The sequence below is a fragment of the Amblyomma americanum genome, chromosome 6, assembly GCF_052857255.1.
Source record: "Amblyomma americanum isolate KBUSLIRL-KWMA chromosome 6, ASM5285725v1, whole genome shotgun sequence".
Lineage (NCBI taxonomy): Eukaryota > Metazoa > Arthropoda > Arachnida > Ixodida > Ixodidae > Amblyomma > Amblyomma americanum.
In genome coordinates this window covers 69,528,883-69,817,240 of record NC_135502.1, presented here as the reverse complement: position 1 = coordinate 69,817,240, position 288,358 = coordinate 69,528,883, and the positions used below count along the sequence as shown (strand labels likewise).

Below are 288,358 nucleotides of genomic sequence, written 5' to 3'. Positions count from 1 at the left end.
TGCCGGTTCATATCGCTTCGCCTAATGATATGAGCTCTTTTTAGTTAAAGAAAAAATTTAACTTAAGAAAAATAATTTTTTATGACTTTTTCTCTGGAAGGCGTAATTTAAGGACACTTTTATGTTGTTTTTCTTTATAAAATCATAACAGTTTCCTGCGCATGTATAAATGTTGTTTAGTCCATTCCCACACGATCATTAAAATACCAGAAAACAATTTCTCCGCTGTCTTGTCTCGTTTTGAAAATATTGGTACCATTGAAACAAAAAAACTTAACTTAATACATTTAAGGTAAAAATCAACTTCACTGCCAAGTTTTCCTCTCTGCCAAAGTTTTATGGCCCATATATACTGTACGCTACACAATCATGGTCATCATTCAAATCATCTTTGCGTTCTGTTAGGGGTCGTTTAGCAACCTAGGATATATATGTGACGCTGTTCTGCTCGATCAGCGGAGTAATCTCGACGCCGCTCTCAGCCGGTGGAAAGAGTCACAACCTCAGGTTAGCCCCAAGGCATCTCGAAACGGCTGCTGCTATGTTGTCGTCGCTGAATGCTATGACGAAATCTAAAGTTGACACTATTGGTGCGTTCAGTACTAGAGATTAATTCTCTGGAGCTTACTCTCAGACGATGTTACTGAAAGACTAAGTGGCTAACGTGAGGACTAGAAGCTTTGAGATCGTTGCCAGATATGTTATTACTCTAAGAACTAAGACGCCTCCTGTTTCGGTAATGGAGTTGGGCTTGAGATGGAAGGTGAAAACTGTGCCGTCATAAAGGGTGCCAGCCGGCTCACCTCCTTTTTTTCATAACTATACCTCAGAAGAAAATTGTATTGTGCAAGAAAGGGTTCAGTGCTGAAAAATATGCTCAAAAATATGTATTTCTAGATATGCAACAAAACAAAAAATCGAATTTTTTTTTCAGGATTTCTTGCTTACCTCCTTAAGCAGAAAGTGCGATGTACTCAAGTTCTCTTTCGATTTTTAACAGTTAAGAGTTAATTATATATATCGAATAAGGCAGCTGAATTTGCCCTGTAATTTCTGCAGCGTAGCACGTAGGACATTCCTTTTCGGTAACGTCCATTTGGCCGCCATCAAGTTAACGGTGTAGCTTCCTTGCATTCATTATATAACTGTAACAAAGCACGCTTCACAGGCAAAATGTGCTCGACAGGTAGGTACGTTGAGCGAACACACTCTCGACTTTTCCCTACTGGTCTGAACGTAGTCGCTCAGGGTGTTAGAACAAATGCGGTCTTCGCGGCAGCAGTGATACTTGAGTAAAGCTAATAAACAGTTCAAGCTCCGAAAATACTCATGTTAGTCGGCGAGCATTAGCAAGGTTATGTGAGGAAAAACCGACATTAGCGAAATAAATAATGTGGAAAATGATTGACGTTACGGAGCCCACACGGGTCCCTTGCTCATTATCTCCTCAAATCAACAGAAATATTTACAATCCAGGCTCCTCCGTGTCAGTGTTTTTTTATGACAACTTGTTTCGTTTTGTTGACTTATGTGCTTTTTATTTAGATATTACAGAAAGTAGCCACTTTTCCCTTTACATCCCAGCCTTCTTTCTCTAGGCAGCAGCTTGGCATGCTTTGTAGGAAGGGGCACTTCTATGAACACGTGAAAGGAGGACACGTTCTCGGTGCACCTCTGTGTTGTGCCGTCTTTATTGCCGCACTTGCTCTGCGTCGCGCGTGTTAACGAGCTCATTAACGGCGGCAATGCCCTAATGAACGCGGCGACCTCATGTGTCCTGACGCTTTGAGTGAGAAGCATCTGCGGGGTCAAAGGTTACGTGTTGTACTTAGCACGCAGATTGTGAGGGGGACGCAATAGCGGAGCAGCGCGTCGTGAAGGTAGCTATTGCTAATTACGCAGCGATGTTGCGGCGCTTCAGCTGCAGACTCCATAAGAATGCAGTCGTGGGGGCAATGTTTTTTGCCATCCTTGGGACATGGCTATGATGAGCACAAAAGTGCTGGCTTCCACTAAACTTTCGGTTTAGAAGCGAGTGCGACATTTTGTATGTACTCATTATGCGGAGAGTCCAATATTTGCTTTCCACGACTTCTATTTTCTCTCTGCTGGCGCTACGAACGCATCTGCCTTCAGCTATTTTTCATACTGCAATCCCTTCTACAACAGCTATATTTTTGCGCCAGTTTTTCAAGATTGGAGTCTGCGTTTTGGCTATTCCGTCTTTTTTTTCTCACCTTATTTTATAAACTTGGACGTGTATCTTAAGTTTTGATGCTTTAGAAGATAAGCTTCTCCAAGTCTTTCGCTCCTTGTGCTGCCTCACTTGCCTGTTCCTGCTTTGTAATCGAACTATATCTGCAGCAAACATTGCCGCAGATATTTAAAGCTTGGCGCTGTCCGTTATTTTATTTATTTATTTTTTGCAGAAAAAAGCAACTAGGCTTGTCGCCTTTTCACGGGAGGAAAAGAGCAGGACAGTTGTAGCACATATGCCCCCGCATTGCACCCACAACTGTAATTCATGGCCAACCTGAATGATTTTGCCTTATAGTGTTTGGCTTATACATTTTGACCCACATAAAAAAATTGCTGCTCTTTCAAGCACCTGAGACACACAGGGAAAGAGTTGTGTAGTAGTTCTTGTGAGGCGAGGTGTCTCTAGATTCGAGAGCGCAGAATCAGTGTTGGGATGGAAACTGAGCTGAGCCCGGTATAGAGAGATCTGTTATGGAATCTAGTTCTCGGGCGAACTCGTTGGCTACCTTGTTGTCCGTAGCACCTGACGGGCGTGGTAAAGAGACAAACGAGAAGACTGTTGTTGGATGTCTATTTCGACGCATAATGACAAATCAGATTAGTTGAGAAGGAAAGGCATGTGAAGGCGAGATTCGGAGCGCTTCTTTGCTATCTGTGAGAATTGTCAAGATTCCGGCAGGGGTGCAGTGAACTATAGCTTCAGTCAGGGATTCTACTTGCAACGAGTGGACAGACCGAATCTGCAGTAAGGTGAGGGCAACTGCTCTGCGACGACAGTTAAAGACACCACTCGTGTAATGTAGTCGTAAGCCGCACTGAAATGTGTTATGTGGGAGGAGTCAGGGTGACAGTAGATAAAGCTAACAGGGCCCAGCTTTTAGCTTCATAGGTAATCAGGACGCACGTTTTCAGTTTTTAAAACGGCATGAACATGACGGCCGTATGGCACGGAGGTGATGGGTTGTAACAAAGGCTTTCTGTGTCTTCTTTCTGAACGGCTGTTTCACAGTTAATACAACCCGATACACAAGCCGGGAGAGGTCGTCAAAATTGAATAGAAATAGAAATATGCATAAAGGCATGAAAAATGCGCTTGAATGCTCTCTATATTTTATTACACTTCAAAGACAAGCCTCAAAGCTGCACTCCGCAACCAGGTGCACTATCCCATCGCGTCTGCTAGAGGCGAGTGTGCCACACTCCACACGTCACCTACGATTGTTTAATAGACCTGCAGGTGTGTGCTCTGCCTGCTTCTGAACGCACAAGATTTCTTCGTTCAACAAAAAAAAACTGCGCTGTTTACAGTGAAGACATCACTGATGCACTCCGGTAGTTTAAGCAAAAGGTGAACAAAGAGCGAAGTTTTAAATATCAGTTCCAAGCACAAGCTATACAAAGAAATGCTCTTTCACCCAAAAGAGAAGCCATCTAGAATTGGCCCGCACAAGCGGCCAGCATAAAGGCCCAAATACCCTTTCTTCCAAACGGGCGGCGCATCTTTGGTGCTTCGAAAGGGTGCGCAGTCAATGCTTTGCGTGTTTTTTTTCTTCTTTTTTTTTGCTTGCGCACTTCCTCCACTAGTTTTCGATTTGCGCCAAAAAGCGTAGCTCAAGGAGTTTTACTCTAGCCAAACGCTTTGCCCGCTCAATAAACTAGGCAGCCCCTCTTCCCCCTCCACCCTCAGACAATGCCAGCAAGTAAGCTTCTTCACACTTAATAAAGCCGCGATGTATTAGATGCCGGGATGATGCGCTGCCCTCGGGAGTCGAAAGGCGTGTTGTTCTGTTGTTCTTTGGTGCTGCCTTCATTCTTTCTTGTGTTTTTTTTTTTTTGGCTAGCTTGGCTTTATAGAATGAAGTTGCATCTCGAATTTTTCTTGGCTCCCAGTGTGTGGTCCATTATTTCTTCGGCTTTTTCGACACATAGAAATAAAGAAATTGAGAGAGTTGCAGCACTTGTGAGCAAGCGGGTTTATTTGAGGCCTGTTTTACAGTACATGGCATTCTCTCGCTCTCGTTGCGGAATGGTGGTACACCTAAAGTGTCGCTTCATCACTTCAAAGAAGTTTGTTAAGTCATTAAGTTGTTTATGTTAGCTTGTTTAAGGGCTCCGATTATGCCACGCGTATGAGGTAGCACCAACTGACCATTATCACGTAGCGGTGACAGTTAAGCAGGTGTTGGAAGCCATACAAAGCAGTGCTTTGAACCTTACGGCGGTAAACTTTCTGTTCGTGAAGGCTTCCGCGAGAGACGAAATGGACCTAACTTGGCTGCGACAATATTAACAAGCAAACTCGGCGGCCAGTAGCATCATAATTTCTGAAGCTATGGGCCACGCTGTATTTAACGGGACACTGGGGGCAAGTTGCAGCTGGCCTGTGTGTATCGATTACCGCATTTTAACGAGACTGACGCGACTTTATCTGAAAACGCACCTTTTATGAGCTAGAAACCGTCGAAAAAAGAAATACAGGTGCTGCCATCACCGGCTGATTTTGTAAATAAATTGCGGAGCGTGGCACATTTTTTGTGCGCACATCTAAAAGGCTAGCTACCCTCTAAACAGAAAGGAGTAAAAAGTGAGTAAGCTGTTCTTTAGGCTACTGCCTTTTATTAAAAGGAGTGCTCTAGAGGACAGCTTACTCACTTTTTATTCTCATATGGGCGCATTCCTGTTTAGAGTATGCGCCACCATTCATTTCGTGAAGTGCTTTCCAGTGTAGACGTTATATGAATCTAATGTGGCGGGAAGATTTCTAAATGCAGAATTCTCATAAATAAATTCTCATCTTGGTGCCATAAAAATATCAACATACCCAAAAAGAGCCGTGGAATCAACTTTCACTGAGAGTAGATGTCAGATGCAGTTGTCCTCACTGTCCTCTAAAAAATATGATCGGTAGATTTATATTTTCATGAATATAGTCCACATCTTCGTAAAATCAGTAGCATGTGATCGCAATTTTTTTAAACAATGTAATGGTGTCTACTCAGAACACACAAGCTACCTCGCCTGCAGGCAAACAAAAAATGAGAAACATCCCGAGATTGTAGCGATAAAGGAAGGACGCTTTTAAAAATTAACCAAACAGAAAATAATTCGACACAGTATCTCAATACGTAGCTAAACTCAAACGCAGCTTAGTCGTTTTGCCCTGTAAAAAAAAAGATAGCGCAAGATGCAGCTTTCTTGATTAAGCACTTAGCAAGGCGATGAGGTATCGTTAGGCTCACAATTTATAGTTAAGCATGCAGTTACGGAACATATTCCTTCAGGTTTATAACCAGCTAGTTTTATAACAAGCAACAACACACGCGAAGATGTTGCACAGCTCCTAAACACCATGAATCTTCAAACACTTCAGCAACGAAGACGCATTACTTTACTTCAATACATTTTCAAACTTTACCACGGCACTAGCACTTTCCGACTCGATCAGATTCTCTTTGCTCTATATACATCTCAGCGCACTGACCACCCATTCAAAGTACGTTTATCGCATTTCAAGACTAACTTTTTCCAGTTCTCACCTATGCTTTTAGCCTATAAACTTTGTAATGGGCTAAGAAGCAACGTTGCGTCTATAAAAAATTCTGATCATTTTGCGTTGCTACATCCTCTGTATAGACCTACCGTTCTTGTGTTCTCTGTGAGTGTACAAGGATGTTTCCACTCTTACGCAATACCCTTCAATGGGTCTTTAAGAGTATTGAAAATAAAGGAAATAAAAAAATTTTCTAGTGCTCACAAATGTTAGGGATGATGAAGCTCCCCTGCATAGTCTTAGTTTAGACGAAAGTATATGGGTCTTCCTATTCCGCGCAGCACCAAATCCTGATTACCAAAAGTGTTCTAGGCCTGCTTAAAGAATAGCTTAAAATCTAACAAAGTCCCCGCCAGGACGTTGTGCTACCCTTGTAACTCTGTAAAGGCACTCCCCGCCCTTTGCTAAACAAGCTTGGTAAACCCAGCTCTCTAAAACCACAGGAGTTCTGGTACAAAGGCTGCATAAGCGAACAAAAATTTTCAGACAAGTTCCTGTTGAATAAAGTGTTGAAGAAAGTGTAATGTGATTGTTCGACACCTCTAGTGTTCCTAAATACACTTCACGGTGCTCCACATATGTTATGCTGCGCGATGCGCGACACTATATTCGAAGCTTTTCTTCTGAAGATAAAATTACAGAGTCGTGGCTGTATGCAGATGTGCAGACATCTCATAAAAACTGCGTTTTTTTTTCTGATGCATGTGTCATTTTAATCTGTGTATTCGAATTCTATGTTATTTCAGTACACTCTGAGCCACCCTATTCTGGCTGCTTTACTACGCCTAAACTGCTGGCATGCAAACAGTTTTGTGCATAGCCGTCCTTTCAGCAAATGCTATTCTCAATTTCCTCGCGCATATTTCGCTAATTTCCTGGCTCAAATTTTCTCGCGCTCTGCGCTTCCTTAATGCTTATTGCATGTCTTTCGCTCTCCCGTCCCCGTGCGCCTGTGTTCGAGTAACGGTGCGGCCGACACACTTCCCTTTGTTATTATAGCAAACAAAAGCCCACCTACCCGCTTACCTGCGTACCCTTGTATTCTCTCTAAATAAAGAGTAATCCTTGCTCAGGGCCTAACATTCCTACACGTTACATACACTGGTCGCTGTCGTGTTTCTAGCGTGATGATTCGCAAGCAAGCAAGTAAAAAGTGTATTAAAAATTTCGGGGCATTTGGGGCTTTAAGAAATGTCCCTAAAATGTTTACGTGCGTTATCACGTGACGTTTCAAGGTTTTGTAGGCTTTTGAGCTTATGACAGTTCAAATCAGATATGTGAGGAATATCTAACTCGTTGGGAGCTGTGAAGAAAAGCTGGCGCCTTGTTTGGGTGGCTGTCATTGTTACCGTTAAGTGTATGCGACCAGTGCGGCTACAGAAACATAACAGAAGGCAGCGTGCGCAACTTTCTCACTGAATGTCATTCCTTTTTGATTGCAGGTTGACATGACAACAGAAGAGAAGCGGTGTCATCCTTGGCGATAAACTACATCAAGAAAAATAATTCGAGAACGACATTAGCAAACAAGCATTTGGCCACCCTAGAACTGCCATGAATACCGTCATCGGCATGAGCATGTTAGGAACCTTTATATATCCGCACCTTCTGCAAGGTAAGTTTTGACAGTTCAATCATTCCGGTGTGCATGAAGCGCTTAAATGTCTAAACCTTACCCATGACGATATTAACTGACATTATTCCATTGCTGCAAAATTTGTTTTGCAACAAAACAGCTTAGATGTCATGTGCGAGGTGATAGCTAGTGGGATGTGATAGTTTGCCAGCAAATGCGACAGCTTAAGTTCTTATCCTGTTGCCAGTTCTCCGGCTGCACTGCTCCAATCTAGGTGCATTCGTTAATGCTAAATTATTGCAGTGCAATTCTCGATTATGTTTTTCTATCAGGCGCCTTTTTCTATCGCTGTTAGTGCGTGTTTTAGTCATTTTTCATCGTCGCTTTCCGGGAACAAGTTCGCAAGGTCCCGCGACGCACAGGGTTCATTCACGCATGGTTGTTGCCATGCGCGCTATACTACAATCTTATCGACTGTTGTTGACAATCTACAGGGTAATCCGCTCTTAAGACGTACACGCGAATGTGTGGCCGCGCTGTTTGAAACGGCAGTGCGTCCGGTTCGACCGCGCTTCAAAGCGAAGTGGCAGACGACGCGAAGCACCACCTCAAGGTCTCTCTTCGCCTGTACCACTTTGCTTCGATACGCGGCCGTGTCGAACGCATCAATGCACCGAAAGGCAGGGCCACACACTCACGCGTTCACCTTCAGTGTGAAACACCCAGTACGATGGTTGTTGCAAAGATCGGCGCGTATCATGGGTAGCGACAATTCTGGTTCGGAGAACTGCCTAGTACTGGTGTCGCTCTCGCCGCAGCCAGGTTTCTTTCCCTTTGAGGAACAAGCATTCCCCATAAACTTTTCCCGTTTATCTTTGAAAGCATTCGGTTATTTTCTTCTCTCTTTTCTCGCTTGTTTCCCCACCCGCAACATTTCGTTCGGTGCTGTGTAGTTGTCCTAGAGGCCACGATCATTCGTCCACGTCCCTAAGCCGTGCCTCCATGACCTCTGGCTCCACTCCAGAGAACGTCGCATCTGCCCTTCAAGACAATCGCCGCCTGCATGGTCTTGACTCCGAGCATAATCTCGTGTCGGAGAAGAAACGTGATGTGTCTGAAGCCGTGACAATGGCGTTGCCTACGAAGCCTGCAAAGCAGCTGCTAGTCCTACAGCAGCTTCGTGCGCCACTCACATTCACCACTCAGCGATGCCTTGTCCAATTTAATACACAAGAAGCATTCAACAAGTGCGAAGAATAGAAGATGTTAGCATGTATTTTCACATGGATACCCTGCGCGAACATTGCATGACAATCACGAAGATCATCTCACAACATGGAAAGCATTGGAAGAGTAGCGGGCCCCGTAGTACATCGTTTGCGACAACGCCACGCCATTATGCCATACCGGTTTACACCCGCCTTTTGACCTTGCTGCAACAACCTCTTGTGCTTCTTTCCATACCCAACATCAGGAAGAAGGATGTTTTATTGCCAGTATCATCAAAACAGTTTGCAAATTTCACTAATGAATTTTTTCGTGGAACCACCGACACCGGCTGCTCGTCTACAAAGATGGCTCAGTGAAATCCATCAGTTCTTCGAGCTCCATGGTCATAATTTCAAGGACGGCAGTAATCATATTAAACGACAAATCATCAGACTTTATCTACAGGTGCAGAACTTACTGCTCTTGTTGTCACCCTTGTGTATATAAGTCAAAAAAGTTTCCCGCAAGGGTCCATTTTCTCTTACTCAAAATTAGCGTTTCAAAGCTTAAAAGCTCCTCTTCGCCGTGAATCCCATGAACAGCTGGGCACAAAAATCCGAAAGCTACATCACTCTGCCATCAATGAAAGATATGATAAAGCCTCCCAACGGCTACCAGGACAGAGGGTCTTCGTAAAAAATCTCTACGAGGACGAGGCCTCTCAAACCACCCACAACGGCGGCGATTGTGTGGCATTCCAAAATTTTGAAAACGGACGAAACAGATATGCTTCGACCACTGGCGTCCGATATCGTGCTTGCCTCGTGGAATTTCGGCTAGTTTAAAAATCTGCGTCTACAATTTTTGTCCTGGTCTGCAGCTCCGACTTCTACCCGGCCGACCACAAAGTGAAGCAACTTTTCTGTGCCGCCTGTGGCTTGGTTTCGCATTCAGGAATACTTCTTTTTTACTGTATGCGTGATCTGCAGGTGCGACGAGACCATGACACACATTATCTGTGCATGCCCTTAACAGGGTGCCGAAAGGCAGTCTTTATGGCGTGCGTTGGAGCGTCTTCATAAACGCCCGCTGACGGAGACGATTTTCAGACCGAGGTCGCGGCGACTGTCGGTGATGATGGCCTGCCAGGCACCATTCCGTTTCTTGAAAGTGTCGGGCCATCACGATAGTCTATGACTTTGCCACACGCTTATTGCTTACAGACTTTGTTATCCCCTTAGCTCTCTCATCTCCATTACCTTTATATCCCTCACCCAGTCCCCCAGTGCAGGCTGGCAAACCGGTTTCTTGTCTCGGTTAATATCCACGTCTTTTCTTCTCCTAGCCTCTCTCTCTCTTTCTCCTGCTCGGAACAATGACAACCATCATTCGCAACCAAAAACTCCTAGCTGATGTTTTACTCTCGCACCCAAAACCAAAATGAAACCACCCTCGCGCACTGCAAAAAATAAGACAGCTGTTCTGATGCACCGACCCCAACATGGTCGACGAGGAAAAGGCGGACTTCGTGATGCGCAGCATCAAGAACATTTTCCTGCCCTCGTACGCATTCTACCAAAGTCTCCTCAATAGTGGAGAGAAGCATCCACAATTGAGTCTTTGGACGTGATAGCATGCTAATATCAGCCACCGGAGAAAGTCTTCTCGGCAAGCGACCCAAACGCCATGCATGGGAAAAGTTCTACCTTACGTGAGATCTTTCGCCAGACGGTCCGGGAAGAACTTCAAAGCCGGTCGTCATTTTGAAGGCAGTCTCACGCCGTCTTACTTCAGTGGACGCCCCACGTAAGCGAAGAGTTCTAGCAAGCAGCTGCGGCCAATTTTTCATGACGGTCGCGTCCCAAGGACCACAGGTGATCAATTACACCACCTGCGCCTTCGTCATGGATTACCAAGCGTCTACAAAAGTTATCCTGTCACGCTAAAACCACGCCCTGTAGCCCCCACCTGTCTGTCCTCTGTAGGTTACGCAGCCCCCATAAGATTCATCACCAGAAGAAACAGCGTCAGTCGTTTGCTGTGCCTGTATTTCACTAGGCCTCCGAAATTTCGCTTGTGGTTTATCTGTCGATGCTTTGTGACCACGACACAAGACCGACCTCACATTTTGGAGTGCTGATTGCATAAAAAAAAACATTCCGCGCCATCAGCCCTCATCGTGAAAACAGCCAAGCTCATCTGTATTGTCAGCAGGCGTTGGCTGCGCGTTGTCCACCCGACAATTAAATGAAGTGCAGAAGTGTCATCAAAAGGCTGACGTTCGGCGGAGCTGATTTCAGCTACTGGTTTATCAAAATTTATGCACAAAAGCATATTGTAGTAGCATTCTTTCTGTCACTTAAAATCGACTTAGACCGGCCTACAATAACTGGTGCCTGCATTCGCTATCTACATGCGGAACAGTGCTAACCAAATCTTACTTGCATATTCGGTTGCCTCCCGAAGACTAGTTGGAGAAATGTAGCTGCTATTCATAAGTTAAGACAGCGGTTATAACTATAGGTATTGCTACTCTTGACTTCGCTTCGATTCACTGCATAAAAAATTATTTTGGGAAAAGAAAAGAAAAAAAAGGAGACAATGTGGGTGGTCCCGTATAGTGATTGTGTTTGCAAAGAGGAAAGATGTTGCGACACATGGCCTCATCACGAGCAATATAGTCCCGTTCTCTCTAAAGGTTGACGGGTAGGCAGCCATCGTAGTAATCTAGTCCACACCGCACTGTATTCATGGCAAGAAAAAGAGCAGGAAAATATAGTAGGGCAGCCACAACTGAGTTGAATCATTGAGTGTAGACCTGACCTTGCAATCAGAATGAAATACTTTTCATATTGTTTTCTGTCTTTGTTTATTGTAACCGCCATTTCTGGCAATACTGCCTTCAACACTGAAATCATTACTTTTATTCTCCTTATCGCGTTTGTGCCATCACGGCAAAGACCAACTTTATTTACAGAGAAAAGAGAGGAGGGAAGGGGAGTTAGAGCACAGGCAGGATGGATGTTACCATCATGAACGTCATGCGCAGCTCTCTACATTGCTTTCGGAGAAGCATGCCTCTGAGCTCGTGTATACGGCTAGTTGTGGTCACGCTTTCAAGCCGTGACCGGAAAGCGGAATAGTAGGACCAGACCGCTGCCATCACAACTGTCAGGCTGTTTCACTCGGTCCTCGTCTCCGAAAGTTGAGATCTGCGCGAGAGGTATGCAGGTCACGCGTCGCTCCATCGCGATGTCTGACGAACGCGCCACTCTGCACAACCTGCCTGGCAGCTTCAAAGCACGGATGACACATGACCCCAGTGCTACTCCAACGCTCTAGGCAAAGAGTGTGAGCCTCGATTGCGTAGTCAGCTGTAACAGATAAACAAAAATGTGGGACAGTGCGCATTTCAGAAATAGTTTCTTTCGATCCCACTATAAGAAGAGCGGTTGTGGGGAGGGGGGAGTATTGAAGTAAAATTGGTTTGGTTTAGGAGGGGTTTAACGTCCCAAAGCGACTCAGGCTATGAGAGACGCCGCAGTGAAGGGCTTCAAAAATTTCGACTACCTAGGGTTCTTTAACGTGCACTGACATCGCACAGTACACGGGCCTCTAGAATTTCGCCTCCATCGAAATTCGACCGCCGCTGCCGGGATCGAACCCACGTCTTTCGGGCTAGCAGCCGAGCGTCGTAACCACTCTGCCACCGCGGCGGCTTGAAGTAAAATTAAGTGTCAATGCCGGTTAAAACCTCTAAGTGTAAGTAGTTGAAAACAGCGAACGTATATAAAACGCTACTCTTCCCGTCACCCGATGAAACTGGCTGAAAGAAATGTTTCCTAAAACGTTATAATTCGCGCCACAGCATTTAGAAATCAACCCCTTGCGTATTCAGCCCAACAAAAGAATCAAGGCCCTTCATAATGCGTCGACAATATAATTGCGAGTTCTCATTACTCAGCTCTAAAAATGCCTTCCACACAACCAGCCAGTAAAGACGGGCATTACACAACAATAAAAAACATTGCAGTCTAATCCGCGCTACGCCCTTATTACCCTTTTGCACTAATACATGTACCATTCACAAACAACGACACAAGGAAGGTTGTCATTAGGGAACCCTTTACGCACTGTTTTCGCTACGTCACTCCTACACCTGGTAGCAGCAATGACGAAGTCTGCACGAAGTGTCTACTTAGAATCCTATCCAGTTCTCGGCGTCTTGGCGCAAGGATTTGTGTTTGATTTCATCTGCTTTCTATTAGTGTCATGCGTTCCAACTGAAGTCGATTTTGCGGACACAAGGAACGAGGTTTCTAGTGTTGGCATAATAATATTTATAAATATTTTCAGCACGCAAACTGCCAACCACACACGAAACTATCATGCATGACGGGAACGAACACGGACACCACAAGCACCTACGAGTGGGGACAAGAGCACGTGCGAGGGAGGCTTCAGACGAGTGCTCGAGCGCAACAGATAACGAATGACAATGAAAGACGCTCTGCGCGTTACGAGGTGGTATAGTAAAAATGCTTTACTGACACTTTAGGGGGTCTTGGCGGGCGGATTCTTTATTCTAGAACTCCGTTGGCGAAGGCTGCTGCCCTGGCTCCTGTGTGACTGAGGCTCTTCTGGTCCGTACCGTCGGAGTTGGACAGAGCTGCCTCCCATCCGTCCTGCGTTGGCTTTTCTGCGATGTCCATGAGCCTGTACTCCTGATAGGCCCATATCATGTGATATAAGTCTGCCTTCTCGCAGAACTTATATTTCAGGTCGAAATAATCCTTCGAAGCGAATGACTCCGCGTCTATGGAATGAAGCCTATATGGAAAAAAGACTGCATTGTTTTAAGTAAGTCTCTCTCTGGTCATCTCGTGAGGATACTGTGCATTCACGAACGAATAAAATTTTCTTCTCTTACAGCGTCTTTTATATAAATCTTTGCTTTCATACTTTTGCTTCGCAGCGCATAAAGTTAGCTCCAATTTTTAGCCATGCTGTCGCTCTTATCGTCGCACTAATTGCACGGAAATTATTACACGGGCGAGTGCCCATTGCATAAGCTTCTAAGACCTGCATGCCACATGAAGAAGTGGTATTAGGGGTATCGGTTGTTGCAGAAGTCACTTCGGTGGACGTGGTCACTGAGATAGGTCTATAGTTTTAATCTTTTATTTCGCATCTATTTCTATCAGCTTCCTTCTATCTGCATGCTCCAGTGACAGTGGCCCAGTTGGAACCAGTCGACAGGGCAGCGCACGTTCCTTCCCTGTCTTAGTGCGATCATACCAGCAGCCAGGTGTCACGAGCAGCAGCGCCGTCGGCTCGCGTCGGAACAAACGGAATCAGCCCGCCGCTCTTCCGCTACTTGTACTGGCACCTAAAAGGCGTGATTTCGAGTCCCACTCCAACATACTGAGTGTCCCAGCTAAAAATAACCAAGTTTTTAAAAAACACAGAATGTTGTAGCCGCGTGAGACCAACTGAGGGTTGTTTAGAGTCGCGTGATCTAGTCAGCAGTATTTTTTTCGTTCTTCAATGTTGCCTAATTAGTTAAGCCTAATTAGCTAACTCTTTATTACCCTGGGGAACAGAGTGTAAATAGAAAAATTGTAGATCACTTTGAAAAATAGTTGACTGCAACGTTTGCACCAAGGTACCGCTAAAGTAAATTAGTCTTTTTTTCCGGCCTTAAACCCTGGCTCGCACAATAAAAAAAAAAGCGTCTCCGTGGCAATGGTGTCATTTAAACATCCGAAGACACGTCTTAGAGAACAAAATTCATTTTTACTGAAGTGCTCTCCCCGATGAGGCTTTGCGTGCACATAGGGGCAGAGATGTGACCCAGCAGCTGGTCACGGGATGGCTTTCTTTTAAGGCCATTAGGTAAAGCTACCTAAATCGTACCTTGATGAAAACAGCGCTGCTAGCGGTTTTTTGAGACAATCTACAACTTTTTACAGTAACACTTTGATCCTGAATTCAATCATTAAAAAGCTAGATAATTACACTTAACTAATTAGTTAACTTTGAAGAACGAAAAAATACTGCAGACTAGGTCACGCGACTCTAAAGAACCCTCGGGGTCTCGCGCGGTTAGGACAGTCCGTGTTTTTTAAAAGCTTGGTTGCTTTTAACTGGGACACGTGGTATATACCTTTCCACGTGTGTTTTATTCGCTCAAATTCTAGCGTGGTCTGAATGAGCTACCGCACGAACGGACTGATGTAAAAAATTCTGCGGGCAAAGTGAGCTGAAAATGTCACCGTTAAATACACTCTCGAATTAAAAGGCATTCGTTATGTTCCTTACAGTTTCTCCACTGATTAAAACTGGGTTTTTGCGTTCACTGGGCGAGCCTAATTCGACTGTCAGTGTTGTGTTCAGTTATGACATATATGAACAGTTCGTACTGTATAAAATTAACAAACACACGCCTTCCTTTGAAGGAAGAAACTGCGAGATGTCGATCCTGGTGCGGAAGTGAGATTTATGTTCGTATCACAACGCAAAACCGTCACCATTCTGAGAGAGGGACGGAATTAAGAGTTTTAGACCGTATCTATTCGAGAAAAGGGGGAAAAGTTTTAAGGGATGATTATGTAAATGCAGAATTCTCCTCCGCGCCGAATTCTCGCACGATGTTTTGTTCAAACAACGTCGCTATTATAGGTAGGTAGAAACTTTATTGATGAACCAAGTAAGGGAAGGAGTTAGGGAGGTTTGGTTTGCTTGAAAACACGCAGTAGAAAAAACATTACAGAGTCCAAGAACTTCTCCCTTGCAGTGGAAATGAGGAGGAGGCGCTCCGGTAGAGTATCGCCACTTCTTTGAAGCTGCATGTATCCACTCGTTACAATGCTATGAGACAGAGCGCATAAGGCTGTCAATGATTCCGCGCGTTTACAAAGTCTCGCAAATGCTAGCGACCCTCCTCGCGTGAGAGCGGAACTCCCGTTGGTTCACTCAATGGCATTCTTGCGGTGCTCATGGCAGTTCTGGGACGAGATACAAACGCTACCACTGCATGACGCCGCCTTTATCCAGCCCGCTAGGAAGGTTGCTATTGGCTATATAATAATCCCAATTGCGCGAAAGTGAATGAAGGTTAAAAAATCTGTGCATCGTGCTGTTCTCTTCTCGGGCTATATTTTGTAAGAATAAATTATTTTGCATTCAACTGTGCAGCTTCAGCGAGCTTCTTTGGTTTCATTTTAGCTACTTTCGCTTTCTTTGCGTGGACTCAAACTTCACATATTTGAATTCAACTCTTCAGCTTCTCTGTTGTTCGTTGGGTTTCTTGAATAGTTTCCCTTTGTTTCGACTCAATCTCTACTGATTTCCCTAGGTTTAGGATGGACGTGTTGGGGTTCACTGAAGGCGTATGAATCAAAAAAGAAAAAGTGGTAGAAATTTAACGCAATTAAACTGAGTACACGTGTGAAAGCAGGGGACACTAAAGTTCCCCCTTAAGCTCTTTAGTGGGTTAATGCTCATATATGCAGAATCGGTCATTCTTTATTTAACATTCACAGCTCGCAGCCGCCGTGGTGGCTGAGTGGTTATGGCGCTCGGCTGGCGGCCCGAAAGACTCGGGTTCGATCCCGGCCGCGGTGGTCGAATTTCGACGGAGGCGAAATTCTAGAGGCCCGTGTACTGTGCGATGTCAGTTCACGTTAAAGAACTCCAGGTGGTCGATATCTCCGGAGCCCTTCACTACGGCGTCCCTCATGGCCACAGTCGCTTTGGGACGTTAAATCCCCATAAATCAAACCATTCATAGATCGCGGCGAATCTTCATGCCACTACCATCGCAGTGGTGCAGCGGTTAAGCGATGCGCCACTGCAATGGCAGGTGGCTGTTTTTATCACAGCCACAAACAGGGATTGTGCCACCCATGTTGCTCTTCCCGAGCAATCTCTCGCGACCAAGAATTAAATAAGCTGCCACCTTCCATGGTGGTCAGTTTGCTCACGATCCGGTGGGCAGTTTGCGATGACGCCCTCCTCCCATTGGCTACAGCTGGCGCGATGGTCCTCCGAACTGACCCGAGCTTCCTCCCATTGGCTGCAGATTGCGCAACGCTCCTGTTGTTCGGTTAAGCTCGGGTTAGTTAGGAGCACAAGAAAAGACAAGATTCTTGCTCGGGGTACGTACGCCTGGAATTGTGTTTTCGCACCAAAAGTAAACGCAGCTAGTAATAACAATAAAAGCTGGAGAAAAGAATAGAAACGAATATAGGTAGGTGTTGCAAGATCGAGCTAACGAACCTTGAGGACGGAAACAGACGAACTGTAACACCGAACTTTGCTCCCATACTGACAAGCAGCTCCTCCTGGGATTCTTTAGTGGACCGAACCTTGTTTGCACACAGCTAGTTTTCGATGCGGCCCCGCCACAGAATTGCGCATCGCATAATCATGCCACAGGGCGAAGTAACGAAATCAGAGAGCACATTCACTTGGATGCGGAGCGAAAGGATCGGAAAGCAAAGACGATGCTTTCAAAGGAGAAACCTTATCTGTGAGAAACTGCGGGGCTAGAGCCCGGTCGGATGCATTATTCAGATCCCCCAGCTCTGAGCTGAGATTTTTATCCAGTTCCCCCGGCTTTCCCCGGGAAACGTGACTGTCTCTTGGAAGGACAAAATAGGACTGGGCTGCTCAAGAAAGCAAGATACTGAAGGACGTAATGCAATAGCGTAGCCCCTTCGCTGAATTGCGACCATGAGCTCTGAATGCCAACGAAGCGGCCAGGCTTTTTGAGTGGTGTGAAACACAGCACAATTCCGATCTATCACTCTTTACCTTCTATTTTTGTGCCAAGCCTATTAGCGGTGCTTGTTGGAGAGATGGGGAACGTGTGACGGCATTGGCAGACAGACAAGCGGACGGACAGACGGACGGACAGACGGACGGACAGACGGACGGACGGACGGACGGACGGACGGACGGACGGACGGACCGTTCATGAACAGACAGTTTACAGCGCATGCGTTCTCGACATTGTTATCCTGCGCATTCGGTAATTATCTAATTAGTATCCTGATGCACTCGTCTGAATCTGTATTCTTCTATTAACCTTCCGTCAACTACTTGCAAAATGCGGCCTTCAGTGTTGTCTTGCGACGAGTGCTGAAACCAAACAAACATACAAGCTCAGGATACCTTTACACACGCTTCTATTTTCCACCTCTGTCAGCAAATGCCGCGTGGCGCTGAACACTCAAAATCACCAGGAAAATTTCGAATGTTCGGTGCATCATCATCATCATCATTATTTTCATCATCATCGTCATCAGCCTGACTACGCCCACTGCAGAACAGAGGTATCTCCCTTATCTTTCCAATTAACCCCGTCCTATGACAGCTGCGGTCACCCAATCTCCGCAAACTGTTTAATCTCATCCGCCCACTTAACCTTCTGCCGCCCCTGCTACGCTAGCCTTCTCATAGAATTCAGTCTGTTACCCTTAAGGGCCAGCGGTTATCTCTATGTTAGCGCAGAGTTTTTTGGGACATACGTTTTCTCAAAATTACAAGCTAAAAATATGCATTTTAGTTACGCAGTGTTTGCAACTGTTAGCCAACACATGGCGGTACTAGCTAAATGCCAGGAAAGCTGGGCATGAAAGCATTATCAGTGGATGAGATGTTTTCTTAGGGCAGTACGCATACAATGACTTATAGGTGATTGACCACTTATAGGTGATTGTTCAGACAAAGTATCTTAAATCAATGAGCCTCGCAAAAAAAGTAGGGCCGTTTTACAAAGCTGTAATTTGAGTAAATGCGTTGTTATCGGCAAACCATGGTCCCCAACGAAATTATATTTCACTCATCAGCAAAACACTCGCCGAGCTTATGCTTAAAAACTTTCGTGTATGCTGCGCCGGCTTGCCAAACACCGAAGAGAAAATAGGAAAGTGCTCATTTGAGCAGAGCTAACTACTTTTTTTTCTTCTCAAGCAAAAATTGCGTCATATAAGCTGCGCAAAGCAAAACGCTCATTGTCAAGTGAAGCCCTTTCAAGCAAACAAAACATCTATTTCGCAGCTACAAGTAGTGAACGTGTGAATTACTAGCATAGCCATAGTTGAAAGTTCCTTTCGGTTATACCATTATAAAAAAAGACCTTCCTCTTTATACCCCACCCTTATGGTGGCGCAGCTAACAGCTTGTTCTACAGAGTGTAAACAAAATGATCTAGCTTTGGTACAACCTCGGCGTTGCGCTCTTTGAGACACGAATGCTCCGAGGACAGGGACAAACACCCTTTCAATTGAGTCCCCGGAGAGGGGCGAGAGAATAGAGAAGTAAAAATGACGCCCCGAAACCTAAAGTGGTGCTGTGGGGCTACGGTCAAACTACGTCAAATCTGGGTCAGGCTTTCCGTCTCTCAAGGCTCCCTTAAGAGGGGAGACCAAACACGGAGTCTGAGCAACAGGAGGGGAAGTACGCTTGACTTCACACTTCGCAAATGGGTGTACGCCTTGTGTATACGCAAATAAAATAATAACGACATTGCAGTGGAGCTGGCAACGACCAAATACGCCACAGAACTTATACTGTAACGTCGCTTTTTGAAGGGGATTAGGTGATTCTTGCGTGCGCTCTGCGTTCTGTTAAAGATTATAAAAGGAAAATGTGACAGTTTAGCTAAAACGAGTGTAACATGATATCAGGAATAAAGGACGCATGAAACGAACCCTGCCTTCTCAATTAAGAAGTGTTTCGCCTTTCGGCCTCATTAGAGGTAAATAAATGACAATGATAGAGCTTCCTGTCCCCGCCACCTAATGAGAGTACCCGCTATAATTCATATCACTGAGATCACATGGCCCCAAAAGGCGTGTCTTAGAGATAGCTGCGTCACTGGCTTATAAGGGGGAGAGTCTACTGGCTGAAAGTCGTGGCCTCTCCTGCGTAACTAGACATTTTAAGTTTAACTTTTAGAGGCTAAAATCTTAGAACAAAGGCACAGTATCAAAAATCAAGAGATTATTGCCCACAAATACGACCCCTCTAAACTTTCAGTATAAATGTCGTCGTCAGCTGCACCATAAAAAATGTTAATCAATGAACTTTAGTAATGTACAAGATTTCTTGAAACAATCATTTTCTCAGTTTGTCTCCACCAGTACCCGCGTAACCTATGTGACGAAGATGGTTTCAGTAATGCTCATCGGTTTTTTCTAAAAAATTTCGGAAAGTGTAATTTGAGAGCCCCGTAAATACCGACTACCATGTTGTAAAAATGAAACTGTTTCAATTGATTGGATAAATAAATACCCTTTAACTCAACAAAAAAACTCCTGGGTGTTTTGGACTCATCAGAAATGTAAAAGCTACAACGACAGAGGTACTCTTTACGGGTGTGCCTGGATAAAGTCACCATTGACCAGCCGGTCAACGCTAGAGTTTTCATGATGAGACTTGATATGCCGACGCGGACACTTACGCCAGTGACATTCGCCCCCAGTGCGAGCTTCGTACAGAGCAATAGCCGCAAAAGCCCAATGGCCTGAAAAGCTTCCACTTCCATATGTGTGAGTTTTGTGCAGTTTAAAATCCAGCTATGCTGCTTGCGTCAAAAGAAACTAGATAAGTACAAATAAATGGTTTTCTTCTCAAGACTACAGCAGGTCCCACGTTTGCAAACATCTGCAAAGAAATAATTTCAAGGTATACTTTATTTACGCTGGGGTTCGTGAACAGCTATTGTTGCGAGTTCTTCAATTTGAGAGGAGCGCAAATACGCAAGAACATAATGAGTGTTTTCTCCTGCTGTCCAGTTCAACCCACCTGGAAACATGCCCTCTCACCTGTATTTCTTCTACCCCATGCGCATATAAACGCTCATAGTAGCCATGCATTGAACTATCTTTAAGTGATGTCATCACAGGATAAAGTCATCTTTGGGTTGCAATCTTTGCCCGAAGCAGAGCAGTTAAATACCCGTACAATGAATGCATCTGTCAGGGGAGTGTTATGACATAAGGAATCTTCCAGCCAAGAAATGAAGAAAATGTTGCAATTAGCTCAACTCCATTTTCCTACGTTTAGTGCCATGTAGCAATTTTTGTCGCAGCGAATGCCTACATCACTACCTACGCAATACTGGGCTAACAGGTCATCCTGCTTACGAAGCATTCACATATCACTTTCTGGAGCCGTGTTGCGCTGCACACCCCATATCATCTGCCCCACTGTGCCTTACGCTCGTGAGTGTTTCAAACGTTTCGGTCTGTGTTACTGCGGCTGCATTATCCCGCATGTGACTTTTACGCATTAATATTTTTTTTTCTCGGACCGCGTCGACTTCTATAACTGCATTCGCCGCACGCATTATGGCCAATGGCTGTCTTCGTTATTAGCAATGTGTCGACGAATCCCGGAATAGCCCGGTTGCGGCAGCCGCATTTCGATAGAGGAAAGGCGCAAAAAAAAGGAAAAAGTATGTTTTGTGATGTCAGTGCTCATCTAGTAACTCCAAGTTGCCAAAACTAGTGCGGAGTCTTTTGCTAGCGTCCCTCACAGCCCGCGGGCAACCCGGAAGGTTAAATTTGACAGTCCATTCGCTCATCCCGGAATGTGAAGTGTTGGCGCCACAACGTACTTCCACTCCACTTGAAGCCTACTCCCATTCTTTTGTTGCTCTTTGTTACTGGTAATATCTCAAAGCCGCGCGGCCGCCAATTGGCGCCCCGCAGTCGAAAGAGAGCGAGGCCAATCAAGCGCACGCGGCTGACGCAGCCGAAACGGAGTCGTCGCATCGCTCTTCCGGTGAAAAGAAATAAAGAAAAAGTCGGCCTTCCGCCGTGCCGAGCTCTGCTGTCGACCCCGAGTGAGCAGTCTATCAACTACTCCTTTCTGCGAGAGCACTTCGAAGGGAGCGGCTTTGAAGAGGTTCCGCTGTTTTCTGCCGCGGTCACGGAATGCTTTGGCAGTAAACAGAGGTTATCAGGACCCGCTTACTGCGCGACGAGTTCTAGCTTTTACAAGTTGAGACGCAGATAAAGAAAAGTAGAATAAAAAAAAAGATTGCAGGCACAGAGAAGCGTTTGTTGCCTGTGCACTGCTCATAAAAATGCACGCAAATGAAATTTCATCCCTGGTGGGGCTTGTGAAACCCAAGTTGCTCTCGCCCTTTCCCCTCCTCCACACGAACACACACGCACAGAAAAAAGAAAAGAAACGAAAGATTTCGTTTCATGGAACGTCTGCAACGACTCCTAGGATAAAGCTACACTTGAGTATATGCTGCATCGAGTGGATTTTGCGAAACAAGTATCATGTTTCGAAATACAGTCGGACCCGGCCGGGTATATCGAATTCGAAGGAGATCCCGAAATAGTTCGATATTTCGGTAATTCGATATATAAAAAATGGTGATGTTTGTATAACCTAGAAGCAAGAATACATCGCACCCACGCTTGACGCGTTCTCGCAGCGACGTGCTGCCTGCCGACGTGCTGGCAGCTTACCGTTCACGAGGCGTTTCTACGCCTAATCTTTTTCGCGTCGAATCTGCAGCGGAAGATGGTTTTGAGCTGGCCACTGCATATCATAGGATTTCAGATCATGTTGCCGGTTGACTATAAATGCAATAATCGCATTAAAACTAAGGTACGCTTGGTTTCAACAATAACTTCGGCGGTGAAAAATGCCAGGCGAGGCTAGCTTCAAAGCATGACAGCGATGTGGCGTTGAAAATGAGTTCAAAAGACCGCAAGTCGCCCTCTAATACTCCTCACGTTTACCTCGCCACGTTTATCAGCGCCACCACTGCCAGCAGCTTCCCATGGCTGCGCAGTCGATCCGTCTCCGTGTGCGAAAAGCATGTCATTGGTTTAGTTTGGTTTATGGAGGTTTAACGCCCTAAAGCGACTCAGCCTATGAGGGACGCCTTAGTGGTGGGCTGCGGATAATTTCGACCACCTGGGGTTCTTTAACGTGCACTGACATTGCACAGCACACGGACCTCTAGAATTTCACCTCCATCGAAATTCGACCGCCGCTGCCGGGATTGAATCTGAGTCTTTGGGGTCAGCAGCCGAGCGCCATAACCACTGAGTCACCGCGGCGGCCTAAAGGAATTTTAGGAGCACCGTTAGAAGAAACGGCACTTAAGAAACGTGGCGCACAGTTCGATGTTCAGCTGAGTGCGAGTTCGATATAAACGAACACTAGTGCTATACTTTTGCATGTGATTTTCAAGGGGGGTGTTCCGACTGTTCGATATCAACAATGGTTCGATATATCCGGACTTGACTGTACTCAGGCGCGGTTGGCTATGAGCTCGCGGTGATCATTTAAGAAAAACGACCCAATCTAGAACAAAGCTTAGTTAAAACATTTGACTAGAGCCGTTTTTTCTCGCCATTTTCTTCCTTTTCTTCCTTTCTTTCTTTTCCTTTATTGCTCTTCTTCGTTCTTCTCTTCTCTTTTCTTATTTCACTCTAGGCTTGATTTGGCTTTTGGTTTGGTATGCCTTGGATTATCTACCAAGCGTATCTTCGCCAAGCCATGGCAAGCGAAGTCAATTGAGCTAACTTATTACAACTACATTAGCCATCCAGTCGTAATTAAGCCGTATGCTTCTTTAACCAGCAATTTTTTCTATCATTAATGCATGCATTAGAACCACCATGTTGGAAACCTCTATATATGCACGCGTGATTGTTCCCGCTTTGCACCCCCAGTGTGTTTTTCTCTCTATCTTTTTTCTGTGGCTTCTAATTCCATCACTCTGTAGTGTGCCTGTTTTCAATTGTTTTGTTGTACACAATAAACTTCTCTTTGTGTAGTGATGGAAAAATCAGCATGTCCCTCTTTGCCTAATCTGAAATTTATTTGCCTGAAGCTTTCAGTTTTCCGCCTGGTGGAGTGGGGCATGCTCTTGTATTTCCTTTTAAAGTGTGCACAGTACCATTTTGTTTGTAACCCTCCACTTCCCTCTCTGTAATGGCGAATGAAGCCGTGGGTATCAAACTAATAGTAATAATAAAGGGTCCATCGGTGGCATTCTCTGAAGCCTCCACTTGCCATTTTTGGCAGGGGTAAAAGTGGAGAGAGGTTAATCCTCCTCTCCAATCCTAGGGTAGAGGAGGGAGGGACCGGAAGGAGGATGCCACGGAGAGAGCCCAGAGGGTGGCTAACGTGGACGGAGGAGGTGACGCGAGCGGAGGAATGCGCAAACTGCCGCGGGAACAACCCGACGGGTGGCTACCGTGGAAGGTGGAAGGTGAGGAGGAAAGTGAGCTGAGAATAAGAGCAGAGATAGCAGAGCGGCGCGCTCGTGTCGTATACCACAGTTCCGCCGAAGTGGCTCTGTGCGAACTTCCACTGACGGCGCTTTGCGGTACCGTATGGCTGGGTCTCATTGAAGCGGCGCCTCCAATGAGTGGCGTACAAAAAGTCGAAGACGTGCGGCGCGAGCCCAACAGTCACGCCTTCGGACAGAGCGACCGCGACAGACGGCAGTGCCTGCTCTGGGGAGGAAAACAAGTAGAGGCACGCAAGTTTAAATGACTACAAAGAAGGCCAAGTGTGCAATAAAGGCGGATGTCAAAACTGTGCGTGATGCCTCGATGCGAAGTGGGATGAAAATCTAATGCTACGCATTTCCGTCAGATCAGCCCATTAATCGTCTGTCTACTTTTTTCATTTCTCTCCACACAGTGGCCTCCCTCCATTCTCTCCACCTTTTTCTCTACTTTCTCTTCCATTCGTCTTCTTTAATCTTTACTCTCTTCTTATCTTTCTCTTGACTTGACTCTTGCTCGGCTTGTCTTGGCTTCGCACCAATCCACTTGGACGCCGAGGCAATGGCAAGCCAAGGAACGACAACTACAACAGTCTTCGGTTACACGAGACTAAGGCCCGCTCGCATAAATGGCCCTCGCCGTAATAAAGAAAAAATGCGCGTGCTACAATAGCACCGCATTTGTGTTCATGCGGCTGCATATTCTTGCTGACAACTGAGAGGATTGTGCTAGCAAGCGAAGATTTGGAGTTCTTAGATTACACTGTTACTTTAAGACATACGTTAGGAAGGGCTAGAAAAAGAAAGAAAATTAATAGTGCCCTGCTCACACCACCGATTGGCACAACGGGCTGCGTTCAGTCGTAAGAGATGTATTTGCTTTCTATCACGACCTACGAGTGCCGCAATTTCCGACGTAATGAATGTAAGGTCAATTCTGCTCCCGCTTTAACATCACTACCAAAACTACCAAATCCGAGCTTTCTTTCGCGAAATCCAAGCTGCGCACATCTTCAGGATTATTAAGAAGTCCTCTAGTTTCTGAAAAAAAAAATCTGCTTAGAGAAGTCTTCCAATCTACCACGATTTCTGGTCTAAGCCCCGCTTTACACATACTAACGCTAGCACTTCCTATGTCTTTCGAATCATGTGAAAGCCGAGACGTTGTGATTTCGCGCAGAGGAGGGAGATTCTAGTCGGACGAGAGAAAAGGTGTGCAGAAGAGGTCGGCCGGCGGTAACGTGATCCTGTCCTGTTACTCCACATGGACGAAAGGAGAAATGAAAGAAAGAGATTAGTAGGGTGCGAATGAAAGACAATTATTTCGCTCAAATATTTAATTTAGGGTTACGATGCTATGCTCCTTCATTTTGTTGTGAACGGCCCTAACAGCGTCTCGCTCAATCCTGGAATCGCGAAGCAATATTAAGTAGCCGAAACAGCATCGTCTTGCATCCAAGTACTGGTGCCCTGCTGACGGAACCATGAAACCATCACAACGAACATGTAGTGTGGAGCGCAGCATAGACTGTCTCAGTGCTCACTATAGACGGAGGTGCCAAAAAAAATCTTGTAGTGTGCGGTATTACGAACACCAGCAAATAAACGAGAACATGGATTCCTCGCCCGCGCTGTAAGTTGCAGCTATTTGAAGGGCTGAGGCTCTTTGGACATTGTAACTGAACCATCCCATTCGTTAGATCACATCCCGATGAACGTCTCAAATATAGCTGTTCTTCGCACAGCGGATAGAAAGTGCCACTGGGTTTCAAGAATTTCCCATTTCTTGCGCCTTTTGAAACCACCGTCTTGTTTTCCGCCCTCCTATTACTTCGTATCCGCTTTTTTTGGCTATATTACGGCAAAGGGACGTGAAAGCATCTGGTCTGGTGAATTCGTTCAACGTCGCTTAAGGCCGATGTCAGTGGCAACGAAACGCTAGGGGGTGAACCTCGAGCAAGCGGGGTGACTTGCGCGCAAATGGCCGCTGTAATCGTATCATGGGCTTAAGAAAATACGTAGAAAACGCACGACATAGTTCACGTTCGAAAAGCTGTAGTAGTAGATGATTGCGCAAGGACCGTCTTTTATATTGCTCAAAATTTGGAACTTCGCTAATAAGCGTATCAGGGTCCAGCCGCCGTGACCGGGTTCGAACCCGTGAGCTGGAGTTCCCGGTTTCGCACCTGGCCGCGGTGGCCGCGTTTCGATAAAGGTGAAACGCAAAAGGGCGCTTGTGTGCTGTGTGATCTCGTTGTTGTGGTTTTTGTTGTTGTTGTTGTCACCCTCAGTCCACATTACAGATACCCAGATGGCACCTCTTTGTCTTTTCTTTCACTCCCGTCTTCCTCTCTTCCCTTAGGGCGTGGTTTGGGTGTCCCCCGAGATATGTGAGACAATGAATGCTCCATTTTCTTTCCTCCAAAGCAGTTTGCAATTTTCTACGTCATATAGAATTGTGAAAAAGGAAGAGCAGTTACGCGAGTGACCGCGCATTATAGGCACTCTCTTAATGTTATTGCACCCGCGGTGGTGGCTCAGTGGTTAGAGCGCTCGGCTACTGATCCGGAGTTCCCGGGCTCGAACCCGACCGCGGCAGCTGCGTTTTTATGGAGGCGAAACGCTAAGGCACCCGTGTGCTGTGCGATGTCAGTGCACGTTAAAGATCCCCAGGTGGTCGAAATTATTCCGGAGCCCTCCACTACGGCAACTCTTTTTTTCCTTTCTTCTCTCAGTCCCTCCTTTATTCCTTCCCTTACGGCGCGGTTCAAGTATCCGCCGATATCTGAGACAGATACTGCGCCATTTCCTTTTCCCAACAACGAAAACCAAATCAAACCAATGTTATTGCAAACCTTGAGAAGCGGCGAGTCTGAGACGAGCCTGAAAATCAATTATTGGATCAAAATTGAATTTTCTTGCGGAAGGCATGAATAAGAAGTTTTAGCATTTTTATCCCAACAAAATAAACGTAAAATTCCTCCAGCCCCCTATCCCCCCCCCCCTCCTCCACTAGGTTAATTTTTTATCCGATTCGTCTTTCTAAGCACTCCCTTTCCGGGCAGAAACTCTTCCATCTTGCCGTTTCAATTTTTTCTTCACTTCACAAACTTTCAATGGTTATGCCTAAGGTTTTTTGCGTGTTATTCTTTTCACTTCATTTTTTTATTTTCGTGCTTCTCTAGTCATTCACTCGACTTCTTCGACAAGTGTCACAACCACCGGCTTTGCGCCTGTTTTTACTTTAAACCGCGACGACACACTTCTTACGAAACCGCATTCTTTAAGGCACACTGCGCCGAATGTATTAAGCAACCACTTGACAGAAGTGCATTATTTTCATCCAAGAAAAGCTTTCGAAACTGAGCATTAAACTGCCTAATGATTAAGTACTCAACATCAATAACAAAAATAAAGTGATATACAGCAACCTACAGCAGCTCACAAATTCCGCTCATCCCCCCTCTTCCCCTTCCCCGCAGTGTAGCCTCAAAGAAATAGATGATGCCTGTCTAGCCCCCCCCCCCCCCCCCCTGCTTGCGTAATTGTCTTTCGATGTCTGTGAAGCTATATTACAGCAACGCGAGATGTTTATATAAGGTATAGGCGGAATCGATTTCCCCGTGTTCTTCGCTACCCTTTATCTGCAGCCGCCGTGGTGGCTGAGTGGTTACGGCGCTCGGCTGCTGGCCCAAAAGACGCGGGTTCGATCCCGGCCGTGGCGGTCGAATTTCGATGGAGGCGAAATTCTAGAGGCCCGTGTACTGTGTGATGTCAGTGCACGTTAAAGAACCCCAGGTGGTCGAAATTCCCGGAGCCCTTCACTACGGCGTCTCTCATAACCTGAGCCGCTTTGGGACGTTAAACCGCTATAAACTAAACCTTTATCAGCACGTGAGGTTTTGCTGGAGACTGCCGTCTAGCTCCGGACGGATCTGTATGGTGTCTGCCCATTGCTTACCGGATGCGCCACATTACTTGTCACTCTTGGAATCGCACGTCGGATTCTGAGCGAAAAATCGTATCAGCTATCGCGCACGTTAATACAAGTGGATGAACCTAGTCGTCTGTTACTCAGCAGTATCCGTGCACCGGCCAAGGCAAGTGACAGTGTCATGTGACCATAAAGTACCACGAAAGCTCCAAACGTACGACACGATACATGAGGAGACATCATGGAAAGAAAGCAATCGTTCAATCGTTTAGAAGGAGAGAAAGCTACAGCGCTGATCAAGCTTAATAATAAAAGATCTGTCAATGCTGCCATTAAGGTAGATGCTTTTGCATTTTTTCGAAGCGTGTCTCCAGAAGAAACAGCATGGTTGTTTCAGAATGCAGACGTTTCTAACGAAGTCTGCACTGCGGGAGTGACACTGTGTGACACGCAGAACTTAGCGCTGCGATTCTCACATTTTGCGTCGATTATCACCAAGTCGCAATAGTCAATCAGGCGTTTCCCAATATTCAGTGATGGGAGAGGGTGCAAAAGGCAATAAATCTGCCACGCAGTCGTTTATCTTGCCACGCCGTGGTCTAAAGTTTCGCGTTAGGAACAGCTCCACTCATTAAGCGCTGCGATCCTCCTAGCATCATCACCTCATTTCTGATTGGTGAATGTGAGCAAGAGGAGCACAGAAAAACACTTATATATTGCGAAACTTTGCAGCAGTCTCGCTTGAGCATCGAATGCCGCACGGAAGGCGCTGGTCAGCTCGGGTAACCTGCAGAAAACTGAACACCTCTGCTTTCTAAGAAAAGTTTGACCTGCGGGTTGCGTTTCGTCTTTTCGTGGTTGCCGTCGATTTACTATGCAAGGAGCTCTGTATCATCAGGATTTCAGCTCATGGAGAAGATGGAGAGTAAGCGTTTGTCTTGGTGGCTTGAGGATAGAAGGGCACTACCAACATGCATGACTGGATTCCGCACAGGTTTAAGCGCGCAAGATAGCGTCCTGGACTTGATAAGCCACATTGAACATCAGAGGGCTTTTCGACTTTCAACATTAGCTATTTTCCTAGACGTATCAAAGGCTTATGATAGCGTCCTCCAGAGCTCTATACTGAATAGTCTGCAGGTCATAGGCGTACAGGGCTATCTTCTGCGATTCATTCACTCATTTCTCAGTGATCGTAAATTTCGAGTGTGGTTAGGAAGTACAATGAGCTCCGAAAGGGCGGTATCGCGAGGGGTACCTCAGGGTAGTGTCCTGTTCCCAACGCTCTTTAATGTTGTCATGGCTGGTCTTCCCGCAAAAGTGCAAAAACATTGCAGGCATGTCCATATGTCGATATATGCAGACGACATTTGTCTTTGGTTAACCGGATATCAACACAAAACGCTTAGCTCTATTAGCGCGACAGGCCGTGCTTTCAGTTAAAAGTTACCTTCAAGGTGTTGCGTTGACTCTCTCGGTGGAAAAATCTGGCTTCGTCCTGTTTCCAGGTAGGGGACGACGGTATGCGCGGCTGAGCATAGACCTTGATCAGTCTTGCCTTCGTCAGGTTAACCACATACGTTTTTTGGGCGTCACTATTGACTCACGTCTACAGTGGCGACGAGCTGTGGACTCGATTGTAGCTTCACTATCTTCGCGTCTCAATGTGCTTCGTAGAGCAATGGGCAATGGGGAAACCATCCTGCTTCAATGATCAGGCTTCACGATGCCCTGGTGACTAGTCGCATAATGTACCAGCTCCCTTTAATTTCCCCCTCGGTATCGCAGCTGGAACGCCTTGAGGTTTTGCACAGAATGGGACTAAGGAGGGCTCTCGGCGTTCCGAAGGCTGCTCCAAACAATGCAGTACTGTATGAGACTCAACCGAAACCTCTTCGGCTAGCCGCTTCACAAAGACTCTTGCTGCAAACTGGCCGCCTCAGAGAGACTGTTGCCGGGAGAGCGCTTCTACAGCGCCTTCGAAAGAGATCTCAGTCCCGGGCGTACTTGGCTTTAAATACTCTTCGTTCTCTGGGTCTCGACCTTCGAGATCGACCTAAGACGTTGAAGCCACCTTGGTCCTTTCCGAGCCTCGATTGTTCCTTGACAATTCCCCACGTTCGCGCTAAGCGGAATTCTTTAGCGGCAATGTGTTCGCTCGTACTGGAACATCTTGAGACCGAATATGCCAGTCATCTTCAAATTTTTACAGACGGCTCTGTGGACAAGGTCAGAGGATCTAGTGCAGCTGCTTTTCATATTCCGTCTTTGAAGTATGATTGGTCTGTTCGTTTTACTAAAGTCGTGTCCTCCACAATGGCCGAAAGCGTTGCCATTGAGGCAGCTCTAAAGAAGCAACGGTGTTGTACGCCTCAACCTACTGTCATAATTACGGATTCAAAATCTGCCCTTCAAAGATTAGAGTACGGGTTCCCCACTGATGCCTTGAGTCTTAGATCCCTACGTTTGGTGCATAATCTACATAGCAAAGGCTTCTCTATACGTTTTCAATGGGTGCCCTCTCACATAGGTGTCTTAGGCAATGAGATAGCAGACAACCTCGCCCATACAGCTCTCTCCGGGATTCCAGTACATGGAGTCCCTCATGAAGTCAAGCAAATGTTCAGAGATGTGGTGTTGTGCCACTTCAGTTCTTTGTGGAGCTCTCCTCATCAGCCATGTGTGACCAAGGGTCTCAAAAGGTACCAAGCCACTTTGCTGCACCGCGTTCGCACGGATTCTGCTCGTACGCCGGCGTGGATGTATAAGACTGGCCTAGCGTTGTCATCATTGTGCTCAACGTGTGGTGTGTGTGGTGACATAGAACATTACCTCTTGTGCTGTACTTTGTACAACGTGGAACGGGCTGTGTTATTCGGATCCCTCAAGAAGGCAGGAGTTCCTCACAGTTCTCACAGACATTGTTTTCCCGCGCGGGAGCCAGTCGAGTAGAAGGGATGCTTCTCGCCTTCTTCTACTTTACCTGCAGGACACGGATTTGGCCTCCACATGGTGACCTCAGGAGTGTCTATTTGGGTTTTTGCGGACATTCTTTCTGTGATTTCTATTTAAGTGTCGCTACGGTCGAGCAATAGCCGGCAGCAACTGCAAGGCTAATCCCACCGGTAGTTTACAACCACTCAACTCAACTCAACTCATCAGGATTTCATTTTCAAACCTGCGCTGTCGCAATAACCTTAAGTGCTTTTCGATGTACCTAGGCAACTATCATGGAGAAGACATTGACCCCGAGATCTTTGAGAAATGATATAAATAGAAGTCTGGAAAATGAAAGCACATTTGAACTTTTGATTCTCAGTGCGGTGGTTATTAAGGGAAAATCGGGAAAAAACCAGGCGCACTTATTCTACATTTCTAAGACCATTTCAAGCTTTGCGATGCAAACATGAATGTTGTAACCTGTACAGCTTTTACTTTTTTCTTTGCCACTTCGTGTTTCGCAAACCATATGCCGTACGTTGATTATTAGTTTAAGCAGTGTTTCCCAGGGAATCAATCAAAGCAGTGATTTGTTCGTGCCACGCGATATCGCCGTTAGTGTAGGTTATCCAAGTAGCAATAGTTGAAACGGTGCTTCAATTACACCGGAAGCAGTAGTGGGCAGGCGCATCAGACTAGCGCTCAGCGTTTTCTGGGTGCATTACGGCGAGGTCCGGATTGCTGTGCCTTTCTTGCCATTCAATACAATATATACGCATTTTCATATATCTGTCATTTAACCGAATCTCGCATGAACCTTTTCATTAAGTCGATACTTATTTCTTTGACACTGTAATTAAGAAAAAAAAAACAAGTGATTCTTCGGTAAATAAGGACAACAAAAACACAAAACAGCGCTTTCTTTCTTGTTTTGCGAATAAAAATGGGTGCGTAGCTCTTTCCCACTTATGCCTTCTCCACAAACAAAGGAAAAGAACCAGCCGCCGCTTCAGGCTCAGTGGCGATAATGGTCGGCTGCTGACCTGAACGACCTTAGAGAACCCCAAGTGGTCGAAATTATCCGAGCCTAACTCCACTACGGCGTCCCTCATATCTTGAGTTGCTTTGGAATATTAAACCCTATAAACCATAAAGAAAAATAATAAGAACCCTCTATATGACCGTGCAATACACATGCTTACTACGCATTACCTGGAAAGTTTCTTAGGCTGAAATCAGTTTGTGTTTTATTATTTTATTCAACGTTCATCTTTCACGCATTTAACATGTAAACAGGCGAATTCATTCAAAAATGATTTCTTTTTGTCTCTTAGAAGGTGAAATTTACGTCCGACTGAAATTAACAATAGCTGTCCTCGACAGGACCTTCCTTATAGAGACCCTGCAAAACTGTTCAATAAAGTTGCGGTTTGCTCGGGACGTTAAAGAACTCCTTTTGATAAATATCCTCTAGCGAGAATCTTTTTAACGCGTTTCGTGGAAGCGAATTTTCTGGGGTCGAAATTCGAATTTCAGAGTCCCGGCTTCTTTCCTTCTCTGCTTGTCCTATTCGGCACGCTTGAAGGTCGGTGCTCCCCGACTGGCCCAACCTACTCTCTAAACACATGGGAGTAAGAAGAGTGCAATCTGTTCTCTAGCGTACTCCTTTTTAGGGACCGGGGTATGCTGGCCGAGACCTGGGCTATATCGTTATTACTAAAAATAGGGAATAGTTATGACTGACAACCGAAGCAAATTCCCTTTTCAACACGTGCGAAGTTCTAGAAGTTGCGAAGATTTCAATCGAGGTTTTTATCTCCCCTATTAACTAATCTGAACACCACCGGCGCCGCGTTAATGAGCCTTTTCCCGTTGCTAATTGTATAAAGTTAGTATGTTTTGCGCTGTGAATATACCTCCGTTTTCAAGATCAAGCATTCCGCATATTTAGGGATCGAAATCAACTCCGGAACTCGAACAGCATTCCCGGCCTCTTAAAGGTAGTGCTCTAGAGGACACTTTACTGCCTTTTTTTAGTCTAATATGGGCTTATTCATGTTTATAGCATACCCAGACAACCCGATTTTTTTTAGGGAGGCAGAAGTGGGGGGGGGGGTGAGCTTCTTTACTCGCCGGCGCGATGCTGTAGACCGGCCGGCAGCCATGGTAGATAAAATGTCGCGCTAATTCTCACTGCTACGAACTAGAGACATAGCAAAAAAAGAATAAACTATTCGAAGGGTTTTTTAAGCACCTGTGTTCGGCAGTGTTTGAGGATCACAGAGAATGTAGTTTTTATCTAACAAATTAATTACTCTTTTTCACTCTTCAGTTCTCATCGAATGACGTTGAGTCGGTATTCGCTGGCCGTAAGTCGCACATAAGCGCCCTTTTTTCTTCACACACCTTGCGCATTGTGGCACGAAAAGGTTTGATTGAAGCCAATTGTACTTAGAAAACGTTAACATTTCAACTTCTATGCAAGTTTCGTGTTGTAACGTTGTCAAGGCCTTGCACATGTCTTATGTCTGTCGTGAATTTGTGACGGATTCCACGCTGCGAGGATTTACTGCATCCCGACTTGATGGCAAAAGTGAGTGGTTCGTAGTCGTTGAGAATGTAGAACTGTGGACCTTCGAAGAGGTGTTTAAAATGCCATTTGGATAAGTGCATAGCGAGAATCTCACGGCCGAAGGTACTGTAGCGACTTTCAGCAAGCGAAAACTTCCGGCAAAATAATGGATAGGGGGCTCCAAGCACCATGGACGAGATGGTAGAGTACTGCTCCAAAGCCGCTCTAAGAAGCGTCAATCATGAGGAGTAGGGGTGCATCAGGGCACGGATGGGCAAAGAGGGCGACGTCGGATAGTTTCGCTTTAGGGGCTTCGAAAGAAGCTCAAGTTGCTGAAGACCATGTAAGTTGCGCAGTTTGCTTCCATGCCTTGAAGCATGTCCGTAAATGGTTTGAGGAGTGCTGCACAGTTATCGATAAAACGGAGATAAAAATTCATAGGAGCTAGGAATTCGCGGAGTTTCTGGATTGAAGAAGGGTGCTGCAATTCTTGAAATGCCTTGACTTTCTATGGAAGAGGCCGGATACCCGAACACTCGACACGGTGACCATGGAAGTCGAGCTCCGACTTGCCAACATCACATTTGGCTCCTGCTTATGATGAGGCCGTATTCCAAGAGTCATGTGCGGGCCTACGATATCAAGCGCTCAAGGAACAGCCCACACAGGAAGGCTTGGTCGAAGGTTGCAGCCTTGTCGCTAAGGAGCTGCTGGAGCCGACGCAGAAACTGCGTAGGTTTTGCGGTCCCCCAGTTCTTCGGAGTATGTGAGCTGCTGCAGGCGGCGGGTATTCTGACTCTACTTTTCGCTTGATGAGCTCAGAAGCCAAAGTGTCAAAAGCGGGCTGCGGCAAGGGGCGTTACGAATAGATGGCGGACCTCGACGGCCATCTGGAGTGGTAGAGACGCAGCGACGTGATGAAACTTTTTTTCACGGGCAGTAGTGAAATGGTGGTTGTCTGGCCAAGCCACAACTGAAGAGTGGCGGCCCACAATTGGGGAACGAAGGGGCCAGCGTAGAGACGTCGCGAGAAGGGTCATCACCGGGCAGGGCGGAGGCATTGTTGTAGGCGTGGTTCATGCTGCGCGCAGGCGTCCTAGACAATGTCTGGGTCACCACTTTGTCGTGTCAACTAGTCTGAGGTCGGTACGAGCAAAGCAGCGACTGGTTTATAGGCAGGAGTGCTAGAAACAATAAGCTGCCTTGCGCCAGCCACACCAGACTAGCGCGAGGCACGAGCTCATGTTGGGAGCCCAACTTGGATGCTCCTCGGTGTAGTCATCGTCAGCGACTGGTACCGCCTGTGCTGCTACTACACGCTCAGGCCACAGTGGCCGCCATTTCGGAGTACAGGGAGTTCGAAGGTATCCGCGCTGTCTAATGGGCTTGTGGCACAGGCAGGGGCCTATTGGTTTACATTCTTTTTTGGCTGCCCCAACATACTTTTTTGTCTAATGGGCTTGTCGCTGCCAGCTTTGGGCTGCACCACTAAACCTGCGTGCTCTAAGCCAACATGGCGCCAGTAACAGCACGTGAGCGCCGCCTACAAAGACCAGTGCCTGGTAAGGTTTGGAGTGCAGTTTTTAAGGGGTAACACAGAAAAAGGGCAAGTCACAAGTCTGAAATCGTTAGTTGTTTCTTAATAATAATAATGGGTTTATGGGGAAACGAAATGGCGCAGTATCTATCTCACATATCGGCGGACACCTGAAGCGCGCCGTAAAGGAAGGGATAAAGGAGAGAGCGAAAGAAAAAAGGAAGAGAGAGGTGCCGTAGTGGAGGGCTCTTGAATAATTTCGACCACCTGGGGATCTTTAACGTGCACTGACATCGCACAGCACATGAGCGCCTTAGCGTTTTGCCTCCATAAAAACGCAGCCGCCGCGGTCGGGTTCGAACCCGGGAACTCCGGCTCAGTAGTCGAGCGCCCTAACCACTGAGCCACCGCGGCGGGTAATTAGTTGTTCCTTCATATATGATTTCTACAACGTCATTTTTATCATCATATTCAAGCTTATACATTTCTTTAAATGTGATTCTGAGGAATTTGAAAGGAATTCTTGCGAAATGCGCTGCGACTCGGTTTATTAAGAAGTAATGAATTAAGCTGTTTGTTCATAAACACTGAGACGTACTGGTAGGTCTGAGTTATCGCGAATTTTCTGATCTTAGAGATCGCTAAAAACTTTAATGCTGCACTGTTATGTATATAAGTTGCCTTAATAGAACAGGGATTGGCTGTAAAGAATAAGAAGATGGGAAATATATGTTTTTTGAATTTAGCTTTTTTTACGGCAATAATACTTGCGCATTGTTTTTATGAGAAGACAATTTCACTATTTACACAATGTAAACCAATCTTTATCACCTTATATGTGCTACAATTGGTTCCCGCAGCAAATATATTGGATAATTGCTTTCTGCGGTGTTTGAACGTATCGGCGATAACATGGGTTTTCGTTACAAAGTCAGGCACTAGTTTAAAAATGCCCTTTTACAACAACCTAATGCCGGCCACCGTTCATACGCATACGAGCCATACGAGTCATGGAGTCCAAGAAGTTGTCAGTAAACGTCCAGGTTATGCTTCGCCACTCTTGCAGCGGATGATCGAATTTCTTCTCGCCGCTGCTTGCTTTGTACTGCAAAAGCAGGCATACTCCAAAGATGTCATTATCACTATCATCATCAGTCTGACTTCACCCACTGCAAGATCCGCATCTCTCCAATTGACACTGTCCTGTTTCAGCCGTGCCCACCTTATCCCCGCATACAATCTCATCTGCCCACCAAACTTTCTGCCACCCCCTGCTACTCTCTTGCCCTCGTCCTCCAGAGATGTAATCTTACCCAAAATTATTCAATTGAACTATTTTCAGTGGTTATGAAGTGGCTTAGCCACTCCAAAAGGTCCATCCTCCTCTTTAATCAATATTCTGCAAGCGTAGAAGAGTGCTTCGGGTCGTCGTTCTGTTGAAACATACATTCAATGCAAAATTCTTGCTTGCTCATGATAGGATAACCTTTTCAGCTATTTCCTAATAAACCTCTTAGCTCGTGGTACCTTGAATTCGGTGAAGGAGACAAATTCCACGAGCGGAGGATCAGCCCTGTGCCATTTTGCGTTCCACTTCTATCGTTTAACGCGAAAGGTTGATCACGAGATCCATCGGAAGTGTGTTTAGGGCGACGTATAAAACGAGTCCCATCACTCCCACACGACAAGAACTTCCATTCTTCTAACGAAATTACTCTTTCCAATTAGTCACCAGCCCAGACTACTTGTTTATTTGTATATATCATCCTGAAAATCCAGTTCTTTTCACAAACAGACGTAATTTAAGCTTAGCTCCTGGAGTTTTGCTCAGCACATTTTATATGACGTCTGTCAGTCCATGGAACCACTGTAGAGCCTGACATCAAGGCCAAATCTTTCGAAATGTTCATAAGTTGCTTTCGAAAGTTTTTTTCGACTCACGCGAACAATATCGTTGTCCACAATTTGGTTGGTCGATCAGAAGTGCCCAGGTGAAGGTTGCGACACCGCCGACTGCGCTACTCTAAATTTCACTGTAAGCTGGTGGTGCTCAGCCCGGAGTAGCGGCCGTCGATAACTGCCAATTGAACAATCTTGGGAACGTTATGTCACCGAGAGTGCTGACGTCGCACTCCGGCCATTGCTGATAAAAACATGGAGTAACAGCTGTAACCACAATATATGCCACTTGAAAATGACATGAACCTAAAATAATTTAGAACAGGCGGAAAATGAACGCAATGAAAATCGCGCATGGAAGGACAAAAATGAAAAACAAACTTAAGACAAAAAGTTAAGCCCTAACAACTCCAGGCCACAGATTAGAGCATTACTGCATCAAAATGTACTCAGAAAAAGCAAATCATTATTTTATTTCGGGATATTTTTAATCTATACGAAAAAAATAGAAAATGTCGTGTCTTTTTGTTCACACTACTGTACATTAGCTTTTTACTTCCTTTTCGATCGTGCAGTGATTGCGTTATACCTTCGTTGATTTTGCTCCATTGTTTTGATGGCTCGCCTCCTCATGAGATAATGCACCCGTGCCAAATCTATTTACCGATTGCTTAGACGTCGCCGCCGCACCAAAGAGATGCCAGACCACGTCATTTGTTGCCTACAAGCAGCGTAGCACTCTGAACCACGGATCTGTAATCAGATTAACCTAATCTCGCTCCAGCCACGTCACCGCACTCAGCCGCACTATCTGCGGCCACCACACCCACTGGGGCCCGAGTTTATGGGCTTTGCTCAATCCGATGTGGAAGCTAAGACATTTCCGGCATCACTCTGCTGAGGCGGAAAAGGTGCCCACCATAGTACGAGCAAATCAAGAAATGGTTCAGGTTAACCTGCTCTGTCAGCGTCTCTGTCCCCGAAAGCTCAACAGGAGCCTTCGAAGCATACTCTCTGCTGTCAAGGCTGAAGATTTCTTATTGCATTAATCTTCCTTTCGTGCTGTCAGTGGTTGGCGTTACTTTTCAGAGTCGATTTGTAGAAACCGATGCGTTTGAGGAGCTCAGTTTAGAGCTGAACTGACTAGGAGCTAAAAATGCATGCACCAGAAACAGGCGCCCGCTGATCTTTGCGCACGATAAAAACGTCCCTACGTTGACAAGACTCCCAAAGGCTATGAGCAGAAGTGGTGGTGCTATATACAGAAAATTCGTCGTCGTCTTCGCACTTTCAAGATTCCGATAGCTTTGTCGGTCAGGCCAACCAGACAGTGTAAATAAATGATTGTGTACTCAGAAGAAATGTATGCAGAAAGCTATGTCAAGAAGCTCATAAGGACCAGAAATACCTGATCAGCGGTTACAAAGTAAACAGCCCCTGCCGCAAGCTGATAGCGAGCACCTGTTCACCTTTTTTTTAAGATTGCTAATGAAGATGTCGCATTTGTAGCAGTGGTAATGGTAGGATGGTGATTCGACATGACAATGATAATACATGATTGCTTGTGCCTGCTGTTTATTGTCCTTATCTTGCACATGTAAATTTTGGACACCGTGTTATTCTTGTGTTGCGTCAGAAGTGCATTCGAGAAGTCATTTTCATTGGGCTTCATTTCACTGTTTACAGTTATGACGGATTTTAAATAATGACAGGTTTATTTTTGATATATTTTTCTTCTTATATGGACGAACAGAGTGGCTTCGATGGTGCTCATTCTCATTTACCCATGAGTAGTTATGATAATGAAAGGTAACTACGCTAACGAAAGGGACTTCGTAACGCCTCGAAAACCTGCACTCAAACGCTACTTAAAATTGTATATTCGCCAACTTCAACTGATGTGCAGATAAAAATGAGCCAGATCTACTCGCGAGAGCCGTTTTCTCAGCCCGAAAGACACGGTTTCGGTCCCGGCCATGGCGGTCGCATTTCGATGGAGACGAAATGCTAGAGGCCTGTGTGCTGAGCGATGTCGGTGCACGTTAAAGAAACCCCAGGTGATCCAAACTATCCTAAGCCCTCCACTATGGCGTCCCTCACAGCCTGAGTCGTTTGGAGAAGATAAACCTCATAAACTGAACTAAACCTCTCTGTCAGCTCCAGCCGCATAGCTTTGACTGTTTCGAGCGCGGTTTCATTCATTCTCAGATCGGCGGAAGATCTGAACCCACAAGACGACGATAACGAAAGGATCATTTGCCCCGCCGCAGAGAAAAAAAATGTGCCATTGCTACACTGAAATAAAGTGTTTAGTGGGGCTAGTTGGTACTGGCTTTCTGAATTTATCATTAGCTGCGATTGCATACGGAGACAGGAAACGACAGGAACAATGTTTCTTCTGTCGTTTTGCATTCTTCCTGCGTCTACCAGCTTCCTACTAATTATGAATTTAGGATGTTACACTTGTGAGACAGACAATTGGGCTTTGATGCCCCAGCGGCCAGTGTCGACGAAGGAGAAAAAGCACACGGAAGACGAAGCTGACCAAGTTCAGTTTGGCGCCCACGAACGCTTGACTGCTGAGCTGCGCTGTGTTAGCAAAGATTGAGCCCGTCTACATTTCTTGAATAAATTGAACGAGTAAGTTGAATAAGTAAGTCGAAAAAATTCTAGATCCCATACATTCTACCTAGCTTGCTTCCCCCTGCCGAAGGGGCAACATAAGAAAAGAAGGCTGTCAAGTCAGCGCTTCTGACAGGAGCCTGCTATGAGAGTGAAGCACTACAGTGCCCCTGACGGCAATCAATCAATGTTCTAATAGTTTTTCTGCTCAATTCGCAGCACAGTTTTTAGGCATTACTTTCAAGAACGGAGCGGTTAGTAATACAGCAGAAATAACATTTCTGGAACAAAACTGGGTCATGTCTAGACTTTCAGATTGAAAAGTGCCAAATCCAAAGTTTACATGCTTATATTCACTTAAATATTTCCATAAATGATCAGTACATGTTGGCGTAAAGCTGCTCTAAGTTGCAAGCAAATTATATAATATGACAGCATGGATAGCGCTGTGGTATATGCGGATCAGAAACTTTATCTCATTTCGCAAAAAAAAATAAAAATTCTCCTTGCACATCATGCGCTTTTTATTATGGATCGCAAGCTATCTATATTCGTTTTCGTCGTCGTTTTCCAGACAAATAAATACTATTATAAGTGTGCATACTAAAGGTCTCAGCACAGTTTTTTTTTTTTACCGAAGTGGTAACATACGCCTAAATTTTTGGTTATTGCCTATGAATCTTCAAATGTTATTTTTCATGCTGCCGATTTGACTGGCCTAGTTGGAATTTTTTGCAGAGGAAGCACCGTATCGAAGGCACCCGCAGGTTTCAAGCTGACCTTATGTACTGGCGTATATGAATAGAGAGTGAGAGAGAGAAACAGAAGGACGGAAAGGCAGGGAGGTTAACCAGGCGATGCCCAGTATACTACCCTACACGTGGAGAGGAGAAAAAATAGGAAAAAAGGAAGAACAAAGAGGCAACGAAATGAGTTTTTTTCTGTGTCCATCGGCCACTATGGCAAGAGAACAGAGGGCGCACATTTAAAGGTTAAAATTTATAGACGGGAACTCAACCCCAAATCCTTTAATAACTGGCGCATATAAATAGGTTCCTAGTGAGTCTGGCTTCTCCAGGCAAAGCTCAACGCTGAGGTATTGCAATTTCTATCAGCAGAAATTATGAGCACACTGCTCAACATATCTAGTAACATCTGATTCCGTTATACCATGTTCGCGGCATCCGAAAGAGGGATGAGGCAATCTCACTCCAGAAGTCTAGAACGATGCTATATGAATCGCTTTAATAATGAGTACCGAAATTTATTCTAACATGCAATTGCAGTTTGATGACTTTAAGAAGAAAAGGCAGCTGTATCAAGTTAACGCACTACCACTGCAGGCCAAAAGCACACAAAACTACAAATATGTAAGGCTATAGAGTCACACATCTAACAAGCGCAATCCGCAACATAGTATTAGTGGGCGCTGCGCTTTTCGGCCAAGCTTCTGCCACATCACCATGGATGCTGGAGAGGAAGGCAGGACTGCTGAACAGCATAGAGCGGCACGTTATAATTAGGAGTAGTTGCCCTCTCTTCCTCGGGCCTACGCGCTAATGAGGTTTCGCCAGGGGTTTCTTCGAGAGAACGGACAAAATAAAAAAATTAAAAAAGCAATACACACGCTCGAGCAGAGCCACCTTCGCTCTTTTGCGCCGCTAGGTGGCACTGTAGTGGTGGCGCGCGAGCAATTTGCATGCATTTCCGAGTGGCTGGAAAGGAGTGAGCAGAGAAACGGATCTCCACAGTGCCACCTTCTCTCTCTCTCTCTCTCTCTCTCTCTCTCTCTCTCTCTCTCTCTCTCTCTCTCTCTCTCTCTCTCTCTCTCTCTCTCTCTCTCTCTCTCTCTCTCTCTCTCTCTCTCGCGGGAAGCTACACGCTTCCTGCAGGCGAGATTCCCCAGAGCCTGTTGTCGCTGCATTCTCCCCAGTCCTCTCACCGCCTGCGTTTCCTGACTGCGCAGCCACCTGAAATGAACGACTGCACAGCGGGTAATGCGCTCAGCTTTAACCAATTTAGGAGGCTGAAATCTTGTGTGCTTAGAAGAGCGACTGCGGAAAGAACTTCTTGGGGCACCTCTCGTCTCTTAGAGGAAACTAAAATGAAGCACCAGCTTTGCGCGATTCGTGTCACCGCCTTGGACGAAAATTACGTCTCCTCACTGCCCGTGTCACTTATGAATTCGAGTGATACGTGTTTAGAGCGATGGCTGCAAACAATATTAGCATTCATTTTCTGCACCAGTGCTGTGTGGTTAGGCGGGCACTAAGCGCAAAAATTATTATCCCGAGCCCACGAGAAATTAGTCTCACCACGTTCATTCCCTTTTTTTAAAAGGCGATTTTGAGCCTTCTTTTTGTGCCAGACCAGAGGCACATTTTTTTTTTTTTTGCTGGAATGTCATTCGCTTTTTTTGTGTCCTTTAATGAGTGTGCACATAAAACAATCGCATCTGTTTTCAGGCACATACCACGAGAAACAGGCTGAAACACCTCTCCTTCATCGGTCTGCGGGCTAGCCTCGACTTCCTGGTTCCCACACAAAAATGTGATCTAGCACTGGTCCTTATCTGTGCTGCCACGTTTCTTTCTTCATCCTGTTTTTATGATGATGACCCGTAAGGCTCCTCAAGAGCACCATAACTTATGACGATAACTGAGCAGGCAAGTATAAGGCAATTAAGGGCTCGCTAGACATAGACACAAAAGTTTGCGGAATGTGGTTTCACGGAAAGAAAATTATTTTTGCGTGGTCGTGCGAAGCAATTCAATAAAAAGCATTTATGCACCAGGGTACAAGTTCGCTCCATCCTCTGGAAAAATACCAGGTGACTGATTAGCTAGGCAACGGCAAGATAATTTTTTTCCCGTGAATCAACATCCTGCAAACTTTTGCCTATCCCTCTACAATTGACGGAAGCCAACAGTTAGTGAAACCAAGCATAGGGGAGTGTATTTTTTGCATTGGTAGTCCTTGGGTATTTAGTACCGCAATCAATTTTTTACCTGAAAGATGATTGATTAGAAAGTTGAAGAAAAGCGCGCCGGTCGCATCCAGAAACCACGACCTCCGAATGCCGCGTACAGTGCTCTACCAGCTGAGCTGCAGCGTCGGCTGTATAACCTCCTTCCTTCGAAAGCAATCATGTTGTGTAACTTAACCTTGGGAGGGTTTCACTAGTGCCACCCTCGACCGTAGCGTAGGACGTGGAACGTTTTGTAATACCGCATGTGCTACGTGGAACATGCTCTAGCTGCGCGGGAGACACCTGTGCGAGAACCCTCTTATGCTATCTATGGCCTCAGGACTACCACACCGAGGCCCTGTTAGTCTATTGAGCACACAAGGGCAGGCATATGAGGTGCTCGTTATGACGTACCACTCGGGACAAAAGTTTCCGGGACGCGAGTTTTAGGAAACACGTTTATTGTATCTCCACCTCGCTACCCAGTCGCCTGATATAGTGAAGAGAGGAAGGAGCATTTATGCCCTTAATGCCTTCATACAATATCAGGCGGGTAGGTAGCGATGTGAAGCTACAATAAACGTTTTTCCTAGAACTCGCGTCCCGGGAACTTGTCCCCAGTAGCACATATAAAGGAAGCCAACAGTCGCTGGAACCAAAAAATTCATAGGGTAAACTTTTTTGTGTGTGTATGTGGCGCTATTCATTGACTATGTAGTATCGTAATCAATTTTACCTCGAAGATAATTGATATGAGAGTAGAAGCCGACCATTATTCGTATAATAATGCTATATATACCAAATGATAGACGCATCATTTTTTTCTTCCACATCACGCCCACTTTAAGATCACCTGAATAAGTTAACAGAAGCAAAGCCGCCAGCAGCTTCCGGCTCAAACATCACCTCCTTGCGGAGAGCCGCTCTCTGGTCTCTGTGCAGAGATGTTTCTCGCTACTTAGGCCGAGATCTCTCGAGGCGAAAGCCGACACCAGGGTACAAGATAATATAAAAAAAGACACCAAAGGCGATGTTTCGGTCTGTCAACGCTCGCATTCGGGTTCGCGCGTGCGTTCCCCACCACTTAGGTCGAGTAGAACATGGCGTCAAACCGAGACAACAGACACAAAACGCGCCGTTCAACCGCCGCTGCTTTCTCCTGGATATCACTGGCCAGTCCCCAGTGACCGGTCTCCTTCCACTACCTGCCTGTGAAAAAAGAAAGAAAACGTGTCATGGGCGCCAGGATTCACGAAGGCCCACGTCCCGCCTGCCGAAAGCGAAAAGATGAGAAGTTGCACTGAGAAAACTTGAGCTTTTTTTTTTTTCATTCCTGAGTCGGCTTGGATAGAAGGCGCTTTGAAAATAAAAAAGCAGATTTTTTTATCATTGTGAAAAGCAGCAGCTTAGGAGTGCGAAAAGCATCTCACTAAGTGGGAGTACGCCGGCCGTCAGAAGTTTCTCGGAACAAGGGTGTGCCACAAAGAGAAATACTGGGGGCCACAAAAGTCTGCAGAATTAGATCAGTGATGCGTTGATCCAATCGGTGTTCCTGGAGAAGTGCCGTACGATCACTACGAATCAGGTATCCTTTCACGATGTCCATTGTCTGAAGTGGGCGCCTGCGAGAAACACGTTAGTGTAATGATGACTGAGTGGCTTTATAATGCTGAACTAAACTTTTTTTGGACATCAGAAACATTCAGACGATAGCAAAGTGCCTGGCACGCAAGACATTTCGGGACGCACAGACGGCTAACCAGCAATGTTTCGCTGGTATATGCGATTGTAACAACTCGTGTTTCAATGTCTAACTTATAGCATGGCCTTTTTAGGGTTGATTCAGAATGTTGCTTGACGGTAAGAGAGAAGTTTGGGACCGCTTAAAGTGGCTGGGGGGTCACAACAAGCAAAGTTTTTTGAAGGAACTACTGGCATCATACGCACAGTATACATTCTGCTGCACCCTGAAATCACTGACATTTCTGTTATCCTGTATATAAGTTGAAACTTGCTACAAATTTCCGAACGTTTACGTAAATTACCGTATAGATAAAACAAAAAGAATATTTCGTTATATGTAATTCTATTCCACTGAATGCATGGCATTGTAAACTATTTTAATGAAAATAATAAAACAGATAACACTCTATGCGTAAACAGATCCGGTAATAGATTCCCTTGGCAGGAGAATGGCTTGTCGCCCAGTAATCGACGCTGGAATATCCTTTGTAAGGAGGCTGTTTTCCTCAATGAATCTTCATGCCATCTTCTGTAACCAATACAAATACTGTAAAAGTACGTTGGTTGTATTTCGCTCAGGTTGAAATTTCGTTTCGTTCCTGCACGCAATGTTTCACGAGTATTGTGGTTGTAAACCAACGTGCAAGAAGCCGGAAATTTAGTGGTTTTTTTTTTTTACAGCGAAAGCTGTATAAGCCATGTTTCTCATTTCTGCTATGTTGGAGTCGGTGTCGTAACACGTCAGGTGCAACGCACCGCACTGGTTGGTCAGAATAATGATACGTCACACATGACGTAACATCTCACCACTCTGCCTGCTCTGAACGGAGCTACGTCATCGCGCTAAAGTGATTAATTGTGCATGTCCGAAAACCGTGACCTCATTCGCGATGTCTATGGATATAGATGGATGGATTAGCGACGGTGTGTCACCGTGCGTGCTTAGCATCGAGGTTTACCGACTCCGACTGGCGCTTGCATTTCGAGCACCCCTTAGCTGTCGCTAAAATTCGCTTGGACGCAAATGTAACCAGCCAGTCAATTTTTAGCACCTTCAATATTTACAGCTTTTTAAAATTTTAAATATTTTAACATTTTTAGGTTTTTAAATGTTTTACAGCTAAAATATCACTGTCGCCATAGTCACGCTCCCTCATGTCTGGTGCAAAGAGGCCTAAGGAGCAGTGCTTTCAACGTGCTGAGGATTGATTGATTGATTGATTTGATTGATTGATTGATTGATTGATTGATTGATTGATTGATTGATTGATTGATTGATTGATTGATTGATTGATTGATTGATTGATTGATTGATTGATTGATTGATTGATTGATTGATTGATTGATTGATTGATTGATTCGATTTTATTTCTCAACATTCATACAAGGCATGCCTGTGAAAACATCTGGATCCCTAGCTAAAAGCTAGTTGGGATCCATGCAATTCAGTTTCAAAGAAAATTGCAGGCATAACTAAAATTAATTAGATACATATAAAAGCTCATGAAATTAGAAATACATAAATGGGTACATAGAGCAACAATATTCAGAGCACCAAGCCTCTTTTACAAACGCATACAAACACACAAAAATACAAAAAACGCTGGCTTCACTCATTGTTTATAATATTTCTTCAATGACTCAATGTTTCAGCGCTGTGCTCTAGCACATGAAATTCCCTTTACCTGACTTTTAAAAAGATACCTTGCTGCTTCAAACTTGGCATGCCGCATAGGCATGGCTTCAAAAGCTGGCTGATCGGCTTCCATCCCACCGAAGCATCGCGCGCTGAAATATGCAGAAATGAAAACTGCTTTCTCTTCATCACTGTTTGAGAGAAAAGTCTTTTATGTTTCTTTAATTTAATAGCTTATAATGAAGATGTTAAAAATATTTTCTGCAAATAATTTTACTAGAAAACTTGTAACGCGATACTATATCGTGAAATTATCCACAGCCATAGATTACCGCAATTATTCCCAGCCAATGAAAAGGGCACCGCCTTCAGTTTTGCAATCGTTATACTTCGCAGAAGAAACATCTGCCGTTAATCTCCTTCACAACAAAACAATTACATCTTTATGAACCTATCGTGCGATGCAGGGGGGGGGCTTACAAGAATGCGGTGTAGTGGTCATGTGGGTCAGTTGGGTCTGTCTCATCGAGACGTATTCACTGTATTTACTCCGCTGTTCATGACAACTGCTCACACATCATACGCGGTCTCCGTCACCAGTCCTCCGCGGTGAGGTGACCAAAAGGAATGCGGCACTTTAGGTTGCAGCACCCCGCACGATATTAGCCCGGCACACAACAAATGCAACGAAGGACGTTGAGCGCGGAGCCCAGCGTGAAAAGGAATAGTGTCTGAATACGAAGCGGCTCTTGATGCCGTGAAGCAAACACGTGCAGAAGCTCGAAGTACAGAAGCGGGCAAAGGTCCAGCTGTCGAGGAACTTGACCAATAGTCGAACGGGGTTCCCACCCTATGAGCCGTCCTAGAACCTCCTCCATCTTTTCTGCAAAGCATTTCATCCCTATATCTGCCCTAGGCGGCGCGCTAAAGTACAACTTATCTTCCTCATCGCTTAATCTTTCGTTATTTGTTTTTTATTAGTTGGTTAACGGCTGCACTCCCTTCGTCCCAGCAAGGTGCGGAATAAATGGCGTCATGCACAGCCCTAATAAGCAGCGCCCTGTATTGCCAAACTGTAAAGCCCAGTCTGCATCTTCCCTACCAGCAAAAACAAAAACAAAAAAAAAACAAAACAACGACAGACCAGTGTGATTATCGAGGAAAAACAAATCAAGCAACAACTGGGAGTCTGGTTAGTCATCCACACAACACTGCACAACAGGTCCTGACGGCACTCTTGGAGTAAGGTTGCAGCAGCCACAAACTTTTTGTTGTTGTTGTTTTTTCATTGTGCTTGTGTGCGGCCCGTAAAAAATGCGTGTGCAGCACCGCACGCCGGGACAGCGTTCCCATGGAGGTCCGGTTGCGCCTAGACCGGATACGTGGAGGGCACATCCTCGCCAGGGCGCCGACCGAACAGGAGCCGACCGCGTTCTTCACGTTTCGCAGCCCCAGCCAATGCGTCACGCCATCGATAACACGGTGCGTCGTATCTCCGTGCGTTCAGCGTTCCCAGCAAGTAGTCTCTAAGTGCGATGGGAAAACGTAAGCAAATTGCGCATGGAGGAAATTCGCTCTCTCGTGACTTCACGTCGCGAAAAATACGCGATGAAATATAACGGTAGACGAAGAGAAACCAATGCATGGTTTCCTCAAATCGTTATCTAGGCAGAAACAATTTGCTTTAGGTTTGAGGTAGGTTGCTGCTGAAAAAAAAAAACCTGCCACTATCATGGGCTTCTGGAAGGAGCAATAAAATCAAAGCCTGCGCCATTTTGACCATTTCATTATCGTAATGGTAGGTGCTATGATGAGCGGCGAGGAGTTACAGGAGTACGGTAAAATAAAGTTTGTGACTTTTTCGCCTCGAAAAAGTGTGGTCGGTGGGTCGGCCGGTCGGTCGGTAGTGTTGTGTTGTGTTTTATGGCGCACAGGCAACTAAGGCCATCATGCGCAAACTCGAGGTATATGAGAAATTTCTGTATAATTTTATAGAAATGTGAAAAATCGTCAGTGGTGTTGAGTGCTTAAATAGTTGGAACTACCTCGTGATTACGAAAAAAAAATTCTAGAAGTGTGTACTATTAAAAACTTTTAAAAGGGGTCGGGTAACCTCAGCGGCCATCCTTGCCAGGGCAAAGATCTCGAGGCTCCAAACCAATCAAATAAAGACCTCAGCCTTTTTCTCAGGAATTAGAAATGACTGGGGTGTATGAGGTGAAGTACTGCGTCATGATTTACATATTTTTAAGAAAACCAGCTTCTGTCAAAAATCTAAAAACGCAAGACATGTCCACAATTGCATTATCATTCAACAGCAGGGCTGGCTGAAAATGGATGCATTGGTTATAAAACAGAGAAAAGCACTTTTCCCGTACCTTTTCCAGTTTAGAACATGAAATTAAAATGTGATTGACTGTAAGTTCATCTCCGCATGTTCAAACTGGTTTGTCTTCTTTCTTTAGCAGAAAGTTGTGTGTAATGTGTATGTGGCCTATACAGAGACGGCAGATAATGACTTCCTTGAAACGTTTCTGGTGCACACATGACTTCCATTCAACTGGAACTGGTTTTATTAATTGTAGCTTGTTATGTAGTTCGTTGTTCCAAGTGGACTGCCATTTTTTCCTTGCATTACTATGTAGTAAGTTCATGCAATCTCTATAGGGCATATTTTCATTTTTAATTTGCTTGCCACAAACTTGAGCAGATGACAGTGCTAAAAAAGAGAAACAAGCATAGGAATATATATATATATATATATATATATATATATATATATATATATATATATATATATATATATATATATATATATATATATTCCTTTCTGGTATTGGTGAATACCACAAAGCATAAAGAAAACATTCCTCCGTGCTTTCTTTGGTTTCGATTATCGTTGTCTTCCTGAATAAGAATGTCATAACGAGTCCCTTATTTCCCTTGTCTGCTCTATGAAATTGCAGTTTTAAATGTGGTGCCTGCGGAAATAATGAGCCAGAACATCACAACCAGCCCACTTTAGACATAGGCATCAGGCCTGGCCTAGAGTATGAGAGCAAAACGGCAGACCCATATCTTTCTCCCCCAAAGCAGCTGTTTTTATCAAGCAAAAAACAATGAAGCCAGCATTCCTTGCTCCAGCCAAAGTGGCGCGCTTTAACATAAGGTTTTGTCTTCATCTTCGAGTGCCCATCAGCCTCTTTCACTGCGCCTAATGTCTCTTTCGCACAAAAAGAGAGGGCGAAACTTCTTCCATCGTAAAAAGTTCTGCCGCTTCAAAATAACGCCGTGCATAGCTTCCACAAATGGCGCAAGAGTAGAGGCTTTTTTTTTCTCCAAACCCGACTGCTAGCGAACGCTCCGGAGCGTTCTGGCAAGCCTTCGGTCCGCGTCCCGTCGAGCTCGTCAACCGCGACAGTGAGGTCGTAGCCGGGGCTTAGAGGCTAAAGGAAGCGCCGGCGAGATGCTTCGATTACAAACTTTACAAACCCAGTGACGGTCGCAATACGCGCGTCGTCGCCCTCAGTTCGCCAGTTTACAAACAGACCTGCGCCTCCTGCCTCCCCTTCTTCACTCTCAAAGTCTCTCCCTACTTCCCGCCTTTAGATTCCCTTCGCTGAACAGCGCATTTCGCCCTGATCCCGTCGCCGTTCCCGAATTGCCGGCAAGAAAGCACGCTGTCTGGGTCGAGAATTCCGTCCCCGGGCCGGGCGCGCGCCGGGAGCGGCTTCCAACGGCGTCACAGCTTCGGCTGCGCAGTGCGTTTGTGTTACGGCACAAGCTTCCAATCGTACCCTCCCTCTTTGCCCAAGCCGCATCGATCGGTGAAGTTGCACTGCGCTCATATGTGAAAGAGCTCGCTGCCAACAGCGCCCCTCTCTTTCCGTCTCGACGTAGCCCTTCCCTCGCGTCATGCTGCCGGTTGCGCGTACGCTGGGGCTTTTGCCTTGGGACGAAGCGGTAAAACCCGCCGAGCGTGCAGTAGGTGTGCCAGCCACTCGTTGCCGGGAGAGAGAATGACGCGCATCGCTGGGGTTTCTAACTTGCTGCACGGCTGGGCTAAAACATCTTGATTTTGTCAGCAAGCGCCAGCGTCCAGGACCGCACATCTTTTCTACTCTTTTCGCGTCTTACCTTGCTTATCATCAGAAGGTGCTTCCTTCTTGTTGTATTCGCTTCTTTTTCTTGTCTCTCTGCATTTTCGTCCTCTTCTACTATTTGTCGCTTTTTCATCTATCATTTTAGATTTGCTGATGCTTTAAGCAAGTAGCATTGGATGCTGTCCAGCTTACTCTCGAGTTTTCTTCAAGTGTTTGCTAGCCTCTTTGGCTAATTACAGCTTCCTGCTTTTGTTTTATCGGTTTTCGTTTGTCCATATGCTCTCTTCCATCTCTCGTTCTAGGTTTTTCTTGTCTTTTCAGCAAAATTATCTCCACGCTTATAGCAACTTATCGTGTTTGCTAAATTGTATATCTGCAGACATTCATTTATATCATTTTGTTCTCTTTTTTTGTTCTAGCCAGGCGTTACTAGCATTCCTTGTGTTTCATGCCCGACATCAAAGCCGGTACCTTTTTCCTCTTGCTAATCTCACGAGCCGTAATTTGCTTTGCAAAGGAGATGAAGCAGCAAACCCGCCGTTCGTTCGGGCGCCTTGCTTTTCTCTTTTTTCTTCGTCACCTTCTCTTCATCCTGCCTTGCCTGTCTCGTGATCGTAGTCATCTTCGCTTCGCGCAGCGCACTCCGTTACAGTTTGTATATTATCGATTTGTGTTTGTTTGTTTTTTTTGCTCTCTGTCCCTGAGGCCTAATGCATTGAGCAAACTCAACTCTAGCCATCGCTGCGCCAGGAGCTGTTCTCACATGGTGGTCCCAGTGTTTGGTTCCGGGACTGTTCATGCAGTCTCACGTCTCAGCGTGTCGAATTTCCCCTAAATTTGCTCCTTTTCCCGTTAAAAAAAGGAAACGTCTATTCAGAATTCAGAATATAATTATTTTGGAAGGACAGCAGTGCATGATAATAATCAGAAAAAACATCATTATCACAGTTCGTGACATATATTGATATTACTATCATCAGTTTCCTTCATGGAGTGAGGGCATCTTAGAACAAGAACAGAAACTGTATTACGCAGCGTCACCATGATTGATGATTCGTGTTATCAACCTAAATATGTTCCCTCTGTCTTTATAATGCTTAGTTTCTGCTTAGCAACCTCGTGATTCTCACCTCTTACGTACATCCCTTTATCCTTAGAATCTCACAGAATAAAAGTGACTTATGAAACACGTCGTGAAGCTAGCTGGTTCCGTCCGTTCAAAATAGCGCTGCATTTATTTTCAGTTGAACTCAAAGAAGTGATAAAGATAATTCTCTCAGCGACTTCTTTTCTTCTCCTAATTATTATCGCGATTTTATTTTGAGAGTTGTGACTCTATGAATTGTGTCCCGCTTATTTAAAAAAACAATTCACATTCATTTCAGTTTCATCCAAGAGAAAGGCCGAGCTTTAAACGGCATACATTATTGTATGGACCAGTGACATACAAGAGGGTAGCTTACAACACTGTTTCGCTTGTTCTCAAGCAATCTTTCGTTTTTTTTTCCTCGCTGCTTATACTTTAAATTGCAAAAAAACAGTTAAGCGCAAAATTCCGATTAAAAAAGAATGAAGTCACCCGCATCCAGTGCAAAGGTAGTCTCGTGTCTCGAGTCCGCTGAGTTGTAAACGCAGTCAGCAAATTTTTCCGACATCAGAGCACTTGTTTCCGAAAGACGACGGCGTTGATTTGATGGATGACTGCTCCCACAAAGACCGCGCTTCCTTGCATCTCCCCCTCCCCTCTCCCACTCCCCGAGAAAGCCCCGGTCGTTCAGAGGCCCTTCCGGCTCGGAATAAATTAGGCCCCGGCTCGTGCGAGAATTCAACTGCGTCCTCAGACAGGAGAACTCGGCGAGCGGAGTTAAGCTCATCACGATATAGTCTCCGAAAGAGCGCCAAAAAGTAAAAATAAATTGGTCAGCCTTCTCGGGGAGCAACAAGAGGAGAAGGAGAGTGTAAGTAAAGTAAAAGAAGTTAAGCAGAGTTGGATGGCGTCCTTGCATCCTCGCTTCGGAGTACAGGAAAGGGAGCCCGAAGTCGCAGCTGAGTGGCACACACTGCTGGCCCGCTGGTTGGGGTCAGAGCGGCGAGGCCCCGTAATAAGCGCGCAAGGCCTCCGGTCATCGCAGCGGCGACGGCCTCACCCCGGAAGGACGCGCTCCACTCTTCATCCACTCTTCGCTCGGCTTCACAATGTGCACTGCTACACGCCATACGATGCCGCGCATCTCGCCTAGGCGAGCCACTAAGCGGGATTTTCCTGTGCCTGGAAACATTCCCCTTCGCTTCCCACCCCCTCCCATCATGTGAAGTACTGTCGGTGGCTTTCTCTGGGACGCCAGCCTGCCGCCAGCCATCTTGGCGTGCCGGATGAAATTATCCACGGCCCAGGGATGTCGATTCAACCGCGTGACATCATTGGCCTGGCGTGACGCGTGCCGCTCTGAGTTACAAAAGCGCTCAAGGGCAGAATTTTTTTCGTGCCTTACCGTGCTTTGGCAAACGCCATTAGGATTGCGTGACACAAGGCAGAAGTGCATCCATTTACTAAACAGGCAATGTCATTTCGACATTTTTGAGCTGATGGCTGCATGTAGAGCTTTTTAGAGATGAAACGTGTCGGCGAAGTGCGCCCTAGCTAGCAGTTTTGACTGCCACTTTCTGGTCAGTGAGAGTTGGGTAAGCTTCTGATCGTCACTTCTCCGTAGAGGAAGGTCATAAGCCTTGGAATTTTGACGTTAACGCGTATTTTATACGAAAGTTGTTATATTATGAGCAACAGCTAAGCAGCTCTTAAGTAAATCAGTAACGTAAAATAGAAACGTATTCTAGGTGAAGGTGCAGAGAAGCATGAAATGGCAACAAGCATGTTCACTGATACAAATTGCACAAAATGAGCGAAACATCCTTTGGTGAAGCGCCATCTATTCCACTTAACTTCGCATGCTTAACCATTTAAGTTCAATTCTCTCAACCTTGATTTCTTCCCAAGCTGCAAGGGTGATTCAATGCCAGCGTTGCTTTTAAATTCTGGAGTAAAATAAGGCCTCGATACTTGCCAGCCGTATTGGATGTTTTCATGCCTCACAAGTCGCGTTTACATAAATCCGACAGAAGCCGGCTCCAGTCCCTTTTTGAGAGAAAGAGCAGATTTTAAGAAGGAAAGGCTTGACTCGTTTTCTACTCTCTGTCTCAACGTTTTTGCACTTTTCCTCAAAAAGGGGACTGAAGTCTACTTTCATCGCATTCATGTAAACGCGGCTAAAGATGCGAAATGATGCTTTCCGCTTCTACATTTTGGCGTTCCAAAGTTGAGGTTGAGTCTCTTGAGTCGTCGTCGCTATGAGCCCATGTCGTGGCTGCGACGCGCCTCTTTTCTTTAAATCTTTTCTCTGACATTTCTTTCAACTCTCGTCTGTCTGCACGCGGCAGTGATTGTGGCTCAGCTGGAGCCAGTCGACAGGCCCGTGCATTTTGATATTCCTTCAATCGCAGCAACAGCACCGCAGCTTTTTTCGCCCCGGGTTTCCTATCAGTTTCTTTTTTAGCTCCCTCCTTCATCCCTTCTCTAATGGCGCGGTTTGTGCGTCGACCGAGAAGTGAGACAGCTACCGTGACCTGTTACTTTTAATTGGCTCTGGTTTGCAACACAGTTGCATAAAAATCAACTGTTTAAATACGTTCCTAAATTGTTTTTAACCCAGAATTACGTCATTATCCTTATTCTAGTTAATGTTATGCTATTAATGCACACATTTCTTCTTGGTGTCCACATCGCACTTTCTGAGCATGCAAAAACGGCATGTTTTTGTGTTGGCCGCGTCGGGCGGGACGCGCGATCCTAAGATATTAAACGCTTTAAAATAGTACATCTCGATCAGTGTGTGCACACCTGTGTAGGTGCTATAAGTAGTTATTAGTAAACGCTAGATACCAGTACTTTCTGAAGTGGGTTGATAAGGAAGCGATAAAACAGGAATAAATAAAGGTTCAGAGATCTAAAAAAGAACGCTTCGGCTGCTCTTGCTGAGTTTCGCGACTCATGCAGCACAGGGTAAGCGTACTCAATGCATGGTATGAGGAATGCGCAGCGTCATCTCTTATCGCTCCGAGAAATAGGCCTGCCAAGTTGATTCATTCGAGAAAACGAAACCACTGCCCAGCGTTGGGTGAGGACGGCGTGGCCTAGTTGGTTGGGCGCCCGTCACGGCTGTGGGAGGTGGTTGGTTCGAAACCCACCGCCGGACACCCACCGGTAAAAATGGGTACAAGCGGCCCCCGTCCTGGCGCTCGGCTTCCTTTGGGGTGTTCGCTTGGGAGAAGCTCCGCAAACCCCGCTGCGGGCCGAGTGCTCCACCAGCTGCGAACGGTGCCTTCGGCCACTGTGGTTAGAAGCAGCAGCCTGACGCCTGCACTTCGTGGGAAAGTTGAAATGATCATGCACTGTCGCGCTACGTCACGCACTCTGCCAGGTTACTAAGATGCGTGCGAGAACCAGCTTCTCGTTTACTGTTCTTTTTACTCTGCGCGAATCTTTTTATATGATACCAAATACGAAGCGAGGTATGACACTATAAGCGGGCCGACCCTTTACAGCTTTCGCTTGCTGCGCTGATTATTCACAAGCTTTATAGGGGATTTGTTTTCAGACTACAATATGGACGAGAGCGTTTGTTGTCTTTGATCAGAAGAGAAGCCAGTTTCGAGCATTAGTAATTCTCCGGCAGCGCACGAGCAACCGGGTGTAAACATATCGGCACACACTTGAACGAATTATTCGGAGCAACTTTTTTTGGTCTGCGTATTCTGTGGTTGCTCAAGCAGGTAGTCCGGTCGTAAAGAAGATGTTCTATAAATTTACCGGCAAATCTCGGCGATGCGCGAGCAATGCCCTCTATCTGCAAACGTCGATCAATCTAGCCGTAACGTGCTATAGTGCACTCAAAGAACCATGCGCCGATTATAGCTTAGTTCTCTATGTGTTCAGTTATTTTTAGAAACGTCACCAAAACTCTCTTGACCGTGGAGTTGCCGCAAGGTGCCGTGCAATTTATTCCGCTAATGTCGGCCAATCACCCACATGTTACGTGCGTTAATGTGCCCGCATACGCTAGGTTTAAAAACTGAAGTGCGAATGTTTTATTTCTTCAGGCTTCCTACAATTGATATCCACGCGATGCAAGTTTGTTCAAGATATGGACGCTCTTTCTATAGTTTCATGGCAGCAGGGAAGTTCGCTGCAACATCGCAAATGTAGAAAGTTAAAAAAAAACTATTCTATTTGTTTGCAGTATTGCAAGCAATACATGCCTGCTTTTCCCTTGTTAGTATCAACCGCTAACAGTGCAATATTTACAATGCACGTTATTCGCATAAATATGCAGTGCTAGAAGCTAAGACAGGAAAAATCTACACGAGAAAGCATGCTGTGCTCTGTAACTGATGTTGAAGAGCGCGGATATGCATCGCACATTATAGTTAAAGGAATGTCATTGCGTAGCTGGCCGTGGGGGATTACACTGTAGTGCATGCAGCCGCTAACGCCGGAGCAAGCAAATGTTCGTAGCACCACAGAATTTGCTCCAGGGCAGCGCATGCATACACTACGCACAAAATGACCGCTCGCTGCCCTACGAGACGAATTTTCGCCAGCTTGAAAATAAAACAGCGATGATAGTGCGCGATGCTTGAACCTAACCTAATCCCTGGTGCCGATTTTTTCTATATTCAGCGCCAAACCTCAAGCGAAGCAGAAGAAGCAGTAGAAGCACGCTGGCGCTGACTAAAAGACCAGAAGGGATCTACATTAGGTGAAAGATCAGCGGTATAAGCATTGCAGGGACTAAAGCTTAGATTTTGAAATTCTACTTGTGAAAACAATTAGCTTCACCACCATAGCTCGACCGATATTAAGAAAGGGTGCCAGCAAACGACGCACCTGCTGACCGAACTAAGATGGCTACCGGAAGTTACGGGCGTAGTGCTTCCAGACCTCCAAGCAGTTTCCGAATATCATCTATTATCCTCTTTTTTCCTGCGTTTGTCGACAACCTTGTGCAAGATGCCTCCACGCAGCATTTCTTCATCGCTAAGCTTCGCAGGAGGAAAGACCGGGTGAAATTGTTTTTTTTTTTAGTAGAGGAAAAGAACTTATAACGCGTGTCGAAAATAGACGTCCGGAAATGTCACCTCGGAAAGTGACAGGAGAGAAATGAATTCACTGAAGCGCCCAAATATATTTCCGTCGGTAGAAGCGCTATGCGCATTCCTTTTGTTTGGATGATTTTCATCGTGACTTCAGCCTTCGGAGTAGGCCTTTTTTTTTATAACTCGGGCTAGTAAAACAAAATTATCTTCACACCATCCAACTCATAGGTACCTGTTCTGCAGCATTCCTTCCACGTAGTAAGAGCATTAGGAGTGGTATCATTGTTGCTTTTATTCTAATTTTCTGGGCCCTCATTTTAACATAGCCTTTTTTAGAATGCGCCGGCACGTTCACATTCCGGTTTCGTCATCTGTGACATGACACAATCTCATTAACGCAGGTCGTTTATGAATGCCTCCATAACGTCCTTCCGGTAACGGCCAGTCGAAAAACAGAACAGAAAAGTTTCTGCCGTAAAAACAGTTTTTTTATATGTTTTTGAAGAAAAGCTTGTAACAACAGATTTTTATGTACTTACTATAGGAAAGGTCTACAGAAGCACAGACTACAGATAAATACTACAGAACAAAAGCCACAGTACTGGTGCAAGATATTACGAAACAACAGAAGAATGTGACGTTAAGACCAAACTACAAAATATTTTGTCCTATTTTTCATACGGATCTCTCGGTTTTTCGACTGAGCGCCAGCTAGATAACACTAATTCGTCATAACTCGCCATTGAAGCATGACTCTGTTGCATCAAAATGCAGCAAACAGCGCAAAGCGGATAAGTAGCGGCGCAGTAGTGCTCACACGATCCGCCGAACCTGCGCGCCATGCGACGTTCGCGGCTAGCTCTTTTTTTTCCAGAGCTGCGCCTTTTGTGAGCTGCTGCCATTTGTATCTGCGGTCACGCGAGCGGACGACGAAACGCGAACTTGGCATCAGAACACCGTTGTCATTATTTCGGAAGTATACGTAACAACCGACCATTAAAACCAGTGCGCCATTAGCAGCTCTGGTTAACGGAACGCGGAAAAGAGGTTGGTTTTGGGTTTCAAAGCGAGCCCTACTTTCCCGCTCTGCTGTCGCGATGCGAGAGACTAGCTTTTATCTTGTTTTTTCGCATGCTTCTATGTGCTAGGTTCTTGCACTTGTCTTCCTCTAAATAAGTAATTTGCAATTACAGTTGAAGCTCGTTATAACGAAGTTGAAGAGGCCCGGCGATTGCTTCGTTGTAGCCGTAACTTCGTTATAGCTCGTGTTGGCCTAGCTTCTAAAGAGAATCATTATTTTTTTGTTAAATCTATTATTTCGTTATAAACCGTTTCGTTATATAGCAATAGGAGAGGTCGCGCTTCGGACTACCTGCAGGTCGACCGCCGAATGCTGAAGACTGTGGTGCCGCACCGCCGGACTTTGCTGGCATTCCTTCGAGAATCCGGCGTGTATCTTTGTGTAAATCATCGCTTTATGCCAGAAGGCAGGCTGTCGAAGTAAAGAAAATAAAAAGAAGTCGAGGACCAGGCAGACCTCTCCTGTTCCATTAAAGACCTTTCTAAAAACTGTAAGAAAGAAGAAAGGTAGAAAGACTAAATGATAATGAGGATAGAAATGAAAAAAGTCCCAGTTCATACATTTATTTTCTTCTCTTTACTTTCCTATTCCTCTTTATTTATCTTTTTTATTTCTGTTTCAGACTTAGCAGCATGCTCTTCTCTCTGCGTTGTTTTGACTTTGTGTCGATCAGCCTTCTTTTTTTTCGCAAGTAAATAGGCAGTCCCAGTCCACCAGGAAGATTTCTCTGCAACTCCTTCTGAAAGCCTGTCATCTTGCTTAGAACAGACCATTTCCGTTCCTCCTTGGCGCTTTCTTTTTGTCGACGTCTTCATTCTGCGATCGAGGCCAGCTTCGACCATCGTGAGCAATGTCCCCTCTTTGCTTCTCCCCCGAACGCCATCATCAATAACGCAGACGAGCGCGGGGCCACGCCGAACTGACCCAGTTCCAATCGCCGCGGCTACCGCTCTGCGGACGTCGTCGTTTGCAGCCCCTGGCTGTCATACTACAATCGGCCGAGATGACGCCGGCGTTGATTAGAAGAACGACCGTCCATGCCTCAGCAAGATGCCCGCGCGTTTGTCGGCCTTTTTCTTCGGATACGCCGAGTAACGACCAAGGAGACACGCCTATCCATGCGTGGACGTCAAAAGGGTGCCATTCACAGAAGGCGTTTCTCTGTGGTCAACGGAAACGTGAGAGCCGTCGGCGAGGCCTTCGTCTAAGGAAGAAGAAAAAGGTAATGTGAGTGTTCGTTTTCGTGCCTACTCTGGGTTTTTCTTATGCAAGAAAAAACAGCGCAGAAGCACGGGGTGGAAAGAAACACGTTGACGCACGTGCCTTCGTGTTTCTTTTCATCCCGTGTTTCTGCTGCTCTTCTTTCTTAAGTATGATGTACCAAACTGCCGAAGTCTCCGCCTTAACTGCGTTTTTTTCATTGTAGCGTTTTTTCTGGAGGTAACTCCGAGGTCGTGAAGGCAACCATGTTCTTCAATATCACAGGAAAGTTGCCGAAATTGACAAGCGTTTCCTCGTCACAAGTTAGGAATTAAACTGACTGGTTAGATGTGGTTGCGCTTATTCAACGAGAATCACTCGGCAGCAATGAATCTGCCCTGGAATTCGAGACTATTGTTCTTTTTTTTTCATCAACAGAGGCCTTATCACCGGCTACCCGTAAATGATGTGGTGTGTTGTAGCGTGTTTCAGTAAAACTATTCCTGCGTTCTCTGTGCCGCGTTACTACAAGGAGATGTGAAGTAGCCTTCCTAAATCGCTTCTATTTTTTGCGAATTACCTTTCCTCTTAAGAGACTTGTGCTGGTCATGCATATTGTATGCGTTTTAGCAAAGTGTGGCAAAGCTTGGAAGGTAAATGGGGAATAAATGGACAACTCGGTAGTCTTCGACCTTCTTCGGGGCTCCTAAATGTCGAGGAGCTATTCGTTCGTAGCCTGTATATGTGCTGCTGCTGCTACATGGCCCCGGTAAGCAGCGCTGGGACACTGAGAAAGTGTATGAATAGGCTACTCAGAGTTCGTTAACTGGCAGTACTATTGGCAGGAAAAGTTAGGGGCGCATGTTCTCGGGGGAAAAAAAATAATTGTAACGTTGCCTCTCGACCTCCTCGGCTAGTATTGTTACCAGTGGATGGAGCGGTCACGCCCCTTCATACCTTCAAATATTTTGGGCGATTGGCTCATGTGACTTCGCCGAAAGAAATTTTTTTTCGTACGAATCATCCCGTAAACATTTGCTGCCGATATTACGCGCCATAGCGATGTCTTCTCCGGCGTGGAAGCGTTTTGCAAGGAATTCAGTAATGGCTTGAACTTCGGTGTCATAGGTGCCCGACGCATCTCTGTGCGTGCACCTGAGCATCACACGAAAGTTCATTGCTGACATACAACTTTCGGCTGTGAATGCGGCATAGTGTGACAGATTTGTTTAACCCCCAGGCATGACAACTCATTAACAAAGACAGTTAGACTTGCGGCCACATTTATTGCCAGTTTGCGAAGCTGGCGCTATAGGGACCACTTCTGCCCAGGCTGGTAGCCAGAGGCGTTGTCTAGCGCGAGCTCGACACTTCGTCTTCATTCAAATGTTACCAAAGGTGGTGGCGCTATGGGCCTAACTGTATTACCTTATGTTAAAGACTGCCTCTAGATATTCAATGAAAGGTGCGGTCCAGCCGCATTGGTGGCTCAATGGTTATGGTGCTCGGCTGCTGACCCAAAAGACGCGGGTTCGATCCCGGCCGCGGCGGTCGAATTTCTATGGAGGCGAAATTATAGGGGCCCGTGTACTCTGCGATGTCAAGGACAGTGCACGTTAAAGAACCCCAAGTGTGGTCTAAATTTCCGTTCCTCGTAGCCTGAGTCGCTTTGGGACGTTAAACACCAAAAATCGTAAAAGTGCGGTGCAAGTCACGACAAATCTGCAGGAAACAATATTTGCTTCTTGAATCCGTGCTGGGTACCGTAGAGAACTAGAGCGTTCCGCAATAGCTAAACTTTGCGCTATTTATGAACGCGAATGTCGTTTTCTTTTCGCTAGTGACCCCATAAAAAGACAACTTCAAAGACGTTGTAAACCAGGCACCGCTGTTCGCGACTTCAGCGAGACGCCCTCGCATTTCACTGCTGCAGTCTGAAAGGCTCAAGAAAAGCATCGTTTAGTGTCCAAGAGCGCTCTGAAAACGCCTTGCTTCGGGCATCCAGCAAAACTCAAATAAACGCCAAGCGTAATTTGTACGCCGTGGACGAGGATAACCTCGCCTTCAAAGCGATTCCCATTATCCTGACAAGTGCCCAAAATAAATTGAGCCTTCACGCCTTAAGTTCGTAAACTTGTTCGCTCTTCGCGGTTTTTTCTGCCTCGGATGAACAGTGGAGCGAGATGACTCGTTCTTGTATTTTAGTCATTGCGTTATCCTTGCTTGTTTGTTTGGTTTCTTAATCCGCTTTCGACACTTCGTAGAATAAATCTCCATTAGCGGCAAAAAACTCACGTTCGTGGTAAAACCCAACGTAAACAAAAGCACCCGCTAAGGCCCAGGAGCCTTGGGGTTGAATGGAAACACCTGGCCGCTCCTGGACCCGTCGTCCGGAGGACTCATCCCCATTGAGCCTATAGCCCCAAGAACGGGCGGCAATGGGCCGTGAATATTTCAGCACCCTTTTCGCCAAATCCTCTGTGACACCAACTGGGATGTGTGTGTGTGTGTGTGGGGGGGGGGGGGGGGGATTGAAACAAAAGATAAATAACAGGAGAAGTGTGCAGCCTCACCATTCGCACCGAATGGAAAATAATAAAAGTGGCGTTATACCTCAACTCACAGATTCTGAACGATACGTAGAGAGGAGCCTAGAAAGAGTGCAAAGGAACCATGACGAGGGAAAAGGCTCGCAAAGAAAATAAAATACAGATAAATACACACATCCGGTAATAAAGCCGAGCGCTGTCCATTCGGCCTGCAATCGATCGCGAGGTTTCCCGTGGAAGACCACTTTTGCTCCGGCGTATAGCATTCGCCCGGCCTGCACTCTACGTGGCATCGGTCTTTCTTTTAGCTCTCTCGGCCACACGCTCTTTCACGTCCTGGGCGGATGCTCTCCAAATATCTTCTTTTCTTTCCTGCGCTATTTATTTCTTTTCTTTTCTTGGGGAGAAGAGATGAACGGAGAGGAGTGTCTTGCAGCGTTTCTCGCCATTATGGCATTTGGTTCTCGACGTTCGCGAGGGTTCTGCGTCGATGGAGAACAAAAGAATAAGCGAGACAAGCGGGGGAGCGCAGAGCACGATTTGGATCGAGTGTGTTTGTGCGGTCCGGCCTCGTTAGCGGCAGCCCTGTTAACGCTGGGTTCCTTTTCGGTGCGGGTTCTCTTGATCATGCGTTTTCTTTCCTTCATCCGCGTTCTGGGTTGATAGTTGTGCCTTCGTAGTATTGAGTTTTCTGTGATGAACAAGTCGCGGCAGCGAACATAGGAGCTATGCTGAACCCTAATCCATCGTTGTATATCTTGAAACTTAAAAAGGTAGCCAGAGAACATGAAGACAAGTCACATGACAATGACTCTGGAATTTCATGCAGTGCGTGTTCTTCGCACCTTTCCTCTTGTGACTGTGTTTCTTTGTAGTTCTTCGGAAAAGCGAAGACAGCGACATGCATCGAAAGCAGCGAAGTCAAAAATACTTACAAAGTAAAAGTTTTTGCCCTTAACGAGTGTAGCTCTCAAATTCATATTTTCACAAAAATTTAAGATTACGAACGACGGCGACGAACCTTGGCGTACAGCAATATCTTAGCTAATGCACATCTTTATAACACTTTCTTTCCTGTAAGCTTCAAAATTAATGCCTAAATTACATTTATAAATTGATTTCATGTGTAACACTCTGTGGAATAGCGAGAAACACACGTTAAAGTACTTGCTCAAAGAAAATGAGAGGTACCATTCCAGAGAGAGGTTGTTTCAGCTGCTTATATCAACGCGAATATGTGCAAGCGCATGTAAAGCTCTAAGTACAAAAATTTGCGCGCACGTTGAACACCGGGCGAAGGGTTGCCGTGAAGTGTAAACAGCGCATACCGCAGAGAGAGTGGCACAAAGGCTGAACACCGCCGTGTTTGCCAGCGGCCCTGTTTGGTTTCCGTCCCATTTAGAGCCCCTATATACACAAGCGCTCCCACCCCTTGCAAATAACGCTAACCTGCGGGTAACCAAGCATCCAAAACTTCCACGGTGTCGTTAGCTCGACATTGACGAAGATGCGCATATTGCAAGCAAGTAATAAACAGTTAGTGAAGTTTTACCTCGCCAAAACTGGAAAGCGGCTTTGAGGTACTTTGACGTGGAAGGCGCTTTAATCGCAGCCTCCAGGTGGCCAATTCTTCAGAGGTGCCACCTAATCAAGCAACTTGCTGCGCTCCGGCGTGAGTTCGAATCCCAATCGGAACACACAGAAAGTCCGTTTTTGGATATTCAAAAAAGGCACGTCCTTTCATGTTTTGTGAAAGGACGTGGTTTCACCATAAACGGATGGCTGTCCGTTGGGCAGTCTCGGTATTCGTATTGCAGCTGCGCACTTTGGGCTCTTTTTCCCCTTGGCCTCACCGCCATTCATTCTTTCGGTGTACCCACCATGTCCGCTGTTGTAGGTGAGTTTTCATCTCCTTCGCTATGTGTCGCCGCTGCCGCTGCGAGGCGCTTCGGTATTGCTTTCAAACGATCGACGCGTGTGGCAGGGTGTGTAGACCAAACAGCTGTCGCTGTAAAAACCAGAAAGTGTCTTTGACAGCAGTGAAGCGTCTTGATGACAACGGGGCTTATTTTCAATCAAAAAATTAAATTACGAGTTTTTCTTTTGTCTGGAACCACAGGCGAATTAACTAATAAATTTTATTTGCAGAAAATTTGTAAATGTATTCCCAGCCTGCACCGTTTCTAGGCGCCACGTTTCCTTTTCTGATTACAGCTTAAAGTAATTTCATGTGCTGCCTTTTAAAAAAGTAAAACGTACCCGTTTATGAAGAAAATCGTGCTTATATCAGCGTAAGCATGCCTTTCCGCTTGTAGATTATGACGCATTATTGTTTTTTTTCGGCCTTGGTGCTCCCTCATACATCCTCGAATCTTCTTTTGCTCGCCCTGTGTGCTGTGCATCGAACAAGAAACCTTGTTACAACTTGCTGCTTGCCAACGTCTCTAGGCGCAGACACATCCACGAGATGATTAGCTTTCAAACAGCAGAAAAAATTGTCCCATCGGCTCAGCGACATTTGTTTCTTGAAGAATAGTGCGAGCAACGCGTGCGTTGCTGGCGATGTGTCTTGCTATTCTCTTCTGTAAAATATGGTGACAATTCTCACGGAAATGACATCCCAATTCTGCATAACAAAATAAAAATTAAAGCTCATTTCTTCCCATTTTAAACTCCGTGGGCGAGGGATGAGAATATGCAATTTACTATCCGTCTCTCGGGTTTGTCAAGGAAAAAAATTCTCGATAATACTCTGCAGTGTTTTCTAATTACAGTTCAGCGCCTTATGAATAATCTTTCTAGTTATCCTCGCCTTGGGGTGTGGGAAGAGAACAGAGCATTAAAACCTGCACCAGGTACTCGCTGCAGCCGCTTCAAATTCAATTGACATTAAACGCAAAGCCTGAAAAGCGGGAGTGCGCGCGCAAATAAAGGCCGACTTTCGTCTCATTTTAAAAAACAAGGGCGAACCAAAAAGAAAGAGAAATAGTAATGCAGGATTGAAATAGATTTTTGTTGTCTTTTGCGTTGTCTAGCAGCATAATAGCTAGGAGTACATTATAGTGAAAGACACCGGATCAGTTTAAACCGGGATGGGTTTTTTTTGCGTGAAAAACTCAGCAAGCAGGCTTTTTTTTTCTTTCCTACCATTCTCATATGGCTGCCGGCTGAACTGCGGACACATTTGCAGCAGCAGAATACTTCGGTCGCTGATTCACTGCGGTATGCGGGAACGAAAACAGAATGGAAGGTGTCATCAGCTACAAGATCGCAATGGTCAAAGCTCCGCTGCATGCCTTAACGACAGCTTCTGTTGACTAACTGTCATTGTCAACCGTACCTGTCAAAAGGCGCTTACTATAGCCAGCACAATGAAGCCAATAGCGCACAGTAAATCGCGGGACAGTGGACCTGACAACCACTACAAAAGTAAAGAAGGGTAGCCTATCATATTCAGGACACATGGAAAGAAGTACAGGTGGTAACAAATTCCTCCAAACTGAAATAGCCCGAACGAAAGCAGAAGGAATGACGCGTTATTTTTCCTTAGTAGAGAAGAACGATAGCTCCAATACGAGTGTATCGACATAACATCCGTCCGTACAGTCACAAAAAACTACATAATCTAAGTATTTCTCGGCTTGATAATGCAGCGCTGATAAGGGATTAGATCTTGACATGCTATACCAACAATGAAATTTTTGATACACGAAGTAGAGGAGGGCCTTAGAATAATTTCGACCACTCAGGCTTCATTAACTTGTGCACGAGTCCTCGTCTGCAAGCGCTGTGATTCCATGATGGCTGACAAAAACCAGCTAGCCCCGCAACATACGCTGTTCATTAGCAAACGCATGATTATCATTGCACGCTTTGTTTGGCACTTCGCTTGGAACTCCGCAACACGTGCTCTACAGGCAAAGGCACTAGCTTCTAAGCGACTGAGGGGAGAAGGGGGAGCACTTGTGTCATCTACAATATGCTTAACCTCCTTTCATGAGGTTCTGTGCGCCAGCTGGATAAAACTTTTCTTCCATCATTTTACTTTTCACAACCGGCAGTTACTTTGAGGTCGTTCTGTAGCTGTCATTCGTTTCACGTTTGTGAGACATGTTATTCCACTCGGTGTATTTTGGTACCGAACACTCACGGAGTTTTCTCTCTTCTCTTGGGAATGAATGCACGCTAAAGTAAAACATATTCATCGCGAGAAGTAGAGAGAGAGAAGGTGAGGAGGTTAACCAGGAGAAGGCACCGGTTTGCTTTTCTGCTCTGCGGAGAGGGATCAGCGGCGAAGGAGAAAAGAAATCTAACATTGAAATTATGTCATTAAGGACTTTGCGCACGGCACAGTCATAGCCGTTCACGCAGCCCCAACGTCTTCAAGAAACGAAGTAGTGCCTGGCAGGCCTTCACTGGCGACGATCATCGCGACCACCGTCAGAGAATCTTCATTTCCGTTGGCGGACGAGAATCAAGAATCAAGTGGATGGCATAGAAATGGACGTTCGGCATTGTATGCAGTGCACGCACAAAGCACGTCTGCTGTCGTGTCGTTTCATCTGCAGCTAGCGTATGCACAACTATAAGCCGCATCGATTACAAGAGAGTATTGTTTCGTGAATGCGACGTCAGAGCACAGGAAACACAGTGAAGTTGTAGCATGTTGCGATAAGCAGGGTGGAAATCAGTTATATAGGTCAGGGTCCAAGAAAGGCAGAGGTGGGTTCTAAAACTGGACCGAATTCCAAGAGGCAAGCTTGATCTCCCGCGCAAGTCTCTGAAGCCGGCCCGCGGAGTCCACTCTCACAATTGGGATCGGCACACAATCAACGTCGTGCTGGGCAGTTCGCGCAGCCTCGTGCTCGCAGTGATTTTCATTGTTGCCGCTGCATCCTGGTAGCCATTAAGCAGCGTTTGATATGTTTCCCGCTCTCCTCTTCCTGCTACACCTCGCTCCCCTTTGCTTCTATTGGCGCAGTACCAATCATGAGGTGTGTGGTAGTAAAGGCCATGAAGGAAAGAGTAGGCGGAGCACGCTGACTGCGACGGCGTGAAACCGGAAAGCATGCCGTATACAGCTGTCGCTGTTAAAAAAAGAGAGAGAGACAAATGACGTACACACCGTCACGGTTTATGAACAATAAACATGTCAGAACATTTATTACGCATAGCCACTCACAACCCAAGCAACTCTTTAGTTCTTTTCCGCTACCTCCCTGTATTATCGGAGAGGAGGCTGTAGTACTGAGGTACGAGCGAGTGAGGGAAACGCCCATAAAAAATTACCACTGTTGTTCACTCGTATCACAAAATATGACAGAGTTCACTGTGTTCATTCCAGCCCCTTTCCTTTTCTCGCGTCACAAAAATGAAATGCTGCTCGTTAGAGGCATTGCAAGATTCGCAGCGGTGGGAAACGCCGCCTCATTCATTTCGTTCCTTTCCGATCTCCGGTCTTCTGATTTAGGCAGTGCACGTTACCGCCTGCGAGTAAGAGCAGTTAATAGAATCTTTCCACTTGGCAAAGAAGTAGTCGTGAGGAAGCTCTAGCTACGAGAGTGATTTCAATCACCAGAGAAAAAAGTGGGAAAAAATTCAAAGGTCAGATAAATTACAAAAGAAAATTAAATCAAGCAGCCTTGATTCAGAACGATTTTGTTTAGATTCATGTTGCTAGTGGTTCCCGGAAAGGGTAAAAGCATAAATGGTTAACTGAAAAGCTCTAAAACACTGATTTGTAGCGATTAAAGCTTTGTCCTTTCACTGCACAATCATGAAGTGCACTGCGGCTGGCAATTCTTTTATGAAGCTACGAACAGTCGGCTTCGAAGCCTTGCGGAAAGCCGCCAGAAAGCGAACATTCTCTCGTCAACATAGGTTGTATCGATTATATTAATACACCACATCGCTTTCCTGTGCGCCCAACGGAATGCACTTTTCAATTTCTGGCTGTTAACTAGGCCTCCAGAAAAACTATCATTTTTTGAATTTCAAAGTCTTTTGAACTTTTGTCGCCGAGTGTAATCCCTGTGCCCTTCAGTAGAGACGACAACAGAGCTGCTGGCAACCACCTGATTTTGTTGTAACAAAAAAAAATACCACCGGTGTCCACACTCCTAGCGCAATCTAGAAATAAAATAGGGACAGGCCACAAAAACGCGATCCATCCAGAGTTTCTCCATTTCGGTTGGGAACGTAACGCTGGCGAGCGGCGTGTCTCCCATTGCTTCTAGCGAAGTGCGTGGGCAAAGAGAAACGCGAGCGCGCCTCCCTTCTCGGCGTTCCCGGGGCCATTCCCGAACCGTATCGCGTCTCGCGCTCCTCCGCGATCTGGTGTCGGAAGAGCGAAAACAAAAAAGCGATGGTGAAAGGGGTGGTGAAAGCAAAAGCAATGCCCGACAAAGAACGAATGGAGACAGAGTTCGCGCTCACGGGCCGTGTAAAGAGCGACGGGCGGACAGAGGGAGAGAGGCACGGGGCGCGCCGGCGCCTTAAAAGCAAGCGCGCTGCCTCACTTTCTCCCGCCGCGCGCAGTGGCGTCTCGCTCAGCATCTCGACAGAGGGCGCTAGGGGTGGTGGCGGCGCCGGCAGCGCCCCTTCGGGCGGGATCCCGCACTCGTGCCCCGGACGCTGCTCGCACGGTGGCCACGCGACGACAGACCGCGGATCGAAGGCGTCCCACGGCGCTTCTTCGGGCTTCGGCCCGGTCGGCACACACGCAGCAGTCCAAGGAATACTAGGCCCCCACCGTCGTTGCCAGCGTTCACGAGCGGACCGGCGGCCGCCGCGTCCATGGAGGCAACGTCGTTTCGGTCATGGAGTTGTGTGTCTCACGGCCCGTCGGTGCCACGGGTGGAAGGAGGAGCCAGAGCGGACGACGGCGTGGTTGGGTCACCCTGCTCCTGCTCCTGGTCGCAGCCGTGTCAGGTGGGGGAGCCCCCGCGCGACTCAGTGCCGCGGTCACGCGCGGCTCGTTTCGCCTCCGGGTCACGCCGCTGGGTGGAGATGCGGAGGGTGTGTGTGAAGAAGTGCGAATCCGTGAGGCGCGTTTTGCGAACCGGCGCGAGTCTTCCTAGCCTTGCGAGGTGCACGCCGCGTGAATCCTGGGCAGTGTGTGTTCTCGCGTTGAAGGGCGTCGCCCATTGTCGACGAACTAGGTCAGTTCTAGTGTCATGAGAAGCTGGCCAGTAATGTAGGAAAATGCTTCTTTCCTACTAGACGGATACGGTAGTTTGGCAAATGCGAATAAAACCTAGAATCTACGCTCTTACTAGCCTAGCACACTTGTCCATGAGATATACGCAAAATGCTTTCTCGCATGTCGCAGAGCCTCATATGGAGCTTGATATAATTGGATGACTAAGTATCATTTCCAACCACCCATCTGCGCAAAATTCGAACTTGTCTTTGAAAAGAACACAATTATGTATGATTTCTAAATGCCCCTTTGGCGACATTCTAGCACCATCATATCGGCCCGATGCGGGAAAAACACGGTCGGTAGTTGAACTCTTTTTGGCTCTTCGATCGCACGAAAATGTATGCGACCGGGCGAATGCGAGCCCGCGTTTCTGAATTGATCTGCACGTTCCTTCGGTTTGCCGACGAACATGCTGGAGTCCACTGATCATCGTCTCGAGCTTTGTTTTTCCTCTATTTCTAACGGGAAAAAAGTAACATGAATAGCACTTAATCAAGATGATGGTTTTCTAATTTTTTTGTTGTAGAAAACACCAACTCTTTTTTTTTAACCATTTACTGTCCCTCTCTAAAATTTCCATTGAGCGTACAGCCTTCGAAGAAATAGTGTTTTATCCCCTGCGATTCACGAAATATTCCAGAGATCCACATCGTTTGCTGTACGCGCACAGTTTAAGGAGCAGGAACATTCATCGTCTTCAGCAAGAAAGCTATACCTCAGAAGACATTGAAACTGACGATGGTTTTTCAGGATATCAAAAAACCTGACTTAAAGTTCACGCAGCAACAAGCCGTATTTTTCATTTGCCTTGAGAAACGTGATCACTAAATCATGCGAGAAGAAAAATAAGCTTACCTTCTACTCGTTTCTAACTTGAGCACGCAGTTACAGGGCACAGTTCGTTAACTGTACTCACTAGAACAAAGTAATATCTTGATGCTTACAGCAGTTCTGCATCATTTTTCTAAACAGTGACATTCTCAATGGACGCTGTCTTGCTTTTACACATTACATGTTTCACTCCAGCAACATCGAGGAGGCCAATTTTTTTTGTTCTCAGTTGTATGGCGCTAACAAATATACTTCCGAATCTACCTATCCGCGACCATGCGAATACAAAATACAAGTGATTTGTCTTGCAAAAATGGCGTTGCCCTTGGAAGATCTACAACGATGACTGTGTCTGGGACCTTTTCATGGCACGAAGTTGACATTGTGTCTGTCTGGCGTTGCAAGCTGGCTAGAAAATGGGCGCCATAGGAAGAGGGACGGAGAGGGGGCTGCAGCTTAGCTATCACCGTCGCGTCTTCGCCTCTTGGTGAAGGCGAAATGTGAGGGCACTTTTACGCAGACCATAATGTCTGCAAATCCAAAACAAAAAAGTATTATCTTTGTCTTTAAGGGCGTGGCAAGCGAGTTATATTCCCGGTTTATAGCGGACCTCATATTGGTTCTAATACCTCTATTTTTGGCAGTAAGTTCGTCGATAATAGCTTAGTGTGTCGTTTAAGAGAACAGACTCCGAAAGCGTCCCTCGTTGTGACGGTGGAAAAACTGAGGCGAAACGTGCAGCGCAGCGTGAGATTTAGCGCTACCCTCCGGATACAAACTAGCTTGGTTTGACGAGTCTCACAACCTTCAAACATAGCTACGCACTAACCTATAGGCGTGTTATAAACGAAGCCTAGAAAGTAGAGCCATACGGAGCAAATTCTTTGAAGCAGCTAGTTTAGTTCACTCCGCGCATTTCATTTGTGTTCCTTCTTTTTATTTCCTTCTTACTGCTTGCTTTTTCTGCGCCAGAACCTACTTTAAATTTAGATTTAAAATTTAACTTTAAAGTTAAATTAATGAATGTGCTCAAATGGTTTATCGGAGAAAGAAAGCTGGATCTCACAAGCCCCACCCGTGGCTGTGTTTAAAATAGCCACCTTCCAGGGCAGTGGCACATAGTTTCGCCTCTGCACCACTGCGTATGCGCCAGGAGTAGGTAGTATGAGGACTAACCACACTATATGAATGTAAGGTCGAGAATGACCAATCCCGCATACCTATACAGGCGTGTAGGCAGAACCTAGGCGACAGAGAAGGAGTAATTGCGCGAGAGGGATCTCTAATGCTATCGCATTCTACTCTTCGGAGTAGGCTAACCGTCAGGTTGCGGTGAAGGAAAGAACAGTGTCTGTGCCTGCGAAGTGATCCGCAAAGTGGACCCCAGGCCGCTGAAGAGACTTATTAACGCTAACGCGTCATACCCTTGAGGATGAGCTTCAGTGTCCCCTAAAGCTCTCAAATACAATCGGAGACTATATTCCGCTGCGTAGAAAGAGAGGGCGTGTTTCCGCTCCGTAGCTTCGGCAGCATCGCCAAAAAAATCTGTCGTGGAATATAGTGTCCAAGACCGTCGACTCCCGCCTCGGACAGCTTTGTTCCCTTGCAAGCGTGCTTCGCTGCAAGGTGATCCTTTATGCAGAAAAGTATACTACACGTACTATATCAGCACATTTTGTTAAAAAAATGTATAAGTAAAAAGTGGTTCCGCTGCTAATTCCCCATTTATCAACGTCACATATTGTAAAAAAAGGAAACATTCTCTTCTGGTCTCCTCGGTTTTAGTGACTGCTGGCCTTCTTAATGTGTACGTCGTAACGAGCCCCTCATTTCTCAGCCTCCTTGCGGAGAGGTCGTGAATAGCCATAAAATAAGTATTTCAACGAAATGGGTGAGCATTAATCCATCTAAATATACCTCCGTAGTTATTTCATTCATAGAGATCTCTGTTCCACCATATTAGATAGGGCGCACATCGCCGAATGAATTGAGTGGTAAATTTTTGTTGAGAGGAAGAACAAAATGCAGACAGCTATGCGGAAAAGGCAAGACCGAATTTTCGTTCTCGTGAAAGGACCTGAAGAAGTGGTTTTATTTCGTACAAAGCATTCGTCGAAGTTTTGCTTTTATTGTTTCTGGACCACAATATTTAAAGATGGAGCCCGATAAAGCAGTACATGGCTGATAATGAAAGAAATGAGGACAAACGCTCGCCACAAACGTTGCTATCACGTTGGGATGGTGTCGGTTTCGTCTAGCCTGTACCCGCCAGAATGCTCAACGTACTACAAATTGCGAAATACTTACTACAGGAGCAAATGATGAGCGTAATTCAATACCATGTACGTGTCTTCTCCACTTATAAATAAGCACATAGTAGTTAACTGCACATTTAATACAATGGTTAGCTCAGGAGCACGTCATAGGATGCTGTACACAGTGAGAAAAGAAATAAAGCAAATGAAATGAAAGCTCCTGGGAATCTCGTGTACTACATGTGGGAATTTAGTTTCTTGCTCATCACCCGTAAACACAAAGGCGCAAATAATCTTTCTTGACGCTATGAAAAAAAAATGCTCTTGGAATTTTTTATTAATTACAAGCGCGCATGTCGATTCAAAAACTAGTTTTAATATTTTCAAATACCACTTTCTTCTTGTGAAAGATGTGAAAACGTTTAATGACCCTATTTATGCGTTCAGAATCCCAGTGCAAAGTAATTTGGAGTTTCAGGTTATGTAAGATGCGGATACATCTTAAAATATACTCATTGTGCTTATTAGATATCGAACGTTTCATATTCAAGTCACTGAGTTACAGCTACGAAAATCAATAACTCCCATGATTCCACACACAGCCGACTTCGATATTCGTTCAACAGAGACAGCGTTCATCTAGGCGCAGTCAAAAACAAATTCGCGATCTCGCTAGCGCCTATTTGTCGGATGCAAATCACATTCTAGCGCGCACTCCGTCAAACTCGCGAAGGAGGCATGTTGTGTCCGTTAGATTGATTTATTCCACGTTCGCAACAAGCGCTGCAAATCCATAGGCACAGTCGATACACTCGCGCGCAGCGAGTCAGAAACTGACACGACGGGCGCACACGCATAGAAAACAGGACGAAACAACGAGTCGGAAAGCGGCAGCGAAAAAAAAAAGAAAAATAAAGTCGCGCGTAGCATAAAAGCAGCCAAACAGCTCGAATGCCGGGGCTCCTCTGGCGGACCGGAATCACACGGTTCGGAAAGCCTGCGTATTGGTTCCTCACGATCGCGTCGATTGCTTTCTCAATCGATCTCTGGGCACTTCCCTCGGATTCAAGCTCCACTCAGCAAAAAATCAAGAACACGTAGCATGGAGGGAGAGGAAAAAAACTGCAAGGTAAATTTACAAACGAGAGCGCGTATGCGTTACCAGAGTTCCCTTGCGCTCACGTCTGGGATGCGCATCTTTTCGGACGAGAAATAACGCCACTTGGAGAGAGAGAGAGAGAGAGATTCCTCTGAGGCGCTCATTTCGCAGTACCTTCCACCAGCTCGATCTTTCTTGCGCTGCCTGAAGCTTACGCCTGCAGCTCTTTTACCCCCTCTCTGCTGACACACACGCAAACACACAAACACTCCCAGCACCAGGCCTCGACGGCATTACGCCGGAAGCCCCGTTATTCCGCGGCATCTCCAAATGTGGGAGCACCACGCTGAGCCGACCGGCTGTCTCCAATCATCATCCGTAATTCCCCTCCTCCGCGACCATCACCGCCAGCCCTCCTCGCTAGCACTGCCATCGAGAACAATCCTCGCGCATATCTTTCTCTTTCCGCCCTTCGCTCGCTGCAGGCGCCAGGGAGCGAGACTCCTCTCCGAGCCGTGCTTCTTCTCCCCCTCTGGTTCTTTCTCCGTTAGTCACACTCTCCGGCAGACTGCCTTTTTCGTGGCATTCGTCTGAAATCCCTTCTTTCCTCTCCCCGTTAAAACTTTCGTCGCTCTGGCTACTCGTAGCCCACCTCCTTCGCTTGCCCTCAATCCGTTTCCCTGTACCCTCCTCTGGTGTGGTCTCCAGCTCCACCGCTACTCGCGTTTCGCTATTATACGTGCTCCGCGAATCTACGAACGGTCGTAGGCCGAAAAGAAAACGAAAGATTGAGTGCCATCATATTTTCTTTCCTGTCATCAACGCGAGCAGTGCCAGGAAGAAAGTGTCAGCGCTAATACGAGCCCTCTGCCCGAGTGCGGTGCCTTTCCTGCGTGCGCGATTTTTTTGCCTCCACTTCACTGCTCTCCATCACTGACACTTCTCTCTTTCCATCTCTTCGTTTCTTTTTTCTACCGCGACACCTCCTAATGCACTTTCGCCACCTTTTGACCTCCGCAATTTCCTGTTCGTCTTTACGCCTCTCGCCTCTTCCTGTCGTTTCTCCTTCACGACGACACGTCGCAGAAGAAAAAAAGGAAATGGGGCTGGCGACGACGTTTGGTGAGCAATCCTTTCCGTGGGGTACCTTGCATTTTCAAAATTTGTTTCCTCCCCTGCTGACAGGGGGGATAGCAGAATGTGGGTGTTCAATTAAATAACCTCGTGAAAGCGAGAACCGGATGTTTAAACGTAAAAGCAACCGTAAGATGTGACGGGTCAGCCGCCGTCGCCACGGTCGTTTTCTTTCGATGGGCGTCGGCTATTGTAATTTGTTAGTTTCATCTTCTTTCGCTCAACATTAATGCCTCTCTGTTATCAGAGTTTATTTGAAGCAAGTATTAAAAGTTTCTGAAGTTACAGAAGAGTTACAAAAGTGCGCAACTCAGTTCTTGTGCTAAATCTTACGCTAATTCTTATTCTGAATCATGTACACGTCTCACACGCAGCTAACGGTATTACGTCCTTTTAATTTGTCACTACAGAACTTTAACCAAATTTGCCGCAACCGGCGGCACGGTTTTATATTTGTTGTCAATATTCAATGGCAAAAATATCAGACCAAGTTAGCGCTTTAGCTCACAAAGCCCTCCGCTATCTCAGAAGCTCTGGACTATTTCACTGCTGGTGAATTAATTAACGGCTCCAGCTAATAATGTAGTGCATTGTAAAACTTTTGAATAGAATACTTTTCGTGTATATCCTACCCCCTCCTCAAATCTAATATTTGTACAAGCAAACAACTCGACCCCTAAAGAACCAATTCCCGGGCACCGTGAAGTTCCTGTATGTCGCATTAAAAGCACGTTTGTCGTAAATATTTTTGAAGATGAGCTCGGAGAAATTTGAATTGTAATACCTTTGCTCGCAAGAGTTGCGGCAGTAGCAGTTTTGTTTACAAGCTACGCTTATTGTTATGCGTTATCTCTGTACACAAGCAGTCTGTATTCGCCTGTCTTTCTCATGAAACAAGAAAAATCATCCTCGTCGTGCTGCCTATTAGCGTATCTGCCGCTGCCGTAAAAAATATATACTTTTGTTTCGAAACAAATATTTTACTCTTTGTCCCACATCACCCTAATTAATTGCATAATTCTCCTAAACTATTCAGGGACTTTTGTACATCTAGAAAACAGTCGATTGAACGGAAAACACATTTTGAACTGCCTCATACAGGTCGCGTGTAACTTAATTAAAAGGCGTAATTAGCTTTTAATTCTTGACTATTTATGCTCAGAGTCAGTCGCACACGTGGTTCGAGCAGCGATTCATTTATTAAACGGCCCCGTTGATTTATTTCTTTTCTTCCAAGATACCTGGCCTTTTTCAACGCCATAGTCTCTTTGTATTGTCCTATTAATGAGGGGTCCGGCGAAGCATTCCTCGGCGGCAATTAATGTGCTTCTTAGGCTATTCCCAACCACCGGTGCAGATAATGTGCTTATGAACAAATTACAGCGCTGGTTTTAACTTTACCGCCGCGTTATGTAACCGTATATTTTACTTGCCTTATTATATTTTGTTAGCACTGCCATTGATGTAAGATTTGACGAGAGACATTGCATGTGAGTTGTCAGCTCCTACGTCACAGGCAGTACATAATAACGGTAGGTGAGTTACAGAATTGAACGGGAGAAACTGTTCTATATAGCCTGTATACTCCTTTTGGTGTGGCAGGGCTCTTGGAAAGGCGCGACTCGGGAAGCACCACATCAAAGCGGGTCGATATGAAAGTCGCTCAACACAAAAAAAAAGAACGGTCACGTGGTTGACCAGAACTTGGCCTATTACCAAACGATGCGTTGACGATGCGCCGCGAGCCATGAGAACAAGCAAATAAGCCTCTCGTTGGCATCGTCAGGGTGTGCATTGAAAGTAATGCTCTACAGGAATTCTCGGGAATGGACACTCGACCAAGCACTGTCAATGAAACCGCCTGTAAAACATCTCTCGTTCATATTCATGCCTCCAATATTTATCGGACGCAAGTGATCCTCTTAAAAGTGCTCGCATGTTCTAATTCTTCGCAACATGCTACCGCCGTTGCGGTTGAGGCCTTGAAATGTCACAAAGCCCGCAGTCGTTTTATGAACGGTAAGCCGGAAGCCTGGTTTCATCGTCTCATATTGGAACACTCGTTTGTGTTTCTAGCCAAGGACACACCTTGTCATGAACTGTTTTTCAAATACCCGTGGTGAAATGAGAACTTTCTTTCATTCTTTTTATGTTTTTTTACGCATTTCTGTTTCTCTAAGTGTACCGGTGTCGAAGAACACGGTAGTCGGGTGGTGATCCCTTCGCTAACTTCTTGATATGCCATACCTACCTGCGACGCTGAACTGCTTCAGTAATGCGCCTCGCTCGTTCAGACTCGACTCACTTGTCTAAGGCACGCTAACGGCGTGCTGCTTAGTGTAGCGTCATCATTTACGAGTGGTCTGTAGCTAAAAGCAAGTTTGTTTCGGGCATGCAAATTCGAAGCGATAATATTTAATTAACCCTAAAAAGATCTGTACGAGTCCAAAGAGGCGGCGGAACAAGTCTCCAGCGCACACCAAAGTGTGAAAGCTTTAGATAAGTATCTAGAACAGTGTGCTTATCTTTTATATCCTTAGGATAGTTTATTATGTGTTTTATTTTTTAAAACAGAATAGAATGCGGTCCGAATAGAATTTTTTTTTTTCATAATTGCCGTTTGACGTCTAGTTATATTCTCTTGACATATATATCTCTGCAGATTCTCTGCACTCACACTTGCCGACTTTTTATTCTCAACTTCTTTCCTTCATAGATACTCAGAACTTTCCTTGTTCATTTAGAAGGTGTTTGTGAAAATAATAGGCAACGCGGCTTATTGTCCGCTGTGGCATGAGTGGTTGTATCTATACCGGTGATATAAACGTATCTAGCCTGCTTACAGGTGATGTTGAGTTCATAGAAAATACCCCATCTATCTTGATTTCTGGATGCGACGTTACTCAGTGACAAGTCCCTCTCCTCAGTTGTAAGCTTTCCGGTGTGAACCCACATTAGTATTCGTAGCACAGCGGACAGCGAAATTGTGTTCCCTTCTTGTCCTCGTCCGTTGTCTGCTAGCGCTGTTCTCCTCAGTACAAACGTGATAGACATCATCGGCCTGAAAGGGGACAGCATCGTGTTGACTGGCCTGCAGTTAAAAATATCGGCGAGTCTCTACGACTTGGCGCTTGAATTCTTGCAACTGAGCTCAAGCCATAGTTCTTCCTAGTATTGAAGTACTCCTTCAAGTAGAGAGGTACGGCAATCTTAGAGTCTAACGACCACATACGCATCGAAAGCCTTCATGCAACGGGTCCAGAACGTTACCATACGGTTTGAGAATTATTATGCTGGGTTTCGAATCTCTATTCTATGAAATACGTCCCATGCAACTGTGTTCACTAGAACGGAAAGAAATGATGGTGCTTGTTAATGCTGCATTCTTTGTCATTTTAACTATAGGGCTTGTTAAAGGGCAGCTGCATCATTTTACGAGAATTCCACGATAGTCAAGAATTCAAATCTATATAGGCTGCAGGCAAACCATGTCAAGTTTTTGCGCTGGCGTTTAAAATAAAGCCGTAATCAAATATTAAACCTTGGGCTTCTCCTCTAAGCACCATGTAGTGCGGAAAAACACGATGATGCCACCACGGCCGAGCAGATTACAAGTTTCCACTGCCTTGCCCCACACTAGCCGTGAGTCGTCGGATGACGCCGAACAACGTTCTAAAGCCGCTGCTTTTGATGGCGCTGTTTTTTTTTCTTTCAACAAAAGCGTTTCCGAGCAATAAACGTACCACTATTGTTGATAATGTCACCATGCGCCTCCAACCCGGCGCTGTGTGCAGCGGAGAAGCCTGAACGTCGCCGCGATTTTGACGATTACGTCACCATTTCTAATTCCAGCCTTAAAATAGTTCGCAAGCTTTGTCTTAACTTACCTGTGTTGCCCGTCGTCTTCTTTTCACCTTCTTCACCTGCTACTGTCGTAAATATTCAGCGCCCGCAAATGTTGCCATCGGCTTACCAGCAAGTTCCACACATCAGATGGCTTTAAGCTCGTCGATTTCTAAATCCTCTTCATTTGCTCTTAAGGATCACTAGAGAACTATCTCGTCATCACCTTTTCGTCTTCTTTGAAAATTAGCCAGACTATAGAGTAAAGCCTTGCGTGACTCTCAAAGGCACTAATATCTGCCTTCGGCTTGCTGCAGCTTGCTCACGGAAATCTCACAGTATAAGTATTAAGGCGTTTGGTTAAGATACAGTATCCTTAATCATAACGACTGGCTCGTTAACTGTCTCCGGCATATCCATTCGTGATCAAGACGAAAGAAATGCCAAACATTAGATCATGCCAAGAAAGGTATTTAGCGTCTTAAAATATCACACAACAAAATTGGCGCTGTGGAGGCCTCCCTTTGTTTAAAACATGTTTGTCTCTAGTTCTAAAAGAATTGAATTGTGCGGCCTAAGCATTGAATACAAAATGAAGAATTAGGCCAGGAAAATAAGCGCTACTCCAGGTATTTTTTTTTCTAAACACCTGGCACTATACTTCACACATGGAATCAAGAAGTAAGTTGGCATCAACAACATGGCGCCGTATGCATAATAGTGTTTCAGACGTGCCTACCTCAGTACCCTTACCTCTGGTTGCCCGAGTTTTCACCAGCATCCTTTTCTACGCATGCGTGCTGCCAGTTTATCGTTATCTTCGTTAGTCGCATTGCTCTCGCTGAATCCTCCATCTTACGGAAACCCGTGTCATTGCAAAGGTATCTGCAGTTTTTTTTTTCCTTCTGAGTGAAACTTAAGGAAGAACATTTTCTGAAATAATTTCTCCTAGCTCTCGTTTACGCTGGACAGAAAATTATAAGCGATTTCTTCCAGTTCCTCGGAAGCGAAAGATATTGGAGCTTTCGCCATTACAATAACGGCACTTATCTCGGAGAAAATGGGATGCTCGGCGACCGTTGCTAATACCACGAACGCACATCAGCTTCTGTGTCTTCTCTTTTCTGGGGATAAAATAAAAGAAATATAACTGAGAAGGTTTGGAGGTAGGTGCAATGACACATCATTCACTTTCATCACTTTTTTTTTACTTCTATCGAACTGCGCAGTTCGATGGTTTTGATATCTTTCTCTTCGAGGAGACTAATTAGCGGATCGGTGCAGAACTCGCCCCACGGATACGGGCGATGATGGCGAAGCGTTATTCTAAGCTTCGCCGCTAATGGAGAAAGTGAGAGTTTCACTGCTCCCCGCGAGCTTATCTTTGCTGTCTGCGTTTAACGAACGAATCTGGCACAGTAGCTACGCTTATTACCAGTTTCATCACTCGACCTCCGCCCTACCGCAATTATCTTTTCTCCTCGGAAAGATTTTTCTGGAATTATTCCTTCGAATGTGCGCATTTTTAAGGCTACTTTTGGGGACAGTACGGCTTCGAACTCAAAATTATGCGCTTATTGGAGAAGGCTATTGTGCGTTAAGACTGCACAGATTTTTTTTCAGAAGTCCTATTCTCCATTCCACTATTTTTTTTAATAATGAAGTGGATGATGTGGATATGGGGTGGCAGCTTCCATACATGAGTGGCTGGCACGCGAAAATGTGGGAACAGCCCACTTGTGGAAACCGTCGCACTGCATTCGTAGCTTTTGCTACATTGACGACAGGTTGTGCTGTGAGGTGGAGCGCAGGTCTTGGTCACTGAGCGCGTGGGTTAACTTGCATGCCGTGTTTTATTATGTTCTTCATTATGCGCTACGCACTCCTGCGGAGCAGTCACTCTCTCGCATCTATTTTAGTGGATCGCGGGCGCTTTCAGAAAGTGACATATAAAAAATTATCTCGCAGTTTATTTTTGTTCAGTGTGCGATGATACAGATTTATCGCTAGAGAAGTCTTGTGATTTTTCTGTATGCCCTAGTCACTCGCCTATTTACTATTGAGGAATAATTATAGTGTGCAAGCGTGAGTCTCTTTATTATTCCGTCACGATACTTCGACATGAATATTTATCTACCTTCAAGTACTATTAAGAAAATTCTTATAGTATATTTGTGTGCTTAATTTTATGTAAAGCATACTTCATCTTGTGGACCTCTCTCAATACATTGCAATAGCATCACTCTCACTTCGAATATCTCATAGAGGTCCCGCATAATTTGGCCTCTTAGGCCATCCTGGCTTCTTCAAGATGTCAAAGTGACGGTCTCGAGGAGGGGAGGCTTCTGTGTTCGGCCCCTGAACCAAGAGGATTGTTTTATTTTTTTCCATGGCAAAGGTTTCAGGGAGCTCTGCAAACTTTTTTTAGCCATATGGCTTGGCTCAGATTATCATTATTTCTTAACATAAAACGTTCTCCACATGTACAATATTTTCCTAAAAACGCACAAAAATAGCCTGACTAGTCCAATTTTTTTTTTACCTGTCGAATATTATGAAAATACTTAAGTAAAATTAGGCCAGTCGGCGAAACAGAACAACCCAGTACTCGGGCGTCCACGGACTGATGCGTTCCGAAATCACTGGTTCCAATAATTTTGCTAGTTCACGTACGTTAACTTTCAAACTGCATTTCCTCCCTGCTTTGCTAATGTTGGTTATCCACTGACCGTCCGAGCGCCGTGCTGCTCCCAAGAAATGCAGCCCTCGCAACAAGCGAAGTCACAATACACAAACGCCAGCCCCGCTTCTGGTCGCGAGGGAAGAGGAGCTGAAACAGCGGAGCTCGGCAGCAGGTTTGCTGAGCACTGACGTGGAGGAGGTGCGCAGTGAAGGTGTGCCCGCTTAGCGAGAAAAATACAGCGGCGCATACGAGAAAAAAAAACGCAGAGGAAAACCGCCGAGGGCCCTAATTGGCCGCAGGAAAGGCCGTCGCGTCATCGATCATTCAATTACCTTGGCTGGAGAAAATTGAATTTCGCCCCGTGTAGGACCGGGCACGGAGCTGAGGCCTCGGCGGAGGTGCTCTTTCTCGCGTTCTGCTCTTCCCAACGGAGGTCATGTGAGGCTTTCAACGAGCCAACGCTGAAGGAGCTCTTTTCTTGGAAGGATGGAAGCCTTTTGGCACCCTAGTAGCCTGCGTTGCTTCATTCTGGAAAAGGGAATAGAGGAAACCATGAACCTCAAGGTTTTAATAATGGCGTCAAAGTGTTGTAAAACCGTCGCTTAGACTCGGGAGGATGATTTTTTGTGTCGTTGAACTTGTCAAATTTGGACAGAAATTTCTTTCTTCAACTCAACTTAAAAGGCAAATCGTCCTTAGTGCTTAATTCCGGCACAAGAAAGAGTTTACTCTGTTTTATTTCTCATTACTTTATGTTCTTTATGCATAAAGAATCACGCATACGTTGGAAGCACTCATGAGTGATTTTCTGCCAATTTTTCGTTATTTTTTCTTCTGTGGCAAGCAAGTAAAAAAGAAGCAAGAACCAACTGGTCGAGCATTTACGAACCGTATAGTTCGTGCTCCTTCTGTAAGCAACACTCATCCTATATTTGACACGCGTATCGACATCGGAGAGCCTCAGAGACGGGTGCGACGCGAAGGCACCCTTATCGCAGCCTTTCAAAGCGAAAATTACGACTACTACACGGCACACGTTCCCACTCTCGATTCGAGATCCACTCCGGTGAGCGACGGCTAACGATCCGTGAGGCAGTCTACGTGTGGATTGCCGATTATGGAACTTGCCTCGAAAGTGCAGCGTGGTGCGCAAGTCTCGTACGAGATCGCGACGGCGCGAAACGCGGCGACAATCAGGTAGGAGCCGAACGCGGTCCTAACGGGTTGTTTCTCGAGAAGTCGTCGTTACTGCGCCAATGAGCCGTTACAGCGATGGTTTTCTATATGCGGTGGCTGTGCGGCAGCGATGATGACGGGGGAATTACGGAGTCCTCGGAAACGAAATTTGTGACCGAATGATGGCCATTTCCATCTGCCGTCTCATCTTCGTACGCGCCTTCCCGGCATGATTCGATCTAGGTCTGAAGGCTGCACTTTCTCGTTTACCGAAGTTTACCCATGATGAAATGGTGCCTTGCACTTGATTAGAGCCTCGTGAGAAGACTTGGTTATGACATCTGCGCCGATAAAGTGACTCGTTTTGTAATAGAGTACAGACGCAGCTTCCCACGTAAGGCTATTGCCGTCGTGCTTTCAAGAAATTGTGAATAGTGCTTGAATCAACGCAACTTCAAAGTGTTATGGGAATTGAAATGGTTGTTATCTGCACGTCGCTGCAGCCACGCATACAAAATTCTTGATGCCTAGCCCATGAAAGGACACGAACGTGACACGAAGGTACAGGACAAGCAAGTTCTTTCTTCGACTAATAAACGTGAATTACTAGTGTTAAATACGACGACATACTTATCTGGTCATTGTGGCGTTAGCCAGTGTGAACTTGGTTTCTCCTGATGATCCGATGAGATATGCGGGGGCGTGGTGGTCGACGGACCATAAATAACGCTTAAGTGTTTAACTTTCGGAGCTCGGGTTTCAATCGTTGAGTGAAGCAAGAAAAACATACCTCTAAGCTGGAACAAAAAAAAAAACCAAAGGCTAACGCAGCTGCTGAGATTTATGTCGGCAGCGGTTGGAATTTAATCTCTTTTCACCTCATTTATGTAAGGCTTCTTAGAAATCGCGCTCTATAACAACGCAGTCGGCCATTGCGCTCGCCGGGCGCCGTTGCACGCCGCTCTGCACACTCCGTTGCTCCTTGATCGGCGCGCGGCCAATTTAGAGGAAGCGCGAGGGAGCATCCTCTTCCCACCGCACCCTTCGTTAACGCGTTCCTCGGGCTAATGTTGCCCGAGAAATTGCCGCAGGTGTCACCGGGCTGTTCACTCCGTCCTCGCGTCGAGCCCTCGACTATTCGCCCATACCTGCTGCGCCCTCTCGCGATCCGCTGTATCCGGCCGCATCCGCTCCTCCGTCACCGATGCCCGCGCATCGCCGCCAGCGTTCCTCGTCCCGAGCGGTTGAGATATCGTCATCGATTCGGCTCCACGGGGGATTCTCCGAGAGGCGCAGCGTATAGTTGACCTCGCGAGCGGCCGCAGGTCGCACGCCCTCCTTCCCACCTGCTTCCCCCGTCATAACTGGAGCCGCGCTCTCGGCTACAGCGGTCCTCTCCTCTGCCCTCTTGCCCCCTCATCCAGGAGCTGCCGTTTTCTCTTTTTCGCGCCATCCATCTCACTCGCTTCACCGTCTACTCTGTCCGGGTGCGCGTCTGCAGAAGTGTGTCTGTGCTGGCGTAGTTCTAGGTACTCACGTAGCGTCATAGGTCTTGGGGAGGGCAATACAGAAAAAGGCTGGAGGGGAAAGGAAAGACGGGAAGGTTAAATGGGGAAGTTCCCGTTGGTTACTGCGCAATGCTGGGAAGGGAAAGTAAGAACACAAATAGGAAAAGCAGAGACAATCATGAAGTGGGTAAACGACGGAGGAGAAACGCGTGCTGCGCTTCACTTCCTAAGTTACGGGTTGAGATGGGGAGGTGGCTGGTGCTTCTTGTGGGTAGAATTAAATGGGTGTATGGGCGGGGTTGGTGGATTGGTGGTGGATGACACGTCTGGAGGGGGTGAGTAGGAGAGGGTAGGTGAGACGGTGGTCCGAGGATAGTGAGGGGTATGTAGTGGACAGCCACTAGCATCAATTTCAATGTTTCCCAAGTTGGTTCGAGAGCCATCCTGCCACTTCTCTTCTACTAAGAGAAGGAGGTAACCACACAAAACTTGAGGGATGACCAAAGCTAAATTTTCGGTTGGCTGCTAAATTTTGGAATGGCGTCTGTTTGGAGTCCTGCTTCCGATGGTGACGCTGAACTTGCATTCATATTTTATTTTCGCACAAAGCTGTGTGCAGACTACAATGTCCACATGATGCAGTTCTGATTTTAGCAAAGACGTTTTCGTGCGCTCTGATCGCCAACTTGAAGCGAAAACTCACTTTAGTCACTTCTAAAGCACAGTATCTCAAGAAGGCAGCACCCAAATGCTCCATGGTTTCTAAAATGCATATGTATCCTCTGCCGTGTGGCAATCACGCAGCCCGCCTCTGGAAATCTCGACGGGGCATTTTTTTCGTTGAATGTTTAACCACTGTTGAAACTTCCCTGGATACAATTTGGCTTCAATGGCTGCCCAAGCGGCGATATTGTTTCAAGATGCCCAACTATGGCACGAATAATGTGCTCTTCTAACGCACTTGTAACGCACGATGCTGCAATATCACAACCCTGAAGGTGCGGTCTCAAAATTTTACAGTAAGGCTAAACCATCTCCCAACGAGAAGTGACTATGGCTGCTAAATGCATCATGCATATTTTATGGTCATGTGAGGTCGTTCGGAGAAGCGTGTTCATTAAAGCTACCCACATGAAAAGGTAATGACCTCCTCCTTACGGTTTATTTGAGATATGCACCACAATATTATACATGACAGTTCGCATTGAAGCTGGCGGTGCAGGGTGCTTTAAGGGCACCTACACGGAGATTGCACAAACCGTAAAGAGATCTTTTATTTCAAATAAACGAGTATCGCATGCTCGAATGACGGTACTCGGCTCGTGAAAAGTTTACGCTGAAAAGGTGGGCCCATATCACAGAACACTACAGCGAGGTTCATTGTGCGAATGGTGCAGGGCGCAGAAAAGGTAAAGAGAAACAAGATCAACGACAACACTGTCGTCACACATTTTCGCCAACTCAAGGACTTCAGTAGGCATGCATAGAATCCGCAGAAGTACTCAGACCTTCTCCGCTCCATCAAAGGAGTTCTGTTTTCCAATTTCGCAAAAAGAACACCAGCTCTTCATCAAGCATTGGCTTGGCGTGTTTAGAATGGCACTTTACAATATCAGAGAGGAATGCGTCGCTAAAGTTTATGTTGTGCCGCTCCGTGATGGTGAGAGATGACTGTGCCAAATCACCTGCTGTTGTAGACGCGCGTTACTTGCTCTTTCCACACATCACGTCAAGTACCTTCCAGTGGTCATCAACCGGGGACGTGGAATGACGGCGCGGAGATGTGAGTCTAGAAAGGCGCCTTTCGGCGTCATAAAGGCAGCGTCGACCAGCAGCCTGTCTTTCTTTACGGCGCACTTATGCGCGCACCCTCGCAGCATTCATGGCAGAGAGAGCTCGGCGCTGCGGCACCAGGGCGATGCCACCGGTGCTTGTGCCCGGCACCTGGCACTTTGCCCGACGCACACAACTCATAAAAGCATCGCGTAGCAAATCATCCAGAAGACTTTCGACCTGCTCCGACGTAAGGCGAAAACGTTTCTTAAGTAGTGTGGAAACAAGTCGTCGTAAAGGTCTTTCAATGGCAGCGCTGAAACAGGGGGTGGCAGGGGTCGAGAGAGGTTTCTTCAAAATACTAGGCACTGTTGGCACAATGCAAGTGACGCGGGTAAAAGAAACAGAAGACTGGAGACAGCATAGTCCAGGCACCGCTACGTTTTGGTGCTCGTTGAGAGAAAGCAATCGGTAGAGCAACCTCCAGCAAGGCGATGCTTAGGCTAGCAGACAGTACGTACACCATCACCACCATTGCCATTCATCTGAAGTTAGTGCGGGTATAATGCACGCGACATTGTGCGTTGGAAAAGCGACTAGTGAGAGTTGTATCTTAAACACCAGCATAATTGTGAGCAGAATTGCAACAATTATCGTAATTCATTACCAGCTCATTGTCTTTGTCGTCATCTTTTTTCATCTCGAAGTTTCAAGCATCTTCAACATGTGCACCATCCGCTCCGACAGTAGCAGCTTCGCAGACCCCATGATGGCGATGATGAACCCGTGATTGAACTAATCAATGAACTCGCGATGAACTAACAAACGATGTTTGACGTTGCTGAATGCAATACAGAGAAGAAGTAGAGCATATGCCTAACCAGCGCACGACTCTTAAAGATGCACTAAAGAGGAATCTGAACTAGTCTTTTTACTGCGGGAACTCTTAGCTACACGTTCCGGGCATTCTTAAAAACCTCGAATTATTATCCTGTGCGACCTATTGCCCTAACTAAATCAGATTAAACGTCCCGGCTCCCGCCTTTTTTTTTTAATTGAACGCGGTAGGTAGGCGGAGTCAACCAACGCGTGGAGTGCCGTTCAGCCAGTCCAGTGACGGCTTCGCTCTCGCTTTTATTTTGTTTTTTAGGTTTCTGTGAATAAACAGTTTCAGTCACGGACAATACAGTCGCAAATTAGGCCCACGGAAATAAAAATTCTCGTGAACTCTTTGATTTACGTATCACTCCGCCGATGGAAGAGCGGCAAGCCGCCACGGGACTGGCTGAAGCGTTGGTTGACTCCTACCTACCACGTTGAGTTAAAAAAAAAAAAGCGGGAGCCGGGACGTTTAATCAAATTTAAGCAGAGAAATCGGCCGCACAGTACAATAATTCGAAGTTTCTAAGAATTCCCGAAACGTGTAGACAGAGTTTCCGCTGTAAAAAGACAAGTTCAGATTCCTCTTTAGTGCCCCTTTAAGCCCCGAGGTTAGCTGCAGCAAAACATACGGCTAGGCGTATTAGTCTTTCCTCGATTAACTTGTCGGAGAGCAAAATTACTCTCCTTGATTCAAGAACATAATTCCAGGAGCAGAATAATAGGAAGGCAGAGGAGGAAAAATGAGAAATTGAGGCTCTCTGTTCGGCAAATGAGTGTGGTCAGTCGGCGCTAGTTGTGTTATCCTTCATTCCGTTTGTACTGTTTTGCTTCATGTCAAGGAGCGATCTGTGGCGCTTTGGAATTTAGAAAATGCCTGGTTATAATCAATTTTGAGAAAGTGGAGGTAAGTAAAAGGAGATTAGGGAACTAATGGAGGTAGCGAAAGAGTAGTTTTCTTTAGGAGAGAACAAAAATTGTCGTAATATATTCGAAGGAGACACGTTGGGTAATATTTATTATGCAGCTAAGTGACAACCTGCACTACCTCGATATAAGAAAAGAGCCATTTATCGTCTAGTCTATGTGTCTGAGTAAAAAAAAAAAACACAAGTCATTCTTAGAACCGAATTTCCAGGGTAATATTTCTGGTTAAGCGCAACCGCAATAGTTTGGCGAGAAAGATTTTTTTGAGATTCTTCCCTTCAATAAACAATAATAATAATAATATAATGTAGACAGAGGTTTGTCTATTTATTTAACGGCATAAATCAGTCAGTGGTCATTTTGCATACTTCTGAAGCTCGAGTGGTTGCAGTACTAAAATGGTTCTGTGTAGGCTATGTGGGGCCGAATTTCTGGCTCGAAGCCCTTGCTGACTTTGAAACGCGTGAATAATATGCACTCAGGAACGCAGCGAATTATAAACAATGAAATATTGTTCGTAGCATTTCGTTTAAATTACGTTATGACGACATTCATGACGCATGTCGCGCTCCTGAACGGTTTTGTTGATCTCCACTAGACTGTTTTCAAGAATTTCATCAAGATTTCTTCCCTTTCATAAACAATTTCTGAAACAGGAAGCTGATAACTTTTCCGGTTGGCACTGGCGCTCGTAGGTCAGTTCATGTACGACCACGAGCCAGTCCAAGTCAATCCGAGCAGCAAAGCATCCTACAGCTTATTCGACAGTTTCTGACGCTAAAATGATATATAAAATAAGTTCTGTTACGACACAGCCATATCTTTTCCAGCATTCCACCGCCTATGCAACGTATAATTCATCTTCTAGCCATGTCCTCCCACGTGCATTAACCCCGTCTTTGTGTCCGTAGCATCGTGGATGCTACGGCGCTGGGAATCAAACATTCATGGCGAGCCAGGATAATGAACTAGGGCGGCACTTTAGGCTAGTTTGTAGCACATTGGGCAAGTATCTAGCGAAGATATATATAGTGCAAGAAAGAGAGAACACAGCGAAAGACAATGTGTCTCTATGTGTGTCTGATCTATCCCATGATGTATTTCTCCACAAAATAATGCTCAGTGCAAACTGCTTCCACTCTGCTGTCTGGGATACGATCGCTATTTGAGACGAATGAGCAGAGAATCTCCGCTCACGACGGCGTTATTCAACCATTTGTCACTTGGAATTGCGCCTTCTCGCTGCGAAGACAGGTATGTGTGGCCAGTTTCAGTTGCGCAGTACTCAAAGATATTCATCTGAAACAAAATAAATGAAATAACAGACCGGGCCTATGATTGCTTCTACGTGTGCGACATATGGAAAGTAGGAGCGCATATTATTACAGGCCCGCAACGCCGAACGGCTCCGTGACGCCAACTCAACCGCGATGCGTTTTCGCATATCTGTGACCAACGTTGCCGGCGTTCATCAGTCAAGGAAACAAGACTGGAAAGTAAGTGGACTGCTTCTGCCAGACTTACTGCCTCGCTGGGCACTTATATCGGCTGTGCCAGTTCCGGCTTCGGCAAGTATTCGCGCCACGTGCCTATCGCGGCCATCTGCAAACCAAATTAGACTCGGATTTTCGTCTGTCCATTGGAGACTAATGTTCCGCGATCATAAATAGCACGTGGAGTTTGGCCGCAAAGTATTTGTCTAGAGGGTTTCCGCTTCGCGGGCATGTGTGATTCTCACCACAAAGTAAATAGAAGTAAGAAGTCTCACCAGTAAGTCCAACATATGAAATAAAGCGCACCTGCTGGCAGCAGTTTTATATAGCGGACCTCATGCAAAAATACTTGTTTACTGGTTGCAACCAACTCAACTTCCAGAATTAGCATTTCACGTTATCGCTATAGTGTTGCTATTCGCGCGACAGTACTGCCGTCCGCTTGCTTAGCTCAACTAAAGCTCTGATATGCTGCCAGATTAAAGCTGAGCCCTTTATTCCGTTTATTCACAGGTGCTTATCGCCAAGCACAAAATTCAGCCTTGTTGCTGCTTGTTACGGCAGTCAATGGCGAGTTTAATATTTGATGTTTACTGAAAGACAGTTCGCACGTAATTTAGTCGCACTAACATTTATCGCAGAGATGGTGTCCTGGTGTGGTTACAACTTGAATGCGCGTGTCACAGGTTATTTGCTAAACGAACGGCATTAAAGTCTGCCTTCTTATGCAGCGACCTCTTAAGCATGAATTACTAGCCCTATTGTTAGTAGCTTCACGAGCACAATTAATCGCGCAATTATTAATATGAACTGACGGCCAATTGGTTCAACTATTTCTTCAAAATGCATCCCGCCCTTCGGTGCTGTATTTTCGAGAGTCGTAGTTCAAAGCGAGCTTGCCGAATTAAAGAAACTTTAATACCATGTCATCCGTTCGCCATGCGCAATTATTACACTTCGGTAATAATTCTAGATCAGTCAGCTGTGTTTCACCTGAAATCTGCTTGGTCCAGGGTTAGAGACGTTACGATGTCTTGCACGCGCGCAACAATGGTGGTCACCAAAGTCCAAAGCACGCCGGCTCGACTGACGGGTGAGTTGTTATACTTCGAATAGGCTGGAGTTCGGTTAGCCGGCTTATGGCAGAGCAGGTGCCTTAGAAATTACGGGCCACTGAGTCGTACCGGAAAATGCGCTTGTTGGCAGGGTATCCTCCTAAGGAAAGACATCTCAGTCTGCTGCTTTTCCTAATTTGTGGTGAACGATAACAAGGCACTTCAGAAGCTTAGGTTTGGCTCTGGAGGAAGAGGCACGACTTGATACAAATATGCATGAAGGGCGGAAAAAGCTGTGCAGAGTCAGGGCTCGAGGAAGCACGCAGATGCTCAGCCCGGCGCTTATGTGGCTATCGGTGCATAACAGCTGCCTCCCGTTATCATGGAAGTTCCAGACCGGGCAGACAAAATCTTACAACATTAAGGGTTCACAAACATTTCACATCACAGGGATAAAGTGAAATAATGGAGCGGAGCACATTGTGTGTGCGGACAATGAGGCAAAAAAAAAGAGAGAAGCTTATCTTACTGAGTATTATTATTCTTAGATTATTCTTCACACACGACAAAGAAATAGAACTGGCCACAAGCACAGCGCACCCGGATACTGCTCTCAATACCAACTGCTCGTCAAACGCCAATTGCCGTTTTTGTGGCTTAGGAAGTGATCCTCTGTCGTTAAATTTGGACAGATGAAAAACTTCTGCAGCGGTGCATCTTATTCTTGGTGTCCCGAACGCGTCTCTGTAGATCTAACTACGGTAGCTAGCAGAGGTAACCGTGTCGCATAACCGTACGTCTCCCACAGACGGAAACGAGAAGACAGAACCAGACAAGTCAGCACAAAAGACGAATAAATGCGACCGCGGAGAATTCTCCCATTCCGCTTTTCTGCATGGGCACGCTCACACAAAACCTCTCCGCACAAAACAGAGCCCGTGCGGGCAACGAAAGCGCCCTCGACCGAACTGCCACGCTCATGCATACTCGTTGTTCTGAAAGTTTTTTTTTTACTTTTATTAAATTCCCCTCCTCAAAAAAAAAAGTAACGCGGAACAGGGAAGCGAAAGTTTTCTTGCATCGCATATCTCTCCGACCGTGTGAAGAAAGAAGAAGAATCCGCTCCTCCTGAATCTCTAAAACGAATGTACAAAGATCAGACCGCAATGTCAAGCACACGTGCACATCGGGGGTCAGCGCTAACATCCACATGAGGCGGTTTTTTTATTTATCTGTTTTGTTTCTTAGCGTTCTCCGCTGGCGCTTTTTTTATTCGTGATGGGCGCAGCTTTTTTGTGTGTGAACTTTGCTGCAAGGCCGACTGCGAGTGGCCTGGGTGCGTAGAAAAGCACTGCTGCATCGCAACACATGTGCTACCGGTGCGCCGTTGTTGTCCGACGTGTGCCTCTGCCGTGTCGGGTAGGGAAGGCTGCTGCACGAGAACAGCGGTCGGATCTGCTTCTTCTCTTTTCATTTTTTTGCTTGTTATATCGCATGTGAATTTACAACGGGACTGTAAACGTGAGAGAACATCTTCAAGCAAAACGTAAGCATATTAATGCTGAGAGAAATATGCGCATGCTGAGCTCACACATGGCACGTGAGCATCACACCTCGTAGCAATGATTAAATTGCGAATAAAGCAGGTTTGTTTTTATTTTTTATGTATTCATTTTTTGAAGCTGCACAGAACTCACGTGAACAGAAATAATTCGCACGTATTGTGCTTTACTACACAAAGAGCACAAATGTTCCGGAGCGTGAACTAATGAAAACTTATTTTACTTCTCTTTCTCCGAAAAGTTCTGATTTTTCTTTCCAAATGCTCGCAACCCCGCGAACAAATAAGCGGTTCCTGCACTTAGTGCGTATTTGCAACAAAGTACCCTTAAGTAGAGGGCCGATCAAAAGCCTCCAGGCCACAGGGTCTGGTTTTTACTAGGAGGGGGGAAATCTACAGCAACCTCGGAGCCTTGAATCTTTGGAGGGTGCGGACGGGTTTCGTACTCACAGCTGAGAATCTTGGTAGCTTCATAGGTGCCTCAAAGTTCCCGGCTGTACTGCTCGGAAGCAAACCGTGTAGCCTGGGAACTTTTTCTCAACCCTGTACTTCGCTCTTTCCAACTTATGTGCAAGCAATACATTCGCAGCAGGCGAAATTACAGATTTCATCAGCAATACCAGCCGATGCGCACTCATCCGACGCTTCTTTAATTGTAGAAGAAATAAGCGCTGCATTATTGCTGTCCTAGTACTTGTTTCTGTTACAAGACCGTAAGCTTCTACGAGCACGATCGGCATGCCGTATTAAGCTGCCGCTCTTGTTCATTTTTCTTCATTTATGAGCATTGTATTTCTTAGCCGTAAAAAAACAACGAAATTCCTCTGCCTAACAGTGTAAACACAGACAAATGTTTCCGCATATGGATCTTTCGAGATCTTCCTTCAAAAAATTCTTCGAGAATCTTTACACAAGAGGAAAGGGCATGCTTCTATTCCTTGTGTGTTTTGTGAAATAAAGCTTCAGCTTTCAGTGCAGCTGTATCTTTAGCTGGCAAAAGATATCTATCGTTGCAGTGAAAAGGTACCGTGTTTAAAAAGCTAGATAAAGAAAAAAGCTACACGAGAAAAGGAATGCGGCCGTCAGAGAATAATCCGGATAAGGCTAAAACAGTGCGGTTTGTAATTCAAGTGCCTTTGTTTAAGTCATGAGCGCCTCAAACAGTATACGGGGCGGTTTAATCCTCACGAAACACAATCACCGAGCGAGACGTCAGCTTAGAGGGAAATCTGCTCTGAGCCGAGAGACCCACGCGATAGAAGCTGTGGACGCCAATCACGGACGAAGCGCGATGGCTTGTTTGTTTCGAAAATTTTACACCCCGTCGAGCCTTCGTCGTGCCGCAGCTGAGCGGATACGCGTAAAACCGCATTATGTCACTCTCCTCTGCTCCGAAAATGCGTTCTTCCTGTACCGGACGCACGGCGCGTGTAAATCCTCTTAGTGCAACTCGCACCATCGAGTCAAGGCTTTGCTGTCGCTATCTATAACTGATTTAACGCTCGACAAAACTTTCATGCATTCATCCAACTACTGAGAGCGGTATATTCTTCGGTGCCGAGGGGAACGTGTGAGGGTTGCGCGATGTCTTTTACAGCGACCGCTGTATGGACATCGTTCGGCGAAATAATGTCGTCACTGTTGTCGTTATCGTTAGCATTGTCCTCGCTCCCCCCCCCCCCCCCCCGCTCTTCCATTCCCTCTTCCTTTTTCTCTGAAGATCATAACTTTAACAATAAAATTTGTCTGTTCGAAGCATGCAACATAGCTCGTGAAAACAATGCAGGGCCAGAAGGGGGCGGGCTTCCTGCATTCGCCCGTTATTCATTTTTAAGGGTCTTACTCGAACGATAGTCTTGGAATCTAGGTCTAGTTTCCACAAGAACTTTTAGTATGTCGTTTAGTTAAAGGCAAATCTGCTGCTGGTGTTGGCGTCAGCTGGGCCGTGCGAACGCATTCGGAAGCACAGGTGATTTTTACTATAGGTAGTTTTCAGTGTAATCCCTCTGCGGCAGCTCCGTGCGGAGTTCTCTGTCGATGAAAGGCAGCAGGCGCTGAAGAACATCGGTGTGACACCGAACCGAACACGCTTCCGGACCTTGTCACAGGGTCAGGCTTCCCTTGAACATCCAGTAAAGGAGCTAGTGCGTTTAGTGTTTACGTGTTTTTTCTTTTTCTTCGTCATTGTTTTTTTTTCATCATTCTATCTCTTTTTCTCCTTCAAGTCTCGAATAGCAAGATACGTCTGGCGCTCCATTGTGCTGTTTCTTCGCTCATTTTCCTGTCTTCTTTCTCTCTCACCCTCGCTATCTCACTGTGTTCATGCTGATAGGTTCTGTTGCATCTAGAAAACACGTCGGCGATCTATCATAGATGTAACAACGCGAGAGCAGTTATTCCGAAAAGCAAGCATGCTCAATATCTCCTTTCCTATCAGGCCAAGATCGGACGGCCCGAGGTCAGCATTAGTTGCCGCTAACACCAAGGAAACCATTACAGGTTATGGATAACGGGGTTTAATGGCTAAAGCTCGAAAAAAACAAAGTTACTACTTTTTTTTTAAATTGGAAGGCTCAGAGCCAAAAGGCCAAAGAGGCAGAGAGGTTATTGATGACGGATAATTACCTTTCATGGTTAAACGATCTTTTCATCTACTATTGTCGTTACCACTGCGTCATGAGGAAGTAACTGCCTAGGTACGCGCAGTGTTGCTAGACCAACTGATTTTTTCTTCTCTTGTATCACACAAGTAGCGGCAGCCAATGTCATGCACGTCCCCACCCATTCAAGCAAATAGAAACAATAGAACGCGAACACCGTTAACTCGTGAACAAATTTCTAGCTCAGAAAGACCACTCTGAACTCGCCTACATTCAAGTGCAGCACAGTGACGCGGGTACCTCAAGCGAAGTTGATCTTTTTAAAAGACTTGTATACGCGAAAATTGTAACATCCTAAAGTGCACAATTTATCTTGAAGAAAATTTAACGAATTCATGCACTACTACTGTTCTCGTTGGATTTAGTATCGCCAGTGGTGCACTACTGATGATAGAAAGTTGCAAGTACAGCTGCAGAAAGGAACTCAAAGTACAAGCATTCTAAAAAGAAGGGAGCGTGCAGTAACACATAAACTCTGACACTAATATACGCATGCCTTTTTGTTGTGTTCTGCCTGAATCACTTGCTCTGTTGTGCGTTACGCAAATTCATCCACGCGCTTATATAATGTGTGTTTAAAGCACGAAAATCAGGCACTCCGTCTCTTCTCGTTTTGTTTTTATAATAAATCTGATGTTATTGCACGGAGCGATTAGAATGCACTTTTCCTCGCTTAGAAACATCGAGGTGAAGCTTCATTAAAAAGTTTTCTGAACAGAGCTATAACTACAGCGAATAGTACAAAACAGTTTGGGCATAAAGGGAACTTTCAATGAAATAAAACAGCAATCAACACAATAACGCCAAGTGACTATTGAAGAATATGACTGGTTCTGGAATGGTCACTTTTAAACGATCCCAGCGCTTTTCAGCGCCAGATCTCCCTCATCCGATGCCTATGCATCTTCAACGCATGCTAAAAACAGGGCATGGCCCGTAAGTTAAACCGCTGTGAAGCAACAAAGATTCTACCCTCGAGGCAGCTGTAAAACATCTGTTCTTTTTTTTTCAGAAAAAAATTCACCAGTCTTACAATGGACATTTTTCTATTCACCAGAAGCTAAAAGGTCCCCTACTCTTTGTACAGCTAATGGCCGCTTCTTATCGCGTTCCCAAGCCTGAGTGATTTCTTGCATAAGTCATTGCGTTATCTGACTTTTTCTTCTTTCGTTACTACTCATGCGACGCATTGCATCGTGTGGTACGAACATTAATATTTTTATCCCTGTCTCTCTTTTTTTTTTCTTCGCCCTGTGAATGCTCCCACGCATTTTTCTTCCGATTCACAAACACCCGGGCTGACTGGCTACGCAAGACGAAAAAAAGAAGACGCTGTTTCTGGAGTCTGCCTTTGTTTGCCGGGTACCTAATGGTCACGACAGGGCACGCCACCACAATGCCCTCCTTCACAAAGAGAACGGCTGGCGTCGAAAAACGGATCGTTATCTGGATGCACGCTTCGTCGAAGCGAGTTCTAGCACGGTTAACGTTGTTCTCACTACGTGTCGTAGTTAATGTTGTATTGTTCTGTCGGCCTTAGTAGAAACTGACTAACACTGAGAAAAGGAGCGCGAACAACAAGACGACGGACGAAGACAGAAAACACAGCACGAGCGCTTCGTCCGTCGTCTTGTTTTTCGCGCTCCTTTTCACATGGATCGATACCGACTCGCCCAACTTTCCACCCTTGTGAACAACACTGGATCGGTTAGTGTGCGTGTGAAAATCAATCGGCAGCCGCTCGACATCTTCGCAAGGCAAGTGAAAAAAGCCGACGATGAAGCCAGTTCCGGGGTAAATTATTAAAATATAACATTACCCTGATAATTATTTGAAAAACACAACTGAGCACAGTTGCAGAAGCTGATAAATTAGTTCCCTCACCCGTGTATTTTTTTCAGAACAAGTATTACTGCAAGCTTCGCGGTCATTGCCAGCAACGCCAAGCTTTCTTTTCCTTTCTTTAGGGTATATCAGAAAATAGCAAACGTTAAGCCTAGGGCAAAGTCGAGCAAATGTTACTAAATTTAATAAAACCTCGTTATCCGTCTCTTCTTCGTTAAAATAATTCACAAACGGTTTTTTTATTAGTCGCGTCGGATGCAGAAAAAATGGTTGTTACAAAAATTTCCTAAGCAAGTCACGTCCGGAAATTTCCATATGCTTGCGATAATGATAAGGCGCCTTAACACGGGGTCATCATTGGCACCTAACTTACGCCGCTGGACCTTTGCGGCCTGTATACCTCCACCGATACACTAGGCCTGCATTCTAGCAAGGCTTCTTTAAAATCCTTGGACACTCTGTAAGCTCCCCTGTGTGCTCGCTTGGTGTGAAAACTACAAGCAGTGTGTGCATGAGCCGTTTTTTAAATACTTCTCTATTACACTCGTTTGCAATCTTCATATCCTAATGTATGAAATGCATGCTTCTTACACAGAGTTAGAAGTGGTCATTCTTATTCGCTTATCAGCGAATAGAGAGAGCAGTGTTGCGTGATGCAATTAGTGCAAATTAAAACCAAATCTTTCGTTTTCATTGGGTGGGCACATAGTACTGCTCACCAAAAATCAATCTTTGTTATTTTTAAATTAACGCCCCCGAAAATATTACTTTCCTTGTCTTTAGCAGTGTTGGCGTCGGCGCGTTACAATAATTTTGCGCGTTTAATTAAGCTTGCGAAAATAACAGTGTGTCCTAGTGAGTACGCGGATAAAGTGCTACAAATATTAAAAAGTAAAGTCAAGTACTGCGAGAATAATATCATATTTACAATAACAAAATAAATATTTATCTGAGGCTATTAACACACGGAAAAAAATCTGACGATTCCCATATGTGCAGTTTTCTACTTCAGTGCTGTATGCCCTGTTTTCTCAAATTCACGCTAAGATGAATGAGCGAGTGTCAGGTCAAATATAAAATCGACTGTGAGCCGGCTCTCGACAAAAATTGAATACGTCAAAAAGAACATGCTGGGCATGAAATCAAAGTTGGGCCGGCCATCGGAAAGATAAAAAAAGAAGTCACTGTCAAAATAAGGACAGAGCAAGTCGCGAAGTAATCATCTCTTCGAGACGGTTGTAAAGCCGCGATGCCTCCCTGCTCATAAAATCTGCAAATAGGAGGCACGACATTGGCTTCGTCTCGAGCGAGGCAAGGAGTTCCGCACTGACTTATTCACATGATGGCGGAACTCTGCAAACAGGCCACAAAATAGGCTGCACACTCCCCTTCAATAACCATCATCTCTGCAGCAGTCCCGCGAACCACAAATACCCCTGCTTTTCATGCAGCCAATTTCAAACTTTCATGTTTTACTTGCGCCTACGTGAAAACGATGATATACGAAAAGCTATTTGATGATGCAAGGGCTCTGGGCTTCTTGTTTTTTTTCTAGCCATTGCATTTCATATTCTATTAGGTCCTTGTAGTCGTTTTTGCGTTTCGTAACCCTTGTAAGCGCGTGACATTCGGTCAAGGTTGCTTCACCTGTGCTTTTCTTTAAGTTTTTTTTTTCCTTAGCTGATATAGAGAAGCACAACAAAGGACCATCGCATGGCGTCGCTGTAACGTTTGCAAACTGCTGCTATGTTGTTTCAGAAAGAAAAAGTATTTGCTTACTCGAGGCTGTCCATGTATTGCCGCTTTGCTCAGTGAAGACTTGGCAGGGTCACTTTATTAAGCTTTACAGTGTTTACTATCGCGATGGAAAAAGACGCGAACAACGCAGCGCCTAAGCGCTCCGCTGTTCGAATTTCTTTTGGTCACGCCTTTATCTGGGTGATGAAAAAAAATACGTTAGAATCGCCCAAGAATGCATCACGGACGACTCTAGCGTGTTTTTACTACCACCGAAGTAAAAGCGCGATGAAAAGAAGCGCAAACAGCGGAGCTCCCAGGTTCCAGTCCGTTCGCTTTTCTTTCCATCGCCCCTGTACATAATGTTTACACGTTCGGCACTCTGCTCACGTCGCTCATAATGAACACCAACGCATGGGCTTTGAATAAAATTCGATAGCTTAAGTTCGGGTGGCCACGATGGTTCTACGCCACTGCCGCCATCTCCAGTGTGCACGCGTAATATTGTAATAGAATTGCAGTTACAAGTGTAAGAGTGAACCCTGCCCGCATTAACTGCTCTAGCTTTCATCTGATATTATATTTTTATACTTCCTGTGCACCAGTGACCTTCTTTATACATCAATTAATTGTAGTGCGCTGAAATACGTCTCAACCCACTGAACAAACGTTTTCAAAACAAAACAAAACATTCGCCTTCTCTAGCACTACGTTGAAGCCTAAGCCCACTTAAAAACGTTGCCTACTCTAAGGCATACGCGTCGGCTACACCCATATAACAACATAAAGCACTGCGGGGATTTGTAGAAAGAACTTATTCGCTTAAAGTCTGCGTCTGATCCAGCACACGCCCCGAGGGTCGCGTGCACGCTATGGGCGAGCATTTTGTGCAGCCCCGTAACAAATAGTTTGCGGAAAACGCCCTGGCCGCGTTGCTATGAAAGTTGGCGAGTGAAGAACGCCCCGAAAAGCGCAGCCGACCGCGCGCAAAGTTGCTGGGGGAACGACGGTCTATCCATTTTCTCTAAAAGGGAGCCCCGCGTGACTCAACGCCGATTCATCCCTCCCGACCTTTCTGCTAATCCTGGACGCGCATGTTCGCCGCCGCTGGGCAAGCTCTCTCCCTTCCGCATCTCCACAAATAGGAACCCCTCTCCACTCTTCCCCTCTCCCCCCACTTCCCGTGTATCCCTCTTTTGAGAAAGAGGAAGGATTCTCCTCCCGAAAAGTTCCCTCTTCAGCGCGAACTCGACGCGAGGGAAAGCCAGAGAGAGGACCCGTCTCCTTCAGAGTGGCCACCGTTCCACGCTGCGTGCTTCTTCCTAATTCAATTCTCACGCGATCGCTTTCGACCCGCAGCCGCCAGCGTCCCGTTAAAATTCCGCGTGGCCGTGTTCTCTCCCTCACAAGAAAAAAAATATTCCTTAAAAACGCAGGGCACTTTGTGTGGCCAGAATGAGGTTGACAGACAAGCGAGAACAAAAACTGATAAATATACTTGGCGAGAGGAGTAGGGGAGTATGGAAGTATAGCAAACAACGCATCCTCCTTTTCGGATGGGATGCGCTCCGTCACTGCTGCTGTGTATGTTGTCATTCTTTTTCTATTCCTTTCCTTTTTCTCTTCATTCCTCTCTGCGTGTTTGGCAGGATATGAAGAAGCTTTCCGTGTCCCCCTCTTTATTGACTCTGCGAAGGAATTTACGAGTTCGTCTCTTGGCCAGAAAACGCAGGGAACACATATAAAGCCGAAAGTCAAGAGCCCATTTTCTGAAAAGTGACCAACATATATTTCCCCTGCTCTGTCGCAAGCCCACTTCAAATAAGTAGAAGCTTCAATGTGGCAAGAGAAAGGGGCAGGAGAAAAGAAATACTTTTCGAATGGCGAACCCGACGCTGATAGTGCTGCAGGACCGTTCCGCTTGTTCTTCTACTTGTCTCGTCATTTCTAATTCTTTTCCCGCTTGTTGTGGTACGTGATTGGTGCTTGTTTATCGCCAGGTTTTCGATGCAACGCAGACGTCGCTCTTTATTTCTAGGTTCTTCTTGAATTCCGGACGAATAAAGCACAAGTAATTCAGAAAAATAACTGAAAATTATATCTCCGTCCCCAAGATATTCGAAGTATGAGCCACAGCTAATCTAACTGCAACCTGCCTGTTATATCGTGATATTAGACATTCTGCTCAGCAAAGTGAGATCTGTATTTCGCGACTAATGGGGCATAGTTTATAACAGAGGAGATAAACTTCCTTCTTGTGACAAGTTAAAAAATCTTCTTTCTTATGCATATTACCTTTAACAGTCACCATTAATTAACTCAGTAACAGCAAATATCTTGGTTTAACGCTTAATACCAACTATATCCTGGAATTCGCACGTAGAAAATATTTGCGCACCTTCTTGAATTTGTGCGTTTGAAATAAACCTCGGAAAGACCGCCAGGTTTAACTACTCGCTTACCGTTTACTACTACGGCCTAAGCTCAAGTATTAATGCATCGTGTAGAAGCGTACACTGGAGTCAATATTAGTCAACTTGAAAGAATTCAAATAAAACCGGCAAGATTTGCCTATATTAAGTTTACACTGTTTTATTCCCCGTCAGAGCTAATTTAATCTAATGGTATCTAACACCGTGATGTGAGAAGAAGATATATATTCAACGAGAATTTCAATTCTAATTTTTAAACAACTAACTGATCATTTAGCCTGCACTGTACCACTTTTATGCCCAACCTTTACGTCACTATCATCCCAGTTCACTAGGCCCCTATTTTGCTCTCATTCACACATTCAAGTGGTTCCTTCTTTCCGCGCAAGATAAGTGAGTGGAATTTGCCGGCACAGTGATTATTATACAGCGCGGAGCGACGTTACTTTCCTGTCTTCTTGTTCATTCTTGCTGCTCTGCTGCTTGGATCCGTGAAATGATCTTCACTATGCAATAAATACTAGCCTTGGCCCTTTGTTCTCCTGGCCATTGCTTGAAAGATTGTAGACGGAGTTTGCTGTAATTTCGTAGGGTTCTTGTTCATTCCACATAAACTGACGTTTAATTGAGGTACATGTGCTTAAAGATTGTAGCGAGTTCGATTTTACTGGAGCTGATTTGATTATTGATAAAGCAGGGGTTATTTTAGACGCAAATTAACTCTCCAATATTTTCCCGAAAAAAAATCAGTTTTTACGATGTCATCTTCAGAGAACAATAGTGAACTCCCAGTGTAGAGAAGAAAAACACTTTCATTATATGTAATCCTTTCAGGTACCTATGTGAAAGTATGACGAGTTCTCTAAGTGTCTCACGACAAAAACGAACCACATGCATTTGAGATAAGCAAATGAATACATCAAAATTAAATAAAGCTTAAGGATGAACAACGCAACTTAACTGCCATCAAGCACAGCTGTTTTCCTAGCTAAACGTATTCGTGTACACACTTGTACTTGGCTGTTGCCAGCAATATTAAACTAAGAGAAGAACCACTGAGTAATTCATCTTTGACAAAATTGTTCCATTCTCGACAGACGCGGTCGCGTATACATAACGATTTCTTGGCCTCAAAAAATTTCGGCCGGTGTCCGTCGGTTATTTCATTCGTAATCGGATGAAATTATACACGCTTTTTATACAACCTTAGCTGTCTAAAAAACTTGATGTCTCTCTACATAAACATAGTTGTAGACTCCTCCATTGTTAATTTATGTGCACATTCTGACATCTCTCAGAGTCTGTGACTTTTTTTCAGATCAACTAAAAGAGCTCGAAATGTTTTTAGAGAGGTATCAGTTTAAGACAAATAGGTGTGCTTCTAGGGGGATAAATGAACAGGCTTCACAAGAACAAACATGAAATAATTTCAATAGTTTGAAACTCGACTTCAACCTTTAAAGCGCGAGAATTGAGAGAAAAAAGTAACGCACACATAGCGTTACTTTTTTTTTCATGAGCACAAAGGCAGGAGTAACAAGTCTTCCTTCGCGTCAGTAACCTCCCACCGCCCAAAAAAAATATCTCGTTTTATTAAATGCAGGAAATCTGTGCTTATCCCAATGCCTCCAAGGCTTGCTTTTTTTTTCAGCCCCAATAACCTTATCAGTAACGCCAAGTCTGTATATTTTCTCGTCGCCGGCTTCCCCCTGCACGGTTTTCTCAGCCTGTTAGGAGGTTATTTCTTTTTGTCACAGCGTGGCTTCACAGAGTTAATCGTTCCATATGCCTACCTGCGTGCTTCCATTGTTATCAAGTCACCTGTATAACTTTAAAACTCGTGCTCAGTGACCATGTGGCACCTATTCTGAGCGTTTCATCGCAATAAATACTATACATCACAACGCAGGTCCCTGTACACATAAAAAAAAAATCATGGGCGAGTTTTAGACTACTCCAGGGCGGCACAGCATAGCGCACGCATAAGAGCTGCAGTGAAGACCCAGTGGCAAAGTATCCTCCTTCTGTACACTATAAGTAATGTGTTCAAATCCCTGCGTCGGTGGGAGGCCATTGGCTTTGTAGGGCATACACATGATCGCCGGCGAGTTTTTCTGCTTTTTAAGGAGAAATTCTTGATCAAGGTGTCACTTCGTTTCTGGGAGCAGCGTACGTAGTGCTCATGCCGGGGCCCCTTTGAATATACGAGAGTGCAGGTTCTGGGCGACATCAGATAAGCTTCACGGAGACTAACGCATAATTTAAAAATTTGTACGCAGAGCTTTCTCAGTCCCTTTCTCTCTATTTTTTTTGTTCTGAAACTTGTATATTTATGCCCTTACAACGAGTCATATATAGTTTTTCGGAAGACATACAAACAGCTCACTGTCGTTCTTTTTTTTTGGTAAAACACACAATTAACGCCGCGAGAATTAATCGGAATCTGGCAAAGCTGCACTTCTCAAGTATTCATCAGAATTATTGTGCTATATTTTTCACGGGAACTGAACAAACCCTCAGTGACCAGCTCTGCAAATATTTGAAGAAGTTTAAATTTTAAGTTCGAGGCGACAGCGCTAAGAAAAGCATTACAAGAACCTCTTTTTGAATTCCTTGGAGGGAATGTATCGAACACAAGCGGCTGCAAATCTGTCAACATATGATGCAGCCTGCTATTCTCCCACCTCGGCAGCCTCTCTCTGCCTTCACCTTTCTGAAACGCTTTCCCCCTTGGTTTCTTTCCTTTTAAAATTAACGCCACTATCAGAGCGAGTTTGCGTCAGCTTCGTGACATTTGTTTACAGTTCTTCTCATTTTATGGTATGTGACGTCATTAAATAAAATTAGATTTGCATGCACGAGGCAGAATTTTTTTTTTACGAAATACGCTGTGATACGAAGAAAAAAATGCAGAAAAAGCATTCCCCATCCATCAGGCTTACGCAAGCAGAGAAAAACGCGGGCTAATGCGCTTTCTCGCACGAGTATGGCTCACTCTCGAGCATGCCTGCCAGCAGCGTGGAATGTGGCGTTCCGGTATGAGCGGGCTTCCAACCTCTTTCGAAAGGGTGGCAATATGGAGAAGCGCGCTTCAATTTTTCTTCATTCTTCATACGTGCAAGCAAAGCATTTCTTTTTTTTTCACTGTGATCTGTTTCCTGTCATGAAATCCTACAACTCTGTCATCTAGGGTTGTCTCCTTTCTCCGTTAGGATAATCTTTTCCATAAACATCACAGATGAGCGCCTTTCTCTGCACAGCGCTTGCAGCGTGCGAGGAGTATTGCTTATGTGCGATGCACTCCAAGAATTCAGAAACGCTTGTTCGTGAAGCTTCTTAACAAGCGCTGTGCTAAATTTTTTCTCGTGTGACATTAGAAACCACTAAGTCAGAAGCGCTCGGTCGCCTTGCAAAAAAAAAAAAGTCAATGAAATGGCTGCAGTTCCTCTTCGTCTAGCGGTAAGCATTAAGAAATTTCTAGCTATGTGTTGTTTGTACTGAAGAAATTTAATTTTATATTAAAATACATTCAAGCAGTGCCGCCCTCGTAAGCTGCATCGTCGTTTTTAGCTTCACACAAGACTTTTTTCAAACTTAAAGCTATCATTGGCTTTATACAAAAAGCAACAGACCAACTCAAGTCAAAGGCAGATTTCTCGGCGTATGCAAGTGAGAAGTGCTGAAGTAAAAAGTAAAAAACATTCTCCCACGACACCTGGCATTTAATTGCCTATTTCTGTAGAAGGCTTGAAAAAGGGTGACTGTTGCAGAAGGTATACGGCAAAAAAAAAGGAAGAAAGCATGTCGGATAGCAGATAATTGGCAACGACAGCGGCAAAAAAGGCATTTCGTAATTCCACAAGCACTGAACACTTTGAGCCGTAAAAATTATACGGATGAATATTACGGATCACTGATGAGCTTAACCTATGAAACTATTAAAGGAGAGACGGCGAGAGACACTACGCCGAATGCACGTCTCGGAGAACATACGAAAGACTGAAAGAAAGGACCACCTGACATGCAACGGATACCAGTGTGCAGCTGCTTTAAGAGCGCAAGATACAATGGAGCCCGAAATTTTTTACTGCCGTGCCAATCTCCAGGATAGAAGCCACAACACCCTCTATTTATCATGTTTATAAATGGTCTTTTTGACGTGGAAGGATGTATATGCCCCTTGTGATTGTACGCATGCTTACACCTGCGTTGGATTTTGAAGACACTTCTTATCCGCAGCCTAAAAGGAGTGACCTGTTTTCGTGAGCCGCGGCGGCATACATGAGCGTGTCAATAACGATGCAAATAAAAACAAGTGTCAGATTACGGTGGCTTCTCAAGCTTTAAAAGAATATCTGATGTCCGTATTGTGCAATGTATGGTATGAGGGACGCCACCGCAATGGAGGTTATTTTGACCAGACAAATAGCGTTCGGTTCATACAAGGACCACATACGAACAACAGTATGGCATTATGCATTAGGCTAACATCATCTTCAATTGGGCAAGTTGGTAACCTGTCGTTGTTGACTGCCAAAACCTAGGCACAAAAGCAAAAGGAAGAAAACAAAGAGGGCAGAGCTGCCATAAGCTGTATTATTTTCGTGCTGCTCGACAAGTAGCCATGAAATATGCCAATGATACACACGTAAAACCGGCGCCCTGAAGAGTATCCAAGGAACAAAAAAAACTTTCACAATAATAACAGCGGATACTTTCGCTATAGTGATGCCACGCACCTACTGGGCTTCACCACAATTAGGGTAACTAGGCAGTGAAGCATGCTTTAAGAGTGGATTTCAACAATGCGCAATTGCAATATGTTTGTTCCCAATTCACTATGCGCAGTTTTAGTTAACGGCGGTACTGTAAGTTTTGCAAGCAAGAAAAATGTAAACGGAATTTGTGTGTTTTTAGATGAACAGATTTCGATGAAGTCGAGAGTTGGACGAAAACTCGTCTGGTCGGGGACAATCATAATAAAACTTAAAAGGAGGACGCCGACCAAAAGTAAAAAAAAAAAACAAAATGACGTTTCGGCTCCCGTACGGGAGCCAAAACGTCATTTTGTTGTTTTTTTGTTTTTTTACTTTTGGTCGGTGTCCTCCTTTTAAGTTTTATGAACATATGTCGAGTAGGTGCATTCCCTTACCGCTTCAAGCACCTCGCTACCAATTGTAAACTACTGTTCCCTTCCGAGACTGTTTAACATTACTTTGGTTGGAAATGGGTGTGGGCGGGGCATGTAATGCGAAGGCGAGTTAACCGGTAGTCCGTAAGAGTAACAGTACGGATTCCAAGAAAAGTCAAGTGTAGCAGGCGGCGGCAGAAAGTTAGGTTGGCAGATGAGATTAAGAAGTTCGCGGGGGTAAGATGGCCACAGCTGGCAAAGGACAGGGTTAATTGGAGAGATATGGGAAAGGCCTTTGCCCTGCAGCGGGCGTAGTCAGGCCGGAGTTGGTGATAATGATTATTATGATTTTGACGTTGTTTAACTAATAGCATCATTGTCGCTTCTCGGTTGCTAGAACGTGAGTGCACCACTTCATATTTCACTTCCGTTTAATGCCTCTCATGGTCAGGCAAAAGAACGCCGAAATGAATTCTCAGACATTGTTAATTTTGTCCTTCTTTATGGCTACAAAAGCGAATGGGTTAAAGATAAAGTACCCCTGTCAATCTTCAAAGTGTTCTTTGTGTTTCATAAGCTTCGTTCGTAACCAGGAGATGTCGTGCGACTTGTGAAATTGCGCGCAAGCTTTTATAGTGAGTAGTGATTCGCATTTTGTCATCTGCATTGTTTTTGTTGAGTAGTCGCTTAAGCGCGCTACCGCTTTGATTGTTCCGCTTTGTTCTTGCAATTCTTAAACTAAGCCGCATTCATGTTCATTTCCAGAAAAAGCTAATTCCTACAGGGTGCCACTACTTTAAAAGCAGACTGGGGTCTCGTGTTTCGCACTTTCGTGACAAACAAATGAAGCAACAATGCCGCCCGAGCTAATTTACCACGACAGTTCATTCATGCCCTATTTGCAGAGATTGTTCTTACTGTCCTAAACTTTGGCCTTTCCGACAGAAAAAAAAACGAAAGAAATCGCTCTCTGATCGCTCAGTTCGCTCTCGCTCTAACTGCTAATCTGCTGAGTCATTGGACTGGATCGCGTCCTCGAGAAACGGAGGCGAAACACTTTGGCGATGCTGAGTCATTTGCACTCGGCAGGCAGCTGACACAAGCAGGAGTCAGACAATTCATGTCTTCCGTTTGCGAGCTGTATGCAAGTGTTCGCGCGCACTTCATTCAAGCACACTCTCGTACTCGGCTCGTCAAGTTCCGGCCGCAACCGCGTTTCCCCTCCGGGGATCGGAGGGGAGACATCTCCCTCTTCAGTGATGAGCCGGAAGAGAGCAGCTCTCGGGCAGTGACGACCCTGCGCACAACTGTATATTCTGGAAGGGAAACTGGCGCGGTTGGCGAGAATCGAAGGGATCCTGGCAGTAGCTAACCGGGAGCGTGCGTCGTGAGCAGCCGACGTTCCCTACAGCTCTTGAAAACGGGGGAAGGAGGGGAAAATATAGCGGAAAAGGGGGCCCCCCCAATTCTTTAGAGCCGCCCTGCTTCTCGCAATTTCGTAATCACGAACGCAAGGCGAACCGAATGTAGTACGTACATGGCCGCGCACGACTCGCTGTGCGCCCGCCTCCTGTCTCCTAGATAGATCCTGGGAGGCGCTGGATTCGTTACCACTGCGGCGCGACTCAAGAGTTCAAAACTGGCGACGCAATAGTAGACGAGATGCAGGGTACCTGCTGGAGCTGGCGTAGGCAAATTGTGGTCGCTCGAAAAAGGACAAAGCTTACTTTTTTTCTACAGGTATTTTAAAAGCGGAATTCTCAAAAACATCTCTGATAGATATTTATGCTCGCACGTTTGATCACAATGCGTTTTAAACGTCTTCGTCCCTTCCGGTTCGCAGGCCGGTGCTTAATTATATAACATACATACTTCTGTTTCTTGTTCAAAATGAATCCGTTTCTCTTTTGGTTTCTTTTTGTTGTCTTTTTTCCAAGTGTTCAGTTGTTGCCTTGTTTCCGAGCGCTCTCTTTCTTACGGTTAAGCGCGAGCGTGTCTTTCTCTTGTTCACGAGCACTCGCTTGTACGACACCCTAGCCCGTACCAGCGTAGTTCATGTCGGAGTCCCAAAAAGAATTGCACGCACAAAAAGGAGAAATATGGGCAGGGCTGTTCATAAGCGAAGCGAGGGCCTCTATCTGCAAGAATTATTACCCCCAAAGTAACTACCTCATTACACTTGCAGCGCGCCCCGGCGCAGTGCTGCTTAGAGTTCAGCACGTTCACCCGGTCCGAAAGGCGACAACCAGAGAGCAAAACTACGCGGCAAAAGAGAAAGCCCGCCGCCAAAAATCATAACGCTGTTTGCAAAAGAACCTTCGGCGTTTTTACGCACCGGTGGACCCTCGTCGTAATTCGCCATTTATACTCACAAACTCCGGGAGGCAAATGCAGGCGAAGAGCCACGCGAACGAACGAAGATTGAAGAAAACAGAACTCGTTGTCGCGCGACGGACAGGCACGTGCGCATAAAAATAAGGAAGGCTCATGGAAAGAACCGAATAAAGAGAAAGAAGCGGAGGAACGAATGTAAAAGGGGAAGACCGCCGCCTCCGCCGTCGCCTCGTCTTCGCGGCTCCACCTTTGGTCCGGATCCCTTTTATTCCCGGCTCCGAAGAATGAAGATGCGCACAGGCGCTCCGTCGGGCCTGGCCGTAATTTGCGCCATATACACGGAGGAAAGCGCCCAGCTGCAAGGAACATTGAGGGTCGGCAAGAGAGAACACGAAAATGAACACTTAAGGAAACGTTGCTGGCGGGTGTCTCTTCTCGGCCGGCCAAATAAAACAATGAAAGGAGGATACGCGCATTTTTTGCAAGGGCGCTCGAAGACTTTCGGTGCTTAATGAAACAGTAATTCGAGACGAGAGTTGGTTTTAGTTATAAAAGGGCTTAAGTGAACTACTGGTTCGCCTCTTTTTGGTCTTCGCTACGGTCGCAGATAGGGCGTTACATTAAGCTAATGCTCAGCAAGTTCATTCTTTTTTTTACTTACACCCAGGAATCACAGGTTGGCAAATGGAAGTTTGCAGTTATTTTTTCTCTTTTTCTCTGTAGAAGCTGTTGAGCGGTACGTCCAGTATGTTACGATCCCCATCACCCCTACCACAACTAAACTGAATTTTTGCAGAGCCATGCCGCTCGTTGCATCTTCTTGCAGTATTCACGTTTCACCAGTGTTGCAGCATTAAAATAGAGAAGTTATAGCATAGCGCGAAATGCGGTCCGGTACCACGATCCGCTTCCATGGGGTACCACTGGACGTACGCAAATCGCCCTGAGGGCTCCAGATGGCGCCACATGCCCGTCAGCTGCGTGCCGGATTGCCGCGTCGGAGCCAATCAGCGCGTGCGCAGCGGCTCCCCGCTGAGCCGGATCACTGCAGCGGATCGTGGATCGCGCTATACTATAGCTCTAATAACGTTTCGAGCTCGATTTCTTATCGCACCTTCGTAGATTTTCACGAGCACTTTCGCATGAACTTTAACAACACCCGTCACCTCACGGTGACTTCCTTCCACCACTTCCCATCGATTTCGTGTCCCGCGTCCGCCGCTTTAAAGTCAAACAAGCCCCGTTCCACACATCTCCTCACTCGTAGTCATTCATTCTGACTGTAACGAGCTGTCGTCAGGCACTGCCACCAGTTTAGCTAAGTTTCAACGGCTAGTCCACTGTGATACTGATACATAATCTCAGTCGCCGCCTCTGCTAATGCGTCTTTACTTTGTCGCTTTTGTTTATGATTCTGTTTTGATATTTTTGTTGTTTAATGAGGATAACTGCATTAGTACCACGTGTCAATCAATTTTTCATGTTTCATGTTTGTCTTGTTAGCAATGTTTTTTTCTTCAGCGTATTTTTCTTCACCAATTTCTTTGTTTACATTTGCATATTGAAATTTTAAGCTCATTACGTCTGTATGACTCTGCTACCTTTATTAATTTTGCGAAGCTGGTGATACCTTATAAGCGACTCACCTCTTTTGATTTTCTATTTTGTTAGCGTCTTATTCAGCTGTTTATTTTTTACAATATCGGTATATTATCTGCACTGCGCCAACACTCCTCCTCTGCATGCCGCGAAGGTGTTAGAGGTGTTATGAGTAAGCATATAAACGCATGCAAACAACTTTCAGAATTAGTTGAAAAAAAAAATGTCGAACCTGATGCTTTAGTGGCAGTGCCTTCTCTAGACTTCTTTTTTTTTTCCAAAAAAGTTCTTTGCACGCACGGCACAAACCGATTTCTCGTGGAAAATAACTGTAACAAAAAAAGAGCAAATTTTGAGCCCGGCTTAGTGTATTTTTGTTTGAAACGTAGCAGTGCAAGCTTCCGAGCCATAGTGGCATCGATCGCTATCCTGAAGAAAAATTTGCTTTAGCCGAACAAAGATTTCTGTCACCTCCCTGTAGTCCACGACGAAAAGCTTAGTCATTTTGTTGGCTTTCCGCTTGCTTCTTCACCGACTGCAGGCTACGGCCGGGAGAGACCACAAATCTTGAAAGCTGGCACCAGTAACTCTCTTGAGATGAACGAAGAATTTCGGAGAGAAGCTTTTTCTGGTGCCTGCGTGAAAGACAGCCTTCTCAGCGCAAACTAAAGCCCTGGTCGTTCATCACAATAGATGCGAAAATCGTTCTTCTGGAACGTTTACGTCAAGATTCTTCGTTCTGTTGTTTATTAAATGTTAGGTATGTCAACTTCAGGTTTCAAATCAATGCGTCGAATTACAATGTTAAAGAGATTTCAGATATTTTGTCAAATCTTCGTACAAAAAAATTCTTCTGGAACTTTATCTCAGTTTAAGCCAATGTTTAGAGAAAACCCCTAAAATGAGGTAGATTTGTAATAATAGGGTAATTACTCACTAGCATTCGTCAGAGCACAGCCGTACGACTGCAGAGTACAGCTCTGCAACTTCCACAGAAGTTTGGAATCTGTTTATCAGTTTGAATTTTAGTTTGAATGGGTGAATCTTAGTATGTTAAAGCAGACCGGTGAATTGCAGTTTGCGCGGAGTTTTAAAATGGCGCAGGATTTAAAGTTCAGCGCCATTTTTTATGCCCCGTTGTCTATGCCGCGGAGACAATAAGCATGGCTGTCCATTTTTAGCCGCATCAACCGGAACACCTTCGTAAAATGTATTCAAGCGAAAACTGTAAACGTCTCTCCATCATGTGCGCACAAAAAGAAAAGATAACCCTAACTCATGCACCGCTCTCATTATTTTGACATTACAAAGAACCTGGTGGTGTCTTAAAGTATGTTTGCAGTCACAGCTTTCGAATTAACGGCCCCGAGAGAGGACGCCCTTAAATGTTTCAAATTTCCCGCTCAGAGTAGTGCAAATAGCCTCGGCTGCTTTGCTACAGTAACGTTTCACAGAGGTTCAGACATTCCAGAAACATAAATGTAATTTGTCCTCGTCATTTCGTCCAATTCCTTCGCGAGTAAAAAAAGGGAGGTCTGAAACTCGGTTCGTCGCTTATTAAACTACCGTCACTTCAACTGTGTGCTTATAAGCACACAGCCATGGTACATAATGCCTCTTAGCACGAGCTACCTGTAGACCAACCAGGTTGTTCTAGTTAGCACGCTATTTTGAAGCTATGTACTACAAACATGAGCAGGTTTGTCTAGAGAGCTCGATTATGGTGCGGACCACACGAATTAAGCGAAGTCTTAGCGCAGCTGCAGGAATACGGGTACGTTACTTGCGCCTGTGTCGCGCGTGTGTCTATGCTGTTGCACTCGGGCGTAAGCCTTGTTCTGGAAACCCAGTATCTGCTCACAGGGGTAGAAACTTGGGCGAGTCGGTAACGGTGATCCATGGTATGTGAGTGTAGCGCAAAACAGGACAAGGGACAAAAAATACGAACACAACACATGCGCTAACTTCCGACTGACAGAAACCTAGGCGACCAAGAGAAACGAGATCCGTGAGGGGAAACAGGCGCATGCACCCGAAAAAAAAAAATAAAGAAAATCAGGTGAACGAGGAACTACGGACATGCACGGCTCAGAGATTCTTTAAGAAGGCCAGCTCCCTTTTGGACAGGGAGATAGACGGCTTGCTTACACATTTATCTTCCAAGGCAGCGATACGAGCTGCTTCAATAATCTCACCTGTTAACTGATCCCGGTGTCTGGCAGCGATCGAGCACTTATCCAAAAATGGCACACAACCACACTCCTTACAGTGCAAAACCAGATTACTGCCAGTAAAAGTTATCAAGTTGTTTTTGTGTTCTCGATGTCTCTCGTTCAAACAACGAACTGACTGACCAACATACCGCTTACCACAAGAAAATGGGATGGCATAAACAAGGCCGTTAGTATATTTCACGAATTTTTTCCTGTAATTAATGGTGCACGGCAGCTTTATGGGATGTTTGTCGACGGGCAAAGTTTTTTTGGATAGCGCAATTAGTTTTTCAGGGGCTGAAAAAACCACGCGAACATTATCTGCATTGCATGATGAGGTCCACTGGTCACTGACCAAGGTCAGCAAAATAATGACGTTTAGGGAGCGCTACTGCTCCCTTGTTCACAATGAGCAACCAGCTGAACGTACCGGGCTTTTTGTAGCGGTTACTATTGTTCTGAGGCATTTCGCGTAGATAGGGTGCAATGTGCCGTCATTCTTTTTTATTGTGTTGGGCGTAGTCTGGATGATTAATGACTGGAGATTTTGGCGGGCTGATACATTTTTTTCCGTTGTCGCTATATCTGCTTCATCCCAGTTAATTTCATGACCAGTCTCTTTCGCATGCTCCGCGATTGCGTTCGTTGTCACTTTTCCTTTTCGTACATCGTACTGATGTTCTTTCAGGCGTCTCTTGAAATCTTTTGTTTCGCCTATGTAAACTGATGAACAGTCGGCGCAGGCAATCTTTTGCTAAGATAAGAAACGATAAGCAAGATAAGAAAAGATAAACAAGATAAGAAATTAGCTTGTAACGTGAAAGACCAGCTCCCTCGTGCCAATTTTGCCGGCGTGGTTTACAAGATTGCCTGCGCCAACTGTTCATCAGTTTACATAGGCGAAACGAAAGATTTCAAGAGACGCCTGAAAGAACATCAGTACGATGTACGAAAAGGAAAAGTGACAACGAACGCAATCGCGGAGCATGCGAAAGAGACTGGTCATGAAATTAACTGGGATGAAGCAGATATAGTTACAACGGAAAAGAATGTATCAGCCTGCCGAAATCACGAGTCATTAATCATCCATACTACGCCCAACACAATAAATAAGAATGACGGCACATTGCATCCTATCTACGCGAAATGCCTAAGAACGATAGTAACCGCTACAAAAAGCCCGGAACGTCAAGCTGGTTGCTCATTGTGAACAAGGGAGCCGTAGCGCTCCCGAAACGTCATTATTTTGGTGACCTTGGTCAGTGACCAGTGAACCTCATCAAGCCACGATTCCTGGCCAGACGGTATGCCGTCGAACCCTCGACTACATTATCTGCATTGCAATTTTGCTTTTCTCGCTCTCGGAACACTGCTTCAACACTCTTCACACGGCTGCTCCTGGCTGTGCACATTCCTGATTGCCTGTTTATACTTATTACATAAAATCATCTGTACACATGCTCTGAGTACTGCTTTACTGATCATTCGTTCGTTCATTCACTCATAGTCGAGCGTGCCTTATCACAAATCGTAAAAAAAAATGCAGCCATTACGATCGAGGTAAGCAATGGCGCGGCTGGTTAGGTTTATTTCCTTGCTTGCTTAGTCCAGGTGTAAAACCTAAACTTACACCTCATTAAAGTCACTTGCTTCCTTGTTACAGAAGTAGACTCAGCGCTTCTGAAACGTCAGTTTTTCTTTCTTGCGGAACTGGTATGTGACCTATGAACCAATTTGATCTACTACGTCAAAATAGTGCAGCTTCCGTCTTCAAGTTCAGTGTCTAGATTTAGCACCAGCGGCACTTTGACAAGTTGAATGCTAAATTGTCAGTGCACCGACCTATGGACGCAAACTCAGGCGTAGGCTAACCCCACGATGTGTTCCTCTCGCAGCCACAAATAACCCCTTGTTTACGGGCGAAATATTGTACTCACAGCAGGCAAGCTCAACCGATACAATGAATCATTCCCCTTCCACGCTCTCTTTGCTGCAGGCGTGCTGGGCGTGGTGGTCACCGAGGTCCGCCTCATGTCGGACAGCAACAAGACGCAGTACGTGCTGCAAGGGGAAGGTGCCACGCTGCTCTGCTTCTTCGTGCTGTCGCCGCGCGAAGAGCTCCGGCGCGTGCTCTGGTTCAAAGATGGCGCCGAGGTGTACGTGTGGCGCAAGGGGCGCCGGCCGCTGGCGCGAAACCTGTTCGACAAGCGAGTCGACCTGAGCAACCGCTCTCCCTCCTTCATCACCATCCTCAGCGCACACATGTCCATGCAGGGAAACTACACGTGCAAGGTCGAGACGGACTCAGCCACGTCGCAGAACGACTTCTTCCTCACAGTCATCGTCGGTGAGTCTCAGGACTCCGTGCATTGCCGCGCTACCATCAAGTTACCCTGAAGCCGATCAGCTTGACATCCGATACAATCGCCTTGCTCTCCAGCCAATCATTTTGCTTTCCTGCCTATCACCTTGCTCTACAGGAATCAATTTTCCTTAGAGATAATCGACTTGTCCTCTAATAACTTCGCTCTCCTGCATTCAGTATGCTAACAAGCCAGCCTATCTGAAAGCGGCTGGTAGATTTTCACTTGATTTGTACACAACCAGCAGTGTTACTTACTGTTGCACACCGTGCAAGTGTACGGAGAGACAGTCGCGACTAACAGTGCGCGTAAGTCAATCTTATTACTAACCTGCCCTATTATGGCGCCGTAATGGGCCAGTCTGGCAATGAATTTCTCTTCTCCGCCGCTGCCACAGAAGATAGCGGTACGAAATAAGTGACCATTCAGCGTCTTTATCCGACGCCAAATGGTAACTGTTGTTGGAAGCGTGCGAGTCAAATGTGTGTTTTTTGCTGAAACCAAGGCCCCGTTATTTCATGTAATGAAGGCATTCATCGATGCAAAATTCCATTCTGAAGAAGAAAAACCTATTTTTTACTGCGTTGGCACAACAGTCCTCGTTCTGAGAGAACGCCGTGGTCTGTCCGGATCTGTGTCTGCCTGTGGGCGCGCGCGTGTGTGTGCGTGGAGGGAGGGGGCATTGATTTCAATGTCCGCAGTTATGGTTACGGGGTCTCGCGAGGAAATGCATTTTCTGGAAGACGCGAGGGAAAGGCCTGCAGTCGCTTAAACAAGATGCCATTTGAGAGTGAGTCCTGCAACGGCACGTTCGTAGCGCCGTTGATAAGAACCTTTCTCCCATAATGCTTGTCATTTCGACGAGACTTTTAGTCGAATAACAGCCATGACACCCTGCTCACACTTCTTTATCGAAATTAAAGTTGCTGTCATAAGAATACAAAAAGGTTTAGCTGTACAAACAACAGCAAGGCAAGCAAAGACGCATCAAATGAAGAGGGTCGACAAGGAAACGCTTCCAGGGTAAAAAAAAGAAGGCTGTCGAGTACCTTGAAAGCGTGTGTATAAATGTTTATGCGCTAGATACAAATTGCACAAAACGAAATATTAATGCAATGACATAGTGTTACGAAAACAAAGCCCAAACAAATCAAAATCTTTTCGTAAAGGAAAAAATATCGACACGTTAAACTTTATTTCTGTGCAATAAATTTTCCTTGCGTTGTTGTAAGGCATATAATAAAATAAAGATAGGCCCTAATGCTATAGATAAGTCTTCAGTTAACCGGCTCCTTTGTTTAGCGGCTGCTTAGGGGAATGAAAAATCTCCGTGATCCATTGTGACAGCAGCGGTCGTTTGTTGTCTTGATTCGTATTGCGCTATATTATTTTCATTTTTTTCCTTCAATTTAAACGAACATGTAAGCAGAAGGCGTCTGACAGTGGTGCCGACTACTCCAGTTCGCAGCGGGGGAAAAATCCCACAGTAGCCGACAACAAAGTACAAAATACACCAGTGCTGCGGCGCTCAGTACGCAATAAAAAAAAATCGGAATTCAACGCATCAGGGATGGTAACAGTGAGCTGCGGGAAAATGAAACCAGAACAAAACGCAGCCTTTCATCATTGCCAGCTGCCGCATGTGATGCAATGGTTGATATCAAGAATGCAATGTCGTCTGCTGGCTGTGCACTCCAAACGAAAAAGAGTTTTTTTTTTTTTATAAGGGAGTAAGTTGTCCACTAGCACGCTCGTTTTTATAAAAGGGAGCTCATTCCCATTTTGCTCCAATACAAGCGTATTCATGTTTAGAGTGCCGTATGAAATACAAGACTTGACCGATGGTACAGAGAGAGGAGGAATAAATCGGAAGACATCGCAAAATACGGCGCCGGGTATTGCGAAGTTGTCGCAATCACATCTCGCTCGATGCCGCAGACTCGTGCAAGGAGGACAGCTGGACGACCTTCTCTGACCGGGTGTCGTGCACCGAGACCGTGGAGCTGGACTGCGGAGGCATGTTCCCCAAGCCGTCGCCCGCCTGCGGCGTGTACAACGACCAGACGGGCGTGTACCTGAACACGGTGCCGTTCGACCGGGTCGAGCCGGCGGCCAACTCCACGTACGAGGTACGGCTGCACCGCGTGTTCCAGGTGGGCGACTGGCTCAGCTTCCGCAACCTCACCTTCCGCTGCCACATCATCGTCCTGGGCACCGACTGGCGCTCCGGCATCTCCCACAAGCTGTTCGGAGGTGAGCCTTGCCTCTGCTGCACAGACGCTCTGAATCGTTTAAGAGTGCCGTAAAGCACTGTGTGACATTTTTTTTCTTTGTTTTGTCCATAGATTTGGGTTCAAACTTCCATTGAACGAGTCGCAATTCGCTGGCGCTCGTACGCGCTATCAGATTATAATAGCCAGTGATGCGACGGCCGATATTGCAGGCAGTCGAGAACTTTTTCTTTTTTACATGCAACCAGCCGCCTATAGGCGGACGCTTGCTCGAATTCATCCGCAACGTTTTACACTTGTATGATAAATCTCTGTCAGAGAAGCGTTCGAATCTTTCCTTATTGTGTGAGGCTGAGAATAGATGAGAAATAGGTGCAATGAAAATGACTCTGAAGTAAGTGAGTCTGCATCAGCAAGTTCTGTAGGCAGGTAGCACGGCCTCACAGAACGCCTTTTTTCTTAAGATGCAACAAAAATTTAAGCGTTGAAAGTCACCAATACTTCCTGTCCTTTTTCTTTATCTCTCTCTCTCTCTCTCTTTCTTGTTTAGAAGCTAAGTTTTTCTGGCGTCTCCGCTGTGCGTTTGTTAACTAAGCAACGCTTAAACTATTTCTTTCAACTGCTCCGTGAGATTTCTGTTCTTCGCTACTTGTTTTTTTATCCGCCGGTAGCCTTTTAAAAGTTACCTGCTTTACAAAATACAAATATTCCTTCAACCACTTGAATGTATTCAATCATCGCAGCTGGAAGAAGTGAATTTTTCGAGCCTTTGCTGTTGGCATGTCAGAGGCCTGAAACATCATGGCGTGCAAACCCAATTCTAGCGCCTATTCGATTGAAAGCTCCGCGCACTAGCCTACGATTTAACTACGGGGAAATTTCCTTTTCTTTTTTTTTACGCGCGTCATTAGCGCGGAAAGTGTGTCACACTTTCCACCCGCCACAGCCAACCTACCCGAAGGTCTACATTAACCACGACAGCCAACCTACCCGGAGGTCTACATTCTATATCTCTGTTTTGGCTTTTTTCTTTTCTTTTTGCGCTCATGGAAATTTATGGTGTTCCGGTTTCGAACTAGCAAACAGAGACAGGAGAGAAACTTTTAATATTATTTCTTTAGCGTGGCGATAGGACACGGCTTTTCAAGCGAGTTGCGAGAGATTCTAAGCGAGTAAGGAGCAAAAAAAATAATAGGGGTTGTTTATCCGGACTGCACGGTTAAATTTACCGTAAAATACTCTGTGGCATTGCTTCATTTAGTTATTTTTATTGTTTTATTTTCTCTATATATTTACGGCAAATCATTCATTCGCATTTAGTACACCAAAATCACCTCTCGATGAGACTTCCACACTGTATTTTTCTATTAAATGGCATCACTTCAAGCATCGCACATTCCTCTTGTGTCACCAAATCTTTTATTTCATGTCTCACTCCTATTCCTGTGATTAAGGTGATAAAAACAACCACTAGCAATAGGCATTCCTTAGGAATTTAGCTCCCATGTGGAGTGATACCTGGTATGCTCTTTCATGTTTTTTTTATATGCGGTTGTTGTGATTGAAATAAACAACGGTAAGTAAAAGTACCAATGAGCACCGTGAAGTGAAACCTATGTTATTGAAGGAGAAGTTGTTTATACCACTGCAGCCGCCGAAAGAAGTTACAAAATTTGTGTATTACCTTTCATTCGACCGAAGGATTGCAGTCCATCTTGGGACTCGGGCACCGAGCTAAAAATGCGATCGCCGTCAGAGAACAGGTTATCAGAGACTAAATCGTCGCCAAACGTCGTTGAAGTTGCAAATAAGCGTTTTGTTGAATACCCGTAAGGTATATGACCCAGCGAATATGTCATTGCGCATGAATCAACCAGCAGTGACATCAAAAGCAACCTCTCACATCTTTCAACGCGACCACGTGTAAAAGGTCTGGGAAGTTGCTTTTGGTGTTTTAGAAAAAGTTATCAGCTAAACGTCTATTGCGCACACGGGTTTGCGTCTTCGAAACATGTTGCAGCGGCGCGGTGATAGTCCCACGCGAGCAGAGGAGGCAAGGAGACGTGAAAACGTCCCAATTAAGAAAAGAGAAAAAATCTGCGCAGCTTCCATGCGCGAACAAACACAGTAGGAAGCGATTTCTCACACCGGCGGCGAAGTTTTATTCCAGGAGGTACACATCGTAAAATCTGCACGTTTTCACACTGGTCAAGCTCCGTGTACGAAATTGCTTTAATTTCACAGCGAGCAACTTGCGCAGCACTCTCAGAGTTGATAACTCCACTGTTAATCACCTCCCCTGCCGCTCGATCGCAAAAAGCTCTCAGGGACTCGCAAAGTCTAACGAACTGAGCTTACGAGGACTATTACGAGCGCTTCCTTGAGTGCGTAGCGCGCTGCGTCACCTTCCCGCAGACTTCCTGCGGTCGCTAGTCAACACCTCAGAAATAGCCCGAAACGAATACCGTACAACACGCGCAAAGAGTACATTACGAAAGTCTGGACACGAAGGTTTTAAAAGCTTCGATTCAGTCATTGTCGGTTGCCTGATAGCAAGCAGTGATATGCATCACAAGTTCTGCAGTTCTGCCACTGATTCTCGAATACGTGATGACACCTTCTGTCGTGTCGCTGCATTGTGACGGTGAATGGCTCAGATAGAACAAAAAAACTGAGGATTCCTTGTAATAATCGCGAATAAAAGTATCGGTCATAGCAGTAATAACGTGTTTTCACATCTCTATCAAAGTATGGTCACGGTGCTGATCCATGACGTTAACTTTACTGACACATGCGGTACAAATTTGCCATTTTTGAGGCGTTATGCACCGGGTAAGCTTTTATCCGTTGTTGTTTTGTTTTTTTGTTTTTTGTGGCGGCAAAAGCGCTATTGTAGCACCCCCGCTGTTAGAAAATATTGCTCGCGTCAAAATGTCTTGTTATCATGTTGGCTTGGTTGCAACAAGATGGTGCTATATATAGCTCACCCGCGTAAGCAATATGATCAGTGTTCTGTTCTTCTTACACCCTCTCTTTTTTTTTTCGAACCCGTAACGAACCGCGCGGAAAGTCAGCCGTCGTGCACAAGTTCGTGGGAGAAGTTGCTTCCGCTGCAAAACGGATGTGTAGCGGAAGGAAGCCAACCCCATCCTCCTCTGCGACTCTCAATAACGCTGGGAGAAGCGCGAAACAGTGACGGGGCTGGTTTCCGACATCGATTGAGGGCGATGTGGTCGATGCGAACTGAGGGTGGATCGATGCGAACAATGAAGCCGACCGCAAAGTGGAACTGCGCCGCTCTACCGCGACGCTGTGGCCGGAACCGAAATCAACCGCAAGAGATGAAGGAAGGAAGGCCTCGTGGTCCACGGGAAGCGAAGCTTGGAAAACGAAATACTGCAAACACAGCGAGAAAAATGCGCATGGTTTGGCAGGGGGACAAGCTCTTCTCGATTGGAGTCACGCACAGCAGAAAGCAAGCGGCGGGGATTGACTTCTGCATGCTATTTATTTAAACTGCTCCTTAAAGGGACACTGAGGACCATTCGATCAAAGCCTTGTTGTAGGTAAAGATCAATTCTATGGCTCTTTCCGGGTATGTCGACGTTTGTCCGGCAGTAAAATCTGCAATTATAACTGAGAAAATTTAATTTAAAAATTTCACCGCCTTTCAGTTCAAACTGTGAGCTCTCCAAGGAGGACTCCATGATCACCGTTTTTAATTGAATGGCAGCCTCTGGGATTCGCACTTTAAAACCAGAGTCCACGCACACATTTCAGTTGCGAAGTAGGACAGGGATGGAGAAACTTTTCTAGATATTAAGAGCTCTGCTGACATTTGACACTGATCTCTGTCAGTAGAACGCGAAAATTTGTTTGTATTTTTGTTTGTTTGTAGGATTCAGTTCATGCATTGCATGACACAGGCCAACTTCAGTGTGTACTGTGTTGCTTCGATGTAATTTGATGTAAAGGTGCCTGCAATATAACAATATAAACGGGAATAGGGAGTTTGTAGAAAATAACAAATTTCCTTGTTACTGGTGCAGTGAAGCGGAAAATATCTCACTGGGCATTATTTGTCCAGAGGAAAAATATTTAGAAGAAAAAATTGCACTAGTCGGTCACACTTGTGGAACAATAATTGGTTGGATGCTCACAATGGATGCTCACAATAATTTTGCTCTATCCTGCATGCACGGAAGCGAGGAAAGATTATTATCGGCAAAAAAAAACTGTTTTTTTCCAAGGCAAGGGCACCAAATTTGCTTGAGCGACAGGCTCCAGTAGACCGCGTTCGACGAACAGTTTCAATACCGCCGCACCGTCCCAGTACCAAACCGGCTGCTGTTATTTAGATCGTTCACGACGACGCCGAACTAATCACGAAGGTACTAGCATCTACGTGAATAGGCAAACCGAGCGGGCGCGCAAAACGAAAGGGCTGCAAAACGAATACTTGGCGATCCTCGTGACCGGGTCCACAGCAGGCGTTTCGTTCGAGATGGAGTTTTTCTCACTTTATTTCGCGTTGGCAGGCAGTAGGCGACGAAGGAGAGCATACCGCAGAGAGAAAAGAAAGAGAAATCTCGGACATAAACTAAAACTTTCCTTTGAAGCTCTTTCTCACTCTTTCTTCATTTTCTGTTCGCCTGAGTGTTGGGCGTCTGCCAGTCGCCGAATGCAACGAACGACCTGTCGCCGTGGCCAAACTGGAGGTGATTGTCGAAAATAAAAGAAATAAGTATATAAAACAGCTCACTGCGGGGGCGTCGTTCGACAGGGTGTGGTTTGCGAAATGACAGCCCGTATCGAACGGTGAGGAACTGAGAGGGGAAAAAAAAGAAGAGAGGGAAAAGGGGGCTCGAGAATCGTTGGGGAACGCGACGACCGCGCGAACGCAGCACATATGCGGTGCTCGTAGTAGCAGACGGGGAGACTTGGTTGCTGAGCTCGAGGAAAGGAAGGCGGCGCGCCGACGTAGGCACGCTCGTTGCGACCGCAAGGTGGCGCCGTGCCACTCCATCTGCGCTCGCGACGCGAACGACGGGCTTCGACCGCCATCACTCATTCGTTTCATCCAGTCGGATAGCGACACTCGCCCCCCACCCCACCCCTACGCACTCGAGCCTCAGCGCAGTCAATTCCCTGTTGTATAGCACGCAAGTTGTGCGTTTGCTTCATCTCAATTTTTTTTTCTCTCTACCCGCCGCAGTCACAGTGTGCCTGGGCGACAGGCCATAGCTCTGATTCCCTCACATCCTTGGAGATTAAAGTCAGCAGTGCTCTATCGATGTTCATGGAACACTCGGATGTTGTAATTAAGAACACTGTGCTGATACCAGTAGCCGTATACAGTGGTTGGCGCCGTTTGAAGGCGTAGGGCTTCAAATTCTGATCAAGTAAACATTTTAGAAACACATAAAATATAGTAAAAAAATATACTGTGGTTCATGGAACACTCGGATGCTGTAATTAACAACACTGTGCTGGTACCGGTAGCCCTAGAGTGGGTGGAACCGCTTAGAGAGGTAGAGCGTCAAATTCTGATTAGGTCTTTAAAAGCCCAGAAAATGTAGCGATAAAATACACTGTGGTTCATGGAACACTCGGATGTTGTAATTAACAACAGTGTGCTGGTACCGGTAGCCGTAGAGTGGTTGAAACCGCTTAGAGACAAAGGTTGGTTAAATAAGTAAACACTTAAAAACCCTGAAAATACAGTCAGCTATAGCCTCAAAACTTCCTTATGTCGGCTACCTTGCGCTTATTTATTAACTTTGATAGCTCCGTTAGCTCTATTCTATCGGTAGTGTTAGATGCCTTCATGTTTTGGCGCTTCTTAATCAGATCTTTCGTCACCTGAGATAGCTTCCCGGTATCTTTTCGAACTGTCCTACCGCCTACTTCTACTGCGCACTCCGTAATTATTGATGTCAGGTTATCGTGCATTGAATGAACATCAAGATCATCTTCCTCAGTTAAAGCCGAATATCTGTTTTGCAGCGCTATCCTAAACTCTTGTGCTTTCCCTCTTACGGCTAACTCGTTAATGGTCTTCTTCTTCGCTAGCTTCTTCCGTTCCCTCTTCAAGTCTAAGCTAATTCTAGACCTTACCATTCTATGGTCGCTGCAACGCACCCTTCCGAGGACGGCCACATCCTGAATGATGCCAGGTTTAGCGCATAGTATGAAGTCGATTTCATTTTTAATCTCACCATTGGGGCTCTTCCAGGTCCACTTCCTGTTTTCTCGTTTGCGGAAGAAGGTATTCATGATCCGTAAATTATTTCTATCCGCGAATTCGACCAATAACTCTCCCCTGCTATTTCTAGAGCCTATCCCATAGTCACCTACTGCGTGGTCGTCAGCCTGCTTCTTGCCCACCTTCGCATTGAAGTCGCCCATCAGTACAGTGTACTGCGATTTTACTTTATTCATTGCTGATTCTACGTCCTCATAGAAGCTTTCAACGGTCTGGTCATCATGGCTGGATGTGGGTGCGTAGGCCTGCACCACTTTCAGCTTGTACCTCCTATTCAACCTAATTACTATAGCTGCTACCCTCTCATTAATACTGTAGAGCTCCTCTACGTTACCAGCTATATCCTTATTAATGAGGAAACCCACACCTAGTTCTCGTCTATCCTCTAACCCGCGATAGCACAGTATGTGTCCGTCCTTAAGTACTGTATACGCCTCACCGGTCCTCCTAACTTCGCTAAGCCCTATCACATCCCATTTAATTCCCGCTAGTTCCTCAAACAGCACTGCTAGGCTAGCCTCACTAGCTAAAGTTCTAGCGTTAAACGTTGCCAGGTTCAGATTCCAGTTCAGCTTAAGTTAAGGACAACGCAGCGAGCCATGGAAAGAAAAATGATAGGTGTAACGTTAAGAGATCGGAAGCGGGCAGAGTGGGTGAGGGAACAAACACGGGTTAATGACATCCTAGTCGAAATCAAGAGAAAGAAATGGGCTTGGGCAGGGCATGTAATGCGAAGGCAGGATAACCGCTGGTCTTTAAGGGTAACGGAGTGGGTTCCAAGAGAAAGTAAGCGTAGCAGGGGGCGGCAGAAGGTTAGGTGGGCGGATGAGATTAAGAAGTTTGCAGGCAAAGGGTGGATGCAGCTGACAAAGGATAGGGTTAATTGGAGAGACATGGGAGAGGCCTTTGCCCTGCAGTGGGTGTAGTAAGGCTGATGATGATGATGATGATGATGATGATGATGATGATGATGATGATGATGATGATGATGATGATGATGATGATGATGATGATGATGATGATGATAGCCTCAAAACATGCAAGAGTCCCTTTGTAAACACATGTACGAAAGGCGCCTAGATGAAATTTGTTGATGTCTGTCCACTACACTAGCAAATAAAGTTTGATGTGTATGGCTTCGTTTATGATGGTACCGGGTTTATCGGACATGCCCCCGCATTCTCTGCATGCACCATGTTTACTTGTGTGCAGTGAGCATTTCAGAAACTCACGGCCCATGAAACGCGCTCCTGCGAGAAGAATGCACAAGGCTGCTCGAAGCTATCCAGGCTACGTGGTCTAGCTTTTGAGTAATAAGGTCGGGCACTAACAGCGCCTGTGAAGCTACCAGGGTCGATAAGGGCGACGACGAATCTCCTCCTCACCCTTCAGAGATTTAGAGCTTCGGGGCACGAAACACACCAACAGACTACAAGGCTCAAAAGCATACCCTGGGGCCTGGGGCCCTTCAACCGGCCCTATATCTTCTCAGCAAAAAAAAAAATTAATTGCCCCAAAAAAATGCATCCTTCCCCACCGACAGCTCATCCCGCCAGCTGTGAACAGCGTGCGACGTTTTATATTACTATCATTATGAGGACCAATTTACGAATATACCTGTAGTTTCACGATCAACATTTAAACTTGCGTAATAACAGTGTCACATTGTGTCATTGAAAAGGTCATTCGTCATAGAAGAAGCCAGCAAGAATCACCGTCTGGGTATATTTTGGTTTGCTCCAGTTCGCATGCATAGAGCATCAAAACTGTGGCGTGACGCACTCACGGCGCTTATTCTACATGGAGAGCACCGTGGCCACCACTTGCAACCATTATCAGGTACTCACTTCATCGTGACCGGCACACCGCAGTGAGCCCAGTGTATGTTGAAACGCGGGAAACTTTATCAGACGCCGGCCGCATTTGAGCACTGATAAGCCAAAAAAAAAAGAAACGTATGCCCTGATATACAGTCCTTCGTATACACTCACCGCGTGTAGGTCATTCTTCTTCGCTTCAGGTACACAGTTTTGAGCTTATATGATCTCCACATTTAGGTCAGGAACGGCATAAAATCGACGCACATCACGCCTTCGCGCCGACACAGAACAAAGATAACGTGTGACGGGCGGGATCATGCAACCTGACACGAAGGGACCATCGGGCGGCTCTCGCTCGATGCATGTTCCTTTCTCCCGTTGGAACCGTTACCTTCGCGCAAGAACACAACGATCGCCTCCAAAAGTGATCATTTCGATCTGCCGATTCGTATCCCGTGGGGCTGCTTCTTCTAACAGCGAATAATCAAGGCACGATCAGAAGTTTAGTGACATGGCTTTTGAATACGTGAGGCCGTATTTCATATCGATTCTTTTTCCCGTGCATTGTTCTTTCGCCCCTATAACCCCGGCTCCTCTGTGATATGTGACGTCACCTGTGACGTCAGCGTTGATAGGCCACACCAAGGCCTGCAGTATTGTATAAATATAAATAACAAAAAGTCATATTCTGGTTCCGTTTCGATGGAAAAAGTTCGAATGGATCAATCCAGAAAGACGTCGTTACAAAATACGACCCCTGTGCTATGTGCCGAACGGCCAACCTAAGGACGTGACTTCCACGATGCTTGATGAGGCCATTGATGCGTACGGCAGGTTCGCAAAACGCCTGCACGAATATATAGCCAGCTGCCGAGAACCGATCAGCGAGCCTTACCATCCGCTTCGTCGTCACGTCGGCGTCGTTGTATAGCCAGGACGCCGCACTCGATCACATTGCGTCATTTTCTTTCCTTTCTGTAGAAGGCCGGTTCACTGGTCGTTCTAAAAAAAAACTACTTACCGTAAGAAGAGTGAGCCCGAGGCATCAGGAACCAATGAATCATGCAGCCACCCTAGGCCTCTGAAATAGCTGTAATGAAGCCTCATGTGAGTGCAATAAGGAAAGAGGATTTATCCACAGAACAAATAGCTAAAAGGCCAGCCTCATCAGTGCAAGTCTGGCTCCTATCATGACCCTCTAGTAGAGCATAAATACACGCGTAATCTATTGTGCAAGGTGGTTCTAAAAAACATGGAGGGCACTGCAGGCGTTCACTTCCAGCCAATTAGCAACAGTCCAAGCTTTTCACGTCGACATTCGCAAAACTTGCAATGGTGATGTGAATGCGGTTCGCTTAGATTGTCGCTAATTAGCCACTTGGAAGCCAACACTGTTCCGTTTTTCGTGTTTATTCCTCTCCTTCGCCGTCCATCTGCGCCTTGTTTGAATGAATTTCGAGTTTATGTATCAACGCTCAGGGAGTTGCAAACTAGTAAGAATGAGTCTCACGCCTGGTCGTCCAAAAATAGGTTTTGTGTCAACACACAGCAGATTTAAATAGTAGCAGAATCATTTAGGCTTGCTAGATAGCTTGCTGGGATGGCACTGTATAGGCTTTTATGAGCACGTAGACCAGATAAAATTATATATTGCGAAAAAGCCGCGCCCCTCTGTACTTTGAGTATAGTTCGTTCGGCTGCGCCCTTGGCGCACAAATTCGACCTTTCATGGAGATATCCGCACAACGGAACATGAAAGCCTGATGCTCATGCATGCTCTGCGGCTGCGACTACGGCTAGGATAGGATAGGATAGGATAGGATAGGATAGGATAGGATAGGATAGGATAGGATAGGATAGGATAGGATAGGATAGGATAGGATAGGATAGGATAGGATAGGATAGGATAGGATAGGATACACTTTAATGCTCTAACAGGGTGTTTCGGTCAGACAGAGGTCTTCATCCTCAAGCAGGTGTCTCCCTCCGTCTTGCAGAGGTCGGCGTCCCTATTCCAGGGCACCGCTGAGTTTGGCCGCTCGCTGGGCATGGATGACCAATCCTCTTTGGAGGATTGGGCTGCCGCTGTCGAGCACATTCTCCCACTGCTCCGCACTCGGATTTTCTGAGCCATGGAATGCTTTATTTCTGTCACATTCCCAAGTAACATGGTATAGGGTGGGTGTTGCATCGCACCATGGGCAGATGTCCCTGTATTGGTTCGGGAACATTTTGCTGAGGATGTGTAAATTGGGGAAGGTTCCGGTTTGCAGCTTCCTCCAGTAAACTGCTTCTTGTTGATTTAATTTGTTGTGAGGAGGAGGATACTTTAGTCTCGTCCCTCTGTAATAATTTAGAATGTCGGAGTACGTCGGGATTACCCTCAAGAAGTCCTCCGGGTCTTCGTTCAAGAGTGCTCGGTTAGTGTACTCGCGAGCGACTCTATCGACCCTTTGGTTGCCTTCTATCTCGATGTGTCCCGGTATCCAGAAAATGGTGTGTCTAATGTGATCTTTGGGTAGGCCTGCGCGGAGGAGGATTTGGAGCGCTTTATGTCCTATTCTGACGACGGCTAACATTTGGTGTCTGCGCGGACAAAATCATGCGTTACAAAAAGACGTGTGGTGATGATCTTTTTGACTACTTTAAGAGCCGTTACCCGCAGCGGTGGCTCAGTGATTAATGCGCTCGTCTACTGAGCCGGTGTAGCTTGGTTCGAGCCCGACCGAGGTGGCCGCGTTTCGATGGAGGCGAAACGCAAAGATGCTCGTGTGCTGTGCGATTTCAGTGCACGTTAAAGATCTCCAGGTGGTCGAAATTATCCGGGAGACCTGAACTACGGCACTTCTTTCTTCCTTTCTTCTTTCACTCCCTCCTTTATCCCTTCCCTTACGTCGAGGTTCGTGTGTCCCCCGAGATATGTGAGAGAGTTACTGCGCCATTTCGTTTCCTCAAAAACCAATTTAGTTAGGAGCCGTTACATCCTGTTCTGCGACTTTAAAACCAATAGAACCCTAGCAGCTTGCAGCAAATGCTGTCGCATCAACATCGTATGTTCTGTCGGGGCGTTGGCTTATAAAGCTTCGATGAAGCGATGAGTGAGCGAGTTGATCAGGCGGACCAATATTGCCCAGCACGTCAGTGACGCTTTATAAGTGAATCCTGCACTGCAACCTGTACTGCCCTTTATCTAATCCGGTCCTGTCTTTCGTGTATTTACGCTAATAACTTTTCTAGTGTGCTAGCACTAAAAGACCCAATCTCAGATTTCGCTGATATTTGTCTGTCCGAATTCTGTGGCAGGTTGCCCACCGGATTGTGGGCCAACTATGCAAAACACTTTGTGGCAAAAGACTCTATGAAGCAACGGCTGGCTTTGGAAATTCGGACATTTGTGTTGCTTATGTTTAGAGACATGTATAACCTGCCGCCGCGGTGGCTGAATGGTTATGGCGCTCGGCTGCTGGCCCGAAAGACGCTGGTTCGATCCCGGCCGCGGCGGTCGAATTTCAATGGAGGCGAAATTCTAGAAGCCCGTGTACTGTGCGATGTCAGTGCACGTTAAAGAACCCCAGGTGGTCGAAATTCCCGGAGCCCTTCACTACAGCGTCTCTCATAGCCTGAGTCGCTTTGGGACGTTAAACCCTCATAAACTAAATTAAACTAGACATGTATAACCGGTATTGTAACACCAATCAAGTCATGTGTGAATGTGATCGTTCTGTGAATGCTTACATAGCATGTGCGTTGCCATAACCAGCAAAACAATAAGCTAAAACGTGCTAGCGTACCTTATTAGCATTTGACCTGACCGGGCTATATCGGCTGTCATTGCTTTTTCTGTGGGCGCAGTTTTCTTTTTCTTTAATTCCAAATGGTACACTATGACATAATTCGGCTACTTAGTATCCATGTGCGTTACATTTCCTGCTCAGTATATTGGGCGTATGCGTAATGCTCGCTTTTAAGATGCATGTAACTGGTTGCTCTTAGGAGCTGGAACTCCCAGCTTCCATCCTTAGAGGATTTCCGTGCGCGCTCAGATGCCGGATGCCCACCGGAGCCTCCAGAGATTGTGAACGGCTACTACAACGTGAGCGGCGAGGAGACCTGTTGGCGCACGCCGGCCGAGGGGTCTGTGACGCGATACTACTGCCTCGAAGGGTACGAGATGCGGGGCCCCCGGGAGCTGGTGTGCCGCAACGGCTCCTGGGTGGCGCCGAACCAGCTGCTGACCACTGCCGGACTCCCGCAGACTCCCGCCACAGCGAGGCCCTTCAAAAGCGTCATCTGCGGTACGTCCATCCTGCCCATGGAGGAAGGAAAGAACTCAGCAGAGGCGGTTACGTCACATTTTCTTGAAGTCGCTCCCCCCTGCCCCCCCCCCCCCCTCTCCCCTAATTGGCCGCCGTCTCGGCGGGCTTGCTCATGCGCAGCAGACTTTGTAGCAGACGACGCCTCTGCGCCGAGCGTTAATATTGGCTGCGCCAGCGGCCAAAGACTCCCAGTAGTCCTTGCGAAAGCGCGTGACTTCCGCAACACTCTTTGACGTGCAGCTCGGATATCGAGGGCCTCTCCTGAGCTTTCCTTGCTCCATGGTCCTGCCCCTATGATGATGATGATGATGATGATTATGGGTGGCGGTGGTGGTGGTGGTGATGGGAACAGCTTTCTATGACAAAAAAAATTCTGTTTACACGCTGATCGCATAAAACAGACTATAGGAAAGCAGAAGAAAGTCTCGCGTTAACCTCAGGTTGACGCAGTCACATATTTTGCATGTTGTTTTATTATTATAATTATGTAAATAATACTTTATTCACATAATAACTTCACGGAAATTATGCAGCCTGACTGCGTGTTGTGCAAAGTACAACTTGTGTACAGGTCTGGACAGTCCTGCGGAATCAAACAAGGAATACGTGAAGGCGCGCGATGAAAGCATTAACAAGAGCACAAGAAGCTCATGGGCGAAATACTTATCCCTCCGCCACTAACCTCGCGCGCAGGTGAAGAGATACGAAGTATAATGCGGGTAACACCAGATGGCGTTCAAACTTTGTTTTTTTCCAGGAGCTGTAATTTAATTAATGTGAATGCGTGTAAAGATCGTGGTTTCACTCCAGCAGTTCCATAAAAGACAAGCCACAGGCCACATCGTCTTCATGGTGTTGCGAATTATGTTCTGACTTCTTTCGGTGGGAAGGTTACATGTAGCCTTGATGGTGGTCAATTGCTGCCATGAGGAGGAATCGCGCTCAGCAGCTGCATGCGCTCTACAAATTTTCAATTAAGTTCCTCTGCTTATGCAACAACTTGGAAATTAACGGCAAAGGGCGCTTCCTGAAGCTATTATCGGCACTCATCGACAATAAAAGCACTACGGTTTTCTCCGCTAAATCGAGTTCTTTTTGAGCACTCTTTTTTTGGCATCTAGGCGGCGAGTTCGCCGATCCAAGGAGCAGCTGGGAGAATCTGTCCTTGTGGTAAGGCGCAGCTTAAGACGACCACAAGCCGTTTTGATGACCTACCCAATTAAGATAACTGGCAACGTTTACGAGCGCCTCTAAACTCGCCCTGCAAGGGACGTTATCTGACCCGCCTTAATCCCCACTCATTTGTGGCTTAATCTGTCGGAACTGGTGAATCTAACCCATGCAGAAGCACGAAAGCTGCTTTTCGCAACGCCAGCCATCTGCAATGCCGAAGTGTCAACGCAGCTGTTGTTCCCTTCGTTTTACATGACAGGTTGATCAATAAGACGTCGATTTCAGATTATGTTGCCTGACGAGCAAAAGAGTTTTGATCTGAAGTTTAAAAGTGGTGAGCTGAGGCAGTAGCAGGGGTATTTAAGTCACTGCGAGGGCTGGCGGATACGTCAAGAGCAGCAGCTCAGTAATATTTGTTAATTTTGGAGTTCTATGTGAAAATTGGTGTTTATGATTCACATATGATAAGCTGCGACCTTGTAGCTGAACTTACAACTGGCCAAGAGTCCAAATTCTCAGATTTTCGTCTGCATAAACGTGTTCGCCATCAGCGGAGTGAGCGACGCACTGATGAGACTCATCTTCCGGGAAAATTTATCTTAATAGTGAAGCAAACAGATGGCAGACGAACATTGCAAAACGACAACAGCTGAGCGATAAGTGGCACTCCTGTATGCATGGCACCCGCAGTGGCAGCACGTCGGGTAGTGAAGGCTACTACTTAGCACCTCGCCTGAGTTCGAACAGTCCAAACCCTTTTATTATCGATATCATAAGAGCCTCATGTCCCGATACCCACTGACAGTGTCTCATTTTGCCACCTTACATCTGGGAAGTGACACGGGTGGCACACGGGTCTACCACCTGTCACGGTTGGAAGGTGGCGAAGTGGAGGGAGGGAAATCTCCTCTCCTATTCTGGGGACGAGGGCGAGACCACAAGGTGACTGTCACGGGAAGGACCCTCTCATCTGCTAAGCTAGGTTGGTACACTGAAGAGCGATCCCTCAGCTGGAACTTCGCACAGAGGAGAGCTCGGAATCTAGACTCTGCGTTAGTACAGGGAAGCTAGTCACGTTTGAACAAGTTTATTAAAAGTTCATGCATCAAATGAGTTAGCTGCCAGTACGACTAAACCGGCATTTCCAAACCTTCTTAACAGCGGTCACAAGTGTTCTCACGTAAGGCGTGCCTTCTCTCTTCCAGAAGTAAACGGCCATGCTGAAGTAGGATGGAACAGTTTGCTCACTGCCACCATGACAACACTGCCCGCGTTGCTGTCCCTTTACCTGGCATCGACCTCGACGTAGCAACCGTGGCTTTCTGTGGCGCCAGAGTGAAGACGTCAATCCCATTGCACCTGCAAGAAGACACGAGCTCAACCGTTTCTCTCTGTCTCACTGGGTGCGAAGAAAGTCTCTTAAGATTGCTGCCACCAAGCCGTTCGCCGAGTCCACAGCGTGTGTGAGTTTGTGCGCTTGGGTGGCATCGTCTGCCGTAGTGGAAGTCAAGTTAGCTGAAAGAAGGAATCGTCCTCGTCTGCGATCTTCTGCCAGTTGTCTCCGCGTCAGCGCAGGGCTTTTGTATGCGAGCAGAGCAAAGCGAGACTTCTCTCACAGTACGCAGTACAGTGTGCGGCCCCACAAGCCATGACGCACCATACAAAGTACAGCCGCACAGGCAGGTATCAAGCAACGTTCGTAAGGTACATGTAGTCAGTCCTATTTGCCAAAACCATTTTTCATGATGTTCATGGTTATCTGTAGTTTGTAAACGGCAATGCCAAAGCCTTTAATTTCACTTTTTTTTTAACGATAGTAAGAAGGATGCTTATATTCGCATGAACAGCCGCCGCGGTGTCTCAGTGGTTATGGCGCTCGGCTGCGCTCGGTCCGACACCGGCCGCGGTGGTCGAATTTCGATGGAGGCGAAATTGTAGAGGCCCTTCTACTGTGCGAAATCAGTGCACGTTAAAGAACTCCATGTGGTCGAAAGTTCCGGAGCCCTTCACTACGGCGTCCCTCATTTTTAATTTTTGTTAATTGGTTTTTGGGGAAGGAAAATGGCGCAGTATCTGTCTCATATATCGTTGGACACCTGAACCGCGCCATAAGGGAAGGGATAAAGGAGGGAGTGAAAGAAGAAAGAAAAAAAGAGATGCCGTAGTAGAGGGCTCCGGAATAAAATAATTTCGACCCCCTGGGGATCTTTAACGTGCACTGACATCGCACAGCACACAGGCGCCTCAGCGTTTTTTCTCCATAAAAACGCAGTCGCCGCGGTCGGGTTCGAACCCGGGAACTCCGGCGCAGTAGCCGAGCGCCCTAACCACAGAGCCACCCTCAAAGCCTGAGTCGCTTTGGGACATAAAACCTCCATAAACCATAAACCTTATATTCGCATGGCGCTCGGATATGGAAAGAGGTGAACAGGAAGCTGTGATTTACTGATGTGATGTACATTGGGGATTGACCAAAAAATAACAGAGTGGGGGGAGGCTAGTCACGACCTCCACACCACTGGTAGTCCCTGCGAGACGTTTAGCTTATACTCGGACATCATTCATGGGATTTTTCTTTTAGAAAGAGTGAATGTACAGGTTAAAGCAAAGTAATCGCATTTGTGCACCAACACTAGAAAGTTCGTTCTGATTCTCGCATACACGAGCCCAAGCATGCGGCTGCGCTGGACTCCTGACAGAAGCTTGTAAAGACATCGTATCGCCAAGCTTAACCACGTGCTCTCACAGAAGTGTGCCGTCGTGTCAACTCTGTAGTGACCTAGTTGTGTGAAAAAACAAAAAGTAAACGTAAACCAAGGACTGAAACTTAAAAGCACAACAAAGACTACTCGCGAACTTCTTATACATATAGTGATTGTTCCAAGTCAAGACATCTGCCACTCGATCGTGACCCTCAAGAGACCTTGGGACCAGGACAGGACGTGTCCGTGGAAGTGTTGTGAACACTCTCGCCCTGGCCACAGCCAAGGCAGCCGAGGAACCTATCCTCAGCTTTTTTTTTATTTTCCTTCTTTTTATTTGTCTTCTTCTTAATTACTCAATCGTATTTTAATTCTTTCTCTGCAGATCTCTTCACCCGGACGTCAGTGGTATCGAAAATATAGTATGCTTACTATTCAATTGCCTTCATCGTGTATGCTCGTTTCGCTTCGTGCGGTGTTGCCAGCTCGCGTTGGTGACTACTTTTACAGCACACACAGGGTCTCCCAACCAACGTGAACCAGCAGTTAAAGAAAAAACCTGAGGGGATAGGGTATAACGCGAAAGCGTTAATGGGCCCCTTCAGTGGCCCTCTTTGCGTATCACTTCGCTTAGGTTCTGCCTACATGCCCTTATATGCGGAATTGCTCATTATATACTTTGAATTCATAGATCGTGGGGAGTCATCATACCACTCCTGGTGCTGTGGTGCAGCGGTTAATCGATGCGCCACTGCCCCGACACGTAGCTGTTTCAAACACAGCCACTGGTGGGGCTTGCGAGACCCAGGTTTCTCTCCCCGAGCAACCTTTTTCGGAAAATCGTTGATTTCAAATCCAGATTCAAATTCAATCTCTGCATTCAGCACACTGACATGATGCTTGGAGCGTGGCGGAAAAGACAGCAGAAACGCTGGCTTGAAAAGTGCCGCCTGCAAAGATGGACAGATTGTGATGACGTCGCAAAGTAACTTGACCTTGGTGACAAGTAGGCCGCCTGCTTTTCCGCTCACAACGCCGCCGACGACACAGTTGACACCGGATTTCCCGCAGAACGAAAGCTATGACGCTATGGCACTAAAACAGATATAGCTTGCAGGAATTAATTTAAACAGTATTGTTACATCACCAAGGGCAACCAAGAAGTCATTTTAAGAGAAAACAATTTTTTAAATATAGTTTGACAACTCTTCGGTCGCTGGAAACAGCGGGACTATTTTAAGAAATTTTAGATCACCAAGAAAAAAACAACAAATAAATTTTTGTGCTTGTAGCTTTATCGGGGAAGTTCGGATTTCTCGCTGTGAAGAAAGCTTGTGAAATCGGATAGTTCTCTGGAAGACAATGCGCAGAGCCAGAGCCTGTGCACGGGCTGTTGACATGACGCATCCAAGTTCGCGCAGCCGCAGTCGTTATCAGTCAGCGCAAGTGGCCTACTCCATGTTCTTCTACGAGTTTTCGCGCGATTCGTTCAGACCAGAGAAAAATAACTAGATGAAGCTATTTTTTTCATTAATCACGCCGCTGGGATTTATTTTGGTTCTCCACAACTCACTAATCAAAATGCTTCTCAGAGCTCCGATGGTTTAATACGTAGTTACTAGATAAAAATTAACTAATTCATTTCAGTTTAATTTTTGCGCTCTGTACCAGTTGTTTTTTTTTTTCATATCGTCTCTCACCAGTCATGGACACGTTCATTGAGAGAAACGAGATACAAAAACATTAAGTGAGCTGAAATTGTAGCTTCACAAGGTGCCTGCAGAAACATCGTCATTAATAACGCACTCCCCATAGAAGCCTTCATCTTGTATGAGCACAAGTGTAGGTGGTGCGAAATTATTTGCAGCTCAGGTCACATGGGTATGCTTGTAAGCGAAACAGCAAACTAGTTGGCTTATGCGAGTACACTGACCGCGCACCAAGCATCCCCAGTGAACAGAAATCTATGCAACGAGAGAAGAAAACAAGTGCACTCAAAGCACTTTAATACCTCAACTACGCATTTGTTTCCGTTCAAGAATCACTCACACGGTACGATGGCCACTGACTGCCCTGACAGGGCACAAACGACAACTTTACACACGCCATTCAGGCAGTACAGAATTTGTTTTCCTACAATGTCAACCAACTCACCATGAGGCATGTTAATTTTGCATAAGGCTGCACCCTCCTCCCTAAATATTTTATAGTATTGCTCACAATAAAAAAAAATTCTCAAAATCAAGAAGAAATCTCTCCCTGCCTCCAGACCTGTGTGGTTGACCAGCAAAGACTGCAAGCTCGCTCGGAGACAAACTCTGGGCATAGAATCTGTCAACATACCAACTAATGTCGTCCTCTTCTTCTGATTCTGCTGTGATTCACTTCGGCTGGTGCACCTTATAGATAAATTCCGTGCAGGGTGACGAGCCCTGCAGTATTTCGAATAAGCTGTACGCCTCATTCAAAAACTCTCTCTCTCTTCTGGCTTGCGCTGACTTGACTAATTGCTACTCATTATTAAACGCCAGTCTAGCAAAGTACTTTTGACGTACACAGACTGGCCGTAACAACGCGTTTCGGGCAGTTCAGTAATAAAACTTCCTTCTTGCAGCCTACGAAGGAAGCTGCCATCGACTGGTCCTGTCTGTAGGCTTCTATACACCTACTAAATATGATCCCCGTTCCGGTTTTTCTTGCTTTAGGGGTTTTTTTTTTACTGCTGCGCCCGAGAGAGGTCGTTCGAGTCGCTTTCGAGAAACGCGTGTTTTCTTCGCACACACTGTATGTGCCGCATCAGACAAGGCAACATTTAAGGCACGCCTTGCTTGTTCGAGTTGAGTGTGCGAAAGGATTCGTATACAAGTTCTAGTTGCATTAACGCTTTTTTTTTTTTGCGACCACAGCACTGCAGATACTCATGCGAAAGGTAAGATTCTACCAAGCTCTTGTCATCGTGAAACTTCGTCGCTTGCAAGCACCGAGAAATTATTTTCTGAGTCATCATTATTGCAGTTAATACTTGTTCTGTAATGACCGTGAAACAAGCAATACCAAATGTAAGAAAAACGGGCTAAAACAAATAATGTTTTGGGACTCGTACGGGACCCTTGTCCGGCGGATCCTCTTTTCGTTTTATATGTGAAAAAGGGGCCCGTAGAGGTCTGGAAAGGTCACTTGTGTCACCCCATTTTTTTTTTGGTGAAAGTTTGTTAAACGGTCATGTCTTTTCTTCGCAAGACAATTTTTGGTCTTAACTTTGAGGCTACTTGTTCTGCTGCAGTAAAGGTGTGTAAATTGGGATCATATTTAGATCGTGAAAGCGCTCAAGAAGACAGGGGCACAGAAAGAGACGGACACACAGTGCGCTTATTTACAACTGGTTTTATTTCATGCGACAAGCGGAGATTTATACTCTTGACTTTTCGCCTGCGCTGCATGCTTACAAGGCTTCAACCACTGAGTGATGAACGGTGAATTTTTGTCGAATATCCCCGGAACTCGATGAAAGATAAAGCATCTCTTTGTCCGACAGCAGAACTGAAGGAGCACTTATGCAATCATCCTTGCGAATTGCGAAAAGAGAGAAGCTATGGAAATAGCGCGATTTGGCCCATACAAAAATGTCCTATGGCTGGCTATAGAATTTTAGCCCAAATAGCTATAGACCTTTCCTATTTCTGTCTATAGCTGTCTATACAGGCTGATATATTTTTCTATAGAGAGCTTAAGACAATTGTGTGGTTCCAAAGCTATAGCTTTAGTGGCATAGATTTTTCAATAGCTGGCAATAAGCACCTCTATAGGTGCTTATAGACGTTCATAAAAGGCCATAGGCGGACATAGCTTTTTCCATAGACGCCCATAGGACTTTTTTGTATGGTGGGGATGATTGCGTAAGCACTCTTTGAATTCTGTTGGCGGGCAAAGAGATGGTTTATCCTCCATCGTGTTCCGGAGAGATTCGATAAAAATTCACCGTTCATCACTCTGTGCTTGAAGCCTTGTAAGCAAGCGCAGGTGAAAAGCCAAGAGTATAAATTTCCGCTTCTCGCATGAAATAAAATCAGTTGGAGGTAAGCGCACTCTGTGTCCGTCTCTTCCTGTGTCCCTGTGTTCTTGAGCACTCTCACGACCTATATATATGGCTAACCAACAAGCCCAAACGCTGCCGCTGTTGGGATCATGGTTGCACACTTGGATGAACTCAAGGTTCCCCAGTCGAGAGGATCTGTGGCAAAGGCAAACCTGGTGAATCCCCTTCTGCGTGTTTCTTTGTGCAAATTTGTTCGGAGGTGCTGTGATCCTCAGATCCATTTCTGATGCGTGTACCCTGCAGCTTAATGTACAGATTAAAATTCATTGCTATGTGACCAAGATCGCAAAATGCGCGATTTGTGCTCGAAATCTGAGCGCGAACAAACCAACGGTCAAGGAGGATGAATTCGTGGCGAGATGTAGAAGCATAAATACGCAGCTTACAATATTCTGCGAGTGCAGACGTCGATCGCAGCCTCTGTGTTTCTGGTATAACTTTTTACAGCGCAAACTGTTAGTGACGCGTATGGTTGGATTGTTGCCAATCGCGAGCCGTTTGCACGGGAGTTCGCTATCACGTGACCATGTTCTCTGTGTGGAGCAGTCCTTTCCGCGTTCAGTACAAGGCCGTGAAGGATCTTCAGTATCGCGCCTGAGTGCAAATGAACATGGTCTTCCTGAACCCCATCACAACGACGCAAGAAGGAGCTCTTCGTCCTCATTCGTCATCTCGGCAAGCCCTCACTGCCTTTCTCGCGTTGTCGGCATCGAAAATACACTACCACCTCCTGCACGCATTTCTACGGTCCCTCTGGATCACCCCGCGACCTTGCTGAACGATAATCGCGGTTGTGCATGCGTCAGTTACTTCATTAAGATCGCCCAGGCCATCATGCATGCTGTCCGACACAGTCGATCTCATTTCCCCGTTCTATCCATGTCACATTGAGCAGTACTTCAAGCGCATTCAATTTCAACACCGGGGAAGTGCCCGCGCACATGTATCCTCCTGTGACTCGCCAACGAACGCCATTCCATGCACAAGCCGAGAACGCTTAGGAAGGCCCAGACGCTTCTCTTCGTCAACGCCATCCTCGTGCGTCACCTGTTGGCCCAGGTTCAGTCGGCGTTGGAGTGCAAAGTTCATCTCGAATATTACGACGCACTTCTCGGATCGCAAAGCGAGCATCATCCCACTATAAGAGGTGGGGTTCTCATCAAACGCAGCCTCACAAGTGCTTAACAGAAAGGGTAATCGTAAACGACACCACATGATCACCACCAGCCAACGCTGACATTCGCCAAGTCACTGGGCAAGCATCAAGTAATTTCCTTTTGTGAAGCAGACGACGAGAAAGTTGGCATTAAATAATTTTGTGAATAAAGCGCCTTTTCCTTTCTTTGTCTCAGTGGCGCGCTTTGGCAACAACCACACGTGTAATTTTTTTTAGAAGCTAATTCAATTGCAGGCTTCCGCAGCACACACCACAAATCAGTACTCTCAGTTAGCGGACACTTGTTGCTGAAACATAATTGGTCATAGTATAATACAAAGTTCCCATCCCCCGCGTGGCGAAGGGAAGCATCCCACATAACGGTTTCTGCAGGACGGCAGCGTTTGGAGAAGTAATGTAATTTCAACTGCCGTTTTGTACAAGGTTCATGCTAGGAAAGCAAGGCAGCAGCGAGAGCGGCACGAGCGACGAAGCGAAGGAGGCGGACCATCAGCTGCCGTCTCGAACGAGGTTCGTGCTTCCAGAACGTAGGAAGCGTCAGCACTAAGCAGCCGCCACCGCCACGTAAGATTTACGACCAGTGTCGGCTCTCGACGATTATTTTAACCAAGCCGTGGCCAAATTTAGACCAAAATTGTTTAGTTTCGCCACGCATACTCGATCCTAGACCTGCACTCGTCTCCAGACCGGCGCTACGGGTGTGCCGCGCCACTACCATTGAGCCTTTCCTAGAGTGGCACATTTATTTATTTATTTATTTATTTATTTATTTATTTATTTATTTATTTATTTATTTATTTATTTATTGTATCTACTGTCAAACCCATTGGGATTAAAAAGGAAGTGCATAATTTGACGTGCTGTCTTAATAAATAAGCAGAATAAAGCAATTTGGCATACTACAAAGGTATGCACTCAGCGCTTGGGAGTAACGTGATTACGAAATAACTCATTAATAGGAGTAATAGGTTACAAACTTTCGCTCACACAGAGTAACAGCAGAAAAGTTAGCAGTAAACAAAAAATAGATCTCAAGGACTCAGCATACTGAATTGAATAAACGTAATATAGCAAAACTAACGGTGGAACAACTTCTGTGTGACAAGCATACTCAGGCAGTGAAAACCATCTGTAGCTGTAGAAGATGCGAATAGTTTCCCGCAACGATTAAACGGCTACATCTGCACTTATTCCTCTCTAACATGTTTTCAACAAGGGCTACGATAGTATTTAACGAGGAGCAGCTTGTGATGAGTGGGTCAAGGACTCAAGGGTATATTATTCACGTATGGTTAAGCGAGAAGAATGAGTGTTTAAAGCTGTGGGTCCGTACGTAATGTGTACTGGTTTAACGTGTTCGAGTGCTTATAGCTCGTGTGGCTGGTACCTGTAATTGACATAAATTTAAATTTATCAATATTTAGCTGATTCTTGAGTAGCCGCTGCATGAATCTAAGACGTGCTAGTTTGCCTCTCTCCTGCATGGTAAGCACCAGCTCTTTTGAGTAGGTCAATTGGTGAATCAGCCTGCCTACATATACGTTTATTGAAAATGACTGTATTTGTTCGACTTTCCTTACGTGTTGTTTTGTAAAGGGAAGCCAGACAATATAAGATAATGCCAGGATTGGTCTTTTAAAGAGGCATTATATGCTGATAGCTTCGCCTACGTTTAAGGCACTTTGCCAGGAAGAAGAGTCAGAGCACACACCGCAGACGAAGCCTGCAACAATCCTCTTCTCTCGCTGTTCTGCTCTTACTTCCCCGCAAACCATTCTCTATATATAAAAAAATTCACCCTCCTGTTGCGTATGCAACCACTCTCGCCATACCCTCCTCCGCCTCTTTCCCCGCGCTTACCAAGCTACGGTTACACCAACTACCGTAACTAAAATAACAATCGAAGTTCAGTAAAAACAACACAATTATATTGCTTTGAATCGTTGAAAGTTTTCTTTCTTGCTTGGTTGTTCTTTTTTCATCGAAAGCGGCACGCGGCCTCATCGCTTCGTCCGCCACGCTAGAAGCGACCAGATTTCTCGGGAATGATTGTGACCGCACGAAACACTTTCTACGGCGTTCGAGATTGTGGTCGATTGTTGAGGCACCACATCTCGGATGTTAGTAGACACCTGTAAAATTGAACGTAGCCGACATTTATGTGCATTCTTATTATCGCCTACCGCCGTTGAGCGCATTCGCTGCTATCACCGCCGCCGAGTTTAGTTTCCTTTGAGGGCACAAATTCACCGAAATAAGTTCGTTCGGGCCGCCGTGGTGTCTGGGCTGGGCGCTGGGCGCTGGGCGCTGGGCGCTGGGCTGGGCACTGGGCTGCTGACCCGAAAGATGCAGGTTCGATCCCGGCCGCGGCGGTCGCATTTCGATGGAGGCGAAATGCTAGAGGCCCGTGTACTGTGCGATGTCAGTACACTTTAAAAAACCTCAGCTGGTCGAAATTGCCTGGAGCCCTTCACTAAGGCGTCCCTCATAGCCTGTGTCACCTTGGGGCGTTAAACCCCATAAAGCCATAAAAAAACCATATCCGCTGCTTTCTGCTTCGACTTTATTTTTGTAGCTCGTAACGCACTTCCCTCAATGAAAACACACAAGCTTTGTGCTAGCTACTAGGAGCTATGGTTTGTGGTTCGTGTCCCATTACTGGAGCACTACTTTTCACATCTTTAAGGTCCAGAAAAATAGCTTGCGCTCGTATCCAGCGTTAGCACTAGAACACCTTTCTTTCCATTGGTCAAGCATTGACTTCTTTTATCGTGGCTTGCACTCCTGACGGGACTATGTGTTGTATTCTCGATTTGATTTGATTCCTGTATTCTCCACTGCACTCGAATAAAACTTAAGAACGAATCCAGACATAGGAACTAGCACAGAAAGACGCAGACAGGGGATAAACGACAGGGGACATGGTAATGTCTGTTTGCTTTAGTTGCTATATCTGCATTCAGTAGCCAACTAGCCCAATTAAGAGCGTTATCCAGAACGAAACTGTAAATGCCCGCTCAAAGGAGGCCATCCAGCTAATGGCGTCGACCGATTTTAATGACGTCGTGGCTAGTCCGTGGTCATGCAAATTGGTCGACACCATTGGCTGGAAGGCCTTCTTTGAGGGGCATTTGCCGCTTCGTTCATGAGTTGTGTCTTTGCTTCCGAATGAATGGCTTCGTTTTAAAAAAATAAGTCTCACTTGCAGGTAGCCAAGCTTCGCATCTATGAGATATTGGAGCAAAGCGGGTTGTACGGCGGTGGCACATCTTATCTGCTTATTTAGACAAGACAAAAAGATCGCCATCATAGTCTTCTTCACAAGTTGGGGTCAAAGGCCTATATTCTAAGCATTTCACTTTAAAGAAGCCGGATAACAGTTCAGAGGAAAGCTTGTACCCATTTTTTCATCGGTGGGAACCCGCCGCCATTTGGGGATCGAACCCTGCAACTCCCGCAAAAGTTGATGCTCAAACCACTATAGGTCACTTTTAATTCACAAAGTTCTTCGTGTTTGAATATCCCGCCACTCCGCAAGCGACAGGTCACTTGCCATGCCGCCAGCAAAGTATTTTTTCTTTCTTTCTTTTCGTAATAGGCGCGTCAGGGTGGTTTTTAAACGATGCTTTTTAGCTGTTTGGCGAATGGCGAAAGTTTTTCTTTTGGCTGCGACATCAGATTAATCAGATTGCGCTTAGTGACTTGTCTTGGCTTCAGTCGTGAAGAGAGACAGTAGCCGAAACTGTTCCAAAAGAGAAGCAAGAGAAGTTTTCTCTCTCGTTCCGCAACTGCCAACCGCACGACCGCACGCTCGCACAATCAGCGAGGGTGTCAAGCGCAGTGTGGGTATTTCTTATTTTAGTTTACCGCGCTGTTGCCATTGCGACGAAGTGGAGCGCGTACCGAAGCAGTTGTGCCTGAAAATGACGTCGTCTTAGCTGGCTACATTTCTTGTGTGCTGCAAAAAAAATGACAACCGTTGAGGAACCGAAGATTGTCGACGCCAAAGTTGTTTTGCTTGGAGCTCTAGGTCAGTTTTATTTCATTTCATTGTACGCTTTTCAGGCGTTTTCGCGACTGCTGCCTTTGTTGAGCTTGCGTCTTTGTTGTGTTTTGTCGACGCGAAATGTGTTTGTTAACCAGCCGCTGTAGACATGGTTTTGTCACCGTGTTGACCGCACGTGTAGTGATCCCTTTCACCCTTTCGATATCCTCCGATTAGCGTTCTCCGTAAAGTCCAAAGACAAAGCAAACATTGCGCGCGCTGATACTGAAACTACTGGAACGAACTGTCTTTCTTTTGAGTGTGTGTAAGAACAAAGTTTCGCCTAGCGTTTTCGAAACATCCATGTTTAGCACGTGTTAACGACTAGATTTATTAGACTTCGTTAATATTTATACGATAGCCCGCTCTTTTGCTTAGCTTCTTTTCCATTCTCAGTTTTTGTGTGACCTGTGGAGCAACAGAGTATCTGTATCAGGGATAAGGGCTTACTTGCCGTCTGCCATAATGCAGAAATACACACACCGCCAGCTCTTCTACCGGACCGCACATTGGGATTTTTCACGCAGCCCTCGAGCTTTTAGGGGCGAGGGCAATAGTTCCCCTCATCCTCTTAGAGATTTGGAGCACTGCTGATGCTGTACGAGCCAAAGTGCAAAACGCAGGAGCTGGCCTGCTAGCCTTGAATTTTGCGTGACGGCTGTACTGTACGGGCGGGCACGTCGTTTTTGTTTGTATGGTCAAATGTAGAAGCTGCCAAATAGCAGTTGAAGCTATCCTTGAAATCTTTTCACTGTGCATCATTTGTTGTGTTGCATGTCAAGTATAAGATTTAACATATCTGCCTTGCTTTCCAGGCGTTGGGAAAACAAGCATTATTACAAGATACTCGCAGAAAAAATTTCTTGGCACAACATCTCCAACCATTGGGGCATCTTTCACAACACTTAGAGTGTAAGTCCATGTTCATTCTGTTATTCACTTTTCACCTTTCGACTAGATATTTGAAACATCCAAACAGTCGTTCCCATTTATTTCTTTTTCGTCACACAAATTCAGGTTATAATTCTGATCCTGCTGTCACAGGCTTGTCCACACACCTGAAAAAAATTTGTCATGGTATTTGCATTTTCAAATTAAACTAAAACCATTGCATCAGCAATTGGATTTGGGCGTGAAAAATCTTCTTTACCTCAGCTGCTATGCCTACGTATCTATTATTGGAGTTATAATGGACCTAGTGAGCATGTTACCAGCACTACAAATTATTGGAGAGCTCACAAGACAAGCTCAAAGCTGGCCATTGCATGCACAAAGTCTTTAGCAACTACACTTTGTAAACTTCTACATCTTTACTGCTTGCCACTTCTTCCATGATGTACAGTACTCACGGATTGAAATAGGACATTCGGAGCGCTAGCCTTGCAGTGCCACGCAGGCATGTGGTAAACCACAGGCCGGCTCATTGGCTACTGGAAGGAACAATTCTGCTTTGTAGATGTTCTCCCTCTCGCGCCATACCACAATGCACCACCTTGGTTCCATGAGCGTCTACGGGCGGCGCTCCATGAAGCGACGGCCACGCGCTCCGAATGTCCTATTTCAATCCGTGAGTACTGTACATCTTCATGATGCAATTTTTAGCTGTGAGGTATATGATGCTTCACTAAAACTGACACCTATCTGTTGTAACTTCCGGTGGCCGATGCCAAGAACCGAGCTGAAATATCTCGTATGGCAAATAACAGATAAGCAGTGGAGAAACGTAATGGGTTTTTCGTGTGGCTTATGTCAGTGGGCCGTATGTAGGCCAGCACTGGAAAGTTTCAGTTTGTTGCAAATACATAGTATTGCATTACACACCAGTGACACTATTGAGAGAGAGAGGAAGCGGGAAGACTTATTTGCATACATTTGAGCAGCACTCCTGCTACTGGTCATTTGGCTATTCCATTTTCACATGCGGAGCCTACATTAGTGTCCATAAAAATTTTAGTAATATTAATGTAAAAAAAATTGCTTTGGATCTGCAAAAACGACGCAGAACTTGTTTAGAGCATGCTTTTATGGTTTATTGGCTTTGCACAAGTTGATGGCAGCTGCAATTTTCATGCAAGTGAAATGCAAAAACATTCATGTACATAGATTTTCGTGCATTTTAAAGAGCCCTATGTAGTTTACATTAATCCCAAGTTCCCCTCTATGACAAGCCTTGTTGCCTGGGTGCCACATGACATATAAAAGTCCTTTACGAAAAATGTTTAAAAGTGCTTCACACCAGACATGAAGTCACTTTAGTGGAAAGCATTCAATTTAAGGTATATAAGAGCAGATGTTCATGTCTTTGAGGTCTGGCAAAGATGTATTTCTTGGAGACCGTATAGATTTACACAAGTTATGCAATGTGCAGTGCAAATAGTGTGTGGTTTCATTGAGCGTTAGAGTGGATACTGCAAGCAGGGAGATTTGGCCGTGGGCAGCAAAGACTAAGTTTGCTGTAACACAGTGGCAGTGGATGTCACAGGACATGAGCAATTGGAGATTGCCAGTAAACATATTCGTTCTTCCAATGTACTCAATCAACATAGCTAATGATGATTATGATAGTACCCAAGCCTTCTCTGCAGTGCTTGCAGTTATGTCATTCTCTGCTGTTTCTCTTAATAGGTTCTCTCCCTTTCTCGAAATAAGCAGTTTCCTCTGCATCCTTGCATTTTGCTTTCCATATTCAGGTGTGTAATGACAAGGACCTGAACCACCCATCATCTCATTTTATATCTGTGTTGATTACCCTCTGATCTGAGCATTTCTGGCCTGCTGGAAGGTACGAGGGTAGCATATACGATGCTCCCAGTGTTTGCTTCTAGATATACAGTGAACGCTGCCTTAGTACCACAAAGGGTGGAAAGGAGTTGGAACACATTCTTCGTTAGCAACCACCTGCAAGGGCACACTTGCTGTCAGCATTTCAGTTGCAGGGACTGAGAGATATTTGAGAGAGCCTGACATGCAAGGTTCATGATAATCAACATCAGCATCAGCCTTACTACGCCCACTGCAGGGAAGAGGCCTCTCCTATATCTCTCCAATTAACCCTGTCCTGTCCTCTGACACCTTATCCTTGCAAGGTTGTTAATCTCATCCGCCCACCTGTCTTTCTGCCGCCCCCTGGTACACTTGCCTTCATTTGGGATCCAGTCTGTTACCCTTAACGACCATTGATTATCTTGCTTTTGCATTAAATGCAGTCCCCAAGCCCATTTCTGATGGCCCTGTAAAGGCTCGTGGGAACAAATCGTACAAAGATGCGATACCAAAAAACTGTTCCAAATGATTGTGTTTTTTATGACTCTCTATATGGGCATGTGTATGACGTGCAAGTTAGCTTTATGTACTGAGTATCTTCTGCAGCCCCCTAATTGGAGCACAAATTTTTTTCCTCCATGATACTAATGTTGAACCTTGAACGGGCAGAGAAATCTAAATGGCAGTGGTAAGAAGAACAAAAAAAAATATTGGAAAATGTTCCTGGTTTTTAATAGTGCCCGTTCTTTTTGTGGGGGATTATTCATTGACTTCCCTTGGTTTTTGTGTGTCGTGATTTTTTTTTTTCACTTTTATTTTTCTAGGAATGTAGGAGATGCCAGGGTGCGGATACAGCTTTGGGACACAGCGGGCCAAGAGAGATTCAGGGCAATGGTAAATTTGTTGTCTCATTTCATGTGAATGAACATTTAAGGAAACATGGAGATAGCTGTTGGTTATACATAATGTTGAGTAGGTTGATATTCTCTGTTTCTGTCATTTTATATTTTACTGCTTAAAGGCACGAATATTAACAGTATCTGCATTGCTGCCTTGCCATAAAACTGTTCTATCTTTATATAGGGCAGTTTGTTCCCAGGTAAATCTTGCATCGTGAACATAATTCTTAACAATTGAGTTAAACCTGATTTCTCTCCTGAAAAAAGCCATGTAGATAATGTTGGTTTTCCTGTTCACAAAGGTGAAAACATGTCAGGTAAAATTTGTGGTTATCTAGTGCTTATTATTCTAGAGAGGTGTCTTCGGTCTACTGGGGATCTTAAGCCTCTTTTAATGCTAATTTTCATGAGGCGGAGGAATTTGAGGATATGATGGAAAACGATCATTTTGAAGTGAGAGGCCAAAACATGAGTACCGACAGGACATCTTATAGGAGCCAATGTTTGAAGTTCTAGCCACACTAATGACACCCTGATCCAAGGACTGTGCACATTTAAATTGGTTGCTGCAATTTTTAATATTTTCGCACTGTAGAAATAAAGGCTGCTCGGTCTTGCTCAGACATAGAAATGCACCATAGGAGATTGGTAACGTAGGCAAAGAAATATTTAAAGTAAATTAGAGAAAAAATCTTAATTGGTAAGCAGTTTCCATGCTCTTTATGAAAGATTGATAATAAAATAGGGCATCTTAAGTCTAGCAGAAAAACTTACTGTTATAGTAAGCTGTGTTTTGCTACACCTGAATTACAGCTCTTAAAATATTGCCCAATTTTTACATTCCCAAAGTCAGGAAAAAATAAACCCAGAACCGAAGAGCCCTGTATATACATATAGTTACTAGGGCATGTGGGGAATCCCAGTGAATGGCACCTCTTCCTTCTTTGAAATCTACACACGGAAATATATGTTGATTTTTTTTTCTTTAAGGCGTCTGTTTCCTGTTGTTTCTCTGATAGGGCAGGCTTCCGTCTTGTATTGCGAACCCTGCAGTTTTGTTTATGCTTTGAACTTGCGTATAGCATCCATGTTGTGCGATGTCAGAGTAAAACAGTTCCGTGTTTCTTTGTTTTTGTTTAACGTGATATACAGGGTGTTCATAATTTAACTTTCAGGATTTTTGAAACGTACTAAGAGCACTACGCAAAAGTTGTTTTTGTACATGGGATATGCGGCCAGGCGGACACAAACTGCGAGGATAAGTGTCATCGTAATATCTGTAATTAACTAAATGCAATAATTAACTTTTTATTCACTGCACCTAGCATGCATGGTTATATTGAAAACTTAGAGATAGTAGAGTTTGATGACTATTCTATTTTGTGCAATTTTAGTAACACGCCTGTGCCCTGAGATCTTCACGTCAAAGCCCAATTCATTCAATTATGCATGTGAGAGCGTGGCACTCAGAATGAAGCTCCTCCCAGGTGTGGTGCAGCTGTTGCCTATGGTGCTCCATCTGACAAGAATGTGGACTGACAGGCGACGGTGATTACTTTTCGTTCTTGTCCAGCAAAACCGAAGAATGACTGTGCAGGCGACGTGAGGCGAGCACTGCTTCTTTAAGCAGTTTCTGTTAGAGTGGGTGATAAAATGTAGTGCCTCTTTAGTCTTCGCACGCAGTCAAGTGCAATGATACCGCACTGCTGGCCAAGAGCTAAAAGTAATCGCCATCGCCTGTCACTCCACAGCTGCATCACACCAGAGAGGAGTTTCATGCCAAGTGCCGCGGTCTCGCTTGCGTAATTGGATGGATTGGGCTGAAATTTTAGACCAGTATATCTCAGGACACAGGCACGTTACTGAAATTATACAGAATAGTATAGTCATCAATTGCCACATCTCTAAGTTTAATACAAACATGCATGCTAACTGCAGTGAATAAAATGTTAATTATTGCATTTAGTATGTTACTGATATTACAATGACAGTTATTCTCACAATTGGCGTCCACGTGGCTCCATATCCCATGTACGAAAACAACTTTTGTGTAGTGCTCTGTAATTTTTTTAGTACTGAAAGTCTAACATTTAACACCCTGTACATATAGAACATACCTTGTTCTTCATTTTTGGAGAGCAAATGAATTGTTTTTGTGACTCCAAATGGTTGCCTGTATAGTAATGCATTCTTAATTAATTGCATATTATTACCTAAGCTTTAGCATTGTTCACCAAACACACTTTAAGGAGCTCTGAAACTCCTTCTGAGGAGAGCACATAAATTCACTCAACCGCTGCATTGTGTTATCATGAACACCTGAGCCAGATAGTAGACTTGTACACGCAGCAGAGAACCCACAATCACGTGAAAAAGTTGGCGAGCCCTTTCCGATGACTTTTTCATGCTTACAGCCTCCTCCATTTCACGCTCCTGCGTAGGCTGGTTAAGAGATGGCTGTTAGTTAGATTCCTTCAGATGTCACGCAGCTACCATGGCCACGGCCAGTCATTTGTGTTGCTTAGGCTGGTCAGGAAGCTGTGCCCCCGGGTAGTTTCCATGCGCATTGCCGTTGTTGCTGGCGGAGGAGTGCCGACCTTGCAGCATAACAGTCTGGGCCCACGGCGGCCATGTTTTTCAGCAACCACTTACTTCACTGTTACACATTATAGCACTAGAGTCCGTCTCACCATCACAAGTGTAGTCTTGAGCACCAGGGTATTATAGAGCTGTTGACTTCGGTTGCCGCTAACACATTCTCGAGACTTCTGTCCCGATTGTACAATATTTGGCTCTGGCAGTTACACTCAGCTCAGATTCATCATTTTTCCTCTAGTTATGCCTCTGGAAGTAACTCATCAGCTACTGAGGAAACTTTGAGTGTCACTTGGCCTTGTTAAACCCCTTCTCACAACTGTTTTGAAGGGGGGTAGCAGCAGCCACATATGTAAGCATAAGCGCCGGCACCACACATGTGGCTGTCCTATGACTGTGCCAGTTAGATGGAAAAGCAACATTGACACATGATGAGTAGCTTACTGCACACTTTGTTTGGGAGTACTGTGGGCCACTTTGGGCTGTGTGACTCATTTGAGATGCTGAAGACATCCTAACGTGAGCACCAAATGTGGTCACTTGCCAAGTCGAAAGGCAACTGAGGCATCTTTAATTGACGTCGCTATTTTCTTGCTTATTTAATCCTTTGCATGCTTCTCCGTGGTCTATTTTCCTACAGGAACTTGCTGCACAAGTGTACTTTCAAATATCTTTTTCTTTCTTTGCAGGCTCCGTTATATTACAGGAAAGCCAATGCTGCAATTGTTGCATATGACATAACATCGTCTAGCAGCTATGAAGCCATGAAGCAGTGGGTAATGGGTAAGACAGGTCCTCTTGCATATGATGCTTGTAGTAGAATCGCTTTGCGTACTCTTGGTGCAGATGTAGAGTGCCATGACACAGCTTATAGGGGCTTTAAATGCCAAAATTGTCAATTTCAATTTTTTTCTTTTGCACTGGTTGAATAAAAGGCCACGGAATCAAGTTGTAGTCCCTTTAATGCACTCTGGGTTACAAGAAAAAAAAGTTGTAGCTGTCCACCATACTGTGTTCCTGGCCTGAAAAGTGCAACAAAAGGGTTTTACACAAATCCTGTATATCACATAGGTGCAGTATTATGGCATAAAATAAGGCATCCTGGAATCAAATGCAGATGCATTGTTCTTTTATCGGATTTAATGTGCCGTTTTCACGTTACTGGCATACTTGATTCAACACAAATTCTTCTTGGTGTTGTGCTGTCAGAACTCATGTACTAGTATTGTCATATCCTGCACTCATCTTATGTGCCCATAACATTTCATTGTGACAAAAATTGAGCAGCATTTAGCAGTGAATGTACTTCTGCTTTTGTTTTATTGTTTTTTCAAAACTCTCTGTTCTGTTAAAGGTACTGTCCTGAAAGCCCCTTGTGGTAATATGCAAACCGATGTTTATCAAAGGTTCATGTTGGTATAGTCTCTATAGTGGCATTCATCTTCAACACAGTTCTTGGCTTAAACATACCCTGTACCTCGCTGCGCTTTTTTCATTTCAATTGAAAATCATCCTGACAGCACCAGTATGCTACCCAAGCTTGTTTGCTAATAATACTCCACATAAAGCTAATGAATAGCCAATCCTTCTTGCTCCACAACTCATTGCTGCATTCTTATGAATTCTCTAACGTTGGGACACTTCTGCCCTCTGTTGAGTGGTTGCTGTAAACAGGAAAATGTAAATGTATGCAGCTGCTCCCGAATTTTAAAAAAAGTCACTCGAGCATCCCTTTACATATTCACCACATTTTGGGACACTATAGTCGATACAAGTCAAGAAGAAAGCGGTTTTGCCTGTCAGAGGACCCCCTTCTAGACAATGCCATCACCCGATTCTCGTGAACCTACTAGCCTGAGCAGCGTGACAATACAGAGAGGGGACTGTCCCCTTTCATTGGCCACTGCGTGCATTGTCACACTAGGAGGTTCATGAGAATCGGCTGTTGCCATTGTCTGGAAGGGGGTTCATTAAGGGTGAAAAACCGCTTTTTTCTTGATTTGTGTTAGACTATGACGGGTGACGCGACGTTCACCAGCTGTGCTGCCTCGAATACCTGGGCCTTTGAATGGAGAAAATTTTTTTCCATTGGGGGCTCTGGTGGGATTCTATTCAAAATTTTATTGGAGATTCCACCAGTGATTGTGTTGAGATGGCCAGCTGTCATGCTGGGTAAAACGGTGGTGACTTACTAAACCACACGAAAAATCAGACCTCATGCACTGTGACATGGTCCTGAGTGCCGCACACAGTAGTATATCTGCACGCTAGAAAGGATAATTGTAGGTAACCCACTAGTAGTTCATAGCACTGGTGGCCAAGGTGTCAAAAAGAGCTTGCTCAGTTAACGTGATAAGAACACACACCTACGCCATGGTGCAACTGATTCATTTACTGTTCATGTAGTTAAGGAATGAAACAACAATATAAGCGTACAGCCTTCAGGAAACTGACCTGCTGAGTTGGTCCAGTAACTAACGTGTTCTGCTTGTGAGCACAAGGTTGCGGGACCAAACATTGCTGTAGCAAGTGCATTTTCATGTGAATGAAATGCAAAAGTGCCTGTGTGCCATGAGATGGGAGTGCACAGTAAAACATTGGCTGAAATTAATCCAGAACCTTTCCCTTGGTCGTCTCCATAGCCAAGGTACAGCTTCAGGACATCAAATCCCACATGGCTTCAAGAAGCTCTGTCATGTAGCAAAGTGTACATGCTTCATGAGTCACACGAGGTGCGCAAATGGCCCAAACACTGGCACGTTTTTTTTATGTGAAGGCGTCCTTTGCATTAAGCCCTCCTTGAAGTATATGTCAAGCCATGTTATTGAAGTATTGTGATGCATTCACTGGTGGCTTTTTTTCTGAAAGGGAAGTGGCACTCAAACCGGCATTATGTGTCTCTGCGCATGCACGATGCAGAGCTGCGAAGGAACGTGGAAGAGGCCATCGTCCTGGTCTTGGTGGGGAACAAGTGTGATCTGACACAGCACCGCGTGGTTGACAAAGCTGTGGCACAGAAGTTCGCTCGAGACATAGGAGGCCATTTCTTTGAATGCTCAGCACTGAGCAACGAAGGTGGGACACTTGTATTGGCCTCCTGAACGTCATTTCAATTTCATATCTGTGAGCTGCAGTGTTTTTTTCCCCTCTGGTCTTTGGATGAAGCAAGTCCATGTATAAGCACGTTTTTCTCTGCGCCTTGTTGGTGGGCAAACTGCAGAGTGTGTATTTAGCAGATGTCAAGGAAAGCGGGTGCTTGTGCTCATTATATTTTTACATGCGGTCTAGTCTCATTTCACTTCATCCCAGAGGTTGTGTTTTCTCCGGTACTTTTTATTTTGTTTTGTTTAGCTATGGTGTATGCTTTAGATTGCTACTGGCACTTGTCACTTATTTCATCTTATACTTGTATGCATGGCACGGTGTCACAGGCATTGCCAGCACAGAGGAAGGGACGATAGATAACAACAGAAAGTGGAACATGAAAGGAGGTGACACAAAATGTTGGCAATCTTAAACCAGCACACGGTGCTCATGCTTATCTGATAATGGGACGTAGAAAACAAAAGCTGTGGTGTTGCAGCTCTTGCTCTAACGTCATGTGCATTCCTGCAAGGGCATTTTTCCCTTGACCACAAAGCATAGCAGGAACATTTTGCAGGCACATCTTGGTGTGTGCCCGCTGTTGTTAAGGCTATGACATGATTTTCTTGCTTGTTTCTTCTGGAAGAGGAACACAAATTTTAAAGATTTCAGTTACTGCGTTTATGAAATGGTTTTTGTGTTGAAGGTTTATGTCGTATAAGCGGCTCAGGCTCTAGTGCACCAAGCACAGTACAGTCGAACCAGACTATATCGAACTCGTTTATATCGAATTACCCCATATATTAAACAATTTCTGAACACCTTAATGTTACATTGAGAACATATAGGAAAAAGTACAGTTAAATCGAACAAAAATAGCAGCCGCACGCGATATATCGAACTTCAACACCACAAAATTTCCCCAGAAGTTGGCTTTTCCACGTGGCAGCCGGGCCAGCTGCCGACATGCCCCTCCCAAAGTGGTTTAGCCCAACTGCGTGTGTGTGGCACGGCTCTCTGTCCCTCAGGCAGCCACCCCCTAGAAAAAGTGGTTCAACCCATCTCTCGCTCTGTCACAGCCATGTGGCACGTGCACCTGCGCGCAGTTCAGTTGCAAGTCACATCCTTGGAACGTAGTGCTCATCCGCTCTGTTTAACGAGATGGCTGCCGTGAAACGGCAGAACTTGACAATATCCGCAAAGATAGAGATTATCAAAAGAGTTGAACGTGAAGAAAAGAAGTTGGATGTCGCCGCAGCAAACAACATCCCAAGAAGCACGCTGAGTACGGTCTTGAAAAATAAGGCCGACATTAGGGCTAAGGCGGGCAAGAGGCCTGGTGCTACCAGCGCCCGCCGAGTACGCACGGCTGCATATGAAGATGCGGAGGCAGCAGTGTATAAGTGGCTCCTTGATGTCAGGTCGTGGAACATCCCTGTTTCTGGCCCCATAATTGAGCAGAAAGCGAAGGATCTCGCTTTCATCCTGAACAGACCAGACTTCAAAGGCGGTTCAGGTTGGCTGCAGCGCTTCAAAGAGCGCCACAGAATTGTCGGCCGGGCTGTCACCAGTGAAAGCCGCGCGGTGGACGTCAGCAGCGTGCAGAAATGGATTGACGGAAATTGGAGCGACATCACGGCAAGATATCATCCCCGCGATATATTTAATGCCGATGAGACAGCCTTGTTCTGGCAAATGCTGCCCAACAAAACGCTGGCGTGTCGTGATGATAAGTTCCACGGCGGGAAAGTTAACAAAGCCCGAATATCAATGTTGCTCGCCACCAACGTCGATGGATCGAGCAAGCTTCGACTACTTGGGATTGACAATAGCAAATCGCTACGTGCCTGAAGAATGCACTCTCTGTTCCGGTGACCTACGTGTCCTACAGAAAAGCTTGGATGACAAGCGAAGTTTTTGGCAAGTGGCTGAATTCCTGGGACGACGACCCGGTATGCAAGGGCAGAAAGGTCTGCTTACTCGTTGATAATTGTTCTGCTCACCATTGTAAGGTCAGCATCAGCAATATAGAGCTTCGCTTCCTGCCACTGAACACAGCGTCGGTGCTGCAGCCTTTGGATTAAGGTGTCATTCGTGCACTGAAGACAGGCTACAGAAAGCTCCTTGTGCAACGATTATTGCTAAATCTCCGCACTGGCCAGGAGTTGAAAATTGACCTCCTGGGCGCAATAACGATGTCGAATGCATCGTGGGACGTCAAAAAAGAAAAAATTCGGAATTGTTTCCGTCACTGTGGGCTCTGTGCTTTCGGCAAGGCTGCGCCAGCTCAACTGAAAGTTGCGATGAACCCCTCGACATCGATGAACCACTCGAGGAACTTTATGATTTGTTAACACAGCTGCCAGAGTTCCCAGGTGCTGTTTGTGATGGGACTGCAGCTACAGACTTTGTCTCCATTGGCGAGGATGTTACGACTACCGGAGAGCTCGCTGACAAAGATATTGTTGCCGATCTGGCTAGGGATCTCGCCGGCGACGGTTACTGCGAGGACCCAACGAGTTCCAACCTGCCCACGTTTTCTGAAGCACTTCATACGCTGAGCGTTGTTCGTCACCACTTCGCGTCCATAGAAGGCTGTGGACTCGGCTGTTCCCAGTCACTCGACAACATTGAAAAGTGCATGCTAAACAATTCTTTGATAGCAAAAAAGCAGAAGACGATCGGCTACTATTTCTCGCGCTATTATGCACGCCGTACATGTCTTTAGGAAGTAAAGAACACTTCTTGATGAGGTGCGTTTTGTACATTGTCAATTTCTTTAAACATTCTATATCGAATTACACGATATATCGAACTAATTCCGGTTTTTTTTGCGAGTTCGATATATGCAGGTTTGACTGTATTAAATGTGTCTATATTTTTCTGTGAAGAAACAAAAGTTTTTAATTTAAAAAGTTATTATGTTTAACCTAAAACATTTCAATTCCTGGGAAACCTGAAGACGAATAGAGAATTTGCACTTTCATTTTTTCCCAACAAGCTAAAGTGTAAAGGAATACGTTCATCTAAAGACATGTGAAATGCCTTTTTCTTAGTTTTTTTTTTTGTCAAAGATAAATTTTGCCCAAACACCATAATTTTGAAGTATAGTTAAGTGACTGTATGTTCACAAAATTTTAATTGTTCGACTCAACCAAACAAAAACAGCATAGCTCCACAGTTTAGTTCATTCTGAATTCATCGCTATAAGATTTTTATAATTGAAATTGCACTATAAAAACATTATGAAAGCTTCGATAAGGCAGAAAGGCATGTTGGCAGAAAACGCGATGCTGAGAAAATCTCGTTTGAAGCGCACGCGCCAGCCATTCGGAGCTCGTTGTAGAGGCCTCAAAAAACACCAGAATGCGAACGTTCCAAAAAATATTTCTCAGTAGTGAGTAATATCAGGTAGTGGAGAAGGGACCCCAGCTTTCAAACAAAGCCATGATTGCGGCCATTGGGGACACGGTCGTTGGAAGCGACGAGCGCAAATCCTGCCACATTTCGCTCAAAATCGCCATTTCCAGACTTTGTAGGCACAAAATATATAAATGTTTTAGTAGTTGGAGGTCGAATTTAGACCTTGAAAGATTTTAGGCAGGAACTTTTAGAGTGTATTATCCCGAATATGCCACTTTCGCAAAATTGAAATTTTCGCATTTTTTTGTTATTTCAAGACTTGCGCCTCCCCTTAAGTAGGAGCTCTAGATTTTCATGACTTCTTGAAATGTTGCAGAAGTAAGCACTTTTCACAGAATTTTGTGCTAGCAGCCACAACTTCTTTGTTTTTGTTATTACTTTTGCTGTGGATATGAGTAACAAGAAGAATATAATTATTTAGCCATTGGAATTGTGTAGAAAGCTAGATCCATGTTGCAATTTTCTCCCAACGCCTTGACATGCTTGCTCCATTCATCAACTGTAGCTAGCCAGTGCTCCAAGCACGGTGGCTATGGCAACAATTGCACCATTCTACGGAAAAAGTCATGATACTAGCCCCCTTTATAATGTTTATTAACAGTAGAAAATGCCAATTGGTTTTAGGGGAAAGGAAATGGTGCAGTATCTGTCTCACATATAGGCAGACACCATAAGGGAAGGGATAAAGGAAGGAGTGAAAGAAAGGAAGAAAGAGGTGCCGTAGTGGAGGGCTCAGGAATAATTTTTACCACCTGGGGATCTTTAACCTGCACTGACATCGCACAGCACATGGGCGCCTTTTTGCCTCCATCGAAACGCAGCCGCTGCAGTGGCAAAAAAAAAATTGTCTGGTACCACCTTTGTAAATTCCAGTAAAGCCTGTGTTCTGCAGGGGCTTCCTATTATTATAAACTCTCATTCTTAGGAAACAAAATGAGCAGCAGGTGGGGGCCAAAATATTATAGGACTGCTTCCCACTTGCTGGCGTAGTTACCATGGGAGTAACAGAATGGTGCACCGGTGCTTTAGGACTGACATCATTTAGTCTACAGGGGCCTTTGTATCAAAAGAACGCAATTAGTCAAGTGAACAGAATATCAAGCACTACATGATGCTTAACTACCATAGCTGCCTTTTGTTTTATTGAATCACATTTCGGGTTTGCAAGGCATGTTTAAAAATAAACATTTACAATTTGTATTACATGGTATGTTTTCTATGAAATATTTCAAATTCTTTGATCTGACTTGGCAGAATTTAAAATTTTCCGCCATAAATAGCTCGGGGCCCTTCCACCATAAATAGCTCGGGGCCCTGGAGATAAGACGATGCCTATTTGTATGTAAATTATTCAGCAATCTCTTCTTGCCAAGAATATGACACAGGTGGAAAATGGCTTTGAGAGGAAGCATACCTGGACATCTTAACCCTTTTAGGCTCTTTGTACTCAGTTTTGTGCGCGGTCATCAACTTCTAGTTTGAATGTGGCTTCTGGCAGCCTGCACTCCGCAGAGCACCTCTCGCGGGTGCCTGGGTAACTAGCACACAGGTGGGTGCTACAGCGCGCCAGCACAGCCAGGCTGAGCTTGCCTTGCAGAAAAAGTTCACTTGCGGTGAAATTCATTGAGTGCAAAATGCGCCCGGGTGATTACCATTTCCGACACAGCAGCTTAAAAGCCCAGCGTCTGCTTGGGGTTGAGAGACGCATCCACGGTGGCTACAGCTTTTCCTTCACAAACGCGTACTTGCTGTTATGCTCCAATAAAACGAGACAGTAGCTTCATTCCGCTGCTGATGTAGCATTTACGCTCGTGCCAGCTCGCCTGCTATTAAACAGCTCGCTTCAAATCTCCAAATGATCGGGAAAAGAGTTCCACTCAGCTGGCGACAACAGGGAGACGTGAGAGCACTGGTATTAGACTCAACCTTGCAGCTAGTACCAGACAGCTTGCAGCACGCTAGTGATGACTTATCACTAATGCGTCGAAGAGAGCTCGCCGTGCCGCTTTTTTGATGAACTGATAGCGCTTTGTGGTTTCAACTGAAGTGAGATTGCTTAAAATTGTGAAATCATTTTTATGGACATTGCAAGAAAGCAGTGAACACGTATGAGCAACAACAAAGACCGGCGTAGAGGCCACTGAAAATCATTTCCACGTGAATGCTCCGGTGCTTGAAAGTTTCAGGCGCTATTTTAAAAAATTTGTGAAACTCCCTAGCCGCTTGGCCCACTCTGTGTTCGCCTAAATTGCAAAAGTAAAAAAAAAGTTGGCTAACCTATTCCTGTATTGAGGGCCAAAATGAAGTATTTAGCACTGAGTTCACGACGCGGCACTTTGAGCGGATGAGAACACCATGGGTCGCCGGTTTATTCTGGCTGCTGGTCACGCAGTGCTCCAATCTATAAAATATTGCAGCTTAGCAATGATGGTGGCCTCAGAGAAAACTGCTTCTGCTCACACTTGGACGAAGTTTTTTCCATAGCAGCCTTTAATTATGTGTCAACCGGAACAACAAATGACAAGTAAAAGCCGTTGCCACCATGGATGCAGCTCTCAACCATGCGCAGATGCTTGGTTTCTAAGCTGCTGTGTCGGAAGTCGTAGTCACCCAGGTGCTATATGCGCTCAGTGCGAAGGTGAACTTCGCCGCAAGGCGAGCTCAATCCGGCAGTGCTGGCACGCTGCTGCAGATGACGCGGCGAAAGCCGCACTTATGGCTTCCATTGCACCTGCGTGCTAGTTATCCAGGCGCCCATGAGAGGCGCTGCACAGAGCGCAGGATGCCCAAAGCAGTGTTCAAACTCAAAGTGGATGACCGTGTACATTGCGAACTCGCAGCTTTTTCTCGGGGTGTGCTCTAGCTAGCACTAATTTCTTCCTTTCAGGCAAATTTAGCATCCTTCACTTTGGAAACTGGGCACTTATTTTTTTTTTTTTGCCCCATAGCAAACACAACAAAAAGTATTTTACACAACAGTATGCTTGGTAGTACATCTTCCCCCATTTTCTTGCGAACCGATACTAATGTAATTCTTTTTCTGGATTTTTTGCTTCATGTGCATCCTCAAAAAGAAAATGGTTCTTTAATCCCTAGGGTGTTGATTTTGTAGATCCTGGTCTTCAGTGCGTATCATAGTTTGACAGTTCATAAGAAATTTTTATATGTGTGTAAAAATTAACAATTTACGTTTTTCTCTGGAAAACTAACTATTATGCTTTCTTAAGCCTTTGATATGCTATTTAGGCTGAAATATATTTGTCTTGAATCGAAATGATAATTGGTGACTGAAAGGGTTTAACGGTGCACTAAAGAGGAATCTGAACTCATCCTTTCGCCACGAGAACTCGATCTACACATTGCGAGCATTCTTAGAAACTTCAAATTATTGTCCTGTGCGGCCGATTTCCCTGATTTAAATTGAATTGAACGTCCCGGCTCTCTCCTTTTTTTGAACTCAACGCTGAAGGTAGGCGGAGTCAACCAACACGTCGAGTGCCTTTCAGTCAGTCCCGTGGCGGCTTTGCTTTAGCTTTTATTTTTTTTTTTTTTCAGGTTTCTATGAATACATAGTTTCAGTCGCAGACAACATAGCCGCAAATTAGGCCTACGTAAATAAAAATACGCACAAACTCCTTGATCTACGTATCACTCCGCTGATGGCAGAGCGGCAGGCCGCCACGGGACTGGCTGAAAAGCACTCCACGCATTGGTTGACTCCTCCTACCTTCTGCGTTGAGTTCAAAAAATGGCGGGAGCCGGCACGTTTAATCCGATTTAAATTAAGGAAATCGGCTGCACAGGACAATAATTTGAATTTTCTAAGAATACTCGGAACTTGTAGGTCGAGTTCCCGTGGTAAAAAGACGTGTTCAGGTTCCTCTTTAGTGCACCTTTAAGGGGGTAGAGGTGCCTTTCATACACTTTTGTTAGTTGCATGAGTTTTGACTAGGAGCTCTTGACATCTTCGTAGCGCTCTTTTGTATCCGTACTTTTGCATACAAATAATGACTTTCTTGCTTCTTGTTGCTGTGTCACTCATGCTAGTGTTTAGTTGAGCCCGCTTTTCTATGGTGAAGTTTATGTACCCTTTCTTCTTAACTGTACACAGGGCTGTTTTGGTGATACTACTGAAATCTGCTGTTGCCCGCATCCACGGAGGGTTGACACTGTGAGAGCTTGACTGAAATGTGGTTCACTCTGCCTATAAGCAATTCATATTTATAAGCCAACTGAAGTGATTTTAGAATTTGTCGGGATTGAAGGGATGCAATGTGTAACACTTCCAGATAAAGTGTGCTATTAAGTTTTTTTGTGCTACTGTTTTAAATGGTGACATAATTGCAGATTGAAGCCACGGCGGCTTTTATCCTTCTCCGCAGCGTGCAGTGCTGAATGGGGGATGCATGGTGGATCATTTCCAGTGGTGGTACATTTTCACTGCAAAAGCACTTCCTTTAAAGGAAGAAAACCAATGTCCCCAATGCCAAAGCCTGTGTTGTGTTTAGTGCAATCTGACAACGCATTGCAGGGTGTTGGCGAAGCTAACTGAAATTTGAAGTCACGCCATCCATGGCATCATCACCGAGCTTCTGTGAGGGGAAGTCAGAGGTTTAATCGCCGATTACGTCACTGTTTTAGATACTTAGCATGCTTTACCTGGAAGTTTCATACATTTGAATCCTTGAGTCTATCTGATTTATCAAAAAGCCATTTCGGCTTTCCTTAAATATTTAAAATGCTATGTTGGTGCTAGTAAGATAAAAGGCAGAAATACAAGCAGGTGTTTGTACACATGGACACTTCCACACCATGCCACTGCAAGTGTGCTTCTCTTGAGGTTGTAGCCGCTGCACCTTTGCTCCAAAATGACGGCAATAATTTCTTCAGTGATCAGATTAATACTAATCGTTAGAAACCGGTTGATAGTTTGGGTGTTGCTGGCATGGTTCTTGTCAGTGTACCCTGAAAAAAGCATACAAAGAATGCTCGGCGTACATATACTGGGAGCTCACTGACCTAAGAAGCTGTGCATGTCTGATATTTTCTTGTTACCACTTAAGATTCGCCTTATCTGCTGTAGTAATTTCTTCCCTTACTCCAATTTACCAACCAACCTCTGCTGCTGTGAAGCAATATTGTTGTATTGCACGTCATTGAGGGTGGTCTTTACAAAACACTTGTTCTTATCTGACAGGGATGACTGACTGTCCAGCAGTAACCACTGGCCCTGCAACGAAACAGTTGACCACCTGCTTTGTCACTGTCCATGCTTTGACACTTGCTACATGTCTTTTAAGGCAGCACTGCTTCATTTGGGCTGGCATCTCGCACAACGCTCAAGGTTCCAGGACTACGGTTTTACCTTCAACAGAAGGTAAAACCGTAGTCCTGGAACCATAGGCATTTTGTGGGATGTCTCTCAAGAAGGTCTCATAATTGTCACAGAAGGTCTCTGAAGTAACACTTGTTTATTTAAAGGCTACAGACTTGAGCAGCTGCTGAAAGATGTAGTGTGGGCTTCCTTAGTTTTCACTGGCCACGATAGACTCTTTACCACGGTTGCATCCCATCGGCGCATTGGGCTAAGCTTTCCTATACTATATGTAATGTAGCCAACCAGGTATTAAGCCTAATTAGGTGCTCTGTGTTCTGGTCCTTCGTATTAAATTTAACTTCAGCATTGCCAGCAGACATAGAAGCATTAGACAGGGACCATAAGCAATGGGATGGCCATAAGTGTTCAAGCAAACATCTTTCTAAACATGCAGTCTTTGTCAGAAAAAGTTCCAAGGCTGAGATCATAAAAATAAAGTTTTGTTAAAAAAACTAAATGAAAAGAAAAATTGGTTTTTGGGGAAAGGAAATTGCGCAGTATCTGTCTCACATATCAGCGGACACCTGAACTGTGCTGTAAGGGAACAGATAAAGGATAAAGGTAAAGGAGGAAGTGAAAGAAGAAAAGTAGAAAGAGGTGCTGTAATAGAGGGCTCCGGAATAATTTGGTTCTAAGTTTTATCAAACTAGTCCCCTTGACTATCTATGCACAGCGGCCACTGTTTCAGGATGTTATGGAAACAAGCAGAGAAAGCTTCATCCTGAGTTCTTCTCACACATCTGGCACAGCCGCTTTTATTGCTGTGACATCTTCGCGATGCTTCACTTTCAGCTGCTTATTCACATGAGGGAACACAAAAATAGTCATCACTTGTCAGTAGTTCAAGTAAATACGGAGATGTGGTAGAGCGGAGAGATGTGTGGCCAGATATTTCTCCAGTGATACAGTAGCGTAGGGTCTTGTAGTGTCATGTCATGAGAAACACCGGCTAGATATCTGAACACTAGAATGTTTTCATCCTTCACGACTACTAGTAGCAACTTAGGGGTTATGTGTATGTGCATAATGGAGGTTATCGAGAAAGGAACAGTTTTGGGGTTAATGTTCTAGATATCCTTTTCATGCACTGCTTCATGTACGTGTGCCTTAAGTACAGTGAAGGCCCCCTTATACAAAGCACATTGTGCGAGCATTTTCTTTTGTTCATTTTGCAGGGGTGAGTGGCTTTAAACACCTCTGCTGTGCTGATTCCTTATGACAGGAATCAGCACAGCAGATGACAGCTGTTATGACAGGAATAAGTCAAAAGGAGTATAATTGAGATCCTGAAGCAGACGCTAAGCTACCGTGTGGAAAATCGAGGTCTCGACCGAAACTGCATAATTAAGCATCTGAAAGGGTAGAATTTTTTTTAACTTTTGATTCGCTTCTCAGATAAATCTGAAAATTTTGCCATTTTGAGCACATACTGCGCCATTTCCTTTCCACCAAAAACCAATTATTATTATTATTATTTTCTCTCTTTTGGATAAAAATCTATGCCTGAAGGAATATACTAATGTAGTGCTCTTTCATTTTGGCCCTGCTGACATTACTAAGTAAGATTATGCTGTGCTTGGTCTCATCTTGGGTACCCCTTGATTAGTTCAGCTTATATAAACTGCTGCACAAATGTAGAACTCGGGAAGCACATTTTGCTGACTTGTTTGCATAATGAACTACCATACCCCGTAGGAGGTCGCCTCGCAAGGTGATATCTATTCCTCATCATGTGTCACAAACAAACGTGAAAACTTATAGCTACTAAGTAGGTACGAAGTTAAAAGCATATTAAGCAGCTTTTCATGATTCGACACTCAAGAGATCGAATACTTGATGTAAATGCAAGACTTTTGTATACAGTCGAACCCGGACATGTCGAATTCGAAGGAGATCACAAAATTGTTCGATATATTGACTATTCAATATATAAAATTGGTGATAAGCTTATCTGTAACCTAGAATCAAGAGTACTTTGCACCCCCGCTAGCGACACACTTCTTGCAGTGACGTGCCACCCACTGGCATGCTGGCAACGCACTCCTCACACTGGGCGTTGCCAGGCCTAGCCTGCTTCGCATCGAACCCGCAGTTGATGGTGCTTTGGAACTAGTCTCTGCCTATCATAAGATGTCTAATCCTTTTTCTATTACAGTATAAATTAAATATTCTGTCATTAAAATTACAGCACAGTATGTGTCCACAACTCATTCAGCAGCAAAGCACACCAAGCTAGGACTACCGCTAGGCTTTGGTTAGTTGAGATGGTTTCCCTGCATGACAGCGCTGTAGAGTGGAAAACGAGTACAAGCGACCGAAGCCCACCCCCAAACACAACTCATTTCTACCTCTCACCACGGTTGTTGTGAGTAGGTGCCCAAGGCCACGCAACCGGCCCGTCGTTGCGTGCGAAAAGTCATCAAAGATCACTGTTAGGAGAAGCGCCACTTGCTGTGGTGTGGCGCTTTGTTCGATGTATCGAATGATCAGCAGAATTTGAGTTCGATATACAGAGTGATTTTTTTATACTGTTACAGTAGCCGACTGGTAATTCGGACTTGTAGGATATTTCGGACCTCTATGAGGCGCCTTCAGTCACCCCATAGAAGCACATACATATTCGCGACAGATATTTCGGACATCAAAAGTCCGAAAGTTCGATTTTTCGGACTAATTTCAGTCGCCTGCGGGCCCAAATTGGCCATCTTATTGGCTTTTCGCCAGCGCAAAAGGTGCCATCTTGGATTGAGGTGAATTTACGCTGCAGTTGGATTGGCTTGACATACTTACGGTACCTCATTGTTGCCAGTATAGGTCCCTGCGATCTCTGCCACTTCGAGGTGGCATTTGGATTGTCATCGCAGTCAACTTGTTTTTGTTGCCGCCGTTGTCGCAGGCAGTTATTGCTTGTCCCATACGTTGAAAATTGGTTGTTGGGGGAAGGAAATTGTGCAAGAGCTATCGCGGAAGGAATAAAGGAGGGACTAAGAGAAGGAAGGAAGAAAGAGGTGCCGTAATGGAGCCTGGAGCCCTTCCACCACCTGGGGATCTTTAACATCACACAGCACTCACAGGGTCCGCTCAACCCCGTGCAGGGGATAATAAATGAAATGGAATTGGTTTTTTGGGGAAAGGAAATGGCACAGCATCTGTCTCACATCTCGGGGGACACCTGAACCATGCCATAATGGAAGGGATGAAGATGGGAGTGAAAGAAGAAAGGAACAAAAAGGGGCCGTAGTGGAGGACTCCAGAAAAATTTCGACCACTTGGGGATCTTTAACGTGCACCGACATCACATAGCACACGGGCGCTTTACCGTTTCGCCTACATCGAAACACGGCCACGGCGGCCGGGTTCCAACCCGGGTACTCCGGATCAGTAGCCAAGCGCCCTAACCACTGAGCCACTGTGGTGGGTCTCATATGTTTGCCATTTGTCGTTTCATCACTTGGGTTTCCCTGACCACATCGACCGAGTGGCGCTCAGTCTTCACGAAGTTACATCCGTTCGCCGTTTTGTGATTGCGTCCGGCGGTTCCGCCGCTTTGAACGAAAAGTGCCTGATCTTTGCGTGTGTTTGACGAGCGGTGTAGTGCACACTCGGGTTGTGGACAACATGGCCCCGCCGGGTCCGTCAAAGAAGCGTGGGAAGTATTCCAACTAAATGCGGTGACCTTGCTGTCTAGCGTGTACAGTGAAAGCACAACTTTGGCGCAAATACAGGCACAGATCGTCGCCAGGAAGAGAAATTTGTCACAAGTTAAAATCAGTGACATTTTTAAGCCGATTTCATCTCAATAAAGTGGGTTTTTTTGTATTTTTTTGTACTTCACGGATTTTTTGGACTGTTCAATTATTCGGACCATTTTCCGGGGCCCTTAGAGTCCGCAAAATTGGTCGGTGACTGTACAAGGATTTTCAAGGGGCTAATCTATGAGTTCGGCATCCATTTTATCATGGGCGTCGTCATCTTGGGAAGCTGGCACCCTCTAGTGTCTAATCTGAAAAAGACCGCCATGCCGGTATGTGCGATCGCATTTGTGGTGCACACACCAAACAGGACGCAGATGGCACAAATCGGCAGTTCGTAGCTTCCACATTCATTTTTTTCGCGTTCTAAAATTGCACACTTATAGAAAAAGCTTTTCAAGCAGAAGTGAGGTCACTGCATCAAAAAATGGCGTCGCAGGCGCTTCCACCATCGTGATAACAACTGGCATAGGTAAAAAGAAATTTGACGAGTTTGGTGTAACCTATGTAGTGAAAAACGGCGTAGGCATAGCGCTGATTGCGAAGGCGGTCGAGGGAGTGATACAGGGCAACTCTCAAGCAACTTTCCGTGATATTTGACTGTTTGAGAGATAGATTAGGGTAGCTAGCTAGGAATATTGTTGGAAGCTAGCGAAGCTAGTCACTTCTTGATAGCTGTTTTAAGTGTGGTGTTAGTTGCATTTTATTTGTCAAGTAAGTCTGGTGTGTATGCATTCAGTTTACTGTCCGAAAATCTAAGAGAGATAAGTTTGTTTCATGAAGGCCGACGTGGATATCTGAGAAGCGAACTTTTCGCCCTTGCCGTCACTCTTGCAATGGAACATCTTGCGGTCACGAATCAATTGTCTCGCCGAATAACTGAAATCGAGACCTATGCTCTAGGCAGGGGGATACAACTGCGTTCTCTCAAATGTATCAGCAACTGGCAATGTAGGGCAGTGAGCTCACTGGGCTTTTGTGGTCTGAACACTTTGGTACAGTTTTAAAGTGACGAAAAAGCGCACCAAAATCTTTCATGTAAACCCTCATTAAGAACACGATGCCATCAGATATGAAAAACAAAAAGAGGTCAGGGCACCTCCTTCCTTTTTTTTTTTTTTTGTCTGAATTTAGTCTGCTCTCACAGTACGCATCCTGCAATTTTGATCTCTGTGAAAGTTATCTTCATGCACGGTGATTTTCTAGCGCATTTGATGCGGACAAATTCCTGTGTGCGAACGAATTACTTTTTTTTTTTAATGAACAGGGTGGGTGTTCTCAGAAAAAAAAATATGTTCTATCGCTGCCTTGCAACCAAGTTGCCTTGTATTATTAACAGGGGTGGAGCATTCATGTTCTCATACCTTCATCAATTCTAGGTGAGCGGCTTATGCGACTGCACCGAAATAATTTTTTTTCCGCTCACCCTCTTCCCGTAAACTTCTGCTGCCAATTGTACCTTCCGTGCAGTTATGTACTTGACCATCCGCTCTCATCAACACAGTGTCGAGAGCACACATGAGACGCGATCGGCAGGATGAAACTCGTTTGGTTGTTGCTTGCAAGCCAAAAACTCCCCTCATCTCCGAAGCGGTGCAAATGAAACAGCCGGTGCACACACACGCTCTGCGGCTGTCGATGCTCTTCTCATCGTTCTGGAGGTCATTTTTTGCACTTATGATAGTTTTTGCTACACCCGACAGCAACACAGTAGTGGCCGGACGACCTTAGGACTTTGTTTGTGGTGATATCTGGGCACAAAATGCTTTTCAACTCCTTCGTTGTACAAAAGACCGTGCAGCACACTCATGTACTGTGCACCACGCCTTGCACCCTGCCGCCCACATATACCAGAGAGGAGGAGCGGCGCTGCGCACGCAGAGTTTGAGGCTATTTTCCTCCTCGCCACAAAAACTGTCTAATTCGGGCTTGAATGTAGTGTGAAATGTGTCCGTGGTAGTATTTTTTCTCCAGTTACTTTTTCATTTATACACGTAGGTCTCTGATTAAAAGCATGTAGAAAAATATGTTCCCTTTGGTGCAGGTAATGCAAATAATAAAAATCTAAGTATCAGCAGCTGCATTCATTGGCAGTGCCTTGTGGTGCATAGCACGGTCTCCTACTACTTAGTATACTAAGCAAGCATGTAGCATGCGTACACCACCAGTTGACCTTTTGATGCTTGACAACTGAAACAGTTGTCATGTGCCACAAACTATATCTACTGGCTCCAAACACATAATGCTACCTTGTCACTTTCAAAAGTGGAGTTACCTCTCCCAAATGTTCTTGCCTTGATCGGAAATCGGCAGATACAGGGCTTGGATATTCAGGTCTATGATTTTAAGAAATACGGCTTTCCAGCACCTAAATATTTATTCACGTGTCACTTTTAGCTATTCAGACTATCTGATAGGAAATTTGTTATTGGAACTTGCAAGCTTTGTGTGACAGAAATCATGAACTGCTGTTGTCTATGATTTTGGCTCTCAGACTGTTAAGTTCAGCCTTGCCAGTTGGTGGACTGCTGTTGGTGCTTGCAAGGAAGGTGAAGCAAGCAATGTTGGAGCTAATCTCCATGCATTGTGCCCTTAATAGCATATATCTTATTGCCTGAACTTTAAATTTTTGTGCAAGACTGTACACTTACGAATAGAGGGCAAAACGTTGTAGCTCATGCAAATACAGGAAGCTCAACTTCGTTTTGTGCTTGCATGGGAGGTTGATGTCATATTTCAGGAGCTTTTGCAACTAATAGAGCTGCAAAAACCCGTTTACACATTTGCCTGGTGCAGAACAAATCATGTGCTACATCTGTTCCCATATCTTTCCTGCCATATTACTTTCCTTTCATTCCTACTTCTAAAAGCCTTTCACAGGCAACCTTCTAGTAGTTAGAGGACTTCTTTCTCACTATTTGATTTCCAAATGGTTTAAATAGTCCTCAGTTTCTGCTCCCGTATTTAGACTGAAGTATAATGTGAGAAGCATGCGTTTCATGACCCAACAGATGTGTGTACTACAGCAAGAAATTTTTTTTATTTCAATAAATACATTTAGAAATCTTCGTAGGTGTTAGGGAATTAAGGCAACACTATTAAAAAAGCAGTGAGTTCTGCTTCCCATAACAGTACAAAAGCAGTGATCACTGAAGTGTTGCCACAGGAAGTAAAAAATAATGCAGAGGGCCATTTCCTTATATTAGAATCCTCTTATGTAGTAGTTCTTTAATTGATACTTACCTCTTCAGTCTTCACATCAGTAGGACTGAATGAAATACAACCATACAACTGCACTTGTGTGGATGTGAATGAGTTATTACACCCTTATTTCAAATCTAGTTGTACTTGGGTGAACATTAATAAATGATTACTCATCTATTTCACCACTGAAATGTTCCTATTACAGCGGAAGGTCTAGATGCATGCAATGTTATTTTTGCGCCACTACGTGGTAATGGTGAGTGATTTCTCCTTTTCTTTCTCTCAATCTTTTGAAATTTTCCCACTGGATAGTGGTCCATGAGCCTTCCAGTGCCCCAGCAGTGTAGAAAGTTGGTGGAAATAGTATGTTGTCAGGTCTGTCATAATTAATCATCGGTGCTTCAAGTCCTAAATGAGTGTTTTCTTTTTCTGTGACAACGTTGTGCCATTAAACTTTTGCTGCACTCTGTTTATGTCCCTTCATTTTGCAGGCATTGATGACATGTTCCGCGACTTGGCACATCAAATTGTCGAAGCAGAAGAAAGAGCTGCATCTCACAAGTGTCCCTACCAAGTGGAACCCTACTGCCTGCCCACCGACCCCTCACTGGGTGGATCACTCGACACATTCACACTGTCAAGGACACTCCGAATAGAACGGCTTCCCTCAGATCCTGATGTACTCAAGCCGCAGTCTCATTGTTTCTGTTGAGTAGAAACTATTCAACGTCACAGCACACTGATAGCTTGCAGCTACCAAGAAACGCTGAAATAACCTGAACAGCCTGACTCTGTATAGATGTGCCATCATTCCTAAGATCAGCTGGACCATGAACCTCTGTACGTCCCATGATTCACATTTTGTTCATTTGTCAAATGAGGGCGTAAATACTGCTGCAGCTAAAGAGCTGCCAGTGCGCATTCTGACCTCCTGTGGGGGCATTTAGTCTTGAAACAGGTCTGAAAGGTCTCGCACTTCGAGTACTACATTTCCGTTGTATTCGTTATCATTACTCTGGACTTGTACAAGAATAGACGGCATGTACTGACACATGTGTAGCAGACACAGTCCGGGACCATGCTGTGATGACAATCTGTTCTGATTTTTTTCGTTTGCTTTTGTCGTGTGAAATCAAGGCACATGCATGGTAAGACTTTTAAGCTGAGTTAAGTTGAAGCGAAGCTTTTTAGCAATCATTTGTACTTACATGTGACGAAACTGAAAGCATTTTCTTCTCACTGAACTGTGCAAATAATGCTCAATGCACATGGTTGCCTCGTGGCACATCAGATATGAATGAAAAACTCATTCATGTTCATATGAGTCCACTGCCTTAATCTTGTGAGTGAAGGGTCTAGGTATGACTAAAAGCATCTTCATGTTGGCTGTAGTCATTGTTTGGTCACATCGTTAGCTTCCGCCCCTCAGTTCATGTATAAATTTGTATATGTGATTTGTTCTCTGTATTATGAATATGCTTATTATGCTGCTGGACAGTTTATTTTTTTATTGTGGGTTGTTAGGTTCCACTGCTCGGTGCAGCTGGATGCCATTGTTTCTGCATGTTGCACTCAAATTGAGTGAAACTTATACTTGGATGCATTTATTGTGCAGATATTCCAGCAACGTCATCAGTACTTGTGCCTTAAAACTGATGCATTGGCTTTAGGGCAGCTTCTTCTGTTTCTGTCCAGCATCAGTTTATGCACACAATTAATTGTCCAGGCTTTGAAAACAAGGGCATAAAGCTTATGAAGAATGCACATCAGATTATCTTTCAGTGCTAAATTGCATGCTTTGTGCATTCCAGCACTGTGATAATGAAAACACCTGCCTTGATAGAAGAGTGTTGAATACGTGTAAATTGTGAACGAGTGGACTAGGTTGTACTAATAATATGCAAAACTTGTGCCTTGTTTATTAGAATAATGTAATGCGTGTAAGGCTAAGAGCGAAAGTGTGCCCTTACGCCGACTTTTCAAGTGCCATTATGAATGCATCGACAAGTTTTGGAAAGGATGTGATGGGCATTTTATAATAAAGTTAATTGGGCTACCTCATTTCGTCTGCCTCTTTCCGCCGCTCGCCGAAGGCGGCATGCTTCGGATGGAATAATTACTGAGCATTGTCAGGTTTTATTTAAATTAGTCTATTAACTTTGGTTCGAATGCCACACAAGGGTGTGGACCGAGAATGGGCAGGCAAATGAAGCCTTGCTTTGCAAGAACTGCTTGCTGCGAACTACCTGCCATTTTCTCTTTCTTAGCTTAATTTATACAGGAGCCAAGGGGATGCGCATGTGCCCATGTTTTGCAACGTCCACCAAACCACTGCAACTGCAGAGTAAAGATCGCTAGCGCTTGCAGCGACATCCCGCGCCCTGGTGGCAGTGAATCGCTGCTGTGCCGACTCTGTGGCTTGTGATTTATTTTCGTTCAGCGTCCCGGTGTGCTGTTGTAAATAACAGGGCTAGTAGTCGGTGATTCCGGCTCTAGAAGATGGCAGGCGAAGTTGAGAAAGCGCAGCTGGCATCCGAAAGCGGTGATACCATATTTGGCAAAATCGTAAGGGGAGAAATACCTACGAAGTTTATATACGAAGATGACAAGGTGAGCTAATCGCGTCGCATTCAGTTGAGAAACCAACACCTTTCAGGGGGTCCGCGAACAGAGAATATCTCGGTTCCAGTATTTTGTCACGGAATCGGATGTCTCGTTAAGTGGACATCGTTAATGACTTTCTCGCGCGCATTCTTGCTGTCTGGTTATTTGAACCAGAATTTGACACTCGTTAATTCGCCGGCAGCTTTTGAACTAGGCCTAACGGCCCGAACTTCGATTTGTAGACGACTTTCTAAACATTTAGTTTGCTTGCTGTGGGCGTGGGAAGTGCTGAAATGTATTCCAGCTTCCTAATCAGCTAGCGGTTCGCAGGCAAAGAATGCCTAAACGTTCTTTTTAAAGCCGTGAAGCATTTGCTTGCACGTGTGTATCATGTTAAAAAGTTCGGCCCTTGTGTTCTGCTTCATAGGCAGCACGGCGGTAGGCTGGCCGTCAGTGGGGCTGTGTATGCATTTTTTATCAACTACGCTTTGATTTCCTACCTTTGGGTGGACTACAAGTGTCCTGCTCGCAGGAACACTTTGCGAGGCGTCTGCGCTCGTATGCCATCTTTTCTGGAAAGTTCCGTAGGTTGTTAACCTCAAGCGTTCGCCTTATATTGCTAAAACATCTCACTCATAATGTTCGAGAATGTTGCTATTCTGACGCAGCAAAGCAGCGTTTTTTCCCCGGCGATGTTTGTTAACGATGTTTGTTAACTGTGAGGCGAAAAAATTACTACGGTTCTTCTAGCCCCTAAATTGTAAAACACTTTCATCATTCGAAACATCAACGTAGTCACGAGCTTTTTTGCCTTTCAGTGCGTGGCCTTCCATGACATCAACCCGCAGGCGCCGGTGCATTTTTTGGTGATACCGAAGAAGGCCATCCCGCAGCTCTCCAAGGCTGAGGAAGCGGACAAAGATGTAAGTCAATGTGCATCGCGCGGTTTTAACCAAAGTGCAGTTGATGGGAGATTTTTAATGTAGTGACATCTTCCGTTTCCTTTCCCTTTGCTGTCCTGCGGTCCACGAGTTCTGGTGAATTTCATTTGTTTTCGCTGCAATTCGCAATGTCTCTGCAGTGAACTTAGTTTTCTGATGATCGTACATTCCTTGTTCATCTCTGCATCATTTGAATTCACTGCAAATTGGTAAATGGGGAACATAATTCATCTGAACCATCAACCTTTTGTTCCTATGATGTCACAAGCATTAGTGGCACCACTATCATACCGTCTTCATTGTTGTTTTGTGCACTTTATACTGCAGTGTAGTAAAAGTGCAAGAATGCACATTGCATTTTTTTATGTAATATGTATGGAGTAAGTGGTAAAGTGTTTCTTGCTTGGTGAGACCTCTTTAATTGGTTTCCATGCTGTTTTTTTTAGTCTTGTCCATTAGTTTTCAAAGGGTTCTTTCGTAGTGTTGTTTCTTGTAAGCCTATTATCTGCATGAATGCCTTTATTAAATCACAGAAAGTTTTGAAATACCTCAAATAGTGTTCCTCTCTCATCTTGTACATTTCTCTATGGCTGCCAGCTAAGCAGAAAACAAATCTGAGGTACATGCTTCCGAAATCCTATCATTGCGCAGCTTCCTTGTTTTATTTCTTACATCATCTATAATCTCCTTCTTTCCTCTATTGCTCCTTCCCCTGTGCCTCCAGATTTTGGGCCACATCATGTACGTGGCACAACGTGTGGCCAAGGAACAAAAACTGGACAAGGGTTTCCGTGTCGTGGTCAACGATGGTCCACAGGGCTGCCAGTCTGTGTACCATGTCCACCTTCATGTCCTGGGGGGACGCCAGATGAACTGGCCCCCGGGCTAACATCCTGTTGCATAGGGGCCGGTTGTTTGCCTTACAGCCCTTTCTATTTTTGTGTGTGCCTAACTACTCCTTTGTCGTTTCTTGAGGTGGAAGACTGCATTATTCTTGTTCTGGTTGCGCTGTGTGTTGAATAAAGCATTAAATGTGAGTGAAGACCTCTAGTGTGTTGCTGACCGGTGTCCTTGACTTTGATAAATGCCTACAAGTAGCAAGGCCTGTATCCTTGACAGCAAAAATTTAAGAAGTCATAAAGTGTTCTCATTGCTGAGGCTGGCAGTATAGAATATGAAGGTTTTGTCAGCGCATGCATATTAATGACCAATGAAGTGCATATCTAAATCATAAGCTTGATGTGCAAGGCATGTAATAGTCAGCATATTTTCTTTTCTGCCTGTAGCATTAGAATTTGTGCTCACCTGTTGAAAGCTATGGAGCGCAACTTTGGTGAAAAATATATTTGAATCTAGGGTGCATTGCTCGAAGATATAGTGGTGCACCGTGTAATTCAGATGTTAAGATTTGGGCTGCATGTATCTCTTCAAGGCATCGCGCAAACATGGTGATAAATTTGGGTTTCTTGCTATTATTGCCTTTCAAAAACATTAAGTTGTACAGAAGTCTGAGCCACACTGCATGTGCTGTATTCCAGCAAACCTTTCAATGACAGTTGCTAGCACTAGTGTCAAATAGTTATTTGTTTACTTGAATGGAAATACATATATGAATAATATTCAGCATAAGGTCCCGAAGTCTAACTGTGCGGGACTCTCCTATCCATGTCAAATATGAAGATGCACAATAAGTTGCGCAGACTTCAAATGTTGCAGCGATCAAGCTCATTATTCGTCAAATCAAAGACCGCCAACAACACGAAGGCAATAAAGCAGTTGGTTTCAGCAAACGACCAATAAATTATATACAATACTGTAGACGAAAACAGTGTCAGTTGACATTTGATGAAAAAAATGACAGTCCAAAATGGCATTGCAAATACGCAGATTATCATCAGTAAATTTGCAGTACGCTACATAACAGGTACTCCATAAGTTGTTAGAAGCTGGATAAACAGTTTGAAGTTTTTTATTCCGGAACACAACGACTGGAAGGGCGCTCCTGACAAAGCTAGGTCGGGAAATAGAAAAGCCACAAAATAGCAGGGCCGCAATACCAGACCCGCTAAGAAAGAAGCTATGCATACAACCTATCCCCCGAAACATGGATCCAAACCTCCATGCTAACAGGAGACAGGTTAGGGCAGAATTTCATGAGAGGAACATGGGGCATCGGGACAACACAGTCTACACTGATGCCTCCCTATACCCCCAAACACAAAAATAGCGCGGTAGCAGTAGTTGTAAATTACCACTGAGAACACATCACAAGCCTCACAGCCGAAGTATCTAATATAACGGAGGCAGAGGAGATTGCTGTCGCCCTGGCTGCGAATGAAGGGTATAGGACAGGGAGATCCCTTAACATCTTAACGGATTCACAAGAGGCGTGCCGGAACTATACTAGAGGCAGAATTAGCAGCACGGCACTCAAGATCCTCAGTAGAGCTCTGCTCCCTGAGGGACGACCAATACACAACATAATCTGGATACCGAGTCACGCAGGGATCAGGGGCAATGAAGGGGCAGACAACCTAGCTTGAGGAATGACCAGCCAAGCAGGAACGTCATTAACCCCGAGGGGCCCCAGATTAATTGCGGGGACACCTATTCGGAATTATTAAACCTATATAAGGGGCTAAGTATCCAATACCCCCCACCACATAAAGCATTATTCAAGGAGGAAGCCACAGGATGGCGAAGACTGCAAACAGGCTCCTTCCCAAACTTATACATATTAAGCAAGATGTTCCCCATACAGTATAGCACCAACTGTCCGTGGTGCGGAGCAAAACCAACACTATATCATGTCACATGGGAGTGCGGAAGAAATCAAGCATTCCACAAACACAAAACACCAAGTGCGGAGCAATGGGAGAGTCTGCTCACCAGCTGCGAGCTAGGGGTCCAAAGGGCCCTCATAGCACACGCAAGCGAGGTGGCCCGACTCAGTGGAGCCCTGGACTAGGGGCCCACCCACGGCCAAGGAGGACCCAATCTTCACGACGAAGACTTCGTCCTCTACCGCTACTACTTCCTAAAGGAACCAATAAAGTTTCTCATTCATTCATTCCGGAACTAAGATCTAACATGGTCCCAATTTTGAATGGCTGGAAGAAGCAGATTATTTTGCAGCGAAAATTGCATGCACCTATTTGGTATGGTATGCTCAGGAAATTCTTTCACATAGACTTGTCTATAAAATATTCGAAACAAGGAGGCATCAGGAAACGTAGAACATCTCGACAGGCAGAATGTTATGACAAACTCAGTGGGAATGAAATATGAAAGGTAACTATGAATAGAGACTTATGAGCTGCCTCAGGACAACATGCAGCAAAATAGTAGTATAGACTTTTGCAATAAGGCCTCCCTGGGTGCTGCCATATTGTTCACTGGACTGTCCTGAGCACTTCGCACTAGCGCAGTGGAAGTGGTGGTGGAACCGGTTTCGGACAGTCCAGAGGGGAGGCGTTTCACAACTCCCTCGCCAGGTGCAAAGGTCTATAGTGAGCCTTACTTCAGCACATAGTTACACAAGTCTGGTAGTCAAAATGAAGAGCCCAAAGCAGAGCTTTAATGCGAGATGCGACCTTATTACAAATATATGAAACATGGGTGAATTTGAGACGAAGATTAGGATCTACTATTAAAAATGCAATGCCGTCGGTGGGTGCAGTGTCAAGCAATGCCGTGTGAAGGGAAAGTGTGCTAGGAACATGCTTGTGGGATGGCCTAAATACTATAAAATGAATTTTCAACTGATTAATATGGAGCCTGTTTGCTTCTAGAGAACGAAAGGCTACTTCAAATTTAACAAAACAGTCAAGGGAGGAGGAGAGAGACTAATAAAACAGGAGAGGTCTGCCTGGTTGTTGGCCTGGCATGCTACTCCAGGTGAGGGTGAAAGAAGAGGGGGATGAAAAAGGGAAAAAGAAAGGATGAATGGTGAAATCAAGCACACGCACCCACTCTTGATTGTCAAAGAATGCCCATCTAACCCATGTCTCTAAGAAACACTAAAAATGCTTTTGTCCCAAGTGCACCCAAAGCCACATCTCTCCAGGGTCTGAAGACATGCTCCAGGTGCACGGGGCCATCCTGTAGGAGTCCTAAAGCACTTAAAAGTGCCTTGTGATGGTTGTTAAAGAGTTGGCAGCAGCGGTCAAGGGAATGACTCAAGTAAACAGTATCGTTAGCACATATAATGGTGTTGCAAGGTTGTATTCACATGGGGAGATCATTTATATAAGTTAATAAGAGGGGACCTAGAATCGTTAAGTGGAGTGTACAGAGTTCCCACTGTAGGTATATTCACTAACACTGGTTATACGTAGGCATTGGTCTTCAGTATGCCAAATTAAATTTGCGAAAATTCGGGAAAAAAAATCGGTATTCTTTAACATACATGCCACACAACTAGTTTGCTGTATGGTAGGAGTTGCACTCGGGCAAAGGCAAAAAATTACCGGATTACGGAAAGCGGGTATTGGGAGACGGTGGTGCCGTTGTGTTAAGTAGAGCACTTGTGTGTTCTGAGGTATTACTCCTTTACACACCTCTGCAGACAGGGATGCCCCAGCAGTCAAAATGCCAGGCACTTGTGTTGAGGGTGGGCCCACACCCTGATGCTCAGTGCTTTCTTTAGCTATTTTCTTAGAGCAGGTCATGCAGCCTCCACCCCACCCTAATGCCGTTCGAAAAGGCTAATTCGAAAACAAACCCTGTAAACAGCAGGAAGGGTGGTTAGCCGACTGCAAAAGGCCAAGACCTTGGCAGGTCGCTTTCTTCCCGCAGGGCAGAGGCGGCATGCGAACCCCTCGGTTTCGCACTGGGGTGTGAAATGTGGCAGTTCAGCAACACACTGCATAACAGTGACCAAATGTCCTGTGGAGACGGTCAGCAAATGGTGAGTGGGGGGGGGGGGGGGGGGGGGCATGGACATCTTGCTCTACCCAGTGCAGAAACCCAACGTTACCATGAACCTATAGCTTTTAGAAGTCAACTTCCACTTGCGTTTTTCTCTTCTACCATATAACTTCTGTTCGTTTTCTAAATGGGGATGGGATTTGTCTATAAGCTCATAACTCAGTACGAACATTTTTGCGATGGTTTAGCTCTGGTTAAACCTGCAGTGACGCGATAGCTACAACTGGCCGAGTGGAACTTGGTCACGTGACCAACCACGTGATCAGCCACGGCACCGCGCCGCCGGCAGCTGCTCCGCACCACGTGACAGCGTGGTGGCGCCGCCACGCTTCAATTGAATTGGCTTTTGGGGAAAGGAAATGGCGCAGTATCTCTCTCACATATCAGCGGACACCTGAACCGCGCCGTAAGGGAAGGGATAAAGGAGGAAGTGAAAGAAGAAAGGAAGGAAGAGGTGCCGCGCTGAAGGCTCGAAATGATACCGTAATGTAGCTATCGCTACAAAAAAAAAAAAAGTTTTCAGGAAAGGACGCAGTAACTGTCTCACTTATCTCGGTGGGTACCCGAACCGCGCCGTAATTAAGGTAAGGGATAAAGGAGGAAGTGAAAGAAGAAACTGCCGTAATGGAGGTCCTCGGAATAATTTTAACGTGATTGACTAGCAGCAGGCCCGCGAGGCGACGACGAGGCAACACCTCGACGTCCCCACGTGGGAGACCTAAGACCCCGTCGGCGAAAGCTCTGCGGGACTATAAATAAAGTTGTTACCAACCAACCAGCTGACAATTGAGCACACGAGCGCCTTTTGAATTTCGCCTCCATCGAAACGCGGCCGCCGTGGTCAGGATCGAACCCGGGTGGTTAGTCCGGCTCAGTAGACGAGCGCCTTAACCACTGAGCCACCGCGACGAGTCCAGCTTACAAAAATGTCAAAAGGGAAATTCCGGGTGACTTTTGACCTCACAGGAATACCACCTTATATCGCAAAAAAAAAAATGTGTTCAGAAATGAACGCCGAGAAAAGTAAGCAGAATTTTCAAAACATAAAAATCGAAGATTCCAAACCGCTAAGAGCACGTGTGCACAGTACGGCAGTACTTAGGTTCGCAAGAGATGTCACAGGACCTTTGCAACAGTGACATTTGCAATGCACAAAAAAGAAAGCGCTATCACCTGACGTCGCAATTTCGCGTAGTGCTGACTAAAGTCCCTTCATGATCTTTCCTAAAAAAAAGCTGATCTAGGGACTGTAGTGCTGACCAGGCGTCGTGACTTGAGTGATGCACGACTCGGAAATCTGAGACGGCTTCATTTAATGCGCCAGCTGCGAATTCCCACTTCTCCTGAGACGAAAGTGAAATTCAATGTAGGCCCTTCTCCGACGTGTTTCAGTAAATTTCGAATGACCGGCGTGCAGATGGTTTCCCAGTTATTCTTCGACTCGCGTTTGCTTAGCGTTTCCTCGCACGAGCGCCGCTGCTTGCTTTGGGAGCCCAAGGCAAAGAAAGTACATAAAGCGCCTGCAGATGCGAGATCTACGTCATATCCGCCAGGTTCCGGAAGTGCTCTCTCCTCCTCACTGTTTCTCTTTCGCCCGGAGCAACACATCGATCCCGCGTCAGCCGCTGTCAGTTGGGCCAACATGGCGGTGGACTTCACGGCCATTTTCAAAATTCTCGTCCTGGGAGACAGCAATGTGGGCAAAACGTGCATCGTTCACCGATTCTGCGACGAGCGGTTCTACGACACGTATATATCCACAATCGGTAAGTCTCATCGCGCCCCCTGCGGGCGATGGTGGGCATATTTCTCCGGTCTTTTCTCCGCCCTGTAAATTGGGCTTCCCCCGGGCGCTTTCCTGCTGGGTGGAAAAGCCGAAATATCGGGTTGCCGACTCGGCACCGTTTTCGTCTTTCAAAGCGCCGCTGAACCTTCTCGTTTACGATAGGAAGACTATATATAACGTGTTATTTTGCCGCAGCGCCTAAACGGCGGTTCACACAGGACCTGTTGAGCGAGGCCTGTGTTTTGCATTCAAAACATCTGTGTTCTCGAAAACTGTATCATTTGCTCAAGGCTCGCAACCCGTGCTTGCAAACGCGGAAGTGAGCTACCGTGGAGTGCTGATGGCATTGCGTGCGAAGCATGGAGGTGGAAGATGCAGCTAGGCATAAGCAGGGAGCCGTTGGGCTCGCCGTGCAAAGCAAACAATACGGGCGATGAGTCATCTGGCCGGCGCGTTCGAAGCGGTGTACGTGCGAACCTCGATACAGCGCGGTGCGGACTTTCAGCGCAGTCCGCTGCGCCGCGGGGAATTCCCCCGTTCTGAGACCCAAGATTGATTTTTCGCCGTGGTCCGGCTCTTTTCGTACGAAAGCCTTGCCTGTATATTGGAGGTAGAGCCACTGCCTGAGCCGACTGTACGGCGTGCAGACAGAGTGCAGCTGTTCGTTTTATACTGGAGCGTAAGGCGCGTCTCCAAGGCCGCCGCTATTGTTAGCCGGCAAGTTTTTATATCCAAATAAAAATAGACGCAAAGGACAAAGGTCGACAGATCCTTTTGTCGTGATACCCATTATGGGTAAACCCAGCCGTTATGTTCGTCCACGTGCGTTCGTTCGTTGGCGTGACATTTGAAACCTGTCAGTCGTCGCACGCCGAGATAAATGGCCAAGTTCGTTCGGCAGGCGTTGCTGGATGCCTCAAAGCTGAGTTCGGTTGGTCCTTAATTGTTGATCATAGAAGGCTTTTGTGCATAAAAATGCTGTAGTAGCTGTAAACTAAGCACCACATTTGAGGTTGGGTTATCTATAGCCATGTGGACACCTTATTTTCTTAAACCGTACTGCTAAATAATAGATCGATTACCCAACGCTTTCTAAGTTGTTTTTGCGTTATTTCGTCGCATTTATATTATTTAATAAAACTAACCACCCTGTAGGAACACGCATGGCTGACCGCACTGCGTAACAGCACTTCAAAAAAGTTGAGCTAGTTATTATTATGGTAATGTAATGTTTCGTCACAAAATTAGGGATCCACACTGCAAATAGATGAGGAAATAGGAAGCTAATCATATAGAGTAAGCGTGTTATGCCCTTCTAATTTATGTTTTAGTAGGCACAAATGATATATACGTCAACACAAGCCATTATGCAGTTGTCTCTCGACAATTCGAAATCGACGGAGACCAAACAACGCGGAACTCAAATTAAGGGCCGTCTTATTAATACGTATGATTTTGTGGGTACCGCGGCGGTGGAATTTCGATGGAGGCGAAATTCCAGAGGCCCGTGTACTGTGCGATGTCAATCAATCTTTTATTTCAGCTTGTGGTTACAAACTGGGGATGGTGAAAAAAAAAAAAACTGTGAATGAGACGCCGCTTGACGGGCTTCACCACCCCTACAAGTCAGCTGTAGGCACAAGGCGGGAACAACCACCAAATAAAACAAATAATACAAAAGAATATTGAACAGGAATTACAGTCACCATCAAACAAACAGCCATCAAATAAAACAAAGAATACATAATAATATAGAACAGGAATGACAGTAACAGGCGTATATCTCAATTATCAACATTATTAATACAAGAAATTTCACAGTTTCAACAGAATGATACATTGTAAGATGGTATGAAAACATCTGAAATCACTGAAGGATAGATTCACGAGTAAAACTCTTTCGGATTGTGAATTTAGACATAGTGTTTAGTTCGTCACAGGATGTGTTATTCAAGAACTTTGGTACGATATAGTTTAACATGGAATGCCCGTAATTAGTCCTGCACTTCGGTAGTGCAAATGTATACTGTGCTCCGGTGTCGTATGATAAGTGGCGAGATATAAGTTCAACAATGTTATAAATAAAGGAATCACCTCTTCTTATTAGCGCTTTATAAATGCATGAAAATCTGTAATCAAACATCTTGTTGACAGGTACAATATTATAATGCACGTAAATATGCCTAGTGCACGTTAAACAACTCCAGGTGGTCTAAATTTCCGGAGCCCTTCACTGCAGCGTCCCTCGTAGCCTTAGTCGCTTTGGGACGTTAAACACCCATATACCAAACCGATTTTGTGGGTACCGAAGCGTTAGTTCGAATAAAGCGGTTGTTCGAATTAAACGAGCTCGGATTAACACATTTACACTATACATCATTACCGAGTACTCGTTTCCTTATAGTGCCTTCCATGATTCATCCCGCTTGATAGTATAGGTAAGCCGCGCTTCGACAGTTAGTAGTGTACTTTTCGCTCCATTCGTTACCTTTTCTAAAGACTGTGCGTAAAGTTGAGACGTGTGCTCTGATGCGTCAGATGGTGTCCAGGAAACTTAATTTTGCACGTTAAATTAAGTCTGACTGCGCAGCCAAGCGCTGTCAAATGTCGAAACCATTGCACGTCTCTTCTATTACAGCGCCTTCGGTCAGCTTGTCGCTATGGGCGACCCGTGCGGGTGTCGCTTTTCGGGTATGACGCAATGCTGATTGACTGCTCTGCTCTCCCGAGTTTTTCGACGCGAATGGAAGACGTTCAAGTCCCAAAGGAAAGAGCGAACGGAAGAATGGAAACCGAGAAAGAAAGAAAAAAAAAAGGCAGGAACCGTAACGAAGTTTATCTGGCACCTCGCAGCTGCAACGTGACCCACATTCGAGGCAGAGCAGGAAAATAAAATGAGAAGAGAGTGGGCGAGGAAAGTGAAGCCGGCGCAGATATGAAGGAATGAGGCATCTATTCAGGCGACTTCAGGGCAGACAAAACATGCTCCGCTGACACTGAAACCAAAACAATGTGCCCTCAGCTGCGGCGGGTCTCATGACCGCAGGAGTCGCAGCTGTAAGTCGGATTCGTGCAGAGCTGTGTTTTCCAATCGCTGCGGCTCTGCCCAGGTTTTCTGCTCTTCCTTTTTTCTAGTTTAATGTCCTCAGTATAGCGTTGGGTTCTGCGTCATTCCTGCAGGAAAACTCGAGGCATCGAAAGAAATACGACAGGCGGATTGTCGTCTGGAAGTTGTCGCTGTCATGATTTGAGATGGGCGCTGAGAATTGACAGACGGAGATGCGGGTCGTGTTACGAGATTCCCGTTGCGTCGTGTTTTCGTTTTCGTATTTATTTTATTTTTCGCTCGTGCAGCCCGCTTGTGCAGCTTCGGAACCCTTCATTGTAGCTTGCATTACGGCTTGCACTATAGGGCTCCCTGTTCAAGCTTGTATACGATTTTTCCAATTTTCCGCCTGTCACGAACATCTCAGCTTTCGAATGAAGCGCGTAGGAGGGAATTGAAGGAAGCGGTTTTCACTTAGATTACCGACATACGTGCAGCTCAGTACAATGGAAAGTTTGGCTAGTTGGAAACTGTTCATGATGAAAATGGAGGCGCTCGTCCCGTTGTCTTCTTTCGGTGTCTCCGTTTTGTTTGCGGCCCCATTTTCATCATGAACATCTCAGGGCACCAGACGCTCGGCCATGTTAGGTGTAAGGAACGTCGAATTGGTTATCGATCTAGCAGCGCTTGAATTCGTATAACCACGATGCCTCACGAGAAAGGGCGTGATCACGGTGGGTTTCTTTGAAGCCAAGCTTGTCAGTTTAAGCCCAGAATCATGGTTTTAGTTTTAACGCGAGTCAACATCGACACGCTCCGCTGACAGACGCGTGGTTATCCGTCAGCAATTTAACGTAGTTATGTTCTTTTTACCTGACTGCCTCGTATAGTCGTGCGTCCCGCGCTGTTCTATTCGTCCTCATCCGATTATTCCGCTCAGCCCTGTTGACCGTTCTTACTAGGCGGAAGCTCGCGTCGAGAGCAGAGTAGCATTCTTATTTTCGTCGTTAGTACGCCTTGTAAGACGGCTCAAGAGCACACAGGCACTGCTGCTGCATTTCTTTTCGCTCGGAAAACAAGCTTCTTTTGTGCTCGACGTCGTCCGCAAGTTTTCCTGGCTTGGTTTGCGCAACTGATCAAAATGGAGAACATTTCCGCTCGGCGCTTTTATTTTTTATATTTTTGTCGATCCATTTCCCTTCGCGTTTCTTTACACGGCGCGTACCTTGCACGCTCAGAGTAAGTTTTAGCTAACTTTTATTTTTTTTTCGTTTTAGGTAAAGGTGCTGGTTTCTTCGAGGAGAGCAGGATTTCCTTTCTAATAAGCAGTTTTTCATGTACCTTGGCTTCTAGATTTTTCTTTCTGATGCACGTATTCGCGTTTTCTTAGTCAAAGGCTGAATATACTTTGATGTCGTCACGTTTGTAATGAAGTGCTCGCTACGACGTACTTTAACCGATTTTACGTTGTTTTTTTTTCTTATGTGCCAGTTGCTCTCTCCTTGTTTTTTTTTAGTTGTTGTTGTGTCCACCTTTAGTGCACCTTTTTCTCCAACGTGATCTGGAGTTAGGTCTTTATATATATAGCTAGTGTGTTTCTCTTCTAACTTATTTTCAACATTTCGCGTGTGCTTGCCCTTTGCATTATAGTAACGGCCACGCTTGCTTTGCTGGTCTGTCGTTATTTGGTACTGCCTGCTCCTCTTCCATCTCAAGCTGCATAAAAGAAAATCAAACACAGGAACACTTTCTGAAAGCGTTCCATGAACGCATTTAGGGGTTTTTTTAATTATTTTAAGATAAAACCTGCTTTATCCCTGTTCTTGCGCCCCGGCGAGGTTATATAGAAATCGGGTAAGCATTTCTTCGCATTATTTTACCCGGACAGTGGCTTCAAGAAACTATAACTTGCGTGAGTAGAAAGCTGAGTGTGCGGCATACGGAAAGAAGAACATCCTGAACTTGTTCTATAGGGTGATGTTTCCAGTTAGTCGTTGATCGTAAGCATCCTTTAACGCTTGTCGTCCGTGGCCTGGCTTACATGAGCTAACTTCTCGTTAGCTCTGTACCCGCTGAAAGTGCCCGTACCAGTTGAGAGCGTGCCGTCAGAACACAATTCTACATCTTGTTGGCGCCTTATTGCTATCATTACGTGAAGCCCTGCCCACGGTGTGCTCTAATGCTGTTGCGCGTTTCTTTGAAAGGTTGAAAGGTGCACGAGCAAAGGGGGCTGAAATGCTACGCATGGTAATGGCAGTGCACGCGACAAAATATAATTGTAAATTTACAAAAAAAAATTAATATGATAAATACTTTATGGTGCAAGCTGTCATTTATAGATTATTCAAAAAGTAATAAACAGGAATACAGCATTTATTCGCCCCAACACAGAATGAGTGCTCGCACTGATTTAATTCCGTTGGCAAAAATATTCGGAAAAAGAAGTGGACTGGAAATAGTTTATTGAAAACGATTTTTAACCCAGTGTTAACACTGTGAAATAGAGCCAGATTCGTGTCCCTCGAATTATAAAACTGAAAGTCCGTAAATAAATATTGTAGGCACTGCGTCCAGGCATCGACAGTCTAGGTACAGGCGCTATGCTTTGCCCCTTCCTTATTATATGTGCAAACATCTATTTTCTGATTCGAAGCGCCTGATCCGCGTTAGCGCCAGAGCTGTTAAGAAAGAAAAAAAAAGCGAAGCTCGCGTGCACAGTTCTGTAGGCGCACGCGGCTCCTATTAAGCGGCGTGCCGTGCGTAGGTCGGACAACACCTGTCCGCCAACAAGGCGCGTCCGAAGCTTCAAACGATCACGCGTTGCGCCGGGCGAAGCCTGTCAGTGCTATGCGCTGGCCCGGAGACGTGGCCAAGCCAGCCAGGTATAGTCGAGTACGCTGGGTGTCACACGTGACGATCGGATGTACCGCGTGATCTCTTAATTCTAATATGAAAAAAAAAGTTTTATTTTTTTTTTCAGTCATATTCTTCGACCAGGATTCCGTCTTTTTTTGTGTCTTGTCATTTATTAAAATAGACTGGAAAATTAACGTTTTCAAAACGATTATTTTAACGTTTACTGCTTTTGATGTCATTTTTGTAATGACAGTCACGAATCAAGTCGTCGTGGCAGGCTAATGCTATTCACTGTGTATTATGAAGGAGCCAGCCATTCTTCGTAATGTCCACGGCCTATAGGTGGCGCGACGAAATCTAAGATGGCCGCCTGCAAGAGGGTAATGCCACGGAGGTAAACGCTGTTTGGCCCATGTGCGCCGTAGCACAATGTTGACGGTGTAGTTTGGTAGCCAACGATGTGCCACTGTCATTCACTGTCCCACTCATCTGGGGAAATCTAATGAGTCACGTTGGAGCAGGGCGGACCGGGATATGTTGCTTAATTGAAGGTCTGTGCAGATCGAGCGTACGTCGCATCATTTGCGGAGGGGTGAAAGCTAATTTCGACCGGTTAAATGAAGACATCCGAAGGGCACATACTTTCTAAGGTACTTGAACTTGCCGTGTTTGGCTCTAACGCACATGGCCGGATGTGGTCCGTAAACGCCGCGGAGATCCCAGATCGAACGTGTGTGCCAAGCTTGTGGCGCGCGGAGTGTTTCCAAGGAAGCGCTTGTTCGTGATCGATCGATCGATATATATATATATATATATATATATATATATATATATATATATATATATATATATATATATATATATATATATATATAATCACCAAAAAATTGAAACATAACAGGATTTAATTCACGACGTTTCGGCTGGAGGACCAGCCTTTTTCGGGGATTTTATAATTTTTTGGTGAAGCTGCCAGAAATCACTTTTGGTATATATATATATATATATATATATATATATATATATATATATATATATATATATATATATATATATATATATATATATATATATATATATATATTTGTAACGTCCGCCGAGTTACAAAGATGCAAGGCGAACGAATACGGGATCCCCGCAGCAGTTAAGCACTTCTTTGAGGAACGATTGTTTCGATTAAAAACGGTCGCCTGGGTGCATCGCGACGATACGAGAGTTTCAAATTACGACTTGCACTACCACGGAATGCCTGCTCTGCGGTAAGCAAGCGTTCTGCTCCACGCGGACCTGTTGCGGCGTAGAGGCAACATGGCTAAAAAGCTGAACTAAAGAACTGTAGCGCAACCAAGACGAACACAAGAAAGAGGCACACTGCAGGTTTAGCGCTAGTCCTGTGTGCCTCTTTTTTGTGTTCGTCTTGGTTGCGCTACAGTTCTTGGGTTACAAAATGCACCATCTAGGCCAACAAAAAGTTCTTCTAAAAAGCTGAACTTTCGCGGCATTTGTTCTGGTTCTGTGCCTCGCTTGACTGATAGACTGCATGCGGCGTCCTGGACAAGACGCACCGCTCATAGCATGAACAAATCCCTTTGTAATACATGAATAGCACTCTGCTTTGAGCCATGCCGTTGAGGCATTCACAAAGAAAGAAGAAAAAAGTCCCTAGAACTTCAGTTTTGCGGCCTCAAAGTGACAGCTCCAAAGGAAGGTTTGTTTTGCCTCTTCGCGATGAAGAAATATTGCTGCGCATTTTGATTTTCTTTCTCTCAAGTTTTTCATCGAAAAATGAACGCTCGGCTCAAAGCCATTTACCGACTTCTGTCACATGCGTGTTCGAAAAACCTCTCAGTCGCCCACGTAGCTGCTAACATAAAATGAAAAAAAAAAAACGGTAACCTTTAAACCGCCACGAAAAAAAAAATACGCGTACTGCAGCGAACGTGAAAGTTTGCACACTGCTGCCATTTTAAATGTTCTTCTTTATCGTTTATACTGCGGCAGCAGAAGGAATGGGAGTCGATCGTTGCCAGTTATCTATGGAGTCGATCGTTGCCAGTTATCTATGCTGCATAGTTCCGAGTAAGGGTCCCTGTACTCTTCAGTCTGGGAGAGCAGAAATCACAGCGAAAAAACGCGGGTCTCTTGAAAAGAACACGTATTGCGGCAACAGTGCACCGGATCCACCCGACGAAAAAGTACAAGCGCTGGCATTGCGAGGGAAAGGGTCGAAGCACTATCGGCGGTTCGTGTGAATGCAAATCTCTGGGCGCTGCGGGAACGGTATGCAGGAAACAAAACAACAGGAATAAGGACGCCGCCGACACTGATGGAAAAGAGTTGGGCACCGGCCAGTGAGTACTCGGAACCGCGCGTTTTTTTTTTTTTTTTCGGCGGACACAATGAGGTAGTTTCCGCGAAGGTTCTGTGTATGAGTAGGGTGCGCCGTGGATTGTATCGACGTATCGACGGCGATACAGGTACTCACTCGCGGGCTATGACACACAGAGCCATGCCCGTCACTTTTATTTTTCCTTTTAGGTTGCTGGCCTTACGTGTCTGTACCAGCACGCATACACGCAAGTGCCCCCCCCCCCCCTCTCTCTCTCTCTCTAATCCCACACGCGCGTACCCACATTTACGTGCGCACAGCCACGCAGCGACAGAGCGCGAAAGGGCGTCAGCAGCCGCCTCCATTTCTTGCTTTGATCAACTACACACTTGGAAGGCTTGCGCAAAAAAAAAAAACAGTAAAAAGAGGACGTCGCGACGTTTACCGCCTGACACGTCGCGACGTCATATGTCACGTCTCCTAGTTACGCGGCAGGCCTCGAGGGGCGTAAATAAAATACGAGGGGCGCTGGCGGCAGCCTGCTATTGAGGAGCCTTCGCGCGGAAGCACGCAGCCGCATTTGTGGCGCGGTGTTAAGGAGTCACGTGTTAGGCGCTTGCCCCCCCCCCCCCCCCCCCCATCCCCTCCTCCCTTCCCCTTGCTTTGCGTGGCGTGCGCGCCACCGCCTGTAGCGCTTGATCGGTCTGGTTAAAAAGCGATGATAGCGGTGGTGTATGGTTGGTTTCGCGATAACACGGGAAAACTTTGATGTAGACCCGCTGATGGGGACCGTTTTATGGCTGTCCACACGTGGCTGTGCCATTAAACGCGGTGTTTGGTTTGCTTGGGCGTGGAGTTTCGTTTTAGTGGCGCAGCTCCGTGTTTGCGATTCCTCCTCACGTTTGTTCAGCTGCGCGTTGCCATTAGTTAATTGTCCGGAGCGTCTATTACGGCGCATGTGCTCGCGCTGATCAGCATATATTTACATGATTCGGCGTCGCTCGCGTGCTAACCGCGTCATTAATTGGAGGTGCATAAAAGCGAAATCCTGCCTGTGATTTCATTCGGCATGAACGGTTTGACTATGGGGCGTGGAAAGAAGAGCACGGAAAGCATGCTGTTATGAAGAAGAGTCCAGGGAAGTGTGAAGGAATTGCATAGTGGTCTGCGTCTAGGCTGGTATAAGGTTATGCAGCTATGGAACGCAAGACAGCACGAACGGTTCGACTAGGTCTGGGAATGAAATATAACGGAAAGCGTTTGTTTCTGCGCTGTCCTCGTGTGCCCGCTCCTTGTTAGCTTCTTGTAGTTTTCAGCATATCATTTTTTTATTTCGCTCCTGTTTAGCATGTTGGCAGGCGGGGAGTGGCACACTGGTGAGCTTGCCAGCTGCGGTTGTGTGCTTCAGGTGGGCGAGCGAACGACCGAGCACTCTTGGGAGGCGGTACGTGGTAAAAAAAAAAAATTGCGTTATGTTCATCTCATTGAAGGACATGAAGTTCCAGTTTTCCTTTTCTCTTCATCTTCATATTCGCCCTTTCAATTCTCGTTCGCGGCACCATCCAACACTGCCTAACGTCGGTGTCCAACGTCACAAAGACAGTGTCCAACACCACCTGGACACTAGGTGGCGTTGCCCTCTACACACCGTCTCGCGTGGACGTGCAAGGCCTGTCTAGGTGGTGAGGTGTTGGATGATGGTGTTGACTGTCAATACGTGAGACTGTGTTTGTGGGGAGCTGGATCTTGTCGTTGGATGGCGACACCGCCTATGCACTATCTGTCTACGTGGCGTCGTACAAAGTCATTGAATGGTAACACTGCCTAGGTATCGACTTGGATGGTTTTGGACGGCGTCGCTCGATGGCAACGCCGCCTAGAATCTGTCTCGGCGGTGCTGGACACCTAGACACCTGGACGCTGTCTACATAGGTGTCTCTCCAGCTGGCGTGCTACGCCATCTCGTTGCCTTCGTGTCCCTGCTCGCATCATTCTCTCAAACCTTGCAAGGCCGACTTCTGTCGGTCCTGACAGTTCGGCGAGAAAGGCGGCGAACCCGCAAAAGCAATTCGGCGAATGTCCCTCGCGGTTGATTGGCTGTCGTGTTGCATAGGGCCACCACTCAGTAAGCTGGAGAGCGTGCTCCCGTTGCGAAAGCCGGCACGTGTTCGCCCACAATTGTTCCCAGTTCAAGCCGTCATTTCGAGCGGAACGCCGATTGTTGCCGCGCACGCGACCGATCGAGTGGGTCCGGACGGGACGCGGCCGCCTCGCGTTAAGGCACACGCTGTAACGGCCCAACTTCGCGAAGCGAATTTAGGGGGACACAAGGAAAAAAAAGTGTGTGTGTGTGTGTGGGGGGGGGGGGGGGGGGGATGAGATAGCGGCTAGCACAAAGCCATTCCGACGCGAGTCAAGGCGAAGGCGATCGGTGCGTGTCGCGTCACCGCCTTGACCGGTCGGGAGACGTCGAGCGGTTGCCGTTCTGCCTGGCGGACTCTGTCTCTTTCAGATCCCACTGACGTTAGTGTATGCAAGGCTTTAACGACCGCGGTCTCGTTCGGGCACCCACGGAGAGGGGTGGAGGAGGGGGAGGAGGAGGGAGGGGGTCCTCGTGGCCTGACCGATCGATGAGCGCGGAGCAAGGCCGGCGACACGCACGGGCCCGCAACAAAAGCCCGGCCAGCCGGCCGGACGAGACGACGCCAACGACCGCCTCTCGCCCGGTCGTGTCCGGCGACGGAGCGAGACGGGACGGCTCCTTCAACTTTCTTTCGCTGGTCACGAGGGAAGTGGCCGGGGTTTTTTGAATATCGGTCATGATAATCATCATCATTCGTAATTTCTCTATGATGTTAAAGGATTGCCGGGCATTGTAGCTAAGGGGGTGATGTAAAACATAGGAAACTGGCAAAGAACCGCAGTACATAGTTGTCTGCACGAGCATGTAACGCATAAATCAACAAGGCCGGCTATTAGGAACAAAATAGGGGGTTAACAGCAGAGCAAATTTGTTCGGTAACAAGTGAGTCGTGGAATTTGCTCCAAAATCTGATGTCTATTAAGTAATAGCTACGAGCAAAGGAAGTTGTGCGCGCGAATGAGAGAAGCACTACTGCCTGCTAACTTTGCAGCTGAAGAAGTCTTGTAATGACGTTTCAACGTAAAGTTACCACCATGGACGCACCTAGAATTAGTTCGAAAGCGGTTAAGTGTGAAGGAAGCTGTGCCGAGAGCATTAATTGCGAAGCGAATTGGGTGGAAGTGCCTCAACTTGCTTGGCCCGCTCTGGTAAACTTCGCTTTCTTACTGCTCCATCGCAAAGCGAACTGGCGTCTTTCTCGCAACTGCATAACTACAGTCGTACTGCGAGTATATCATCAATGAAACAAGTATTAAAGCTACCTTCATTGCTTTCTCGTTGGAAATTTTCTGCCATTTGCTTATTCTATAAAACCTTTCATATTTGCCCCAACATTCGTGCCGTATTCATTCCTCCACCATTCCTCCACGACTGGAATGCGCATACAGGGTTGGCATCATGGCGTGCAGGACAAGAGCTTGCAGTGACTCCTTCATTCCCTGAACCTTCCCTGAACCCAGCGGTGGATTTATGGGTCGCTTTCGGATGGGGCGATACTATTTGAATCACGTATTTCTTAGAAATTTTCCTTCAAATAATAGGGTTCAGCATGGATCGCCTATGTAAACTTCTCGCTTGTGGAAGAAAGAAGGGGAAGGGGGCGAATGCCCTCTACCGCCTCTATAAATCCTCCCCTGCCCGAAACTCCAGGGACTGGAAGCACCTCCCGGGACCGATTACTAGCATCGAAGACATCCACGGCTTTCGAACCATGTTGGTTATCGTTGTGCATATAAAAAAAGGAGGGGGCACTTAAGCTATGTCTTAAGGTTATGACGCGATAGCGTAATCATTTCCCACATATGCAGAAGGTCATTCTCTACTTTGCAATTCTAGACCCCTGGGAGCCCTCATACTCCTCCTGTAGCAGTGGTGCAGCGGTTAAGCGATGCGCAACTGCCCTGAGATGGCAGCGGCTGCCACCGGTGGGGCTTTTGCGTTCAAGGTTGCTCTTCCACAGCAACCTTTCGCGACCAATAATAATTTAACGGCCACCTGCCACGGTGGTCAGTTCGCTCACGGTCCGGCGGGCAGGTTGTGATGACGCCACAAGGTCACGTGACCTAGGTGGCCCACCTAGGTTGCTTCTCCGAGGATTTTTCGTTCACAATTAACGCCGACGACGACAACGTATTTTCTGCAGAACGGGAGCCTTAACGCTGTCGCGCTAAAATCTGAACATCTCGTTGTCGTGCGAAGGCATTACTAATCAGATTACGAGAAAACCCGACGCGCGCGCACGTGTGTGTGTGTGTGTGTGTGTGTGTGTGTGTGTGTGTGTGTGTGTGTGTGTGTGTGTGTGTGTGTGTGTGTGTGTGTGTGTGTGTGTGTGTGTGTGTGTGTGTGTGTGTGTGTGTGTGTGTGTGTGTGTGTGTGTGTGTGTGTGTGTGTGTGTGTGTGTGTGTGTGTGTGTGTGTGTGTGTGTGTGTGTGTGTGTGTGTGTGTGTGCGCGTGTGTGTGTGTGTGTGAGAGAGAGAGAGAGAGAGATACAGAAAATCCCAGCGATAGCAAGAGGCATATATGGTGGCGTCGCCAAGCGGCCGTATGACGCACACAGCAAGCCGAGCGCCGCCACCTTAGATAGTCATATGCACGTCGTTCGTCTATATATACTCCTTTGGCTGACGTCCATGCGGCGCCATACATGTCGTTACATTCGTGCTAAAATTGTGACGCAACAGTTTGTCGTAAAGCCATACAAAAACTCGTAGAAAAGAACTTTAGTGCATGCACGAACATTACGCGTAAACAGTGCACCCACGGACAGTAATGCAGTCTTAAGTGTCTCTGCCTAATTTTTTTTATTGCGCAAGTTCGCCCTTTGGCATAAATTAAAGTAAATGTGACCATCTACTTTTCTCTGCTATTTTACGAGGGATGTAGTACGTGTTCGGACACAGAGAAAGCGCGAGTGTACGAATACAAGAAACGAGAGAACACCAGCCGCCGTTCTCTAAGCCTTGCGTCTAGCAGGCACGATCGCCTAAAAGCGTATTCAGTTTAGAGTATATCACTCAAGTGACGCAAACGACGTCAGACAGGAGTTCCTTGCACTGCGACGCGTCGGCTGCATGGCTATTTCCTTGCAGTGGTGTGTAAGAAGCTCCCTGTCTAGCCCACAGTGCATGTCCCTGTTTTCTTATTCAATGATATACGCTAACCTCGCCTGCGGTCTGCAGGCCTTATCCTCATAAATACTCTGTTTTGAATCCCCAGGGTTACTGCAACAGCGGTTACTGTCTCTTTCGTGCATGACATCACCCACACATGAGATGGCCTGCGCGCGCCGGCTTCTCACTGTGGGACACGCGCAGGCTCGTGCCAGCACGTGATGGTATAGCTCGAGTCGTATGGATTGATCTAATCCGACCAAACCATCACAACCATCTCACAGTAGTGACGCAGGAGCCAGGGTCTTGTCTAGGCGGTGTTGAGCAATCGTGCTATGTGAAGAGAAGGGAGACTGTTGTGGAAGCGAGCTCTGGTTTGAGTTGGAGAGCAGAAATTGGTCACTAATCATGTGATACGTTGCGAGGAGGGACACTTCACTATTCCGGAATGAACCAGCCGCGTCTCTATAGGAAAGCCGGCGATAATAGGCCCTGCTGCAGCTGCACAAGCGTGACGCCTTCGACGCCTCCAGCTGCCGTTTAATTTCGCGTTACGTTGCCGTAACTGCTGCGTCAATTTCTTTCTTGTGCGCGAACAAGAGAGAGGAAAGGTCTCTATTGAAAAAGCTTAAATTCTAGCCAGCGCGTAAAAAAAAAAAAGAACTCCCGAGGTATTCACACCATTGAACCCTACCAATGCAGAAGCGATGAGTGGAGAGGTGAAAGATTTTCGAGAAACGCAAAAAAAAAAAAATCAGCGGGGAGGCAGACTGCTTACGTGTGAGAATGCGAAGGCAATATATGCAGAACTGTGAAAGGTAGATGAACAGATTTTTTTTTTCCGTATGTTTCCGATGCTGCCGTGCCCAGTGACTGCGAAGCCAGCGCGAGGCCTTTTGGTAGCCTTGGCTGCGTGTATGTCGGTCGCGTGCTGCCCGAAGTACGGGGACAAGTTCCCAAAAGCCGATTCAGCCTTTCCTGCCGCGGTGGCTCAGCGGTTAGGACGCTCGGCTACTTATCCGGAGTTCCCGAGTTTGAACCCGACTGCGGCGGCTGCATTTTTATGGAGGCAAAACGCAAAGGTGCTCGTGTGCTGTGCGATGTCAGTGCGCGTTAAAGATCCCCAGGTGGTCGAAATTATTCCGGAGCCCTCCACTACGGTACCTCTCTTCCTTTCTTCTTTCACTCACACCTTTATCCCTTACCTTACGGCGCAGTTCAGGTGTCCAACGATATACGAGACAGATACTGCGCCATTTCCTTTGCACAAAAAAAAAACAATTATTCAGCCTTACCCCGTGATGGGAGCGGAGCAGATGGTATGTCCAGGGCGATATGGCCGCAGTAGTCAGCACAGCGCCGACACAAATTCTTTGCATTTCGCTTCTCCAGTTCTTCTAGTTAGACAGTGATACTTGTCTTCAGTTCCGATTCAATACTCTTCGGAATAAGTTTTCGGTTCGCTTCGACGCACACCTCCTGGCGTGCAGATGCAAGGCGCCGAACGCCATGTTTTCGTCAGGTTTCATACGCACTTCAGCAGAACAAAACGTTTACCCGGCGATGGAAAGTACTTTTCTTCTTACCGGTGAAACGCCAGCCACTTGAGCAATGTCAGTCCACACAATGTACTAAGGCCCGCTCCTTGCGCGTCAGAGTATAGGGCAAACGTTCGACCCCTGTGTGCGCTTATGTGGGTGAGCGTGATGCGAGTGTTTTCAAGAGCTGATTGAGAACATGGTTTTCGTTACCGCCGCTCAAAGAGCACAAAGGCGCACAGAAGAGCGACTGCCATGTTGATTATTTTTATACATTTATGTTTCCCTTATAAGGGCCCTCACAGGAAGGGTGGAATCGCGAGCACAAACTTTTTGCACAAAACTGCGATTTTTTTTTTGCCCACTTCACTAAATTTGAGAATGACGTTTGGATATTATGCGCCGAGAGGGAAACTAGTTGGAAAACAAAAGAAATACGTACTTGTCACACATAATTGTGGAGTAATCTGTAAATCAATGCTCGAACATTTGTTCCTCTTGTATTGCACACGGCTGTACGATCACTGTCATGAATGCGGTGTATAGAAGTCAAGAATCTTCAAGACGAACAGCGGAGACATAGAAGCATATGCGCAAAGAAATACTACTACGTATGAAACAGAACACATTTGCATTCCAGCGACCGAGTTATATTTATTTTACCTCGGCTTCCGCGGTTATGTGCGACAGCGAAGTGTTCCACTCAGTGACAGCACCATGGGTGCATGCGTTGGCATTAGCCGATGAGTGGCAGGTTCCGCGTCGAACTTTAGAAAGAACAGCCCGGTTATGTGAGGGCTATATTCCGTTAGGAACTGATGGTGATAAAGCCGTTGAAAAGCGTTAGACGAACAAGTTTACGGTGATCTAGTAACTCTTCCAATGGGGCATGATTTCTATTTACTATGTTGCAGTGCAGCACAGCGCGAATAGTGCGAAACGATAGATGTAAGAGTACGTTTTGAAGGGCAGCGACGATCGTTGCCTCCTACGTGCTCCGTATTCTTTGTTCCCTCTGAACCCTGTTACAGTTCAGATGGGTGAATTATCGGAAACTGAAGTTGTTCTCTATAGCTATCGCAGCGTAGCCTCCAGGGCATATAGCCTCTAAGGAGCAATTCATTAGCACGGAGCAAGACTATATAGGAGGTGAAACTCCCGTCAGCGCGAGCGAGCGCAGGCGACCAGATAGTGTCACAATTGTATGCGCCGACGGGGTCGCATGCAGTGGCGGCGCCGTGCGGCGCCTCGTAGAAGCCGCAGCAAAAAAAAAAAAAAATGCAGCGCCCGGGCAGGCGGCTCCAGCGCGCGCTCAAAGCAGACGACAAGCAGACGACACGGGTGTTTGCTTCAGCGGGCACGCCGTGACGTCGTATTTCAGTAGTTTCTTTCCATGCCGCCAGGCGCCGCCAGCATGATAGTGGCGCCGCGGGCTTCTGACCTTTTCTGGTCGCCGCAGACAGCGGAGTTTCCACTCCTATACAGTCTTCCTCCATGTTCATTAGTTGCCAACTCTTCTTGCGTCATTCATGACAGCCTTCGCGAGCACAGATGTGCAGTATACGGCCGGTATGGACCTGGCTAATTTTGACCTAAAGTTCGGAGATTGCTTCACTATGGTATTTCAAATCATTCTACTTCCTGACACCAGGAGCGATGCGGTCTGTATGCTGTCCATTTTTTAAAAAGCGGACCCAGCCTGCACATTCCTCACGCGTGTGTGCAATGCGCGTTTTGAAGTTTCCAGTATAGAGGTTGTAAGCGAGTTGCTTGTCTCATCAAAGCCATGCGCTCTATGCGGCAGGCGCCGACAGATGTGAAAATGACTGTTCCGATGTAATTACGGCAAGGCGGTCTGCGGTATGAAGCGCGCACTGCCAAAGACACGGCACAGACGAGTACGGGTGGTAATGCTTAATTAAGGCTGTAGCGATTTTAATGGCGTCAGGGCTGAGGATATTGCGGCGGACCCGAATGGATTTATTCTTTATTTATTGATTGATGAATCGCAAGCTCGTATACTGTAACGCCGTTCGTGGTGCATTTTTTGTATTCTTAAATTCAAGTTTTCACACTCGTGTACTGCTGGTCTCAGACACGCACGTGGCCCGTTTCCATCGCAAGCTATCAATTAGCGTCTTTCCCTTAATTTCGCAGCGTAATCTGGGCACACTGCCCAGGCTGTGGTGCTCTCGCGTCGAAACGCAGTCGCAGAGGTTGAGTCAAAGTGCTGTGCTTCGCGAAAATCAAGCCATGTGCACTCCAAACAGAAAGGAGTAAAAAGCGCTTAAGCTGTCTTTAACGCACTTCCTTCTATGAAAGGGAGTGTGCTAGAGGAGAGCTTACTCTCTTTTTACTCCCATATAGGCGTATTCGTGTTTAGAGTGGAGCTGCTGAAAATTCAAAAAAAAAAAGGGCCTCCGCTAGTGTTGGGAGTGGAAGAAAGCGGAGTGAAATGTCAGGCTTGTCCTTTGTTCGGTCTACGGAGAAAACGAGTTTCTGGCTTAAAGAAAACAGCGGAAGTGTGCGCACGCAAAGAGCACGACCTCGCGCAAAATCTTTCTGCTACGTCCCCAGCCGAGTACACAATTCGCTATAAGAGGGGCTGGGGAGCGAGTCAAGATGGCGCGTAAGGAGTTCCAATCTCCGCTGAAGCCCTTGAGCAAAAGGGGATCGCATTCGGGACGAAACTATTACGGGAGTGCGGGCGCTATTCCTTTCCTCCCACCCTCCCGTACAGCGCTCGTACTCTAACCTTTTTTGCCTCTTTTTGTGAGTATTCGTGTGGCTTACTTTATTACACTGAAAAAGAAGAGAAATCGAAGAACGAACGAACAAATTCCGGCGTGTATCAGGAATGCACCGCACAGCGCACCGCACAGCGAGTCGGCTTTCCGTTTCCGGTTGTTCTTTTTTACTTTTCTTCGAAGCTTCCGTCTATCCCGTCGTCTCGCAAGATAGAACTCAAACGCTAAGTCGTCGGGATGTTACGTGACATCCTCCCCGACCGATTCGCGTGGGATGGCGGTGGGGAATAGAACGGGGCTTTCTCCGCGGGCGCTCCGGAAGAAGATTGCGCTCTCCTCAACGACCGCTTTATCAGCCCCGCGCTGCCCTGCGCGCGTTCGCCTTTGCCTTCGAACGTATGATGTTTTCCCGCTTTTTCTGTTCGGCTGGGTTATTTTACCGAGAAGCTCGAACTAAAGGAGCGTCTTTATCCCTCTGAAGAGCGCTGTCTCGTCGCGATGCGCTGCCGCTCGTTCATTTCTTGGAGTCTTTTTTGTGCTTCTACTCCCATCGAGGGGTGTAAAAAATTCAAGCGTGCGGTGAAGCAAGACGTTGCGTGAAAGCGCGCGGAGTACTTCAGTCGCGTCTGTTCTCGGAGTGAACGAGCGGTTTTCCATTACGGAAACTCTTGGTGAGGCATGAAGGCAATTCTGACGGCCGGCCATCAGCTTGCGCAAGATGTTCTTCCAGCATTCTCCCCATCTACGTTGGAGCGCTGTGCCTCTGAAAGGAGCGTTAGTGACGAACGGACCAAACAGCTCGCGGAAAAAGCGCAACACCGTGAATGCGAATAAAAGATTAAGGTATACGGTTTGAAATACTGACGGCTAATCTGAATTTGTCAGATGGATGGAGTGCCGAGCTCTCTGTATCAGCTGGTTTCGCTTTCTGTCGTCTTAACGACGCGCAGCGGTTTATAGGGCCGTGTTTGCGGAGCGACGACAGAATTTATGCCTGCGCTTGTGCATGGTTACATCGAGTCAACGGACTGCTGCAGACACGGCTCACGCCAGGGCACATAGGCCAGGGTTAAGAAACTCTGCTTTCGAAACGCCGAGCTGTTGCCGTTTTATTGCGTGCGTTCTGTTCGTTCTTCCATCGGGCCGCATTTCTTTTTTTTTTTTCCTTGTTAATGTTGACGGCGTACGAGACACGAAAAGAAAATTAGCAAGAGCGAAGAACTCCTTGTTTCGTTTCGGGAGCCGAGCCTTGCCGTAATAACTGTTATCAGGACAGCGAACCCGAGGCACGTCACTAGTCGTACGCGTGGTCACGAAATGCGCAGTGCGTGGAAAGTATTCATTCTTGAACCGTAGAAGCGTACTTGCTTGTAAGCAGCCGCAGCTCTGCAGGCCTGGAGCAGATAACACTCCACTTACCAATGCACTCGGACGAAGACTTCATTATTTAATGGCGCTATGGAGACTTGGGCTTAGAGCGCCACAGGTTGTGCGCTTGGTCTTCACTGGGTGGGGTTTTTTCGGAGCACTTCGCCCCAGCGAAAACAGAGCACCGTGCCATGTGAAAGCTTTTGGCCATTAGAAAACGAGCATGAAGGAACCTAAACTTGTAAATACAGATACAGAAGTATTTTACAGCCGCGAGTAAAAAAATATTAGTGCGAGTAACCGACTATATATATATATATATATATATATATATATATATATATATATATATATATATATATATATATATATATATATATATATATATATATATATATATATATATATAATTTTTTTACAGGCGATGATTTTCTGCTGAGCTTCCTGCAAGACTAAGCATTGGAGAATTGGAGAAGGCCTGTCATTCGCGTTATTGGCGTTTTCATGAACCGAAGTGCCGCGAGTGGAGGTTATTTCGCACCAGTGAGCGATCACTTGTGGTTATCTTTTTTATTCGGGACTTGATCACTGCAATGTGTTCAACGAATTGATGCTGCCTTATTATTGTGCATGAATTCATTTTGTATTGATGATTGCATTCGCTTTGCATTGTGCAGGCATTGACTTCAAGCAAAAGATAATCAACCTCGATGGACTACCAGTCAAGCTGCAAATATGGTGAGTTGCACCTTGTTCTTTGCTAGCAGTAGCGCTCTTCCAGGACCGCTAATTCCGTGCACAGAGGTATTGTGGTGCTTTTGCGATTAAGCGATAGAGTCAACCGTGGCTGTATTTAGCGAAGCACTACGGAAGCGAAGAAACGTTGGTTAGATGTAGCCCTGCATGGGAGGATGCAGATGTGAAAGTCGTGAGCTCCTTGGAATGGTCTTTCTAGCCGATGAAAAAAACAAAGAAAAAGAAAACGACGCACTGCGGGGTATATGAGCGATTACACCTGTTCCCGCAGTCGCCAGAGGTGTGCTCATTGTTCCGTTGTCCTCGTTGCGACATCGCTGCCGTACACCTTTGTAAGCACATGTGCGTGGTCATACTGATTGTTGTTCTCACGATAGTATTACAAAAACACGAGACAACAGAAAAAAGAGCTGGGGTTAGGCACACGCTGCCTTAATAGAAGAATGTCTGCGGCTACACTGCATGCGAACTGCACTTCTGTTACGTTTACGACACTATGTGAAGTGTTTCTTCATATAATGCGCAATGGCGCCTTAACTCATTTCTTACCGAAAACCGAGCTGCGTGTTCATGGGTTATTCCATGAGCACAAGTTTATGCACGCAAGTTATGCACGACAGTGACGCATATCATCACTGATATGACTGTCACATAACGTCCCTTCATTCTGTCTGCTTGTGCATATTCGGGGTCAGAAAACGCTCCCGTACGGTTAATATCGTACGGTCACGAGCGTTCATTGTTCATGGGCGCCAGGACGTTCGTTGTATTATTCGACGTTCGGTCGTACTCCAGGACTCCGAAGCGCCTGTAAGTGCGTGAGCCTGCGGCCAGTGAAACTGCTTATTTTCATCACACAACCCAGTGAAAAGACCAAAAGGGTGTTTCGGCAGAGAACAATGACGATATGCTCTCGAGACCATGACATGTGCAGTAATGAAACAAAGGTCGAAGCCCTCGCAAAAGTTGTGACTCGAGGGATCAAAGCCGTTGCTTTTACCGAGTGCGATGCGCTGCTTTTTGCACGAAAATACGCTGGCATTTTACACACCAATTCGAGATTCAGCCCGAGGGACGGTTGGAAACGCTGTACACTTTGACCGGCGTCACCGAGAGTGTGCTGATCGTCATCAGCAACGTCCAGTGATTACGACGCGTAAATCTACCGCGTCCTTGCAAGCAAGTGGAAACGGCACGACATCTATAGTTGCGGCCGTATCAAAAATGGAAAATATCCGACGTCGTTTACACGATGCTGTGCAACTATACTGCATGCTATCCAAGTTGCGACGGCGGGACCGGAAACCCCAGCGAAGTGCAACTACAGCATCGAAAATCACGTACCGAAAGGGCACGCTTCATCAACGGCCTGGAAAAACAGAGTAAAAAAAAATAAGAACCTGGTACCCGCCTGCTGCGAGTTCCTGTGGGTGCAGTCCATGCCATAAACTAAACGTGGGATCCCTCTCCAATTAGGCAGTGGCGCATATGAAGTAATAATCGTGGTCTCCATTTTTATTTCACCCGCACGTTACTAAGGTACTCGATCAGGGAGTCGGAGCAGTCTTAGATCTTTTTAATTTCAATATATCGTGTCGAGAGGTCAAGCGGCGTCAGTTCCGGCATCGAATTTGACTGACACATAACACTGTAGTATAACATACCAGCGTGCTATGGCCATATGTGAGCGTTTTAGGGCCGCATTCCTGTTACAAGGAGCTATGCAGTCTCGAATTTCAGGCACCACGGGCGACACCACCGTTATATCACGAGACCCTGCCTCGTTGATTCCGGACACAGCTGGTATCCTGTTCCTTCGGGCAATGCTCTTCCTTCGTCGGACGGTGTTTCGTGAAGTTTTCTACTGCAAACACGTCATCTGTGGGTCTATAGGCGTCCCTCCGTCAATGTATCCTACATTCCTTGCGTCTAGACTTTCAGTCAGAACTTCGAAGAACCCCTAGCCGCAGCTCTAGAAACTGCAACTGGAGTCTCATGAGTGTAACAATCACAAGCGGCTACCATTCGCCTGGGACATACTATACACGTCCCCATTGCGATAGCTGCGGCTCGATGGGAAGGCGATAGCGCCTTGCATTGGAATGCCCATATTTTACCAGGATTGCGCGAAAACTTTTCCCTTAATATCATTGCATTTGTATGAGAGCAGTGAACCTTGAGGACTGCCCCTTCCACGCACTTCTGCCATCTCTGCCCAAGGTTTGTGGTACCTTTTTTAAAGAGACTATCTCGGAATTTGGGGTGCACATGCCAGTCATCAACAGCCATGACTGCATGCACCGCCTGTTACAATACGGTTTCCTTTCATACTTTGCACCGCGGCAGGGAACGAGTGACGGTTAAAAGTCGAAGGCGTTTACTGCATCGAAGAAACGTCGATGTTGCTCTCTGGGAATATTGCGCTCTCCTGGGGGGAACTAACACCACGCTCCGCGTATCGAAAATGTTTCCTTTGTCATACGCAGCCCTTACTTCCACACTAGACGCTCTTCCATTTTGAAGTCAGCTCTATTCCCTCTTTGTATCGCTCTTCCCTTTACACTGCATGATGGTGAACCGGAACTTCCTTCTAGTTAGCCTTGTGAGCTTTCCTTCTTCACCATCTCTCTCAGTTACCCCAAAATTGCTTTAGACTCTTATGAAAGGTTCAACTCGAGCAATACTCGAAATTGATTTTGTGGCCTTCTCGGAGCTAATCGACCATAAGAATTTACTTCGGTGCCCTGAAGACAAGGGCCATGACATTTCCAGCAGATTTTCGCTGTAGGAACAATGACGGAGGGGAGGTCGGTAGCTATAGACTGCTTCGACTGTTTGGACTTTTCTGGGTTCCTGGGTCAGTATGGCGCAGCCACTCTTTTTTTTTTTTTTTGATGACCAACCGACGCACGAATGTGGCGTAACGGAGGTCCTACAAGTGAGCACCAGTGATTTGCAGCCTTTCTTGAGTGAGGGGGGGGGGGGGGTGATTACTGCTAATCACTTGCTTCCTTCTTGAACATTCCTAATGTGAAATTAAAGTGGTACCGGTATGAGCACGTTCTCATGGCATTCCCACAAGTTCTGCTGCGTGCTTCAAAGCAGCTTGCGAACTTCCATGAAGAGGCCGGGGACACGGCTCGCATTTTGTTCCGTCATCGCACTTCTGGGATTACCGGAACGGTGTTCATGTGCGATGGACAGCCGTCCTGTTTTCAACGCAGCCTCCCACCTCTTGACTACTGCGTAACGTGGAGCACAGTTTTCTTTCTTACACGTCCGCGTACTTCTTGCTCACTGTCAACGTTACTCCTTCAAGAACAGGCAACTATCACTGAAATCGCATCCGGATGATTTTTTTTTTCTGGGGGGGGGGGGGGGGGGGGGGGGGGCTGCCTCCCTGTATAAAAAATAGTCACGAAGTCACGATGAGACGAAGTAGTCTCATCGTGACTTCTTCCCATATAGGCGCGACTGTTCATGCAAGCATCGCATAATACAGGTTTAACACCGCAGCACGAACATAAAACGCAGAAATATTTTGCGTGCCGCCATGGTTCGTGAGCCCTCGCCTTTTCCATCTAAACAAGTGTCCGAAGCTTTCTTGTGTCACGTGGTATTTTCAACAAAATAGGGGGCCGTGTTCAGCTTCCCGCTAGTAAACCGCTTTTTCCGTCACATCCAACGTTGGTCACATCTCTCACTCGCACAATATGGCTACTTACATGATTTCCGTTCTCCAAATGCCTTTCTCTTGCTCGACCCTTCTCTCCCCGGAGTTTCCTCCTCAGTCTGGGTGACATGCGTTGGCGGCAACTTCCGCGTTTCTTCAAGAATGAAATGCAGTTACCGGCGCTCACCTTCGAGCATTTCGTCGATACCTCATTTCTAGACCAGGCTATCCGCACCAGCCCCACACAACCTCCTACACACCCCATTGTTCTTCTTAAGGCACCCTCTTATTTCGTGCTGATTTTTAACTTTTTGCACAATACCGGAAATTTTGTTTAATAGCGTCGGAAATAGGCACGTACGCTAAGGGCCACTTCGTCCATAGCTGGTCTGTGGTGAACGAAACCACGACTTCCACACGAAAGAATGTTCGGCGAATGGCCAGGGCGCAAGCATGCGGCAAGACGGTGGCGCCGCGTGGTGGTATTAGTACGCAATCTTTATCGTGAATATTCGTGTCATAAATGTTGCTAGCCCCGCGCGACACATCAACGACACAAACAAAAAAAAAATTGAAAACGGCTACCGGTCCTCTATCCTCAAGACGCACCGCTCTCCCTATAATTTCACTTTCCGGGGTAACCCCTGATCCGCACTCGGCTGACTTGCAACGACCGACTTGATCGGCCCGATACCTTCGTAACTGAGCTGTGTAGACGTAGTCAATCCTTGTCTGTGCCCGATGCCATATTCATATATGATTGAAATGCGATTCTCGAATGTACGTACTGTCGCGATCAAAATATTGCGGGACGCGTGTTCTCGGAAAAAAGTATGTAACTCTGCTTCGCCACCCAGTCGCTTGGTATTGTTACCAGTAGATAGAACATGCATGTCTCCTAATTCCGCGTCACAATGCACGCGAGTTGATAAACCATCTTAAACGACTAACTGCTCAAAGCGGGTGATTAGGTGAACAAACAGTGTTTAGCTAGCAGGCGGCTAGGAAGTTGTGCTTCTAGATCTGCAGGGGCGTGTAAACAAGCGGGAAAGTTCCTCAAATTGCACAACTGCGCTGCTTATCCAACAATGCTACCGTCTAATCATGCTTCTGACTTCCCCGCTTACTTAAACTTGATCTTCGAATGAATGTAACTCGCACTGAACAGCCAGCTAGCTAGCTATGCCTTATGGATTATATGACTGCGCAGAAATAATTTTTTTTTCCCGCACATTCGCGTTCCTTATACTTTTGATCGCGATAGTGCGTAGTTCAGCACATCTATCAACAAGTGCCGTACACTCTGAGGAACTTGCATGGAGGGAAAGAGCGGCCTTTGCTATTGTGAAGTGGCAAAGTGAGCTCGCACGCACACGACGATTTCTGCTCACGAGACCAGCATAACTGCCGGTTGTCATATCATCGCGCGTTCTAGGAAGTGCGCCGTGGTTTGTACGTTTGACCTGTTGTAAGTAGGGGTTAAACGTTTCGGCTTGAAGCGAAAAAAAAAACAACTATGAAAGTACGGTGAATTCGGTTTTCGAATTTCGGTTTTAACCGAAAAAGGTCAGTATTATTCGCATGCAAGGCATAGCTAGCTATAGCTGGCTGTTCAGTGCTAGTTACATTCATTCGAAGTTCAAATTTAAGTAAGTGGGGAAGTCAGAAGCGTGATTAGACGGTAGTATTGTTGGATAAGCAGCGCAGTTGTGCGATTTGAGGAACTTTACCGCTTGTTTACACGCCCCTGCAGACCTAGAAGCACAGCTTCCTAGCCGCCTGCTAGCTAAACACTGTTTGTTCACTATAATCACCCGCTTTGAGCAGTTAGTCGGTTAAGATGGTTTATCAACTTCATGCAGGGCACTGACGCGAAACCATGCGTGGTTGTCATGAAAAGTATCATGTTCGGGCTACCGCGACACTTGAGCCGCAATTCCTTCGCTTCCATCAACACGCAGAACACGTGATGATGCCCCTTCCTCTCTCTCAACAACACAAAGTAAGCGTGTCAACGTAATTCTTAGACGTAAACTTCCACTTGCGTTCTTGTCTGCCGGCTGTCTCATTAAATTCGCGTTGCTTTTTTAATGACGGAAACAAATCCTTCTACAAGCACATAAGTGCAAAATTACTGGTAAATTATGTTAATTACTGGCAAACGAACTCTTCATGCTGACATAAATGCTGAGATAGACTCTAAGTGGCTTCTGGCCAGACAGAATTGCAACAATAAATTACCGCTTGAAGTCCGTAATTCATTCGTCGAAAATGATATTCGCCGAAAAAAAAAACGAAACTTTCATTCTGAAATAATTAAACCCCGAAAAAAGAGTCCACTGAATTTTCGAAAAATAAAAACCAGAATGTTGAACCCTGCTTATAAGGGACGCATTTCATGTCCCCTGGGTCTGTACGTAAGCGCACAGTTTCATACAGTGTCACAATCTCCCCCTCATTCTTCACACCGACGTACACTAACTACTTCTCTTTCATTAAGCCGCATAGGCTTACCCACAATCCTGAAATGGACGTTAAATCTGTCCTTTTATTAACGGCTGCGAGCGTACCCTTCAGAAACTTAGGGCGAATACCCCAGGCATCGTCCCCTGGAAAACGATGGAATTTAGCTAATGGAGGTGACGAAATAATTCGACGAGTGTAGCTTGAGCAATCTTAGTAGAGTAGAACCCGAACCCGTCTACGTGCACAGTTCATTCTCGGTGTCCGAGGCTAGTGCTTATTCGCCGTGTGATCCTCTAATAATGCCTTTCGTTTTAATAATTACACACGTGTACGTGTGTCCTTAGTCTTCTTCTGATTCATTTTGTGTTGCTGTTTTGTGGCCACTGTCATCAACGTCCAGTGTGCATTTCGTGCTTCTGTTGCACTAAATTAATGTACACTGTCAAACGTACCAGTTCCTACTTCGAAGCTGGTTTCTCCGCTTTGCACGCTGTGTATGGGGAAAAGCAGCACCTCGGGCACCGTTGTAGGTCGCGCTTTCCGCTTGCGCGAGTAGATGGCAGCACGGCACCACGTGCCGTATACGCGTCAAGTTGCGCGTGGTCTGCGCGGTGCATTTTTGCGGGCTCTTCGAATGTCGACAAGTGCCCCTGTAAGACAGCGTCATGCCGTAGACTTAAAAATACCATATTACCGCAGCAATTAGCAGGTATCCTTGTTCCTCACCGGTAGTGTGTACTGCAGTGTTTTGAAGGCGCGCTGCTTGAACTGTCACAACGTTACGTGAGATTCCAACAGACGCATTACCCGTGGCTACGCTTTTGCAAGGAAACGATGGGGTGCTTTATAATTCGCGGCTGTTCGGTTTCGCTTTTATAATGCTGTTAACATTTGCTTACCTATATTCTTAAGTGCTTCATAGTTCTGTAACGTGAAATAACAGTCCTACGCCGCGGAACGGCAGTGCGTCTATTACCCCGGAGGCGTGCTTCTTCCAGGTGCATCCATGTGGTGAAAACCACTTACTGTCCTTTGCATATGTTTTCCACATATGTCTATAAGGAAAGTGGCACGGTTAATCGTAGCGTGCGGCGTTCTGTAAACAAGGGTGTGGTAGGCGAGTTAATGCCCTTGTAAGGTTTCAGTGCCGTTTTGATTGACTCTTTTTTTATATATACAAAGTGGTCAGCGTGCTTCGTATTTACGGCATTCACAGGCTATTCTGCAGTGCGTCAATGGCATAAAATGGACAGAAACTTGGTATCATGTTGTTAAGCAACAGGCAATACAGACGCGCGAAACAGAACAGTGGGTGCTGGGCGTGACGGAACAATGCTTACTGCACCTTGTAAACAGCTATATGCAAGAAATGAAATTCGGTGCCTGGGAAATGTGTGGATGAAAAAACTGCTGGTGACGGTGTCGTATCATTTCATGCTTTGCGTGAATACAGTTTAACAGGCTGAGATTTCTTTTTCTACTGAAAATAAGAGGAGACGCGACAAAATGCGTGAATACAGAGGATTTCCCGTTCTGGCACGAACCTTGTACGTCAGCAGAAAGTGTAGATACAGAAAATTCTGATGGTGTATTGTTCTTCGGCTACTGCGAATGCAAATGCTCGCCACGAATCACAAGGCGAAACCCATAAGCGCTCAGTAAGTGACTTATAAGAGTAGTTCATAACCTTCGTATTTAGGTTTCCGACATTGTCAAACAAAAATGCGATGAACGAATCTTTAAAGGTACAAGACATGAGCAGACGTCTTAATTATCTGGACAAAAAAACTGGGACTAGCATGAGATAGAAAAATGTGCGCGTTGTGGCTCACAAGGAAGTTGTGAAATGAGCAGTGCGGTGTCTCCGGTTGTTATAGGCACACCAAACTGGACGCCCGTCTCCCAGAAGTCAGAACCGAAACGACTCACTGGAGGCTTTGAAATATGAACAGAAAATGCGTTAGAATCATTATCGATATTCGCACTTTGTGTCTGTTATTGACGGCGCCATTTTAATCAGTGTAAGCAAAAACAAAAAAAGGAAACATAAAATTATGATATAAGTATCCGCTTTAGTACAAACCGTGTTTGCGTAGCGTGTGATACCAGCCAGGAATTCAGCTGTAGTTTCTTTCGTCGGCATGCAAGAGTTACGTTCATATATGCGACCTTTTTCGATAGCATCTGTCATTCCAAAATAGTGTCGCCTTCGATAAATGTGACCAGATGCCTTAAAAGTGCGACTATGAAGGTCACATTGACCTAGTAAAGGTCAAGCAACAGAAACGCCCGATAATGAAAAAAACTTACAATATCCCGTCACTTTAGCCTCCCTCATTTCAGAAATGTAAAAACAGAAAATGGTGGGTTCATTAAGAGAAATTGGGATTGCTACCTGATAAATTAACATATTATGAGAATTCTGAGCGTCCAAGAACGATAAAATTCGACACAAAATGAGCAGCCGCATGCAGTAGAGAAAATCTAAATTGTTTTGTTACGTGCTCGGCTGTATGAGCACGGGAATTTTGGGCTGCTCTACCGTTACGGGTAATTTTCGCAGTGAGTTATCCTCTGGCAATTCTCCTGCATCTCTAGTGAGCGGTACATTGGCCGTGCTTTCAAAAATATGTCGTAAAAGGCCGTTTCTGCAATGGTATAAGGAATTTATGCACATCTGCGAACTAATATTAGTGGAAAACCACCCAGATTTGTATAGCATGCATTGTACGTGATACGCCGGATTTAAGAACGTGCTGTACGTCTTCATTCGTCACGACAACGCCCTCCACGTCAGTTACGGACAGAGAAGATGCCGCTTAAAGCTCCACCCGTTTCGCATGAAATATGCGCGCTTATTCACGTCAGACACGCTCCTTGCACTTCTCCCCGTGTAACGCCCGCCATGCAGGAAAGGACACCTTCCGGTCCCGCTCAACGCGGAAGTTTGTCTTGCGCACGTAGTACATTAGATAGATAGCATTGTGACAGCCGCTAGCCACGGTAGATGTCACGAGGCGCTCTGTTGCTGTTGTCCGGGCAGGTCCGAGCCACGTCTGTTTGCGAGAACCGGTGAGTTGGGTGCTCTCAGTCAAATCCAAAGGCGAGCTTCAGAAGTAAGCAGCGCGCCACTCTGTGTCGGCCCGGCAACACATTGGAGTTCAAAACGCTACCACGTGCGTCTGTTTCGTATGGTTAGGTCGCAAGATGGCGCTGAATTCTCTTCGTCTTCGTAAAGAGTGTGGTAGCGGCTAGGCCGGCCAAGCCATGGGCTTAACGAAGGCGGGCCAGGAGGTTTGCTGGGCCGGTCGACGACGTTCTCTTCGAATGCGCTGCTGCGGACGCTCGTCCCACACGCCGTGCACGTCCGTCGGTCTCCGTTTGGCCCGCATGACGTAATTACAGCTCGGGCGCCGGTCACGGCCTGTCCGCGCGCCACGCACGTACGCTTCGCACGCCGCGGCCCAAAGCAGCCGAGGGAGCTAGCGGCCGCCGCAGCAGCATGACGGCGCTGGACCGAAGTGTGTTGTAGCGCATAGACTTCACAGAGTTCTTCCTTCGTCCGTTGAACTATCCGCCCGTGGAGATTGTGATGAAATCGGGTTGACGCAAGCGTTGCCTTTCACCTTCGGCAGTTCTAGCTACGCCGTTTCGTTTTGCCCTCGTAGTTTCTTTGAGTTCTTCATGCAGTCTGCAAAAAACACGTCGATACTGCGGTCACTTCTCCGTTTTCGGTTGTGTGAACTATGCGGAGCGATATGAAGGGCACGCGTCGTCTGGGCGAGTTCTAGAAGGCAGTCATGTGTTGTCCGTACACAGAGGAAAGAAGGAAGAACGATATACGAGATGTCCGAACACATCTCACATGGGAGAGTTCTTTGTCCTGGAGTGGACGGTATACCGTGGCTAACGATGATAATCATAACTTAGTCTGCGGCTGCGCATTGAAAGTGCTCGTTATGTGTGAGACCCGCCGCAGCTTCGTCGTTGAAAGATGGGAAACACTTCGCTCCTTTCTTAGTTTACGCTCTTCGGGAACGTCACGAGCGCCCCCTTCTCTCCACGCACCCTTAGCGGCGAAGGACAATGGCGCATGAGCCGTGGGAATGTGCCACGCAAGTACTCGCGTTGCCCCGTGACCGTGCGCGAATGATCCCCTCTTAGTCGTCACATGACGGCTCGAGTGGGAGGCCTCGCGCTGGCGTTCTTGCACAGGAGCCGAGTAGAGCACACTGTACAAGAACACGACGTCGCGCTCGAAACAGCGGAAGTCGACTGCAGGCGTCCCTCCCCGCGGTTAACCCTCGAGCCCTCCTCCGTTGATCATTTCAAATGTTCAAGGCCCGATCATCCACACCACTACAGGGTGGGTCGCTCCCAAAGTATGCGTCTCGCTCGCTTAATGGAAAACAGCGGAGCCGTTCTTGCACCAGCGGTTTGCGAGAGGCGTCGTAATAGATGGAGGCGCGTGTGTCTATGCCCATCCCTCCGCTCAACTCCTTTTTATTATCAACGTTCGCCGTCTCGTCTTTATGTGCTCCCTCAGCCGTCCGCTCGCCGCTTTGTTCCCGTCTCATCAGTTTTGATTACCCTCCGAGGCGGCGTTCTTCACCCTACGCGGTGGCTCTTCGTGTCCCTCCTCCTCCTCCGCTCTTTATTCTTGGTTCCGTGTTGTCTTTCCTCCGCGCCCACCACCAACGCTGGGAGCGAAGGCCCCTTCCGTCATGTGGTGGCTGGGGCGCGCAGACTGGTCGTATTCCTCCACCCCCTTGGGACGATTATCCTTCGTTCGGGCCGGAAGCTGCTCTCGGCGGCCAGCGATGCCACGCTCGCGCTGAGGCGTCGTCGTTCCGTCTGTTAGCCAAATGATGGAAGCGGCGGCAACGGCTGACGCCTCCCCTCCCTCCCTTGCTTGCAGCCACCACGCGTGAAGCGAGTTTAGGTCTGTGGCCCCCACACTGCCTTTGGGAAGGCGGTGCATGGGGCGCTCGCTGTCGTCATGGCGCTCTCCCTGGAGCGTTCTGTCTTTTTCGCCGGCTCGTTAAGAGCGCAGAACGGCCGTTCTGACTCGGTTGTCGGGGGTTATGTAAGGCGAGATTAGCTGGGTTATGTCGTGAGTTCCGCTCGAAATTCGAGGCGCTAAGAATACCGGTTTGACGCGCGTTCAGATGCCGCCTGCGCTGTTTGGGTCTTGTGTTCAAGGGTGGCGTGAAATGACAAATGTACGTACTAATAGAGTCGAATCCGGAGATATCGAACTCAAAGAGGATCTCGAAATAGTTCGATATATCAAAATGTCAAAAGGTAAGAATATATGTAACTTAACAGCAAGAATGCAGTCTCTAGCGCTAGTGAGGCGCTTATTGCAGCGACGTGCCGCTCGCTGGCGTGCTGGCAGCCCAAGTACCGCTCGATAGGCGTTGCTAGGCATAATGTGCTTCGCATCTCAGCCGCAGCGGAGGGCGCTGCGGGTCTATTCACTTCCTATTAAAAGATGTCTAGTCCTGTCGCCAGCACACCGTGAATAATCTCATTAATATTAAGCTACAGCTCGTTTCCGCAACGCCTTTGGCAGCGAAGCGAGCGAAACACGCCAAGCGAGGGCTGCGGCTAGGCTTCAGCTAGTTAGGTTGGCTTCACCGCATAACAGCAGTGTGGGTGGAAAATGAGTACAAGTGACCGATCGCCACCCTCACGCACACGTCACTTTCATCTCGTGACGTGGTTGCACCGCGCACGAAAAATGATCGGAGGTCGCTGTTCGAAAAAGCGCCACTTGCAGGGGCATGGCGCGAAGTTCGATATCTCGAACGACCCGTGAAATTTGAGTTCGATATACTACGCGCCGTTCCTGTATTTCACACGGAATATGTTTAAGGAGAAAATTTGTGTTCGATCATCATCATCAGCACCAGCAGCAGCAGCCTGACTATGCCCATTGCAGGGAAAAGGCATGTCCCATGTCTCTCCAATTAGCCCTGCCCTGTGCCAGCTGTGGCCGCCTTATCTTCGCGAACTTCTTAATCTCATCCGCCCCCTGCTACGCTTGCCTTCTCTTGGAATCCACACCGTTACCCTTAAGGACCAGCGGTTATCTTACCTTCCCAGGACATGCCCTGCCCAAGCCCATTTCTTCATGATTTCGACTCGGATGTCATTAACCCGCGCTTGTTCCCTAACCCACTCTGCCCTCTTCCTGTCTCTTCACGTGTCTTCAACACGCATACTGAAGGCGGCAGCGTGAAATGAGTTTCGAAAGAGAATACCGAATACTGATCCGGAGTTCCCGGGTTCGAACCCGACCGCGGCGGCTGCGTTTTTATGGAGGAAAAACGCTAAGGCGCCCGTGTGCTGTGCGATGTCAGTGCACGTTAAAGATCCCCACGTGGTCGAAATTATTCCGGAGCCCTCCACTACGGCACCTATTCTTCCTTTCTTCTTTCACTCCCTCCTTTATCCCTTCCCTTACGGCGCGGTTCAGGTGTCCAACGATATATGAGACAGATACTGCGCCATTTCCTTTCCCCCAAAACCAATTATTATATTATTAAAGGGAGTACCGCAATGGTGACTTATAGCGGCTTGTGCGTCCACTCCGTACTCGGTATAGGTGCGGCGTTCGATGTCCAGTGCCGTCGAGTGCCTACCGGTTTCCAGTGGGTACAGGTTTTCCGCTGTCTTGGTGTTTGGCTTCTTTGGGGTGAAATGCTGGGCGATAAGTCTTTGGCCCCATTTATATGGACAAAAATACTTTGTACCATTGCGCTGTTTGGCTAAAGCTACCCTTGCACCATTAAAATTCATTGTCATTCGAAAGCGCATGTCGGCACACAAAGCTTTGCGCGAAGGTTGCAGTTAATGACTATAGGCATGTAATTCGACAGCCAGGCATGATAGTACCGTCGCATGTACCATGCGTAGGGCCCTTCGTTTCCGGATTGAATTTCTGGCTGGAGTTCGGGGGTGAAAATCCGGCGATATATTTCGAGCGGAAATCCGGGTGAACATCGAGTCATTCGGAAAGAAATGTTCGTAGTCCGAGTTTTCTCGGGTTAGTTTTTGGAGCGCAAGACAGTTCACTATACCAGTTCTTGTTTCGGCTAGACATACAGTGCCATATTTTGTGCTTAATATTTCATAAAAGGCGTGTAAATCGTCGTTTGCGCTAAAAAAAAAATGTCCGACAGTTATGTTCCTCTTCCTAATATATTACATATATTTCGTCGCGTACGTTACCCGTCCCCTACGAAGCACATCCGCGTCGGAGAAAAACTGCGACGTGCCTTTATTTGTACAGTGCGAAAACGTTAAGCGCCATAGCGACGATTTTAGGCGCGGAAGGTGCTTCCTTCGGTCATGGCGCCGTTAGCGTGTGTATAGTGCTTCATACAGCGCCCCAAAAAGAAATGTCGGTAGCGATGTTTTGTCGCTTCAAGATTGCCCTTTTCGAATTAATTCTGAAATTCATCCGCCTCATGACAACGAGCCTTAAGGGAGGGATATCGACACTTCACGGAACACACCGCTCTGGAATAAGGAACAGAATTCGCATATTTTCATGCGCTGTCTGCAGCTTTTTGAACTGAAAAATAAAGATCGCCTATCAGGCTGATTTTCGGGGAGAAATCGGGTTTAACCTGATGTTTAAGCAGTATGTGCGGGGTGTAAGAATCAAGTAAAATTCGTTTTACCCGAAAACGAAGGGTCCTAACCATACGTAGCTGTCGCGTTGCATGATCTGAACAAAGCTGAGCGGAATTTTGCACACGGACGGCGAATTGACAACAGTACGCTTCTCCGTCATACATTCTCTGCGCAGGAATAGGAATCATCATCATCACCAGCCGTCCTGCACGACAAACGCCGCTCGCATTGAATCCGATCAGTGTCGCTACAGGAGAAAATCATAATCTCCGTCCATTTCACTGACAGTTCCGCATGCAACGGCGACTGCATGTATTTCAGTACATTGTTCGAATATTACAGGGTCAGTTATCTACAAACGTGCACCTACGAAACGCTGTACCCCCCTTGTGACACCGCCTGTACTTGCACGTACGTATTTCACAGAAAACGAATGCAGCTATCGCGTGTGTGTGTTCGGCACAAGGCACCGATAGCGCCTGTACTTGCATGCACGTATTTCACAGAAAACGAATACAGCTATCGCGTGTGTGTGTTCGGCACAAGGCACCGATAGCGCCTGTACTTGCATGCACGTATTTCACAGAAAACGAATACAGCTATAGCGTGTGTGTGTTCGGCACAAGGCACCGATAGCGCCTGTACTTGTATGCACGTATTTCACAGAAAACGAATACAGCTATCGCGTGTGTGTGTTCGGCACGAGGCACCGATAGCGCCTGTACTTGCATGCACGTATTTCGCAGAAAATAAACACAGCTATTCCGCATTTGCGTTCGGCTTGGCTGTCGTATCTCTGGTGCACTGCGAAAGTTAGTACCGGAAATGTTCTTCCACTTTCATTCCGCTTCCGCTTTCCTCTTTCGTTTCGTGCCGCGGACAGCCCATGGAACCAGAGGACGAGTGTCCTCGTAACTTACAGGGAACACCACCTGTATGTAAACAACGCACTCATGCGAAGTAAAGCAGCGCGCACAGGGCGTGGCGAAACTTCGTTTCTCGCCACTGTGGATCCTCAATTGGTGCACTAATGAATCCTCCTGAAACCGTGGAGTCCGGTCGTTAAGATGCAAGGCATTGCCGTATAAAAGAGGCCAGCAAATTTAATTAAGGTTTTATTTTTCTAAAAGAAATGCCGCAGGGTCTTCGTGGCCATACCAGCCAACAAAGGATGAGAGGGCCGCCCCCTGTAAAATGAAAATATAAGTATAAATTAGCGTCTGAAACTAGCACGTAGCACACAAAGCCAATCTGCAATGCCCTATATAGATATGCACCGGAAGTTTTCAGTGGCAGTGCAAATATTCGTTTAGAGATAAAGTGCGCTTGACAAAAGTCACTTAATTAACGCACGTCAGTATTATATTGCGGGACACATCTCGAGCAATCGCAGATCATTAGCGTTTCGGTGTCGAAATCCGAGCCAACTAAATTCAGTACCGAACCAGTTCCCGTTTTTATTTAAAGTTACAATGGTGTTCATATGTAAGCTACAGTCCACGTTCCGCTTATCCATATCTGTACTGGGGCGCTGTTATACGAACGAGGCGGACAGTTTCGCAGTGATATGTTGCCACCTCGCATCATTAGTCGCTATTGCGGTGAAAAAGAGAACACAGCTGGCGGACTATGCCTACAGACTCCCCCTGAAGTTTCCTCTTTTCTTCGTCGACGATTCGTATCATTCCTTCATGCTGTTGGCTCGCAGCAATTTCTTATACGTTCCGGGGCGAACCGCTTACTGCCCTTATAAAAATGGTCTATGGGCAGTCTATAGACGTCTTATATACTCTACTGTCTTCCTATAGATATTTATTTTTCTCTATTCATAGTCTATAGACTGTCTATAGACAAACGTCTACTAAAAGTGTATGGTCATAAATCAATAGATTGTCTATAGGCTGTTCATAGGATGTGCATTGCCTATAGTATCCTCTAGGGTTCGTCTATAGAGTCTATAGACTTTATATACAGAAGTCTATGGACAGTCTATAGGCTGTACAAAGAAGTTTTTGTAAGCGTGCTCGTAAGCTGCGGGTTTATCTGTCGAAATTTGTATGCATATGTGTTCCTTCACATGGTGCGTGAGAGTTACGTGTATGAATGTTCGATAACGGCTTGGACACTGTATACGAATGCGTTGGCCCGGCTGCGTGAATATGTGAATAGCAGCCCTACGCATACGATAGGGTTTCGTATCGGGCACTGAGCCTATACATAACGCCTTCCTTCGTCCCTTCAAATCCTTTCTGCGCTGCTTAGAGCACGCAATTGAGGTCATTGTGGGAATTGTGGGAAAATATATATATATATATATATATATATATATATATATATATATATATATATATATATATATATATATATATATATATATATATATATATATATATATATATATATATATATATATATATATATATATATATATATATATATATCCCATAAAACCACGAAATGCGCAGCTATATATGCAAGGTCTGCATAAACTCCGAGGTCATATGTGCGTATAGTATTGAGTCCATACGTTCGTATTGCTAGCCGGGGTTCGAGGATTGGTGTGTGTAACGTGCAAAATATGCAAAAAGATCGAAAAAAACGCACAGATGTTCCTCCTAGCTGGGCGTTCGTGGGTTGGGAATTAAAATAAAAACATTTAATCTTAGTCACATATTGATTTACGCAAGCTGTGGTGGGGAAAGAATGAATAAATGCGCGGGCTTCGCGGTTATACCGTGGCGACTGACAAGACTTCCATTTTTCATGAACGCGGGAGGTCGTATATCGCAATTTCATATTTACAAAAGTGAAAGGTAAACGGGGGGCAGGAGTTGGGAAACCGTAATTTCAGCGCCCCAAATTTCGAACGCCGAAGTTTCCGAGCATCGCTTCAGGCCGCTTTGCGCATGTGTCAAACGAGATAAGGCCACTCGATTGCCTTCGAAAAAAAAAAAACGGAACGGTTTAAAATGTACGAAATAATTCGAACGCATCGAATTCGCATTCCTTTCTTTTCGACGTTTATGCTTCCGGGCAACGCGGCGCTTGCAACATGTATCGCTGAATCATTAAAGCATTGGAGGCGCGGCCGTGTTCCACCGAGGTCTTGCGATTCTCGTGTGCGTACAGTTGCAACATTGAAGGCCGTGCCACCGATGTCATACGTTTTTATTGCGCGCACATACAAGAACAGTTGTGCGGCGGAAGTAGTTAGCGAAGATATGTCACCTCAGTTGTACAGATTTCTGTACCGCTAAAGTCGAGGCGAGATCCCAGATCCCGTTGCTAATACGATAGGAGGAACTTCCGCTGCCGACGTACTCGACAAAAAATACATCAAGGATAGGATAGCAATAACTTTAATAAAATGCCAGCAACCGACGGTTTAACGCGTCGTGACGTTGGCCAAACGTCGACCCGGGTTATGCCCAATACATCAATGGAAGAACAAAACAACATCCGCGACAAAGTAATCAACGACTTCACAATTCGTTTTCTCGCTGAGGCGAAAGCAAACGATAACCATCAGATATTTTGTCATAGATCAGTTACTATCTGTAGCTGGCATAAGTAACTGCGACGTTACTACCAGCTATCCGCGCTCGACGTGAACATTGGCACGTATGGGAGGAAAAAACAAACAAACGAGAATCTACTCGCCACTTACTCAACGTCTAGTAACAAGTGTCGCGCGAAGAAAGACACCGTTCGCAAGATACTCCGATTCGACGTTCCCCTGACACTTTCGTTCCACGACACGCGCATGCGAAACATCGGAAGCCTGTGTCCAACGTAAGCTACACGTACGCACTCACACTCAATCTCCAACACTGCTTGAGAACGTCAAGGCGTGCTATAGGGCCCCGCGGCAGTTCAAGCATATACGGCGCATATCTGGGCGACGAGGTCACCGGGCTGCCGTGCTCCATCGCTATTCGACAGGCGCGGAAAGTATACACAACGCGGGGTCATTTATCCCGCGGCGGATCGACTCGACGACCGACCTGCAATCTCTCCCGTCCCGCTCGCTCGTCCGAAACAACGCAGTCCATAATCACGTCGCCTTTCATAATGCGCCCTCGCGAAGCCGCGCTGCACCGTCGCCGGCATCGAGTACATCGCCGACGTGCACGACCGACGACGAAGCCACGTCGCATGACCCGCGTAACACGTATACTCTCCGCTCGGCCCGTTTGTGCGAGATTCTTCTTCGCAGCTCGCGTAGATTTTTCAGACCGTGCACTCGGGCCTGCAGCGCGTAGTACGCCGATCGCTAATCGCGTAGATTCGGAGCGATCGCTCCTGGGGAATTCTTCTGTTTGTTTTTTTCTTCATTCGCGCGTTCATTCCTTTTCTTAAAATTCCGTGCACGGCGTGCGCTTGGCGCGTGAGGAATGTGGATTCGTGCGTTGTGGAGCGGCAGTGCTTGCGGTGACCTGTTTAGAGGCCGCAGTTGTCCTCCATATGTAACTGTGTTACATGCATAGTTACCCCGGCTATACGAATGAAGCAGGGAAGTCGTAACCGCGTTGAAGTGTTGGTGCGCGAAATTTCGGGGGCAAATAAGTCGTTCTGCACGCATTGATCACTGTAATCTAATTAGGCACTCCATCACATTCAGCGTGCGAGTAGAATACTTTCAGACAGGTTTAGGAAAAACAATACATTCGCTGGCACAAGTTACTGTTCGCGGCGTCAGTGTTCATAATATTGACACTGGCATAGGGAGCAGCTCATGGAAGGGGCACACATGCACATACTGCCAGTGTCGAATGAAACGTGAAGAGCAAAATGATATCTTCGAGATTATTCTCCATAAAAACCAGATTGTGTTGAAATATTAATGGAACATGCAAGTATATCCTCTCCAGCAGCTAATATGTATTTCTCTCGTTTCATTTGACGCTTATTTTACGAGAGTAGCTTAGCAGCGCACTGCACTGACCCATGAGTTTCGTTTTGAAACTAGATAACGAATGCGTGGGTATTGTCGAGCTTTCATTTCTGCATACTCTGATTATCCGCGATGCAGTGTCCTAACTTGCGCCAATACAACAGCGCTATGTGCACAAAGTGTACCCATGGATAGTTCCGCGTCAACCCTCATAATTATTCAGGCACCACTCATTGAAAGCTCAGTGATCTCTTTCCAGATGTTTCGTGAGCTCGCGAAGAGCTCATTCGTGTATATACGTTGACCGCTATAAATGCCTGCAGCGAAATCGAAGGCAGCGCTTGATGCGTCTCACAGCGTCGCTAAAGGGGAAAGCAGCGTGTCCTTTCAACCACGCCCTAATACGGGCGTCGTCCGCTCATTACGGAATTCTCGCTCGACTTTCGGTGTCGCGGCGCCGCTGCTGTCGCCGCAATTACCGATATCGCGGCAATGCCTCATACAGACGCACGAGCGCACTCACCCAACGAGGCCGGCACCTGCCGCGTCTACACCGTGCCACATACTACACTCTTCGCCTAAATAGCGGACGCGGACTCTCCGTACACGCGAGCCGGTTCTGCAGCCTCGTCGGTACATGTACACTATACGCTCAGGAGGTGTGCCCGCGGGGGCTGCGGATTTCCGCAGGACCGGCTGCTGCTGCTGGGCTCTGCTCCGGATTTCGAGCAGCGCCAACGGCGCCTCTCCATATAGCGGCATGCATGCTGTGCCGTCGCACTCTACAGCGTCGCTCCGTGCATGCGCCCCGCTCGGTCTCGATTTTCAACTTCCGGGCGTGCTGATCCATGGAACGCGGACTTGCGCGCTATGCAGTCTGTATAGCGGCGGGCGTCTCCCGTGCGGACGGCGAGCGCTTGATCTGTGCTCGATCTCGGCGGCTGATTTCGCTCCGCGATTTCACTCTCGTTTGCCTCGTTTGGCGGCGCACGCGAAAAGGGAGCGCGGTATACGGTGGAGGCAGATGGCGCGACCGGCGTTGAAAGGGTCTCGGGTAAATGACGGAAGCCGTCCGTCCGCGGATCGTGGTGAGAATGCCCGCGCTTCCTTGTCTTTTGTTCAGCGTAACCAGAACTCACGAACTGGTGAGGCCGAGTGTGCAGGAGAATAATACGATATGGTTAGGAAAGTTCACAGTGTACAGCACAATGAGCAACGCGGACAAGACAAGAAAATGACTCAAACACAGGCGCTGACTAACAACTGCGTTTATTCCTTCAATCTGGCTTAGATAGCCACCGGGCTCGTCACGACAGAAGGAAGGAGAAAGAAACGGCTCACGTATCCATGGCGCGATTATTTCACCTTTCTCCCCCATCCCTACAATCACTGAAGTTATCACTGTCGTTAAGAAACAGCTGTTCTTTTTTTTTTTGCGCAGACGTACTTAAGAAGCCTTCCTGGCACATCTATCAGGGGAATTTTTAAATGGAATGTTTTTCCATTATCACCCTTGCAGTGTTGTCCCGGCACTTGCTGAGAACAGTTCCTCTTCCTAAGTCGAGTTTTCAGTCTTTGCACTGGCTACAGCCTTTGCTTAACTCTCTTGACTTTACATCCTTGAGATTTCTTTTGTGCTCTTGCTGTCTCGTATTCAGACGCCTCTCGGTTTGGCCGATATAGATATACATTGCCGCACGACAACTGGATTGAATAAACAATATTGTTTCCGCAGTTCACAAGACGCGGACGGTGTCTCGTCATGCAGTGGGGTTCTCTAGGGGTTTAAGAAAACGTTGCCCGTTCGCTGACAGGAACGCTGCGTGCAGGTCGTTCCAAAATGGAACACACACAGCATAGTAATTAAAACTGCATAATTCACAGGTGCACTGCATCGTGAATTAAAATGTACTAAAGCGCCATCGTTGCAGTAATGAAGGTGAGAACCGCAGCAGAGGATAGCATTCACAATTTGATAGCCTCGGTGCGAAGGACTGCTGCGTCTCATGCTTTCGTGGACCGACAAGATCTCGGAAATTCGGCGAAACTGAGGACATGATTCCGCTGCACTAACAGCGCGCTTTCGTCCGACGCAGTCAAGGTAACGCGGTCTCTTGAGCAGCAGCATGCACCGCTCTTCGTCAAGGGCAGCAGTGCTTTCCTCTTGCGCAAGAAAAGCAAACATGCGGCTAGCTCCCGACGTGGCCCGCGAGCTGGCGCGGTCGGGTCGCTGATGGGTGTGCGGCGCAGACGGGAGTCGCACACGCTTCTATTTGCGCGTTGAAAGGAGGAAGCCAGCAAACATCGCGGCCGTGCGCTACCGAAGCGTGTACGAATATAGAGTTGCAGCAGTCTCAAACAACAACGCTTCGCAGCTGGCTCCCGGCATACCCCAGGAGCATTTCTCTGCGAATGGCATGGACCAAAGTAGGTTTCGGCCGTCCACTCATCGAGCCAAGTGCACTGACCCGAATTTTGTTCGCTGTCTCGATACTTTCTTCTTCGTTCGCGCCCTTTTTTTTTTGTACTTTCGGGCACCGACGCGTTAACTCGTGCACCCCAATCAAGGAAAGTTTGAAAAGTGTAGTGGAGAAAGTGGCTGCCACTGAAAGAGGACCAATTCGTCTGTTAATCTTCGGAGGAGTCGAAACACCATCCGTCCATGATATACGCCAGAGAAAAGGTAGATGCTGTGTCCACGCCGCTTGTTCAGTGCTGTATAAAAAAAACCATGTGCATTATGCGTCTCCGTTTCCATGATCGCTATAGCATGGCTTCATATCGAGGACGTGAAGGCGTGCAACGGGAACACCTGAGTCACGGCGTAAGGATCGTCAAAAAAGGTTGTACGAGACATTCGCGCGTAGTGCATACGAAATATTCGACACTGTTTCCGGCATTCCGCCAGTACACGTTTCGTGTCAGCTTCGGGCTCGTTCGGCGTTCTTGCTTCGCTGCCTGCAGAATGTGTCCTGCTTGGCAGTTCGCGGAAAAGAGGGACAGCCACCCGTTCAGGGAATATATCTTCTGCTTTCACTTTGGGTAACTGACACTGGCGAACGTTTCACGTAGCCATTTGCGGAAATTCTGCAGATCTCGCTTACGTTCTATGATTTGTGTATTGCGGTTCTTGTTTTTCAGCTTGCCTCAACAGGCCGCAGTTCAATGGCGTCCTGATGAACACGCATACAGTAGAGAAGAGTTTGCTTTTCAGCCCCTTTCATGGAAATTGGTGCGATATTCAGGAGCGGGTAATAAATTGGCTAGACTAGATGGGTGCATCCGTTCGCAATTTCCAGCCTTTACGACGTGATGATCGTAAATTCCATTGCGTAAACCGATGTTCGCCGAACAGCGCAAGAGCAATTTGGACACGTTTCATGGAATCACTGCAGACCTCCTTACTGTTTTGTACGAGAACGGTTTCACAACTTTCGCTAGCTTGCTGAAATCGACGAATTAATCTTCAAAAAGGTCGCATTCCACTTAGCGAAGCTACAGCCACCATGAACTCCTTTCTTCGTTCTGAAGAGATTGGATTAATAAAAGAGGCAGTGTGTAAAAAGAGACGCGCAACTTCGACTCTTTCATCACATCACTATATGGCGAAATTCTTCGGTGGTAATAACGGCGGCTAAAGCTGAAAGTGTTCCTTGCATGAGGTATATGCGCTTTCACAAAGTTCGCTGGTGACGTTTTCGCAATCAAGGGTTCGACAAAAATTTGTGTTGATGGCACAACTGTAATGAAGAATGCAGTCCGCGGCGAACACAGACTGTCCGACGAAAATTCATACGGTCACGAGTGATACAGCGGTTACGAAAAATGCCGTCACCGAGTAGTTGGACTTCTCTACTGAGCGTACGTTTCAGAGCCATTACCGCTCTCCATTATGTGCAGTACTGCTGAGAGGCAGGTGACCTTCAAATTATCTCCTCCGTTCGTTGCGTAGAGTGGCGTTCATGCAAAAAGCGTGACTGCTGGATGTCACACTCAGAGACTACCGGAGTAAAAAAAAAAAAAAGGGCTACCGGATGGAACGAAGGGCCCGCATTACTAAACTACGTAAGCAAGTTACCAAGGCTGAACACAGAAAAGGCGCCACCTTCATTCTTCATTTCGCTACAACCCGATTTGCCATCGGCGTTGTGAGTGTCTCTACATTAACCAGTATTGACCGGTGCAGCGCACTGATCGAAACTGGCGGCGTCGGCACATTGACTAAACAGAGAGTATTTCGTTTGAGATGAGGTGCTGTAATAATGAATAATGGTCAGGCATTGAAAGCAAAACCGAAGCTCTGCAAACCCTGTTGCTTTCGATCGGTGGAGCCGCACAGACCGCGGATACGCTGTTTCCGCGGAAACAGCGACACCCATGACGCCTCATGCAGAGTATGCTACGGAGAATCAGAAGCTTACGAATTTGCATTGCGCTACTAGCGGCGCAGGTTCTTAATTTTAGTCGCTACAGCGCCGTAAGCGTTTTTATGTTAAACCTGTTACGACCCGCACATGGTTTTTCTACTGGTGAACAGTGTACGACCAAGCATATTTCTCTGTAGCCGGATACACCTCGTGGACGAAGCTGTAGATGCCCCTGAAAGGAGGCCCTCCAGCCAATGGCGTGGACTGATTTTGCATGGCGTCGCGGTTAATCCGCAGTTAATCCCCTGGCACGCAACAATCCCCTGCCACGCGGTTAATCCCCTGCCACGCCGCAGGGCATCCCTGCAAGGTCATTTGCCGTTTCGTTCGCGAAGTGTGCCTGACTATACACTATAAACAGAAAAGTGTAAGAAGGGAGTAAGCTCCTCTAGCGCACTCTCTTTCATAAAAGGGTGTACGCTAGAAGCCAGTTTACTCCCTTTTTTACTCCAATATAGGCGGATTCGTGTTTGGGGTGATAGCTCTACCTGTATATATACACCTTTTCAGAAACAGGTACACGGGCGCCGCCATATTGGGCACTGGACTGTGCTCGTAGTATAGGAAAGAGTTGAGGGTTAAGCTCCCCCACGTTCTCCCCAGTGCCCACAGCCCAGAAAACCGGTTTTTTCGAAGGGCCGTGAAAGGGTCTACAGACAGAGAACATGTATCGCTTTCTATGCGGCGCTCCACTCGCAATCTACGTTAGTCGTATGTTGGACTGCAGGTATGATTTCCCGAAGGTGCAAGATTCACACTCCTCGGAGATGGGGAGAGTACGGCAGCTACTCTGAAGTGGAGGAAGTGAGAGGAGGAGATGCCAGTGTACATGCAGCTCAGTGTAATGAAGCCTATACGAGTAAAGCAGTCCCATAGAACATGCATGTCGTTCATATACCGCCAGTGTTTTGAGGCGGATAATTTCGGGAGCCTCTGCATGCAATGGTGAGGGCTGCTTATGAGCCCCTCCGTCTTATAGTTCCTGTTCACTGCTAGTGTAGGTAATTTAAGTAATAGTTCTGCCGAAATGGGGCACTCCCAAGGAGCTGAGAAGGGACAGGTGCGAAGGTCCAGACCATCAGGTCATAGTGCACCTTAGTTGCTACTCGTGTGGGGGCCCTGGGAACCGCGGTCTGCAACACTACGTTCAGGAACCACGGAAACCACACATTTATTTAACACTAACGCCTACTCTCCCCTAAATGGAATCCGTACCGAAGTTTCTTTTCTCAGTTTTGTCCTCCATTTTTTCCCACACGCATTGATCGCTCCTCGAACAGTCCGAATTTCTCCCTTTCAGTGCTGATCAGAGTCGAACTTAACCAGTTCATTTCATTCCGTTCCGCGTTCCTGAGACGCACTACGGCGAGGCGTACACGACATCACGAGACAAATAATTTGCGGCCGGCGAGCTTAACGGATCGGCCGCGTTCTTCGACCAGGCGTGGTTAAACGCAACGCTGCCAGCGAACGATCAGGCACGCCGCTCGGCTGAAGCACACCACGCGCCTTTCAGCCCGAAGGCTTCGAAGCCAAGCAAGCGAACCGCGAAAGCGCAGAGGGAGGGCGTACGTCTGGCTCGCTGGCCGGCCGTTCGACGTTCAGCTCGATCCGGCACGCTCCGACGGGTGTCCCCTTTAGGTGCGGCCCGATTGTGATCGCGCGCCAATGGCTATGCGACCAGCGCAGCAGCCCCGGGAGACAACGCGCCTTGCAGTTTATTGTAGTTGTTTTTGTTTTTTTTGTGTTTTTTCAATGAATTCGTTTTTGTTACGTGCGACTAACGTAAGCCTCGGCGTCAACCGATAAGCCGAGTTTCCTTCGCTAGAAGTAGTGCAAGCACCACCCAGGGGGCGCGAGCAGGCACGCTTTCCTGCGGCTGAAGAATGCTCCGTGTGTGCAGCCCAACAGGCAGGCAGGCTTAAGACATCTGGGAAGGTCGCGAGCTACTTCGAGGGACAAGTAGCGAAAAGCAGCATAGGCACGGTATTATCCGCCAGAAGACGCTCGTACCCGTAGCAGTTGCGCGTGACTTCTGAAGCGCTAAATCTGTTCTTCGGCGACAAACCCGCTGAATAGAGATGGCGCCCGCAGATAGAGGCCGAATCACGTTCTCGCGTGTCTCCCATGGCACACGCACACTTCTGTGACCGGGTCAATGAGTGCGCGCCGCTTACTTTGCCCGCATAGTGAGCCGATTCTAAAATTCGTTTTCCTCCAAAGGGACACGTGCGACCTGCCTGCCTGCCTGCCTTCCAGCTGGGAAGGCTGTTGCATGTGGCAGGTTGTTGAACAGCACTCTGAACGTTCTGCCCGTGCCTCGCGAACTGCGGATCGCTCACCCTTGTCGGTTTGTTGCGTAAGCGAGACTGTCACCGCCCCACTCCGGACTGACTGCTTTTGGGATTCTCTCTCGCTGCTGCGTAACACCGAAAACACCCTTTCCGAAGTGGTGCACATTACGCAGATTAACTGCGAGTCGCGTGGATGTTGGAGCCTTCCCTATGCAAACACGGAAGCGTATGTGCTCGGTAACGACTCCCGAAAGCGAATGCGTATAAATAGGCGAAATCATGGAAATGGGCCAACTTGCCGCACAACTTTCCGCTGTCGCTGTAATGCGTGCGCTGGCACAGCCAGCGCTGCGCCGTCAATATATTCGCCAGCGGCCGCTGTCATCAGTTCGCTTGCGCGCACGACCAGCGCTTAAAAAAGCAGGGCCGTCGCCACGGGACGTCGGCGCGTGGGCGTTGCGGGCGTCGCAATATACGAACTGTGCGCAGGACGTCGTTAGCGTTGCTTGACCACACGACGGAATTGGATTCCGGTCTCTATGTGTGCTTTTCTTGCGCCTAGTCTATTATTTTGTTCTCCATGCACACGCACGACGGCATTGCAAACAGCTTAGCTGCCTTCCATCACATTTCATCAGCTTATTACTCGTGTAGGAGCAGGTTGCTATCACTTCCTCGCTTATTCCCTGTAACTTGTTTACCGTACTTACGCGAACTTGCACATAACGCACCACTCCATCCCGTTCTTACGAATACTCGGTGATTCGTAGCACGTTCGAAAGTCGACACTCTCGCAACTTCTTTTCTGAGCTATATATGTGTATAATATGCAGGAGCTTGGCTCAGTGTGAGAGGGTGCGGTGCGGAGGAATTACGAAAGGCGTTGCACGGCACCGTGTAATATGCATGCACCGTTCACGGTTGCGTATATATAATGACCCTGGGGCCACGTCGCTGATGCATCCCAACTCGGTACAAGGCCGAGCTGCGGCGCTTGTAGTGATCACTAGAGCGTAGAAGTGAAGTTTGGGTTCCGTGGTTTGTAAGCTTTTCTGAAATGGACTATCACAATCCAATCCTGCATCATGAAGTTTGGTACACGGGAGTAGCCAGCTGTGCGAATCTCGCAATCATACCCAACAAGTATAGATCGTTTCTCAAGGTCTTCGACTGCGCCGGGCCCAGTATTGCAGACAATTATTGAGACGTACATAAAATCAGGACTCCCTGTGTGTGAAGCGGGATAGCTGCCCCAACTACTCGCAGCAAAACCGCTGCTATGGAGGAAAAACGCTAAGGCGCTCGTGTGCTGTGCGATGTCAGCGCACGCTAAAGATCCCCAGGTGGTCGAAATTATTCCGGAGCCCTCCACTACGGCACCTCTTCTTCCTTTCTTCTTTCAGTCACTCCTTTATCCCTTCCCTTACGGCGCGGTTCAGGTGTCCAACGATATATGAGACAGATACTGCGCCATTTCCTTTCCCCCAAAACCAATTATTATTATTATTATTAAAACCGCTGCAATGGCTCTTTCGTTACGTGTTCGTGTGCATACTGCGCGCTGTGGTGTGAAAACGTGCGACTGTATCCTTCATATAGGACGAGACAGGCGAATTATACAACATGAACTGACGGGCGAGTTGGTCAGACATGGTTCTAGTACGGAGTACGGAGTTAGAGTACGGAGTGCCTACCTGTTGACGTCGCGTAAAGGGGATGTTCGCGTCTTGCGCAGAGAATTGGGACTCTCATGACACTTACCGGTTAAACGTATGGTGTGCATGAACTGTGCGATACAGGCACGTGTCCAAGGAGTGGGGGGCGCACACCCTCCCTCCTCAATTCTTAATAATTCTCGCAGCAGTGCTCTTGTTCGGCTTCCATAGCCCAGCAGCTCCCTCCCCACTCTCGACAAAAGGAAGTTGCTTAGTTACTTTCAGCCCCTTGCGAAAAAAGGACCCTGGCTACGCGCCTGCTGCGATGTACGGAAGTAAAAACATCACAAAGTGGCTCATGCATTGCACGGATTCATATGGATGATGGACCACGTGGCGGTGAACTACGGTAGTGCAGTAAATGGGTTTCGGACAGATTCCATGCACTACACTGCACGGTGGCGAATGGCAGGGACCGGCTTTTCAACGTACGTGCCCGATTCACTGCACATGACGTGCCACTGCACACAGACAGGCTGGAGAAAACTACGTGAATGAGTACACAGTAGCAGTTCAATGGGTACGGAACAGCTTTGAGGATATGTCGTTCCTGCGGTTCATGCATAGCTTTGCGACAGGACGGTGCATGCACATACGCAAGCATCCGATTTCGCGAAGCAGACAGCAGGTGCTGACGAACAGTGTTTATTATCGTCGGCCGCCGCTGCGGGGCAGTTCGGAGACATCAGTTCGCGATGACGCCGTCCGGTGTCGCTACAGCAGCAGGGAAGCTACCCGATGCAGGCACAGTCACTCTTCCTGAGGCCCTATGGTTTAGAGATGACAATGGTCATGTAAATAAATCTGCGGTAGAAATTAGCAGAAAGCGATTGGAAGATTGGTGGCTCAAAAGCAGAGAGGTGACATAAGGTTAGAAGTGTAGGAAGACGTGGTTAAAGAAAATGGCGAATTTTAATAACATCTAACACAGTTAAACAAAAATAAAGGAAAAAAACTGAGCATGGTGGCAACTGCCATCACCCCGTTTCAAAGGGGACGCTGCTACCATCCATCCATCCATCCATCCATCCATCCATCCATCCATCCATCCATCCATCCATCCATCCATCCATCCATCCATCCGTCCGTCCGTCCGTCCGTCCGTCCGTCCGTCCGTCCGTCCGTCCATCCATCCATCCATCCATCCATCCATCCATCCATCCATCCATCCATCCATCCTTCCTTCTTTCCTTCCTTCCTTCCTTCCTTCCTTCCTTCCTTCCTTCCTTCCTTCCTTCCTTCCATCGCTATAGCCGCTATAGGGTCACCGGAAATTAACTTGATGGGGAGCAACACCAATAGGCTCTTGCGTTCAACGAAGAGAAGCACGCAGTTCAGCAGCGGCCCATGGAGTTGCGAACAGCGGGGCAAGCACCTGCCACAGCAAGAAATGGAAGATATACACTGAGGCGAGGATGAGCACCATGAGTGCTTCATCGCTGCCGTGCCGCCCCCGCGCATGTATCACCACGCTCCCCCTCCGGCAATTGCAGGGAGTCGGGAACGACCGCGCCCTCTGACCCAGCGTCGAGCGTACACATCGGGCGGCGGCGAATTAAGACGGCTGAGTCACACCCCCCTTCCACCCATTCGTACTCATCTCCTCTTCCCACGCATGCGAGCAGCGGGCGAGATAAACGGGTCCAAACGGCGGCGCCGGTAGCTCATTCGCGTTCATAGCGGAACATATGACGGGGTGCTTGCGAGGCACCGCTCGTATAGTTGTTGCTGTGACAGAATTTTTGCAGAAGACCATCGAACGGAGTGTTCACCGCTCGCGCTGTATAATCGCGAATTGCCTTCCGCTATGCAAAACGACAAACAGGGCGGGGGAATGCGAATATGTTAACATCTAATAATTCACAAACATACCCTTACTTATACGTGGAATCCCCTCTTATGCGCATGTTTCTCGGGCCTCGAGTTGAGTTGAGTTGAGGTGTTGAATGCTACAGGTGGGGTTAGCCTTGCTTTATCTGCCGGAAATTGCTCCACCGCAGCGTCCCTTCTATATTAACAATGTCGCATCTACCCCGCTATGCGCACAGTCTCTTATAATAGCACACATTCTCTCCCGCAGTCACCATCTATGCACACAATCACTCCACACAGTCCACATCACAGTCCACTCCAGAAGTCACCATCTATGCACACAATCACTCCACACAGTCCACATCACAGTCCACTCCAAAAGTCACCATCTATGCACATATTCAGTCACAGTATGTTCTCGGGCCTCGTCCATCACCGCAATATTGCGGTTGTGTATGTTCGAACTGCTTGCTGGACGATGGACGTATGCTAGCCCCGCTGTTGTCACATGCTTCAGTGTCAGTGCGTTGCTCTGTGCTTTTGTGTCTAGTTTCATGGTGATCATGGTACCACAGCTGAACTGAATTTCTTCTTGTCCCATTGTCTTGCTCATTTCTGGCTTCGCTGGTCATCGAAGTAGAGCACAAAGTGCTGCAATTCCTGCCCAGCATATTTTTGCAAAGATCTTACCTCGTTACATTGCTTTCAATGGGCTGGGATTTCTCTAGGCTTGTGGAGACCTCTATACAATTTGCATACGCTTCGTCGTCCACACTTCTCTGATGCATTATTGTCTCCGTTCTTTTTGTGCCACCGGATTTCTGCTTTAGGCGTGAACAGTTCTATGTCCTTGATTAACTATCTTCCACATGTGCACAGCTTTCTAGAGAGTCATGTGGGATCACTAAGCATCTCTCTCGCACACCCTAGGTCAGGTTTCATAACTGACACTTTTTTGCCCGTAGTCTTGCTGCCGTCAGGCACGTAGTGAAGGACCCTCCTTCCCTTCACTTCATCTGGCCGAACTTCTAGCGTTCGTAGGCGTGGTTTACGTTCAAAGAGCAGTGCTCCTTGAAATCTGCTCCTCCAACGCTTTTGTCGCTATCTTCGCTCAGGGGGAGAGTTCGGAACACATTTTGCGCGGTCTGTCCGGTATTAGTCCTGAATTTTTCCACTTCCTCTTCCGGCGCGGTCCCTTTTGAAGTTCTGTCACTGTGGCATATACTGCTCGTAATTTCAAACGCAATCTACCTAAGCATTTGATGAAAATGGTGACATGCCGAGCGGTTCCGGACCCTTCAGACCAGCTTCCGCATGAGTTTCAGAATGCGCGCTGGTAAACTTCATACCGTTCTCCTTTTTTTCATTTCTTCTGCTGCACTTCTTCTTCTCCGCGTTTTATATTCATTTATTAAGACGGCACTGCAGTTCACACAATGTAAACAATAAGATATATACTGTTGAATGAGGCGTTTACATCATACCTAGCATTCTCAGTAATAGGAGACAACCACATCCGTCCGGTTCCGGTCGACTGTTCGCTCAGTGTAACCGGATGCTCCAGTGGGTCGCTCCGCAACTACACCTCTTCTCCAAGTTCCGTAGTATATGACAACCTCACAGCCACGAGAAGTCATCTCACAGATGCACGGCAGGTTCGGAATTTCCTCGCGAATGTGCTCTGCATGACTTCGGAAACAGTGGGGGATATGTGCGACTGGACATGTCAGCTAGCTCACTGGCAGGACAGCAGTATCACGATGCGAAGGTCTGCGTCGCCACTGGAAGGATCTCCTCCGTTAACTTCATGTGAACATGGGAACACACCCGACTGCGATGTGATGCCACATCGCAAATGCGCGCCCGATCGTGCAACACAGTTCCACGAGCTGCTCTAGTTATGCGGCGGAGGAGTAGCGACTACTTTGCCTTGTCCGACACCGCACACCGTGACCATTGTTTCCGAAGTCCTCCGCACCACAAGGTAACCCGAAGGAAAGTTCCAGAGGGGGAGCGATGCGTCGTTCAGACAGAGAAAAATGGAAAAGCAAGTAAGGATCGCCGCTGGCTTAGCATTCGTGACTTCCTTTCTGGAGCCGGGGGCGATGCGTCGCTCATCCAGCTGCCGGTCTTCGCTGCCCAGACGACGTTAATGGCCGTAGCCATTTGCGGAGAAGCGGCAGTGGGACGCAGACGCAGCCAGGGCAGCACGCATGCGGTTCTCCGCGGTCGTGCGCCGGGCACGTGTGGCCTCCCCAGAGCGACAGATGTTCGCACAGCGGGCCGGCCTTGAAAGTCGAGCGGCGCCCGGTCAGCGGGAGCGGCCTCGCCACTTGTCTTGCCCAACGCAGCGATGCGCACGCGCGGGACTGCCGGGTGCGCAATGGCTGCTGGCACGTGTCTGCGGCATGCACAAAGTAATACTACACAAGGACACCCCCTGTAAGAAAGGGAGGAAGAGTGCCCGTTCACGTGTATTGTTACGGTCCGCGGAGGCCACCTGCCGCCGCGGAGATTTAACACTGTCACCCGAACATGCCAGGAGACTGCGATTGGTTGTAAGAACGCAGCGCGCAGCGCGTCACCTTTTAACGAAATTGCAGGAATTCTGAACAAGTGTGCGTACTCCGAGATCTTCACCCCGGTACAATCGAACGCAGAATGGTGGAAGTGGCGTTAATGGATGAATGTTGCACAAAATTGCAGTGCCCGTCGCAACATGCGATACAACGGAGAACGGTGTACGCATGGGAGCAGGCTATGCGAACAGCGCTAGATGAATGATGGACGAAACCGAAAAATTCTGAACAGCAGTTTTCGGTTTGCGTCCATACTTTCTCTGGGGCTGTTGATGTCAACATGCATGTGAAATACGGCAAATATGAAAATATGCTTTCGTGCATGCCACTGTTGCAAAAGTATGCTGCAGCGGACGTGATACATCGCCGCCACTTCGCGTCGTCGCATGCAGGCACAGCATGAACTCCGGGCAACTCAATATGCGTGGCATATAAGTATGGCGCCCGCACTATGGTAGCACCTCTGGGCATACGTTTCCTTGGACCTGTTCACACTGCTCGCGTTCGCAGAGTGACGTTCAGCTTGCCATGACCTTCTGCTAGCGACACAGAAATGACCGCTCGCGCAGTGATTAATCGGTCGGCTGTCAAGCTGAACTAATTGAAAACGCATTGTATAGCGGTGCTATGCGAGAGCGGGGGATGCGGCGAAGACGACAATTCCGCGCAAAATCATCTTTGGTGAAGCCCGGTCATATAGCTCTTCTCGTGGCTTCCCCACAGTGCCTCAAAGGATTGAACGGACCAGCAGGGATGATGTGTAGCTTAAGTCGCGCAAGCGACGTTACCCCCAAGGGGAACACTGCAGTAGAGCGGAATGAACAACGGAGACGTTCACGCGTGCAGCTCTTGGACGCACGGGGTCACTCGAGGCCTATGGGCGGCTGATCGATGCGTCACTGTGGCCCCTAAGCCTGAACCAGTTTAACCACTGTCACCGCTATGCTCTAGTGGATCGCGCCGTGCGACCAGCGATGCAGTCCTCGCGGCCCGCCTCCGAGATTTCCCTTCCCAGTTGCCCTCACCCTTGTATGTCTGTCTGTGCAGGGACACTGCGGGCCAGGAGCGGTTCCGCACCCTGACCACGGCCTACTACCGAGGAGCCATGGTGAGCGAGCTTCTTCTATTTCTGCTTCCGCTTCAGCGACGCTGTCAACGAACTGAGACAGCGCGGTCGCCGGGACGGGGGGGGGGGGGGTTCTTCCCGAGTGGGCGAAGCATCAGCGCAGCGCCCGCAGCTAGCATTCGCGCAGCTTCTCGTGCGACTTTCCATTGTCCATGCCTTCGTAACTCCAGTTAACCATAACTCCGATCCACGCAGTTCGTCTTGAAGCACAGATTGCGTTTGTAACTATATATGCAGAGTAACCGCGCTTCCCGCTCTATGGTGAATATGTAGGTACAGTTTTTCGTATAGTAGAGCCTTTACAGCTTCCCTACAGATCAAAGAGGTCTTGGAAGATAAGGAAAATCGTTCTCCTTACCACATAGGGATTTAGAGCTTGAGGGATGGCATAAGAGTTTCAATATACGACTGAGAAGCAAACCGTGCAGCCTGGTTCCCTTGGCAAATACTGTACATACTTCCGGCCCTTCATTTCAGGGTCTCACAGTCTCCACCGGTGGCAGTACCTGCCATCGCAGGCCAGTGGCGGATCGCTTAACCGCTGCACCATTGCGCCAGGGTTGCTATGAGGTGCCCCAGCGTTCTATGAATATAAAGTAGAGCATGACGAATTCCGCATATGTGGGCATTAACCCAATAACGCTATCGCGTCATACCCTGAAGGCGGAGCTTAAATGTCCCCTCCAGATTTTGTCGTCCGAATTCCGAGGAAAAGAAAATAAGTAGAACCCGGAAATGAGCGGCCTTATTCATAATGAAATGTGCCGTGCCGCGGTACGGCGGATACGTACGGCGTCCCCTGCAAGCAGATGTCGCCACTATAGATCTCCTCGCTTTGGCTGCACTTTCTGCCCCAGATCAGGCGGTGCAGCACTATCGCACTCCTTTGCCAGCGCAGATGGCGCCACCTGCACTTCGGCGCTTGATTCGACGTAGTGATGCAAAGGTTCTCTTCTCCTGCAAGTAGTGCGGGGTGTATACGGCGCACTCCGTATAACAGTACGACGTAGCGTTTGCAAATGATGCAGAGGGCGCCGTTCCTGTATAACACGTGCGTGACTGCAACCTCCGTTTACAGTAGCGACATTCTTTGAAGTCGCCAGTGGACACACGTCTTCGCCTATGATTGTCAGCTCACATCTTTGCCTGCCAGTCAGCCTCCGACTGTGAACGCGAGTTGTCGATTTCAAATAAGTCGAAGTTCAACAACGATATCAGGCAACTCTTCTGTCGTAATTGGCGGACGACCGGAGGCACTTTTCTGGTAGAATGGCCACAGCCTAAACCATGCCCTCAAACTGTCAAAAGTCTCGCGTTACAGTCCAAATAGCCTCATGAAATCAAAGACTAACCATTTCTTTGTTACCTCTACAAAGGTAGTCGCTGACGCATGCAGGGACGGTCGACCCCTGCCGCTTTCCACAACTGAGCAGAATAATAATTAATAATTGGTTTTTGGGGAAAGGAAATGGCGCAGTATCTGTCTCATGTATCGTTGGACACCTGAACCGCGCCGTAAGGGAAGGGATAAAGGAGGGAGTGAAAGAAGAGAGGAAGAATGAGGTGCCGTAGTGGAGGGCTCCGGAATAATTTCGACCACCTGGGGATCTTTAACGTGCACTGACATCGCACAGCACACGGGCGCCTTGGCGTTTTTCCTCCATAAAAACGCAGCCGCCGCGGTCGGGTTCGAACCCGGGAACTCCGGATCAGTACTGAGCAGAAAGGACGGAACCAAATTCATCATCACTACCGGAATCGACAACTGACCACTGCCAAGAGATGCGCCGCTTCGAACAAGCCCACAGCGTTCAATAGAACTAGCACAATCCGGCGCACACCTCAAACCACGCGACAAACACACAGCCGCAGCTGCAATTTTCTGCATTTTTGTGCTCGATATGGCCTCTGCACCAAGAGCGCTAGACTACACTCGCGCCGTAAGAACTAACGCTGCACTGAACTATTGCTCACTGCTGTGAACTAGTGCAGAAAATGCAGCCAAATGGAGCTTTCAGTTGCCTGTAGTGTTATCCACGGCCAGACACGTGTCGTCGAAAGCGCCCACGCGTGACGGCGTTTCCGTTACAGCACTTTTTGAGCTTTCGCACGCCACAGCAGTCTTTCACTCCGTACATGCTTGGCGTGCATGGCCTCCCGCATTTGCATCCGGTGACCGGATCGGCTCGCGGATCCGGCTCCGGCGTCGCGCCAGGGCATATTCAGCGCGTGTGCAGACAGACAGTGCGGGTTGACGACGCCACTCCCGTTATCTTCGCGCACTTCACTTATCTGGGACATAAAAAGGGCCGCCGAGACAGCAAGCACCCCGGCGACAAGGCGCCCATTTGCGCGCCTCCCTTTTTTCGCGAACACCCTGCGGGTACTCCTCGCATCGAGCAGGCTCCGACCGCCCTGTCCGCGTCCAGGTCGGACGCCCGCTGTCAGCAGCGCGCGTGGCGGACGAAAGATATGTGCGGAAGTTCTACCTGCGTGTATTTATATCCGGGAAACTCGTTTCCGGATATACGTCTTTTTTCTCTTCTTCTGCGTCACTCTTCTCATCTGCGTACTTCGCGGCGGCAACACTTTTCCTTCTTTTTTTTTTGTTGCAGTGCGTCCTGTACTACTTAGCAAGTGTAGGACGGAAGGAAACGGCACGGGATAACGCTATTTGCGTATATTAGGATGTACACGACAGCACTCCGCAACGACGGTCACGCCAGCGAAGCGTTGATGCCACGTGTCTTGGCTGTACGGTCGATCGACTATATACACGTATCGTATCAAGTAACTCTCTTCAGTCGGTAAATCGGTGAATGTTACGTGAGCTGCAGCATGCCTCCCCCGCACTGTGAGGCCTGAGGTTAGTCTCCGCAGCATGATGCCAGCCGCGATTAGGACGTACAGCTTTCGATATATATATATATATATATATATATATATATATATATATATATATATATATATATATATATATATATATATATATATATATATATATATATATATATACAGCCGACCGGTTTCGCTTCTGGGCCATGCGGTACGGCCTATTTTGCATCGTCGGCATTCTAAATCAGTCCAACATGAGAGGAACTCGTTCTCACTTTTCGGAAACAAAACGCTTGGTCCGTATATTTCTGACTGAGCTGTCTGACGCGAAATGCCCGCTTTGGATCCTCCCCACCATCGTTCTTTAAAGTGTACGGATGTAGGTAGGTGTAGTTAATTATTCGAGTAATTAAAGCCACTGAGTAAAGCAGTGACTTTAAGAGACCAAGAACAATGTTCCGTCGTGGCGGTCAATTATTCGTCTCAATAGTCCGAAGCGTTCCGGTATGGAAAGTCACGACTCTCGGCAGTGCTAACCACGCCTCGTACATTCACAGCAGCAATTCTAACCGAGTATCCTGTACCTCTGGCTTCAAATTCTTGCAGCGCCAAACCAGCAGTGCATATCGAAGGGAACGCACACGAGACAGACCAGCGCTGACTCCCAGACTGCGAAAGCTTGCAAGCTCTTCGGACTTCGTGTCCCCGAGATGGTCACAGGTTTCGGAACAGAATTTCCTCCTATAAAGACAAGACCTTCCATGCGATGCACTAGGACAGGATCTTACACCTGCTCGTGGGATCGTGCTTAATATGGGGGCATATGAAGGGCCTCGAAAGGAGACGTATGGCTCAGGAGTCCTTGCTGGAGAGCCCTACTTGCCCTACCGGACGCGGACATAGCAGCCACGCACTTACTGCTTGAAATCTGGAACGCTTGAATTGAAAAGGGCATGGACAGGGTACCAAACCAACGGTCATTGCGGAAGGCTAGGTACGTCCGCGCTTGTGATTGCGGAAATCTCGGGAATGAATAGCGTAAACATGGGACCGTGAATGGGCTGTCTTTGGGCCTCTTTATACAATGCGTCCATTGCCAGCACTAGTCCAAACATTAGTTCCAACACTGTGAAATGGATTTTACCCGTTATTGTTACGCTTACTCTTCTGCTGATGACGCTGTCTTAAGCACAAAACGGATTTCTTCGCCATCTCAAAACGAAGAACACAGATAGCACAGATCGCTGGAGTTTCATTAGGGTAGGAGTACTGCGGGCAGACTGGTTTGCACAACGTTCGGACCGTGGCACAAGCAGTGCACTACATTCACCGCTCCTTGCATTTTCGAAGAAAGCGCAGTGAACCGAAGAAGCACGGCCGTGAACGACAGCTTCGACGCAGATGGCAGCATGCATTCGAACTGCTTCCGTTAAGGACTTGGCCGTCAGTGACAAAACGCCCGAAGAAGCAAGCAAAACATCGCCGCAGACATCCGTATGCGGCGGCTGGGTTTCCCTCCTTCCTGCATGACAGTGTGCCAGTGTCAGAGAGAGGAGAGGGTTACGAGAGAAGGAGGGAAGAGGGCGAGGCGGGAAACGCAACGGCGAAACAACCGACACGAGACGAGGCGCGGCGGGGGAAGGAGGCGCGCTTGCTTGCCTGCCTCGTGCGCTTTGTAATGCGCGCTAGGGCTGCTGTGCGGAGCAGCGCTGCAGCGGTTTCGCGGAGAAGGCGCTACACGGAAGGTCATCACACCCGCCACCCTTGTCACGCTTCGGGGAGCAGGTTTCCCTTGGGACGGAGAGAGGCAACTGCGGCCGTCTGCTGCGCGGGTGAAAACCTAAACGTTGTGCACATACGGGCACCGTTCGCATTGTCTGCGCAGCGGCATCGCACTCATACTACACGAATGAATGAGGGGCAGAAGCATGTAAAGCGCGCTTTCTGGGGAACCACCGCGCATTTCGGGGTACCAAACATGGTGCTGTGCGGACGGTAAGGGGAGCATAGAGGCACGCCTGTACACAGTTCGGTGTTTGCAGACACAACTGACGGAAGCAGACAGCGTGTGTTGCAGAAACTCCATTTTTAGCGAGCAAAATTAATCCAACTTAGGGAAGTGTGTCGATCTAACACGCGTCCTTCTGCTCACAAGACACCCGTGCAGACATTCGCCGTACAGTCCGCCAAGCACTCATCGGTCCGCTAGATTCGACACACTTCCCTAAGATGTATGGAGCAACACAATGCAGATGCACAGTGAACAATCGCTGCATGCATGTGGTATTCACTGTTACCACCGGCCTTGTTGCGAGCAGTGAAAAGAGAAAAAATGCCCCCCCCCCCTCCCTTCCTTCCGATATATTGCGGCTCTCCACTAAAAATTAGATGTTGTTTGAACTTTGGTTAACCCTGGCGAGAAGCGAAAGCTTTCTTTGCATGGATACGTTCACATAGGCCACACACACTGCCGAACGGATTGTCTTTAAAGCGTCGATGAAATGCCTGATGCCCGATGGCGCAGTGGCCACCTGCCACGGCGGACAGATTGTGATGACGACGTCAGTAGGTCCAATGACCTGCCACATGACACCACGTGTACCTGTCACGTTACTGCACTGACGCTGCCCTCTTGAAAACCTAGCGTAGTGAAGCTTTCGCTTCAAAATGCTATTTTTTATAGCTCATTGTATGTGCCTGTCTGGCCACCCCTGCCATAGTAGGATGCCACTTCAATTAAAAAATGTAGCAGTTGCAAACAATGGGCCACGCTCCGCGGCGTCCTGTATTACTCCGCGTACCAATCGAAATGGTACACGAAATTAGCTTTGTAATTATTGACTATTTCGAACAAACATGAAAATTCCCGACCTTAATTTCGTCTTCACATTAACTTCTTGCTTCGTTATCAAGAAAAGCTTTACCTCCAGACTACTTTTCTGACGCAGCGCGGAGGAATACTGTGCGGCGGTCCTGAATGTGGGCAGGGCATCACTCCACACTTCGGTTGTGTCCGACTGTAGTACAGGGACATAGGAAAGCGGGGGAGATCGTTCCCCATATGAGCGCTACGCAGTGCGGACAGACAGGAAGTCACCAACGAACAATGAATGCCGATGAATATGTATGCAAGTCTCCCCTCCACATTAAATGTGCACTTCCGCAGTCACTGCACTCCGTTCCGTCAGAACTGAGCTGCGAAGGCAATAGACTCAGCTAGCCATGCATGCAGTGTGAGACCGCTGTGATGAGTCGTGGAAGTGTGGTGCAGGTATTCCACTTTGTGGAACTGTTCAGCGAAATTATAAGCAAATGTTTTGCATTCCAAATAGCCGAAGGCAATGGTGCTGCACTGCGTACAGCAGTTAGCGCACAATTAGTTCCCTTCGCTTTTTTGTCGCTAAACCTAATTACCTCATAAGCCTGCATTGCAAGCGACCTTTAGTAATATTTCGTTAAACTGAATTTCTTCCCGAACATAGTCAACATTTTTGGAAAAAAATTTCGAATATTGAGAAATTGTAAGCTACTGTCAGTGAAATATTGAAGGCAATGGTCCATTCTTCTGATGTGTAAAAAATCTTTAAATGCGTTTCCATTGATCGCATCGACTGCCATAGAAAACCAATGAGGAACGCTTTTGAGGATAGAAAAAACACTATATAATAGCAAAAAAGAATTCAAGACTGCCGTCGGCTGGTCGGCGGATATATTATTGATTGTTATGCTGAAATCTTACATAATGTGAAAAAATTACGTTCGTCAACTGTTTTCCGCTCAAAATGCGCTTCTCCAGAATTGTTTGGTATGAACCCTTTTGCAGAACCCTGTTCCAATAAACCTCCAAAGTGCGGGAACTGAAAACTAGCCTAAACTGAATCCCAGAATGTCCGCAGTCGAATTCTGGTAACCATTGCTTATCAGGTCACGATGGGGACGAACAACAACCGTGAACAGCTAGACGCCTTAACCCATACATTCGCACCAGTGGGCTCGATGCTACCTTCTCAAGCTCAAAAACCGGTGTTTTTTTTCCGAATGGCGCCACGTCGGAAGATTGTACTCTCAGTTGTAGCACATGGACAGGCAGCAGTTCTTAAATCCTCGCCGCTACTCTGAATGCCAATCACTCAGCAAACAGAAAAAAGTTTATATAGAAGAGAGCAAATAACTTGCTACATCGCCAATTACAGCTATTATAATTTGCTGGGGGATTACAGCGCGTTACGTCCCGCAAGAGGAAGTACGCATTTATTAAATCTATTCATTACACAGGCAACCCCCAAAGAAAGCAGCCCATTTCTGCTTTCTTGCCGATTTTCGAAACATATGACACGAACCGAACGGTCCCTGGATAACCGATTTTGGAAACATGCAGCACGAACACATCGGTCCCTGGATATAATGACAGTTCCACGATCACATCACGGAACTGCATGAATGTACTGCCGTGGGAGACTTCTATGTTATGACGGTGCAAGTACTGCGGACCGGCCTATCCGCGCGGCTGCGGCGGTACTAGAGCTTCCTGCGACAAAAACCGAAGACGAGCCCAAAAGCATACAGCTGCGTACGCTTTACTTGCGAACAGGAGTAGTAGAATTCGAAAGCGGTCAATGGAGAGTTCGACGATTCACACTGCTAATGGTAATCTCCTGCAAGGCGGCACCTAAAAAAAAAAAGTCGGGGTAAAAAAAGAAAACCTGGCCTGCGCAGGGATCGAACCTACGACCTTCGCGTTATTAGCACGACGCTCTAACCGACTGAGCTAGCAGGCCCGGACAGCAGCGAGCTCATTCAAGCGGTATAGGTGCTTGCACAACGGAGTTTCCTGCCAAAGAGTGCGATAGTGGCCGTCGGGACTGTTGCGAAACAGGCCGGCAAGCGCTAGTCGTCGGGAATCGGTCGCCCGACAGGCGCGTGTCTGCGTGCGCCAAAACCGGTCTCCCGGCGAGCGTCGCGCGGTGAACGCGGACTGACTTCCAAAGCGCCGCCCATGCCTGGCCGGGCTTCCAAAGCTGAGTCAGCGCCAGGGGAGAGCCTCTGCACCCGAATAGCTGTAGGAACTGCTGCACAGTTAGCAGAGCGCTGCAAGTGATCGTTAATATAGGTGTGGCGGCCGTCGTGCAAAATGAGGTGGTGAGATGTATTCCGGAGCAGTGCATTAGAACAGAAATTGCAGGCATTTCATATTTTGCGCAACGACGTCTCTAAAATTGTCGCGATTGTACCAAGCACGTATCGCCCGAAACGGCTCCTTTTCAGCGTGAGCAACTCCTTGTCGCCAAACTGTGCAATTTTTGCTTATGTAGCCAGTGTAAGCTTCAAATTCTGCGTATAATTCACTTGAGCGATGTCATGCCGCAAAAAACATCATTACCCTGCATACGCAACCAGAAGCACCGAATATATCATAGGACAGGATCTGTAGAAGATTAATTATCATGCATGTATGCTCCACGATCCTTACGACGGTATTATTTCTTACTAAGACGTACTCTATAGTATGGTGTTATACTATTTCTTTGAGCAGAAAATAATGGAGTTTTTCCACGAATGTCTATGATTCCCGATTTCTGCCGTTCTAAGCCATAGCGATCGTACTTAAACGGTCCCGAAATAGACGGCCGCGTACTGAAACCTCGGTGCGCGTTAAAAACCTCAGCTGGTCGAAATTGTCCCCGATCATTCTTCTGCTGCAAAGCACACAGCGTTACTGTGGCATGATAAGCTTATTCATTCATTAATTGTAAATATATGACACGAATCAGGTGATGGAGAAATGCGCAGAATATAACTAGTGCCTGCATAGAGCCTTCACATATTACGAAAAAGCATTTAGTTCATTTGAAACCTAAGCACTCCTGCAGGAATTGTGAAACCAGGGCGGCGAAGAGGCATACGTAAAGGCACTAGAAAATATTTGTAGCGTCTGCATACCACCCTACTACCCCACCAGGAAAGTGGCCATTCCCAATCAGGAAGGGTGTCAGGCATGAAGTCACTATCTCTCCGGTACTGCTCACCGCGTGTTTGCAGGAGACATCCCGACAACTTCACGGGGAAGAGTTGGGGATAATAGTAACTGAATAGTAGTAATCTCTGATTTTCTGATAACATTGTCCTGCTAAGGAACTCAGGGGACTAATTGCAAAATATGAGAGGGGTTTAGACAGGTTAAGGAGAACGGTTGGTCTGGAAGTTAATGTGTAGAAACCTAAAGTAGTCTGCAGCAGTCCCAGATGGGCGTAACTGTTTACGACAGGCAGGGAAGTTTTGTAAGTTAGCAGGGAATACATGTACTTAGGGCACGTAGTATAACCGCTAACGCGGACGCCGAAAATGAAATAACTTGGATAATAAGTATGGGCTAGAGTGTATTCTAGCCCATGGCAGGTACTTTCAGATCATAAATGGCGGTTTACCAGTGTCCCTCGAAAAGAAAGAATACAGCAGTTGCACCTTGCCAGTGCTGCCCTATATAGAGGGCGGAAAGTTAAATGTTAACGTAAAGGCTTGAATGAAAATCGAGAACAGCGCAGCGATCTATGGAGAGAGAAACGGTAGGCGTAACAGTAAGAGACAGGAAGAGAGCGGAATGTTCCAGGGAGCAAACGCGAGCTAATAACACCCTTTAGTTGAAATTAAGAAGAAAAAATGGGCATGGGTATGTAATGCGTGGGTAAGATAAAAGATGGCCCTTAAAGGGGCTCTGAAACACCATCCAAGGAAAGCACATCAACTCGCTCAATCACTGCACTGTGTTGTCATGAAAACCTCAGCCAAATAATACACTTCTACAGGCAGCAGAGGACCCACAATCGCGTGCGAAAGTTGGCGGGTCCTTCCCGCGGGCTTTTTCATGCTCGCACCCTCCTCCGTCGCTCGCATCTACGTATACATGTTGAGAGGTGGCTACTGGTTAGATTCTTTCAGACGTCAGGCAGCTACCAAGGCCGCAGCCAATAAGCCGCGTAGCTCGATCCGGCGGGTCAGGAAGCTCTTGCCCGGAGGAGGGACCGGCGGAGGAACCTTTCAGCGTGCAAAAAGTGACGAGAGGAAAGAGAAAAGCGCGAAGACGAGGAAATTCGAAGTTCGACTACAGATAACTGAGCTTCTACAAAGCGCATTATAAAATTTCGTGCTGGACAGTATTCGTGAAGAGGCGTGCTTTAACATCCCAGCCATACTGGAGCTTTATTAGAGCCCCTTTCAGAGCCCCTTTAAGTGGAATGGAATTGACTCCGAGAAAATTCAGGCGTGGAAGGGGGCAGCAGAAGGTTAGGTGGGCGGCTGAGATTGCAAAGTTTGCGGGGATAAGGTGGCCGTACACCTGGCACAGGACCGGTTCAGTAGGAGACACATGGCAGCGCCCTTTGTCGTGCAGGTGAACATAGCTAGGCTGGTGATGATGACATGCAATGCAACGCAGGGGACAGTCACAGTAGAAGAAGGAAAACACATGACACACGCCCGCTGTCCGAATACGCAGTGTGCTTTTTCTCCACTGTGCTTCTTGTGCTGGTTAACAAATTGCAGAACCTTACTAGCACAACGTTTCGCCTTACTTCACATTCTGTGTATGTACCGCGTCCTGCTTCTTTCATGAAATAAGTTTTTTTTTAAATTATTTGAGACGTCATAAACTCCATTTGCAGGATAACATTTCTGGCTCTCACTGTCCCTGCCATGCGAAATTCTTTTTTTTTTTCATTTTCATTTTTTTCTTCAGATTGGTTTAAGCTCGTTGTGGCATAGACGATTCAGGCAGGACATCATCATTTTTGTGCCTTTATATTGCCCACTCGAAAGTCTGTCATCAGGAACTTCCGGTCTCCTGATGGCATCATTGTGCTATTCAGTAACAGCGGGCGACATTCAGTGCGTGATTCAGGGCCCAAACAGGGAAATAATACTGGTGGGATAACCAGTTGATAGGAAGATAATAAAAGCGATGTGCAACAATCCAGCAAACGCAGGACAGTTTACAGTTGATAATGCGGTACTGGGAGCGGGAGGGACTATATTTCACAGCGCCAGTAAGAAGTTACCAGGAACGCATGAATGAGCTGGACAGCTTTTGGCAGGCACTCCGTCGTTGTCACGAGCTGCACTCTGCCCATATCTCTCAAAATCTGAAGCACATAATCCAGGTACCCTGTTGGTGCTCATTAGAGGGCGGGAACTTGCAAAGTACGCTAATTTAACAAAGCACAAACGGATACGAAAGCAAGGACCATGAGAGTAAATGTCAAGAGGCAGAAAGAAAGCAACGCGGATGATATACAACAAATGGAACTGAATAATATAGTAGCAGCTATGATTTGGAAATGGGACTTGGACAGGTAGTGCAATACGAGGAACAAATATCATTTGGTCCGTGACAGGAAGTGAGTGGAATTGTAGGCAAAGAAAGGACAGCCGCGGGGCGTCGGATAGTACACGGTGTGACTGGGAGTGTAAGATTATATTTGTCATGAGAAGATAGCCGCGGCTAGCGTAGGCGAGAGCTCAATGTACAAGTAGGCTTGGCCGCCTGCTCTTTCCGCGCATGTGCATGGGGCTCCTCACTCTCGCCGGCTGGAGGCGGCAGCGCTTATCCAGAGTCCTCCGCGAAATGTGGCGGCCGCGCACTCGCGCGTTCCCTTTCATACTGAGCGACTGTGTGCAGGGGACGGTGCGACGGAACGCATCGGGCACTACCTGACTCCCACTGGAACATTACCCACAGGCGTCCACAAAGCCAATTTCTTAGTTTTCTAACGCAAAACGCCAATGGTTCCCATTCTGGCAGGCATGTGCGAAGTTTTGAACAAAGTGTCAGAATGGTTGAGAATCGTGGCAACGAAATACTAGGATTCGTCACCCTGTACATTTGTAAAGTTTGCTTCAAGTTGCTTGGCGCGGAAGATCCGCTCGCTTCGGCGTGTTTACACAGTCCGGACCATTCGGAAGGAATAAAAAAATTGCCCTATTTGCGTTACATCCGCCGGCCGAAACCTGCAGAAATGCATTTAACGCCGTGAGATGGCGACTACATCGACAACCTCTAATATTATACTGCAGCTGTCGTGGAAGCCCTTCGATTCCATACAGGTGGTGATCTTCTAATGTGAATGTGATGTCTACAAGCGTACACTGCACACCCCGCCCACGTATGTTGGAGGATAGGTTATAAATGTTATGGAGGTGAATTTGTACGAACAAAAGAAAGCGGAAATGTAGGCGTATAATACGTTCCTGCATTGAAAACTGTAAGTTGTGTTATTATACGCATTGCATGGATTTGTGTATGGCTGATATGAAAACATCACTGTTGCTTCGCACAGCGGTGTCCGGACTCTGCCAGACACCCAATTGAATACTTTGGTCCTGTCTCGAGCGCATTACGTCGGTGTTGCGTAAGAATCAGTAAAGAAAAATACAACGCATCATTCAAATAAGGCTGTGCACAGCAATAGGAGTGTACAGTGGGAGTAATGTGTAGCTTTACGGTTATGCGTTCGTCACTTCACTCGACATAGTGGGGCGGATTTCGTACACTTCATTTTTTTTTATTGAGCTCTTGTCGAACGCCACGTACCTCCGTTATTGCAGGGCAGTACTGAGAGAGCGGTGCAATGGAGGAAGAAAATAACGCAGGAAAGTCTCGCGATAACAACGACGACTCAGTTTCGCTCCAAGAGGGGCACTTTAGTTTGATAATTATTTCGTTACTCAATCCATAAGTTACTTAGCAACAAAGCCGAGCACCTCCTCCCCCCCCCCCCCCCCCTCATTTTTTTTTCTCACAAAGCTGGAAGTGTTTTGTGGCATGTCTGGGTGCATATATCGTTAGTCTTAAACCATACGTTCTTCGCAGATTGTGTCTATGCGGCCCGTGCGCACAATGCGCGTTGGTATCGCACTGAAGCTCCAGCGCGCGCTATGCGAACTTCTGCTACCTGCATTGGTTCGTATAGCCATCCATCCTTGGAGCGAGCCAGGCTTGCCTGGGACGGGAATGCAAGAAACGGGGCCGTGACTTAACAGGTCGCAAATGCATGGAAATACACTGCATGCTCACGTTATCAATGTCACTGCGGAGCTTAAGGATCTCCGTCGCCTTTCAATGCGTGAGTGCCGAGGCAACGAAATCGTGTCGGCACTGCAGAAGTCGCCAACAAAGTCTTCTGAATTACAATAAAGAGAGCTCACGTTTTTGCAAGCGTACAGTGCACACATGACCACTTATGTGGGAGGATGGGTTATATGTGCTGTCTATAAGTGGCCTATAGGTACCATACAAAAAAGGAGATAGCCTCAACCGAATAAATCGGATTCTACGGGAGCTTCCTTGAAAATACGAAGATAAAGCAAGGGAAAGGGACGGTATATAATCCGCCGCAAATCACAAGTACAATCTGTGGGAATGCGTTTCCAGTCGCACCCAGCGTTTCACGAATGTATGCGTTTTGTGTGCGTGTGTGTGTGTGCGTGTGTGTGTGTGTGTGTGTGTGTGTGTGTGCGTGTGTGCGTGTGTGTGTGTGTGTGTGTGTGTGTGTGTGTGTGTGTGTGTGTGTGTGTGTGTGTGTGTGTGTGTGTGTGTGTGTGTGTGTGTGTGTGTGTGTGTGTGTGTGTGTGTGTGTGTGTGTGTGTGTGTGTGTGTGTGTGTGTGTGTGTGTGTGTGTGTGTGTGTGTGGAACTCAGCGCGCGACCTGCGCAAAGTCTAGCTTGGTCTGTATTTTCAGCGCGCGAACTGCGGTCGCAGCCACTGAAAACAGCGACACAAGGCGTCAAGAACCTCGAATGACTCAGACTGCTGGGCACCATAAACTGCTGCGCGCGCCTTATAGCGGCGCGCAATTCGAGCCTCCGCGACGTCCTCGAATCCGCGCAAACGCGGATTCTTCTTTACGACGCGCAGCCAGCAGCTGCAGGTAATGGCGTACGACGACGACGCGCCGAGAAAGTGGGACGCTGCGCGCCCTCGCTGTCGGAATGGCGCCGGGTGGCTTTACATACACTCTCCCGACCAGGAATGGCAGCACTCAAGGTCGTCGTCGCCGCGTCTATGCGCATGCAAGCGCCCGCGCCAACTTCGAAAACGAACTCGGCCACGCCCTGATATGAAGCAGGATATTGGATGTTCCGTGTTACAGCGGAAGCGCGCGGCTGAAAGACCCGGCACCTCTTCTTGTATTAGTCATACCCGGCTTTTCTGCGTCATGATCGAGCTTTGCAGGAGTGGCGCACAGCAGGCTTCTCTCCTTTCTCGTTCGATGTTTCCTTGCCCTGTTTTTGTCAGAACTTACACTGCCACGAAGCATCTTCAAAACTACTTGCCCGTACAGGTATCAGCACCGCACGGATGTTTTGTTTGCAGTAGATAGAGGTTTATCCATGAGTTCAATTTTAGCCGCCGCGGTGGCTCAGTGGTTATGGCGCTTGGCTGCTCACCCGAAAGACGCGGGTTCGATTCCGGCCGCGGTGGTCGAATTTCGATGGAGGCGAAATTTTAGAGGTCCGTGTACTGTGCGATGTCAGTGCAGGTTAAAGAACCCCAGGTGGTTGAAATTTCCGGGGCCCTTCACTACGGCGTCCCACAAGGGCTGAGTCGCTTTGAAACGTTAAACTCCCATAAACCATAAACCATGAATTCAATTTTTAGAGAGCTATGCAACCCGCCGCGGTGGCTCAGTAATTAGGGCGCTCGGCTACTGATCCGGAGTTCCCGGGTTCGAACCCGACCGCGGCGGCTGCGTCCTTATGGAGGCAAAACGCTAAGGCGGCCGTACGCTGTGCGATGTCAGTGCACGTTAAAGATCAACAGGCGGTCGAAATTATCCCGCAGCCCTCCACTACGGCACCTCTTTCTTCGTTTCTTCTTTCACTAACTCCTTTATCCCTTCCCTCACGGCGCAGTTCAGGTGTCCGTCGATATGTGAAACAGATACTGCGCCATTTCATTTCCCAAAAACCAATTATTATTATTATTATTAGAGAGCTATGCAGAAGTTTGGGCTGAAAGGAGTGTAGTCACATGTGCCAGCCAGGTGGTCGTAAACCACGGCGTTTACGTACTATAGCACACGGAATCAACTGGGACGTATGTGCAGCTCCAGCAATCACGCGCAAACATCCACCGCACTTTTTTTCCGGATTTCGGAAGTAATACTGCACAGATAATGAACGTTTATCGATTTCTCCGTCGCATACATGTTTCGCGGGCGACAGTACGGCTCAACGGATGAGGGCGCTAACAGCGACCACGAAGTCGCGCAAGGAACTGGAGGTATAGAGCCGAACCAGGAACTTTTCCGGAAAGACTAAATACCGAGACACGACGAAATCGCCGCCAACTGACGCGAAATCACGGAACTTCGCAACTCTGTATATCTCTCGCTTCCTTCCTCGTTTAGAGACCACGCGCTCACGACGCGGCTCTTGCGCCGGCGACAATGGAGGAGCGGCCATAACACGAGCGCCGCTGGCTACAGCTCCTGCCGGACGTCATTTCCGCCGATAAGATTCGCTTTTCCCCAGGACGCGATAAGGGCTGCCTCGATGGTGGCTGCTATGTATAGACCGCTCTCGGCGAACAGCGGATCGAGGCTGGCGGTTTTGCAGAGAACCGGGCAGCGCTCTAACAGCGAAGCCATGCCCGAAAGGAGGAGACCGGGAAGGAGTCACGCTGTTTGTTATATATACGCACTTATAAGGGCTCTGCGCACGGTGTTGCTTGCGCTTATCGGCCGTTCTTGTTTGTTTTCTTCTTCAGAGAAGCCCAGTTATACTCTCCGACCTACCTATGAGCGAGGTACCGTAGATAAAGGCTGCCCCGCAGCTACTGCATCGTGCGGCGCCTCACGCGACAAACACCAGGCGTTGAAGGCAAGAACAGATCTCGCCGACGCCTTCCTGGTGTACATTCGCAACTAAAACAAATCGGAGTAACCAGCGGAGACAGATAGCTCAGATGGCATGACATTAGCACCTCCTTTTCTCCTTGCACTTGCAAGGAGTTGCGCGCCAATTTCGGGAAAAAAAAAAGTATGATCTTCGTTAGGTAGTTAGCCGAAACCAGGCCTCATAACCCAGAATGCAACTCCTCTCCTGACAAACCGCTCCCGGCATGCATCGACATTTCCTCCTACAGAGGCGGCAGAGAGATGTCAAATGAGATACCCACAACACGCGCTTCATATACTCGACACGACACACTAGGACGCGGTTTCCGCTCCCGGCCACATCGCAAGCAGTCAGGGAATCAGTGAACGTTCGTTGTGACTAGATTGGGGCTAACGAAAATAGGTGATCGTGATTAAAGAGGGGAGGAACGGATTCTAATTATATGTAACATGGCCAAACGTCGCCGCGTGCACGGCTGGAAACTGTTCCAGTTGATCTTTCCTCCTATCTTTCTTGTTCGCAGCCGTCGCAGGACCGCGCCTTGCATGCCTTGAATCGCCGCAGCACGTTCCGATTCTGCTCGCTTCCCCTGCACGCCGCCTCGTAACGAAAGCGAAATGCCGCGCTGCCGCATACCATATGTTCCGCTTGGACGGCTGTGTACACGGCTCGCCACATGCCCCTGTCTGTCGCGCCGGCATTACGAACGGCCCCTGCTTCCGCCCATCGAAAGCAAGGTATACACGCGTACCCTGGAACTCTGGCCGATATACCTGTAGGTACTGACGTGTATCCGCGTAGTATGGACCACTGTGAGCAGATATCGATGGGTGCATTTCGATCAGGGTCAATGATGCGCAGGCCGCTCGTAACTTCAGCGAGTATACGCGACGTCTGAACAGCCACCTCCAATACGGAGTTACATGCGCATGTTAAACCTCAACGGTTCCAGTGCCTCCGCCGGTTTACCTGTAAAGACGGTGGTTCAGCCGTTGATCTGCATGTCACTGCAGCGCCGAACTGTGGACATTCTCCAATCACTCCTTATTTGCCGAGTGATTGGAGTCGCCGGTTTTAGAGCGTCACTGAATTGTGATTTTGAGTTCAAATGCATTGCTGTAGCATCGTGGCTTTCAAGCTAGCAGCCGCCATCAGACACTTTCGAATTGCAGGAGCATTTCCCGCGTCACTGCACAAGTGTGGCGAACTGGGCTTGTCGGTGAAGGTTCATACTCAAAACAGCGCGAAAGCGCTTCTTCTTTGTATTTCTTTTGTCCCGTCTTTCGCGCTGTTTTCAGTATGAACCGTGTCAGTGAACTGCAAAAAAAAAAAAAGCTTTTTCCGTAAAAAAAATGAGGGGAATCTTTTTATTTTTTATTTTTTGTAACGGCTGGTGCGTGTCCTGTCCTCAAGTGCCCTCGAGCTCCGTCGAAGTGTTTTCGACTTTAAAGCCATACCTGACGTGCTTATCAGTCGTGCGCACGTTGCCGTGCAATGCGCAGGCACGGCGATATAATGTAGTAAAATAACCGGCGTGCAGACAGGGGTGCGCATATCTGCATGCATCGTGAAGTGGTTTTTCCTTGAGAGGCTCGCATAGCTTTGGAGCGACAACGGTGACTTCGCGCACCCTGGCCCATGATGTACGATACAAGGGCGGACGTGAAGCTGTCTACTCGGACGGGGAACAGCCGCACATTGTTGCGTCACCACTGAAGTCATCGTAGAAGAGACACCACTGACTACGAATCGAAACGCGTGTATATCGGCTGATTACTGCGGTCTAATGACAAGCAGCCTACGTGAGCAAAAATAGCGCTTTTGTAAACTAAAGCGAACGCCGAAAACTGATACACAGTAAAATGAAAGGTTGAGCTACAGTTGGTACTGGTTCTGCATGGTTCGAGCGTCCTTCTTTCTCAGTCCTCGTCTATTTGTGCTCAAATCATGAAGTACACTGCATCCCCAGCCATCGGCCGCTTTCACAAGCAAACTGCGGTGAAGGCAAGCATATGTTGAAGTTTACGGATCCCTGAGGCTAGTCCGCATCGCCATCCACTTCTAGTCAGTGATCACGGGGTCCCTGATTCTCTCAACGTCATCATCAACTTCATGCGCTTGAACCGAGTCGCGGGAAAGCAAAGTTTATTGCTAGCTCCAAAATTCTCCGACTTCTTAACGAACGTCACTAAAGCCACAGAAAACCAAGTGATCAAAGTTTAATTAAGGTCAAAACTGGGTGGCGTTGCCCTCAATACGTCCCTCGAAACGGGCTGACAATTTTCAGCTATCCTTTCTGGGAGCGGTGCGTAGTCGTCTGGCCTCCTACGCTATTGTATGTCTCTAACTGTGCTCGCACAATGCATCGTTTGCTTTTGCGAAGCACGTCAGGCAGATCCAGCAGCGCCTGCCTCGATGCATGTGCCGGCGTTTCTGAAGTAACAGTGTACGTACCCGTCTACACTGCCGCCAGCGCATAGCTCGAGACCTTCTCGTAAGGCGCACCGGTTTGCAGCGGGATCGGGCTGCATGAAATCACACAAGCGTGCCCGTGAGGAGCGGCTTGACTTCCCCTTAAACGTCCGTTCATCACTCATCGTCAGCGCTGTCACCCGTGGCAAGCAAGCGCGCCCTGAACTCACGTAAATGGTTCCGGCACCCTACACCTTCCACCGTAAAACAAACCACACTATATACGACGAGCTAGACGCGGGCACCGCTCCAAGGGCGTTTCCCACGTGAGCAGCATATGCGGGTCTACAACAGCGGAGCCTATCACCTCGCTCAGCGCATCGCTCGCTCCGTTAGGTACACAAAACGACGTCCCGCGAGACGAGATGGGCGACCGTACACACTGCGCTGCTGGGGCTAAATAGCCCTTACGCAGCCGCTGGCGTTACGAGGTGAAATACGTATATGCTACGTATAGACCCCGGAAGGCGCAGAACGCTCCGCTGCGTAAGGCGAGGGTAGGAAGGCACTCCTCCTCGCACCCACTGTACGCCTTTATGTGACCGCGCTAATTACATGGCTGAAGAGGCTCTTCGCATTTCGGAAGCAATTCGCTTTCTTTGATCACGTGAGAAAAAAAGCCTCCGGCACGATGCGCTGCGCGTGGCCTGTACACTTGTGTGAGTTGAGTGCGCGCGCGCGCTATCGGTATGTAAGCGTTTGTAAAACGGGTCTCGTTTTCCGAACCGCTGGCTTGCGACGCGTGCGCCTCGGCCGTTCTTTACAGCGTCCGTGAAATTGCCACATAAATAACGCATCTCGCGCAACCTGTTCGCCGTAAACTCAGCGCCGCGTTCACCGTGAAGTGCGCTCAAATTTACTGCTTTTAAAAAATGGTGCGTTTTAGCAAGTATACGCGAACTGCATGCGCACGAGCCGTTGACGGGCGCCTCACGTTCGCGCCACGAGCGTCCGTGGACTCTTCTTCTCGTGTCTGTGAGGTCTCGGGACGTGGCTCAGAGTTTCGCAGAGTGTAGCTCGCCCGAACTCACAAATAACGCAGCAGTGGCGGTGCGATGTACCATAACAGTGTTATCACACGACGGTCGTTATTCACGACGGCCGCTGTAGATAACTGCTGAAAGTGTTTGAATGCTGCACTGATGTTTTTGTCGCTGATCACGTGTTCTGACCCCCCCCCCCCCTCCCGTGTACCTTCGTTGTTCTAAAACCGTTCTTTTGTCCCAAAATTGGATCCTCGGAATGTACCGCCACTATAGTATAGGCTCGCCCATGTATAAGACATAAGCACCAAACTTCATGATTCATTCGATACTGACGAACATGGAGCTAACGTAGGGTACAAATAGAGATGAGAAGATAGAGAAAGAAGCAGATGCCTCTCCCGCAGCATTAAGAACTTTTCGCGACAAATAGTGTCACAACGACCAAATGAGCACTCGCAATATGCGTGTAGTAACGCTAAAAACTGCGAGGAATTAACTGCACGACAATGATCAACGTCTCGTAGCTGCATAGCTGGAACAATCTCAAACAGGCGCCCAGCACAACGAGTGCTCGTTTCATTCGATAGCCAGGCAGCATAGCAGGCTTTTGAAAACTTCAGTGCACCAGATGAAAACTTCACGCAGTTGACAGACATGCAGCGAAACATTCAGAACAACAAGTGACCATACACAGGGTAATTAGGCATACGGACATGCTGGGAATGAGACGGCCGATGCTGGCAACGACACCAGTTCGGCACGTGTCGAGTCTGTCTGTCTGTCTGTCTGTCTGTCTGTCTGTCTGTCTGTCTGTCTGTCTGTCTGTCTGTCTGTCTGTCTGTCTGTCTGTCTGTCTGTCTGTCTGTCTGTCTGTCTGTCTGTCTGTCTGTCTGTCTGTCTGTCTGTCTGTCTGTCTGTCTGTCTGTCTGTCTGTCTGTCTGTCTGTCTGTCTGTCTGTCTGTCTGTCTGTCTGTCTGTCTGTCTGTCTGTCTGTCTGTCTGTCTGTCTGTCTGTCTGTCTGTCTGTCTGTCTGTCTGTCTGTCTGTCTGTCTGTCTGTCTGTCTGTCTGTCTGTCTGTCTGTCTGTCTGTCTGTCTGTCTGTCTGTCTGTCTGTCTGTCTGTCTGTCTGTCTGTCTGTCTGTCTGTCTGTCTGTCTGTCTGTCTGTCTGTCTGTCTGTCTGTCTGTCTGTCTGTCTGTCTGTCTGTCTGTCTGTCTGTCTGTCTGTCTGTCTGTCTGTCTGTCTGTCTGTCTGTCTGTCTGTCTGTCTGTCTGTCTGTCTGTCTGTCTGTCTGTCTGTCTGTCTGTCTGTCTGTCTGTCTGTTGTTGCCAGGAAGAAAGAAAAGGAAAGTGCACAGGCCTGCCCACTGGCTCAAGCCGAGCCACAATCGCTGCCACGTGCAGATAGTAGGAGAGTTGAAAGATGGGATAGAAAGACAGGATAGTAAAGAAATGAAATGATAGTAATGAAATGATAGTAAATGAATGAAATGATAGTAATGAAATGATAGTAATGAAATGATAGTAAAGACGCGCGGTATAGAGACCCAGGCCTATCCCGGAGGCAGTGCAATACCGGGCCAACCGGTGGCGGAAGTGAAGCAACCTTCAAACTCTCCGCCACATTTCCAAAAATAAGGCCAATTGGGACACGTATCAGATATCCTACGGGGTCGAGACTACGAACACAGGCTATGGGATTGGCCACGTGTTCAGTATGTTCCAGTGAAATAAGTCTCCACAGTGCATGCTAACAACACAACCGCACATCAGTGGTCTTGTTCGTTTTGTCCGAAAGCCCCCCAAATACACCTGCACGAAGGCTTTCATCATCGGAAGACACACCCGGACTGCCGTGCAACTATAGTACAAAACACTGAAGTGAAAATAATGAGACTCCCTTCGTCGTAAACATAAACTCGCCATGTGGTGCACCGTCAAGCGTTCCCAATGAACGTATAACCGGACTGGAAGTGCTTGCGCTGTTCGAGCTCTGTTAGTGCTTTGTTTTGCGAATGCCACTGACGTGCGTGTACTGACTGCTTCGTGTGTTTTGCAGGGCATTCTTATCATGTACGACGTCACAAACATGGACTCCTTCAACCACCTCTCCTACTGGTTCAGGAATATCGAGGAGGTAAGCAATAATAATAATAATAATTGGTTTTTGGTGGAAAGGAAATGGTGCAGTATCTGTCTCATATATCGTTGGACACCTGAACCGCACCGTAAGGGAAGGAATAAAGGAGGGAGTGAAAGAAGAGAAGGAGGTAAGCAGGAAACATTGTTCCCTCCTCTGTCTTCGTAGCATTCAATGCGGAATGCCATCGTGCATTCCATAATAGCACTATAGAAATCTGCCCTTTGGCTGTATGGCTGCCGCTGTATGGCAGCGCTTATACAGGGTGTTTCACCTAAGAATTCTCACAATTTAAAAAAATAAAGGCTTTTTGAGTTAGAAGAGCGCTTTTTTTGGGCATAGAATTGTCAGCGGTGTAGTACATTAGGATACAGCGAAGACCTGCTAACTAGCAGGCTGATGAACCAATATTGAATAAACTTTTAACTATTACTGTTAGGCTCCTTAATTATTGAGAGGCGTGTATCCCATGGTAAGTAATATCCATATCGCTTTGTAGAATTCCGAAAACGCGGCTACCCTCGGCGCTATGGCCCGACAAATTCTGGCTACAACGTGCCAGAATACATGCCATTTCGAGAAAGTTGGACGCAAAGCAACTCGACGAAGGTTGGAGGCAAAGCATTTCGAGGATGGTTGGAGGCAGTGCACGTAACTAGTCAGAGTATAGCCAAAATTTGTTGGGCCAAAGCGCCGAGGGCAGCCGCGTTTTCGGAATTCTACAAACCGATATGGATATTACTTAGCGTGGGATACACGCCTCTCCATAATAAGGACCTTAACAGTAATAGTTAAAACGTGAACTATTTAATGTTAGTTAACTAGCCTGCTATTTAGCACATATTAGCTGTATTCTGATCGATTACACAACTGACAATGGTATGCAGAAAAACACTCTTCTAACTCATAAAACCTATTTTTGAAAAATTGTGGAAAGTCTTAGGTGAAACACCCGGCCAGTATACACTGTAATGACTACTGCAAGTGAAGGCCGGCGGCGTTGTTCCGCCTCTGCTGAATCTTGCCCGAACTCAATGTAATTTGTAGACAGGCGCCATCACGTGATCACACAACCCGTCAACTTGCCCAGTGACCTCGAGTCACACTCAGTGTTACGCTTTCGCATCCTTAATTTCTTTCCACTCGCACTTCGTCCCCGGGTTCGAACCCGACCGCGGCGGCTGCGTTTTTATGGAGGCAAAACGCTAAGGCGCTCGTGGGCTATGCGATGTCAGTGCACGTTAAAGATCCCCAGGTGGTCGAAATTATTCCGGAGCCCTCCACTACGGCACCTCTTTCTTCCTTTCTTCTTTCACTCCCTCCCTTATCCATTTCCTTACGGCGCGGTTCAGGTGTCCAACGATATATAAGACAGATACTGCGCCATTTCCTTTCCCCAAAAACCAATTATTATTACTATTATTCACTTCGTCCTCCCGCCTTGCGTACGTAAGGGTGAAGCGCAAATAATCGCGCCGTTACTAATATGCACCCGCATCCAATCACAGAAAGGCGTTCCGACATCACAGCGCAGCGCTCGCCTCAGAGGGGGCCGAAACCCTTGTAAGCCATGCAAGACATCACTGCCGCTGATCTTCCCGCCGGCGCATCTCATCTCTCGCGGCGCGCGTTTAAGAGCAGCCTTCCTGTGATCTGCACCGCCGCCGCTTTGTCGCGGCCTCGCAATCCTCTTAGCATCGGGAGGAGGGTTGATCCGCATTCCGGCTCGCGCGCGGGGCTTAGTCACATTCAGCCGAGGATTTACTTGACAAACTCCTCCGGAGCTCCGAGCGGGGGAGGCCCCAGGCAGGCGCTTGCATTCGAGGGTTGCGTGGCGCTGGCGCTGTTTTCCACCGGGCGTGTGGCGCCTGGAAAGACGACCGCAGCCGAGCCCTTTGCAAGGAAAGCTGCTCGGAAAGCAGGGCCGGGCCAGGTTAAAGTTGGAAGACTCGGCTCTGGCATTCGGCTAGATTCCTGGAAGCAAGTTTCGTAGAAGACGAAGTTCGGGAATGTCGCGTGGCTGCGATTCCAGTAAAGGTCGAGAGGAATGAAGACGTAGGCGGTCTTGCATAAAATCCCCTGCTATGCGGTGCCCTTTAGGCTGGCTCCGTTATGCGTCTTCAGACTTACAAGCACTGTTCATTCCACCGTCCTTCCGTAATCGAGGATGACGCGCTTCTGCCGTCAGTATGTAGTTAGGCACGTCTTGTTGCCGTTGTTTCAGGAAGAGCCTCTTTTACAAACCCACACCTGTACGCTTCCCTCTCTGGGCTCCGCATATTTACTATCTAGAGTTACGGTTTATAGTAACTATCTCCTATGTACGCAAAGCGCCCACCTGCAGCTGTACACCGATGCATTTTACTAAACGCGTCGGTGGGACGTCATCGTCCTATAGGCTCCGTGCGCTGCAGTTTGGCGCGCGCGAGTGGCGCCACCTGGTTAACAACGGTGGCGAAAGGCGGACGCAGCCAACGCAGCTCTCTAGTTCAGTTAGCAGTGAGCGAGGCGAGCGGTGAGGTGTTTCGTCCAAAGGCGAAAACAAACTTGGATAATTATGGGTGCTCTACCTACTGCTGTGTTTACCCAATGTCATAAGAGCTATAAAAACACTGCAGTCAAGGTAACGAATATATTTAAACGCTTTCCTTGGACATTGTGCATGCTTGCTAATGCACAGAGGGTCTGCCGGAAATGACTGCACTGTGGAATTAAATTCATGAGTGTGAACTGGGAAAGGGTTTACATTGACTGGGGTGTTTTGAATGCGATATCATTGATAGGAGCTGCTTTATGTCTTTATGTAGAGCGAAGGAATGCGCTGTCAGTCACAGGAAATGGTCTACGGTGAAGTTCTTGGAGCTAGCATCTGAAGTTTGTCTTCGTTTGTTATACTCATCTGTGGTTCAGCGTGTCAATTTTGTTTCTAGCTTTTTTTTTTCGTGCGTGTGTGTATGCAGTGGGAGCGACGTCGTACTTCTGAGAGTGCTTGTGTCGTTTTTCACATCGTTTCACCTTAGCTTTTGCGTATTAATTCATCATTTTATTTCCTTTAGTGCTTTAAAATTTTGTATCTTTATTTGTTGCATTTATGAGATCTCAGATCCTGTTCTGGACGAATAAAAAGAAAAATAGAGAGTGGTTCAAATTTCTCTATATATATTTCTTGGATTTCACAACATCACTAATCCCTTAATTTCGGGAATTAATCTTTTGATTTTAATTGGGTTTATCGTCCCAATGCAACGCAGACTATAAGGGGCGCCATAGTAGGAGGTTGCAGATCATTGCAACCACTTGGGGTTCTTTAACGCGCACTGACATCACACAGTACGCGGGCCTCTAGAATTTTGCCTTCACCGAAATGCGACCGCCGCAACCAGGATCGAACACGAGTCATTTGGGTCAGCAGCTGAGCACCATAACCACTGAGCCACCGCGGCGGCCTTTCTATAGTTAAGTATTTACCAAAAGAGAAATACGGCCAAATTATTTCATGTAATTGGTGTCTTCATGAAATTCCTGAAATGAAAGTCCTGTGGAAGATACTTAGGAAGAAACCCATCGTATTTTTGTATGCTTAGAGCTATGCTTCTGTGACAGGAATACGCAAAGTAAAGCAGTGTCGACCTTGCAGGATATAGAGCACTATCATCTGATGTATATGTGCAGTAAGTTTGCGTTTTTCGCAATTCTAGCCGACCATTCACATAGTCGATGTCACAGTGGATGTAAATTACATAGCTGAATTCATTATTTGGGTCAGAGCTTTGTTTCTCAAACTGTAAAGGTACTTAATTAATCTCAATAAGCTCAACTGCGCTGCCAGATATTGCAGTGCCGTCGGGACTGCAACACAATCATGGTTGCTCGGAATCGGTGATCAGCCCAAAAACGAAATGCAGCAGTAGTGGCGTCAAGGCTTTCAATGCGTTGAAATCCGCAGAGCAGCAGGTATTGACTCAGAATGGCATCGCGGTCAGTGCGCGTCTGCTATGCAGCCGGGCTGACGCGAACGCATAGGGCTTGGAGGAAGGCACAGGGCCACCACGGCCAGTCTCGAGGGGGGCGTGCTCTCCCCTCGAGACCGGCGGTGATTGAGCGTCCAGTTAACGCGGCGAGTGCCACGAGGCGGCGCTGGCGATGTGGTCGCTGCTGGCGCCACCATACCAGCGCACGGAGCCCATATGCAAAGCTGCGAACTTTGAGCTGCTGGAAAAGTTCTGACGCCTGTGAGACAACAAATGCCCGTGCATGCCTCTACGTCTTGTACCCGCTTGGAAAAACTACCCAGGACGAACGCGTTACGCGCGAGTTGTTCTACTAAATTCTCTTCTTCGGCTTTGCATTTTCGTCTGCAACAAACGATAGTGCGAGCACTGTCGCTGTTTTTGGAAAGGGGACTCGTAAAGGGCGGCAGAAATGTGCGAACACTTGGTAACTAAAGCTGTCGGTGTAGGCACATACGCTGTGGACATTTATGGCTAAGACACTACTCCACGTATAGAGAGTACGCAACTTCCAGACAGCAGCTGCCTTGCTTTGCTTCTTACGCACGGGACAACTTTGTCCGACTAAGAAACTTTAGTCTCTTCAGTAGATTTGTTAATTACCAAAAATGTCACATTTCTAAATCGCACGGCCACCGTTATATAACCAGGGTACTGTCTGCAACAACAAATGATACAGGCTGTCGCAGCGAGCCGAAAGGAACGAAGGTGTGCTTTCATTCAACTAGAAAGTTTCGGCACACCGCCGCTGCCGGTTCCCGTGCAGGGCCTACGGGGAATGGGTATCGCGGTATGCGCCGAATGTATACTGTGCGCTATCAATCACATTGCACCCCAGGTAACGACAGCGCGGGAGTGCAGTGGCAGTTCGCTCAAACGTTCCATCAGAACTGTCGTAGCACCGCGGGAACCCCGCCCCATCCTGCTAGCACTTTACCCGAAAACATTTGTAGTCATAACGACTGGTATTTTGTTTTGAAGCGACCGCTTCAAAACAAAATAAAAAAGAACGGCCGCATTTCGATGAAATGCAAAAACGCCCGCGTGATGTGCGCTGTCAGACTCCGGAGCCTTTCACTATACGGCGCCTCTCATACAGCATCATTTGCAGCTGTGGAACGTTAAACCTCATGTGTCCGGGTTTAAGCGCTGCTTCGGGCTCCACCACCTCTTTTTCATTTATGCTTTTCTATTACATGCCATTAGAGGAAAAAAATGATTCCATCCCTGGTCCATGAGCTGGACAGCCAATCAAACGCCTTAGCGACTAAGCAACCGCGGCGGGTGACTTGTCTGGCGTATAAAAACGGATCCAGGGGAACGCATTCAGAATCCGCTAAGGAAGCGATGAACAGGAGTATACTGTTGATGCAGATGACATCACGGAACGACTCAGCAACGACGCGGAATGATACGACCTTCGTGCGCGTTCGTTCGGGTGTCTGTTTCACGCTTCATGCTGACCCCTTTCCCCCATTCCCTTTTCTTGTGGTTCTGTCGCAGAACGCGTCGCCTGAGGTGGTCAAAGTCTTGGTGGGCAACAAGTGCGACGCGACGCAGATGCGCCAAGTGGAGAAGGACCGAGGAGAGAAGGTACGCGGGCACCGGACCCATGCGTCCCAGCCGCACGGTGTGGCATGAAACGAAATCGTTGCGCCACCACTCGGAGATATATAAGCAACCTTCCGTTTCGTGCATGTGAACCATTTCAGAAGACATAAAGGGGCAGTACCTGACACATTCTTCATGACATACTCCTCACTGCACATTGTTTGTCTCTCTTCTTTTTCATGACGGGCTCGCTTTATTATCGAAAGTGATGCAAAGCTTTGGTGTTTTCATATCTAATTTACAGCACAACACCGTACGGAAGGCGCTGTCACTTTGCGAGGATCGATACGTTGAAACGGCTGTGGTATCGTAACATCTGAGTCAGCTTCCGTTGGTGCAGGTCATAAATGTACAGCTGACTCGCCTCTGAATATGCTTTGATGCCGAGGCACTCTCACGCGGTTTGTTTATTTACTGACTGGTGTTGACACTGTAGGGAGCGGTGAGTGCGCTTTCAGCGCACTGTACACTAATTTTGCAATCGGCCCGTAGGGATAGGAGGTAGCATTGATAATAAATGTGACCTGCTGAATGGCTCACACACGTCGCCTGGGCAACAACCTTTCGTCGTTCTTACACCACGGTGATATATCCTGCATTCAGTACAGAAGCGAACAACAACTGCCGCTGGCGACTTTAGTTTCATGCTGGCCACGTCTGTAGGCACACCGTTTTACCAGCACTTGCGAAACCCTGTCGGGAGTCGTTGACACCCAGACGATTCGACTCGAGGACGGTGGATGGTTGCAAAACAAACTGTGTGTGTACAAAACAACGCGTCTAGGCCCACGAACTCGCACCGATCGATCCCACGAGAGCGGCGTTGCGACCCGTTCGGGGAAAATGGGTGCGCGAGCACGTGTGTTTGGCGTGCTTTTACGTCCACGGCGCACGCGAGCGCCATTCCTACAAAGGGGGGAGATACGGGCACACGCGGCTGCGATAACCGTGGCGCACTCCAGACAGCCCGGGGTCACGGAGGTCTTCGATCCGAGGTTAAAGAGGCGGCGCTGACAAAAAAAAAAAAAATCACGAAACGAATACCCGTAGGCCGTGTTTGCCCTCTATTTCAAGTGCGTGCTACGAATTGGAAGCGATCAAGGTCCTCATTCTTGCGATAAAACCGAAGCAGGGCACGGCATCGATAAAGGAGAGGGTATAGAAGAAGGTGTCGCCCCGTCACCTTATGTCATCCCCTGGCCCTGTTCTCGAGAGCTGTGGCGCCGTTCTCTTCATTGTGAAACATTTCGGGAAACCGTACGGAAATCTATGCGCATGTTGCGCGGACAGGCGTTACTTATTACGCCCCGAAAGGAATTGCATAAACGAAAAACATGAAATCGAACGAGAAGGGGCGCACGCACAGCTTCATCGTTTCACTATATAGGCTTCTACGAGCACTCTCGCTGATGTCCCAGAAGCTGGCCAAACTTCTAACAAAGCAGGGAGCGCATTTTTAAAAACTTCGATCCTGTCTGAAGGCGCACGATGTGAGCATTGTACTCGTTAGATTAGACGAATCACGTTTTCTCGCTCATCAACGTGACTACCCCTCCCCCCTTGAAACACGTTGCTGCGTTTGCCATTGGCCCAAGTATTGAACCAGATCTTGCCTGTGCGGCTTGCGTTATTGGCAGGAGCAGCAGGGAGTGTCCGTTTGACGTTCTGGTCTCGTTCGCCGAGGTCGTTCTCTGCCAGCAAGGCACGTTGGGTGACGGCCGTAGTTCTCGTGAGCCTCCAGCTGGTATATGACGTCGTCTGCACGACAGCAGACGACGGCGTCGAACGCGTATTTAGCGCAAGCAGCCATCAACGGTGATGGGTAGTAAACGTGTCCAGCAGCAGTCAGTGTAAATTAAACAGAGCAGACGTGGGACTTTAAGGTAACGCATAAGACAGGTATACCCGTATATAAGGCGAATAAACACGACGCCGTAGTATTATAGCGGCGTCCAGCGCTCAGCTGTAACACCCAGAGTATGTGGGTGTGCGCCGTTACAGCGCAATTGAATTCAAATTAAAAATGAAGTGACGGTAATCGCTGTTAGTTCTTCGCGCGCGGAGAGTAACCGAAGCATTACAACGTCTTCATGGCAATTCAACATTGTGGTATTTACGTGTGCGCGTGGTTCTGCTTGACTATTAGCCTTTATGGCAGAACTCCTCCTTTAGTTGAGGAAAGGAGAGGGTCAGGAAGACATTTTTTTTTGTCAGTTCGTACAGTAAGAGAGAGCATTAATCAGTGGCTTGTTTTATCGGTGTGAATGCAGGTTAAACTGAGGAAAACGGAGCTAGTGGATGCTTAAAACTTCAAGCACGAGCCAGGCAGGTGCTTAATCAATAGTCTCCGCTTGACGCGATTAAGTAGCAGCTAGAGCAGGGCGGTGCTGCTCAGGTGTGTTCACGAAGGACCAAGTGGCAGCTATATAGATGAAGTGGTGCGATGATGCCGAACCGTACACCAGTGATTCGATTGCAACGAAATCTAGCCCAAACCAAAAACTCCACTGCGTCGCTCTTCGACGCAGTTATAGACCACTGCACCGTGATCCGTTTACTTATCGAGTAAAATAAAAAAAAATTTCCTAATCACAACAACCACGAAAGCCAGTGCACTGTATACCGCAGGTGCGGGTTACTACGTGCGTGTTGTAACCTCGAGAAAGATTAGCCACTTCGATGACCCGTCGGGTACGCAAAGTTAGCACGTTTCGGTGTCGGAGCGCAGTGCCCTTGGTACTGAACAACGCTTTGAGCAGTCGTGCTTTAAAGAGTGTCTTCACACTTGCATTAACGTTTCTTTTCTCCACCTGCCTCTCGACCGCAGATGGCGGAAAGCTTCGAGATCCCGTTCTTCGAGTGCAGCTGCAAGCAGAACGTCAACATCCAGGAGGCCTTCGTCACGCTCGCCAGGAAAATCCGGGAGCAGAGAGAGCAGAGGGTGATCATCAGCCCGCTAGTACAAGTCCCCCCTCGTTTTTTACTCCTAATTTGTTTGCTTCTCGCATTTGGTTTGCCTTGGTTGCATGTGCTGCTGGTTTTGCGTTGCGTTGCGTTTTGTTTCCTCCTTCAACCCGCCTTTCTGATGATTTTTGATTTGTTTTCCTACGCTACTGCTTCTTCACCAGCACTGTTTCGTTGAAATAGCCAGACAGGCGTAACGCATTGCAGGAGACCGGGCATGTCACGTTTGTCGCTAGCGTTTAACATGTTTAGATGCAAAGCTGTCAGGTCAAGTCCTGAGCGACAAATCGTCATGCATGCGTTCTTACTAATAAGGGATCAATTGCTCATTGGCGGCTGCGTTTTTATGGAGGAAAAACGCTAAGGCGCCCGTGTGCTGTGCGATGTCAGTGCACGTTAAAGATCCCCAGGTGGTCGAAATTATTCCGGAGCCCTCCACTACGGCACCTCTTCTTCCTTTCTTCTTTCACTCCCTCCTTTATCCCTTCCCTTAAGGCGCGGTTAAGGTGTCCAACGATATATGAGACAGATACTGCGCCATTTGCTTTCCCCCAAAACCAATTATTATTATTATTATTATCCACCCGAGCGAAGCCATACGGCTACAAATGAAACCCCGGGTTCGAGCCCCGGACCAAGACGTATTTTTCTTTAGGTACCAAGTTTCTGTGGAAGCTGTATAGCTTTCCTCTGTAGCCGTATGGTTGCGATTGAGTGGATATCAATGAGTAATTACTCTCTGATGACAAATCTACCCCACCTTAGAGGATTTCCCTGAACATTTGACCAACTATGTTGTTACTCTGTATATGGTGCTGCATCGCCTCCTTCCCTTTATTTATACCGAAACCCCTATACACATTCTGTAAAGTTAATGGATGGGGCGAAAATGCCACAGTAACTCTTTTTGCAATAAGAAAATCTGACACACGCGCATACTTCATTGTATTTGACCACCAACACTGAAAGACGAAGCCAGCTGCCGCCAGTCGCGCTATTGTCAGAGAGAGAGAAAGAAAAGGAGACATAGAACCGGCTGGCACCGAGTAATCTGTTTCCGATCCCTCGATGGAGGGCGAACAGCGACCAGATGGATCGCGAAAGCGCGACTCGCAATTGACCACGACAATGAAGGCAATCACGGGACACCGGAGCGAGGACTGGATGCGACCTCGGCGACAAACAGCGTAGTGTATAACCAGCTGGTTTCCAGTGGCGGCGCCCTAATAGCTCCGCCGGAGCAGCGAGAACAATTACCGATCGAAGACTGGGCGTGACAGCGAAACCTTGATAGCTCCGGCGCGCGGCTGCTCGAGCACGCAGCCTTTGTTTTGGAGCCTGCGTCGCGCGGCACTCAAGGCATGCGTCGCGCGGTGGCGCCCATTAGGGCACGCGCGCAGCCAGTTAGTTTGCCGTCGCTCGGGGGCAACGGGCCGTAATTTGTCCCCTGATTGAAAGGCAATGCCTGCACCGATACGCCCGCTTACACTGTATACAACGATTGCTCGTGGAATGCCGTCGCACTCAGAGCGCAGTTGCTGCAGACCCGACATTAAAGCGAAGAAAGATTTGGAAGACAATGCAGTAATGGGGTTATGTCTTTTTTTTCTAATTTTTCTGATACGCCAATCGTGCAGCTTGAATTGGTTTTGATTTATTTCCCTGTCATCCGGAACTCGCGGACTGCCGTGTGGTCTTATTACAATCTTTGTTTTGTATCGAAAGCTACACTGGCCGCGAACTCGCAGTTTCGCGGTGCTCGCAGTCCCACCGTGGTCGCACCGTACCGCGTGACCAACGTGACTGGTCACGTGACCAACCACGTGACGAGTCATGGCGCCACCTCCTCGCCATCTGCCGTGACGCCAGTGGCTAATCAAGCTAGGCCTTAGCTTTCGCTACGTATGTCCTGGTATAGCCGAGCTAAGCCACTGCCATTTTTTTTTTTATTTTAGTGAGGTCACAGCTCTTTTGTTCTTGAAAAAACGCAACGCAGGCTTCGTCGTTCCACGTTATTTGCGCTGCTCAGTTCCCTCATCTCCCTTAACTTTTTCACGAGATGTGTGGAATTCCGCTGCCATTGATCGCGTTGCCCGTAAGCGCGCATCGTTTGGAGCTGACGGAACTGCGCGACTGCCTAGCGGGTCACGGGGCAGAACCGGAAACTCCATTTGTGGCGACAACCGTAGCTGCCGGCAACGCCTGCTGCGTCTGTCGCAGGCGCACGTACTGCGCTGCGCAGCTGGTCTGGCACGCGTGAAATTACTTCCGATAAGGGCTACATGTATATCCCTCCCTCCCTCCCTCCCTCCCTCCCTCCCTCCCTCCCTCCCTCCCTCCCTCCCTCCCTTAAAATCTTTCTGGAACGTAAGCTGTCCCGCCTTGCGACGCTGTGGCCCACTTCTGTAACAGCTCTACCATCCGTAACTGCCCTCCCTCTCCATGTTTTGTTTTTCTATAATGCTTTTGTAACAGCCCGCCAAGGTTCATAACATGGATATAGACCCCTGCTTCAGGCGTAATTGCCTCGCTGCCACGTTACTGTTTGCTGAAAGTAACTACGCGCACAATCCACCATGTTGGAGCTACAACGACAGAGCTTTCTGCAGCAGATTAGAAAGCAACGGTATTTTGCCCGCAGCTATGGTTGCACCAAATACATTATGGCATCGTTAAGCGGTATAATGCCCCATTATGCTGCTCAGCTTTCCGAACAGAGCTTCGTTAATTTCAGACGTAAATAAGAGGAGCATTCATTTAAATTCCGTCATGTAGGCTGCCTCTTGACCATCGCCGTGCTGTCTTAAAAATAAAGTGTGTGCGCGTGTGTGGTTGGGGTGGGGGAGTAATTTTAAAGATAGACACCATGGTTCGCCAATGACGGTTCGTCTCTGATAAATGTACTGTGAAAACAATTTAGAAATGACTTGAGCAGTGTCGGAGGACTTGAGAAAAGTGCACGGCTATATGTCAGTCTTCTGGAGCAGCGCGCAGCGATTCCTCTCATCGATATGCTATCTTCGCGAACTGCACGGAAAGTCACCTTCGAGGTGAATCACTTTGCAAACCAGCCTGTTCTGACGTGAAAAATCAGAAAATATGGCGTTTCCTGATTTTAGAAAGAAGCGATCTTATCCGTTCAGTTGCACAAACTGTTCGTGGCCGAGCACACGAGAACTTGGCAAGCCGCGGCGTTCTCACTTGACTGCAGGTCTCGAGTGGTCCTCGAGGAAGTCCCAGTACGAAGCACTGCTCACGGTCAGTCACGTGGGCATGCAATGCTCCGCGATAGGCCCTTCTGAGGCCCACGACAGTGTCAGGGTCAATATCCTATAGTGGACGCTGTTGTTCGAAACTTCTGTCTCGGCGACTGTGGGTACCACCACTCACTGCTTACTCGTTCAGTCTCTGTCTGGAAGCGCTGTGCCCAGTGTTCGTCTCCTGTGACGCTACGCTGTAGGGAGTCTATATCTTTCTTTTTTTCTTGTCAGACTGAAAACGCCGTAACAGCGCCTCCGAAGAGTAGATAAGGTGTTTTTACAGTTTGGAGTGGGTTGTTTTGGTACGCATCTAGCGGAAACTTCGCGTTCGTGCAAGTTGTTCTAGATTATCTGATGCGCCCTTCCATGACTAATTGAGATTTCTTGCGCCACTTCGTCAAATATGCAACCCGGCTGCTCGTCTTGAATCATAGCTTTCACAGCAGCGAGAGCGTACGGCATTGTTGCAGCGTGTCAACCAGTGTTGAAACCATATTTTGAAGTTTTATGCCGCCCCTAAACTTCATTCTTCAGCTAATACTAGCTGGTTTTTCAGGCCAACTTCTAAAAACGCGAAATGCTGCTCTCTAGTGCTCTTTTCCTATGAGGTGACCGGCTTCAATGTTCTGTACTGGCGCCATCCTTTCCGTCATGCTAATGAACCGCGGCGCAATACACACCACCTGAAGGTTAGAAATAGCATATTCAAAATAGAAAGCTGTTCGACATAATTACAATTTCTTTATCCCCATTTCAGGATTTCTTTTTGGCTGACCTTGTAGTTCAGTTGTTTACGATGTCTCTTCACGCCGACTAGTGTTGCGCACCATTTCGTAGCGTAAGTGCAGTAATCACGCAGAAATGATGATGTGCATAGACATATAAACGACATCTATGAGCAAAGAAATGAAGCTTAGTAAGGTTAGTAAATTAGCGCTTGTCCTTGTCTTTTTTTGCGCCCGTGTGTTTTTTTCGCGCTTTTCGTCTTAAAAAGAAATGAATGGTTAGTCTGGATGAGGCAAATGGAGAATAAAGTAGTAATGATCGTGAAAGAATCAGTGGACAAAATGAGGTCTCTTTCTGGACCAGTGAAATGCACGGAAAGCTTCCGAATGCGTCTCCGGTTATTTCTTTTTCACGTGTATCGTTCCTACATCTACGCGTATTTGTCCCTTGCGCACTTTTCGTGCTTGCACTAGCACGCCAACCAACTCGAGAAGGCCACCCCGGATTTCCTATCGGTTTAAAAGAATGTCTTGCTGGGCAAGTTGGTAACTGTACATCTTTGGTTACAGGCGCGAAAACACACAACACAAGGTAGTAAGACAGGACGGAGCGCCACTCACAATTGATTTATTTGAAGGCAACACAGACAAATATATACCATCGTACACGCAAGGAATGCTATCATCTTCAAAGTTGATATGATAGTGAACGAGTGAAAGGCAGAGAACAATTTTTTCACTCGTTCGCTATCATATCAACTTTGAAGATGTTCTTATCGGTTGCGCGGAGTTCCTCAGTTCAAACTCACACAACGCTGCTTCCCTTCACGACGAGCAGTCGGAGCCAGCGCCCGACTTTTCGGCTGGCCGTAGAGCTCGTTTCGGGTGTCGATCATCCAGAGCGTGATTTTCCCAAGGGCACACCTGCAGTGGTAGCCCATTGTGCTGCCTCGGAGCAGCTGTGTTCAGCTCGTGTTACCTCGGGACCTCGCTCGGGCCAACGAGTCACGTCACTGCCCCCCCCCCCCCCCCCCTCTCTCCTATCCGTTCGTTCCCTTCGCTTTCCTGAGAACGCAATCTCAGCCGCTTGCGCGAGTTGCCCTTCGCGTACAATTTTGAAGGAGTTGACGGGTACAAGAGCGCTTTGAGAATGTGCGATTTCTATACAAAACCTTTGCGGATCCTCTATTGCGGTTACCCGTTATCTGAACTGAAGTCAACAGCAGCACGTGAGGCAGTGACACAACGAAGTCTAAATAATACCACTAACCACACAGTTCCACGTTTTTGCACGCTTACAAACGAGTATTCCAATGGCAATCCGGAGCAGCTCGCCGAATCCGCGAATAATAATAATAATTGGTTGTTGGGGGGAAGGAAATGGCGCAGTATCTGTCTCATATATCGTTGGACACCTGAACCGCGCCGTAAGGGAAGGGTAAAGGAGGGAATGAAAGAAGAAAGGAAGAGAGAGGTGCCGTAGTGGAGGGCTCCGGAATAATTTCGACCACCTGGGGATCTTTAACGTGCACTGACATCGCACAGCACACGGGCGCCTTAGCGTTTTTCCTCCATAAAAACGCAGCCGCCGTGGTCGGGTTCGAACCCGGGAACTCCGGATCAGTAGTCGAGCGCCTTAACCACTGAGCCACCGCGGCGGGCCGAATCCGCGAAAGAGCAAGATTCCCGTTTCGGTCCAATGAGAACTCAGGATCTGAATTCAAATCGTCCGCTGAAACAGGCTCTTCGGTTTTGCGTACCAAGACAACTCGCCCCGGATCGCCGGTTGGAATACGCCATAAATTCGTCCCGAGTGGCCTCTGCCTACGATATTGCGTTGACATGCTGCGCGGAGATACGCCCCGCTCGACGCGAACACGGAAGGCGCGGCCTGCCCAGTCACCACGGGTGGAAAGGGAACAGACACGAGCGCAGCGTGTCTGCAGATGCGCCGAGTTTCAAGTTTGAGACGTACGCTACGGGGAAGTTCCGCTGAAGTTCGCGGTGCCGATTGCAGCGCCATAACACACTGCCTAGCGAGAAGAGCAAGCAGTATTGGGTAGTACTATTAGTACTTTTCCGCGCCACCTTCAGGCGCTGATTGGCGTGAGCCTCTGTCGAAGGCGCACGTGCCGTGCGTGAATGCTGTCAGCCAAACGCGGGTATCTAATCGCGCAGAATGTGTTCTCGCGTTTGCAGCGGCCCAAGCGGCTAATAATAATAATAATAATAATAATAATAATAATAATAATAATAATAATAATAATAATAATAATAATAATAATAATGCAGTTTTGAGTCACCGAATGGAACGATTGCAGTGCCACCTTGGCAGCGCAGGTTCCCCATATACTGGCGGCCTGCTGTCCTGTCGTGCACCGACCGAGCCGCTCCGGTAGCCGAGTAGGCAGCGTGCCATGGTCGCACACGCGAAGACGGGGGTTCGAATTCCGGCGCCCGCTTCGCAAGAAAAAATAATTCTGAGCGATGGGGGTACCGGGACTCTGACCCTGGTCGCTCCGGGCCATTTCGGACCCGGCTGTACCTCGGCTATCGGAGCGTGGAGGACAAGGCGAGGTGCTCGTGCCTTTTTTAGGCCCATCATCTCCCCTCGCTGTCCCCCGGGCATCCAGTGTACGGACTGACCGTCGCTGATGTCTGGAATTTTACATCTGTATAAATGCTTCGTTTGGAAACAGAGTGTAAAAGACGCAACGGAGGAATAGGACTGCATGCACCGTCTGTCCTGTACAAAGAGTTCACAGCCGTTGCAATAAACCCGGAGCGGGTTCATTAAGAACCAGTGCACAATGCACCTCACTAGCTCAGAGGTGTGTTCAGGGTTTCTTCAGCAGTAATATGCCTCAGACTGCTTTCTTCTGAAACTCGAACAGATGCGAACAGCGCGAAAAAGCCTATTTACGATGCACGCAGACGGCTAAAACGTTCTGTTTTTCGGCACAGACGCCGTCATTCACTATGCATTGTCACAAAACCTGCATGCCGTGCCGATAACAATCCGAGTCAATGGTTGTGACCCACGGCTTTGCACCGCGTGTGACGTCATCGTTACGAAGATGAGCTCGGAGAGCTAAACTCATAGATACGACGTTGCATTACGACAGTTTGTACCGAAGATTAGCGAAGTGCTACGCCGTCAGTTGCTGCGATGTTCTAGCACACGGGAAAACATTGCACCGTATGAACATTGAACATTGCCCTGCAATGGTCGAAAGTTACACAAGTCCCGTAAAGTTACGCAAGAAGAAGCTGGATATATGGTTTCGCGCTTTTAGAGAATCGGGGGCATATTGCGAACGTGCTTTGAGCAAGCTTTAGGCTAAGGAGTAAATATTAGTACGAATTCAAGTGAGCACGGCCATGCGGCTACGAAATAAAAATAAATTCTGAGGACGTAGAGTAGTGTTCCCTTGTAGCCGCATGACCGCGCTGAGATAGATGCTAATTATTTGCTCCCTTATAGGAAGTCTACATTACCTCGGCGAATTCCTCTAAACAAATTGGACAAATTGAGAGAGGAGAACGGGGAAGGAGGGTTGGGGTGAGGCAGAGACGCAGTATCTCATGCTGCGAAATACAGCTGAGCCTCGTTATAACGAAGTTTAAGGGGCACGGAAATTACTTCGTTATACCCGTAGCTTCGTTATAGCCCGTGTTGAGTTGACAAATCTTCCAAGGGGAATCGTGATCCCTTCGTTATATTCATTATTTCGTTATAACGAGGTTCGACTGTAGTGCCATACGTTACTGTGCTCCTTGAGCCGCGGCGATGGTCAAGCATAGATAGCATTGGTGACTGTTGACGTTGACGGTCCGCAGCGATTCCCTGTCGGCGTTAATTAACGCTTGATCGCAACCTGCTCTCTCGCAGCCCAACAAGTTCGAAGAGAGCGAGCGGCTCCAGTGGGAGAAGGCAGACCTGAACCAGAACCGGCAGTCCCCGTCGGCGCAGTACCGCTGCAACTGCTGAGTCACCCCCTCCCACCCGCACCCGTTCTTCACGAAGACCTTCTCGTCGTCGTCGTCGCTCCCGCCGTGTCACCAACGCCCGAGCTAATTTATTTCCGCGCTGCCGCCTCGCTGCGTCCCCACTGCTGCGTCGCCATTCCGGAAAGGCGCGGACCTTGGACTGACGGACACCCGACCCAGCCGCTGACGGCGACAGGGCCGCCGCGGCGGCTCTCGCGGCGTCAGCGGCCCTTATCGAAGTGCGGCGGCGGAATGGACTGCTTCTGATTCCACAGCACCGTGTGGCACCGCGCGCAGCGCATCGCTTTGTGTTCACGCTGTACGCGTTCCGCCGAAGAATAGGCGTGTGTATGTGTGTTCGCAACCTGAACGTTATCGTCTTCACACTGGTTGCAACATACGCGTTTAATAATAGAGTGACGAGCGAGCCTTGCCTCCTGTGTGCATGTGAGCACGCAGATGAGTGATGCGTCTGGTGGAGCTATAGGTCGCAAGAAGGTATCCCGCGACTGAGTTGGTCTCGGTGGTTGCAAGGTCGAGGATGAATTGGTTGTGTTATTCGCGTTGACCGTATAATAATTCAGTGCAGTCCAAAGACTGGTCACAAGAAAGATCTTTCCTGGTGCGTCTCGTATAGTAACGCGCTGCTGAGAAGCTAAAATTTGCGCACCTTTATCCACGGCACATGCGCATCCAGGTAGAATGCAGTCCGTTTAGAGCATCGCAAGTGCCGTTTATAAACTGCAATTTTAAAGCGACACAGGGTACAAATTGGTGTTAGCCCGTGTCGATAGACTGCTTCGTCCTAATCTGAAAAAGCCTATAGCTTCAATGAATTCGGACGGACCTTTTGTATGCTACAAAAGAGACCGAGAACGAAATGCTGGTATCGCCCCCAACGGCCGTCTTCGAAAGCAAACAGCGATGACGTCAAGTCCGAGTTTATGGCGCGGTTCTCAGAGGCTAGGATACAGCGTCATTCCCTTCGAAACAGTGATTACGGATTAATTTCCGGTCTTGACGTCACGTATTCGAATCGAGTGATTGCAAAAATAATGTTCCGTTTTCAAATACAATTTTCTCAGCAATCAATGCCTCTTTTACTGTCCTAGCATCATAATAGCCAGAGAAAGCCGTGTAACCAATTTTTACGAAGAACAGCATGTGATAGCCCTCAATGTCGCGTCACAGCGCAGATCGCGCTATCGTTACCCGAGGGAACCGGCGATGGTTACGGGCGAAAGTAGCTCGCGGCCTTTGTAACATCTAATCGCTAAAGCTCGCGCAGCTTTCAATGATCGATGAGTGCAGACGTTTATTGACTACGAGGGCGTGGGTGTCAGACTAGGCGGAGCCTAGGCAACGGTCTTTGCATTAGAGAACCACGTGCCCCGCGTACCTGTTGTTCGAGGATTACGAGCTGGCTCTCGTTCGGACTAGCATCCACCAGAGGCTTGGCATACAACGCTGAGGAGATAGTGGGACCTGTGTTCGGTTTGCACGATCTGCTATCTGTGTTTTTCCGTTTCAGTTTGCATTTCCGATTCGAGGAGAGTGACGTCAGGTGTGTAACTCTGACGCCCCGGCATAGCAAACGCAGATGTTTGCCAACACTCAACGTTCCGGGCTGGGTTGTTTTTCTTTGTCGTTCTCTTTAGTTTCGTGACCACTTAGTTGACGCCGGTACGCGGCATAGAAAACAAAGTGCAAAAGTGCGCGAAATACGAGCAGCTCACTGTTCACCCAAGCAAGGCATGCGTCTAATAAGCAACGTGATTAACCCAACGAAACTTCGACGTTTCGCGAATAAAGCGTGTAACAGCTGACCTTGTCGCGATTTCGCTGAGTAGTTATTGTTGAAGCGTTACTTAACCCCTGCAGGTGGCGCGCTGTGTGCGTCACCGAGGCGTGGGGCGCTGACAATGTGTACCACGTAGTTTGTTATATATACCTGATCTTTCGGTGTGGACCATTCCTGTACAAAGTGTGATGCTGTTTGCGTATAACGGGCTACTGACGTGTGTTTCGTCGCGAAACCGCGAGGCTGTATACGTGTGTCCGGACTCACTGCATGCGGTGTGGCCAAAGACCGCTGGAAGGCACGGCGAAATCGATAATAGCCGCGCCAGAGGGCGGTCGAGACTGTAAATACGTTCGTAAACTTCGTGAACAAGAAATTGCTGGATGAGAGAAGGCGATCGGGGTTTTTCAGTCGCATCCACTGCTTTCTAACGAAGTAGTAAGCGAGTAAAATAAAACAAAATATATATAGTACGGCGCCAGCTTGAGCTGCACCAGAGCTTTCATAATGTGTTCAAAGGCTGTAGTAGCGGTCCTTTTCCTGTGGGCACTGTTCCCTTAAGTATGCGCCAGGTGACGTCACAGTTCCAACGACGTCATAGCGGCTGCCATGTTGCAAACTAGGAGCACGGCGAAAGGCTGCATGGTTATCTGAACCCCTCACGTCGACGTGTTTCGATGTGTACTGTAGAAGCCATGCGTGGACCATCATTATGGCGCCCGTGACGTCACACGCAAAGCATGGTTAAGATCCTCAATCAATACGCAGCAGGAGCTGTACCACGAAGGGAAGGACCGGTAATACAGCCTTAGAAAAGCGTAAGCCTTTGCACATCTTGTAAAATTGTGAATTAACTTCAAATGCGACATCTCTTACCTCGCAGCACCGATGTGGTTCACTATAACACAAAGCATCCTCGGCATTAATGTGTTCGCAGTCGCGTTGAATACTGGTAAGCAAGGGTGCTATAGTGCAGTATACTATAGTTGCACAGGTTTGTATCTTCTTGCAGAACGCGGTAGTGAATTTGCCGTATTCATAGTGTGCTGTATACAAAGAATGTCGGATTTCAATAATCTTCACTTGAAACGCACACGCTGTTTTTTCTCCAAAATTTATGCGCGCAAAATAAAGCTTACCGCATGAAACATTTCGGACGTACTAAGTTTACGCCAAATAGCGACGCATAACGAGAGCGTTCGCGTCTGAAACGAAACTAACCTGCTTTATTATTATTTTTTAAAAGCTGTAAATGAATCGCAGCTCGTGCTAATGGGCAACTTTCGATTAAACGAAAAACATAAGTGTGGTCATGAAGGAGCACGGATTGCAATCACAAGTTACTGTGAATTATTCCATGCTTACAATTCTCGGCAAGGATGAACGGCACAGTACAACCATGTATTTTGTTCCGCGGAAAGCTAAGCAACCACTTGTTATTCTGTTCCGGCGAAATAAGCGAGCAGAAAAGACCGCAGCATTGATGTGAACACGATGTCATCACGATGGAAGCCGTCTTCTTTTCTCTTCTATGTGAATTTGTGATCTTGCTCACGATATTTGCCTCTGAGTGTCTCGCTGAGCTGAAATTCAACGTGATGACTTGGCTGAATAAAATAATTTTTTTCTTTGCCGCAATCGATAAGCTCGTACTTGTCGCCTTTATGTTGTGTGCGATCCGCCACGCAACACAGCGCTCACTCGACGAAAGGGTAGACAAGGGCTGTGATAAGCTCTGCGGTCATAACCCTGCGTTGTATATATATATATATATATATATATATATATATATATATATATATATATATATATATATATATATATATATATATATATATGCTCATTCGTTGCGAACCTCTGACTGCACCGTAAAACATAAAACTCGCTCCTTCGTAACGAGTCACTACAGAAACGTCAGCCTTGTGCCGGTCGAAACAAATGCTTCCGGTCGCGAAGCATCATACGACTTAAGAGTTCCCACTGAGTCAGATCCCGGGGCACACTCATTACAAAGGCGGACGTGAGACCGCGGGAAGCTAGCAGAATAGCTATACCCAGAAGCGACTGCCGTTCTGCTTCCTGCACTCTCGTTCCCCCTAGAGCTCAATGAAAGCGCGACACATATATGTGACGGTGTAGTACATTCTACTCGAAATTCATACTGCAAAGGGGGCGTTAGTAAAACTGCCAAAGCCCATCGTCCTGCGTCTGTTGTGCAGCTTGAATACACTGTAAACAGAAAGGAGGGGAAACGGAGTCAGCTGTCCTCTTGCACTCTGTCTTTTACAAAAGGGAGGGTGCTAGCGGGCAGCTTCATCATCATCATCAGCAGCAGCAGCCTGACTGCACCCACTGCAGGGCAAAGGCCTCTCCCATGCAGCCTGCCATGTCTCCCATGTCCCAGGCCTCGTCCTAACCTTCTCCGGCCCCCTTGCTACGCTTGCCTTATCTTGGAATCCACTCCGCTACCCTTGAAAACCGGCGGTTATCTTGCATTCGCATTACATGCCCTGCCTAAGCCCATTTCTTCCTCTTGATTTCGATTATAGGTGCCATTAACCAGCGTTTGTTTCCTCACACACTCTGCCCGCTTCCGGTCTCTTAACGTTACGCCTACCATTTTTCTTTTCATAGCTCACTGCGTTGTCCTTAACTAGTAACCACACGTAAAAATGTGGGTGAAGCTATGCGTCTTCCGCCCAGCACCTCAGCAGAAAAACTTCACGCTCTTGGCCTTTTCAACACATATTCCGAACTCCAGGAAGTAATCCTCACATCCCAAACAGTCCGCCACGCCCTTCTCAGGCGTGTAGGCACGACAGCGGACATACGAGCCCTGGATTCTCAATCCGCCCTAAGGAAACTACAAAGAAATAAAATCAAAGTAGGTCCGATACCGAAGCAAACTGACAGGCGCAAAGCAAGAGTTTCCTACCTACGCAAGCGACTTGCCATCTCCGTCGGCGCGGTGTATGTGGACGCCGTGGCATACCCGGAACACAATAAATACGTGGTTGTAGCGATAAATTCCGAATTCTCCCCGGTGCTCGCTGTCTCCGCAATAGCCGACTTTCCAGCGGCGGCGGAAGCTGTTGCACTTGCCACAGGCACTGCGACGCGCAAGGGCGCAGCGCTCATGTGATCACGGATTCACAGCGAGCCTGCCGAAACTTGCTGCGAGGACGCGTCGCTCGACTCATGGGTACCCAACCCCTCATTAAAGCCCACCAGATTACGTAGACGCCTGATCACGAGGGACTAGAGGGAAATGAAAGGGTGCACGCTTTAGCTCGAGCAGCAATCAACCGAGCGGGGCCATTTAGCGCCTTCCAATTCATCCCTATTTCCTCCCCGTACAAAGAACGTACGAGTGACGCATTTGTTGCCTTGGCTCGCGCGACAGCGAATACCGTTAGTCTGCGCCTCCCCGACGTGATCAAGCAGTTTGTCCTGCATACAGATGCTAGTGACTACCATGTTGGAGCTGTTTTGTTGCAGGAGCACGAGGGCAAGCTGCGCCGTGTCGCGTTCGCTAGCCGCACGCTCACATCGGCCAAGCGGAATTACTCCTTGACGGAAAAGGAATGCCTGGCGATCATGTTCGCATTGTCAAAGTTCTACATGTACCTAGACGGAGCGGTCGAATTCACCGCGAAGAAAGATCACCAGGCACTGTCGTGGTTAAAGAGGCTCAAAAGCCCCGCAGCCAGACTCGCGAGATGGGCGCTAATGTTGCAACGTTACGCGTACAACGTTGAGTACCGCCGGGGCAACACGAACAAGGTGGCAGACGATTTATCTCGCGCACCGTGCAAGGCTGGCGGAAACGCTTCTTCAGTCAGTCAGTCAGTCAGTCAGTCAGTCAGTCAGTCAGTCAGTCAGTCAGTCAGTCAGTCAGTCAGTCAGTCAGTCAGTCAGTCAGTCAGTCAGTCAGTCAGTCAGTCAGTCAACGGCGCAGCCCAGCACCTTAGAAAACGGCTTCGTCGCGGTTGGGGAGGAAGAGAGGGCGGACGGGAGTGTCGGCCCCGGTTTGGCGAAAGTGGAGACGGACAAAGGTCCCGCACCGTGCTGTGAGAGAAGGAAAGCACAGCTGCACGCATTTCGGAGAAACTGTTGGAGACGTTCACTCGTTTCGCTTTCCCTTCCAGCTTGATTGCAGACAATGCTTCTTATTTCACAAGCAAAGCCTTTGCAGACTCCTGTCGGGCGCTTCAAATCCGCCACAGGAGAACGAGTCCCTACCACGCTGAGTAACATAACCGATCGGGTGAATCGAAACCTGAAAGCATGGTGGTCGCGGCGACCGAGCGGCACAGAGATTGGGACGCGAGGCTGTGCGAACAGGCGTTCGCTGCAAGGAAAACCGTGAACAGGTCGGTTGGTATTACACCTCCTTGCTTGAACTTTGGCAAAGAGATCGCTTTTCACTAGACTCGACGCGGCGGGGCCCGCGCCCCCTCCGCTTTCACAGTACGCGGCAAGGCTCCGGGAGCGTCTTGAGGCAGCGAATGCGCGCAGCTCGCGAAAACCTCGTTGTCGCGCGCGTGGAGAAGGCGGATCAGTACAACAAAGGTCGCCGCCACGTCGTTTTCAACACGGGCGGTTTAGTGCTCAAGAGAACGCACCCACTCGCTAGCGCACAAGTGGGCTGGACCGTACTTAGTTACGGCATGGACTACGCCACTCACTTACCAGCTGCGGTTGTTGACAAAAGGCGAAACCGCCTGTCCGGTGCACGTCGCCGATCTGAAGGCTTTCCATCTTCGCAAGGACGATGACTGCGAAACGGCGGAAAATCGGGGTGATGTGGCGATCTCACCCCTCGGAAGGGTGAGCATGTAGCGGTAAGGTTCACAATCGACGCTATAGCCTGAGGGCCAGGTAGCACCCGTGCCTCTCGACCAGCATTCACTCGCAACACTCTCGCCCTCTCAGCATGTCCTCTAGGAGGCTAACGTGTACCGGCATCCGTGGCACGGACCCCAGCAGCAGAAAAGAACGACCCCCGCCGAACGGTGGTCACCAACAAGGCGCGCCACCCGGTTGGCGGCAGGAGTCGCGCGAGTGGCGCAGGTCCCACGGCCGCGGTGGCCACCGGCACCAGCCTAACTGCGTGGCCAACCACTGGAGAGCACCTCCCAGTGGTGCAGGCCACCGCAAGAGGACCCATGGCCCCCCTCAGCACCAAGCCGGCGCACCGGCCGCCGAGCAGCCGCGACCCAAGCAGCCCCTTCGCGGCGACAACCTACAGGCAGTGCAGAAGCCTTTCCGCGGCCTGACCCTGCAGGAGAGGGACCAGGAGCCACCGGCTTACTGCAGCGAGGAGGAGCGGGCTGACCTGTGCTCCGTCCGCGGCACACTCGTGGTCCACCGGGTGAGCCATGAGGACGGTGCGCTCCACAAACAGCGCAAGGAGGCAGCCCAAAAACGTATGGCGGCGGCAGCGGCCTCTTCAGATGGGCGGCCCGGAGGAGGCGGCCCTCCGCATCCTCCAGACCTCCCGGCCAGAATTGCTGTCCCCGGCGACCGAGGAGCTTGTCAGGAGGCTGCCGGCAGGGCCCCTGGAGGAACTGAGCACCTCGCTCCCGCAGCAGGCGCAAGTGGACCAAGTGTTGCCGTCAGTGGTGAGCGGCCCCCCGGCGAGCCCCCTTACCCCTTCGGCACCATGGACGCCGACCCGGACCCGGAGGACGTCGAGTGCCTCCTGGCGGACCCCGGGACGATCGTTTGAAGGGGGGGGGGGGGGGGGGGGAATGTAGGGCTGACTCGCAGGCCGCCCGCTCAAATCCCGCGCCTCCCCCGGCGAGTACCCTCGACCAACGTTCTTCTCCCGAGTGGGGCAGGGGAAACCGGGCTACGCGGTGGGGGGGGGCTATTCAGTCTCGCCATGGATGAGGCACTGCAACGAACACCGCTGGCCTCCTGCCTCGACGACACCTGGTCCCCCGCCACGGCAACTATGTGGGAATAAACCTTGTCCTTACTAGCTGGTCGGAGTCTCCCTGTCTGTGCGTCCTGTTGCAGTATCACCTTTCGGGCATATTAATTTTGTGTTTACAGTGTTTCGTATTATTTATTATGTTTACAGGGTCGTCTGGACGAGCAGGTTCGAGGAGCATTATCCTCTTGAGGACAACAACAACAATAGCGTCAATAAGAAAAGAATAATGGCATATGCCTTTAGCGTCGTCTTCGGAGAGCGGACATTACCGTCTGCTACAAGTAGACTGACCGATAGGCGCTGCTACCAGTCTGATTTACGCGTAAAATTATTACAGCAAAAATGTGCGAACTGTTGAAAATGCGTTTCTAATGATCTTCATTGCGAAGTTGAAGAAATATTGTAGTATAACTGTCCATAAGCATTAGTTACATTTTTATGCCGCTAGGCGGCATGAGCCGTAGACAAGTTCCAATATGTGGACATGCAGACGGCTTCCTAGACGTCACACTAGACGTCTTGTCGGACGTCTACAGAATTCGAACGCACCCTCTATTTCGCGCCGAGTGCGCCAGCCGCCGCCGGCCCGGCCAGGCGGGTTCGGCTCCGCGGCGAGGCGCGCGGTATGACGTCATGCCAGATGGCGCGGCGAGCGCGCGGCGTCCGCCCAGCTGCGGCGGTTGCTAGGCAACGGCTCAAGGTCTGTCTCTGTGCCTCTTTGCAGCACCGCCACGGCGAAATCGCAATTTCGCGGCCATTAAAGCTTTCGCTTTAAAACAGATCCGTCTGGCACCTCAAGCCAGTGGAGCCCTGGAATGAGGACCCCCCCACAAGCCTCAAAAAACATTCCTTTGATTTTATTAAAGTTTACCTACCTGGTTTATGGTTTATGGGGGTTTAACGTCCCAAAGCGACTCAGGCTATGAGAGACGCAAAGTTTACCTACCTACCTGCTACCTTAACTTACTCTCTTTTTACTCCCGTATAGGCACATTCTTGTTTAGAGTGCAGCACTTGTTGCTGGGCCAAGATGCGGAAACATAAAATGCACAGAGAGGAAACGGGATTGACGGAACGAGTATAGGCATCAGCGAAGTGCCGCGCGGAACTTCTGCCAGTTGTGCCCAAATCCACCAAAATGGCACGTTGTGCTACTTGCTGCCACTAAGGGAAGTTTTTGCTCACTCTTGCGTAACATCTGCGCCTAGAGGTGGTCGAAAAACTTCGGTAAGAGATGAAAGGAAGAAAGGGGTGCCGTATAGTAGAGGGCTCCGGAATAATTTCGACCACCTGGTGATCTTTAACGTGCCCTGACATCGCACAGCACACGGGCGCCTTTACCTTCCGCCTCCATCGAAACGCGGCCACCGCGGTCAGGTTCGAACCCAGCAACTCCGGATCAGTAGCCAAGCACCCTAACCACTGAGCCACCGCGGTGGGTCTGAAAACATTTAGCCCAGAAAAAAGTTCTTGGAAGTCAGCATTAATACAACGCCTGCTTACAGTTAAGAAGGGTGGTTGATTGCGCTAGTTGGGGCTGAATAGTCATTACGGGAGCGCTAAAATTCGGACACTGACAAAGGGACGACAAACAGGGACAGTGACAAGCGAGAGATCAGGACAAAGCGCTCGACGAGAGGCAGACATGTGACACGAACGGTAGCGTTATGAGCATGCAACCTATAGCTACAAGCAACGACGTTAGGTCATATCCTGCCTCCATTTAAATGAGTACAACTATAGTGCAGGAGTGTGGCGTGGGCATCTATTTGCGTTTAAACATGAGTGAACTAGACTTCGTCGTTATGAGCCATAGAGAACGAAGGCAGAAAGAAAGGCGAAAGGAACGATAATGCACGTGTTGCAGTTTTCAAATCTGTGCATGTAATAGCACGAAGCACAATGTGCCGTGCCAAGAGAAGCAGGAAGAGTCAGGTTGGTGCTGGAATAAGCGAAGAGGACTATGTCTTGTGCATCATGAAGAGCGCAACATGGATCTAAATTTCCGGAGCCCTTCACTATGGCGTCCCTCATAGCCTGAGTAACTTTGGGACGTAAAACACCATAAAACCCACCAACCAGCCATTGAAAGTAAAGCAAGAGTATCCACAGGTACACAGTTGGTGAAAAGTTCCCAGTCCACAGTGCCTGCTTTCGAGCCTTGCAATTAGGCACTTACAATAGCAAAGCACAAATTCTTTGGAGGGTGAACTGGAGTCATCCTCGCCGCTGAGGGCCTTGATCCCTTCACAGGCGGCACCGTAAGTGCCCGACTGCGCTGCTCAAAAGCAGACCCTGCGGCACGGGAAGTTTTGAGCAACCCTGAACATACTTAGGTTAATGCTACACATTATTTCTGTCAGCTTTCACAAGAAGGGCTGTCGGCCATCCCGATCCGGAAAGCATATTGATTTGTGAAGGCAACGCTGAGCCATAGACGGCACAGCAACGTTGATTCGCGACGCGCTATGTCACATAGAAGACGGAGGGGCAGTCCGGGGTCCAATGCCCTGACTACGCTTTCATAAACATAGGGCCGAATATCTGAAATCCGGGACTGGAGTCCGCGGGCATTCCATTGAAAAATAACAGCTTGCTTGACTTTCTATGGAAAAGATAGTTCCGGGGGAGCCACGGTGTCTTCTACTGTAGAGCTACAAGAACTGGACGTAGAGCGTCCAGTACATGCAATGCGTTGTGTGCTGCTGAACCCGACAGCGGCGGGTCGAGTCAGGGCGTGCCAGATATCGGGCTGACCAGCCCGATACCACCGCGTTTATAAATGGACCCATTTTCTCTCGGGCAGAGATCGCCGCTACCCCTAGCATCGAGCAAGCAAGCCACGCGCGGATGCAAGAAGAGGAGAAGGAACGCCCAAGCTTGCGCAGCGCCGCCAGACAAGACAGGAGTGTGCGCTCTGCTGTGCAAAATTTTCTTCAAGAAACGCAGCGCCTCCCATTCTAATTTCTTCTTCCCCCTCCCAGTCAGTACGACATTAGAACATTACAGGCATTGTATACTATTATGCACATTAAGCCATTGTTCCGTCTTCGATCTCTAAGTTAACAGGACCCCTGTCCTTCCGTCTTCCAATCTATCAGACTACATACTATTACCACTCCTTTTCCCATCAAAACTTTCCTGTATCCAGCAATTAACCGCCTGTGTCTTGGCCACTCCCCCGTAGTGGGTATGTGCCAGCAACGTCTGAGGCCTTCCTTTCTTCCTTCAGAGAGGAGGCAGAAGAGGAGGCGCTAAGCGAAGAGACAATCCATCATCTCCTGTGTGAGTGTCCTGTCTTTGTGAACGAAGGACGTAAGCTGCGTTGTGCTCTGGACCGCCTTGATCCTCGCCCTTTCACATAGGACAAGATCCTCGGTCCGTGGTCACAACAGTCGACTGCCATCGAGGCTTACAAGACACTGTTTTGTTTTTTACGCACGACTGCCTTGACTGACATATTTACCGTGTTTCCCATTCCTTCTATCTTCCCTTATTAATCTCCTCATTCCCTTCCCCAGCGCATGGTAGCCAACCGGAAGCCTTCCTGGTTTACATCCCTGCCTCCCCCCCCCCCCCTTTTTTATCTATCTTATTGCTGTCAGGGTTCTGTACAGCCCTGAAGGCATATTGAATCAACTATTTCTACTGCAACGTGCTCTCACGACGTTTTGATGAGTGAAGTGATCCGTACAGTGAGTATATGCGGTAAGTTGCGGCGCAGAGATGACCGGACACACTCAGGGTCAGACGATTAGAGTGGGAAGACTACGTATGGTTCAAGACAAAGGATCAACCGCGCAAAACATCGCGGGCACTGCGGTGTATGAACTGTGATGCAACTGCTTGCAGAGTGTTTTGCATAGTCCTTTGCATGCAGGCACTTTCGTAAATGCGGTTACACGTGGGTTTTGCGTCTGATTTGGGGAGGGGGGGAGGAGGCAAATGCTACCGCTCTTTTGATCCAAGTCATAGCGCACAGTTTTAACGGCTCAGTCAAGCTGCGCCAGCGACTGTATTCCGCAAACGTTGCAGGCACGTTTGTGCACGACTCCTAGCTATTGCAGCAAAAGAGCCGAACATTTTTGGGTGAATATGTTCGCCTAGTGCGCCGCAACCTTTCGATGCGTCTTGACTCTTGAGTGGGATGAGTAAGGGCTGACATGCGTTGGTCAAGCTACTTTAAATTATTGGTTTTTGAGGAATGGAAATGGCGCAGTAACTTCCTCACTTCTCGGTGGACACCTCAACCGCGCCGTGAGGGAAGGGAGGAAGGAGGGAGTGAAAGAGGAAAAAGAGAGAGATGTTCCGAGTCAAGAGCAACGGAATAATTTCGATCACTTGGGGATCCTTAACGTGCACTCAACATCGCACAGCACACGGGCACCTTTGAGTTTCGCTTCCATCGAAACGCGGCCGCCGCAGTCGAGAGCGAGTACTCCGGCGCAGTATAGTCTAGCACCGTAATCAGTGAGCCATCGCGGCAAGTGGACTACAGTCGGAAGGACGTGTAAGGCAGTGGGAAATGCAAAAAGATGACTCAAGGCAGCCATGATCCTCGTCCCTATTCAAACCTACAGCATGGGCATTAGATACTGCAAACAGGGCTCGGGAAAGCACTAAAACTCATTTCGAGCTTGAGCGTGGCCACCTTGGCCTTTAGAGCTGTCGCTCTGAGCACGTCTCACGGGCAAAGGTGCGCTCCTTCGCCGGTGCTGCGCGGAGCACGTGCTGAGAGCCACTGCCCTGAGGTCTCTCCGCGTCAAAGAGCAAGCCCAGAGGCCTCAAAAAAAGGTGGCGCGAACTGTCTTGTTTGGCGACGTCTGGCCGTCCATCAGCGGCCCCAAAAGACAGACCGCGCTGCGGGAGGCTGGATGTGCCGACGGCACGCAACCGGACGCTGACTTGGGCTTGGTACGCCCCAGGCGACGGAGGAAGCGCGCGCGTGCAGAAAAGCAGTGTGCGCTGGGTCGAACTCCGATAGGGACGTTTGAGGCCTCAAGGGTCTCAAGTTCTCCGCAGGCGGACAGCGGGCTCGCAGCCTTTTTTTTTCATTGTTTTACAGCATTCTGGTTGCTACTTTGAGAATAGCGAAGAAAGGTTTGTCGTCGTCACTGAGGTGCACGTCAGGCGTCATATCGTGAAACGAACAAGCAGAAGAAAATTTAACCTTTTTTTAATGCCACTAATTTTGCGTCGGCAGCCCTCGGCAATATTTTGATGTCCGTACTGCAGAGCTGACCTCGATAATCCCGGTCCAAGTTCACCTACATGGATAACAGTACTAATCGCCAGTGTCTTCTTTTGAAGGTTAGGTTAGAGGATAGACAGGTGATGTAGAAGAGGAAAAAACAGTTGAAGAATTCGCCTGGTCGTGGCATTTCCCGTTTAATTTCGTTGTTCCTTTTTGTTTACTTCTTCCTTCCTTACCATTCATTTTATTTTCGTCCAGGAAATATTTACCTGAAAAATTATCTGTGCCCCCAATTCTTGGCCAATCCCCCTATGTGGGCATGTGCCATAGTATGAGGATAACAACAACAACCAATCCCCCTTGTTGGTATGAGTCATTATATATCGAGGACAACAGCAACATATGATAGGTGAAAGCCTCGACTGAATACAGGGCAGGGGTCACTACTTGGTGTTTCGTGTTTGAAATGAAAAGCAAAAAGACGCCGGACACAGACGAGAGACAAATACACGCACGAAGCGCTACTTCCAACACTTTTCATTCAGAAGCAGCAGCAGTAGTAGTAGTGTTTATTCAAAAATAAATATAATATAAAAATCAAAAGGAAGGAAAAGATTTTTGCTAGCCCCGGCATCTGCCATCACTACGGAGGCACCTGAGCTGGGGCAGCGGGAATAAAGGATAGCCGGCAGAATGGAGAAATGATATAAAAGAGGTGAGGGGACAGGAGGAGAGGAGAGGGGAGAGTTAACGTACACAAATAAACTATTTCCACAATAATACATATGTACAGGTTGCACGCGTGTTGAGTCCATAAAAGAAGAGAAAACACACGCGCACAACACTACGTACGCTGCAGATGGAGTGGGGCGTCCAGCTGTTGATCGCCCAAGGTATCACACGCGGAGCGTTCTGTCACTGCGCGGCACTATACCTGGCGGAGTACAGACGGGACGACAAGCCCGTCTTTTCGAGGAAAGCACAGAGGCTCGCCAAGCTTCGCTCACGGGTGCGCGCACTGCCCTACGGCCACAATAGCGTCTTGAGGGAGTCTGGTAGTATGCCCAGTGCCCTATAGGCCGCAAGCATATCACGACGAGCATCGGCGAAAGCAGTAGGTGCTCTAGTGTTTCCACTGCCCCGCATCCGTCACACACACCGCTCGTCGCGATCCCGTGACGCACCCGTCGTTCCCCGGGCCACACGCAGCCAATGCGCGCGCGGAGGATCATTACGCGTTACGACCGCGTAAGTGCGCGGCAGTCATTGATGCTGTCGATCGATGCGCTCATCACTCCTGCGATGCGTGGGTCGGGGTGCTGCTTTCGGAGATAGTCCTGGATGACCGCACGCACGTCCTCCAGCGGAAGGGGCAGATCGCTGGCAGGTAGGTAATGTGCGGCACACGCGATGTCGTCAGCTTCCTCGTTGCCGGCGATGCCGCTGTGACCGGGCACCCACTGTGCACGCGCGGCGCATCCGTTCTGCCCAAGGCGCGAGCGAATGTCGCGCACTAGTGGGGTACCGCCGCCGTTGGACTGCAGCCGGCTGAGGGCGGCGCGGGAGACGCACAGCAGAGCACTCCTGGGGGGCGGAGGGCCGAGGGTGAGCAGCAGGTCCAGCCCGAGCAGGATCCCCATTCAGCTTCGTCATGGTGGAGCAGCCCAGGAAGGCGACGTGTTGCTGGGGCTGTGCAGTCGCAGGGCGGGGATGGTGTTGTCTTTGTGAGAAAAACTTCGTGTGGGAGAGCGATCGAATCGTGCGACGGTGAATAATTCAGGAAACAGTGACGACTCGGAGGCGTATTCTTTAACAAACAGACAAGGGAAACTGTATTAACTTTACGGATACACAAAGAGTGGTCAGACGGAACACCCGGCACAAACGTCTCTCTTCTCTGCCGTCTAAAAGGCCACTGTCTTGCCGAGAGTCCGAGGGGCCCGGCCGCTTTCAGCTGCATCCGGCCGTTCCGCTGCCCAACTCGCCTCTCGGGCGCCGTCGTCGAAACCCGATCCCGGGCCAGACACCGGCGCTCCAAAAACTGGGAGTGTCCCGCACTGCTCCGGTCCCCAATGGCACCCCGTCGCGCACACGTGCGAAGGAAACACACACACACACACAAAACTCAAAGGAGGGCACACGGGCGACGAGAAACACAGGCAGTAGTAAACGATGCCGTTCGTGGAAGACGCACTCTCCCTTCCCCCCAAAAAGACAGAATACACAACAACCTCCCGGCCCCAACAGTGGCAGCACTACACACACAACTCGAGGGGGTAGAGAAGCTGTACCGGCCTTCGCAATGTAGATCCATTGGGCAATTTGTCATCCCAACCGATGTGCCGTTGCCACAATTCCTGAAAGAGTGCCTCGGCTTGTATGGTAAATGGCACTAGCAATCCCAGAGGATCAAATATTCTGGCGATGGTTTGTAGAACAAGTCTTTTGCAGTTGTGCTCTCTGTCCAAAACGCTTGAGAGAGACTTCGTGGCCACGGTGATCGTATCCTCTGCAGGATTCCAAATAAGGCCAAGAATTTTTACTGTTACAGTTGAGTCATCCCGTCCCTCCTGCGACGCAAATAGGTTTTGCAAGCGCTTTGAGTTCGACGACCACTTTCGCAGACTCATTCCGCAAGCTCCAAGAATATCGTTGGCTTGCGCGAAAATCTCCTCCGCATCCTTTTCTGTGTCTGCTCCAAGCAACAGGTCGTCGACGTAGAACGACTCCGCCAGAAGCGCAGCTATTCTCTGCTTTGGCTCCTCAACTGTCTTAAGGTGGTATTGCAGGGTGGCGTTTAGCAGGAATGGGCTAGCCTTGGTGCCAAACGGCACACGCTTCATTCCCCACTCTTCCACTTCAGGATCAGGTTCTTCCTTTGAAGGCAAGCCGTTAAACCAGAGAAAGCGCAGGGAGTCTCGGTCCTCTTTTCGGACACTGATTTGCAAGAATGCCTTCTCAATGTCAGCTGTCAAAGCGATCTGATGAAGTCGAAAACGAATCAGCAGCTTGACCAGATCAGCTGAGAGACAAGGCCCCTTCTCCAAATGTTCGTTCAGGGAGGAAGACCCCTGTTCATGTGAGGAGGCGTCAAAGACAATGCGTAGCTTTGTCGTTCTTGAGTCGCTGCGCAAAACAGCGTGGTGGGGCATGTAATAAACCTGATCGGTGGCTTGCTGTTCAGGTGTTACACGTTCGGCGTAGCCCAAATCTATGTAGCTCCGCATTGTACTTTCATACTCCGCGCCAAATTCTGGAGTGCGCTGAATTCTTTTCCCTAGGCTCTTCAATCGCTTTAGTGCCTGTGAGCGGTTGTCAGAAAGTTGTCCACTGTTTTCTTTCCAAGGAAGGGCGACTTCGTAACGGCCGTTCTTCATTCTGATGTTTCTTTCAAACTGACTCACAATCGCTTCCGCTTCCTCATTCGGCCCTCCGGTATGATCCATAATGCCAATGCTTTCCAATTCCCAGAAGCCTTTCACAAGTCTTTCCGTGCTTTCAAGGACTGTGCTTACCCTGAGGACACAGGAGTTGGCTGAACTGTCAACTGAGGTATGCACGGATATCGGACCCTGAAACATCCAACCGAAGACCGACCCCAGGGCAACCAAGTCAGCGCTTTGCTGGGAACGTTGAATTTCGCCAGTCATGAATTTCCACAGGTGTTCAGCGCCAATAAGAAGCCCAATTCCTGGTACCGCTGGCATTCCCGGCAATAGAAGCTTGTCCGCGATGGGCCGTCCTGTCTCTTCGATTGCTCTGACAAAGTTGTTTTCGACAGGCACCTGGACTATGTCGTTGCAGATGAAAGGAACCTCAATGGCCTCTATAATGTATTCCTTGTCACTGTACTGGCTGCGAAGATGCACTTCTACTAGACGACGTCTTTCTGGTGCTGATGTGGCTGTCCCGAATGTACTCATCTGGATAGAGGTCTTTCCACTTTCTTTGAGGCCTAAAAATTTAGAGATGTCCTCACGGATAAAAGTGCGGTTGCTTCCCCCATCCACGATGCCTCGAATGTAACCGCGCCTACCTTCTCCAATAGCCCAAAGCCGGCAGGTTTGCAGAAGAATTTCATTGTTGAGGGAATTTCGGCTGCTTGCATGCAAGCTGTTAATCTCCAATCTTGGAGTCACCTCTAGTGTCTTCGGCTTCCAGTTTGGATCGCACACTGATAGAACATGTCTGCCGCTACACTTCCCGCATTTCAGTCGGCGGCGGCAGTCTTTCGAACGATGTCCTCTCAAGGTACATCGGAAGCAGCGGTTGTCCTTTTTAAGTCTTTGCAATCTTTCCTCCGTGTTTATTTCACTGTCACAATCTGCAGCGTTGTGAGTAAGTGAGCCGCAGAAAAAGCACTGTTCCCTTACTTTGGAAGTTGCGTGCAGTACAGCAGACGTCGGTGGGAGAGACAACGATTTCTTTTCGCTTTCCTGTCTGACTCGCTTGTTGTCTCTATTGCTGTCAATACCGCTCTTTTCCCGGCTTTCAACTTCGACTGTCAAAAAAGTTAGAAGTTCCTCCAGCTCACCGTCTGAAGGGCTCGTGACAGATGTAGGCTCACCGTTCTGCGTGTCGCTAGCTGAACGCGGCCACTCCGGAGTGTTGGCCAGCCGTTTATAATAGCCCACGACGATGTCAGCAGGTAGGGCTTTCAAAAGAATGTCTATCATCATGGCAGAATAAGTGGTCGAGCTCACCTTCAACCCATTCAGTCCACGCACATGGCACTGAACGTGATCCACGAGCTTCCGCAGGCCTCGCACGTCGTCCGATGACGTTACAGACGGTAGCGATCTCAGCTGGGCAAGATGCTCCTGTATAATCTGCCGGGTGTCGCCAAAGCGCTTGGACAGAATGTGTACGGCATCGTCGTAGCACTCCCCTGTCGCCTGTAATCCGGCTATCGATGACGCTGCCGCTCCGCTCAGAAGGCCCTTTAAGTAATGAAACTTTTCTCCCTTTGTGAGGTTTCCATTCTCATCAACGGCTTCTTTAAACTGCTCCCAAAACCCGCGCCACTGTCGAAGCTCACCGTTGAAGGTCTGCAGCTGAAGGGTGGGCAGCTTGACTGCACTGCGATGAACAGCTTCGCCGCCGCCATGTTGGCTTCCTCGTTGTGGCTCTGCCGGTTGTGTAGCCAATAGGCGAGGAGCTCTGAGCAGTTCAGCTTCTTTCGCCTTGAGCTGTCCAAGCATGCCCCTGGCTGCGTCCTCGTACCGCATGACCGTCTCAAACTCAGAAGCGAAGTCTTCATCGGCAACAGAATCTTCCAATTCGGCGTTCAGCTTAAGCAACTCGTCGTTGTTGGCTGCAAGTCTTTCGATTAGGGAGCACAGCGTTCCGATGTCTGTCGCGCCCAAAGCTGCCTTGGCCTCGTTGATCAGCTTGGTATTTTGCTGTCGACGCGCTGTTCTCTTTTCTTTCGATCTCTGCATGATTGCGCAGAACACGGACCGTGGCGTCACTCACTTTCTCCGTTACCGTCGCAGCCTGCTTCCAGTTTTCAGAAGATCTCCAAGTCCTGGAGATTGCAGTTCCCGGGTTTCGGCACCATGTTGTCTTTGTGAGAAAAACTTCGTGTGGGAGAGCGATCGAATCGTGCGACGGTGAATAATTCAGGAAACAGTGACGACTCGGAGGCGTATTCTTTAACAAACAGACAAGGAAAACTGTATTAACTTTACGGATACACAAAGAGTGGTCAGACGGAACACCCGGCACAAACGTCTCTCTTCTCTGCCGTCTAAAAGGCCACTGTCTTGCCGAGAGTCCGAGGGGCCCGGCCGCTTTCAGCTGCATCCGGCCGTTCCGCTGCCCAACTCGCCTCTCGGGCGCCGTCGTCGAAACCCGATCCCGGGCCAGACACCGGCGCTCCAAAAACTGGGAGTGTCCCGCACTGCTCCGGTCCCCAATGGCACCCCGTCGCGCACACGTGCGAAGGAAACACACACACACACACACAAAACTCAAAGGAGGGCACACGGGCGACGAGAAACACAGGCAGTAGTAAACGATGCCGTTCGTGGAAGACGCACTCTCCCTTCCCCCCAAAAAGACAGAATACACAACAGATGGTAGCCGCCGCTGCAAGGGAGCAGCTGTTGCGGGCCACTGAGCAGAAAACAGCATTTTAACGTGAGCTGTGCAAACACCGGCGCACATTACTCAAGAAACATACATTTGGAAATCGTGCTTCATGTGTGTACTTGTCTCTCGTCTTACAGTCCGACGTCTTTTCGCGCTTCTTTTCCACCATGAATACGTGGGCTTCTATGGGCTCTCGGCGGGAATCCATTTTTCAGCAGCTGCACTCGGCGTATCGCGCCTATGTTTTGTGTATTTCTATAGTAAATAAAGCTCCCTTTTCAGAGTAATTGAAATAAAAGGCAATTGGGGTGAGCAAATGGCCCTTATACTTTTTTTTCGTTGCTTGTGATGTCCCCAGCCCATTATGCGGTTCCTACACCCTTTGTTTTCATACTTGGTATTTATTTATTTTTATTATTTTCATTTTTGGCTCTGTAGATGAGACATGTCCGCAGTTTAGAAGGCTCCATTTTGCCCGCATATTTATTCACCCTAGCAGGTCATTCTCCTTATCACCAATGCCGACAGCACCACAGTATTGACAGCACAAGCCAAAAGTACTGGCCATTGGCTGTGCAAATATTACCTCTGTTTTTCGCTATTAGTTAATCGAAATTAGAAGCAATAAGAGAAAAGCTAAACAGCTGCGATCTTCCTTCGCTCTCTTTCTGCTGTTATTGAGAGAGAAAGAGAATGTTGGCGATGGTAATAGAATGCAGAGCGTCTTCCAGGTTTTAGGGTCTGACTGCCATACTAAATTTTGCTCGCGGGAGAGTTCACGTCACTGCATTTCGCATTCTGAACTCCCTCGCCGCACACCCGCCCTGCCACATGGAGCTCATATGGGTGCCTGCCCACTCCGGGAATCGCGGAAACGATGCTGCCAACGCTTTATCCCGAGGTTCTCTCAACCGGGAACCGGCGGCCTCCGTTCTAGGGTTCTCACGGGAGCGCATACATTCATTCAGTGAACTGACGCAGGCCTGCAAAGCCGAACGTTGGCTCTACCCCCCCTCCCATCTCTCCCTCGAATTATCACCAGACACTTTGGAGGCGGCTCCAAACACCTTACCCTCCCCTTATATGCGCTCGCGCTATCACCAAGTCCACACAAACCTCTCCTAGCTGTACCCTCTGCCACCACCCCAAAGCCGCTCTCAATCATATCCTTTTCTTCTGCCCGGCGGATCCTCCCCCGCGGGGCCTGGAGCACCTCCTTACCACTTGGAAGGCTAGGGAGACCCTACCGCGCTCCGAGGACCCCGCCAAGCAAACCATCGCCGCAGGCCGGGCTGCCAGCGTCATGAGCCTCTGGGACATGAACGTTTGAGTGCAGTGGGGCCGTGCGGGGGCCCAATGACCTGCGTGTCCTAAACTCCCCTGTGTCCATTAAAGTTTTCACCACCACCTTCCAGGTTCGACGTCCTCAATCACATTACTCGAAGTCAACTTCGGGAGAATGGACTGTTCATTTACACTTAAAAAAATAAAACAGTACGGAAGATCAACAAGGAGAAAATATATAAAGATCATTGCCTCGCAGATAGACCTGACGAAACCAGCCCCTGGTTGTAGTAGTAGTAAGTCGATGAATAGAAAAAGGGAACGGAAAATGCACGGGCCTGTGACTGGCAAACTGTTACCACCACCACTGCCAACAACTGACAGCGTGCCGATAGAGGGAGGAGTATAGGGAGAGGAGGAGAGGAAGGGGAGAAAGAGAGACGCGCGTAGCCGCAGGCACAGTCGTAGCCATGTGCTGCCTTGAACTAAAAGAAGCTGTCCAAGCCCGTGCCCTCTAGGGAGGTAAGGAGGAACTGGAACGCCTTGGAAGCGTTGGGGCCTGTGCGAAAGAGGAGGGCACTTGTCGAATGCGCAGGAAGGCAGGGCCCTATAGCTGACAGACAGCTTTGCCTGGTTGACAGCAAAGGCGGGGCACTGACGCAGGAGATGGTCTGCCGTCTCCTACGGGTGGCCGCAGTGGGAGCTAATCCCTTCCGGTAAGCTTTGGTAAGCTCCCATTCTAGCCCCAGTCCAACAGCAGCCCACCCGGATCCGCAGGAGGAGGGACCTCTGCCGTATTGGGATCCCATTGTGCGGCAGGAGTTGTAGGGGTGTCCCTTGGGTGACCCTGGTGTCCCGGTGCTCCAGTACAGGCTGCCCCTCCGTGATGGCCCTGGCAGCAGGCAGCATCCAGTGGGAACAAGGCAGCACAGCAGGATATTGAGCTTCCATGAGCTGCCTTCACCAGAGCATCAGCAGATTCACTGCCCTGGACTTCAATGTGGCCAGGAATCAGGGCAAGGATATAGAGCATGCAGCCACTGGTTCAGAGGCCGCTGAGCCTGGCAGCTAGCTTGCGGACTACGTGGAGCGGGCCCCGCGGCTCCTGCAGGACCTTGAGGGCCACCCTGGAGTCGGACAGGATGGCTGCCGACTGCAGAGCAGGACTGGAATTGAGGACGTTAGCAGCCAGGTGGACGGCCGCCAGCTCTGCTGTGGTGGAACTGGCCACGAAGGGGAGCCTGGCTTGCCTGATCTTTCTTCAGCGCAATTAATTTATTACTTCGTACATTTACATGTGTACTAACGACGTTTGAGTCTCGTTTCGACCTTCTAATCACCTGTTTTCTAATAATTTAATCACTTTTCATTCTACAGTTCCACGTGTGACATCACGACCCTCTTGAACAATCCGACTTTTCCGTACACACCGACGACGACGCCAACCACGCCGGGTTCTCCGCTGAACGGGACCCTTAACGCTGTCGCGTTAAAATGTGCGGTTCATCTCGTCGCCGAAAGCAGGTGGCAATAAATTAAATTGGTTTTGGGGGAAAGGAAATGGCGCAGTATCTGTCTCACATCTCGGCGGACACCCGAAACACGCCACAAGGGAAGGAATAAAGGAGGGAGTGAAAGAAGAAAGGAAGAAAGAGGTGCCGTAGTGGAGGGCTCCGGAATAATTTCGACCGCCTTGGGATCTTTAACGTGCACTGACAATGCAAAGAACACGGGCGCCTTTGCGTTTCGCCTCCGTCGAAACGCTGCCGCCGCGGTCGGGTTCAATCACTAAATTCTTTAGGGGTTCATCATCATCAGCCTGACTACGCCCACTGCAGGGAAAATGCCTCTCCCATGTCTCTCCGATTAACCCTGTCCTTAGCGAGCTGCGCCCATCGTTTGCCTGCAAACTTCTTAA

General features: G+C 47.3%; 4 protein-coding genes and 1 non-coding gene across 6 annotated transcripts; 4 read left to right on the top strand and 1 right to left on the bottom strand.

Annotated features, from left to right (window-relative positions):
- The first annotated feature begins 67,181 nt into the window (after nt 1–67,181).
- On the top strand, nt 67,182–131,487 carry LOC144093656 (uncharacterized). The gene is made up of 5 exons (XM_077627247.1): nt 67,182–67,735; nt 112,174–112,524; nt 114,479–114,793; nt 126,900–127,151; nt 129,551–131,487. The coding sequence occupies exons 1-5, from the start codon at nt 67,624–67,626 to the stop codon at nt 129,652–129,654; spliced, it is 1,134 nt and encodes a 377-aa protein (XP_077483373.1). The 5' UTR covers nt 67,182–67,623; the 3' UTR covers nt 129,655–131,487.
- An 8,638-nt stretch (nt 131,488–140,125) lies between these two features.
- Nucleotides 140,126–167,520, top strand: LOC144093655 (ras-related protein Rab-31-like). Its single transcript, XM_077627246.1, has 6 exons — nt 140,126–140,350; nt 141,181–141,277; nt 143,953–144,022; nt 147,312–147,405; nt 149,542–149,697; nt 165,954–167,520. Exons 1-6 carry the CDS (start codon nt 140,290–140,292, stop codon nt 166,172–166,174), a joined length of 699 nt encoding a protein of 232 aa, XP_077483372.1. The 5' UTR covers nt 140,126–140,289; the 3' UTR covers nt 166,175–167,520.
- Nucleotides 167,521–167,865: 345 nt separating this feature from the next.
- On the top strand, nt 167,866–170,049 carry HINT1 (histidine triad nucleotide binding protein 1). Its single transcript, XM_077627245.1, has 3 exons — nt 167,866–168,072; nt 168,885–168,989; nt 169,732–170,049. Exons 1-3 carry the CDS (start codon nt 167,962–167,964, stop codon nt 169,894–169,896), a joined length of 381 nt encoding a protein of 126 aa, XP_077483371.1. The 5' UTR covers nt 167,866–167,961; the 3' UTR covers nt 169,897–170,049.
- A 5,486-nt stretch (nt 170,050–175,535) lies between these two features.
- LOC144093653 (ras-related protein Rab-8A-like) lies at nt 175,536–268,371 on the top strand. Of its 2 annotated transcripts, none has more exons than XM_077627244.1 (7): nt 175,536–175,702; nt 195,537–195,597; nt 228,167–228,227; nt 249,487–249,564; nt 255,081–255,170; nt 258,016–258,129; nt 266,030–268,371. In XM_077627244.1, exons 1-7 carry the CDS (start codon nt 175,579–175,581, stop codon nt 266,126–266,128), a joined length of 627 nt encoding a protein of 208 aa, XP_077483370.1. In that variant the 5' UTR covers nt 175,536–175,578; the 3' UTR covers nt 266,129–268,371. The 2 variants fall into 2 exon arrangements, with proteins under 2 accessions (XP_077483370.1, XP_077483369.1); XM_077627243.1 differs by having other exon boundaries at nt 258,016–258,147.
- On the bottom strand, nt 235,785–235,858 carry TRNAI-AAU (transfer RNA isoleucine (anticodon AAU)). Its single transcript has one exon. It is a non-coding gene; the product is annotated as a tRNA-Ile (tRNA).
- Nucleotides 268,372–288,358: the final 19,987 nt, after the last annotated feature.

Excerpts from the sequence above, each read along its gene's own strand:
- LOC144093656 (XM_077627247.1), top strand. The coding sequence starts at position 67,624 with ATGGAGTTGTGTGTCTCACGGCCCGTCGGTGCCACGGGTGGAAGGAGG. Across the intron at positions 67,736-112,173 it reads CCTGGTCGCAGCCGTGTCAG|GCGTGCTGGGCGTGGTGGTC; the intron begins GTGGGGGAGCCC and ends TCTTTGCTGCAG. Across the intron at positions 114,794-126,899 it reads CTCCCACAAGCTGTTCGGAG|ATGCCGGATGCCCACCGGAG; the intron begins GTGAGCCTTGCC and ends GTGCGCGCTCAG.
- LOC144093655 (XM_077627246.1), top strand. The coding sequence starts at position 140,290 with ATGACAACCGTTGAGGAACCGAAGATTGTCGACGCCAAAGTTGTTTTG. Across the intron at positions 141,278-143,952 it reads TCTTTCACAACACTTAGAGT|GAATGTAGGAGATGCCAGGG; the intron begins GTAAGTCCATGT and ends TTATTTTTCTAG. Across the intron at positions 149,698-165,953 it reads CTCAGCACTGAGCAACGAAG|GCATTGATGACATGTTCCGC; the intron begins GTGGGACACTTG and ends TTCATTTTGCAG.
- HINT1 (XM_077627245.1), top strand. The coding sequence starts at position 167,962 with ATGGCAGGCGAAGTTGAGAAAGCGCAGCTGGCATCCGAAAGCGGTGAT. Across the intron at positions 168,073-168,884 it reads TTATATACGAAGATGACAAG|TGCGTGGCCTTCCATGACAT; the intron begins GTGAGCTAATCG and ends TTTGCCTTTCAG. Across the intron at positions 168,990-169,731 it reads CTGAGGAAGCGGACAAAGAT|ATTTTGGGCCACATCATGTA; the intron begins GTAAGTCAATGT and ends CTGTGCCTCCAG.
- LOC144093653 (XM_077627243.1), top strand. The coding sequence starts at position 175,579 with ATGGCGGTGGACTTCACGGCCATTTTCAAAATTCTCGTCCTGGGAGAC. Across the intron at positions 249,565-255,080 it reads GGTTCAGGAATATCGAGGAG|AACGCGTCGCCTGAGGTGGT; the intron begins GTAAGCAATAAT and ends GTTCTGTCGCAG. Across the intron at positions 255,171-258,015 it reads AGAAGGACCGAGGAGAGAAG|ATGGCGGAAAGCTTCGAGAT; the intron begins GTACGCGGGCAC and ends TCTCGACCGCAG.